The sequence below is a fragment of the Rhinolophus hipposideros genome (assembly GCF_964194185.1).
Source record: "Rhinolophus hipposideros genome assembly, chromosome: 6".
NCBI classification, from domain to species: Eukaryota; Metazoa; Chordata; class Mammalia; order Chiroptera; family Rhinolophidae; genus Rhinolophus; species Rhinolophus hipposideros.
In genome coordinates, this window is record NC_138052.1 from 68,050,720 (window position 1) to 68,330,705 (window position 279,986).

At 36.9% G+C, this 279,986-nt stretch overlaps 7 protein-coding genes across 27 annotated transcripts; 3 read left to right on the plus strand and 4 right to left on the minus strand.

Moving 5' to 3' along the window:
• Positions 1 to 14,306: 14,306 nt before the first annotated feature.
• Positions 14,307 to 62,708, minus strand: SF3B1 (splicing factor 3b subunit 1). Of its 7 annotated transcripts, none has more exons than XM_081051837.1 (27): positions 62,509 to 62,647; positions 61,974 to 62,091; positions 49,044 to 49,221; positions 35,973 to 36,139; positions 34,651 to 34,755; positions 34,149 to 34,263; positions 32,220 to 32,299; positions 31,089 to 31,259; positions 29,495 to 29,732; positions 28,324 to 28,536; positions 27,966 to 28,087; positions 26,460 to 26,657; positions 26,257 to 26,358; positions 25,538 to 25,717; positions 24,702 to 24,788; positions 24,305 to 24,575; positions 23,872 to 24,017; positions 23,633 to 23,779; positions 23,356 to 23,481; positions 22,710 to 22,931; positions 22,231 to 22,413; positions 22,026 to 22,137; positions 20,457 to 20,577; positions 20,018 to 20,149; positions 18,613 to 18,885; positions 17,162 to 17,378; positions 14,307 to 16,879 (listed from the first exon to the last, which is right to left on the minus strand). In XM_081051837.1, the coding sequence occupies exons 3-27, from the start codon at positions 49,069 to 49,071 to the stop codon at positions 16,721 to 16,723; spliced, it is 3,915 nt and encodes a 1,304-aa protein (XP_080907963.1). In that variant the 5' UTR covers positions 49,072 to 49,221; positions 61,974 to 62,091; positions 62,509 to 62,647; the 3' UTR covers positions 14,307 to 16,720. The 7 variants fall into 7 exon arrangements, 5 of the variants coding, with proteins under 5 accessions (XP_080907963.1, XP_080907961.1, XP_080907962.1 ...); XR_013993541.1 differs by lacking the exon at positions 61,974 to 62,091 and adding an exon at positions 20,968 to 21,037 and having other exon boundaries at positions 14,323 to 16,879; positions 62,571 to 62,708; XM_081051835.1 differs by lacking the exon at positions 61,974 to 62,091 and having other exon boundaries at positions 62,571 to 62,708.
• Positions 62,709 to 62,867: 159 nt separating this feature from the next.
• On the plus strand, positions 62,868 to 74,787 carry COQ10B (coenzyme Q10B). Of its 3 annotated transcripts, none has more exons than XM_081051841.1 (5): positions 62,868 to 63,170; positions 66,310 to 66,459; positions 69,340 to 69,532; positions 72,236 to 72,337; positions 73,728 to 74,787. In XM_081051841.1, exons 1-5 carry the CDS (start codon positions 62,992 to 62,994, stop codon positions 73,893 to 73,895), a joined length of 792 nt encoding a protein of 263 aa, XP_080907967.1. In that variant the 5' UTR covers positions 62,868 to 62,991; the 3' UTR covers positions 73,896 to 74,787. The 3 variants fall into 3 exon arrangements, with proteins under 3 accessions (XP_080907967.1, XP_080907969.1, XP_080907968.1); XM_081051843.1 differs by having other exon boundaries at positions 73,764 to 74,787; XM_081051842.1 differs by having other exon boundaries at positions 69,340 to 69,526.
• A 6,172-nt stretch (positions 74,788 to 80,959) lies between these two features.
• HSPD1 (heat shock protein family D (Hsp60) member 1) lies at positions 80,960 to 91,163 on the minus strand. 6 transcript variants are annotated; one of them, XM_081052396.1, is made up of 13 exons: positions 90,940 to 91,163; positions 90,038 to 90,120; positions 89,607 to 89,782; positions 88,234 to 88,486; positions 86,724 to 86,806; positions 86,059 to 86,154; positions 85,559 to 85,652; positions 85,131 to 85,299; positions 83,529 to 83,628; positions 82,742 to 82,987; positions 82,166 to 82,340; positions 81,696 to 81,874; positions 80,960 to 81,594 (listed from the first exon to the last, which is right to left on the minus strand). In XM_081052396.1, the coding sequence occupies exons 3-13, from the start codon at positions 89,778 to 89,780 to the stop codon at positions 81,442 to 81,444; spliced, it is 1,722 nt and encodes a 573-aa protein (XP_080908522.1). In that variant the 5' UTR covers positions 89,781 to 89,782; positions 90,038 to 90,120; positions 90,940 to 91,163; the 3' UTR covers positions 80,960 to 81,441. The 6 variants fall into 6 exon arrangements, with proteins under 6 accessions (XP_080908522.1, XP_080908524.1, XP_080908523.1 ...); XM_081052398.1 differs by lacking the exon at positions 90,038 to 90,120 and having other exon boundaries at positions 91,065 to 91,139; XM_081052397.1 differs by lacking the exon at positions 90,038 to 90,120 and having other exon boundaries at positions 90,940 to 91,131.
• Positions 91,164 to 91,219: 56 nt separating this feature from the next.
• Positions 91,220 to 127,584, plus strand: LOC308499287 (MOB-like protein phocein). 3 transcript variants are annotated; one of them, XM_081052402.1, is made up of 9 exons: positions 91,220 to 91,342; positions 91,965 to 92,129; positions 107,460 to 107,522; positions 114,486 to 114,586; positions 118,050 to 118,092; positions 118,277 to 118,363; positions 124,277 to 124,356; positions 125,315 to 125,426; positions 125,560 to 127,584. In XM_081052402.1, the coding sequence occupies exons 1-9, from the start codon at positions 91,340 to 91,342 to the stop codon at positions 125,689 to 125,691; spliced, it is 786 nt and encodes a 261-aa protein (XP_080908528.1). In that variant the 5' UTR covers positions 91,220 to 91,339; the 3' UTR covers positions 125,692 to 127,584. The 3 variants fall into 3 exon arrangements, with proteins under 3 accessions (XP_080908528.1, XP_080908527.1, XP_080908526.1); XM_081052400.1 differs by lacking the exons at positions 91,220 to 91,342; positions 91,965 to 92,129 and adding an exon at positions 103,980 to 104,124; XM_081052401.1 differs by lacking the exons at positions 107,460 to 107,522; positions 114,486 to 114,586; positions 118,050 to 118,092; ... (2 more) ...; positions 125,315 to 125,426; positions 125,560 to 127,584 and adding exons at positions 93,147 to 93,236; positions 93,319 to 97,818.
• A 16,207-nt stretch (positions 127,585 to 143,791) lies between these two features.
• RFTN2 (raftlin family member 2) lies at positions 143,792 to 206,012 on the minus strand. 6 transcript variants are annotated; one of them, XM_081052407.1, is made up of 10 exons: positions 205,337 to 206,012; positions 198,917 to 199,121; positions 184,211 to 184,394; positions 182,529 to 182,643; positions 178,164 to 178,437; positions 175,804 to 176,007; positions 164,718 to 164,839; positions 163,450 to 163,553; positions 151,004 to 151,082; positions 143,792 to 145,256 (listed from the first exon to the last, which is right to left on the minus strand). In XM_081052407.1, exons 2-10 carry the CDS (start codon positions 199,053 to 199,055, stop codon positions 144,981 to 144,983), a joined length of 1,497 nt encoding a protein of 498 aa, XP_080908533.1. In that variant the 5' UTR covers positions 199,056 to 199,121; positions 205,337 to 206,012; the 3' UTR covers positions 143,792 to 144,980. The 6 variants fall into 6 exon arrangements, with proteins under 6 accessions (XP_080908533.1, XP_080908530.1, XP_080908532.1 ...); XM_081052404.1 differs by lacking the exon at positions 205,337 to 206,012 and adding an exon at positions 199,223 to 199,589 and having other exon boundaries at positions 198,917 to 199,063; XM_081052406.1 differs by lacking the exon at positions 205,337 to 206,012 and adding an exon at positions 199,223 to 199,589.
• Positions 206,013 to 206,562: 550 nt separating this feature from the next.
• On the plus strand, positions 206,563 to 212,658 carry MARS2 (methionyl-tRNA synthetase 2, mitochondrial). Its single transcript, XM_081052212.1, has one exon. The coding sequence runs from the start codon at positions 206,601 to 206,603 to the stop codon at positions 208,380 to 208,382; it is 1,782 nt and encodes a 593-aa protein (XP_080908338.1). The 5' UTR covers positions 206,563 to 206,600; the 3' UTR covers positions 208,383 to 212,658.
• A 5,827-nt stretch (positions 212,659 to 218,485) lies between these two features.
• Positions 218,486 to 278,289, minus strand: BOLL (boule homolog, RNA binding protein; the record flags this gene model as incomplete). The annotated part of the gene is given in 13 exon segments (XM_081050781.1): positions 218,486 to 218,605; positions 218,609 to 218,641; positions 250,953 to 251,051; positions 254,638 to 254,766; positions 255,544 to 255,591; positions 260,900 to 260,971; positions 264,937 to 265,064; positions 268,428 to 268,503; positions 269,983 to 270,037; positions 271,937 to 272,028; positions 274,688 to 274,831; positions 277,897 to 278,066; positions 278,169 to 278,289. Coding segments are annotated over 13 exon segments (1,287 nt in total).
• Between the last annotated feature and the right edge of the window lie 1,697 nt (positions 278,290 to 279,986).

The window sequence follows — 279,986 nt, forward strand, 5'->3', positions numbered from 1 at the left end:
TGTTTGTGTATGTCTATTATATGTAATATTTTGTCATATATGTTCTACATATCTCTATATAATAGCTTTATCTTATAGCTATAATTGTTTGTATATATGCATTATATAATTTATAATATATTATACAAATGTTGAGTTTTACCTATGCCCTGTGATCCTGGGAAACAATGAAAGTTAAGAAATCTCCCCTCTTTGTGTTCTGGAGAACAGATTACTGCAAAGAACCACCTTTCCTCTTTGACTTCGATAAGATTCACAGATACACCCCTTGTTTACAAGGCCAAACAAAATGTGAGAGACAGACAGGCCCAGGTCGCTTAGGGCCTGGAAAGCCATCATAAGGACTTTGGATTTTGTCAACTTATGACTGGAAGCCACTGGAGGACAGAGAACAGGAGTGTGATGGGCTACATTTGATTTTGAAGGATCACTTCGGCTGTTGTGTAGAAAATAGTCTGAATATACTAAGAGCGACCAGAGAAGACATGATTTGTTCTTTGTGCCTTTCTTGTATTTCTTCTAGAACTTGAGTAAGAACCTTTTTAGAGTTTTTAAATATTTCAGCACCAATGAAATGGATGGGATTAGTTAAGTGTTCAATCAAAGATGCATGAGCTTTAGCATAGTTGCTTCAAAAGTTATTGTAAAGTTCACCCATCCATGAAATGTGAACGCTTAGGTTGAAAATTACTTCCAGCTGTTCATGAAGATATACGTACAAGAAAACTGAGGCAGTTCTGTGCAGGTCAAAGCCCTGGAGCCAAGCAGCCGGGGTTAGTCTTAACCACGCTTCTTTTCAGAAAGTCAATGCCAATGACCATTTCAAAGAAAACTATATAGAAACTATAAGGCTATCAAGGCACAGGTAAAGAAGCAAGGGTAAATAATGCAGTAAAAATGTCTGCATTTAAGTATGCTTTGTGTGCTATTAACAGTAAAAATTACACTTGTAAATGTATTAAATTGGAACTCCATTGTGTGATACACACTGTTAGTGATGGCACAAGATCCACAGCCACTCTTCCCCTTCTGCCTTGCTGACGAAATCCTGATTTGGTTCACATAAACAATGTACCCAGTCTCAGGTGGATCAAAATCGGCATAAACTAAGCATGATAATTCTTTCTTGCTTTTCCTCCTCCCTGTGCAAGTGGAGGTGGCCATGTGACCCACTTCTGGCCAATGAAGCATAGGAAAAATTTCTAATGAGGCATACACAGAAATTTGCTTAGGAGCAAGATATGAGAAAGCTTTAGCTTTTCTGATAAAAAATGTTGGACACAACTGGCCTCCTCTTTCCCCTCTTCGTCCTGCCTTGTATTTGGGCATCTTGGCTACTAGTCAATGTACTACAACTTGGGGGAACGGGCAAGAGATTTACCAGGACACTAGCCACCATCTTTAGCCACCAAACCAATATCATCAGACTCTTACTTCCAGATTTCTTGTTAAGAAATTAAAACTCATGTGTTTAAGGCCTCTGTAAACTGTCTTTTTCTATTACTGTGGTCAAATATATTTTTAATTGAGACCCCTTAAATCACCAATGTTCTAGGGAAATTAAATATATGTCATTATCACTTATAATCTAACGTGGACAAAATATACTTGTCCATGTTCAGCAATAATTGGGAAATCTCATCATACTAACTAAATCCCTTCAGAACATCATCAAGGAGCATCTATCCTGATTTTCCAGGCTTCTCTTAGATTTGTTCTGGCTTAATTTTTATTTTTTTAATGCCTATTGGGAGAGATAGCTAACTACAGGGGGAGTTTACTGCCAGGCTGAATAGGGAGTGAGGACCTGGTGTAAAGAGATGGACAAAGCCAAGAATGAACTTTCACCTGCTTTGACTAGATTTGCAAGATCAAGTTCTAGTATTTTGACAGCACCAGTCACATACCAGCCCCTTTCTATGCTTGGAATTTCAAGACTGATTCTAGATTTGTGAAGAAAGAACCTCCAGGACAAGGATATCCACTTTCATTTGCTCAGAATTAGGATGCAGAACTACAGAAATCTTCTGAATATAAGACATATGTTACATCATGGGGATGTAAAGTACAGTGGAGGGAATATAGTCAATAATGTGGTAATAGCCATGTATGGTGTCAGGTAGGTACTAGACTTATTGGAGGGGGTCACTTTGCATGTTATATAAATGTCTCATCACTAGTTGTACAAATATAATTTTGAATGTCAACTGTAATTGAAAAATGAAAATGAAAAATAAATAAATAAAAGTAAAACATATGTTACATATACTCTACTGTCACTTGTGCCCAGTGAATAATACTCAAGAAAGATCCTAGTGAGCATATTACTTGTTAACATTTGATTTCTTTTACGTGGTTGACATGGACGGTAAAGCGTTACACTCTTGTTCAAGACTGCCTTTTCCTCTTTGTCTTTCTCTCCCTCTTTCTCTGTTTCTTTCTTTGGTAGCATCTGTAAAGCATTTTGCTTTCAATTGTGAATCACACAGTGCTTTCATGGCTCGTGTTACTGTCTTTCAACTTCCAGCCCCTCTTTCCACCCCCACTCTTAAATAAAAAACAAAAAGAAAAAGGCAGCCAGTTGGAATTTATTTTCTTCTCACTGTAGCAGATGTTAAATTCAAACTTTTTAAATGAGAGAATATTAAGAGAGCTTCTCTTTATCCCAGAGCAACTGCCCCACATCTGAAGTCCCAGCCTCAAGAGGAAATGTCACTGATTTTTTTATCAGGGTGTGGACAGAGGACTGTGGAACTCAGTGCTGGCTCAGCCCTTTCCCATCATGGGCCTTGGACAAGATTGAATCTCTCTGGGTCTCACTTTACCCATCTGAGGGGATTGGATGAAAGAATCTTTGAAGTTGTTCCAGCTCCTACAAGTCAATGAATTGCCTGAAAAATTCAAATGTAAAGTCGCTGACCATTTTTATGAGAAAGGTCACTTTCCTTCTTTTTTCAGCTCCTTTTCTCAATAACCAAGGATCATCTCATTCATTTGGTTTTATGAGGAGTTTGTTGCTAATCTCAGTCAGTTGGGGTGAAAGCTCTCTGTTAAGGTAGATGTTTGAGAAGCTGTTCTTTTAATTCAGATATGGGTTTTTAATCTGTTGAGAGAGCTTCACATGACAAGTACATATCAGTACTTCTCTGCTCTGTTTGTTCATTCCTGACCATAGCACCTGTATGTTATTAAATTCATTAAACGCACATTCTCTCTGTCTCTGCCTCTCTCTCTCTCTCTCTCTCTCTCTCTCTCTCTCTCTCTCTCTCTCTCTCTCTTCCCTCCCCTCAACCCCCCACAATACCCATACATATTGTTATGAAACACAACAGAGCTAATTCCGTTTTCCAAATTCAGGTCAAGAATCTTTAGACTTGTGTCCTGCCTTAGCAGTTCCATCTGATTCACAAATGTCAGCCCTGCCTTCTTTATTCACTGATAAATGTCATTATGTCATCACTCTCACATTACAAATCCTATGGATGAAACTTCTTGAGCTCCTTCCATGTAACTTTTAGAAAGCCTAGTTAGATCCTTCCTACAAGAGTTAGTTGGAGGGGGAAAAAATTAACTGTTGAAAAGAACTCTCTTTGCTCTTTCTCCTTAAAGACTAGAGTCGGAAACATGAGTCCTTTTGCATATAGTCGTGGCCACAACAGTAGAGGACAGTAAGAAAGCAAGATCCAAGTTCACACAATTCCTCTTCTTTTTAACCAAATGCCTAAGGCCAATGTACTTAAGACTTATTTAAATTTTCTAGCTCCTTTTTACACATCCTGAGCCTCTGATTCTGCCCAATTTTGTCATATTTCAGCAAATGAAAGGCGATTTTGCTGTTAAGCTGCCTAAAGAACAGACACATTTGCTCGAGACACACAAGAAGCCAAGGAACACAGGCTTGATTCATATTTCTCATTGTTATCACCCGAAAACATCTAGCACACTGTTTTTCTTCTTCCTCGTGGGGAAGCTTGAGGCTTCAAGACCCAACTCGCAGCCACATGGTTTTCATTTCCTGGCCTCCTGCCTCACCCCACACACCCACGCACACACAAGGGCCCCATCCTCTGTTTACGGACTCCAACCACTGTCACTTGTACCTTTTTCACAGAAGCAAATCAGGCATAAAAAGTCAACATTCTGTATTACATATCAGCTCAAATAAGAAATGGCTGCCTGCTGGCCCTGTGTGTTCCCTGGGTTTGTACTAACCTTCATGTTTATTCAGACCTTCCCAACTTACAAAGCACTTTCACTGATGAATCTCACAGATCCTTACCCTTGGCTGAAAGAAGGGTCCATCCTTCTCTTCACGTGATAGACAGGCAAATAGCTGTTTGAAGAGGTGAAGTGACTGGCTAAGGTCATATAAGTCAGTGGAAGACCCACGACTCAAATCCCGGCCTCTGACTCCATGTCCAAAGTTCATTTTTCTCCCCCACAGCTATAACCTGTGCAAGGTTCTCTTGTTAGATTGGAGACATATATCCTGTTTCCCTGAAAATAAGACCTAGCTGGACAATCAGTTCGAATGCGTCTTTTGGAGCAAAAATTAATATAGGTCTTATTTTTGGGGAATCACGATATAAATAAGGGCCCGACTGGGCAACGCCAAGTTCCAGGAAAGGCTGTCTTAGAAGATACACTATGAAGGGGTGCTAAAAACCCAGGCTGTAGAGCTAGACAGCCTATGTATGAATCTGAGCTCTGCCTCCTAACGGATGTGTAATATTGCATAATTCCAGGAGGATTCACTTACATGGTGTTTCATGTGAATCACACCTATGTGTGAATGTTGTCTTTAGAGGTCTTCAGTGCAGCTGTCCTGGAAATGACTTGACCCCCATGACTCAGTAGTCCCATCTGAGAAATGGGCATTATGATACTTCCAAGGCTGTTGTAGCAACTGAATAAAGCATGTAAAAAGCACATAAAGCCTGGCAAAGAAACAGATATCCCAAAATGCTCTGTCCCCTTTGAAGACTATTCCCCTCATCCTCACCTTCTTGGTTCTGTCTCCACCCGTTTCCCTTTCTGTGGGAATGTTCTCCTCTAATGAAAGTCTCCTCCTATCCTCCATGCTCTCTATTACTCCCATGGCCAAGACCCCATTATATAAGTCTGCCATTAACAATCTAGGTAACCAACAGGCCCAGAACATCCTCTTTCAGGGTCTCATCTAACTCATCTGCTAGAAGATGTTTCTTAATATCTGTCCCATCTGTTAAGAAAATTGCTGTCTCTACACACAGAGTGAATCATGTGAAACTTCTAAGCAAAGGAATAAAAAAAGGTGAAGTCAATTTATGAGGCCCTGGAGTCATTATAAAAAGAAATGGCCAGGCTCTTCTTAACGACCAAGAACCCAGTTTTTAAATCTGCCTCTGAGAAATACAAACAGAACCTAACAGACAGGGATAAGGAACAGAGGTCTAACCGCCAACACAATAAAAGATGGGAAGGCCTATGCAATGAAGGTACTGCAGGAATGATGGAAAGAGCGACTGGAAGGAATTAGAGCAGAACCACCTAGGATTTCTAGACTAGGAGGGAGAAGGACATCAGAGAACTTTAGGATCTCCTGCAGACTTCTTTTATATTCCTGATTTCAAGCTGACCATGTGGGCTGAAACCAAACCCAGCCCACCACATGTCTCTTACCTATGCAAACCCACCAGGCAATCACATGGAATCTTGCCCCTTTTTCTCCTTTGCACGATTTTAAATAATGGAACACTAGCAGAGCCCCTGAAGTTAGACCTGAAACAGGATATGATCACGTTTCTGAGTGCAAATTTTTCACCTGCGTGTATTTACAAGTAGATGTGAAATACAACTCAGAAATTCTCCTGGAGAACTTACACGTAATCAGACCAAAAGTGTCCATTCATTTCCACACACTCTTGCTGGGCACCAGCCTGGCACACACCAGACCCTGCACTGGACACTGGACTTGCAAAAATGGGTGGGGCCTGAGACAGGCCCCCAAGGACTCAGGTGGGCAGGGGAGGGACGATTTGGGCTCTGGCTATTTGACTTAGTTATTATGTCAATTGCTTTCACTGTGGTTTTTTAAATTACTTTGTCCCTTTTTTCCCCCAAGGTGGGTGAGGGGAAGATAGATCCAGCATCTGGTACTAATTTGCAAATTTTGACACTCTCCCTAATACCAGCTGGAAATATCTCTGGCCCTAGCGTCATTTTACAAGTTGCTGGTGAAAATTAAGCACTCGTCTCTTTTAAGATTTTATCATTGTGAAATAATATATATATATGATTGGTGCAAAAGTAATTGTGGTTTTTGCAATTATTAACCTTTTAAACAGCAATTACTTTTGCACCACCCTAATATTAGCCTCTGCCTCCAGTTCCTGGCACAGAGCTCCTGAATTCCTTGGAATTTTCCGGGTGATAGCAGCATCTTTTGTTTTAATGAGGCAATGCGTGGTGGGCTCCTGGATGGGAGCTGGTCATCAGAAAGACCACGCCATGATTAGAAGCTTGGAACTTTCAGCCCCATCCCCTACCCTCCAGGAAGAGGAAAGGGACTGTAAATGGAGTTAATGACCAATCATATCCATGTGATGAAGCCTCCATAAAAACCCCAAATGTGTGGGGTTCGGGGAGCTTACAGGTTGGTGACCCGTGGAGGTTCTAAGAGAGTGCTGTGCCCGTAGAGAGCACAGAAGCTCCACACCCCTTCTCGCATACCTTGTCTTACTCATCTCTTCCATCTGGATGTTCACCTATACTCTTTATCATATCCTTTTATAATAAATTGATAAACGTAAATGTGTCCCTACCTTTTGTGGGCCATTCTAGCAAATCACCAAACCCAAGGAGGAGGTCGTGGGAACCCCAATTTATAGCCAGTTGGTCAAAAGTATAGATGACAACATGGGACTTGAATTATAGGACACACAGCTGGTGTCTCAGAGAATTGCTCGGTGCGGTTAAAAACAAACAAAAAACAAAAAACAAAAAATCCAACCCACACATTTCGTGACCGGAAGAATCATAAGTGAAGTGTTCTGTGTGACTAGTAAAGGAGAAACACACAGGAGCAAAAGTGAGTTTTTCCTACTCAATAATAAAGTGAGGGAGATGATTATTTGCATTAAAACATTTTTTTGTGTGTGGTGCCTTCAAAGAATATTAAATTAAAAAGAGCCAGACTTTACCTTAAAGTCTTTTAGTCCACAGTTAGGTTTGTCAGCAGATTATCAAAGGCTGGTTTCTGCTGAAAATTGTTGAAGGTCTGGATCCAAAGGATTGCAAGCCACCGGTTAAGGGGATGGCCTTTGTTTTCATGGGCTCTGCTGCCCCCTGTCAGAAGTTAAGAATGTTACAGGGAATAGAATTTTTTGAACAAAGCTTTTCACAGAACAGAGGTTTACAGGATTTCCTCAATCACATGCTGAAATAAGATATTCTCACACCTTGTGAATTAAGACCAAAGAACTGTTTGCTTTAAAATGTGTGTGGGGACAGAGCCCCAGAAAGCAGTTTCCAGGCTCTCGGCCTCACGTGAAAAGGTGCTGGCTCGGGTAGTAAAAGGCCATCAGCTGTGATTGGATGGCCATCAGCTGTGGCTAGTTGGCCGTTAGCTGTAATCAGTGAGCCATTGGCCACTAATATAACTGCCATGCCTACGCTAGCAGAAAAATGGGCGCTAGAAAGAAGACGGTGGCTGAGCCAGCAAGCTGTGCAGTGAGGGTTGCAAATAGTGTGGCTCCTGCTTCCTGTTTCTCCGACCCAGCTGCCAGTGAGACTATAGTGATATGACTCCCCTACCTATGGCTCCGTGGGTGTTCCTTTTTGGCCTCACCATGTCCTGCGTTCTTATGTGGGAAATGGAATCAGAGACCCCGCATGACACCCTGCACGACAATGTGCCTGCCTGCTTTGCTGTCTAGAAGTTCTTGCACAGCAGTAATAATAATCACAGTGGTAATACCCTGTCTGGAATTATTCAGGCAGCTGCCACTCACTGAGTCCCTCTGCCCACAGACACTGAGCAGCTGACAGAAGCTGGGCCCAGTCCACAGGCTCACGCCTTTCACAGACCAGTGGGAAGACACATGAGCGAATGAACAACTTCAACATGGAGCAAGGAAGGGCATGTGGGTACCAGGTGCTGGGGGAGCACGCCAATGCAGCACCTTAGCCAGTGAGTTCCAGATGAAGTAAAAGGAGCCCTTTCTCAAAGAAAGAGCCAGCTAAGTTTCAAAAGAAGGAAAGGGCTTTTCCAGATGGTAGTAACTAGACATGCCAGGGCAGGAAAGCCCGGAAGGGGGTGGCAAGTTCAGACCACAGCCAGAGAGCTGGCTTATTTCCAGCAACCCACCTGCCTGATGACTGCTGGGCCCTGGTCCACTTCTTCGAATTGCCTCACAATATGGCCAGGTCAGAGGTCAGGACAAAGGAAAGCAAAAGGGATTCCTGAGGGGGCCAGTTGAGCAGAAAAATCCAACCAGCAGCTGCCCTGTGTTCTACATGCATTCCACTTGCATTCAGAAAAGGTGAAATATTTTGTTAGCTAACTAAGGACCCTGCTTCAAGACTTGAATCAGGAAAGAAGCCACTAAGTAGCTAAAAAAGATTTGTACATTATCCAACTATTGTTCACAGGACAACAGAAAAAAAACAGGGATCATCTATGGGACTTGAAAACTTAACCTATACTTAAAATTTTGTGTTCATTTCCCCTCAGTGCTGGGCATATTGCTTCACCTCATGAAAGCAGTTTTGTCTTTCTCAGAATACACAGGCACCAAGGCATCAGTCATTACAGTTTTCCATTATGTATTCATTTTCAATTAGTTCATCATTTTTCAATAAGTCCTGTGTTTTCACTTTGAACAGACTTTTGGCATAATTTTTCCATTATTTTTTTCCTTTCCCTTTAGTTCACTCTCTATCACTCACTAAAAATGCATTTATTTCTATACCCTATAATAAGGTTTTCCATTCTCCTGGTCTCCTGGTGACTTCTTTAACTTTATTGATCCTAAAAGATTTTGTTAAGAAAAGGACACCCCTCCAAAAAAAAATGATATATTTCTTATTAGTCCAGAAGAGCACGGTCAAAAACTTATTTCAATAGTTAAGATAGTTGAAAATATAACACCAAATACATACAGCAATGGAAAAAAACATCAGCTTGTAGTCAGACGACCCACAGTTCAAATAATGGCACTTAACCTCTCTGAGCCTGAATTTTCTCCTCTGTACCATGGATATAATAAATGTCTGTTTCATAAGGCTGTTTTGAGGAACAAATGAGCAAGTAGATGCTAAAGCACTTTGGAAATTATAACACAATAATCAAATTAAGACATGTTGTTAAATTGCTTATTGAATGAATATAGGTTTCATAATTTTTCCTTTTGAACACCAAGGTCCTAATCATTACAACATTCTTTATTTGCCCATATCTCACTTTTACAGGACCTTAAAAAATCAGGAATGATTCTCTTCTCTGCTAGGCCCCAGTCAATAAAGTGATTCTTGTTAAAACTAGCAAGACAAAAATTTCAGCACACAGGAAAACAGCCTTGCATTCAAAAAAGGATTTCCCTTCATGTCTTTTTCTTTAATCCACTATAATATTAAGCAATAATTAGCTACCATCCATCCCTTTTCAGGCCACTCCCTCTCCCCTAGAAGTCCAAATCATTTGGGACACTTGAGGACAGACAGGTAACTCAAGTAGGCCACGGTGAACCTCCACGGACTGGACTCGTGACTGCCTCAAGGGGAGTAGATAGTTCGCTCCCCTTTAATAACATTTCTTGGACAGAGATGATTGATAACATTACCATCTAATTACAAACTTCTTTTTCTCATTAGAGCAAGAAAAAGCTATTCTTTTCCTCTAAGAAAAATAGTGAAAAGTTAGGAACCATGTGTAATTTTGAGAGGAGACCAAGAAAATCATCCAAATGTAGAGCATTAACCACTTCTGCTTCCTTACCTTGTTATGACCTGTACACATGATGTCTTGGGGTGGCTGGCCAGAGCCCCAGGAACAAAACAGACAGCTCATCACCCATCCCAACTCTTCATGTGGGAAACGTCCAGGAAACCCTTCAGTCCCGTAAGCCATGGTCTTTTGGAAGATTCACTATTAACCATTTCTCCCTGAAAATACAAAATATTCTACATCCCTATGTTGTATAAACAATCATTTTTCTAACATCCCCCAGACCACTAAAGATTAGATTTTTAAGGAAAGGAGCAAACAAGCAAGAAATCGAAAGAACACGAAACCAGCTCGATCCCAGTTCCTTCTACAGTTGGCTCATGCTCTGCACTGGTTGGCCAGCATTGAGGCAGCGACCACAGCGTCACAGTTAAGGAGATGAGACGAAGATGGGTGGGGGCCATGACTCAGTCAGTCTGAGTGTCTGCTCTGAACTAATTCTGCTCTGAGAACACTTGCTGGAGAAACTCTGTAAATCTATGCCACGGATCAAGAAAATGAACTAGGGATATTGATCTTCCTGCAGCACAGTTCAATTAATGCCATTTCCCTTCTTTAAAACCTTCAATAAATATTTGTTGAATAAACGAATGTTGAATAGTCAGTTATTATCCATTGTCTATAAAGATTAAAGAATGGCCTTGGAAGCTTTCCATAAACTGAAGCCAAAGTACATCTCATTCATTCATTTGTTCAATAAATAATACGTATTGGATACCTAGTAAGGAAGGAACTGTATTTGGTGCTGGAGGTTCAGATTTGAACAGACATATCAGATACTGGCTCTAACTTCTTGGGGTTACATCTGATCTTCCAGTATTTCTTATCACTAGGGCTGCCCACCAGACCCACTTTTTAGACATACCCCAAGCTATCACTACTTTGTCAAATTCCTCACTCATCCTTCCCTTCTTACACCATATGAGCAATTCTAACTTTTCCTCAAAAGTTAAGCTCAAATGTACCCTTCTCCTCAAGCTCCCTCTTAACCAGTTTCTTTACTCCCTCTCCCACATGAAGGAAGCTCTGGTCCTCTGAACTGAGAACTTGACCTGCAGCTTATTTTGGCAATATATCCTCTATTACTGTTACTTTGATATTTTCTCCACTATCTTTCAAGAAAGGACATTTTCAACTATGCTTAGAACAGCTGGCCTTGTAATAGTTGGCACTTAGTAAATATTTGCCAAATGAATGAATGAATGAATGAATGAATGAAATGAAGTCCTCATGATTTAAATTGGAGATACTTTGTTTACACCCTTGAGAATACATGTCACAAATCCCCTTAAAGATATGACTTCATAAACTCAAAAGCCAAATAGATCATTTGTTCAAGATTATTCAATGCCATGAAAATGTAAAATGCCCATCAGAAAATGAAAATGTATTGAATTGCATCTCTCATTAGTTAAGTATTTGAGACAGAATCATATCACTATCTCCAGAAAAACAAAATTTGAGGAGTGAGCTTCTAACTATTGACACCAGTTCTTTCTAAAATGACTATTTGAACAGCAAAGCTATGTTTTCAAGTCTCAATTGCACTCACACCAATGCCCTGATCCTCTCACTCCTGCCGCTGCCCTGCTGATCAACCCAACCAAACGCTTCTCCCTCCACCTGGGCTGTTGAGCCATACAAGACTGGGACTAACAGGCAACCTGAATGTCCCTGATGAGTTCCTTCTCTTATTAACTCAACAGTTGTTTCCAGAGTGCTTCTTCTCAAGCCACCCACCAATCCTCATCCCCTCTAATTTCAGCAATGACAACTGAGGTCTCCTCCTTCATGATGATAGAAATAATAAGCAGTATCAACAGCTGTTATGTTTATTAAGCACTGTGCTTAGGCATGTCACACTGCAGGGAGAGGATTCTCCAGCCCCAGTCCAGCTCATACTGGCTTCAAGAGAAGCAGCCTACAACCAACGTGAACTTGTGAAGTAGGGGAAGCAATATGGATATACATCTAACAAGGTTTATTAACTACATTAAATTAACCAGCCTATTTTAGTTCAGGCTATGGCAGAATCTCATAGACCTGAGTGGCTTCAACACCACTTATTCCTCACAGTTCTGGAGGCTGGAAGTCCAAGGTCAAGGGGCCAGCAAGATGGTGCCTGAGAGGACCTGCCTGCTTCCTGGTTCACGAATCTTCTCACGGTATCCTGACAAGGCCGAGAACAGAGGGGAGGCCAGCTCTCACATCTTTCCTTTATAAGGGCACTAATTCCATTCACGAGGGCTACATCCTCATGACCTGATGACCTCCCAAAAGCCCCGTCTCCTAATATAATCACATTAGACATTAGGGTTCCAACATATGAATTTGGGGGGACACATTCAGTCCATACTATAGCCTTATTGGAAAAAGCAATTGATATTATACAACAAAAACAACTCATTTTGTTCCCTCCCTTTTGATGTTATTCAGGTTTTAGCCAAGTACCATCTTGGGGGTGTTCTGACCACCTCTTGGCTCTCTGTATCTATAGGCTCAATTGCTTCCACAGCTAAATAGGTACTTCTGTCCCTTTTATTACCATGTCATTACCACATTGAGAATGGAGTGGCACCTGACTATATTACTTCTCAAACTGTAATGTACATATCAATCACCTTAGGAACTCATTAAAATGCAGATCTTCATGCAGTATGTCTGGAGTGGAGCTTAAGAGTGTGGATTCCTAGAAAGCTCCAAGTGACATTGATGCTGATCTCCAGACCACTCTCAGTAGCAATGACCTAGACATCGACACATGAACAGTTCTTCCTTCGTGACCGTATTGGTGCTAAGAGATTTTCTTACTAAATGTGTCAATTATATTCTATTTCATGACAGAGCGTCCAGTTGCATATTACACATTATACATACATATTACATACTATAGACACCAGATGTCAAACTTGACCAGGTTTTTCCGGTTTGAATTTTCTGTACAAATCCTATTTTCCTCACTTAGGTCTACTCGTTTCTAGTAGCAGTAAAACTATTTTTGTTTTGACAGTCTCTGATGTGCCCTGGACAAATTTTTCATGCCTACACCCCACATCATTTTCCTGATGGACGCAGGGATGTTTCTCTTCCTGTTCAAAAAGAATACATCTGTGCCCTGACTTCCACCTTATCAGAAACTCATTCAAGCAGTTACCTGCTTTCTTATGCTTATCAGCCTCCTTTTTTTCTAGTAACAAATTCCTCTAATAATGGTTTCTTGAAATTAGTTTAAAAATAGAGCAAATGTAGCAAAATTTTCATTGTTGAATTTAGATACATATATAAGTGTGCATTGTACTATTTTCTCAGTAAATTTTTTTTCAAAGTTTGGGAGGAGTTAGACATAGGAACATTTACCCCATTTATAGGTTTCTTCCTAGCAAAGATATTCCAGGATACCATTTCAGACTAAATCCCCTCCAGAACCTCTCATTCACTAACATGTTGAAAATCTCCTTCCAAAATGTTATTAGGCCATGAAAGTCTTATCTGTCCAACCTGACATGCAAACATGTCCTTTAAAATAACTATTAAGAATAAATTAGTTTTCAAGCATGAACTAGAAATGTCACTGACCTGCACTCGTTTACTTATTCCCTCCTGCGTATAAATCTTCACTGCCTTGCAAATCTAAATTCTCTTATCAAGTCACTTTGAATTCTATGGTTTCCCATCCACATTTTTTGGAAGGCTGTGTCCTGCCTTCCCCCCTCCTCCAGCCATGCCACACCCCTCTCTCACAGGTGACAGCGAGAGCCCTGAACTGCATTCCCCATAAAGCCACTGTCACTCATGCCCCTGCCCTGCACACCGGGCTCCCACTGTGCCGCACAATGCCAAAGGCCAGAGACCGGTCATGACGTCTTACGTTTTCAGCTTGCTTTCCTCAGGACTGCTGAGATATATATCCAAGGTAGGTGTTTTAAGTATTTGTGGAATAGTATTTCTAGTTATGTCCTAGGCAACTGCTGCCTAAAATGAAATGCTTTATCAGACCGATGTGAGTTCTGCTAAACAAGTCTCAGTGGTTCTCAACCCAGAGACTTTGCCCTCCAAGGGAGGTGAGAAAATCTGGAGGCATTTCAGGTGGTCACAACTGGGGTGGGGAGTGCCACTGCCTGGCATCTAGTGGGTAGAGGTCAGTGATGCTGCTCCATGTCCTACAGTGCATGCAATAGTGCCCCACAATTAAGATATCTGGCCCAAAATGTCAATAATGCCAAGTATGAAAAACCCTGTTAACTGTTTTGCTCCTTTTAACCTTATGAGATTTAAGAGGCATTAGAAACCAAAGAAAGACCCAAACAATAGAACCTATATAGCTGCAACTGTCTTTTGCAATTTCTTATTTAATAATTTGGTTTTTCAACATTAAGTTCCCTTGTCTGGAAAACCCAGAGATCATTAAAATGGCACAACCACAACAGAGTGTAGTGCAACAGCAATAGAGTCAACTAAGATTAAAAACTGGTCTAAAGGCTTTAGATATAATAAGTTTTATTCATTTGGTGGCACTTGATGCTCACAGGGCACCATACAACAAATTTTAAAAATACAATATGAAAAAAATTGAACAGCCAAAGAGATCAATTCCATTAGAGGGCCTAGAGCAAAACCAACAATAGCCCACAGAAAAACCCACCCACTGTCCCCTTAAGCACATTAATTTCTTCCTCAAGTTTGGCTTTAAGCAACACCAAAATAAAGTACGAAATAAAGTCTTTAAAAGATAGTTAAAACTTTACATAGCGTCTTTCACATTAAGTGTATCACAAAATGCTCTCCGTATTCAAATAAACATATACAATAATGCAAACATCTCTGAGCCTCTATTTGGTCCCAACTTTTAAGGTCATAGCCTTCAGTATTTGCCTCACCCATTCTTAAATTATTTGCATCAGTAACAAGTCACTTAAGGCGACTAGCAATCTTTATTCGCACTGCCACTGCAAAGCATTTCTATTTCCCATAAATAGCAAGGGCCCAATCAAACTGAAGTTATGTAAGTACTTGAAAATGTAAGTAAAATTTCCCAAGATAGGTTTAAAATCAAATCTTGGCTTTGAAATCTACTTGTGTTTTTAATTTTCATGATTAGTATTTACTGAACGTCATTTGACAGCAACTATAGAACAACATTTAAAGTTGCATAGTGGTTTCCGTTAGAAAAACTTAGAAAAATGATTTTGGAAATTGTGTTTTAGTACACACTGACCTGCTGTAACAAAGTTGTGTCACACAAGGAATAAGGAGGTATAAACTCTTCCTGGAGAGTCAACTGATGCTCAGTATTGGTTTTGTGAGTCAGAAATTAAACTGTTTCTCATGGAAGCCTCCAAAACAGGGAGCCCGTGTTAGCAGTTCAAGGAACAAGCACTCAGTCCCAGGATAATGGTTTTCCTTAGTGGCAGAATCATCCTATGCATATGCTGCTGCAGAAGCTCATTTTGCATCGAGTTCACAGAAGTACTAACACAGGGGGCCAAAACAAAACAGCTATGGGTAGTAAAAAGACTAAAACTAAGAAAATCTTGGCCAGAAAAATTAAGAAAAGCTAAAAACATACTTAAAATATTTGCCAAAAATACTAAGTACTGCGTAAGTGCTTGGTTCCTCTGGAATTTAATGGCATTTCAGTTTCTGCTGGACACCTACAGATGAATTTATCCAATTACTAAATGCCAAATGAAGCAAACCTAGACATTTTAGCACTGCAAGTGTATCACAGTACGTAACATGTAACTAGATGTTTCTCCGTTTCTATTATACTGCATTTCTGAAGGGCAAGGGGCAGGTGAAAGGCACCTTTGCAACCCCTTAGCAGCTGGTACACAGCAGGTGCTCAACAAGTATTTACTGAACTCATTGTTGAGTAGTAGCTTATTTGAGTGTATGTGCTGCCGAAGTGAGCATGAGTAGTAACTTATGACATGGAAAAAGAACCCAGATTGTCTTATTCTATTAGCATTTCTTACGTAGCCTCACTCCCGATAGGTAGAAAGTAATTTTGAAACAAAGGTACCTTCCTCCCTTTCTAGACCCAGTCATCAAGAGTTGGACAGGACTTGAATCACCTAACGTAAACATGCTCATAAAGCATTTTGAGATGTTGACATGAAAGGCGCTATGTAAGTGCAAAATAATAATATTCAAGACAGTTCCGCAAAGGTGCTCTATTTTCTGTGGTGATGGATGGTTGTGCTAGTTTGAAATGAACACCCCCAAAGCTTCTCATTGTCATTATCAACAGAACAATGACATTTTGACAAAGACGCCATCATTTTATATAGTTTATATTCTGCTAACTACTTTCTATAAACCAAGTGACAGAAAATGAAATTAAGCCACTTATTCTACACAAACCAACACTTGATCAAAGTTCCGCATTTTACAAGTCATGTTCAAAAAACACACACAAGTTAGCATTTTGTACACAAATGTTTATTTCTCAATTAAACATTCCCTTTAAACACAAGGAATGAATTCTAAATCTTCATAAAGATGAATTAAAAATGAAATCCTTCCAGTATAGTTGTGTGTAATCACTACTGCCGTTTACTGTTTAACATCAAAAACAAAGACGGGTTATTTAAAAATCATGCTACTGGATTTCTAGCTTTGCTTCTATGACCAGGTCTATGCTGATCTGCAGTGTTTAAAAGTTTACATCACCAAATCGAAGCAAGTTTAAGGTGTGAAATAGCTGTGCATTAAACACAAAAATAAACAATAAAATTATAAGATATAGTCAAGTTCGTAACGAATATAGGTGTTCTTATCATCATTGTAGATTCTTGGGTAATGTGCTATGAGAGCATCCTGTGAACCAATGTAGATGGAGTTGTAAATTTTCCAATACACATCTCTGACTTTCCGGGCTGGGTGAAACAAACCCTAGAATAATTAAAAGGTTACATTATTTCAATTTTCAAGAACATATATAACTAATACAAGTAACAAACCATAAATTTATGATTCCAAACCTTTCCCTTTAAAGGGAAAAAAACCTGACAATTACACAAAACTGCAGTGGACAAAGACAAAATCTAACTGCCTTTTCCCCCACAATTGTTTTCCCATTTGGCACACTATACCCTATTGAAAATTAGCAACAGTGACTTAATTCAGCGAAATTACTTTTTTCATTGAGTAATCTTTCATAAATCTTTAACCTACCTGTAAACAATACTGCAACATTCTACATGGTCCAATAGCAACTCTCAAGCCCTCCAGGGCTCCCATAACTGCCTGAATTACATGGGGAGATGTCTCAAACACATTGGGCCATACATAGTTCAACAAGTGATTCAGCGAATCTTCACAACCAAATCCATAAACCCCAAGTGACATGTGTTGCACCACCGCACTAGCGGTCTGTCTGTGTACAAGGTCCCTGCAATGGGAAAAAAAGCTCTATTAAGATACAGTCTTAGTTTCACAGGAAACAAGTTTCCAGCCCATTAGAAACTAAATTACAAAAATGCATCGAAGAGATGCAGTCATCTCACACCTTATCTGACATAGAATGCCTTCAGAATTGACTTAACATTTTCACTTGAGAATTTTTGCTTTATGACTCAAACCTCACTATAGCTCAAAAATAAGCCATATTTTCTAACAGACCTTTGATAGGAATATAATCAAGAGCCCTATGCAGTGTACATGTTAGTACGCTACTAAAGAGGGGTTAGTTACATGACTCCTACCCATGAATGATTAACAGTAATATCTCATTTTAAACTCTATAAATTTAAAATCTTTTGAAGTAATTCAATACTGGCATACAATAGAAAACTAAATCAAAATTAAATCTTTGCCCTTAAAAATTTTAAGTTTCATTCAAGAACTCAATTTAGGGAGAGGAAGAGAATGACCAATAATTTTTTCAAACCTACAGAAAAAAACATTATCATCTCCCATGTTAACTGAATTTCTTTATGACAAATCATTGAATTATTCATTTTACTATTATTTAACTGAGTATGAACATCAGGTAATGGGTTTGTGATGGGCACAGAAATGAGTTCATGCATGTGCTTTGCCCTCAAAGGTAGTAAGAGTACCTTAAAGGTATAAGAAAAAAAATACTTGAACTTACTAAAATCCTTATTTCTCTCATTTACTATAATAATATTTAATCTATTAAGCTTCACAATGAGGCAATATTCCTCATTAATAAATTTCCAACTACTATTTTTCATTTAATAATTTCTGATGGCGTTACCACCCTCTACTAATTAATTAGTGCCCACAACATAATTATTAACTGCAGGTCGCATACATCAATGACTGCACCATGATGCTCAGGCATATCTCCCGGAAGAGTATCAACTATGGTTTACTCCTACTTTTTGTCTAGGCTTTTACAGAGCATGATTCTTATTCGTCCCCATGTCTTACATATATTCTGACGTAAGTTGTTAAGTCTCCCTTTTGGAAGATCATTAATGAGTAACTTTAATCTGTAAACAAAAGTAACTGGATGGGCTCTAGTTTCAGAAAAATCCAGGCTATTATTCCCCTTCTTTAACTACATCACATAAAATAGATCACATAGTAATTTCCATAAACTCTAAAATAAAAGAAGGATTATAACTATTTCCTTGCATTTAGTTCAAGTTACTTACCTATCCATTAAAGCATCTTCAAGTAATGGCGTTACAGCATAAATGTAGTCCTTTCCCATTTCACCAATATATTCAAACAGGAAGGAAAGTGATTTTAACACTCCATTTTGAACATTCAGTTCAGGAACTCTGTATTCATTCATTAAGGCAGGTAGTACTGTGAAGGGTGAACACGTTTCAGCGACAATAGCTATTGCTACAGTGGTACAAACTCTGTTCTGCCTTTCCTGAACTTTGAGGTTGTTTAAAAGTGTAGCCAACACATCATGAGGGCTGAAAAAAAACAAATGTTGTCAGCACACTATTAGAATACAAGTCAAAACGTTTCTCAGAGGGAAAAGAAAAAATGCAAAGGAATGAAACTATGTTAAGTAATCACCGTATTTTACGATAAAATACAATATTTTCAAGTCATTGGCATTATCGTTTCTACTTAAGAACTTCTTTAATGTTAAAATGTCCATTTCAAAGAAAAAACTCAAATGGATTCACTTTCATATGTAATTTTCAGTCTTTAGTAAACATTCTGAAATATAAAGAAATTTAATTAAATATTTAGAATGAATATTTCTTTAAGTGGTTAAAACACAGCTACTAGAGCGAGGCGATCTTACAGTAGCATCCAAATTGAATTCTCCCATTTCACTACACATGTAACCTATTTTCCTTTTCTTATCATCCCCCCATATACCTTTACTACATCTATTAAGCATTTATTTCACCACAAACTTAAAAGAACACAGGAGCTAAATACTAGTACAGTACAACAGCTATTATTGCAAATTTCAACTACATAATGTTGAAATAAACATAACTGCTTTCAAAAAGAAGGTGGATGGGAAGACTTCATATAACTAATCTGACTAGTTATGTTTTATTGCTTGAAAAATATTTTTGTTATTAAGCCACGTGTACATGTAGTATTTCATTTTCTACAATGTTTGGTTTGGTTCTGACAAGAGTGAAAGTAAATAACCATAGATTAATAAATAGCTACAATTGTCTGTGGATTAATTTTAGAAAAATATCTTTAAAACACAAAAAAACACTAACATGAGACTTGAATTATGCTGGTTTTTTAAATTAAGAACTGGCCTTAATATTTCAAGCAATACCCTAAAAAGGACCAACAAAAATGTGAAATTATTTTGAGAACCGGTAGTTTCCCTCTCTGAAAATATCTGATCTGATTAAATGAAACTTAAAAACCTCCCATCTATTTTAATTCTATTTAAATTTAAGAAAACATTTCAAAAATTCAAAGTCGGTGATTAAATAAAGTGCATTCTCAACTGCATTATTCACACCATGTCTTAAAAGAGACTTCTACAGAAACAGAATTATTTGTCAACACAATGGACTTATTACAAAGTGAAAAATACATATGGAAGTAAATAGTACTCACCCAATAGCCTTTGCAATATAACCAAATGTGTTGACTGTGGCTCTACGAATAGCTTTTTTGTGAGCTTTTAAGAGCTCCAAAAGCTCAAAGCAAATCCTCATCCATTCTCTTGCTGACACATATTCAGCTCCCCTAATATATAAAAAAAAAGTTAATTTTTTGTCACAAGAAATTTTAAAAGGTATATTTGTAAATTCAGTTCTCAAAATCATTTTAAGCATTAAATGTATTATTAATCTCAGAAAAAAATGGTTTAGTCTTAAAAACTATATTGCCACCCCCCATTACCATCCAAATTAAAACCTCACTGAAAATATTAATACTGGATAGCCTGACCATATATACTTACATGAGCAACATTAAGCAAACTTGCAAAGTGAATAAAAAATGGTTAAGTGTGAAAACAAATACTGCTTATAAAAATTTTTAATCTGCTTACCTGTCAGCAATACGTCCAACAAGATCAATACAATTCTCTTGTACTTTTTCATGTCTGTTCTTTAAGATGGGGGTGAGTCTAGGCAGCAGATCTTTAATTGGTGGGGTCATCTTATGCATACCTATTTAACAGAAGTCAACACACTACCAATTAACACTTAAACTGTAACCTTTGTTCATTTTACCTTTTACTCAGCAATGTAATAAAAAACGATTAAGGCATAAACTTATAGCTGCCTATGTTAAGAAAAAGCCCCAGGTTCTGACCAGACTCAGAATTGTTTTTAATTCTTCATTAACAACTTCTGATTATGCATAGAAATGAAAGAAATTAGTGAAGTGATTTTGAAGAATGATGGATACTCAACAAAAAAGTTTTATTTGGTTCTGAAATGTATTTGTACACTGACATTTAAATATGGGGACAGCTTAAGTTCCGGCCATACACAACAATATAAGCCAGAGGTAGACATGTAAATTAAAGCAAAATTTTCCAGAAAGGGCCCCCTTACCCTTTAACTGCAAAACAAACAGATCTCCAGTCTCCCTGCAATGCAGGGCATACTTGGATGGTATTTATACCTATGAAGAGAGAAAAAAGGAGGCAGCTGGCAGGGGCTCTTGCTCTAACTACAATTGCTTGCTCTGATTCTCTCTCCATTTCTTTTCCCATGTTTCCCTGATCAACAATATGGTTTACAATTCCCTGAAAATTAGAGTCCCACAAATGGCCAAGTAACTGATTTTTGGCAAGTAGCTACCTGCAAATATAAGGTACAGGGCTGAGTTGGAGATTATATGTAAGTGTAATGGTTCAAAGATTTTTCTATATTACATAAAAAACCCTCACTAAAAGGAGAGAAACAGTGGCCATCACAGCCAGCTATTATGACCTCCTGCTAAGTTACTTAGGCCCCTGTAACCCCTGCAGAAGTTACTTTTACAATACCCATGTGTCAATAACAATGAAGGGATTACATACAACAGACCATTTGTTTGCTTCATCATAATGGCCTTAAAAAATAAAAGCTTTGCTCTCCCTACCCAAGAGCACTTGTAACATACTTGTGTTTTTATTCTGGGTTAGAAAACTGAATGGAGAGTTTTAAAGAACTGGATATAAATGGAAACAAGGTAACAACTTGAGCAATTCCTGTTTCTCCCTGGTTATGTTCCTGGAACTTGACAGCAAGCAGAAAAACCTGCCATAATCACTTATAATTCAAGATTGAATAAATACACATTTTGTCCTAAAACGAAATTAAAACTTCAGAGTTGCCTCACCAATACATTTCAGGAGAGACACTATTTTTATTTTGAGTTGTGACTATTCCCACCTCTCTTACAAGCCCTAAACTTGCCCTCTTTTCTCTTTTAAAGCAAAATATAAATGGGTTTGGGGAGATAAGACTACTGTGACATCCCGACTTAACTATGATTTTGAAATACCTAAAAAAAGTGTAAAAATCATTACTCAACCCCTAAACATGACTGTATTTTACTTTCAAAAAAACAAAAAAAGTTAAAAACCGAAACAAAAACATTCTTACACAAGCAGCAAATTCCATACCTATTACATTTACAATGGCCTTCAGTGCTCCAAGAATGCTGCCCAATACTTCAGGGTATTCTTCACCCAAATATTCATACAAAACAACACCCAAGTGCCCCATCAATTTTTCCTGTAATCAAAAAAGTGTTAAAATGTTAATATTCACATTAAATTTGGTAAAGATATAAAAGTGAAGATATATTTATCTGATATAAAAGTTTACCTCTTGACAAGTCTTCATGACAACAGCAGTTCGAGAGATCAAGTCAGCTGCCTGTTGCCTAACTTTTGCTGATTTGTTATTCAACCGCCACAAAACTGTACCACATATCTGAGGCAAGTAAGGTTTGACCCGTTTGCCAAGTGCATTGACCACTGTGCCAAACCCATTCAACATTACTGAGTCCTAAAAAAAAAAAAAAAAAAAAAAAAACCCAAAAATAACAAGTTACTGTAAAAAATTATTCATTGGAAACTAGAATTCAGTTAGTGACTCAACAGTTGAAATATACTGACATTCAGTTTAACAAAATGATATCTAAAAACTTCAGGTAGAAGAGTATTTCCTCGTGGCCAACTGAATGATTACATGAGCATTTAGATTACTTCAAATTCAATTACTTTTTAGTGATATTTGCTTGAAAATATGCTTTTTTTCCAAATATAAGGTCAGTGGCAACCTGTCATGATTAGTGTCATTACCTCTGTAGTCTGTTCTTGGAAAGCATAAAGAATACCATCAATCAGTTGTTCTTCAAGTTTATGATCAATATCTGCTGCTCCCAAGTTGCCCATAATTTTCTCAATTGTTTCCATCACCATTTTTCTGTACTGTTCAGCTTCGTCTTTCAGATCATCCACAATCCTGGATATAATTTCTGCGGCACCTACTTTGTTTGCTAACTCCACAGTAGTATCAACTAACTAAAGAGGGGAAAAAACATTGAATTTATTGTTTTTCCAAGGAAATAGACATCATGAAAACCAAGTATTCTAAAAATACTATTCAGCTAGTAAGCATGCTGAGAACTAACACCTATTTTTAAAACTTTTAAGAGACAAATGACCAAAAAAATTTAAATGAGTCTAAGTCAAGGTAATTTAAGGTAAGATTATATTCATATTTCCTTCAAGCATTTCATTTACTAGACAAAGACATAAATTCATAGTTGGCTTATATATTCTAGAATCAAAATCAAAATGGAAGTTAACTGACTAAAATCCATTTCCTTTCACAATCAAGCACATACAAATCATGAAGTAATCAGGGCAGGAAAAAAAAAAAGTTAACGTGCATTCAAATTGACTAAAGAACTAGTTGAAAATGTTTTTTACAATAAAAGTTTACCTGTCGGTAATTTCTTCTATCCAAAGCCATTCGGTGTTGCCAGAAGTGTTTAAAAAAGGGAGGAAGAATCTCTGTTTTAATGTAGTTTGCTTCTACACCATCTGTTCCACAGCACTGCTTTACCACCTAAACAGTTACAAAAGAATAGTAATAAACACAGTCCTAGCTTAATATACAATACTTTTGTGTTTTTTTTAATGCTTTAAAATTCTCTTTGAACCACGAAACACATCCAATTTAGATTAAGAAATATGGTACAACAATTTGGAACAATTACCTTCAGCACAATTTTCTTCATTTCTTCATCAGGAGATTGGAATTCTCGAATAAGGATTAACATCACTTCCCTAGTATAGTAGTTGGCATATTCTGCATCCATGAGAGGAATAAGATACCCAATAGCCTTTAAGAAGGCAGCCAGACCCTATTTTAAAATAAAAGTATTATATACTTAGTAACTATTAAAGTAGCCTTAGCTTCAATGAATAAGAAAAAAAATCTAATTGGTGGATCTACCTTTCCTCTGTGTTGGCGGATACCCTTCCATAGAGGCTTTAACACAGAATCAAAAGATTCAATACCGTAAGGAGTTGCTGCTTCAGCCAAGGCAGCAATGGCCAAAGCACTAATGGTCCGAACTTTCTGCTGCTCATCCACAAGACCTATAAAACCAAAAACAGGTTTTAATTAAGCAATAATATTACCTAATTTCCACATTGTCATCCGGAGTCTAACAATATAATAACCTAATTGCAGGATCTGTTCACATTAGACAAAACCTGGCAAAAGCCAATATGAACCATGGCCTATTAGCATGTATTACAAATCCCATCATAAACTATATGGTGTTTATGTAGTTGAAGACCTTCCGTTTATCACGCCATATCAGCAGCCCTAATTTCAAGACACCTGTCTTATAAAAGATGGACAAAGTTATATAACCACTTACCGTGTTCAATGATTTCAACTAAACTTCTCAGATGTGGCAATATGGCACAGCCCATAAGAATAGCTATCTGCTGTACAATCTTAATACCAGTATGTCTCGCTTGCCAGGACTTCTTGCTTTTGCACACAGCTTTTAAGAAAGGCAATAATGAAGGAATGCCCAGGGCAGAGGCTACAACAGCAAAAGCTCTAGCTGTTGTATTACGGACATACTCGTCCATGTTATCTATATCAGGTCTCATGGTAGAGATCATAGTAGCCAGACCAGCAGCCTAAAAGGTCAGGAAAAAAGGACACTCGTGAGTTGATAATATTAACCCTCAACCACTGCCTTCTATAATCAAATAATCTCATCAACAAATAGAAAACTTTCTTCTCTAGAAATACAATGTAAATACCTTTGCCAAATTAGAAATAATCTCTCGGCCTTCCACTCTAGCATAGTAATCTTCATCAATCAGTAATGGTTCAATGACCACAAGGATCTGAAAAAGAGAAGTGACATTTCACACCAATTACTGATGCCATCCTCATGTAACCAAATTATATACATACAGGAAAAAAAATTTATTACAGCATGTCATTTCAAGCATACAAAAGTATCATTTTGCTAGGAAATTTATAATTACCAGAACTTTGTTAATCAAGGAACAAATTAAGAATTTTAATTGCACAATTTCAAACCCCATTTAAAGATGAAAATTTGGGAGAACTGTTAACCATGCAGACTAATAGTTAATATTTAATAATAATTAACAAAAAGTTACTATTAAAAAAAGAACATACATATATCTACACTTTACAATTCTAAGCCATAATTATCACCACCAAAAAAATGGTTTTTAAAACTAAATGGCATGCTATAGAAACATACATTTTCTCATTCTATTCTAGTATCAATAAAGGCAAATTAAAAACATATGAATAATAACCCATTAGAGCAAAAATGGCAAAACCTTACATCTATCTATACACACACACATATTTGTGTAGGTGTGATGAGTGCTTGTGCAAAGAAAAAGGTCTAGGAAGACATGCAAATCTAACATAGATAATTCTAAGTGTCTTGCAAGGGGTAAAAAATTTCTTATTATGAATCTCTAGATAGCATTAACTATTACTTTTTTACAATTTTTAAATTTCACAAATACATATAAGTTGGTAAGAAAAAATTCATGAAATCCTTTTATATTAAAAAATACCAAACCATTAAGAACACTACTTGAGAACCAACCTTGTGCACATATGGTCGAACTAAGTCATCAAGTTTGTATAATATTCTATCAATAACTTTGACAAGTAAATGACGCTCTTGATCCTCAAGTGTAGGAGACATCAGAAGAGGAAGAATCTGATTAAACAAAGGACCAGCTCCAAACTCACGAGCTTTATCAGTAATCTGACGCAATGCAGCCTGCGGGGGAGGGAGAGTGAAAGGTATGTAACTTTGTAGTTAAGCACTTTGAATGAGCAATTTACTCCATGATTTCTATAACTTAATATTTTAGTGTAAACTTTACATTTTACATAGAGTAGCTTGATTTAACTCCCATCAAAACTGAATTCCTATGACAGAAGTTCAATGGTTTCAGTTAATAAAAGGTAACAGAACAATGGAGCCACAGGAATTACAATATAAAACTCCTTACTTAACTACCTCTAAAGGACTGGCCCCCTTCAAGAAACATCTGATACTAACACAATTCCTCACATATTTCCACTTAGTTGTCATGCAGTGTGTTTTGAAGGAAAACAATAAAGAGATCTCATTTTCAACATCCCTATTAACATAAAATTCTGTGATTAAAAAGCAAAGTCATGCATGTTACACATTTTTCTTTCCCTCACACTATGCCCCTGGTAAAAGCTGAAATGGTTAATTACAAACTTCTAAGCATAAAATTATGAGTCCAATGGCTGAATGAACTGAGGGATGAATGACCCGGCAGGTACCTTTCTCATGGGGGGCGTTCCATTCTTAATTTTCAAAAGTAGCTTCATGATCTTCCTCTCCTTCTGCTCCTCAGGGCTCAGTGTGGATTCATCCACATCCACCTAAGTAAGAGGCAGGAGCAAACAATGTGAAAGTGGGCAAAGACATGACAGTTTGTAATTCCTAAATACAAAGTATTCATTTTATCTCTATTCTCACTCACCAGAAGTTTATCGAAGTACTGAATATCATCAGGTTTTAAGAACGGAAGGTTCCCTGATGGCTGGTCGTTAACACTCTTCATAGTCCTATCTTCAGTCTGCATATGGAAGCCAGTCATGCCGCCCAAAGGGGTCGGAGTCGCAGTCAGCTTTCGAGCTGGAGTTCGAATAGGAACATAACCAGCTGGAGGGGGAAGTACCTGATACAGTTCAAAGATAGTTTAGGATTTTCTTGACTTTATGAACTAAGGAATAACATAATGAATAATACTTGCACTTAAAATATTTTAGTTTATTAGCTAGGAAGGTTTCTGAGACAAATTACCATGGATCCCGTTTTTCCATCCTAAGTTTAAAACATATATGACAAATATCCATATTTCTCATCTGCTAATTTAAGTATATTAAGGAGTGTGTAAAAATGAGATGCATGAAGCAGGCTTATAAATTTCCGATCATTTTTAAACATTAATCTACATAAACATGTTGGTGAGCCAGCATGTCATATAAATAGAAATAAGCTCACAAAAGTGCACATAACATATAAAAAGTTGTATTTTAATAAAATAAAAATAATTCACAAAAATTGCTGCACTAGAAAGCAAAGTATTTAAATCACTCTACAAAAATGAGTTAAATGCATAGTTAAAACCAAAGTATTTACCAAAGCCCTGCAAAATATAAACCATTTGATTAAGCCAAAAAAAAATTAACTGAAGATTCACTAAGGAGGATTTTTCCCTGCTATTGATTGATATTAAGAAAATCAATGACTGCAATTGAGAAAACTCAGGCTGTCTATAGTAAATTGCAGAATGTCTATACCCACAGCTTTATGTGGAAGCTATAAGAAGTTACAAAACAGAAAAATTCATGCACACTTGAGACAAATATTTTAACACAAACCTAACGGGGGAAAATACATACAAACTATTAAAATGCAAATAGGCACTGGCGGCAAAGGCTCAGTAAAGGCCATCAGATGACTTGGGTTCCTGCCCTGGTTATGACACCAGCTATATGCACACAAACTACCTTTAGACCACCAGCAAATGGTCTCTGAGTCCCAGGTACCTAGAAAATTTTGTAATTCAAAATAAACTTGAAGTTGCTATGGAAAGAGAACATTCTTTGTGTTCACTGACAATCCATGAACATTTTTACATACAGAAAATCTGAAAATCTTGTGAGACACCAAATTAATTAACCATAACCTAATGTGAGCTTAATCTTGATAAACTGAAGCAGCAATTCTCAAAGTATATGGTCCTAGAAGTTGTTGAGATTTCTCATCTTCCAAAAATAATAAAAAGCTTCATGTCATTCAGTTCTTTTCATTCCTATGACTTTGTGGAACTGAAATATACTTGGAAATAGCAAAAAGAATGGAATGGCAATAGTAAATTTGGGCAAAGCCAATGCAAACTTAACCAGTCAATTTTTTCAAAAAATATTTAGAATAAAATTCACATCCTAAAAACCATCACGTTAATACTCCATGTTATTACCTTATATCCTTCTGGGAACATAGCATCTAATTCTTCATCAGAAAGTGGGCGATTTCTTTCATCAATTTCTCTCTCCCACCGCCAAGCCTGAAGCTGTTCAGGAGTCATACTCATTATGTGACCTACCGAAAAAGCAATTTCTATAACAATCCATAGTGCAAAACTTTATCATTTCATAGGTCCTTAGGATTTTAGACAGTTAAGATCAATTCTAATATTAAATTACTTTTACATTATAAACTCAAACCAAGGCTTTTCATATCCTGTTATTCTTGCTAAAAATAGGCATTAATAACACAAAGAAAAAAACTCAAAATATTTCTGGGGGAAAAAAGTGATTTCCAATAAGAGCTTCTACCTGGAGTGGGGGTAGCCATGTTCATTGCTGGTGTGCCAATAGGTGTTTTTCCAGGTGTCAGAACAGGAGTGCTTCCACCCATCTGACTAGCTGGTGTTTCATCCCATCGTGACTTTCTTTTACTGGCTCCAGGAGTAGGTGTTTCACCAATTGAATCTCCACCTCGATCAGTTCTAGGAGTCTCAGCCCATCCACTTCCATGCCCAGGAGTATCTTTAAAGAAAAAAGAGTGAGTAAGTCTAAAATTTTAACCACGATCAAAAAATTAGTTTTTATTCACATACAGCTAACAGAGACAGTCTAACTGATCAAGTTCAAAAATAGGATATTCCTAAAATGGAGGCCCATTTTAAGTTTTAATGTTTCATATTTATCCTTCCTTTCACTAGGTTTCATTTCTTTACTGATTACAGAAATAATACATTGAGTAATAGGAAACAAAGAATTTTTTGAACCAACCATAATATCACAACCCAGAGACTTTATGTATCTCGAGCCACTTTTTATTTCTCCACAGTTGAGATTACTCTGCATGTACAATTCTATACTGCCTCTTTCATCCGTTACATGTTTAAGCATTGTACCTATCATTAAAAATTCTTTTCAAAATTTTAATATAGAAAATGTATGATTAAATCTTAACTTGCCACAGCTAATTACATAAACATTTAATGAAATACAGCTCTAGATGCTTTACATAAAAAATATTTAAGAAAATTTATAGAGTAGAATAGGTTACTAGGGCCTGGACGGAGGAGAAAATGAGGAGTTACTGTTTTTTGGGTACAGAGTTTCTGTTGGGGGTGATAAAAATTCTATAGAAATGAACAGTGATGATGGCTGCACAACACTGAATGTACTTAATGTCACTGAATTGTTCATTTAAAATGGTTAAAATGGTAAATTTTGTTATGTATACTTTAATAAAAAAACAAGAGGTTATGGCCTACAAACTTTACTTTTTCCTAATGGCTTTACTAAAATAGATCTTAAAATTCCTTAAGAAGGGAAAAGAATTAGGCATATGTATGCTTAGTTCTTTATCTGTCCTTAGAACAGCTTGTTATTTGCCCCTCAATCCAGGACTAGAGAACAGCCTTGGGTCTATAAATATACCACTCATCAAGTCAACGTTTCACGCAAACACACACCTAAACCCCACTAGTAGTACCTCTTTCTGTTTTAGGGGTCTCATCCCATCTGTTTTTACGAGCACTGGAAGTCGCGCCTCCATGGCCTGGGGTTGCATGGCCTGGTGTATCGCCTCGTCCTGGAGTAGCAGCTCCCGCTGGTGTGTGACTAGGTGTAGGATCCCATATTTTTGAGCCTGGGGTTGCTCCAGGGGTCTCACTTCCCTTTGAACGACCTGGTGTCTCATCCCATCTTAAGGAAGGGGTATGTCCAGGGGTCTTAACAGAAAAAAAATAATTATTTCACACCCTATATATCCACATAAAAATAACTAGAAAGTTTCTGTTAAAAAATTTTTTAAACAAATGTTTTAGTACACCTGGAACCAATAAAGTATTGAATGTCAACCATAATTTAAAGAAAAATAGTCACAGGAATGTAAAGTACAGCATAGGGAATATAGTCAGTAATACTGTAATAATTATGTACAGTGTCAGCTGGGTAATAGACTTATTGGGGCTATCACTTTGTGATGTATATAAATGTTTAATCACTATGTTGTTCTGTACACCTGAAACTAATGAAAAATGTTTTAGTTCTATTCTCTATAATTAAGAGTTAGAATAGATCATTCTCCTGTTTAAAGGATACCTACTTTCTAGCAAATATGTTTGCCTAAAAACATTTTCAAGTTTTAATTTGGAGCAGTGAAAAAAGCCCCCGTTTTTTCAACTGCATTCTGAGTATGACTCTTGGTCCATTAATAGCTTTATGACTTTGGAAAAGTCACTAAGTCACTAGATCTGCAATCAAAGAATTTCAGTTTTAGTTATTATCAGTACTTTTCAAACTGGTGCTTAGAGACATATACCACTGAGTTCTAAGAAATACTATTTTTGTGTTTTCATTCAATTTTGTGTGTATTTAATACAAGCATGTTTTGGATCACTTAGGTAATTTTAACTAGATACTGCCACATGATTTCAATCTTTGAAATGAGTTTATATTTACAATCACGTTTGTAATATTACTCTGATGGTGGCAAGATTACTGAAAAAAGACTAGAAGTGGATTTAAGTAATCAAAGATTTCATGGCAGTTTGAACAGACTAGTAGGTAATATAGGGCATATCAGACAGCACCTGATAATAAAAGAACCTGCACAGCACAAACAGTATAGATATCAAAACAGTGGGTAATTTCGTGTAAGCAAATAATTCCAATAATGACTCTTAAATATTCTATAGGTTTTGTAGTATACTTTTGTGTATTTGTTTTGAAGGTGGGTGCTCTATCCAACACAAGAGTTATATCTAGCTTTATGTTTGCAAACTTTCATGAATACTAGAACAAATTTAAGACCCAGTATTTTTTCCTTTAAAAAGATTCTATATGTTACTCAGGGTTGAGAAATTCTTAATTAGGTGAGTAACAGCACATCAATTGTTCAAAATCTCCATTTTTGTTGGCACCCTGATCTTGGACTTTGAGCATCTAGAAATTGAGAAAATAAATGTCTGTTGTTTGCGCCACCAAATCTGTGATACCTTGTTGTGATGTCAATGAGAGTGGACTAATACATTCCATATGAGAAAAAAAAATTTAAATAGTAATAAAAAATAAAATGAAATCACCTCTGCTTGATCCCAACTTGATAGCTTCTTGGGAGTGGCACCAGGAGTCTGATCAGCTGTTTGATCCCAACGCCGTTTTCGTTTTGAGGGAGGCTGGGATGCTGCTGCTCCATTGACGACTTTTAGTTCTCCAGCTTTAGCTTTTTCTGCTAGTTGCTGCCTAATTTCTCTCTGAAAATATTTGAATAGCAGTGAATATCTTTAAAATGTTTTCAGCGTACTATTTTTATATCATCAGTAGTCATTTCTCTTTAATGTCATGTTATTCTTCACTCATTCTCCTTTCTATTCTACTCGTAGTTACCATTCCTTATTTTTCCTTCTCTTCTTTCTATTTCTAGTTTTATACAATGTCTTTCTGTACAATAGACGAGCAAGCACATAATCTGTAACACAGAGCATCATATTTTATGTAATTAGTGAAATAAAATCTTCTAAGGGTGGAGAACCAAAATGCTTCCATTGAAAAATAGTTTTATCTAAAACTCAAAAAGTGGCAAAAAGTGAAAAAATTTTAATTATAACTGTGTAAATATTATATATATAAAACGTCTCCTAACAAATGTACATGTAATTTACCCTGTGATTTTTAAGTGGGGTCCCGTCCCCCCATTTAATCCATAGCATACGTACATCACCCAATTTAATCTATACAATATTATGAATGTTAAATATTCATAATAAAGTTATGGAAGCTAACTATTAAAAAGAAAAAAATGAAAAAAAAAGAAAAAAAGGAAAAAAAGAAAAAGCAATCTCTGTAGGCTAGTAGGAATTCTTCAGAATTCTCCATCCATGTCCAAACTGAATCTTATGGCAGAATTAAGAGGTCTTTCATGGAATGATTTAACTATTTGGCTTTCCCTCACACACTAGCTTCAGATACACATCATAAATTCTCCCCACAGATATATTCACTAAAAGATACATATGTGTGTATATAGCCAAGGAGCCAGGGACTAAAAAAGGATATAATTAGGAGGTGGTAGAATTTTGGGTAAGATTTTCTCTCAATTTTCACTACTACTACTAAAATGTTACCTGTGCAGCAAATAAAAAGGAAATATAAAAGTCTCTCAATCTCAACTTTATATTCTTTCACAACCATTAAAACAAAAAGCAGGTGCATACCTCCTCTTTAGTTAAATGCTGTTCTCGCATTACATCCATGTAAGTCCTAGCATTCATTTTAGGATCAGGGGTCTTCCCTCCTGCAGAAAAGAACAGCAACAGGACAAGAGTACAATAAATAAAAGATAATTAGGTTCAACTGATTTATCTGCCCTGCTCTAACATTATGTTATTCCATAATCATTTAAATTTTTTTGGTGGAAAACTTTAATAATTATACATCTTACTTTTTATTGAGTTTGCTGATCAATTTAACCTGTTTGAACACAAACATATCTACAGCAGTTTAAAACAAATATTTTAATGCATATAAAAACAAAATGACAGCACAGTTTAGTCTTCAGAAGTGATGGGTTCCTGGGTTGCTAATCCGGAATACGTACACTTTCTTGCCTTTGTCTCCATCAGCAGTTCTGACTTCAAGCAGCAGAATAGAAGCCTAGAAAATTATCTCTTTACCATTAGTAACACTTTGGAAAGATATTTATATTCAAAACATTACCTGTTGCAAGCTGTTAAAATCCTGACTACAATTAACTATGACTAGATAAGTTCTTCATACATTAAGTTCTTTAAAAGTTCTAAAACAGTTACAGTTTAGAAAATCTGATTTTTAAAAATATACCTATAATCTCATTCTGATGTCATGTTACTAAAAAGGGCTTCATGCTTTTTAAGTTTTGTTGACCCAGAAACATATTTTCATTTTCTTAGAAAGTATAAATTACAACTAAAAACATATTACTTGAATATATTATTTCTAACAGTCATTATGATGCACACAGAAGAAAAGTGGTTGTACAAAGAGATGTGTTAGTCTCTTGGTTAAGGTTTCAATATTTGCTTTTCAAACTTCAAAATATCTTAAAGAAGCCCAAATAGTATAAAACAAGATTCACAAAGGCACACTACGTTTTAGAAATGTGATAATTAGCTATACAGTAGTATAGCATCACAATTTAGGAAAATATAATAAAATTCTAAGACATTTCCTATGCTGAAGATCATGCCCAATTGGTAGTGTCATTCTTTCTGACACTAGCTCTGATAAGACTTCCTTTGGAATACTTTTTCACCATAATCTAGAGAGGATGTGTTGAACTGCACCCTTAAGAATGCAGACAGGACTGGCATATAGCAGTACTGCTGTAGGAAAGAAATTAAGGACAGTTAGTATGGGCCTGTGAATTCTGACATACATGTTTAAATCAATTACAATTATGCAAGTAAAAAAAGAATATCCCTACTAATTCATGCAGGCTGAAAAAGTCTAATTTATAAACCTGCAGCAGAATCTCATTTTAAGAAACAGGCACCTAATTTTGATTTTGAAACTCACTCACCTGAGGAAAGCTTCCATCAGGCTCACTATGCCCCTTGTGCTGACCTGCACACTAAAATTAGCAAAACAGACTCCAACTATTAAAAATATCAAAGTCTTTGTATACATACTTTTGTTTTAACTTTAAGTATGCTTAAAGCAAAGCAGGTGCATTTACTAAACTGCATTTAGAGCAATATGGGGGAGCTCTAACGTGAGAAACAGTTTCTCAAAAGTAACAATCCTAAAATCTAGGATTTGGAATGAAAACTTTCAATAACTTGAAAGTATTTTGAGCAGAAAAACATATTTGTTCAAAGTATAGAAAGCGTACCCAAAACAAACGTAAAAGAAAAACCTTTAACCCTTTGCGTTTCTATGGCATTGGCTCATTATTTTCTTGTCCTTCTACCTGGAAAGAAAACTTGCATTATAAAGATGAAGAATATGGTATCTGTGACTTCAACCAAATCTATACACATCTATAATAAGGGGTATTTTAAAAAAGAAAAACAAATTCATAAGCATGCCAAAAAAAATCAAAGGGCTAAAGACAACTTAATACAAATAAATTTGTGAATACTGATAGAAAAGTGGGAAAGAATTACCATCTGCAAAAGGATCAAGACGCTCTGGGGAAATTATCATGGTCCGCCTGTGCTTTTTGTATTCATCTTCCCGGTCTGCAATTTTCGGAGGTCGGTGCTCAGCAAATGGATCATACTGAAAAGAAGTATGTCTTACTTAATATCCACTTTATTAAATAACCAAACAAAATACCATAAAAAACTCAGAACACAATAAAACATGCAAAAATGTTTAAATGCCTACTAATAAAAAAAAATCTGTATCATTTTAGGGATGTTAATATGAAAAAATACGGAATATGGAAATGTAACAATACACATATCTACATTTTCATAGTCAGTTCTTCATAAAATGATTACCTTTATAAAATTAACCATTATTTTTAACTCTCCCAAATCAACTCTCTTCAAAACATTGTAAGAACTTGATTCCTAAAACATGTGGGCTTCCCTAGGAATTGAGACATTCAGTTTTCTTTGGCTAAATAAACCCTGGTTTTAACCAAAAAGAAAAAAAAGTCACCTGTTCCGTTGACTGTGGTATATCATTAAGCAATGCCACAGGGGCATGGTATCCAGGCTTCTTCTGACCGAGCAAACTTGTAGATGATGAGTAGTCATCGTCATCCTACAAAGAAATGTCCCCCCAAAGCCATAAACAAAGTATCAGAACTTGAAAATTATAATATACAAAGATTCAACATGAAATCAAAAAAACTGTGATAGCTAAACCCTTGTTCATAAAACTTGTAAACACTTAGGTTTCCTTTTCAACTCAAAAAAGCCATTAAAGAAATGAAACTTAGTTCTCTCTACTCTTAAAAATATTAAACGAGGAATGCTTACTGCGGAAGTCAATTAAAATAAAGTAGGTATGAGGAAGAAAAACTTGAGCATTACATTTTCTCACAGAAGGCATGATGAAATTTGTTTTTCAAATTTAGAAACTACAAACAGCTTATCTAAAACTCTCCACTTTCCTTGTTTTTTGAAACAGGGCTTAACCAGAGAAACAAGTACAATGTAATTAATTTTAAATGTATTTGTTTTCCTAGTAAAAACAGGAAATGTTATATTGTTACTTTATTTGTATAAAAAGTATAACAGTAGGTAACACAAGATCTTAACACCTCATGATTTCATTTAAAAATGAAACCGTAATTTCCCCCTCAGCTTCTGGAACATGAAACCATCAATGTCTGTAGATTGGCATCTAGAAATTTTACCTTTGGGACTTTTCAATTTCCTCTTTAAAAAGCACCAGCTATTAAGATGTGGCTTGAATGTCATAAAAATAACAAGTCTATACTCTATATACGTGGAATGTTACTGAATCACACAAAAATAGACAGCTATTTCACCAAAATACAAACTATGTGGAATACATAGCAACACTTTGGGGGTGTGGTCATCCTCCATAGTAACTGAAACAGCCATGAAAAGTCCATTAATACTAGGATGCCAAGGTGGGAAAAGCAGCACCAAGCACAAGTCAGAAATCAAGTCACAAAGACAGATGGCTATTTACTATGAAGTCACTTCTCACAGGGGCTACTCTGGATAGAGCTCAGGATATAACAACAGGGATTTACTTTACAATGGTTAATGATTTGCAGGTGCTTTGTTGTATGAACTAGTTTTAACATAAAGATTCAGAACTGAGAACTTCCAGAAGTTTCTAAACCTTAGAGAGGAAGGACACTTTCAATAGTTTTATCCTCTAAAACATCTCCCAAATCCCAAAATGTCTCCCCCGATTATACCAGATAACTCTAACAGAAAATTCCTTTATATTTCTTGCTCTCCATCAAAAAATGTTTGACTCTTGTATACTTTGTAACTTACATCTTCAAGTTCAGTTGCAGCAATTGATGTCACATATCCAGCAAATCTGCTGTCACTTCCACCATAAATTTCCTGATCATAATAACCTGTAGAATCAAGGCCCACTCCTTGAGCTTCATCAAGAGCTGCTTTCTTGCCTTGAATTTCTCGAATCTGTGCTTCGATATCTGTGGGAAAATTAACAGACTTTCTTAATTTCATTTTCCAACACAATGCATTTCTCTACCAGGTATTATCAAAATACCCTTCTAAATACAGAAACGTAAAAATAATTATACCACATAAGAAGTTAAAACTGTATCTGGGTACTGATTTTTTAAAAATTTAATAACTCTCCTCCGCCTTAACAGCCAATACTCACGTACAGAAAAGATGCTTACTATGTCAATTACAAATTACTCTTACCTTAAGAATGGGTTACCAAAGTTTAAATTATTGTTGAATTCTAAACCTTTCCCCAACTGAGAAAATAATTCTGTTGATGCTGATTAGGATCAGCATCAATTCTGTTGATGCTGATTAGGACCAACTTAAAGTTATTTAAGCTCAACATTACCAGCAATGTAAAAACAATACCAAGGAGAGTGGTTCTCAAACTTGAATGTGGAACAAATACAGATTTTACAGATGTAGACATAGGTTTTGTTAAAATGCAATAGGCCTAAATCAAACTCAAGTTTCTGCATTCTTAACAAGCTACCAGGTAATGACCTACACAGCTAGGACCACACTCAATAGTAAAACAATCAAGTCTAAATTCTTTAACATGGAACTCAGAGCTCTACACAACTTGGTTGAGACTACCAGAACACTGATTAGTTTTATGATTAAAGAGTCTGAGCACTGGAATCAAAACGTCTGCCTTCAGAGAAAGGCTTTCTCTAATTAATGCTACTTAAATTTGCAACATACAGATTTTCCTACAACATACAATTTTAAGGATTAAATTACCCAAACACCATGTTCTATGCATAGGTTTGACATTTAGAAGATGCACATTTGATGAAGCATCAACTCTTCTCAACTGCTTCCCAAACTTGCCAATTTTGAATTTTGAATTTTTTCAAGACTAGAAAAAAATAAAAAAGTACAGTGAACGCCCACATCTCTTCATCTATATTAATCAACTGTCTATGTATGTAAGATAGAGCAAATATATGTGTATACATACGGCTTTTCTAAACCATTTAAAACTCCCAAAGGCCGGACCGGTGGCTCAGGCGGTTGGAGCTCCGTGCTCCTAACCCTGAAGGCTGCCGGTTCAATTCCCACAAGGGCCAGTGCCAGATGGCTCAGTTGGTTGGAGCGTGGGCTCTCAACCACAAGGTTGCCAGTTTGACTCCTTGACTCCCGCAAGGTATGGCGGGCTGCACCCCCTGCAACCAACAAGGGCAACTGGACCTGCAGCTGAACTGCGCCCTCCACAACTAAGACTGAAAGGACAGCAATTTGACTTGGAAAAGTGGAAGTACACACTGTTCCCCAATAAAGTCATGTTCCCCTTCCCCAATTAAAAAATATAAATAAATAAAAGTCCCAATATTTTAGCATGTACTTCCAGATTTAGAATAACCATAACAGTATTAACATGCTCAAAAAATTAAACCTTGATAACGTTATCCTGTAATATATAATCTAGCTTCAAATCTCCCCGTTTGTACTAGTAACATCCTTCCTAGATGTTACGTTATTTGATCTATGATCCAATCAAAACGACATTGCATTTAGTTGTCCTGTCTTGTCTCCTTCAAATGCAGACTAGTCTGGGCAGCCCGGTGGCTCAAGTGGTTTGAGGGCCGTGCTCCTAAGCAAGGTCTCCGGTTTGATTCCCACACGGGCCAATGAGCTGCACGCTCTACAGCTAAAACTGTGAACAATGGCTCTCCCAGGAGCTGGGCTGCCGTGAGCAACTGGAGGTCAGCGTGGGCTACGGTGTGCTGCCATGAGCGGCCCAGCGTGAGTGGGCAGCAGGCATTGTGAGCGACTGACAGCCGGTGAGAGCTGCTGTGAGCCGACCACAGGCGACAGACTGCCTCAGCTGGGGGGAGTGCAAGGCTCACAATACCAGCATGGGCCAGGGAGCTGTGTCCTACACAACTAGACTGAGAAACAATGGCTTGAACCGGAGTGGGGGAGGCGGAAAAAACGGGGGAAATACAGACTAGTCTTCAAACTTTAAAAAAAACCTTTTGATACCAGGTAATTTTAAACTACAAACTGGTATTATTTTAATATGAATAATACGTACCTGTGGGAAGAGTTTCTATTGTCAGTGATTTCTGTAGGCTAAGATACAGATGTTTCCATTCTTTCTAGCTTATTACTTTCAACTGATTTAAGCCCTTTGATAACAAGCACTTTAAAAAGCTCATTTACTAGTTTAAAAGGACTCAAAGAAATAGATTTCAACTACATAATGCAAATGCCCAGCCCTCACCCCCAGCTAAGGGAGAAAACCCTCTGTAGTTCAAGGAGGGTGTGGTTTAAAGTAGAAAATGTAGTAACAGCTGGGCCACATTTCCCTATAGGATCCAGAGTAAGTCTCAGAAACTCAAATTCATGCAATAGGTTTACTACTGAACTAGCAGTCCCAGTTTGTAACCAGATCTCAAAATAGTGTGTCACAGAGCCACCGTCTCAAAAGTTATTACTTTTTCCTGCATCTCTCCCCTCAAACTGTTACAGCCGCCCAGGCAGCCAGGGGCGTTAATCACAAACACAAATATCTTCATTTGAGCTGCATGGTTCATTTTACTATTCTACTTTTCCTGTATGAAGTATTTTTAAGTTTTAAATCCATATTTGCTACCCCCATGTACACTTCTTCTCCTAAAAGAAACCTCTCAGTTGTTAGCAATATTGGCTAAAAGGTAAGGAGAGATTTACTCTTCATTTTTTTCCTTTCTGAACATTCCCATTTCTGAAATATTTGAGGTTTTTTTTTAAAAAAAAAAACACCACAAGGTTCATGTATCACCTGTTTTTAAATTGGCAAATTTAAGTAAACAGGTTCTTTTAAAGGACCAGAAGTGCTACTGCCATCAGGATCCAGGCAGGAAACCCGAATGGGTGAAGCAAGCTAGCCAAATAGCCTGCAATATCCCTTCTATAAAATCACTGTAGTTTACTGACCACCTATGTCGAAACCATTTGGGTTCCTGTTACAAGAACAGACTCACAGGCCTCAGATACACAGGGTCAGAACCTCCAACTTAAGAGCAGTTTTCCACATTAACACCCCAAGAAACTCATAGTACTTGGACCTTCAGTCCCTCCATTTCCAGCCCCAGCTCACCCTTACTAAAATTGCCAATTTAAAACATCATTTTATACCTTTCTAGCTCATGTACAAACAAAAAACAGAAAAGGGGTACTAATTCACAAAAATCGTATCATACTATACATCATCACTGCGCAGCTTGCTCCCTCCCACTCAATACATCACAGCTTATTCTCCTTCTAAAGAATTTTCCATTTTAAGTTTTCAGTAGCTGGTCATTTGAATAACGCATTTATTTAAAAACTACTTTCGTGTACTAAATTTTACCTGATTTTATTCTCTGTTCTTATGATCAATAAGTTTTCTGATTACAAAGACACAAAATATTGAATTAGTGTTTTACAAAGTCTATGTATATCATGACTGGATTCCTATTAAATCCAAATTTAGCAACAAAATTACCTACCCCAAGGTCTCCTGGGGGTAGGCAGTTGTTTGTAGTTCATTAATTCTGAGGGGAGTTCATTATTAAATTTAAACAAGGTTGCATGGTTCAATATTTATATGCAAACCAAGTATACTGTTTCTGTATCTGCTTGAAACTAGGAATAAAAAGTGGGTTTTGTTTATATATTGTGAACTGTAGCACATTTACACAAACATCGTGTTATCCACAAAATTCAGACAACAGATTCCACAAAACCCAGCAGTTATAGCAAGTGACAGAATCAAAAACGAAAACTCAACAATTATTTCTTAATAAACTATGTGCCAAAATACCAAATATAATATACTCAAATACTTAGAGCAAACATATGTATCGTTACATTATCATATATAAGGCAGTTTTTGTGTCTGCAATGTTTCATTTCCAAAATACAATTTGTGGAGCAAATATGGCAAACATTAAGAATTGTAAAGTTGGACAAAGGATTAAATTGTGTTCACCACATTTTTTCCTACACTTTACTATGTTACACTATTTCATAATAAAAAGTACTTTCAATCCGTAGCAATCATTTAAAGCATTTTCCCAAAATTTTCTCTCTCCTATCTATACCAACAATGGTTTGTAAAATTGCAAACTTCGAATTTTATAAACATTTTACATCTCTGGGAAAGGCAAAGAAGTTGTCTCTAACTCCTTATTTTCAAAGCTAGCACTAAATTACAGCTCCTGGTATGCAGGTATTCCTGTACTTTCTTAAACATGAGCAAATAGATTAATAACTGACAACAAATGATCAATGCATAAGATTTATTGGCAGGTATGAAGAAGAAATGAGGGAATATGCCAAAAATAACTAAAGGCCCAAAATATTAAACAAGACTTGAGGCAAAAGAAGAAGGAAATGTTTATGCTAATCTCTCCCTACTTCAATTATGATCAACGTAAAAAAATCCTCTGGGACTGGCTCGGGGGCTCAGGCGGTTGAAGCTCTGTGCTCCTAATGGCAAAGGCTACTGGTTCGATTCCCACATGGGCCAGTGGGCTCTCAACCACAAGGTTGCCAGTTCGACTCCTCAACTCCCACAAGGGATGGTGGGCTCCAGCCCCTGCAACTGAGATTGAACACGGCAGCTGGAGCTGAGCTGCCTCTGAGCTCCCGGATGGCTCAGTTGGTTGGAGCACGTCCTCTTATCCACTAGGTTGCCGGGTTCAACTCCCGCAAGGGATGGTGGGCTGTGCCCCCTGCAACTAGCAACGGCAACTGGACCTGCAGATGAACTGCGCCCTCCACAACTGTGATTGAAAGGATAACCTGATTTGGAAAAAAATCCTGGAAGTACACACTGTTCCCCAATAAAGTCCTGTTCCCCTTCCTCAATTTAAAAAAAACAAACAAAAATCCTCTGTTCCACCTAATCCATTTCAAATTTAGACTCCCTATAGTTTGAGACATTCAGATGAGAAGATAAAGAGAAATGGATACTGTCTGCTAGAGACTGGACAAGACTATGACTTCCTGTGGTCACACACAGGATTGCTAAGAGCTGGCATTCTAATCACCTGAATCCATCAAGTATTCCAGTCTTCATGATGTTGTGTGTGCCTTTTTATTACCAAGTAGTATTACACCGTATTGTAGTGTGTTTATCCATTCTCTACCTGAGCTTCAGTCAGGTTGTTTTAAGTTTGTAGATTACAAATAAGGCGGCTACAAACATTTGGGTATAGGTTTTTGTGTGAACATAAATTTTAGCATCACTTGGGTAAAACCTAGGAGTAGGACTGCTGGATGGATCTTATGGTAAGTATATGTTTAATGCTATAAGAAACTTAGAAAGTCCTTTTGATGTGCACAGGAGAATTGAATCATTCTGTACAATAGAGGAAGAAGAATTCTGAGAGATGAAATGAAGGGATTAAGGGAACAAGTAAAATGAAGAAAAACTGAGGCGAGATTAGTAAATTTCCAAAGGTTTATAGTGTTGAAGAAAAGGGTGTCAAGAGGTAGACATAATGTGGATTTGTCAATTATCTGATTTTCTGAATGAAAGCCTCACTTCTCTTCCCCACCCGACCCTCATCTTCAGTAAAATGGGGGTGGGAGGTATATGGTTTAAGATTCTTGGTTACTGATGCTGATCACTTAACATTTGGAATCCTAAAATGAAGTTAAGGGTAGTCTTTCAAATTCCCAGAGTTGGCACAATCTGGAAGTGTTTTTAAAGTCTTAGACAAGAAATCAAAGTATAAGCTAAGTATTTGACTTATATTTACCAAAGAGCCTCACCAAAGGGGAACCTCGAGGGTTAGTTTTCAAGAATGTGATATTTCTTAAATTGGCATTCTTATTTACGCTACATGTATCACAGGGATTTGTACAAAACTAGCAGTTAAGCTGATCAGAAAACTGTGAAAGTATATTAATTGCCATTAAAATTATCATGGGAGGGGCACCTGAATTTGCAAGTCTCATTATATTTCCTTGCCAAGGCAGGTCCAACGGAAACCTGCAGTATGAATTCAGAACTGTGCTCATTCCTAAAGCCAATGGTTTTCTTGGAGCGTCCCTTGCTGTGGGCCTCTTGACATCTTGATTGCAGCAGTAGTGGGACAGTTTAAGAGGGAGTAGTTTTGAGTGTTTTCATTGCTCTTCCCCTATTCCTCCAGATTGTGAGAAACTAGGACAAAGGTACTGCAACAAATGAGTTGCAAAGGGGGAAAAAAGAGATGGAAGAGGAACATGAAGATTTAAGACTAATCATGATGTACAGACTGTATTTGGAACTTGACTCAAACTGGGGAAAAATGTTTATGAGGCAATTAGCAAAACTGGAACACAGAATGGATATTTTATTAATTTTAGGTGTAATAATGGGACATTTTCAGTCCTTACATTGTAGAAATACACAGCGAAAAATGTACAGATAAAATGATACGTCTGGGATCTGCTTCAAAATAATGGAAAAAGTAGAAGGGACCCGTGTACAAATTAAATAAAAGTGGCCCTAAGTTTATAACTGCTGAAGCTATGTGGTTCATTTCACTATTCTATTTTGGTATGTTTGCAGTTCTCAATAAAAAGTTCAAAAAATTTTTAAACAGTTTCCTTAAGTTTCACCCTTTTTTCTCATACTTGGTTCTTCTTTCTATTCCCTTGAAACCAAGGCCTTTGACCTCAACAGAAAACAAAAGCTTTCTCTTCTCTGAAGTGGAGTCCACTGCTACACATAAACCATTTTTTTTTCTTAGCTCTTTTATGTAATATCTTTAACCTCAAAAGCTCCAACTCTGGGGCGGCTGGATGGCTCAGTTGGTTAGAGTGCAATCTCATCAACAGGGTTGATGGTTCGATTCCCACATGGGCCAGTGAACTGCGGCCTCCACAACTAGATTGAAGACAATGATTTGTCGCTGAATTTCCAGATGGGCAGCAGGATGGCTGAGTTGGTTAGAGCTCCAGCCCTCAACAAGGTTGCCAGTTCAATTCCCACATGGGATGGTGGGCTGCGCCCCCTGCAACTAAAGATTGAAAGCGGCCACTGGACTTGGAGCTGACCTGTGCCCTCCACAACTAGATTGAAGAACAACGACTTGGAGATGACGGGCTCTGGAGAAACACTGTTCCCCAATATTCCCCAATAAAATTAAAAAAAGAAAAGCTCCAACTCTTCTGAATCTCCAGTCATTTTTTTTCCTTTTCTGGCTTTACTGATCTTCCTAACTGATACTAATGCAAAATTTTTTAAGTGTTAAGATATACCGTATTTGGAGAGTATAATGCACACCCACATTTTTGGCCCAAACTTTCAGGGCAAAACTCTTTTAACTTTTTAATTCAAATTTTTATTTGTTTACACTTAAGTATTTGATTTTTGTATGAGAAAGGAATTTTAGCATTTATTTTTTATTTTGTTTGTAATTTTATTGGGGAAGGAAATAGGACTTTATTGGGGAACAGTGTGTACTTCCAGGACTTTTTCCCAAGTCAAGTCATTGTCCTTTCAGCCTAGTTGTGGAGGGCACAGCTCAGCTCCAGGTCCAGTTGCCGTTGCTAGTTGCAGGGGGCGCAGCCCACCATCCCTTGCGGGACTTGAGGAATTGAACTGGCAACCTGGTGGTTGAGAGGACGCATTCCAACCAACTGAGCCATCAGGGAGGCAGCTCAGCTCAAGGTGCCGTGTTCAACCTTAGTTGCAGGGGGTGTAGCCCACCATCCCTTGCGGGACTCGACGTTTCGAGGAGTCGAACCAGCAACCTTGTGGTTGAGAGCCCACTGGCCCATGTGGGAATCGAACCGGCAGCCTTCGGAGTTAGGAGCACAGAGCTCCAACCACGTGAGCCACCAGGCGGCTCCTAGCATTTATTTTTTAACATATTACGGTACAAGAAATGTCATGTAACAAATAATTACATAACACAAGAACAAATACAAGGTACAAGAAATTTTACATACCGGTAACATAATTTACAATACCATGTTTCCCCGAAAATAAGATCTAGCCAGACAATCGGCTGTAATGCGTCTTTTGGAGAAAAAATTAATATAAGAACAGTCTTATTTTACTATAAGATTGGGTATAACATAAAATATTTTAATATAAAATAAAATATAATACCGGGTCTTATTTTACTGTAAGACAAGGTCTTATATAAGACCGGTCTTATATTAATTTTTGCTCCAAAAGACGCATTAGAACTGATTGTGCAGCTAGGTTTTATTTTTGGGGAAACACAGTATTTATGAATCATAGAAGGCCAAGAATTCTTTATCATTGCAAGTTCGTCATAAGTTCAACAAAACCAATTATCATATTTCAGGATATTATTTTGCATACGGGTATCGTTATTGACTTTTAGAGTTACACTTTTAACTCATAATCATAAAAAGAATTAAAAACATTTATGTAGATACGGAATTAGTACTACCTATGTAAAATGTGCATCCTTATTTTACCCTCACAAATATGGGCAAAAAAGTGTGCATTATACACAGCAAAATGTGGTAAGCATACTTTAAAACTAAATTTGCTCCAGTGAACTACAGAAAAGAAATGTCATTATTCAACTGAAATGCCCCTCTCTTTGGAGGGGAATTCTGATCCTAGGAATACTTTCAACTATCAGAGAACAAATAGATGGTAATTACCGGTGAATTAATTAATAAATTTGTGATCGAGCCCATTTAAATCTCAATTCATTCAAAAATAGATTTCCACTTTTCATTTACATGAGAATTTACTACTTTTATAATCAGAAAATCATGTTAAAATTAGTTTTCTGACAAATATATCAAAAGTTTTATCTAAGAACTGAGTCTGACATCAAAAGATACCGTGTTTCCCCAAAAATAAGACCTAGCCGGACAATCAGCTCAAATGCATCTTTTGGAGCAAAAATTAATATAAGACCCGGTATTATTATATTATACTACCCTATCTTACATTATTGTAAAATAAGAGCGGGTCTTATATTAATTTTTGCTCCAAGACCCGTTAGAGCTGATTGTCTGTCTAGGTCTTATTTTCAGGGAAACACGATAGTACTGCAGAACTGGGGGCCTTTTAAAAGATGGGCAACATCCTACCTACTAAGTGTATTTTAAACTAAGATCTCTATTAAGGTAATTCTGAAATAAACCACCACTCGTCACACCATACACAACTGTTTAACTGCTCCCACCAAATTCTGTCCCTCTACTAGTTTTCCTCCTATGCCTTTTATTTTTTTATGTCTCAGATATTGCTATGCCCAGATTGTAACACTTCCTCCTCAATGTGTTTCTATTCTTCATTTTTAATTTGCATTATTTGCAATGTTCTAATTACTGTTTGTTACATGTTACAGAGACATAGCCTTCGGATGTTATTCACTCACTGACACCTTTTAGTCTGGTCCGTTAAGTGTCATCTGTTCTCCACCAGCCAGAAGCAAGTGGTGAGCAAGGATTTCTCAAATATGAGGTTTCTAAAAGACATCCAGAAAAATATCCCAACTCTCAGGCTTTTCTTTAAATAAAATCGCAATAGGATATCCAACTATAGTGGTAAATTATTTTACTGAATACTACAGATATCAATTCCTAAATGTGCATGAATGAAAATGATGAATTCCTAATTGATACTAATTAAATGAATTCCTAAATTCTACAGAAAAAATCGTTTTCAAAATCTTTAAGCAACTTTTTATTTTTATTTTTACTAACAACATCCATACCGGACTACAAGTCTTCAAAGCAATAATTATCTGAATATAGGAAATTAAAAATTTCATCAGATGCAGAAAAATAAAATGACTATGCAAGCAGAATTAGGGAAGAACACTTTTTCAGCTTTGTGATGCCAAAAAAAGAAAAAAAATCCATTCAAGGGATGGGCAAATATATGGAATTTTGGGATAATCCATTTTCCCCTTTCTAAAACAGAAAAGAGTGTGTGTTCCCTCATTTGCTAAAGTCAGCAATATCTGAAGAACTGCTAGATGGCAAGATTATGCACACTAATAATTATATACACATGACACAGTGTGACAAGCAGCAAGATCCCAAAGGCTGTATTTGATCTGAATAAGTCTAACTCTTTTTATATTTCAATACTGGAAAGCATAAGCCACACTGACTAGGGTAAACCACCATCCTCAAAGAGGATGTTAAGGGCTAATCCTAATAGAAATATTTGAAAGGATTATGATAGAGAAAAAAATTAGTTATCAGTTTGGCTCAATGATGGGATAAGAACCTGTGAGAAGAACTGTACAGACAGGTATAACAATAAACTACTTCAGTTTGAATACAATATTATTTATCTCCCAAGATTCAAGCACAAACAAACTGATGCAGCCATTACTTCAAGAATAAATTACAAGGTACAACAAAGAAATGTCTTTACCAGCAACATTATTTAGGATGAAAAGATTGTATAATGTTCTTTACTTAAACAATATGATGATGGACAACTCTAAATCAAAAATTAAACAAGTATTACACATTTTAAAAAGCTGCTCCAGTGAGGTTCAAATTCAAGTCCACCTTTCTACCTCAAGAGGCTAAGTAAGAATGGTTGCTTACTCCAAGTCATCCCTCACACTGCAACCAAAGTCATTACCTTCCTAAAACACAAAAGTAACCTGTTACCTGGAAGAAGGAAAGCACTTTATTCCATAGTCACTGGAAAGCCAAAATCAAAACTAGCTCAGCGTTCAAAGCTTTCCCTACTTTGAGCTAACCCAACATTTCTTCCTCCCATATGAGATCCCACTTCCCACTCATCTCAGCCAAACACATGTATCCAAACCTACCCAACCGTTCCAAGGTCAGTTTAAGTCCCCCCTTTCTGTATCTCTCTTTTTAATACTTCCAGTATAACCTCTTAAAAAATGTTGGTGCAATATTCAGCACCCACTATGCACCCACTATGGAAGAGAAAACCTTAACACAACAGAATATTTTAATAACAAATTTATAGAGTGCTATAGTTACATAAAAACAAACAAGCAAAAAACTCAAAACTAATTCTGCTCCAGGTTATCAGAGATGGCTTCAAAAGTGAAAATAGAGAAGGACCATGAAGGACTAGAGTTCTCCAGGAAAATGACATAAGGAAATAAAGGAAGAAACTATGTAAATATAATACGGCGTGTATTTCTACTAAACATTTATCACCCTGTCTTATACTCCATAGTGATGGACAATGTCTTGTACACAGCACAGCGCTCATATGGTAAACATAATGTTCCAATTTTTATGGCATCTGTTAATTCATGTTGACAAAGCATAATCCCCCCATCCAAAACGGCAACTTGGGCCAATAAAATTGAGTCTTCTATAGCCCAAATCTTTTAACTGGTTTTCTAAAAATGCACTGAAACTAATCAGAACTTTGATTTTTCCTGTCCAAAAGTACCTTATGATGAAAATATCAATAAGTAATCAAAGCCACAAAAATGCCTGAATGAAAATGTCAACATCTTCACATTTTCTAATTATTTTGCAAAAGGTATGTTGAGATAGACCAAAGAGAGAAAAATAAGTGCCTAAAAACACTTCTACGTTAAAATAGTGCTTAAATTTTAAATACTTAACAACATTAAGAATATTAAAGTCACTGCTAACTCGTTAACACGTTTCATTAACTGCAGAAAACTGGACTTCAGTTCCTATGAGTGTCACAACTATTCAATAGCATTCACATTCCAGTCCTAATCAGCCTTTCCAGTTTCATCTGCTTTTTCCCTCCTGGTACCTTTTTCCTGCCACAGCCACCTACTCCATCACACCTTTCACAACTCACCGCTTTGTTACAAGATGTTCTCTCAGGCTCACATGTCCTCCTCTAATTTAAAACGGATCATCCTTTTAGACCAGAGACAAGTCATCTCCTCTATGAAATAGCTCTAAGCATAAAAGAATCACTGTTACCCAGGTTCCCAGAACAAAGAATGAAAATGTATATGCATCTGTCTCCCCATTAGGCTGTAAAACTTTTCATGGCCTTAGTCTTTATACCTCTCACAGACGAATATGGAGCCAGGCACCCAGGAACTACGTGTGAAATAAAAGTGACTCTTGGAAGCTTCGTGTCTGATGAAAACTTCAGATTCCAACTCAGAAAACAAGGAACGCTGCTGCTTCAATTTCTCATACCTCATCTTTTCTGAAAAATGACCCTATTTCCTGTCATTTCTGCATACTCCCTAGTGAACTCTAGCCTATTCCCAACATTTTCCTAATTTTATATACTTCGTACTCCATAAAATGATCAACTGCCTTGAAAGTTTCGTCCATCAAAAAAAGTTACGAGCCTTTCCCTCATCCACCAATACTGTCTCCAAAGAAAAAGATTATACTAAAAGTAATCAAGGGAGGAAAAAGCTACCAGATTTTATTCACAAATCTTTTCGTACAAATAAGAAAAAGGTATCTCAGACGCCTGCACACACACAAATTAGCCAAGGTTAAGAATAATGGGCCTCGGTTTAACTAAATTCGATTTAGGGCGGCCCGAGAGCGGCTGCCGTATTTCAGCGTTTTTCTGACTCTCCTTTGCACAAACTATGCCGACGACAGTTCCGAGGGAGACTAGCTCCCTCGCCCGTTTTCCATGTCCCTTGCCCTAAAATCCTCCTTAGCGAGCCATTTAAACAACGCCCTCCAGTTAGAGAAGAAAAGCAACCCTGAAGTACCAACACCCAAACACGGAACAAAGCGGCTGTGGGAGATGTAAGAGCAAGACGCCATTACGTGGGGCAGTGGCCTGCGCCGCTGGCGCCGAGGGGACCACACGGGCCCTGAAGCGCGGCTCAGCCCCTACAAAAGAAACCAAAGGAAGAGACAGAAAGCTAAGAGGAGATCATTTTAGCAGTCTGGGCAGCGGAGAAGACTCGTGACTAGTGGAAGACCGCTTACCTTCGTGAGTCTTGGCAATCTTCGCCATTTTGTCCACTCGAACACACAGACGGAAGCGGCGCTCCCAAGAACTTCCGCTCGTCGCCGCTGCCACGGAGAAAAATAGCTGTGGGCTGTTCTCAGCGCAGGCGCCAAGCGGGAGCGCGCACCGTCGACGGACACGTGACGGAGCAGCCACCTAGGTGGAAGAGAGGTGCATTGTGGGTGGGGGAGGAGCCTGGAGAGTGCCTCGAGGCAGTTGCCGTGGTGGTCCAGAAAAGGACTGGATGAGCCATAGTGCCTTTAAGTGAGTAACTCTGGCCTCGAGGAAAGTAAATTACGCGAGGACAGTTAAGAACAGTCACTGTGAAAAATACGCTTTCTGGAAGGGCTGGAAGAAACCGCAGACTTTCAATCCCTTCTCCAAATTCAACGGAAGGCGTCTGGGGACCAAATAAAATAGCTTTCTTTATAATGAATGTCTCAGCTGTTGCAGTGCTTAGTTATGGAAAGAGTGATCCTTAGCGTTGTAATTCAAGGTCATTTTTCCTTTAAATAATTACCACTTGCGTAGGAGTTTCGTTTACTACATTTGTTTCTAAACACTATTAAACCTCACAAACAGCCCAGTAAAATGGGCAAATTGTTGCTAATCCAATTTTAAAATGAGAGAAAAACCATGGTGGGGGTATAAGAATTGTGCAACGTCACACAGTTACTAAGTAAACATCAGGCATTCTGCCACCCTTTTAAAGTCTTTTAAAGATTCTTAGAAAACCAGTGATCTTCAGCATTAACAGTGATGAAATGCCTCACAGTGCTAAACGTCATTCCTAAATCAGGAATCTTTTTAAAAATCAGAATACGGAGGTCTTTTTTTTTTCCTGTGCATCAATTATACTAGCATAACCTTGTACCGTCACTCTGGCCTTGGACTTTGGAGTTGAAAAAGAACAGAACTTTCAGAAAGGAATTTGGTAGAGGAAATAGCAATAACAGGGATCAAGGTTAGAGCCATCACAAAGAAAACAGTTTACCTAGCTGTGTAATAGAGTCACAACACAATACTTAGGTACTTCAGTAACTAAAACGTGGGATTTTTATTAGCATCAATGAAAAAACTTGATGGGTTAAAATTTTCAATTGTTTGATTTAATGTTTTGAGTTTAAACAGTTGAGGGAGGAAGGAAATAAGAGAACTGTTAGTTATTATACAAACTATTGATAAATTCTAGTGCTCGCTTCGGCAGCACATATACTAAAATTGATAAATTCTAGTTCTTGGATTAGAAGAGAATCCATAGATAGATATTCCTTTTACAGATTGGTTTATAACCTACCCATAGATTACATGTATTCTTTTATATATACAAAATAGCATATTTTAAAATAATAAAAGGAAAATGAGAAATAAGGAATTAGCGAAGGGTGTTATTATTACCATCAATAATCAACAAATGAAAAGAATTCATCCATATCGACAAAAGGAATCACAATTATGTTGCATTTCTTGGCTCATGTTTTCTTTTTAAAACAAGATAAATTTATGTATACCAGGCAATCACAGTCATGTAAAAATATATGCAAAGGAAATTTACCAAAATGTTAATAGTGAATGTTTATGAATGGTGGAATTATGAGAGGTTTTCTTTATAATTTTTAGTATTTTCCATATACTCTGCTATAAGCATGTGTTATTTTATAAACAGGGAAAAAAGAAATGTATTAGAGAAATGAAAATCATCTGCAAAGTAGGTATCACATATCCTTTGTCTTTCCAAGATAGAAGCTGCATTGGCTGGCCACTTCGTATTATGTACACATTTCTTTAGGATCCTAGGTATCAAGTTAATTTTGTAGGTCAAGGACATATATGGGGTGGTGAGATATGACTTTGCCTAAGATCAAGGGAAACTCCCTTCTAATAGTCGTCTTCTAAAGATTAATTTGTCTTTAATAAAACAGTGACTTGGATATTCAGACAGTAAGAAAAAAAAGGTTTTTCAATAAGTAACTTTCATTTTTCATTTTCAATATCAATAAATAATAATCAGATATTACTTAAAATAGGCTTTCTATCCTATTCTGGTGAGGATTTTTTGTTTCAAACATCAGAAGGGGTGACCACCCCCCTTTTTATAATGCAATCAACATTGATGACATCCAATTAAAAGGAAAAATCCATTCCTTTTTTTAATCAAGGGCACTTGGAGGCTAGCTGTTCCTAGTGTCAAAAAAGAAAAGAAAAATACTGCATTTTGCACAACAAAACAAAAAGACAACCTACTGAATGGGAGAAGATATTCACAAATGATACATCGAATAAGGGGTTAATCTCCAAACTATAAAAGGAATTCATACAACTTAACACCAAAAAACAAACAATGCAATTAAAAAATGGGCAGAGGGGGTGGTTAGCTCAGTTGGTTAGAGCATGATGCTCTTAACAAGGTTGCCCGTTGGATCCCCACATGGGCCACTGTGAGCTGCGCCCTCCACACTATATTGAAACAACTACTTGGTTTGCAGGTGATGAGTCCTGATGAAACACACTTAAAATAAATAAAAGTTTTAAAAAAATGGGCAGAGGACCTAAATAAACATTTCTCCAAAGAAAACATATGTCAACAGACATATAAAAAGATACTCAACGTCATTAATGATGAGGGAAATGTAAATCAAAATATCATTTCACACCTGTCAGAATGCCTATCATCAAAAAATCAACAAATATAATAACAAGTGCTGGCAAGGCTGTTGAGAAAAGGGAACTCTAGTGCACTGTGCACTGTCGGGTGACTGTAAATTGGTACAGCCACTATGTAAAACAGTATGGAGATTCATTGAAAAAATTAAAAATAGAGCTACCATATAACTCAGCAACACCAAATCCAGGAATTTATCCAAAAGGGGGAAAAACACTAATTCAAAAAGATATATGCACCCCCATGTTCATTGCAGCATTATTTACAATAGCCAAGATATGCAAGCTACCTAGGTGTCCATCAGTAAATGAATGGATAAAGATGTGATACACACATACACACAGGATTATTACTTAACAATAAAAAATAAAATCTTGCCATTTGTGACAACATGGATAGACCTAGAGGGTATTATGCTAAGTGAAGTAAGTCAGAAAAAGACAAATACTGTATGATTTCATTTATATGTGGAATCAAAAAAGTAAAACGAATAAACAAAACAGAAACAGACCCATAGATACAAAGAACAAGCTGATGATTGCCAAAGGGGCGGGGGTTGGAGAACGGGTAAAAAAGAAACACACACACACACACACACACACACACACACAGATGTACAAGTACACATGAAAAATATTGCAAAATAGCAAGCATAATTTTTCTAGACATAAAAGAAGATATAATAATTTTTCATCACATTAAATGCTGGCTGCAACTTATACAAATTTCCTTTGGGGATGAAACAATAAAGGCCTTGATGTTTCATGCTATAGGAAAACCAATGACAGTTTATCAAGCCCATCTTTTCTGAGGTAAAAAGACTGTCACGGGGTAAATGGTCCCACAATCTTGATCTGTAGTATTGAATTTTCCCAAAGCCTCCCATATCAAAAGGATATCTCAGACTCTACCTACCCCAGACCAAAAATCTATTTCCAACTGTCTTTCAGTTATGCCTAAAATTCCAAAATTAGTTTTATTTCTGAAAATTTAAGGCATTAAATAAAAGATACCCTTGATATGATATTCTGAAGGTCAATGTGCCTTTCGTACCTGACTTTCCCTTCTAGCTTCAACTTACCTGGCAAGATTCTCTGCTTAGGGAGATAGTACTGGGTTGTTCTCCTGGAAGAGACAGGCACCTGGCCAGCTACCTAAAACCTGGCCTGGAATACAGGACACCCTGCCTATAGACAACAGAAGCTATTGGCTAAGCCAAGAACTCTTCTCTTGGAAATTTGAACATGAAATATAAAAGGAAATTGCCCGTTTTTATTGAAACAGAAAGAATCAGAAAGAAACATCACTTTATGACACAAGAGAAGAATGAAGAATCATGAACTCCTTCTGCTGGTGTACCCACAGCTACCTCGAATCCAGAACCACCTTCAGCTCCAAGCTTTTAAAAGCCCATTCTTTAAATAATACTGCTTTTCTTGAACTAGCTTGGGTCGATTTCTTTTCCTTTCAGCTATATCAGGCCTAAATAGAACAGAAGAGTAGCATATTAATGTCTTAGTGAATTAATTAACTAGCTTCTTTTTCTAGTTAAGTCAGCTGAGAGCTGATTCATAATGGTAAAATATCTAGATTCAGAGTACATATATAAGTCAAGTCTGAGTAGGTGTCCTAGACAGCTAAGGGGTCTGTAGAACAGAAGCATTAAATGCTTGGAATTCTGTGATGGTCTTCTAATGTCCCAACTTGACTAAGCTATAGTCCCCAGTAATGCAAACAAATACTAATCTAAGTGTTGCTATGAAGCCTTTTGTACAAGTGCTTTAATCCATAATTGACTTTAAGCAAAGGAAATTGTCCTAGATAATCTGGGTAAGTCTAATTCAGTTGAAAGGCCTTAAGAGTAAAATGAGGGCTTCCGTGATGGAGAAGGAATAGCACCTATGTACAGCAACTTCAGCCTGTGTCTGAGAGTTGCAGCCTGCCCTTACTGATGAACTGACTGACAGATTTTGGACTTCTTTAGCCACTGCCCACAATCGCATAAACCAATTCCTTGTAATAAATCTCTGTATACATATTACTTTCGGGTCTATTTTTCCAGTTGAACCCTGATTGATACAAATGCCAAAAGTAAATTTCACCATTCATTCATTCAAAAAATATTTACTGAGGCACTATCAATAAATCAATAAATATTTAATGAGGACTTATCATATACCAAAAATAATTTTAGATGCTAGGAATACATGTTGACCAAGACACTGTCCTCATGGAGCTTAGATTCTTTGAGGGAGAAAGATTAAAAAAAAAAATCTGTGTGTGTTTGTATAATTTCAGGTTCTGAAGAAAAATAAAGCAGAATAAGGAGAGAGAGTGGGTAGGATGGCAGTGCAGGATGGACAGAAAAGCAAGATCTTAGAGGGGTGACATTTGAGCAGATACCTAAAGAAAGTAAGGGAATGAAGAATTTGTATTCTCATGAGGAAAGTAAGGGAATGAAGGGAATTTGTATTCTCATGAAAAAGAGTATTCCAGACATAGCAAGTGCAAATGTACCAAGGAAGGAATGAGTTTGGGGTGTTCCAAGAACAGCAAGATGGTTGGTGTGTCTAGAGTGGAGTGAGGCGGGAAGAGTGTCATGAGATAAAGTGAGGTACCTGTGGTACCTGGCAGTACTACATTGTTGAATGAATGAATGAATGAATGAATGAATGTTGAATGAAGGAATCTTTCGAACTTTCTTGCCTCTGTTAACTTGTACAAAGAGACGTGCAAATAATTTTTGTTACTGCATTTTCAATGACAGATGTACAACGCAAGAACTAGAAACACTGTCACTAATGATTCAGCTTAGGCTGTTGTCTCTAGTTAAACTAAGAAATTGGTAGGAGGTGGAGGAAGATGAGATGTCAGGACCAGAAAAGTAGTTGGATTCGTGAAATACGGTAAGGAAGGGATGTTGGGCAGACTATAGTCCTTGGGAGAGTGACAGGTGCTCTGTTGTAGGTAGGTACCAGAGTCAACCTAGATAAGTTGGCAATAACAGTAATAACAATGGCAACAGTACAAAGCCAGTAGTTTTTGATGCCACCAGAACCCAAAGACACCTACAAGGTATAGTACTTCCTTCTTAGTGGTGAGAGGTATAAGAGATGCAGTAGTTTGTTCTTTACTTTGGAGATGTCCAGGCATGCCCTTGGCCATTCTGACCCTAAAACAGTGGTTCGCAACTGGGAGTGATTTTTGTCTCCCAGGGATACCTATATTTGGCAATGTCCAGAGACTCTTCTTTTCCTAAAGAGTCCTCCTTCCTATTCCCACACCCATCACAACCCTCTTTCGCCTGGCTAACTCCTTCTCATCCTATAAGACTGACCCTGTGTCACCCCACCCAGGAAATCTCATCCTAGGAGTGAGCTATAAATAGCGTGCTTTGATATTTGTGTGATGCTTCTAAAATACCGCAAACTTGTCTACCTACCCTAACTACATTGTATTATGAGTGTTTCTGTGTGTCTTTCTCCCTGAACTGGACTATGACACCTAAGGCAACTCAGAGAGATTATTGGCATCTAAAAACCAGGAATATTGCTCAAAATCCTGTTACACACGCAAGCTCCCCACAACAATTTTTTGGCCCAGAATGTCAATAGTGCCACCACTAAAAAATCCTGACCTAAACATATCATTAATTGAGCAGACCCTTAATTTTCACTTATTTCCTACCCTCTGGAGCATGTGTCTTTCCAAGGCTTCCCATGTATTTACCATTTTCCTGGTCATCTGGTCATTAACGTGACTAATACAATTAGCCATTATTATGTGGACTAGTATGATGTTTTGCTGTATGTCCAGATGTCCAGGTCCCTTAAGACTATATTTTGATAGAGTTGAATTGATAGTCTATATTATGGAAGAGTTAACAAAAGCCAGTGGTCAAACTTAAAATGTATACTACTGTCCAGCCCAAGGGAGTGCACACTGTTTTAAATCCTCCTTATTGTTAGAGATGGAAAACAACTCTTTCAGCAGATCAATACCTGCTTACCGTGTACTTTAGGGCATGCTAATCTGCTGTAGCTCTGGCACAGCAACTGCAATTGGGGATACTACTTGATTGAGATTCAGTGATACAGAGATGGGCAATCATATAGGAAAAAATATCCGGTTGATGAGAGGCCAATTACCACAGTACACTGGATCAAACACGCATATAAAGAACACACAGGGATTATGAAAATTTTACACATCCCTTAATAGTAGTCATCTACATAAGTAATACTGATAAACATTTTGTATTCAGAAACCAAAGGTGACTGATTTAAAAGTTGATTTATCACTTATTAAGTTCTCTGAAGCTGTACAACTGGTTGTGTTTTGATTAGTTTTTCAGTTTGGGATCTCTTTATTTTCCCCAATATGACATTTCTGCATTCATCTATTCTTAAATTGAAGATCACATAATTTACTTCTTATCAGTTAAAGTCTTAAATGTGAAAACAAGAAATGTAATCAGGCAGTAAAAATTCTCTGAGTATAGACCATGATCTCAAATTCTTCTATTTTTTCCCAAGAGGAGAAAATACGAGTGGACTTCTACATGAGAAAGGTAAAATATATTCATATCTTTAAATTAAAGGTTTAACAATATCAGAATGCAGCCCAAAGAGTAACCCAAGTCACCTAAGTACATTTTAATCAAATCTAGGATTATCTACTGAATTGCAATTTATTAAAAATACTGTTTCCTCTTAAATAAAACTGCTAAAAAATTAATCAGCAATGAATCCTCTGCAGCTATGCAACATTTTTTTAAAGTTACGCAATTTAAAAAAAACAACGAATTACCAATTTTAAGTGCTGCCAGCTAAAATAGCTTTGTTTTAATGGACATTTTTGTCTATTCTTTTCATGTAATTATTTTGTTGTGCTTTGCAACTCCAGTTTTCCCTCATTTGGATAAAATGTTTAGTAGGTGGAAAACTTAATAACTTATGAAAAGAGTAAAATAAAATTTTGAGTAGAAAAGAGAAAAAAATCTAAAAGTGGCATAAATGTGTAAGAATAGTGTGTAATGTGTAAGAAAGGCTAAACTCTCAGTGAGCTGAGGGAAAAAATGCTAACGACAATAAAAAGGCTTTTGTTTGGAGAAAGAATAATGAAACTAGCTCTGTTGTTTGAGGTAGATGGTTCAATACAACAGAAGACAAAGTGCACTCCCCAATTCATTTCTTCTTTCTTTTCTATTAAGAAAAATAATCCCAAAAATAAAAGGGAACAAATACGACTGAAAGGGAAACGGGCTTAATTTAAATAAAGTGAGCTGACAGTAAGAGAGTAACTGACATCTTTAAGTGAGGGCAGGCAACCTGGCCTAAACCAAGTACATCTCAAATGTCAATAGAACTTGCTAATGTAACAAAAACACTTTTAACAAGCAATCTCAACAAAATGCAGTACTTGTAGAAGAGGACACAAGATCTGAAACCCACATTGCATACAAACTGACTGAAGAAATAATGTTTCACACCAAAAAGACAGAATAGAAACTATGTCTCAGATTTTGAAAATGATAATCCTAACATAAAATATTTTGCCTATTATCTTCATATATCCAGGGTACCAAAAAAATGTATACAAGTTGATACTTACAGAAAGGAGCACTGAGTGCAACCTCTGTCAAGTTAGACTATCCCGGGCCACAATTTTATTCAGGCTGGGAGATGGTTGTTACTCCTTAATCCTCCTCTAACTCCTGCTTTCTCAGAACACTAGGTCTTATCTCCTGGTCTAGGGTGCTTTGGGCCTGGCTTTCTCAGAAATACATGTATAAGAACATATTTATCTATCAAGCATATGTAATATACAATATATATGTAAAAAACATATGCATATATTTGTGTAAAATACAGATATACATATAGATATCTGTATCTATCTATCTATCTATCTATCTATCTATCTATCTATCATCTATCTATCTATGCATACACACCTGGGGTGCCAAAAAAAGTATACAGGTGGACACTTTGGTCAACGTTGCTGAAGCAGCAATTCACCATAATCAGAAGTGTCTGGACGCTGATGGTAACCACTTTGAGCACCTCCTGTAATTGCAGAAGTCAAACGTGACTTGTATTCATCTTTTGTTATTGGTATATATTGAGTATTACAATTTTAATACAGTTTTCCTCTCTTAAAATATGTATATATATTTTTTGGCACCCTCTGAAATACCACAGAAACCCCAGTATTTCTGCTGCTTTATGATCCAGTGCTGAATGAAAGACACATACATATAATTATAACACAAAGTGATTAAAGAGTGATGTTTGTGGTTTTTAGGAGGATTGTACAGAAATATCAAATCATGCTACCTACAGCTACAGCTAATTTTTAGGGTGAGATTTCCTGGGTGAGGTGACAGTGGGTCAGCCTTATACGATGAGAAGGAGTTAGCCAAGTGGAAAGCAGTACAAACGGGATGGAAATAGGAAGGAGGACCCTCCAGGAAGAGACAGTGTAGGCACTAAATACCATGGTGTCTCTACGGGAGCTAGAAGCAGTTCTGTGCGGAGGGATACCACAATGTATGACAGGGAGTAGCAAAGGGGGAATTTTAGGATTGGATAAAAAGCTGGTCACATTCTAGGAAGAATACATTGTTTAAAATAAACTCTGATTGCCCTAAACTAAAATTTCTGGATCTGGAGAGCTGAGAAGAGCCTCTAAACTATGTCGTCATCCTTGGTGGCTCTCCTGGATAGCCAGCTATCCTCTTTTCTCTTGTTCAAATTTCTAGTTTGAATCAGTTGCTCAAATTTCTAGTTTTGACTCACTCTAATTGAGCTGTTTTAAAAAACAGCTCTAATATTTAATATAACAAAATTGCTACTACATCTTTCAAGAAGTCATTTGTATAAAGAGCATTTTGAAGTCAGAAAACAAGGGTTTACTCGCTGGCTGTGCAGCTTTCTAGTTTGTGCTACTTACCATTCCTAAACCTGTTTCTTAGTAGGTCTTAGTAAATGTGCTTAGTATATTGGATCAAAAAGGCCTCATTGTACCACTTCAGATGCACCAATTTCAACCACTGCTTATTTCTCAGATCTATTGAGTCCTAGCTTGGTGGGGTTTGGGAGTAGGTGGTGTGTCTCATCTATGCGTCTCAGGCACTAGCACCAGCCAAGCAGTGCCCCCCGCCCCTCGGAGATCTGGGTTCCAGCATTTTGGGACCTCTCCACCAAATTTGTAAGTTCAAATAACCCCAACTTCTTCCTTGTTTCCCCAGCCCTAGGGGTGTATGCAGAAAAGAATCAGTCCTATCTGCTATCCTTTCAAAGATCTGCTTATAAGGTTGGCTCTAGGTTGGCATTTGGAAACTCAAATTTCAGGTGAGTTCCCACTATCCCCAGAACCGATAAGACTGTCTCACTGTGTCTAAACAGTGCAAGCAATATGGTTTATCCTGAACATCAGCCTTCCTTGTGGAGTCTGGAATTTGGGTACGTGCCAAGTAGAGGGTGCCTATGTGATCAGCCCCAAATAAAAACACTGGGCATAGAGTCTCTAATAAGCCTCTCTGCTTGGCAACATTTTACACATCAGAATTTGTGAGAAGAATTAAGTATGTCCTGTGTGATTCTATGACCTCACTGGTAAAGGACCCTTGAAATTTGCACCTGGTTTCCTCCAAACATCTCATATGCTCTTTTTCCACTTACTAATTTTGCTTTGTAACCTCTCAGTGTAATAAATCATAGCTGTGAGTACAGCTAACTATATGTTGAGTCCTGTGAGTCCTTGTAGCAAATCATTGAACCCACCAGTGGTCTTGGGAACATGGGGTAGTATGGTACCTATTTCTTGCAGTTACTATTACTTTCTTATCCCCTTTTTGTCACCATAGTTCTCCAATCCCTGTCTAACAGCGTCCTTATGTTAAATTTTCTGTTTAAAATAACTGGTATAATTTTCCTGATTGGTCCCTGACTTACAAAGTCAGTCAGTAAGGGCAAATTGTCTAGTTAATCCTCTTTGATTGTCTGATTTTTATCAGAAACTAACATCTGTAATAGTATTAATCTTTTGTAACTCAGTTCCTGATTCAGTCAAGGAAGGTGTTCTTTCAACCAAACATTTCACAAAGATAATGCCTGTATGAAATCATTGAGCATGCTAGGAAGATTATTCTATTGATCAAAAAGGTGACAATAATGAGTTTATGTGAATTTAAAAACTTGTTTTATTTCAGAAAAAAATATGTGATGTTTAAGTAAAGGTCTTGTTCTGTGGTTAAAATTCATCCTATGTTTGTTTTGACTGGAGGGTTGATTAAAAACAGTATTAACTCAAAATCATAGGCATCACCATTTACCTGAAGCCTTTCTGGTTCTGTTCAATTTATATTCAGGGTCAACATATGCAGGGTCAATGATTGACTAAGTGGAAGTCAATCAGGAGGATTTCATTTGGGAAGATCACATGAAAGACCATCTATTTATTTTTTTATTACAGAAGATTTTAAACATCTATAAAAATTATATACCCTTCATGTACCCATCGATGTACCCATCATCGAGTTCAATAATTATCAACTAATGATCAATTAATTTTGTTCCATCCACTTTATTCCTCTGCCCCCGCAAGATTACTTTAAAGCAAATCAAAGACATATTTCACCTGTAAAATCTTCAGTATGAATCTCTACTGTGTAGAGATACATTTCAGTCGAATTTCTCAGTTTTGTATGTCTTTTTCTGTTTAGTTTGTTCAAAAGAAAATCTATTAATTAATGCCTCTTAAATATTTTAAATCTACGATAGTAGATTTAAAATCTTCTCCCCTTCTTCCTTCTTTACTTGACATCTATTTGCTGAAGAAATTGGATCATTTGTCTTACGGAATTTCTCACATTCTCTATTTGGCAGATTGTATCTCCTTGGTGCCATTTAACATGTTCTTTTATTCCCTGTGTAAACCAGCATATATAAAGCTTGACCAGATTCAGCTTCAATTATTTTTCCCAGAATATTTAATATGTCGTGTTGTGTCAAATATATTTTTAAGAGCATAGTTAGTTTGAACTCTAAGATATCGCTTCCCATAGGTCTGTGCCGAGTTTCATTTACTACCAATCATTTCATATCGTATAGACAAACCTTTTAACCCCCAATTTGTGTAAGCACTGTCATCTACTGAAACGACCAGAGTTTATTATATTATTACTTTTTTTAATATTATTACTTTTAAGCTTATGACATATGTGTATTACTCTGCTGAGAAGTCAAATGTGTGCCATACACTGTCATCTATTACAAAGATTCCTTTATTTACCTTTAATTTTTTTTTTTTAATTGGGAAACTATTCAATTAGGTGGCCCAATTCAGTAGGTATTTTCATGTCTGGGAAGAACTGAATGAGAAAATGTTTGGCAAAATTAATAAAAGAAGGCCTTATAGCAAGTGCATAAGTACATTATTATACTGAAAAATATGTTTAGCAGACCTTCTAGTTAACATCACCCATGGTTTGAAATAGAACTTAGCAGAAGGTGGTAGTGTAATGTCTATGTTTTGTAGACACCGGCAACCACTATAGTTTTTTAGTAGGGGAATTATATGATGAAAAGTTGTTTTTAAAGAAAGACATTACTGAAAATACTCAAGATTTAAGTCCAGAAGAGCAGGGATTGTGAATTTGAAGGTAATCTGATATAGAATTTTTTGGATGCAGCTACAAAACCACCTGAATCGACAAACACATCCTATGTTGCATGGAAAAGTGTTTGACAAACTTTGTAGCTGGGAGTTTCAACTCACTTCACAAAGCATCAAGTAAGGGATGACTGCACTGAACAAAGCAAGAGTAGAAAATAACAAGCATACACATACCTAGCAGCTGAAATGTTTCTGTAAATGTAACTCAGATCAAGTCACTATTCTGCCCTCCACTTCAAATGACGTCCCTTCACACTTGGAATAAAATCCACAGTTGGAACCACTAACCTCCCAGGCTCTCTGACAAAGCCCTCACCACCTCTGATCTCATTTGCTCCCACGCTCCTCCTCGCTCACGGATAGCCAACGCCCCTGCTCTTCCTAAAACAGGGCAAAGTTGTCGCACTTGCTGTTCTCCCTACCCGAAGTAACTTCCCCCACCCAACCTTCACGTAATTCACTTCCTCACGTCATTTAGGTCTTCGTTCAACATCACCTCCTCAGGGGCCTCCCTGACCACCATACATAACATAGTGCCTCACCTTACCCCTCTTCATCTCCTTACCTGCTTGACTTTTTTTCTCCATCATATGATCATCTGATGGTGTGTAGCACACTAACTGATCTCCCCCCTAGCATATAAGCTCTATGACGGTAAAGACGTTTGTTCACGTATCCGGCACCTAAAACGAAAGAGTAAGTGCCACAACACTATTTGTTGACTACATTCAATCCACTATTCCATTTACTCCTCGAAACTGTGTGCAGTAGATAGCATTGCTATTCTCAGTTTACAGGAAACTATGTGTACAACGGTTAAATAAGGACCTGGGAACAAAAGGGTTGGGGGGAAAAAAAAAACGAAACCCGTCAGGACTTGATGACTGACGGATTCCTGGTATGGGCGAATCAAAGCAAAGCTGTCTGGTTTTAATGGCACGAGGGAAACCCAAGCCATACACGACCACCAATCCAAATGCTGGCCCCGCAGGAAGCAAGCAGGTAGAACTGAGTACCTTCCCTAAGAACGTGACCTTATGTTGCCCTTACAACAACCCCACGGGGTTGCGCCGCCAAGTACCGTATTAGACAATCATTACCAGCAAGACTGACCGCCACACTTCGCAGCCAGGAGCGAGGGCGGGTCCGGCTCCGCACTCACCGGTGTGGACAGTTACATAATTAACACAGAGAAGGTCCGGCTTCCTCCGCCCCGGGGCTGGGCTCACGTGCTGGGCCTCGCGACCGAGAGCAGCGCCCAAAAGAATCCCCGCGGTTGGCAAATCCCGGGAAGAGTTCCAGCGCCGGGGGGTGGGGTGAACCGTCACCGTGAGTCTTACGTAAAGCGTAGGGGCGGGCGGCGAGAACAAGAGGCCGGCCGGGGAGGGGGTGTGTCCAAGAGGCCTGGCGCTCCCTCTGATTGGCGGACGGAATGACCCGCGCCTTTACACTCGGCCCTACGGCGGTGGGAGCGTGCGTCAGCTTTGCGCAATCGGGGTGGGAGGAGGAGCGTGTCTGGTGGCTCATGGGGCTTGCGGATTGGCTGAAGGGCGCCGGAGCCGGGCGACCTGGCCCCGCCGGAGATGGGCGGTGCTGTGGGCTTGGTCCTGGAGTTGGTGACCGGCTTCAGTGAGACGATCATGGCAGCTCGGACTGGTCAGAGGGCCCTGAGAAAGGTGGTCTCGGTCTCGGGTTGTCGTCCAAAGTCGACGATAGCAGCTGGAGCCCCCAATCCGGCGCAGGGGCCTGCGCGGAACGTCAGGTAATAATCAACTCGGGCGCCGAGACGTGGGTAGTTTTCCACCCAGGCCTGCTGAGTGGGAGTACGAGGGGGGATTGTATATTAGACGAGGCGGAGCCAGATCCGGAGCGTTTCCGCGTCTCTGGAGGGAAAGGGTCTCCTGAGTTCAGCATTTAAGGGACTCGGGCGCCGCGCCCATCACCCCGGGCCGGGCGCTCGCCGGCCTATCCCGGCCGCCCGGTCTGTATTTGTGGCTCACTGCCCTCGCGAGAGACGGTGAATCATCGGCGCAGCGACATTGGAACAGCTAATAAAGCAATTCGCCGACCTGTGCCTTTGGGCTCTTCCGGTCCCTTCCCCTACGGCCTGCTGCTGCTGCTGCCGCCGTCCGAAAGTTTTAGATTTGCCTGCGAGGGTTGCGGGCTGCTGGGCGTCTTGGAGTTTGTGGCCTGGTGTGAACCCCCTTCTGTTCCTGCTGCGTGCCAGATGGCCAGACGAGCTTTCCCAGTTTCTGGGAGAGGTCTTTGCCCCTGCCCTTTGATTCTTGCAAAACCAAACGTAGCAGACGTGGGGGACTTGGATTTTTTTTTTTTTCCACTCCACTGTAACTTACAGGTCCTGTAACGTTGAGCCAGAGTCTGCCTCGATTTCTGTTGTTGTTGTTGTTGTTGTTGAGTGGGTGTGTAAATGGATGTGGAGAGGTGACGAATTCTGTACATCCACCCCTTCGTTTCCTTTTAATAATAACATTGTAATAAGTTATGCTGAAAAATGAAAGATAGTGTTTAAAATGAAATGAATTGTAAACAGGAGATGAAGGGAGGAAACACAAATCTGGTTGAGCTCCGGGACATTTGGATTCCATGAAGAATTTAAAAAATGCCTACAACCCAGCCAACTCATCATTTTAGACAAATATTGGTTAAAACTGGGATAAAATCATTTCAGGTCGTTTACTCCTGGTTTAGGACATAGCCTGAAAAAGTAGTTCCAAGCAGAGCAGAACAAACATTATTGAGCTTCAGATCTGCTTGTTTTTTGTGTCTCCCCTTCTTACGCTTCCCACACGCCTGCAGTTCAAGCCCTGTTTCTCTGTCTAGCGTAGGACACAGCTCCCTAGCCCACGCGGGTATTATGAGGCTTGCGCTCCGTGGGTCGCCGATTGGCTGCTTGTGGCAGCTCTCACTGGCTGCCGTCTGCTCACAATGGCTGCCGGCCACTCATGACAGCCACCGGCCTCAGACTCCAGGGAGAGCTGATGTTCACAACCTTAGCTGTAGAGGGTGCAGCTCACTGGCCTGCGTGGGCATCAAGCCAGCAACCTCAGCATGGGGAGCACAGTGCTCCAACCACCTGAGCCACCAGGCCCGCCCCTAGCTTAACCATTTTCATTGATCTCTATTTCATTGCCTCTGGAAGAAGCCCATCCAGTTTTTATAAACAGCTTTAATTGTATAAAAGTTCTTTTGTGTTACGGACCCCAAACTTGTCTCCCTCTACTTGGGCTTTTGTTTTACATTTTGGAGCCATATTTTCAGGTATCAACCCTTACTTTCCATCTGAATATTCCCAGTTTCTTCGATCATTCTTTGTTTAACTTGATTTTCTCTTCTTCCCCACTCAAACTGTAGGGTGTCTATGTCCTTAAAGAAATTTTATTTATATGTAAATCATACTTCATATGGATACAATTTTATATTTGATAACATAAGGAGATTTCACCAGACCACCCCATTTCCCTTTAAAAAAATAATTTGAAGATGTAATGAAATCTAACTCTCTTACTTGGAACTCTTCAACAGCTTCTTACTGAGATTAAATTCCAAATTGCTTTATCCTGGGCAGTAATCCCCAGCATGATCCAGTTCCAACCTGTCTAACATTATTTTAGACACTCTCCACCTGCTATACTGCTGATACACTGTTATAGTCTTTTGTAGTCTGGACTCCCTGCTGCCTGGAATGCCCCCTATCTCCCTCTCCTCCATATATAACTATATATATACAAACACGTGTATGTATTTATGGGCACACACATTTATTATATACATATATACCTATTTCTCTCTTTGCATGGCTATCTCCTTACCATTATGTGTCCGCTGAAATACAACCTCAGAGCTGACTTCCTAGACCCCGATCTAAAGGAAGTCCTACTCGCATGTTCCCATCTCCTTTCTCTTTTAAGCACTTTTTTTTTGGAATCTTCAACTAGAATGTAATCTTCATAAGACTCATGTTTGTTTTATTCACCATTCTATCTATATAGTCACCATTATATCCATTATATGTCTAGCACAGAATAGGAGCTCAATAAGTATGTGAACTAATGCATGAATAGTAGTGTAAAATAGTTATGCAATAATCTCATTAGGGAAAGGCTACAAATATTTAGGTGAACAAAGGTATATCGGGGAATCTGGATTCAGAAGTACCTCAAACAGTTAACATTCTAATTACCTTGGCATATGTTTTATACATATATGCACGAAATGGAGATCAGAAAATAAAAGGAGAACAGAGTGACAGTTCTGACAGGATCATCAGATCTCCAATCTGAGAATGAGACCTAATTTCAAATCTAATAGAGTAAATCAAGAATTAAGGAACCCCTATGGATCCAGCTGGGGAAAAAAACCTGGGTAGATGAGTTGAAAAATATATAATGAATATTCTAGCAAGTGTATGGAAGAATACATTGTGACACATGACTATAGACCAAAAGTCAACTTTTTGAGATAGATCCCTTTTGTGCCAGAAGCTTCTAACCCTAGCTATAAGCTGTTATTTTTAGTTTTCTTTACAGTGCTTAAAGAAGCTTGTTTTTCTTACATGCTATCGTGGCCTTATGTGCATGAATCATAATTGTTCTTCTATAAAGTTTATAGTTCTTATTATGCTACAATAAAATTTCTGTTTGTTCTCCCCCCCAAAAAAAAAAAGAAGAAGCTTGGTTTTTTTTTGTATGTGCGTGCGTGCGTGCGTGCGTGCGTGCGTGCGTGTGTGTGTGTGTGTTTCAGGAATATTGTAAAGTTGCAAAGCCTTCTGAAGTGTGATAGGTATTTTACAATCTCTAATAATTTGTGTTTACAATTTCTGTAATTTGTTTTCCTCTTAATTTTCGATGTCTCTCTAAATCAAGTAATTTTTGTCTTTTTAGATATGTAGCTTCCTGTGGTATACTGATGAGCAGAACTCTTCCACCAAATACCTCAGTGTTGCCTAAGGAGATATATGCAAGAACTTTCTTCAAAGTAGCTGCACCATTAATAAACAAAAGAAAAGAATATTCAGAGAGGAGAATTATAGGGTTTGTATATATTAGTTCTAAAAGAACATGTTCACAATTTTCTATAGAGTATCATAACTTTTTTTTTCTGGATTCTCTTTGTATAGACTAAGCTCTGTTTCTAGGTTGGCCTTTCCATAGCCCTTGCTATTTTATAAATATTTGTTGAATTAATATAATTATATAGTAACTTTATAGGATAGATTTAAACCTTGACATGGAAAGAATGGAACTGTTTATGACCCGCATTGTTGTACACTGTTCTTTTCTATAATGACAACATTACTGATACATCAGACATATTTATATATCTCCCTCACATACGCATATACATAGATGTACATACAGGCGTACTAAGAGGCTCCTACCATCTAGAACGAAGGTTGGCAAACTTTTTCTGTAAAGGGTCAGATAGGAAATCTGTTAGGTTTTGTGGACCATACTATCTCTGTTGCAACTACTCAACTTTGTCATTGTAGTCCAAAAGTAGCATAAATAATGTGTAATAAATAAGGGCGTGGCTGTGTTTTTTTTGTTATTTACGAAAACAGACATTGGAGCCTGTTTGGTACCTGATCTAGCAGTATGTGTAGCAGAGGCTAGAGACTGTAGTTGCTAAACCAGCATCCTTTCATATGAGAATTCCTGCAATGGGGTCTTAATTCCCAACAGGCCATTAAATATTACATGAATTCTTGTAAAAGTACATATGATTCATTTTATTCAATTGCTTTTTCCTTTCTGGTTTTCTGTAGTAAAGGACTTTCATAACTTTTGTCATTAAATTTACCTTTTTTACCTTTATTTTTGGGTAGTCACTATATTAGTTAAGGTAATGGTAGCAACTATACAGTTTATTTCTTTCTCATGTAAAGTTCACATGGGTGTTCCTGATACTTCGGTAGCAATCCTTCAAGTAGTAATTCGGGAACCCAGGCTCCATCTAACTGGTGACTTTTGCAATTCCTTAGTGGTCAGTTTCTTAAAAAGATACACCTGCTTCTTAACCACATTGGTCTAGAAGTGACCAGTGCTCCCTCCTAGATTTTATTGGCAAGAACTAGTCACGTAACCCTCTCTAAATGCAAGGAGGGGAGGACTGGGAATTTGTAGCCCCTGATGGGTCACTACTTACCAAGGAAAAGGAGCTCAAATCTTTGGATGGGTGGACATCTTTGCCACAGCTGGTATCTGTTTAAAAGAGAAATGACAACTAACAGATAATAAATCAAATAATGAATTAGTTTGTTTTAGTCTTGAATCACTAATAATATCTTCCTTTTACTGTGTACTACCATTTGAAAGGCACTATGAGTGCATTATATTTCTTGTTCAATTAATTCTCACAATAGACATGTGAACTAGGTATTGTTATTTCCATTTTAGAGATGAGGAAACTGAAGCTCAAAGAGATAATGTACATTAAGTGTCATGGCTCCAGAGATTATTTTTCCCACTATATTTTACTTATTCTTACTTCCTTATTTCTCATGCTAAAATTCTTTTTATTGCGAATTGGTCTTATCCAGTGATTATCTTTTTCCCTCGTATTTGACGTAAACACATAATAATAGCTACCATTTATTAAACATTGTACACTGCCAAAATTGTTTCATTTAACCCTGAAAAGAATGCTTAGGGGTATTTTTCAATGATGAATGAAGAGAGTGAAGTAGAGAAGTTAAGCAACCTACCTAGGGTAACATGGCTTACTATGTTTTAGAGGAGATATTTGAACACAGTCTTTTCTGACTACAAAGTCCATCCCCTTGACTTCTATGTTGTACTACTTTCTTAACCTTTGTAGACTACAAAGGTTAAGACATTAGCTTCCAGGATACAAGGTTTCAAACTTTTTCATGGGACTTATTTCAGTATTTATTTCAAAGTGTCTGAAAACCTGGGGAGGGTAGGTTTTTCTCCCACTCCCTCTGTTGTGGGCCTCATTTTATGATCATAAATATTAATTTAAATTAATATAAAGACTTATTCTGGCATATTCAAGAAATACCCTTTTGTAATTTTGATTGTTATTATTTAAATTACTTTATAATTTTGAGATGAATTATGTTTTAATTATGTTGAGTTTTTATAACCAAGAATAATATATATCTAGCTCTGGTTTTTCAGGTTGTTTTTTACATGATTCCATGCAGTGTTATTGTTTGTTTGTTTATGATTTAAGTCCTAAAGTTTTTTTTGTTGAATTTATTTCTAGATATTTTGCATTTCTATGGTACTGTTGTTTTCTGTTTCTTGTTAGTAATGGAAAAGTATTGATTTTTATATATTTCATAACAGGCTACCTTCCTGAAATCTGAATTGATTCTCTCCTGAACTGATAGTCATATCACCTCCCAAATGATAAATTTACCTAATTATTTTCCATTCAGATGCCTCATATTTCATGTTCTGATTTAATTACTTTGACTAATACTTTCAGAACAATGTTACATAACAATGATTATAGCCAGCATCTTTGTCATATTTCTGTCTCTAATGGGAATGCTTCAGGTATTTTACCATCTGTGGAGAGAATCATGTAGTTATTCTTCTTTGGGCTAATTAATACTGTTATAATAATACAATACTTAGTATGAAACCACCCATACATCTTTAAATGAGTTGCAGTTAGTTGTAGCTTTTTAATGTACTAGATTATATTTGCTGATACTTTACATAGAATTTTTGCCTCATTATGACCTCTGCTTTATATGTATATCTAGCTGCATTTTATTTTCTATGTTGCTTTCAAGCTAATCATTCTAGAGTGTGGTTCAACATGTGTGCCAAATGAATTATTGCTCATACACAGTAAGTTGTATGTATGTTCAATTTTAAGTATACATATAACACCACTAAATGCAGTTAACACCGCTCTTTTTTTTATTAAAAAAAAAGATACTCTATGCAGGAAATGTATGATGTCGTATCAGGAATGGAGGATTACAAGCATTTTGTTCCGTGGTGCAAAAAATCAGATATAATATCAAAGAGATCTGGATACTGCAAAACACGATTAGAAATTGGGTTTCCACCTGTGTTGGAGCGCTATACATCAGTAGTAACCTTGGTGAAACCACACTTGGTAAAGGTAACAGTTCTGTTTTTCTGTTGTTTTTAAATATTCCCCAAATGTTGATTCTAGCAAATGGATTAAAGTATAAGCTTAAAAAGATTTCCCTAAATTAGTAGAAGAGAAAGGATAAAAACAAACCATTCATTATATTTCCTAAGTGTTTTATTTTATACAATATTAGCATTATTCTTTCCAAGTAGAACTTTGACTATAATATGGAAATGAGAAACTTCCTCTTTTCCTCCTGTTAAGGACTGACCTGCTGCCTCACTTAATGTGCTAATTCATTGTTTAAAGATGTATTTGAGAATAACACAACTATATATGTTCAGCTTTCAGTTGTCCCTGGGTTCAGGTTCTGGATTTTAATACCTAGTATATATATGTAACATGTAATAAAAATCATTATAACCAAGGGAAGAGCAGAAGCCATGTGACATTTTCTGTGAATTATTAGCTGCCCCAAATGTGCCTGTGACTTAATGTGTCAGTTATTTCTAGTCTACATGAATCTGTAATGAATGGCCAGAAGTCCTTGAAAGTTTCAGCACATTTAATAGGAGCAACAGGTCAGTGAATCTTACTGCCTAGTTCACAACATAAACATTTTATATGGCGTAGTTAGAATGGTCAGGGTCAGTTCAGTCAGAACAACCGGGTCATCATCATAACACCTCTACTGTGTTCAGTATCTCTGCTGTTCAGTATGTCTGCGTGTTTCCCCGGAAATAAGACCCAGTCTTATATTAAGTTTTGCTCCAAAAGACGCATTAGGGCTTATATTTAGGGATGTCATCCTGAAAAATCATGCTAGGGCTTATTTTCCAATTAGGTCTTATTTTCAGGGAAACACGGTAGGAATGATGTTTTTGCCAGTATTGTATGTATTGAAGCATACTAGTAAAAATCTGTGGGTCCTTGGGCTAGATTATTAGTACAACCCTGCCACATTTTATGAAAAAGTAGTCAGAGGAAGATGCCATATTGTGTTGAGTATTCCCAGCAGCTGTTTCTCTTTCATTGTTAAATTTCCTATAAGCTTCTTATGTGATTGTAAAGAAGTGCAGAATGTATTATCTTAAAGTTGGATAACTAAAATAGTAAGATTTTATTATAGATTTTTGATGCTCTTAAAAATTAAATGGCCAATATTGATCTATATATAAAGCTGAACCCTTTGAAGAAAATTTTTACTTCTCCCCACTGACTTAGCGTACTGTGACTAAATTCATCTATTAATATTTTAATACTATTATTTTACCATGTCTAAATAAATTTTAAGACATTTGCTGGTTTCCATTTTAAAAATTAATATATTTTCTTTTTTTTATTTTCTTTTTATAAACATGTAAATAGAGCATTTCTTTATAAGTGATTATTAGTATGGATGCAGTTGATATTCTTTGTAATGATTCTAGCATGTTATCCTGATAATTAATTCAAAAAAATTTAGATGAAGAGGAATGAAGAATAAACTGCAAATAGATTATTTTAACTCTTTGCTCCCAGGTTGAACTATCTGTGGAGAGATCCAGATATAGAGAAATTCTGTGTTTAGGGAAGCTGCAGCTAAGGAAGAAAAGTGACTTACATTGGGGAAAATGAGTTTACCTATGCAAGTCTTTATTTTGCTAATCTGTAGTGTATAGCCTCAGGGGAGGGACCGTGTAAACTGCAGGGAATAAGTTATCAAAGAGAAAAGGGGTAAAGGGTCTTAATCTTTTATTAGCTGCAAGGTATGCCAAAAGAGCTGAAAATTTAAAGCTTAACTGAGGAAGGGGGTGTAGACTTTGAAACAGGAATTTTAAAAATCATCTGCTGCTGAGGTAAAGTGATTTGCATTCTTGAGGTCAGTTGTCTACTAGTATAATAAGGCCCAAATAGCATTTTAGGATAGTAAATAAAGCTGCTGAACTTCATTAAAGGTCATAACCCATCCCAGCCATGGACTAATGACTGTGGTTCTGGCCACCATTTTTCACACTGCAGAAGGCAACTGTTCAGTGGGTCTCAATCAGCATTTGTTTAATGATGTAGAATAGGAAATACCAGGGTGCCCTGCACATAGTATCACTAAGTCTTATATTTCAGTGTGTACACACACATAAAGTAAACGTGAGCACTGAAGAGATTACAGGTCAGAAAGCATCAGGTTAGGCACAGGAGTCAGGGCCAGAGTTTCAAGATAACTGGAACCATGGAGGCCTCTAGAAATAAAGAATAATAAGTGAAGGAAATGTGATTGATAAAAATCTTTGGGAGGGAAAGAAAAAATTACAGAATTGTGGTAGGGATCTCTGCCAGATACCTTATAAATGTTTTAGCCATCTCATAGTGATGGTATAAAATAGGTCTTATACTCATTTTACAGATTAAGGAAATATGGTAGAAGGAATTAACTTGTAAGTGGCAGAGCTGGAAATAAACTTGCACAAAAGTCACTCCCTGCTTTGCTGCTGGAGAAGAGAACTCAATAGCACAGTGGGTGATAGCAGTGGAAGAGAGAACAACTGGCAATCTTGAGGATCCCAGGAGTAAAGAAAATGGCTTATATTGGCTAGAGGTCACTTCCTAATACCAAGCTAAAAATGAGATGTTCTCATCACCTGTGGTCTGACCTATAAAAATATTAATATTTAAAGAAGTCACCCTCAGTCATAGATTCTGGACAACCCAAATGGTGTTTTACTGTGGCTTTAGTTTTTCATTTTGTTCTAGGCATCCTGTACCGATGGGAAGCTGTTCAATCATCTGGAGACTGTTTGGCGTTTTAGCCCAGGTCTTCCTGGCTACCCAAGAACTTGTACCTTGGATTTTGCAGTAAGTCTCTCATAAAGCCCTTGATTGGTTCCAAATATCACATGAAGTTGGTAAAGAAGGAATAATCCGTTTATTAGAACACAGGTGCCATAATTAATAATCTTATGTGTATAGCAATTACTGAAAGACTTAAAAAAAAATCTCAAAGTTTTGAGTATTGAATACCTTTTTCTACACTAGTTTATAAGAAAGAATACTAATGAATCTTTCTCTTTTTTTTTCTATTTTTTGAAACCTTGAATAGTGTCATTCCTTCTCTATTTTCTAATTTTTATAAGTCCACAGATTATAAGAGATATGCTATAACTTTCCTACCAGTTTAATAACAGTTTATTAACACCAAATGAAATCTACACATTGGTCGGCATCTTATAATGCAAAAATAAAGTGCGAAGGGGAAAAATAATGTTTTTAGAATCTAGGGACTAGGTTATTTTGTTCACATCACCTTCGCTGTAGAAAACTTAAAGCCACTTGTGGCTTTTTCTCTGCCAACAGATAACATATGTGTTCTCCATATTTGCAACTAAGGAGTTACCTTTAAGAAGTGGTTATAATTTTAATTAAATTCCTGTATGCTGTTCTCAGCTCTTGAGTTGCTTTTGTTAAAATAGTAGTGGGCATTAATGGGACAGTTGGGGAAATTTGAATAAGGCCTGTGTAGATTTGATAATAGCATTGTTATCTAGTGGTATTAACTCCCTCTGTTAATTTCCTGGTTTTAATAATTGCACGGTGGCTATAGAAAACAAAAATAGGGGAATATGGGTGATGGGTATATGAGAAATCTTTGTACTATTTTTGCAACATTTTTAAAAGTTTTAAAATTTTGTGAATATTTGGTCCTTATAACACTATTTCTCAAACCTTGTCTTGAATTCTATCTTGAGGGAATATAAAGTTCTAGATCGTTGTCTCCTTTAAGATTGACTCACCTATCCTGTCTGTTTTGTGGATCAGTCTCATTGTGCTGCTGCTTCTCATGGGAATGCCTATCAAGAGGATCACTTTTCTTCCTTATTTCTTTTAGGGAGGTGGGATAGACCTAATAGGGGCTCATTAATAAGAAGCCAGAGTGATAAACGTGGTATTCAGCAAAGCCATTTTTCCAGTTGTTGTTTTTTCAGTTAATAAAAGCAGACTTTTTGCCTTGAAATGTGAGTCACTAGCCTTGTTTACTTAAGTTTATTGAGCCAGCAGTTGTGCTTATTGCAGTACATAAGACTCCCTCTTCTGAGAGGTGTTAAAAATCTCATCTAGATATTCCCATACAGCTCCATATCAGCAAATGAGCCAAGCAGCCCATTTCACATTGTGAACATCACTACCCTAAGTAGAGATGTAGTAAAGGAAAGATTGTCCTAAATTAATTATTAATATGTTCCTACAGATTTCTTTTGAATTTCGCTCCCTTCTACACTCTCAGCTTGCCACATTATTTTTCGATGAAGTTGTAAAGCAGATGGTAGCTGCCTTTGAAAGAAGAGCATGTAAGCTGTATGGTCCAGAAACAAGTATACCTCGGGAATTAATGCTTCATGAAGTTCATCACACGTAAAGAGAAAAAAGAAATGGAACTGGTCACCTACTTGTAATTTTAGTTTATTCACTTTTAGAACATGCTTTTATCATTTGTTTTCAGAAGTCAGAAAGCACTTGTTCAACCCAGCTTTGATGATAAACCTACACCATTGAAAATTTGCACTTGGAATATGGAACCACGTGTACATAGAATTCAATCAAGTATAATTCAAACTAATGTGTACAGTAGCATATTTACAATAACGGGACGTCATCGCTATTGCTAGAATACCGACATCACTCTTCTGAGCAGAAACTGAAACTGTAAATTTAAACCTTTTAGTTCCATTACCTGAAAGAGGTTAGTTGAGATACTCACCCAGTATATATTATATTAACCATATCACATTTAAGTTATTAAATTCAGACTATTTATAACTTATTGTCATAGGCCGGCCTCATGGGTTAGGATATTTGAGTAATCATCAGATACTTACAGTAAAAGCTTTGACTTAAAAATACTATTAATGAAGGTTCCCTGGCGCTTTTCTAATTTTTAAATTGTTCTTATGGGAAGTGGTAGGTAATTCAAAGCTATAGTGAGGTTAGCTCCCTGATAAACAGTGAATACTTGTTCTTTTTTTTGGTGAGTGGTCCAGAGCTTTAAGCTACTGTTCTCATAGTTTGCAACCTTCTCCCAGGTACTTTGTTCTTTCAATAATGCTGATTGTGCGTCAAATTGTCAAATTGTCTACAACAATGGGCAACAGATAAAGTTAAGTTGGTTAATAGGCCTCCAGCACCACGCATCCCTATTTTCTATTTATTGTGTGTACTCACTTTCAATAATGTATTTCAAACTGATATTTTTGTAAACAAATCAATGTAAGGACGGAAGTGGTAACTTAATAAAGTTAATTTGTTTATTTTTTGCACAGTTATTTCAGTTATTGAAATCCTCAACCCTCTTGTATTGCCCTTCCAATTTATTAACTATGTTTCCTCAGATCGATAAGGGGCCTCAATAATTAGCCCTACATAAATGCATGTTTGCATCAATTTGTTCAGTAAATGTGTTTTGAGTACCTGCTCTCTGCCAGAGGTGGAGTACGCAATGGTGAAGGACTCACAGGCCACTCACATAGTGCTGGGTTGTGCCTTCACACAGTAAAACAGTCTTTCCACTTACAGATGAGGTACCTCCCCAGAGCATAAGTAGTTTGTATATAATTATATACCTTTCAAAAACAAAGTTTTTTAAAAATGGCAAAGATAAGACCCAGACACTTTCTTTTTCCCCCCTGTATAATACTGCTTCTCTTTTGATGGAAATAAGATCCTGTACTTCACTACTCTTACAAATTCCACAGGTAAATTCTTAGGTTCAGAATCTGACTTAGTGGTTGGGATATAACTGGGTTGGTATCATGATAGCATGTAGGTGGTATTTTGGTGAGAGAGTCCAGGAATACCCAAATATTACTTTGATCTTTTGACCCATGAGGTTCCCCAAGTATGGTCACAACCCAGGTCCCAATAAGTGGTAGAGACAGGATACAAACCCAAGCATTCTGGCTCCAATATCTATGGTCTTGAGTTTGCTTTATCTAGTTCATAGGCCATGCATATATGACCTATAGACTTAAAATTCGGCAGTTATGCTTCCCGTATCACAAGGGCAAAACAACACCACCTTTATAAAACTTGAAGTGGCATCTAATCAATGGAATCTGAGGGGAAGACTGATGAGATGGGACTGCTAGGTACGCTTTTTCTCTCTGTATAAAGAAACTTGGGAGAGAAACTTCTCTTCCTTGGTTTTTGCCTCATTGAGTGAGGACATGAAGTTTGCAGCTACATCTGCCATCTTTTCACAAAAAGCGAAGAGGCAGTTATTCCAGAGAATTCAATGCAGAACATCAAGAGTTGAATAAATCAACCTTGTAGTTCCCAACTTTGCACTTCTGGTTATGTAACAGACCTCTAGTGTTTAAGTGCCGAAAAGTTCGGTATTCTGTTAATGCTCAGTCACTCCTTTATCCTACTCTAGCCGGACTGGTTGCTCTCTAGGCTGTTGTGTAATCCTAGGGCTTCCCTGCAGTCACCCTAGGATTTCCCTTTTCTTTTGGAACTCCTTATTTCCTAAATTTCTTGGCTTCCTCTTTTTTTTTTTTTTTAAATTTACTCAAAATGCTGTGGAAATCCTCTAGTGGCTTCCTGAGATGGCTGAGTGAGAGCTAAATTTTTAGCATCTTGAGTGTCAGAATATGTCATTGTTTTATACTCAAGACTTCAGTATAGAACTGTAAGAATTTCTCCCCCAGAATTTTAAAGATCTGACTTCATTATATTCTGGTGTACAGTGCTACTTTTGAGAAGTCTAACGCCATACTTATTCCCAGTCCTTTGTATAGCATCCATTTTTTACCTATTCTATCCTGGGTTGTCTGAAATTGCATGCTGACCTGCCCTGTTGCCCTGTCATGACGGGCACCTCGTGGGCCCTTTGGGTCACAGGCTCATTTCCTCGAGCCCTGCGGAATTTCCTGAAATTGTTTGATAATTTCCTCCTCTCCATATTTTCTGGTTCTTTCACTCAGGAATGCCTAAGTAATCAAACATTCTACTTGTATTAAATCTTTATTTTTTTTCACCTTCTATTTTCCATCTGTTTTATTCTGCCTTTTAGATTTCCTCAATTCTACCAGCCCTTTCTCTTAACTTTATATTTACCACAGTTTTAATTTCCAAGAATGTTTCTAATTGTTCCTTTTTTATAGCTTTTTTTGTTTTATGGAAACAAAGTCTCATCTTTCTTAACATGATTTATTTTTAAAGTTTCCCCAAGATCCCTTCAGGTTTTTGCTATCTGTCACATTGTCTAACAGTTCTTGTCTGTCCATTAATATTTGAAAGCAAAGTACTAAAAACTTCATTGGAATTAAGGTGGTGCATATTGATGTGAGTTTCACTGTAAAGTGATCAGGTAAGCCAGCCTTTATATTGAGGGACTCCCAAATGGTAGAATCTAGGGATTTTTTTCTCACTTTTTCTTCATAAGGATTCTTCTCTCTTGCCCTAGAGAAATATGGGGCTGGGGATAGGGAGATGGAGTGGAAATAATGCCTGGCTGCTGGCATTCCCTAAGGTTAGTAAAGGTCTGAAGTTCTCAATTTGGAATGTACGAGGTCCCTTGATTTATTTTTAGCTTCCTCTGAGTCTTGCTTTTGGGGTTTTTTCTATTGTTTTATTAAATGTCAGAGGAACTTTGCAGCAGGGAGCCAAATACTTTTATTTGTACTTTGTTTAATGCCCAACTTATTAACTATGAATTTATTAAATAATTATGTTTTTTTAAAACTTAAACAGTATTTATCTAAATACTCAGATACTACTTCATAACCAATCTAAGTTTATGGAATTAATAAATTTCCCTGAACATTTAAATATTGCAAATTTAATCAAAGACTTCTAAACATTTAATCAAAATTGCAAATCCAACATATCATATTCTCATGGAATTTTTAAACACCTGAAGAGACAACCTCACAATATTAGGATTACAATGTTACACATAAATATGATATGAGTGTTACTATTTCAGTTTATTACATTTATTATTTCTATTCTGAGGTTGCCTGTTTGGATAGTTTTATGTCTTTCTGGACATTCTGTATATTTATACTCAAGAAGAGACACTGTCCTAGTCCAGTTGAGTTGCAGGATCTTGATAACAGACTACAGATTTATATATATATATATATATATATATATATATATATATATATATTATCGGGGAATATTGGGGGACAGTGTGTTTCTCCAGGGCCCATCAGCTCCAAGTCGTCCTTCAATCTAGTTGTGGAGGGTACAGCTCAGCTCCAGGTCCAGTTGCCGTTTTCAATCTTAGTTACGTGGGGCGCAGCCCACCATCCCATGCGGGAATTGAACCGGCAACCTTCTTGAGAGCTCACGCTCTAACCAACTGAGCCATCCGGCTGCCCCAGACTAAAAATTCTTGGTGGGGGTGTGTAACCTGGCTGCACAGGCCAATGTGATTCTGAGCCTTGAAACTTACTTAGGGTGAGTCCGTTTTGTTTTTATAACTTTACTGGTTACCTCATGAGGTTCTTACATCCTTTGTGTTTCAGATTCTGTTTAGACACTTGATATCATTCCTGGAAATGAGACTAAGTTTCATGTATGTGGTTGCCACTACCTAACTTTTGTTATTTATGGTATATTGACCTGATTTGTTGGTATATGTAGAGTTCTTTGTTGTCTCATGAATATGAACCTCAGTATTCATGAGGTTCATGAGTTCAGCTCAAATGTTTCATTCCTTTGGGAATTTAACTTCAAATTCTGGGTAATTTGAATAATATACCTTGAAGCCTATTATTGGACCTTCTTTAAGTTAATTATTTATGACCAATGCTAGTTGGTCGCTGGACTCCCCTTCTGGTTATTATGAGACAAGCAGTGCTACTGATTCTTCACTCTTGGTTTAGTGCCTACTTTCTTCGTTTGGCTTTCTCAGTATTTTATTTCACTCCTTCCTGTTTATACATATAGAAACAAGAATATAGTCTATATTTTATCAACAGACACATGCTTATATGTTAATACTCTGGCTTTTTAACATCAATAAGGAATTACACATATAATATTCACCCGTTTATATTGGAACCTTTTCTATTCTTTACATTCACTTTCTTCATCATTATGAGCTCCTGGCTTTGTTCTAAATTCACTATAATTATTTGTTATTTTTGATACTCAAAATGTTCTCACTTGGCCAATGGGAACTGCTTGGGTTGGCTCCTTTAAAAAAAGAATGCTGTGGATATTCTTGAAAGTATTCTTGTCAGGCAGCAAGGTGTTCCAGATCCATCCTGGTTTTTTCCTGTCCCAAGGTATGGATGCAACTGCTATCCAAGGAATCCTGTTCCCTTTTGGTGGAGACCAGTATTAGAGATCAAAATCTGATGCTGGGGTTGTACATGAGTACTGGTGATGGGTAAAAATGTTATTGCTTCTGCTGTTGTTAGGTCATCGTTTGGTGCCAGACAGAGATCACTTAAGGTTACTAAATTCACAATGATCATTTTCAATCTGACAGTTTCTACACTCCATTTTTCTTACATTTGATTTCATCAACCACTTACTCCAACAGACAGTCCTTTATATTTAACCCAGCTTGAGAATCATTAGATCAGAGTGCTGCTGCTTGTGAGGACCAGGTCGATACGCCGTCATGTGCCCCAGACCCTGCTTTTCAGGTTTGAGATTCTCCAAGACCTGAGTGAGACTCTCTGGGGCGTCCTGAGTTGCAGTAAACACATTCCATTTTCTCTTTTCCTGAAATAGCAACAGGTGACTTTACAGTGGCATTTCTTTTTCCTTAGTTATTTCCCTATCCATTTTTCAAGCAAATGGAGCTGCAGTTTTAAAAGTTCACCTTCATGGTTGGAGCTATTGAAGCAGTGTCTCCATCCTCTCCCTCACACCTTTTTTTTTCCAGGCTTCTGAATTTGTTCTCATCATACACTCCTGCAAATGTTGACTTGGAAAGGCTCTCTAAAGTTCTGTACTGTTCAAGTAAACCCTAGTTGTTTTCAATGAGCAACTCCACTCTGCCAACATTTGTCCATTTTTCGGTCCACCTGATTGGAGCCTGGACATTGTACTTTGTGTAGTTTCCCAAGGGGTTTACATGACATCCTGAGCATATTTCCCCAGATCTACCATTGCTATCTTCTCATCTACAGTCACTGGCTATCTTTAACCTTGACCAAATACTGTTTGAAGTAATCATCTTGATTCTTGATATTCCTGCTTCTCTCTGGAATCTTTCCAAAACTGCAATCACCTTCTGCAGTTGTGTAGTTAAGAAAGGAAAAGGGAATTTCCCAATTTTCTCTGGCTGCAGTTTTCCGAGTTCCTTACAATTGTCTAGATCCTGGCTTAGGGACTCATTCCAGCTTGCTCCTTCACTTCAATATCACTATTCCCAGCAACTTTAAGATTTAAAAAAACGCTTAGTATGGCTTCTTCAAGTTGCTGACTGCCAGGAATCATTAGTACCTAGTTTCAATAAAGAAATTTTATGTAATTTATCTCCGTAAATTAAACCCTGGATTAGACCTGGGGTCTACCACTTAATAGCTCTGGGTTCTATAGCCAAGTACATTCTAGGCAAATTGTTCACATACAATGCCTTTTGTTCAAGTCCCCTCTCATGTGTTGTCATTATCTCTAACCCAACCAAATTAACAAACCGAAGGTATTTCTATGTACAGGATTTCAGGGGACATGGACTTTTAATCTGTGGTGGACTTTTTCTATTTCTGTCCAAGCTATGTATAAAGATAAGGACAGCAGGAACATCTGCCTCAATGCCTACCTTACACCAGTGGCCTTAAGGCCATAACTGAGTTCCTTCCCACCTAGAGCAGATCCAGGTGCTATGCTCCAAGATAGACTAGGTCCTTGGCACAAGTGAAAGTAAAAACTTAGACGTTTTTTACACAAGATTACATGCCTTCAATTTATAATGTAGTATTTCTAGAAAGCAACGTCACCTCTTGCAAATCAGTATCTGCCTCCAACATGCACACATCCAGGCACTGTTTTAAAGTAAACCACACTGTATTATCTAATAAAGACCAAGTGCATTGAGCAAGAAACCTACTTACTTTTAAAGGTGAAGACATTGGGTCATGCATATCAATTATGGATGCCCTTCCGCACTACCCATTATACTTGAATGGCACACCTCCTTTCCAATGAAGTACATTCATACTACACAAACTCTGCCCTACTAGTAGGAACCTGTAGCTTATCTGTTATGCTGAGGCTTTGGAGCAATACCCATAAACCCCATAAGAAATGACTAGTTGCCCCTTTATGACCAGACCCCAACACATAAATATTGTTTCCACAGGATTCAGAGTTGTCATCTTTTAAGATATATTTCAGTCTGCAGCTAAGCGAAACACATTATAGATGGAATGTTTCCCACACTTGAGCCATACCCTGGCCCCTCTTCATCTGGCTTTCATTTCTCGTATCTTCTAGATTATGGAAAAGCTAACACAATTAACTTTAAAACAAATTTTTATTACACAAAGGTTGTCACATAATTGGATATTTTTCTACTTTGTACACAATTATTCTTACTCTCCACAGAAAGGCTGCTTCTTAACTTCTCATCGGGTGATGGCAAGCACTAAAATCCTGATTTTAACAGAATAGTAGTAAAAATGCCTCAGTGATTTAAGTTGAAAGCAGTACATTGGTACATGGCTCTTGCACTTAAGTCATCAGGAATGTACAAATGTCTTTTTATTCAAAAATACAAAATAAATTATCTGTAGGCATGGACAATGACAGCAGTAAACCATTGTATGTTGTCAACTGAAACCAGTAACTGATGGTTATAGTGATTTTCTGAAACACCAGCCAGCCTTTTCTCCAGTCATTTCCTTCAACTGACTTCTCTGAAGTTATAGGTGAGGAGCACTGCCTTGAAGCTTCCTCTCACAGTTCCCATTAATAATGGTAAAGCACGATTCTAGAAATTAGAACATGCCACCTCCCATACCGCCTCCCATTCCTCCCATTCCACCCATTGCAGGGTCTTTCTCTTCTTTAGGAATTTCTGTGACTACAACTTCTGCTGTAGTTAACAGAGAGGCCACTCCAGCAGCATCCAATAAAGCAGTTCTCACAACCTAGGAAAAAAGTTTGATAAAATGTTACTTTTTAATTAGCAAAAAATGAACATGACTTACTGAAGAGTTATTGAAAGAATTTTTTAGAAAGGGGTCAATACCTTAGTTGGATCAATGATTCCTTTTTCCACCATATTCACAAAATCTCCAAGCATAGCGTCATAACCAACTTCTGAGGAACTTTGCATAATTTTCTCAACTACCAATGATCCCTCAACGCCTGCATTCTTAGCAATGGTCATTGCAGGAATTTTAAGTGTTTTTTTAACAATCTCTATACCTATAAAAAAATAAATTTTAGCCCATTTATTTTAGCTCTTTCTTTTGTAAATATTACAACACTTGTAAGAGTATTGATACAGGAAAATTCCAACTGGGAAATACCACAGATCAAATAATTTTCCCTAAAAGATATGACACATCTTTCATCTCTCCTTGACATCATCGCTACTGTACTTTTGTTATTCTGAAAATTGCTTTGTGATTTGTTGTTTCATTTAGTGGGAAACATAATTCTAGCAAAAAGACTAAAATCAGGCCAAAAAGACTCATTTTTAAGTGAACTATTTACCAATTTTTTGATCTTCATTAGCTGGAGTTAATGAGTCCAAAGCTGGAATGCACCGAAGCAGGGCACAACCCCCTCCCAGAACAATGCCTTCCTCAACAGCAGCTCGTGTGGCATTGAGGGCATCTGTTACTCTGTCTTTCTTTTCATTCACTTCAACATCACTAGTCCCACCAACCTAAAGATTAAAAAAATTACGCTTAGTATGGCTTCTCCAATTCAAGTTGCGGACTGCCAAGAGTCATTAGCACCTACTTAAAAAGCAATGTAAAAAAAGATTGACCATTTGTTATGATTACAGGATTAAACAGCTAATAGGGTGAGTGTAGTGTCCCACAGAAGTTAGGCTCCAGACAGACTGGTAACAAAACATTTTTTTTTACAGCAATTCCCCCCACTACAAATTCAATTCTTGTTTTAAGGAAGGAATATTTCAATAAAGAAATTTTATGTAATTTATCTCCATAGGAAGTAAATTCCATGAACAATAGTTACATGGCACTATTAGAGAATACCACAGCAACAAAATCATTCTTGGGCTCAGAACCCAAGAAGCTTATTTAGAACAATGAAGCTTACCTTCAGCACAGCTACTCCATCTGAGAGTTTAGCCAGACGTTCATTTAGTTTTTCCTTTTCATATTCACTAGTTGTGATATCTAACTGCTCAACGATTTCTTGAATACGTTTTTCAATCTGAGCCTTGTCACCTTTTCCTTTCAAGAGCATAGCATCATCTTTGGTCACAATGACCTCTCCAACTTTCCCTAAGTCATGAGGCTGAACATCTTCAAGATTTAGAGACAATCCTTCTTCTCCAAACACCTACAGAAACATTAAAAAGTAAACAAATTTTAGGTTACTTTTTATCATTATACCGAAAGTTTATTAATACATCATGCAGGTGTTCTGATGAAAGAAACATCTTGTAATACTATAATTTTTTTGAAATGGAAGATTTCAAGACCATTGAATATAGTCTTTCATTACATTTCCAACTTCTTACTTAATCCTCAATGTTAGCTTTATTTGAAGAAAAGTGTAAACTCAGGAAACTCATCCAAGGTCACACTTTTGGTGGAACCAGGACTAGACCCTAGGCCTAAACTCTGAAGTCCTATGTCTTTTTACTATATTCTTGAAAAAAGGTTGGTCAATAAGCCTCTTCGTTACAAGATAGAAAAGGGACTGTAGCACTGTTTAATCCAACCACCATCTCCCAAACATCCAATAGAAACAAAATTAAGTAAATAAACAGTTCAGATGTTAGTATCTGATTGTGAAAAATGTAAATTTTACCTATAAATTTTAGACCTGGAAGTATAAATAACATCCAGTAAACCAACATCATATTTATTTTACTTACTGCACCACCAGTAGCGATAGCCATGTCTTTAAGCTGGTTCTTTCTATTGTCACCAAAACCTGGAGCTTTGACTGCTACAACCTGAAGACCAACTTTTAGCCTGTTAAGAACAGTAATTAATAAGATTTAAATTTAATAAAAATGTCTGTCTAGTTCTCAAGTTCTGACAACTAATGTTACCTAGGAAACTGTACTTTAAAAGTTTTTGCTTCCTAGACGTTTGATCAAATTAAAACAGAAAAGGACAATTTTTCTTTCTCCCATATTTGCCAATATCTTTACTACCTTTTTATTAAATGCTGACCTCACAGTCCAGTTAAACAACTGAACTCAGGAGCAAAAATGTTAATGTAGACAAAAATCATTTAAGACAAATACAATGGTATTTTAGATTGTAAAATATCATAATTACCAATTATTAAATTTGAGAGTCATCTAACAAGCATTTACCCCAAAGTTCTATTTAGTATTAGATTAAGTTGCTATAAAGTTTGAGCAAACAGTGTTCTTAGTTTAGTTCCTTTATAAGTGTCAATATTGCTGATAATAGCCTTAAGCTCACCTGCAATTTGAGCAGGTAACAAATATTTGGAATATATAATCAAAGAAATGTCTACATAAGACCAGATTGTGAAACAAAATATGTAATACAAATTTCAAAACAGAGCTGGTCTACTTTATTAAGGAAGGCAAAAACTAGGGGGATAAGTTCTGATGACATGCCAAGTAAATCAGATATCCAACTTTTTAGCTACCAGTAAAATGGCTCAATGAAAACTCCGTAGGCCTATTGTTTTTATTTATCTCACAATCTCTTAAGGCTTTTAAATAATCCTAAAAGCAAATCTAATCTAACAAACATTTCAGGATAAGGAAACTCAGCTTTTGGGTCAGGCCTAGGTATGCAATCTCTATTACATACACATACCTGTTATTTCATTTGTTCATTTCCATTATAATAAAAATTGGAAAATCTCACTTCTTATATAGCTCAATTCTAAGATTAGGGGGACTATATATTTTAATAATACCCTAAGATTCTGTTTACAGCATTTTACCAGTCTTAGAGTCAAAAGTAATACATTAAACTATCGATTTAAAAAATTAAATGAACAGACCTCAACTTATTTTAGGTTGAGTGCCAATTTGTTTCAGACTATTCATTAATTAAAATTTTCTTTTAACAGATTATGTAAAATTCTGACTGCTGAATACACTTAGATTTGAAGTTTTTAGAATGGCAACTGTTTACTTATCTGTTCCCAAGCAAAATTATAATCGTGAAAATATTTTTCCAGAAATTTTTTTTAAAAAAGTCATTTACCTTCAGAACAACTGCAAACACTTATAAAAAATAGAAAGACAACGCATATAAAATTAGGCTATGCTATGAGAAAGTTGCACAAACTACTAAGGAGACTGGAGCCCCACTCAAAAAGACAGAGCCATTATAACTGGACTAAGGGGTTCATGAAGCACACCTAATATACACCACAACTCTGGATACAAACACAAGTGGGTGGAAGTACATGATGGAAACTTCAAACATCAATATAATTGCCTTTCATCTAGAAATGAAAATGAATCATCACTGCTTATTACCTGTTCAAAACGAGTGTACTTAGAGCTTCTCCATCAACATCTTCAGCAATTATGACCAAGGGCTTACGATGAGCATTGGCAATTTCAAGAGCAGGTACAATGGACTGGACACTAGAAATTTTCTTTTCACTCAATAGAACATAGGCATCTTGGAATTCACACTTCTGACCTGCAAAAACAAAGAATATTTCAAACTAACTTTAGAACATTAATATTCTGAAAATAACTGCATTTAAAAGCTACAGACCAAAGTTCCAGTACATTTTAAAAGTGACTGATAAGTTCACGTTTTCCCTCTTTCATTTCTCATATACATTAACTTTTGGAACATAGAAAATTATTTTTAAAGGTATGACACCAACTAACACCTGCAGGTTGACATATAACAAATACTTTGAAAAATATTTCAGTTATGGATTTGCTTTTACCTTTCGTTGTATTAATAAAGTATGGAGAAATATAACCTCGATCAAACTTCATGCCTTCAATAATTTCTAATTCATCATTCAGTGTTTTTCCATCCTATGGAAAGACAAAGAATTGATGAGTTTCATTAAAAAACACAAAAATTGTAATTATAGACAAGATTAACAAATAGACCCAACATGTTGTTAAGGGATCCGGGTAGGAGTATGTAAATGCCTAGGGCATTCAACTCCACTTCTGCAAAAATTTCAAGAATGTATGTGAACTATTTTTACAGCTAGAAGAAAATAGCATTCAAGTTAGGATAAATTCATTCGTGAAAGCAAATGATTCACACAAAACACAGTAAGCACTCAATTCTTATACAGGTGCAGATATTACACATAAAGGAATAAAAAAGAATATACTTTAGAAATACATATAGATTGAATTTTTATATTAGAAAAAATAGGTTTTGATCATCAGACACATCATTTCAAGCTATCAAGAAAAACATACTTGCCTTTACTGTGATGACACCCTTTCTTCCAACCTTTTTCATTGCATCAGAAATGATAGTGCCAATTTCTTTGTCTCCATTTGCAGAAATCGTAGCAACCTGAAATAATCAATTTACTTTTCCAAATTAAAAGATAAGGCTGGTGCCAATTAACTCCCTTTTCCTAGTAACTTCCAAACTGATACATCCAGGGGGGTGAGGGGAACAGACAACAGGGGAAAGGGGACTGCATGGCATAATACTTCTAATGAAGTATTGGTTCTCTTTTCAACTCATTACTTGGCTACATTGTTTTCGAAAGATATGAAATAAACATGCAATTATTCTTTTCTAAGAAAACAGGAAGAAAAAAAAGGCTAATCCCATTACTTTTTTCCCCTTGGCAAAGGATTCATTACAACATGACAAAAAATGATAGGCCTTCAACAATGGCTAAAGAACCTTTTTCATACATACAAACGAGTTACTCACAGAATGCAGAACTAAAATGGCAGCCCATTAAGACTGGAATCATGGCCACTGCATTATTTTCAAATGTTTTAGCAGTAAGAAAAATGCTTCCAATGTTGGTGATTGGATAGTATTGTTATTTTTATATTGGTGTGTGATTATGGAATAAAATCATGTTGTTATTTTTTTAACTTTAATATATTATGAAAAATCCTTACCTGAGCAATTTCTTCAGGGGTTGTCACCGGTTTAGACTGCTTCTTAAGTTCAGCAATTACAGCATCAACAGCTAACATGACACCTGGGTCAAGAATAAATGCCATTACACCGCTTATGACTGACTCCACGTCATGTAAAAATTCTTATTTACATAAATGTTTTTATGCCTTAATAGCCGATACATTACTTCTGTGCCAGTACATTTCCAAATCACATGGAGTTGGATGGAACGCACTGAAACAGGAACTTTAATAAAATTCCATAATTCCAAAATTATTTTGAAAATTGGCCTAAGAAAAAAAATGAGGTGGGCAATTTCAAGAATCTCACTATTCAACTCATTCTGTGTAAGTCATTCCCAATCCAATCATGTTGCATGTTTCTAATTGGATCACCCAACACCTTCCCTCAAATGAATGACACAAAAAAGGACCAAAATGGATTAGTCCCATACTTTCAACAAGGAATATAATTATCAAGGATAAGAAATTTCTTGAAGCCCCTGCAGGTCTTAATTATCCAAAATTTCCTCATTTAATGCTATTATGAACTAACAAGGTATTTTTGCTTTAGCACAATATATTCATGAAAACCCCATTTTGTTCAATTGGGACTTGTGCTAGCTTTCCTTCTTCATTTTGAGCAATGTTACTTCATGAAAAAAATTCAAAGCAAGGTGTATAGTAACAATAACTTTCTTTGGGAAGTAATCTTAATAACCTCAATAATACTTATTAGTGATTTACAGTCAAACTGCTTTTCATGCAAGACATTTCAATCTTTGGACCTCAAACTTTATAACTGATGGGATGATGATGATACATCAGTATGCCTGGGAGGCCAATTCTGACAAAACGGTATCCCCCTTTATAGAAAGTCTCCTAGTTTGGCCAATAACACACCCTACAGATGTGTGACCAATTGTGTGGCCTAGATGTGTGATGGCCAATTCCATTTTCAAGATAGGAAAACAAAGTTTTAGTATACAGCTAATAAAAATGACAGGATTTAAGTCTGTATCACCATCTGCTGGGGAGCAGATCTTTACAATAATAAACAATAATAAACAAAATGCAGAACAATAACAGTATGTGCTATTAAGAGGTAAGAAAAAAGTGCTTAAAAAAAAACCGGTTGACACCCTCGGATGACTTAGTTTCTGGTTAAGCCCTACTTTCCAAATAACTAAAGTAAAACATAAAACATCAAAACCATATAACCTATGCTTTAATCCCCACAAGTTTCCTATTTTCAAGATACACAGTATATGCTGTATCTTCCAATAAACTGTTGGCTATCAGGGGGAGGGTCTTGGGGAGTGGGGGGGGACTGACGACAGGGAATGTCTTAGTCACTTTTCTCTCCTTAACAACATACATAGCCAGGTATTCAATCATTATATGCTGAAGGAGTACTCAGTGTAACAATTTTTAAGGGAAGAATCAACTTTCCGATATAATTTAATAGACAGTTCAAAACACTGGGGGGACAATGAAAAGACATTCCTACCTCTCCTGATTTCCACTGGATTAGCACCTTTACTAATCTTCTCAAAGCCTTCCTTGGCAATAGAGCGTGCCAGTACAGTAGCAGTCGTGGTGCCATCCCCAGCCTCTTCATTTGTATTATTGGCAACATCCTGAACAAGTTTAGCGCCAATATTTTTATATTTATCTTTTAAGTCAATCGACTTTGCAACGGTCACACCATCTTTTGTAACTTTGGGACTCCCCCAACTCTGTTCAATAATCACTGTTCTTCCCTACAATTTCAGAGAGAAAAAAATGTGACAGCATCACACACTCAAAGTACTAGTTAGCTTAAAACAGAAAGAGCAGTTTTAATAATAGGGTAGTTACTTGAAAGCCTCAACATGATTTAAAAAAAAAATCAGCTCTGCAGCATGAATCTCAAGGGCAAGTTCACTGATGTTCTAAGTTTACAGAAAAAATGACCTCTCTATTGCGAAGGGCACAACTCTGGATGAGGAATTATGTGAGATAAAAAAACCTAGAGACTAAAAGATGGCATTGTATGAAACAAGAACACAGATAAAACAATACCAATTTGGTAGATTATAATGAAATTCCAGCTTATTCTTCACATAATTTCTAGTTAAGTTTTATCCAGTGCCAGCTATTTTGAAATTAATGCGAACACTAACTTTTAAACTTGCTTTGAAATTTACTTATTAAAATACTAACAGCAATGAAAGCACAGTACACTCTTCCAGGGTTGTTGGACATTAAATCTCAAACATGGTGCAGAGTATTGGCAGCTTTTGAATTTGAAACCAAGTTGCTATTTGGGAGGCATGCAAATGCCACATTTTATACAATTTGAATCACTTTGAAATCTGAAATGTGCACAACCTTTGTCTTCCTCAAATTATTTATTACCTTTCAACTCACCAATCTCTTCATGTTAAATGAGACTTAAAATTTTAAATGTGCTTTGGAACAGAAGGGACAGCAGAAAAACATTGGTCAAACTAGCACCGCCTGAGATATTATAGGAGATAAATTATGTTCTTCCCTCTATGCTTAGACTACAGAAGAATCCAAAATTTAACTCAAGTACGCAAGCAAGATTAATTCTACCTTGAGTTTAAGGATCCACCTTGAGTTATGAGTTACCACTGGATTCCATGACACATTGTATAAATTCTCACAAATTTGGCATAAGAAGTTTGTTTTAAGGCCATTATATATAAGCAAAAGAAAAAAAGATTAACCCATAATGTGGAACTCACATGTAAATTGGATTCTCTCAAAAAAGGATACCCACGTACTGTTCTATAGTTCAGTGTGACTATTTGCCACCGATAAGTTATTCCCTAATTAGAGTACTATTATAAATTACAACAATAACAACACTGATACCTTTGGCCCCATAGTAACGGCTACAGCATCGGCTAAAAGGTCCACACCTTGAAGCATTAAGGCTCGGGCATCTGCACCAAACTTTACATCTTTGGCATACGCCCGAGTGAGATGAGGTGCCAGTGCCCTGGATACTGGCCTAATCTGGCGAAGGACTTCGTGTAATCGAAGCATTTCTGGGGAGGAGGAGAAACAAGCATATCATCAGCACAATAGTAGCATTACCCGAAGCATGTTACAACACCTTGCAACAGAACAAGAAATGTTCGCCGTGAGCTGGGTTGGTCTCTGCCACCCACTACACCTGGGCCACAGAAGGCGCCACAGCTGCCGACCACCAAGTACCAGCGCAAGCTTGCAAGGGCTGCCCCCACGCCTGACCTACCGCACTGGCAAAAGGCACACCCATCTTCTTGCTCCTGGCCACTTACCCTGCCTCTCAAAACAAGTTAATCTTTTACCGCTACAAGGGCCTTCAGAGCAAACCCACTCCAAACGTGCCCCCGAGAAAAGCCTGCAAGAAAGGGACAGGTCATAAACCCGGTGGCCGGTGGAGTAAAAATATTCCTGACGGTGCAAAAATCTGCTGAGTAAAATGTCTTCATGTATCCAGTCGGGGTTACTGTATCTGAGCAGTCCGCTAGGCCGCGATGCCGGCGGCCGGGGCCCCACGTGTCTTTTCATGCAGACGCCCCGAGCAAGGTCAAGGCTGGAGGGGCCGAACCCCGCCGAGTCCGCGGGGCCAAAGGCAGTCTCCACGCGGCTGGGCTGCCTTCCCCGACTCTCTGCAGTCGGCTAGGAGTGGGCTGCATCGGAGGGCCCACGTGAATACACTCCCCGAATTCCACACACACTCCTGAGCAAGCCCTCCCTCCTACGCCCTGCCCCGGCCAGCGATCCACGCCGCACGTGACGGGCTCCCGCATGGATCCGCGAGGCCTGGGCCAGCGGGCCATGGCCTCCGGCACTGGCGGGAAACTCTGGCTCTATCCCGCCAGCCCACTGAGGCAGGGCCGCAGCGGGGGAAGGCCGGCGCCGGGTCCGAGGCGCCTGGGTGACATGGTGCGGGGAGGCCGCATACCTGCGGGCAGCAGCACGGCGTGCGAGCGGCAAGGAAAGCCGTCGGCGGCGAGTGAGGGACAGAGTGCAGGGCGCACACGGCAATGAGCTGGTGTCCCCTCCCTCCGCCGCTCCCCCGCCCCGCGGCACAGCGTGTGCGGGCGCCTCCCACCTCTTTCCCAGGCCCGGGCCCGGCAATCAGCACGCGCCGCGCGCCAGCCCCGCCCCTCCCCGCCCGCGCCGGGCCGGGCCAGCGGGCTCAGCCCCCTCCGACCGGCTTAAGCTAGTTCCCGGGCTGCGCTGGGTTCCAGAACTTTCCGGGGAGCGACGCTCTCGCTCTGTGGGTCAAGGGTCAAATAGCGTCATTTCCGGGAGGAGGCGAAGGGCTAGTCCTTTCACCTCCGCAGGCGGCCTAGAAAAGCCTAGAAAGAGCTCCTCTTTTCTTCCGTCTCCCGGTCGTTGCGTCAGTGGCCTGCGCAGAGACCCCGGGGACGAATCGCGGCGCGGGCCGCGGCGGCCGCCCTCTTGTAAGGGGAGGGGCGGGTGGCTGGAGCGAGCGCGCCTGCGCGCTGGGCATCCTTTTCTAAAAGTTCACGTGTCTAGAAAACCGGACTGCAGGTCTCTCCTTGCGGCCGCGGCGCGAGAGCAGAGTACGAACTGCTGCTGCCGGAGTCATGGTGAGTCCGCGTGGGCTGTTGTCTGGCGTGCCCGGGTGGATCGGCCTGAGGCGGTTCTCGTGGGGCCTAGTGGGAAAGGGTAGGGGGTCACTCAGGGGTCGGTATCCGCTCGCACCCTGGAGGAGCCGGGTCCTGCCGACCTTTTCCTCTGCCGAGGGCTGTTTGCACGCGCGTGTGCGGTGGGCGTGTAGGCTAGGGGGCGGGAACCCAGATGCACGCGCGGCGGCGGACCCGCTGCTCCTGCAGGGCCCTTGTAGGTGTGTAATGTAAAGAAAGCATGGCTTTGGGCGGAGAGATTGACTTAAGTGTGTGCTGAACGTTTTCAGAAAAACCTAAGGAAGGAAAATACGTGACCTTGGAATAAGCTAAGGTTGACTTTAAAGCTCGTCTGGCTGCCGACCAGAGGAGTAGCAATGACCCTTAACACACATAGGGAATTGGAAATTAACTTGGAATATGGAGCAGAACGTTCAGTGGGTTTCGTGAACGAATAATTGAGTTGGGGCGTTATCTCGGAAAGCCACATGTGGTGTTTGATGGTGTAATTTACGACGGCATTGCCTGTTCAGAATATAATCGCCTAATTTTTTTTGTTTCAAATCAAACATTTCTCTCTCTACAGGCAGGACAGGCATTTAGAAAGTTTCTCCCCCTCTTTGACCGAGTATTAGTTGAAAGGAGTGCTGCGGAAACTGTAACCAAGGGCGGCATTATGCTTCCAGAAAAATCTCAAGGAAAAGTATTGCAAGCAACAGTAGTAGCTGTTGGATCCGGCTCTAAAGGAAAGGTAAATGGGGGCTAAAATGAACTTTTTTTTTTATGTGAAATGGACAGAAAAAATAATTATTGGTTATTATTAAAAATAGCTTTTTAAGTAGCTTGTTTTATTTTCACGATTATTCCCTAGTTCAATCACATCTAATTGTCTCTTTAATGAAAATGATTGTAAAATTGCTCATTTTATATGATAGAGAATTCGAGGATATTAAAACCACAATTTATGCTTGAAGATAATCGTAGGGGCTTTTAAGAATTGAGGAGAAATTGAATTCTTGGTGTAACTTCTAAGTCTGAGATTGCCCTAGTCTTTTAACTCCTTTCACCTTACTTGGCATACCTATGAAAGGAACTAGTTGGACTACCCTCCCATGTACTTTCCAATTAACTGGTTAAACCTCAGACCTCAAAGTGTCAGGCAGACTACACAATAAAAAGCCGTTGGGGTCAAATATGTTAATTGCTCCAGGTGCCTCAGAGAAAGTTCTAGAAAGGAGCTATCCTGGAGTCAAGAATAGAAAGCTTTTGGGGAGTGGGCACTGCTTCAATCCCTCTCCCCAAATCTGTATTTTGGAGGAAAGGAAATTGAATCTCCAAAGAAGTATGTTTCAAATTCAGGAAATTTGAAAAAAAAAATCTGTATGCTGAAGTTAATCATGACCATGTATATTTTAAAACCATGTGGTTTTAAAAATTAGTTTATTTTACATAGTCCATAGGTTATGTTACTATTTCACCATTAAAAAATTAGCTTAAGTTAACTTGGCTTAAGTTAGCTTTCCCAGTATAACTCCTTGAACTTTTACACTGAAATCAGGTTTTAGTTTAAGCCACTGTGTAGGCATTATTTCAAAACGTAACTCTGCAGTGATATTTTTGAGTTAAGAACTACAATTGTATAAATTACCACACTATCAAGTCCTCCTTTAACAGTTGATTTGAGTGAGTACATTTGATTAATAGAAGTTAGCTGTAAATATTTGGTGAACTAGATGTCTTTGCTAATACATGTTCTTAATTTCTTAAGGGTGGAGAGATTCAACCAGTTAGCGTGAAAGTTGGAGATAAAGTTCTTCTTCCAGAATATGGAGGCACCAAAGTAGTTATAGATGACAAGGTGTGTAAACTTAATAGTTTTAAAAAGAAGTTAAGTATTTGCTTTTGTCTTTCTTCTTAACTAACGGTTTCTCTATTTGCAGGATTATTTCTTATTTAGAGATGGTGACATTCTTGGAAAGTATGTAGACTGAAATAAATCACTACTGACATGGCATCACGTGAAGCTGCCCATTCCACTGAAGTTCTGAAATCTCATCATGTAAATAATTTCCATGTCTCTTTTGTAATAAACTAATGATATCCAAAGTAATGACATCTAGTGTCTCTTAAAATTTAGTTCCACTGTACTGATACAAACATTTCCAAATAAAAATATACAAATAAATGGTTAATTTTTATTTAGTGACTTAAGATGGTTTTAGGGTTCTCTAAGTTTATACTTTTTTGCTTTTTCTCAAGTAACCTGCAATGAATTCTGGGAAACAAGGCTTTAATTTTCACACTGAATTTGATTCCATAGGTAATTGATGCTGATACAAAGCCATGGATTTACACTTAGTTTTTTTCTTTGAGAAGCAACAGGGAAATGAGATCCAAAAGAATAGCTGTAGCTGTTGAAGCTCTTGATGTAAGAAACAACCAAACCTGTAGAGAATTTTTATAAGTGTTTTATTAGAGCCAAATTGATGACATACACTTGGGAGGAAGATCTCAAATGTTCCCCACAAGGTTAGTTTGCAGTTCCTTTTAGGCATTTGAGATTAAGGTGGGAACCGAGGAAGGTTACATAAGGTGGGGGAAAGCAAGGTTTGGATTCCAAAATAGTTAAGACTGCTCTCTTGAGGGTGGTCCACTTTAGAAGAGGGGGGTCTGAAGAGAGGCATTTCAAAGATGTGTTAACCTACCTAGATGCACACAAACAATGGACTGGGTTTGTTTAAAGATTAACCTTTTACTAAAGAAGATATATGCCTCAGACTTGACTACCCACTGTGACCTGCCCAGTTAGGAATTTGTGATTAGATCACTGTGTGAGGTTACTTTTAATAAAACTTTTTTCATCCACAAAGCTACTCTACACTGCTTCAGATAAAACCCCATATAGTGTTCAATTAGGTGAAGGAAAGATATTTATGAGGAAGGGAAGGGGAACAACTAACTGCATGAACAGGGAATTTCCATAGGTGCAGATAAGCTAACAGTGATGCTAATTCTAAAGAATGTTCCGTCTGGTAGTCATGTCTGCTTTCTAGATAGCTTTGCAAACGGTTGGAATGCAATGCTGCTTTAGGCTCAGTACAAAGGTTATTTTGCCCAGTTTTAACATTCCAAAGGTTTCAGGCGTAAGACTCCCAAAGCAGTTCCACTGGGGTGACAGCTCTAACTTCAAAAAGTACTAGCTGTGTTTGTTACTTTTCACAATGTTACAATACAGAGCAAGTTGGTGGGGAGGGCATTGTTCCACACGATCATTTAGGGTCCCAGACTCCATCTTGTAGTCCCACTGTCCTCTGGGTTCTTGGAGTCCACAGAGACTCCAAGGAGGTGTTTATGGTCCAGGTCTGGAGATGCAGCACTTCCTTCCTCACTAGTGTTGATCAGGAAATTCTACTCTTGGGTGGTTGAATCATGACAACATTTCAAAAGCTACACATTTTTTTAAAAAGTAGCAACATTTTAACAATATAGAACAGGCTTCTATTGAACTATAGTTATTCATTTGTGGAATCCAGTGTCATCTTAAATTTTACATAATTTGGCAAAAAATTCCAAGGCAAGATACAGTTAACATTGACTGAGTGCCTTCTATATGCCGGGATAGGCACTGTCACCATAATTACAGCTAACGCTTCAGGAGCATTTTCTAGGTACTGGCCACTGTTGTAGGTACTTTGGTAATGTCAAATGATTTAATCATTCAACAACCCTATGAGCTAGGTAATTATCAGTCTTGTCGCAGAAGATGAAAGTAAGGTGCAGAGTGGTTAAGTAATAACCAAGGTCACTTAGTGGCAAAGCCAGGATTTGGACTTAGATTATCCACCTCCTGGTGCTGCTGTCTAAAACTTCATCCTTGAGGGCCTCTTCTCCTTTGTCAGAAAATCCTAAACATATGATTACATATCTCAATCCTGGTGGTAAACACTGTGGTATGGGGGGAGGGGTGGATGTCTGGCAATTACTGGTATCTAGTATGTCGTTTGTTGAATTTAACAAGTAGAAAACTGAGTAACAATCAAACCCAGACCAACCTACTCCAGAGTTGATCATCAACCCTTAAAATCAACAAGTTAGCTATGAGCTATTTCTGTTTTGGTGGTCAAACTTAAGTTCCTTACAAACTAGCCTGATCATGTCTTAAAAGTTGTGTCCCATATTTATTTTGTAGAATTGAAGTCTACATGAAGTTGTAAATGGCATGGAATAATGGTCTCAACTTTTGATAATACACCCATCAGTAAAGTAGTATGTGTGTGCATTTGCATTTATGTGTGTGTGTGTGGCTTTAGCTATACTAAGGCTTAATTGTCATATTTAGATATAAGAATTATGACTAAACGCTCTATTTTTTACAGCGCCCAGTGGGTCATTAATTCTCTACTGTGCCCCAGGCACACCTAAATACTATTTTGCAGGACCTAAACTTGTAAGCACAAGTTTTACCAGTGAGAAAACTGACAGGGACAAGATGAGGAAACTCGTTCAAGAGCACTGTGGCTGGTCAGTTGCAGTTAGGAAATCTAGTCCAAAGGCCATGGCTTTCCTGTTATCCCCCTATTCTGTTTTCCAAAGACGCAAGTAAATGAGTTTTTGAGATCTAAGGTGACAGTTTGCAAACTTTGGTTCATCCTTAGAATTACCTGGTTTGCTTAAAATTTCAGGGCTCCATGCATAACATACTAAATCAGAAGGATGGGATCATTTTTTTTCTTCGTATCATAGAAGTAGTCCTGCAGTGCTTGTCTAGAAGAGTTGATAATTGTATACTGAGAGTATATGGGGAATAAATAGGGGGAAAATTCTGACATGAGAAAAGCTAAAAACAGGCATTGGGGGGTGTAGGACCACGTTTCAGAACAGTATGTTGTCATTTACCTTTTGTTTAACAGAAAAATAATGAAGGAGAAGGGTAAAATAAGTAAAATTCTAAGTAGAATTTTCATGATAATACTATTTTTGATCTAAGGTGGACAAATTTATTTGTTTCTTACAAACTACTCTGGTCCGGTCTTAAAAGTTGTGTCCTATATCTTGTAGAATTGAAGTCTAAATGAAGGTATAAATGGCATGAAATGATGGTCTCAACTCTCATTTTTGAGGGCTTGCCAGGCAGTTAGTTGTTCTAGACACTTAACATATAATCTTACTAAATTGTAATCATAGCGACCCTGTGAGGCAGAGACTCCTTGCCTCACAGGTAAAAGATGCAGAGAATTAGATAGAGTAACTTGCTCAAGTGAATTGGAATTGAACTCAGGTTTGTCTGACCTCAAAATCTGCTTTTCTCTATTCTACACAAACATTTTGGGAAATTGAGAATAAAATTATAATTACCAGGGAGCTATTGTGCTGTACATATTACCATTGTTAAGATTTTATTTCCTTCCATTGTTCTAGAAAGTGTATGTGGTACCAAAAAATTCTTATTTTAAAAATTGGGATTATGGGACTTTTTTCATTTTTATTTTACTGTGGTAAGAACACAATATGAAATCTACTCTTAATAGATTTTTAATTGTACAACACAGTACTCTTAAGTATAGGCACATTGTTGTACAACAGATCTCTAGAACTTTTTCATTTTGCTTAACTGAAACATTGTGTCAGTTGATTAACAATTCCGCATTTCCTCTCTGCCTCCTCCCTGGTAACCACCATTCTACTCTCTGCTTCTGTGAGTTTGACTGTTTTTCGATACCAAATGTAAGTGGCATCATGCAGTACTTGACATATGATTGGCTTATTTCACTTAGTACAGTGTGCTCAAGATTTGTTCATGTTGTCACATATGACAGGATTTCTTTTTTTTTTATGACTGAATAATAAATACTCCAATGTATGTATATACCACATTTGTGTATCCATTCATCCGGGAGGTGAACGTTTAGGTGGTTTCCACATCTTGGTTATTGTGAATTGGACATTAGTTGTTTTTCCACATCTTTGTCTTTGTGAATGGTGCTGCAATTAACAGCAGATTCTGATTTCAGTTCTTTTGAGTAAATACGCAGAAGTGGGATTGCTTGATAGAACTATGATAGTTCTATTTATAATTTTTTGAGGAACCTCCATATTTTCCATAGTGGCCACACCATTTTGCATTCCCACCAACATGGATCATAAGTTTTTACATATTAGAGGTACTAATGTCACACTTATTTCATAATTTAATCTGCAGTTTTTGTTCATAGTCAAATCTCTCTTCCAGTACTTTTTTCTTTTGAACATTTAATTGATCCATAATTTATTTTAGTGTCTGGCATATGTGTCTTTGTTTTACTTTTTAACCAATGATTAGTTTGTCTCAACTTTATTTACTGAATTATCCATTTTCCCCACCGCCACGCTCCCGCCTCCAAACTTTGAGTTGTTACCTTTATTGTGCATTAAAATTTTAAATAAATCTACTTCTGGGTTTTATAGTCTTGTTCCATTGATCTTTCCATTCCACCAGATTGTTTCCAATATAAATATAAATATAAATATAAACTTTTATATTTAAGTTTGGTATCTGAGAAGGCAAGTCTTCCCTGTACTCTCAGCAATGTACTTACCTGGCTGTGAGCACTTTTAAGCTTCTTGATAAGGATTGCCAGATTGCTCTCCAGAGTGATTCCAAGTAATGACTTTTCCAGCAAGTTAATTGCTGTTTTCACTGCACCCACACCAACATGGAATATTGAACTTTTGATTTATTTATGTGAACAGTATTTAAATGTTTTCCTTTACCTTTGAGCAACTTGTATGAGAGATCCCAATCAAACCTAGGCTCTGATCCTGTGTTGCTTACATGCTAGTTTTGTGACATTTGACAAATCGTTTAACTCCTGTGTTTAAGAATTAATTGTAAAAGGAGAGCACTAGGTATCCCTTAATATTTTGAGTCGAGACTGTTATTATTTTTTTAAACTATTTAAAAATAATGTGTTTGCATGGTTAAAACTTCCAAAGGAAATACAGTGAAAAGATAAAAAAAGATATATACTGTCCCCTGTCACACAGTTTTATCCCTGGAGGCAACTAATGTTAACAGTTTATATTCTTCCTTTCAGGGGTGCTTCATGTATGTGTATGTTTGTGTGCATGTGTGCCTGTGCAGCTATACATGTGCATCATGTATATGAAATACATATTCATTTTTGCTTTTTAAAAAATAAAATTTCCAGACACACCATTTGTCACCTTGCTTTTTTGTGTGTTAACAATTTGCCTCTGGAGTTAATTTACAAAATACACAAAGAGCTATTTTCATTCTCTTTATAGCTGTGTAATGTTCCATTATATGGATGAACTATAATTTATTTAAGCATTCCCCATCGATGGATATTTGTGTTCTAATCTTATGCTGTTAGCAACACTACTGCAATGAATAAAATTTTTGCATAAATGTATTGCACATGTGAACTAGCATATTTGTAAGATAAATTCCTAGGCATGTAATTGCTATTTCAAAGGGTATATGAATTTTAATCATGTATGTACACACATAAACCATATATTTCCAAGGTGCGCGTTGTAGAAGTTCTATCAACAGTCCTACCGGCAATGTATGAGACTGCTGATTTATTCTCACCCTCAATAATACAGGAAGTTACAAAGTTTTCATTTTGCCAATCTGATTTTACTTTTAATTTATTATGAATGAGGGTGAGCATCTCATGTGTTTACGAGCCTTCTCTGTCCTTTTCTGTTAACAATTGATTGTTAATATCTTCTGCCCATTTTTCTACTGGGTGATTGGCCTTTTATGATGTGTGATATCTTTATTAGGGAAATTAGTTCTTCGTAATAAAATTTTCCTTTAGTTTGTCATTTTGGCTTCGGTTTCATTTATGCTTTGAATTTGCAGAAGGCCATTTTAGTGTAGTTGAATTAATATTGGCTTCTGGGTATTACGTTAAATTCTGAAAAGTCTTCTCTAATACAGGCATACCTCGGAGAAATGTGGGTTTGGTTCCAGAACATCACAATAAAAGCAAGTATTACAATAAAGCTAGTTGTAATCTTTTTGCTGGTTGAGGGTCTTGCCTTCTATTTGTAAAAAAGGCAACATCTGTGAAATGCAATAAAGCGAAGCACAATAAAATGAGGTGCCTGTCCTTAAAGGTTCTTCCATGGTTTCTTTAGGTATTTTTCTAGTTTTTCCCCCAATATTTCAATCTTGGCTTTATCTGGAGATTTGCCTGTTATAAGCGATATAGAATGGATCCAACTCCCCCTTCCCTCTTACAGATTGAACTAGTTCTTCAAGACTTGTTAAAATTTAGCCCAAGTCTTGCAAAATGCTCTTTCAGTCTCATTTAGCCTGGAGACTTGACTTGATAAAAACATCAGATGGTACTTATCCAGCTTGAATGTCAGTTCAAAGAGGTCAGTTTGTTATAATGTTTCTTAAGTCATTCATTTTTTTGAACAAGTGCCAGGCACTGTTCTAGGCACTGGAGATATAGGGATGAATAGGTGGGAGGAGATAGAAGTAAACAACTAAATTAATAGCATTTTAGTAGAGATTAGTGTCATCAAGAAAATAAAGATAGAAAATGCTGCTAACTTTATGAGACATTAAATGCCCTATCGAAAAGAGGAAATAATAAAAGTACATTGTGAATTGTCTCTTCTGATCATATCTTCTCTTCCTGAAATTACTGTATCTATTACTGCATAACAAATCTTAGTGGCTTAAAACATCCCAAACTTAGTGGCTTAAAACAACAAAAAACATCTCATATTATTTGTAGGTTGGAAATTTGGGAGCAGCTTATTTGGATGGTCCTAGTTTGGGAGTCTCTCATGAGGGTGCCATCATCTGAAGGCTTAACTGGGACTGCAGGTTATATTCCAAGACGGTTCATTTATATGCTGGCAAATTGATGCTTGCTTTTGGCAGGAGCCCCAATTCTACACCACGTGGACCCCTCAAGAAGGCTGTTTGTCCTCCTATATGGCAGCTTTCTCATCCAGGGCAGGTGAGCTAAAACAGCAAGGCAGCAGCCACAATTTCTCTTATGACTCCGCATCAGAAGTCACACAACATCATTTTCACCATATCCTATTGGTTATACAGGTCAACCCTATTCATTGTGAGAGAGAACCACACAGAGGGGTAAATACCAGGGGATAATTATTGGGGGCCAATCTTGGTGGCTGGCTACCACAATCACTAATTCGGTCAAATATTCTAGAATTCTAGAGAGAAAAATGAAGTCCTATGGGAGTTTAGTATCTCACCCATCTGTAGTCAAAGTTGTCTAAGTTTGAACTCTATAAATCCAAAAAGTTTTGTCTATAATAACTTTCATAAAGAGAAAATAAATTTCCAATAATATGTTGAAAATGTATAAAACCATATACAGACACTAATTTGTTCAACTCGAACATACATCCCCATGCTTCTCTGCTGCTTCAACTTTGCTTGGCCTGGACTGAAATCTCTTGCATCGCCACTTGTAAATGGTACTCATACTTTAAGGCACATTTTAAGTACTTCCTGCATCATGCACAGTGTGTCAGCTTTTCTCTGAGGCTTCCTTCAAGCCAAGATGGTTAATGCAGTCCCAGACTTGGCAATGTTCAGTGGCAAAAAACCCCAAACAAACCAAAAAAACCAAATAAATCATCTCTCTTGGTATCTCCTCAAGAGCAAGAAAACCTTTCCCCAAGGTGCTCCATCAGATATCCTTTCATATCTCTTTAGGTTAAAATGGAATCACATGCTTATCCTTTAACTAAATATTGGTATAGAGGGATTTAGCCCTCAGCTAGAGATGGTTTTACCTTTCCTTGGTCATTTAGGGAGAGGTGGATACTGAGCAACATCAAAGTCTGTTTGCAAAGAACATGAGTAAAGGGGGAAAATAGCAAGTAGTCAACCAAAGGGCTGCTTCAACACTTAAGACATTTCACTGTATAGCACTGTAGTCTATATATCCCTCGTCCCTGTTTATTTTTAGGCTCTTTGAGGAAAGGAGCTTGTACTTCCTGTTCATGTTTCTCAGCACTTGCTCAGTGCCTTACACATATGGACAATCACCATTTTACTTGGATTTAAAAATTCTACAAAGAGAATTTCATATTGGATAGATATTTTTCAAATTACTTATGATGCTTGGGATTTATAAAATACTTTCTTCTAAAACTTTAAGATATTTCCATGATATTTACTTTTATGTTTGCTTTCATACTCTATGAGGTAAAGGGAAAGAACTGCCCGATTTTCATTACAAATAAAGAAACTTTTATTAGATAACTTGCTCAAAGTCTTATAGTCAACAGGCAAGGGAATCTAGATTCTCTGAATCCCAGCCTAGGGTTATTTCCATTTGTCTATATTGCCTTTGAGAAGACTACTCCTTCTTTAATCAAAATATTCCAGTAATCCATTATTACATGTAGCTGTTATTACTAATCATGCTTTTTTTTTTCCTTTTCTTCTCTCCCCCTCTAAATTAACCCTGCTTATAACATTATTTTTGTTTGAAGGTCATAATTTGCAGACTGACAGAGGAATTGAAATGTGAAGGTTATGAGCTAGAAACATTTCCTCCCTAAAGAGCAAGGTTGTTCCTGCGAACAAGGCCAGAATTGACATCACAGTGCAACTTTATTGGACTTTCCAAAAAGATAAATGTGTATTTTGTTCCTGAATTAAAAACCTACTTATTCCCGTTTTTTCTTGTTCATTTCAGATGGGCTGACACAGTATAACAAATCTGGACTTAAGAGAACATTAAGATGAACTCCTTCCACTGTAGGTAATTGGTATTTACAGCTCAGGGACACTACCACACAATACGGAAAATTTTAACTTAATCCTTGGAGTGAGGTGGGGTTGTCCAGATATGGAAAGGCCTACTTAGGACTTTGCTCTCCACAGACTGACCCCATGTCTCTTTCACTGAGATAACATCTGGGTGCCACTTATCTTAGATTCTTATGTATTTAGTTAAGAAAATTGGTGATTTGCACATGTCTCCATTGCTAGACACTAAGCAATTTATGGTTAAGGACTGAGCCTTTTTATTCTTGTACCTCAGTGCCAAACACATAGTGAGGCTTAATAAATATTTGTTGAATGAATAAATCTTTTGATATCTAGGAGATAGTGATGGAATTAGAGTTAAGTCCTTGTTCTTGAAAAGTTACCAGTCTATACACCTTCCAGAAAGAAGCAATATTACTTAAAGGCAAACCAACAATATTATTTATTGTCAAACCCCTTTGAGCAAAGTTCCAAGTATCCTGACAATTATTCAGTTTTGCACCCACTTAATTTAACCGTCTCCTCCAATTCTCACTTCCATCTTTGGAGGCTGTGACATAGCTCTCCTTTCAGCATTCTCTATACACCTTTAGATGTATTTGATGGGATATCTGATGTTTCCTTCTTTTGGAAATTACCCTACTGTATGCACTTTACTCTTTGAATTGTTTTCCCATCTGGTATCCTAAGGCCTCCCTCATCCCAGATCAAAGATTTAAGGTTTCTAAGCAGGAAACAAACAAAATATTTGCCAAAACTTCTGTGATTTCATGACTAAAGAGAACACTTAAAACTTGCAATGGGGCCGGCCCGGTGGCTCAGGCGGTTAGAGCTCCATGCTCCTAACTCCGAAGGCTGCCAGTTAGATTCCCACATGGGCCAGTGGGCTCTCAACCACACGGTTGCCAGTTCAATTCCTTGAGTCCTGCAAGGGATGGTGGGCTGCGCCCCCTGCAACTAGCAATAGGCAACTGGACCTGGAGCTGAGCTGCGCCCTCCACAGCTAAGACTGAAAGGACAACAACTTGACTTGGAAAAAAGTCCTGGAAGTATACACTATTCCCCAATAAAGACCTGTTTAAAAAAAAAAAAAAACCTTGCAACAAAGGAAATTCGCAATCCTGGAAGATGTACAACTTCCACCATCTATCAAGGAGCTTTTCATTTTCACCTGCTTTCTGACTTGCAAAAAATACGAGTTTATTTTGTCTGCTTAATGCACAATACCAGATGTCCACTCTATTTTAGATAATTGGCATCTGGGTCTTTTATCTACGCCAACTTGTCATTGAAAATGTCCTTGGGTTTGAAGTCAGTGGATGGTGGATGTATCACTTGACACTCTAAGACCCAGTCTGATTTGAGATTGGGTCGATTTCATGCAGGGTCTTTGGAATTTTCCCCGGCTGCTGGTTCATTTTCCACTTTGCATGGCTAGGAGGATTTGGGGACAAAATTATGCTTCTCTAGGTACCATATGTGTTTGCACAAGAGTTTACTGAAACGGTCGCCATTGTGTAAACTCGGTACTTCCAATGTAACTAACATAAGCCCAAGGAGGTGCACCAACGCGTTACGCAGGTCTGGCACACTCCTGCAGAGGTCCTCTGCGCCAGACTGCGGACTCTTCCAAGCAACTATTGGGCCCCGCCACAGGGTTTCTCTCTCCTCTGGGCAGCCGCCTGTCAGTCAGCGGCTGTTCCTATTTCCACCCCTCCCTCCGCCAGCTGGTTCTTTCCGGACTCCTCCCCGTCCTCCCGCCCTGCCCCGCGCGGGCTGCGGCTGTTGCGTCAGGCGCCGCCCCTCCCCAGCTCCGGGACCAGGAGCGCCGCTCCGCCCCGCCCCCTGCGCAGGCAGCCATCCCCTACATCCGGGTACTGACTTCAGCCGCCCAGACTTAGGCACTATGGTCATGGCGGAGGGGACGGCAGTGCTGAGGCGGAACAGGCCGGGCACCAAGGCTCAGGTATCATCTTTGCACCTTTCCTGCAGGGGGACTCTCGGTGCGGAGCCGTGCCGAACCTGCAAGGTGGCTGCCCCTGAGAGGAGGTTGGGCCTGGGCGGCAGGCAGGCGGGTGGGGGCACTAATGCCCGGCCTGCTCTTCCGGAGCCGCAGCCCCTCAGTCTGGCTGAGGCGGCGGCGGCGGCCGGTGAGGCCTGAGGAGCCCCGACTTGAGGGTGCGCTCGAGGAGCGGATAGAGCCCGTGGGCAGTGACCGCCGAGGCCTAGGGGCCTGTCAGCAGCGACTGTTGTTGTCTCTCCCCTGCACCCCAGCTCACCCGCGTCGAAGCGGCCCCGCCGGCGCGGGTCGGGGCTGCCAGGGTGGGAGGGCATGTAAACACACCTGCTTCGTTCTGGCCTCCGGGTCCCACCGGCGAGTCGTACCTGCCCGGCCCCTGCCCTCTAGCTGGTCTAGCCGGTCCAGGTGGCGATAATTGACTGTAGCCTCCTCCTCTTGTTTGCCTTTGGCCACTTCTCGCTGCAGCTGTTCTCTGGCCCAGCAAGTTTTCATCGTCAGGTTGCGATTTGTTAGCTATCGTTCCTTGTGAATTTCTTTGTTATGATGTGTGAAGCATAGGTAGGGCATGACCTGCTTGTAATTTAATACAACCGTTTGTAAGGCAGTATTTGGGGTGAGTTGGTGCTTGTTTAGGTATTGCTTCTAGGGACATATGCAAAAGAGGTATGCCTCACAGTCTTAAAAAGAATCAAATAGGTTTTGAGACTTGATCTGATTTAATCTGCCAGCTGAAATGATTAGCTGTTTAGTAGATACTCTAACATCAGAAGAGATGCGTTAAAATGTAATTTAAAGAAAAAGATGTAAGAGGAAAACAAAAAAACCACCATCGAGCTCTGACTGTATGCCAGAGCACAGAGTTTAATATCTTGCGCAGAAATTTGGAAAAGGAGTCCTTTCTCAAGGGACCTTTTAGATGCAGACACCTTCCCAGATCCATGTTCCAGATAAGAAAACCGAAGCACAGAGAAACTACTGAATTTGCTCAAGGTTATATAGCTTTGGATTCTTAGTTCCCCCGGGGACCTTTTCTCCATCAAGTTGCTCCTAGTACTGAATTTTAGAGAACTCAGTTTGAAAGTCTTAGAGTCACACTAAAAAATCATTTTTTGGGTACGCTTTAATAATTTTTAGCGTTACATTAAGCTGTCAGTTACTGTGGCAGTTTCGTGGTAATGCTACTGGTAATTTATATATTATTTAGGCTTTCTTTTTACCTTTTCCAAACCTTCATTTTTTGTTCTGTGGAAACATTGTTTCTTTTTATTTTAAGTGATCAACTTTTATATTTTGATAGTCAGAAGTGGACTTTTGTACTTACATTCTGAGAATCAGCAGCCATTTTCGTTTACTCAAAAGTTCTTAAGTTTGAAAGGTTAGAAAATAATATATTTTAAGTTAATCTCTGTTTGCTATATTGTTATGAGTAAGTCAAGTATAAGAAAGCTCCTTTGCTTTTTTCCGCATTATCGTAGATCAGAGTTGTTAAATACAATGTAACAGAAAAGGTTAGGGTTGTTTTTCTTTTGAGTGCTTAATCAGCATTCTGTTGTTTCCCTGGTCTGTTACACTCATTTCATTACTTCAGTGAAATGGGTCTACTCTAAGATGACTTTAAAACTATGATAGAATAGGCGGAGTGTCTTCCTACTTTTTTTTTAATTGGGTAGATTGGGATATTGGCACATAGTTGGTTTTCAGTAACTGTTTATTGACTGAGTTAGATGAGAACATTCATTAAGCTGGATTTTTGGTTCCTCTTCTAAGTGTTTAAAGTATATTACAGTTATGATGAGGCAAAACATTTAATTCCCAACTAGCTTTTTTACATCTTTTCTTTATATTACTATATGTATTTTCTAATGTCTTTGTAACATAGACTAAATATTTTTTTAAATGAAAGAATATACAAAGTGTATTGATAGAAACATTTTTTAGTATAAATCATATAGGAAGAATTAAAAAATTTATCTTTAATAATATTTAGATGATGTCTAGAAAGAGACTCCTGGAATAATTTCCAGAAAGTTGTTTTTATTTCTTGACATTTTAAAATAAAATTTTTCATTCATATAGGCAAACTTTAAAAAAATAACTGTCAACTTTACTAACAATTGTCATTCCAATAAACTTTAATTAAAAAAATAAATAACTGTTTAAGACACTTAAAAAGGTATACCCCTCACTTGCCCTCAGAACTAAAACATTACTAATATAGTTGAATCGCTCTGTTACATTTTTCTGCCTTCTACCCACTCCTCCCAATCAATAATGGTGATAATCATTGTTTTCTTTATACTTTTATTATATATGCATTATATCCATAAGCATGCTTTGGACTTTATTAAACTTTTATTCATGTAGGATATGTACACTGTATTCTTTATACTTTTACTATATATGCATTATATCCATAAGCATGCTTTGGACATTCTTAAACTTTTATTCATGTGGAGAATACATACATTGTATTCTCTAATTGGCTCCAGTTTTTGCTCATGGTGTTTGGAGGCTTACCCATGTTGATTAATACAGTTCTGTAGATTACTGATTTACACCTACTTTTTCCCCAGAGCCATTTATTGACCACCTACCATGTACCAGGCATTGTGCTATCTTAGATAGGTAAATTTGATGAAAAATCTGGAACTGGAAAGGTTTTTAATCACTTAGGGGAATGTCTACAAACTGGATTATCTGTAGAGGAATTCAGAACCAGTGCAATATGATCCACGAAAATACCCCCTTAAAAAAAGCCTGTTTTATTTGGACAACTTTTTTATGGAGCTTATATTTTAATTTTGAAATTTAAAACACCATTTAAAATTGGAATAATTTATAATGTCTATCTCAACACTATGGAGCAGTAACTACTTGTACTACTGCTATCAACACTATGTATTCTCTTTCGTTAAAAACTGACTCAGTTTTTTGATGCCTGGAGATTTATTAAAGTGTAACTTTATGAGAGATATTTAACCACCATAAATAAAAAAGCGATAGACTTATTTCTTCAAATAATACATGGAAGGTTTATGGGAGCCTTATTTGAGGGATTTGTAATAGGAAAAATGTAATTTGTACTTAAATAAAATTTTGGTGTTCATTTAAGAACATGGAATAAAATTTTTTTACCTTCTTTACTGATAATCACATTGTTTATGAGTGCTTTTCTTCTTTAGTGTAACTTTGGATTTTAACTTTGGAATTGAAGTTAATCATAATAGTATTGCATCTTCATTATAACTTTGTATGTGCTTTAACCATGATTTTTTTTACAGGATTTCTATAATTGGCCTGATGAATCCTTTGATGAAATGGACAGTACACTAGCGGTTCAACAGGTAATAACAATAGTTTCTTTTGCAACTCCAATAGCATTTGACCTCCCTTGGCGTGGTTAGTGTTCCTATATCTTTTAGCACAAACCAGAATCCATGGAATTAATGGAATGCCCGTTTAAAACTTTTATCAACCTTCGTTTTAAGATGGCATCTTAAACTATAATCAAACTTAAATACATTTTAATATCTTAAATTACGTTAATTTGCACCAAATTAGAGTACCAAATTTGATTTTAGAATGAATTTAATTCAAACTTAATTGAATTTATTGAATAATTGTGAATAATATTGAATTAACTGAATAATTGTGTTCTCCCAGAACCCACCAGCTCTAAGTCAAGTAGTTGTTTCAATCTATTTGTGGAGGGCGCAGCTCACAGTGGCCCTTGTGGGGATTGAACTGGCAACCTTGTTGTTAAGAGCTCCGTGCTCTAACCAACTGAGTTAACTGGCCGCCCCTCAATTCATAATCTTGACAGAAGCATTAAAAAGCCTTTAAAAAGGATTCAGTGTAATATTTAGATATTTAGCATAGGAAATGGAAGAGCATTTATGAATGATTGGTTTTTTTCATTGCCTTTTAAGAATGCATTGTTCAATCAGGGAATATTTATTGGACTAGCAATGAGATAGGCCTTGTGGAGGATACAGAAATATCAACCTAGAGCTGTATGCCTGGAATTTGACAAAAATTAAGAGGAAAACTGCAGATATTTCTTCCTTTGAAAGTAGAGGTTGTGTAGTACTCTTTTGTTGAATTCATTTATTAGTTCTGATAAATTTTTTTGTGGAATCTTTAGGGTTTTCTGCATATGAGATCATGCATCTGCAAACAGATAATTTTGCTTCTGCTTTTCCAATCTGGATGCCTTTATTTTTTTTTCTTACCTGATTGCTCTCTCTAGAACTTCCAATATTACTCTGAATAGAAGTGGCAAAAGCAGCCATTCTTATCTTGTTCTTGATCATAAAGGAAAACTTTCAGTCTTTCTCATTGGTTATGATGTTTGCTGTGGGTTTTTCGTATGTGGCTTTTATTGTGTTGAGGTAGTTTCCTTCTTGTTCTAGTTTGTTGAGTGTTTTTGTGATAAAAAATATACTGAACTTTGTCAAATGCTTTTTCTGCACCACTTCGGATGATCATGTGTGTTTTTCCCCCCTTCATTCTGTTAACATGGTGTATTGATCCATTTTTTTATGTTGAACCATCCTTGCACTCTAGGAATAAATCCCACTTGATCATGGTGTATAATCCTTTTAATATGCCACAGAATTCTGTTAGCTAGGATTTTTGCATCAGTGTTCATAAGGGATCATTTGTTTAGTTTGCTTAGAGTGTTTTGTCTGGCTTTTGTGTCAGGCAATACTGGTGTCTTAAATTGTGTTTGGAAGGATATCCTCCTCTTCAAGTTTTGGGAAGAATTTGAGAAGAATGGTGTTCTTTAAATGTTTGGTAAAATTCACCAGTGAAGCTGTCAGGTCCAGGGCTTTTCTTTGCACAACATTGTGAATGGAATTAATGCCACTGAACTGTACACTTGAAAATGGTTAAAATGATTATTTCCCCATTGAATGGTCTTGGCATTCTTGTCAAAATCATTCGACTTAGGAGGATTTATTTGTAGGTGCTCTACTCAATTCCATTGGTCTACATATCTCTCCTTATGCCAGTATTATCTTGTGATTACTATAGTTTTGTAGTAAGTTTTGAAATTGTGAAGTGTGAGTGTTCCAACTTTGTGTTTTCAAGATTATTTTCGCTATTTGATGCCCCTTGCAATTCCATAAAACTTTGAGAATCAGCTTTTCCATTTCTGCAAAAAAATGGGAAAAATTTCTGCTTTTCCATTTCCATTTTCTGCAAAAAAGACTTGGAATGTGGTAAGGACTGCATAGAATCTGGATTGTTTTGGGTAGTATTGACGTTTTAACAATATTAAGTCTTCTACTTATGAATAAGACGTCTTTCAATTCATTTAGGTCTTTAATTACTTTCAGCAATGTTTTATAGTTTTCATTCTACAAGTATTTAGCCTCTTTATTTAAATTTACTCCTTTGTACAGTTGACTCTTGAGTAACACAGAAGTTAGAGGTGCTGACCCCCTGCACAGTTGAATATTTGCGTATAACTTTTGATTCCCCCAGAACTCAACAACTAATAGCCTACTGTTGACTGGAAGCCTTACTGATAATACAAACAATCAATTAGCACATATTTTGTATGTTATATATATATGTATTACATACTGTGTTATTACAATAAACTAGAAAAAAGAAAATGTTCGAAGGAGATCATAAGGAAAAGAAAATGTATTTACAGTATTTATTGATAAAGATCCATGTATCGGTGGACCAGCGTAGTACAAACCCGTGTTGTTCCAGGGTCAACCGTATTTTATTATTTTGGATATGATTGTAGATGGAATTGCTTTCTTACTTTTCTTTTTGGATTGTTCATTGAAGGTGTAGAGAAACACAACTGATTTTTGTATATTGATCTTGTATCCTGCTACTTTGCTGAATTCATTTATTAACTTTCCTATGGATTCTTTGGGATTTCTATATAGAATCAGGTCATCTGTGAATAGAGATAGCCTTTCATTTAATTTTTTTATTTTCTAAGTACTCTGGCTAGAACTTTAGTACAGTGTCAAATAGTAATGGTGAAAGCAGACATCATTGACTCATTTCTGATTTTATAGGAAAACTTTTTAATCTTTATGTTGAACCACCTTTCATTCCTTGCAGCTTTGATTCATGTTTGTATGGTATTAGCTTTTTCCATTCCTTTTACTTTTAACCTACCTATATCATTATATTTGAAGTAAGTTTCTTATAGACAGTATATAATTGGGTCATATTTCTTTTCTCTGATAGTCCTATCTTTTAACTGGTGTATTTAGGCCATTTAATATGATAGATATGTTTAGATTTAGGTCTGCCGTTTTAGTACTTGTTTTCAGTTTGTCCCTTTGTTTCCCCTTTTTTGCCTTTTTAAGAATTGTTTGAGCATTTTATTATTGTATTTTAATTTATTAAATGTTTACTAAATCTGTATGTAATTTTTTGATGATTGCTCTAGAGATTCTAAATACATACTTTGCACAGTCTACTTAGTCTACTTAGTCTACTTAGGATCAGTATTTTACTGCTTCAATTGAAATGCAGAAACTACTGTCCCCCGTTTTGCTGTGTCTACATACTTTTAAAACCCATCAGACAATGTTACGCTTTTTGCTTTCATCTGCCAAACATATTTTAAAGAACTCAAGAGAAGAATGTCTATTACATTTATGAAGATATTCATAATTTCTGTTGCTCCTGATAGTCTAAGTTTCCTTCTGATATTTTTTCCTTCTAAAAGAACTTCCTTTAGCAATTCTTTTTGAACAATTTGCTGGCTAGGAATTCTCCTTAGTTTTCTTTCATTTGAAAATGTCTTCATTTTTTATTCCCAGAGGGTATTTTTGTTAGATATAGAATTCTGGACTGACAGTTCTTTAGGCACTTTAAAAATGTTTTGCCATTTCCTCCTGTCTTTCGTGGTTTCTGGTGAGAAAGCTGTAGTCATTTGAGTCCTTTTTTCTATAGGTCACGTGTCTCTTTCTTTTGGCTGTTGCTTTTGTATTTTTTTCTGGCTTCTTTATCTTTAGTTTTTGGCAGTTTGATTATATGTCTGGGCATGGATTTCTTTGGGTTTTCCTGTTTGGTGTTTACTCTGCTTTTTAAAACTATAATAAAATATACACATAAACTTTACCATTTTTAAGTGTACAGTTTTGTGGCATTAAGTACATTCACACTATTGTGCAACCATTACCACCTACATTTCCAGAACTTTTCATCTTCCCCATCTGAAACTCTGTACCCATTAAACAATAATAACTCCCCACTCAGTTATATGCAAATTTTCAGCTGTGCAGAGGTCAGCACCCCTAACTCCTGTGTTATTCAAGAGTCAACTGTACCGAGGAACAGATTCAAATAGGAGGTTAAAGACTTGTAGACTGAAAACTATAAAACATCGCTGAAAATAATTACAGAAGACCCAACTGAATTGAAAGACATCTTGTTCATAGGTAGGAAGATTTAATATCGTTAAGGTGTCAATAGTACCCAGTCCACAGTTCTATGCAATCCCTACCAAATTCTAAAAGCCCATTCAGCTTGAAGTTGTAGGTTTACGTTTTTCCCAAACTTGGGAACTATTTAGCCATTATCTCTTCAGATATGTATTTTCTTAGCATCACATTCTTTTTCTGGGACCCTAGTGACATGACTTTTAAACCTTTTGTTGTTGTCTCACAAGTTCCTCAGGCTTTGTTTATTATTATTGTTGTTTTTATTTTTATTACATTTTATTTCTGTTCAGATTGGATAATTGCTATTTATCTGTCTTCAACTTTATCGACTCTTTGCTGTGTCATCTCCACTCTGCTATTGAGTCCCATGAGTGTTTTATTTTGGTGATTGTATTTTTCAGTTCTAAAATTTCTTTTTGGCTCTTTATATCTTTCTTTGCTGATATTTTTGTTTCAAGTGTTTGCAATTTGAAGCATTTTTATAATAGCTGCTTTAAAGTTTTTGTCAGATAATCCCAGTGTTTGTGTCATCTTGTCATTGGTGTCTTGTGATTGGCTTTTCCCATGAGAATTAAGATTTTCACATATTCTTTGTATGCCAAGTAATTCTGGATTGTATCCTGGACATTTTGAAAATTATTTTGAAAATTATTTTGAGACTCTGGTCTTATTGAATCCCACGGGGAATATTGATATTTTTATTTCAGCTGGCGTTTGACCTGGTTAGATACAGGCTGCAAGTTCCAATGGAGCTGAGCTTCCAATGTCAGTTCAGTTTTCAAAGCCTTTGCATTATTCCTTAAATCTGTTCTTTGTGTGCACCAACCTGTGGTCAGACTGGCTAGTGGTATATCCATTAGCTCAGTTATTAAAGCCTATCATATGCTAATTAGGATCAGCTCCATGTATGCATTCATGCACAGATCAGGGTTGCACCCAGGAGTTTAAAAATAGCTTTATGGCATTACTTTCCTGAGCTGCTTTGTCTCTAATATCTCTCTGATACTTTCTGGTTTCCTGGGCCCCCTATCTTTGGTCCTCTAGCCAGAAACCACATACTGGAATTGTGCTGCAGTTGTGGGAACGCAAAGAGAGAAAAAAGGAACACCACTAAGTGGAGAGGAAGGATTCTCTTCCTCAGAATTTTGTCTTGCATTTTTCTGTGCCAGCTGCTTTTTGCTGCCACTGTGGAATTGTCTCAGGTCTGGGCTCTGAAAGAATGAAGAAAAGGGAGAGGGGGAAAATCCAGGGGATTTCTTTTACTCTCAGAGCGTTCGGAGTGCCTTTTCTCACTCCTTAGTCAGAACTAAATAGTTTATCCTGTATCTGTCAGCATCAACAGTGCTCATTTTTTGGTTTCTTAATTTAGTTCAGGCCAGAAGTTACCAGAGGGGAAAAGAAACACAGCAAACTCGCTGCCAGTTCACTGGTACTTTGAATTCTGATGTTTTTTTCCTGCTCCTGTTAATGATATTTGCTTTTCAAAGACCTCAATCAAATAGCTGCCCCATGCGTTCTGACTAGATTTTATAATTTTGTCCAGTGGAAGAGAAAGACTGATGTATGTTTACTCCATCTTAGCCCAAACAGGAAACAATGAAATGCTTTTTGCATATTTTATTGCTATGTATTTTACTCTTTCTAAATGATTTCTAAGTTAATAAATAGCACTTATTTTCGTGCGTCTCCCTCAAATAAAAAACAGAGACTTAAGTTTTGTTTTGAATTTTGTTTTTAGCATCTGGTACATAGGAGGTTTTTAAAAAATGTTTATTGACTTCTCCTAAATTATGTTAGTTGAAGTCAAGGATCAAGATAAGCAATTACCTGAAATGTTAAAGCCATAGCAGGTTAGGGATGAGAAAATTTACAAAAAACAGGCTGTAGACCCTGATTCTTTTGCATTCTTTGGTAATCCCAAAATCAGTTAGTTAGGTACATAAATACATTGTGTGCAAAATGGTTTGCTCATAATCAATATTCTTGAACCACCTATTTAATAAATGAATTTACTCATAATTATTAAATTTTGTTATAACTGGAGTTATAAGCTGTCAGTCTTTAAGGCATCTAGACTCCTTTTATTGATAGCTTATGTAAAACATTAAAAAGAGAGAGAAAAGAAGAAATCTAATTTACAAATGAAACAAAAATGTCATTTTGTTTTCTGCACTGAGTCCTCCATACTTCACCTTCTTCTAAAAGAAACATCATTCCCATTAGCAGTTTTCTTCCTTCTTCTTTGTCCCCCATTCTTCCTGCAGTTGTAAGCAATTGCTTATCTATTTTTTGTCTCTATAGATTTGCCTGTTGTAGATATTTCATATTAACGGAATCATAATATGTACCACAGTTGTATTTACATTGTCTATATTTTATGTTCGTATGAAAATTATGGTTTGTGGTTTTGATCCCTTTTCCAATCCTGGTAAATATCATATCTGCGTTTTTTGTAGTAAATCTTATCTCAAAGAAGTTGAATTGGAGAATAGGTAAGGGTTACCTCTTTTCTTCTAAATTACAGTAAGTTCTCACTTAATGTCATCATTGGGTTCTTGGAACTGTGGTGAATCAACGTATAAGGAAACCAGTTTTACCATAGACTAATTGATATAAACAAGAGTTAAGTTCCTGTGGCATATACCAATTACCATAGACTAATTGATATAAACAACAGTTAAGTTCCTGTGACATCTTATCAATGAAATGGCATTATTAGAGAACCTGCACTGATTATGATTGTGTTCTTGGTTTCCTGTTTCATTTATAACCCAAAAGCTGATCCACAAGAGTGGCTATATATTAAATTACATATATTTAATATAAGATTACCATATAGTGTAAGATTTTAATTAACTATAAGAACTTTTTTGTTTATAGTATATTCAACAGAACATAAGAGCAGATTGTTCGAATATTGACAAAATTCTTGAACCACCTGAGGGCCAAGATGAAGGTGTATGGAAGTACGAACATTTAAGGTAGGTCCTTATGATATATCAAAATAGTAATAGTACTTCTGTTGCTAAAAATAATCTTTAATATTAATGATTTTGAATCATAAATAAAATCATATATAACTGCAGACCAAAAGGCCAGATTTGAATGCTTTTATATTTTCAGTGTTATAAAGTTTTCAATTTCATTATTTACTGATTATTTTCTACATTTTTGAATTTGGGCCTTATTATCTTTTTATACAGCTTTCCTTAATCATATCCCTTAACCACAAATGTATTATTTCCATTTACCCACTCAGCAATACTTTATTTCTCTATAGAGGATCATATCAAGGTCCTAGTATAGGCTTGGTATCTGATAAGTTACCTATTAACTACTGTGTTTCCCTGAAAAGAAGACCTAACTGGACGATAAGCCCTAGCATGATTTTTCAGGATGACATCCCCTGAACATAAGCCCTAATGTGTCTTTTGGAGCAAAAATTAATACAAGACTCGGTCTTATTTTCAGGGAAACACGGTACTGTGAACTTCTAATATTTCCTTAAGTAAATTGTAATCCTGAAGTAAGGAATTTTAGAGCTTTTCATTATATCCTTTGAATGAAAAAATTGATGACTAGTGAATGACCAGTTAACTAGAGTTAACTTTAGAAGCGGCTATATCCTGAAGTTACTAGGTTGTTGTTGAAGTTAAAAACTTTTCAGTGTGAATGGGAGCTGGGATGAGTTGATAAATTAAATATAGAGAATGTAGTATGGATATATATGTTCATCAGGGTTTGTTACTTTTGAGTTGGTTTTTAAATAATAAGTATAGTGGAAATACCACTTTTTTTGAATTATTTAGACCCCATTTCCTGTGATGAGTGCCTCAACTTGTAGATAAGTTACTTTTTTTTTTGATGTTGCAGGCTTGTTTAGATATTGCAAAGACATAATGTCTTGTCATAACAGTTCAGCAATTTCAAGGTGCTAAGACTTCTTTGTACTCTGCTAGTTTCTTGGACGAATCACTTTACTACTCGATCTAGTTTTTAAAAAATACATCTCAATGTATAATTGAAAGTATGAATATGTAAATATTTCCCCATTCTTGTAAATCAACATAGAGTATTTTAGGATACTATATCCTCTGCCTTATTTTAATCAGCTTTGAAAATAACTACTTACTTATCTAGTAGGATTAATATTGAAAATAGTGAGGATTTTTTTTCATAGCATAATTCCTAACAAGTGAAGGATGATTTTAATTTATAAGGTTTTTATTTCAGACCTGAGAAAACCTTTTCCTCCCTATTTAACTTGATATTGATTTGAGGTTTAACATTTCCTGTTATTGTTAACGCTTTTGATTATATTATGATGTTACTGGGAATTGGGTCATGGGAGATGCAGTCAAATCTCCCACTAGCCCATACTGAGTCTTTGTAATTAGGAAAAGATGCCCCTTCCTCTGAGTGGATGCAGTCCTGTGCCAGGATGTACGGCTTAGCGACTGGAGTGTAGGCTGGATTTCAGTTCCGGCTTGGGTCTTCAGCTACACTACTGTATGTGTTAGCCCTGTAATGAATTAACTTGAAGCTGTAAGGTTTGCACTGTTTGCCACGGATGGTGCCAATAAACAGTGCCAAATCAGTTAGCCTAATTTTGTTACTGGCCATAAGTGTATTGGACTACATGAGAAACTTGTTTATCACCATCAGTCTTTATTACCACTTAGTGAAAAACAACTCAAAAACGAGTAGAGCCAGTAGAGGGTGATGTGGTGATTCAGAAATAGTGCTGTTTTTCGTAATCTAAGAACAGCATTATTGGGCATCTGGAAAGGAAATGCAGTTACAGAGAACTGGAAATTTGACCCTTGTTTTTTTTTCCCCCCTTCCACCTCCCTCCCCCACTCTGGTTCAAGCCGTTGTTTCTCAGTCTAGTTGTGTAGGACACAGCTCCCTGGCCCATGCTGGTATTATGAGCCTTGCACTCCCCCTGGCTGAGGCAGTCGGTTGCCGGTCAGCCACTCACAGCCGCTCACACTGCCCGCTGGCCACTCACGCTGGCCACAGGCCGTTCCTGGCAGCACACGGTAGCCCATGGCAGCACAGCAGCCAGTGGCAGCCCACCACAGCTCATGTCAGCCCAGCTCCAGGGAGAGACATTGTTCACAATCTTAGCTGTAGAGGGAGCAGCTCACTGGCCCATGTGGGAATCGAACCGGTCACCTCAGCGTTAGGAGCACGGCACTCTAACCACCTGAGCCACCAGGCAGGCCCCAACCCTTGTCTTTTTGTTTTCTTCTATTATAATGTACTTTAAGAAATAAGTACAGTTTTTCTTTCATATATGTGCAGTTCCCCGCCTCTCCCCTTGGGGACTCTCTTTTATCTATCAATTATGTAGGTTTTAGCTTTGCATTTGTAGGAAACTAAAGTGTTCTCATTTTTTCATGGGGAAACATAGTGATTAACTAATTTGATAGGATTTTTAGAGGGAACATACTCAATATTTGACAGCTATAAAATAAGTTATCTTTGCGACAGAGGATTAATTGCCTTTTTATATCAAATAACAAGTCTGTCTAAAAATGGTTATCTAATTTCCTCCATATTCATTTATTCAAAAATATTTTTTTAGCACTTACTATGTTCTAAGCATTGTTCTAGGCTTAATAAGTCTCAGTTTGGCAATTTTAGAAGGAAAGCATATGATGAAAAAAATGCCGATGATCTATTAAGTGACAAAACAAGTTACAACATTGTATATGATACGATCCCAATATATTTTAATCAGTGCAGAGAAACTCAAATTTACACGTAAACAATAAGTATCTTTTGGGAAGAGGTGGTAGAATTATGGAGGACTTTCTTCTTCTATGTTATGTTTGAAGTTTTTATAAGGGACAAGTTGTTTGTAATCAGAACAAAACTTGTAAAATACATAGGCGTGTAAAACGCCTCGTCTTTTTTCTATGTATTTGTACATAGGTATATACACACATATACATATTTTTTTACATAACTGGAATCTTACTGTGAATATAAATTTGTTCTTTGTATGTTTATGTATATACCAATATTTTATTACTCTGTCATTTAGAATATTTCAAAAAAAATTTAACGTATAGTTTCTGTGAGCATCTTTGTACAATGTATCTGCATGTGGAGATTGACAAAGTCAAAAAATAATGTACTTCCTAAGTGTCTTGGTAAATATTTCCAAATTCTTAAAAAAATGATACCAATTTCTAGTGTTAAGACTGGTCAATTCACTGAACTCTGATATTGAACACATTGTTAAGGTTGTCAGTTTTGGGTTTTGTTTATTAATCTCTATGTCTTTGTAGGATACGTGCCATGTAAATTCAGGTGGCGTTGATAATGGTGATTAGGGAGGAAGGGTAGTATTGATGGGGTTCTGTTGTGACGCTCAATATTCTAAAAATAATGTGGAGAATAGCTAAGACTTCATTTATATATTTTTATTTTTAGGCAATTCTGTCTTGAGCTGAATGGACTTGCTGTCAAACTTCAGGTATTTTTTTCTTTGAGTTATTTGAAAGTTCTGTTTTTTCCCGTTTTTGTGACTTAATGTGCTTACAAAGACTTATCCAAAATTCCTAATTTTTTTAGAATTTTACATGTAAATGTAGTACCCCAAATGATTAAACTTTTCAATTATTATTTTACATATTAAGAAATGTAATTGTTTTTAACAGAGTGAATGCCATCCAGATACATGTACTCAGATGACAGCAACTGAACAATGGATTTTTCTTTGTGCAGCTCATAAAACTCCAAAAGAGGTGAGAATTTATAAAACAGAATGACTAATAAAATTATCATAACCTAAACTCTCCAAGACAGTGGTAGACCAATTTTTAGAGGTTTTAGTTCACTATTTTGCCATTTGGTTTAGAGTTCTTTTCTGAAAGGTTATTGCCACAATGCTATTTTAGGATATCTTTTTAAATTTTTTTATTGGGGAACAGTGTGTTTCTCCAGGGCCCATCAGCTCCAAGTCGTTGTCCTTCAATCTAGATGTGGAGGGCGCAGCTCAGCTCCAAATCCAGTCGCCGTTTTCAGTCTTAGTTGCAAGGAATGCAACCCATCATCCCATGCGGGAATTAAACTGGCAACCTTTGTTGTTAAGAGCTCGTGCTCTAACCAACTGAGCCATCTAGCCGCCCCTCTGGAAGCTCAGTGGCAGCTCATTGTCTTCAGTCTAGGTGTGGAGGGTGCAGCTCACTGACCCATGCGGGGAATTGAACCGGCAACCCTGTTGTGCAGAGCTCGCGCTCTAACCAACTGAGCCATCCGGGTGCCCTGCTATTTTAGGATTTCTTATGATTAGTATCATTTTTCATAATTGGGCAATTGCATGGGCTAGAACTCACTTTATGATTTACTGGCTATCACAGGATAAGATCTGTCATATCGTGCTGATATCTAATATGTAATGGATGAGATATACCTGTTTAGATTTTTTGGTTCAGTCACAATTTCTTTTGATAGGAACAATTGTTTGTGATTACTAGTTGATGCTTAGTCTATTAAATAGAAATGTTACTTCTGAGTTTTTTAACTTTGTAGTCAGTATTTTTTTCTCTACATTTCATTAATGTTTCTTACTGTTAATTTGAAACCCACCATAATGATTTTCCTCTTCATATTTGGTCCTACACTGAAAAAGTTATTTGTGTTGTTTTCTCAGTTATTGTCAAGGTGAGAGTATAGGAAGTAGAAATTATCTATAGAATTTTTTTATTTTAAATCATTCATATGGTATCCTAGTACATACTCAGTTTTCCTTAGTTATCTCAAAAATGTCCTTTACAGCTGGTTCGTGTAAAGTATGGGTTGATTTTCTTTTGATCTGCATTCCTTTTTTCCTCCATAGTAATTACTTTTTACTCAACACTGATTTGATGGAAAATAATGGGGTTAGGCCAGTTATAGACCTTCACATGATCGTTATGTTAACAGACCTGCAAGGCTTGAAGACAGGTGACTCTTTAGTTGCAAAATCAGTATCTGGTGGTTTTTTTGTTTGAAACAGGTAAATTCTCCAAAATAAGGAGTATCTGGTACCTGTCTAAGCAGATGCTACTTATTTGGAGGACTGATTTAATTCAGTGTTATTTTTGTGTGTTAATGCATTGAAGCAATATTAAGATAATGTATCATTCTGCATCTAGGAAAATTCACATAGCAGTTTATTTGATATGCCATTGAAATTGGCCACATAGTTTAGTGAACAATGTGATAATTGCAATTAAGAAACTGAATCAGGAAGGCTAGTTTCATTTTGGCAAATAGTAAAGATGTACTATGCAGTTTGTGATGTATTGTGAGATTTATATATACTGTCATTGTCACATCCACATTTTTCTTAATTGATATCAGCATTAGATACTGTAAGTCTTAAAGTTGCGACATTCTTTCTGAAGATCAACTCCTTTGAATTGTCCATGTATCAAGGGAGGATGATAGTAGAATTTCCACGTGGTAGCTGCATGGAATGGATTACTGTAAACATACAAACAAAAGAAAATCCTGAAAGGACACTTACTGAACTCTTTTGAAATAATTTTGCACAGTCAGGAAATACTAACTGACAGATTAGTAGCTAAAAAAGTTGCTCTTATGAATTAAAAGCACTGGGCAGAGTCTGACGTGGAACAGGCAAGGTACTCAGCACCAGTGATGCTTTACTCTGCCCTTGAAAATTAAAGGCATTGCAGCAAATAGAGTTAATTGTACAAATAAATAGTGATTGTAACTGACCAAAGTTATAACTTGTTATTATCTGCTAGCCCTTTCAGTCACATGTGGATTGTGATCACTTGCAGTAGCATTATAATTATGTATTTAGCAAAATATGATTTATAAAAGTTTGTGAGCACATTATTTACAGTTTTGTAACCTCCATTTTACCAACTTTTTGCCGTTACAAATGATGCAGAATAGTATTAGTTCACTGAAAATTGGAGGGAGGTGGAGGGAAACAGCTAAAACAAGGCAAAACTCTTTCCCAACTCCACCCCCATTCCCCAATTCAGAAATCGATTGAAGTTCTAAAGTTAATGCTGTCTGATACAGTAGCCATGAACAACATGTGGTTACGGAGCACTTAACGTAGGTATCCAAAATGAGATGTCTTCTAAGTTTTAAATACATGCCAATTTCAAAGACTTAGTACAAAAAAGACAATGTAAAATACTCATTAAGAGATAACTGGATATCTACATACAAAAGAATGAAGTTATACCTCTATTTCACACCATATACAAAAATTGGATCAAAATGGATCAAAAATCTAAGTGTAACCTCTAAAATTATAAAACTCTAGGGAAAAAACAGAAGTATAAATATTCATGACCTTGAAGTAGGCAGTGAGTTCTGAGATGTGACACCAAGAGCACAAACAGTGGAAGGAAAAATAGGTAATTCAGATTTCATCAAAATTAAAAAATTTTTGAGCTTCAGAGGACACTGTCAAGAAAGTGTAAAGACAACCCATAGAATGGGAGAAAATATTTTTGTAAATCATATCTCTGATAAGGTTCTAGTATCCAGAATACATAAAGAATTTTAACAACTCAACAATTAAAAGACAGTCCAATTTAAAAATAAGCAAAAGATTTGAATAGACTTTTCTTTAAAGAAGATATACAAATGGCCAGTAAGTACATGAAACGATGCTCAACATCATTAGTCATGAGGTAAATGCATATCAAAACCACAATGAGAACAGATAAACAAAATGTGGCATATACATACAATGGAATATTTTCAGCCATAAAAGGGAATGGAGTTCTGATACATGCTACAACATGGCTGAACCTTGAAGATGTGCTGAGTGAAATAAGCCATACGCAAAAGGACAGCTATTGTGTGATTCTACTTATATGAAATATCTTGAAAGGGCAAATTCATAGAGACAGAAAGTAGATTAGAGGTTGATGGGCTGGGGGCTAGGGGGTGTGGGATGTTAATGCTTGATCATATAGTTTCTGTTCAGGATGATGAAAAACTTTTGGTTTGGAAATAGTGGTGTTGGTTGCATAGCAGTGAATGTAATTAATGCCACCAAGTTGTACATTTTAAAATGGTTAAAATGACAAATTTTATATTGTATATATTTCACCACAGTTTTTTTTAATGGAAAGAAAAGACACATCCACAATGGCATATACTTCACTCACTAGAATGACTAAAATATAAAAAATAGATAATAACAAGTGTTGGCCATGATGTGGAGAAAACGGAATCCCTCATACATTGCTGATGGGATTGTAAAATACTGTGACCACTTTGGAAAACAGTTTGGAAGTTCCTCAAAATGATAAGCATAGAGTTATCACATCACTTAATGATTCTACTCCTAGATATATATATATATATATATATATATATATATATATATATATATATATATATATATATATATATACACACACACACACACACACACATATATATATATCCATAAGAAATGAAAATATATGTCCACACAAAACTTTTATACCGGCGTTCACAGTTATTAGGTTGGTGCAAAAGTAATTGCGGTTTAAAAGGTTAAAAATTGGAAAAACCACAATTACTTTTGTACCAACCCAGTAATACATTATTCATGGCAGCCCTAAATGGAAACAACCAAATTTCCATCAACTGATGAGTAGTAAAGAAATAAAATGTAGTATATGTATGCAATGGAATATTATTCACTATAAAAAAGAATGAAATCGGTAGAGGGAGAAACATTTTATAGCATTTTTGTATATATGAAAAATAATAAAATAAAAAACTTTTTGCATAAAAAAAGTAATGAAGTACTGATTTATGCTACACTATATATGGGCCTGAAAAACATGCTAAGTGACACAGAAGACCACATATTATTCTATTTTTAGAACTATCCAGAATAGGCAAGTCTATAGAAGACAGAAAGTAGATTAGTTGCTATATAGCATTAGGAGGAGGAAAGACTAAAGACTGCTAATTGGTACTGGGTTTCTTTTGGGGGTGATGAAAATGTTCTGGAATATAGTTGATGATGGTTGCACAGTTTTGTGAATATACCAAAAACTACTGAATTGTGCACTTTAAAACAGAAATTTTATGGTATGTGAATTGTATCTTAAAATACCCCCCAAAGCTCAATTTTTATATCAATCATGTTGAAACGATAATTTTGGCTGTATAGAGTTAAATAAAATACATTATTGAAATTAATTTCACCTGTTTGTTTTTTACCTTTTTAATGGGGCTACTATAAAATTTAAAATTAAGTGTATGGCTTGCATTATATTTCCATTGGACAGTGCTGATTTAAAGGTTGTAAAACTGTCCCACGGTACACGCAAATGACTAGTATGAGAAACACAGTGACTTGGGATATTTGTTTTTGACCAAATCACCTGTAATCATATATATGGAGAAAGATGATTTTTTCAGTAAATACCGCTCATGGTACTGTTTTAGGTGAGGAGTCCACTAACCAGAAATTCCTATGGATGTATAGTTAGAAAAATACCTTTTGTTTTGTTTAGATAATCTGTATTTGCCATGGCACTATATCTAAACCATATTTAGTAGTTATTAATTTACATTTCTAAATATTATACCAGCTTCAATCTTAACACTTGAAAAATATTCTAACTACTGGGTACAATTAGAATCATTGTTATTCTTTTCTCTAGTTCATTTTTTTCCTTCAAGTGGATTCCCTGGTTCATTTTCAATCCTACTTTTCTTTGATGCTTTTCCTTGCCTGTCCTTAGAAGAACTGAGTGAGGAGAATTACTTTGCAGTTTTAAATTTCCTTCATTTAATAGGTTTGCTGATTTGCGATGAGACAATAGGTTTCATTGTTTCTGACAAATGGGCTAGTATAAGACAGGTTTATTAAACTATAAAGAATAAATTTCATGTTAAATTTTAAAGGAGGTTCAAGGAGAAAATCCTTTAGACAGCTGCTAGAGTGGTGCCAGGCACATAATAAGGGATGCTTTCTAGGATGGTAGAAGACAGTGATCCCTGGAGGTATTTGTGAAGAGAAGGAGGCTTCCGGGCCTCTTGGAATGGTATGAATCAGTGGACCAGGAATCAGCATATTCATTGTAGAAACATGTTTTTGCGTCTTTCTTCCTAACTACGATGATCTAGAGTAATCATTGACCATCAGTTAATGGTAGTCCCTGCCGCTGTGTATCATTCTTCAGGGCTGTCCCCATGCTTTAGAGTTGGGATATTTGTACGCTTGCTTGCTTGAATCTCTCTGATCTTTTCTAAGCTGGAGTGCATGTTTTGAAAGATTCCTTATCCTGCCTACAGATTTTTAAGACCTGGGAAAAGGCCTGTATATACTCTACAAACTGACCGGCCTCAGTTTCCTCATTTGTAAAATCAGAGGGTTAGATTAAATAGTCAAGTGTTCTTCCCAGCTCCGTTTTCTTCTAGGTACATACATTGTTGAGAATGAGAAATTAGACTGATTAATGTGTCTTCTAGAGGCCTGATATTACAGTTCACGGGGATTATAAAACCTTATTTATTGCCGTAGCATTGAATTTTACAATCGTTCTAATATTGTAAGGCATTTTTTTTCTTAGAATATGCTCAGGTTTTTGGAATAAGACACTTATGTAATAAATATACCTAATTTAAGATGTAGAGCTCTTTGTTGATGCATATTTACATTTTTTCTTTTATAGTGTCCTGCTATAGACTATACTAGACACACACTTGATGGTGCTGCATGTCTTCTGAATAGCAATAAATATTTTCCCAGCAGGTAAACAAAACTTTTAAATATGGTATTAAACTTTTTGGATTTAATTTAGAAGATTGATGTTTTTAAAACTAAAACTAGGTTGCTGGTTAATGCGTTGTATTCTTTACACTTTTTTCCCCCCAGCTGTTGTGTATTTGACTTGTTCAAAATAATTCAAGTTTTGAAATTAGGGTTGTGGTTAAACTAAAGGCAGCAGGACTTGGCTCCCAAAGTTCCCAGTTCAGTCAGGGTTAGTCCTTACTGCTGTGCATCAATCTCCAGGACTCTCTCTCTGATGCTTTAGAGTTGGGATATTTACACACTCGCTTACTTGAATCCGTGATGGAGTCAGCCTCTGCATACCATGCCTAAGCACAGACTTTCCTTAGTTGGACTGCTTGGTTTTGAAAGATCCTTGCCTGCAGATTTTTAAGATCTGGGAAGAAACCTGTGCATACTGTAATACGTTATTGGTGAGGTGTATGACTGGCATTTTATATTCTATTAAAATGTTTCTTACCAGATGGATAGAATTCAAGATTCCCCCACTCCCAAATGTCATTAATTCCAAAGAGCTCATATAAAATATGTATAAGCTCATGTAAGAATATTGGTTTTTGCCTCAGTATCTTATATACATTTTTTTAAAAAAAGGTTATCAGAAATATGCAGGCAGTTTTTATTTCTCCAAAAAAGAATTGAGTTCTACAGAATAAACTAATTCCTTTCAGTAGTTTTAATTACATTAAATTTTAACAAAGTTTCAAAACTATAATACTGAATTTCTTAGGCATTGTGGTCACGTAGAAAGAGCACTGGCCCAGGAGTGAAGGATAGGTGTTCTTCTGCTCTTGCAACTTCTTGGACTGGTCATTTACCTAGGTGTCAGTTTCCACACGTGTGAATTGAGCAGATTGGAATATATTTTTCCTAAGACCTGTCCAGCTCTATGAATCTATGATTTCTTTTCTGTTTCTAGGGTTAGCATAAAGGAATCATCTGTAGCCAAACTAGGATCAGTATGCCGTAGGATTTACAGAATATTTTCACATGCTTATTTTCATCACCGGCAGATATTTGATGAATATGAAGTAAGTAAATTTTACTAATTATCCTGATGTATTCTTACCAGAATGACAATAATAAATATTGATATTATGATATGTCTAGCTTTTTTGGTTTGGGATAGTAAATTAAAATAACATTTTTTCTTCCTCTCTACAGAATGAAACATTTTTGTGTCATCGGTTTACTAAATTTGTGGTGAAATATAATTTGATGTCCAAGGATAACCTGATTGTACCCATTTTAGAAGAGGAAGTTCAGAATTCAGTTTCTGGGGAAAGTGAAGCATGAAGGGAATCATATAGAAAAAATGTACTGATCACATAATTAACATTAATTATGTACTGTATATATATATATCATTTTAGACACATCAATCATGTATCCATATTATAGCCTCTTTGTTTAGTATAGGTAGGTTTTTGTATGCTGAGTGTTGCTTTTTAAAATGGGAAATACTTTTTAAGTTATTCATGAGCTATATATTCACCGGTGTGGCACTCATGGTTTTTACGTAAGATTAGTATTATCTGTTTATAATGCCTGTTAATAAAAGAATTTACAGTTTGGTAAAATTGCTGCTAAACAATCATTGGTTCACAATCCTCATTAAATAAACCCATCTATAAAATGATGAGTAAACTTGAGGTTTCCCAAAAGCCATTTACTAAAGAAATAGTAATGTTTTCCTTTGGTTTGACCCATGAGTTTAGATATTCTAGAAAATTCTGTAGTACATAGCTTAGTTTTTTTTCAAAAATGAGATAAATGTGTTTTAAAATTCTGTTTGTAGTTTTTGATATACACATATGATTATGTGTATATCCAAATATAAATCAAATGAAGCATTAGTAACACGTAAATAATCTTAATGCTACATAAAGTATATTCTAGACCTGCATACTTGGAAAGGATTTATGTTTCAGTGGACTGTTACATACAAGATGATGATAATGATAAAATGTGTAAATGATGTTCCCACTGGAAACCTGCCCTGTCCTTCTCTTTCCCTCCTTTCCCTAAACTCCCTCCCCAAACACATTAGCTTAGAAGCTTTTCACCAGACTTGGATTTAGCGGTGACTTACACCTATTTGTATTGTATTAATTGCTTACAGATTATACCTCATATTAGCAATTACACTACAGGAAAAATGTATTGGCCTAGGCTCTTGCTTATCCCTGTTTTGCAAAATTATTCTAACTACTTGGAAAATAGTCTTTAAAATAGTTGACTTTGTCTGTTAGTAATATTAATCTTTTCATCTAACCATCAAGGCAGCATTTAAATAGAGTTGAAAAATATTGTAGTATTTATTTTATGACCCCTCCCCACAACGTTTATGTTTGAATTATATGCACATATGAGGTTTTTTGCAATAATTTACAGGTTCCAGGGTGTTGATGAATGGTCATACATTTTTTTGGACTTAGTAATAATTCAATGTCTTAAGAAGGATTCAACTGCAGATTTACAGTCTTATAATTTATTGAATGCAATTTTAAACAAAGCACTGAGGTCTCTTTGCTAAACTGGTTGTAATGAGGCAGTAAGATAGGGTAAACAAATTGTACAGTAGTGAAGAAAATACATCAATTAATATCTTGAAGGGAGTTAAACATGGGGAACTTCTTTTTCATTTAAAAATTGTTCTTTTGAAATGAAGGTGAAAATATATTCATCTTGATTTGTTTTTTCAAATTTGAGGAAATATTTTATACTGTATTATGAGACAAGTATGTACAGCAAAAATGTGGGAAATAGTAGCATACAGAGAGTGTGTATATATACTTAATGCCTTTCCAAGCCTGCCAGTATATTGGATTTTGGAACAGTGCTGTCCGAACAACCAGTCATTACTTTGCCTCAACCCACAGCTATCTTTTAAGAAATGTTATGGTCCTAGTGAAAGGAATGTTGACTTTAAAATTATGTATTTATATTAATGTCACTATAAACCAATGGGAGTATTAATTTTTATGCAAACTTGCTAAATATTGAGAGGCTAAACTACTAAGTTAATAAATTATGTGTAGCAATGTAGCTGTTCTTTCTAGATGGTATCTCGATGGCTTTCTGTTGCGGTGCCTGGGACTGGCAATCTGCTTAAGTATTTCAAAACACATTTTGAATGATATGGCGTGGTGTTAACAGGGAAATAAAATACGGTTTTTTTCTTACTCATTCCATCTTACTTGTACTGTGTTTGGAATTGATCATAAAAAAAACCCCAAAGGAAACATTAGTTTGTAGTCTTGCTTTCACATTTGTATTGACATCTCCTTTATACTCATTGCTTGTGAAGTGGACTCGCTATAGTAGGTAAGAGGTAAATGAAACAGTTACTGATTTTCCTTAATACTGTTTACAGAATTTTGAAAATATACATGTATTTACCTAAGTGATACTGAAAAAATTAAGGACTCTGGCAAACTACTAATTTATAAAGTGTTTTAAGAAGAGGGGAATAGAAAACTCATAGTTCTGTGCAATAAGGAAGTTAGGCTCCACTTATTGTTTGGATTATCCAATATAGATCCTAAAGTTAAAATTTTCTTTCAACAACATTAGTTTGATCATACAGTAAACTCACTCTTTTTCTCCTATTGTATCTGGGGAAGTAACTAATTTAAATTATGTTCCCGTAAGTATCATAGTTCTTTTGTGTCTGTGCCTTTTCTTTTCTCTGACTTGAGGTCAAATTTGCATTTCTAGAATAGTTTCTCAGTTTAATTATTTTTTTTAAAACTTGATTTAAGTGTGTTTTTCCAGGACCCATCGGCTCCAAATCAAGTAGTGGTTTCAGTCTAGTTGTAGAGGGCGCAGCTCACAGTGGCCCATGTGGGGATCAAACTGGCAACCTTGTTAAGAGCACCATGCTCTAACCAACTGAGCTAACTGGCCACCCCAGCTAACCGTCCATCCCCAGTTTAATTCTTAATGATTAGCACTTTTTAATATCAGAATAACATTAAAAATCCATAATTACATTGTTAGCAGGACTGTTTATGGTTTAAACACATTTACTGATTGATGTCAAATTTATTGTAATAGAACTGATAATTTATTCCCTATGTATTTTGCTCTAGTCTCTGTATGATGACATTTGTTTGCCTGAAGACTTCCTATAATTTGCACAGTTACATACTTTATTTTTTGAATACTTCTTCGATATGGTAAAGGTTCCTTGGTGTAGTTCTTCCATGCTATGCAAATGTTTTACTAAAAGTAGTTGACTTTCATTTCTTGAATGCAGCTAATTGTTAACTAAGCAGACACTGCAGATGTGTTGATACAACTCGTTTAGCAGTTTATTTAAGATGGTCAAACGTGAATGTGTTTTCTGAAAAACTAAACCAGATAACTACCAAGTGAATCCACAGAAGGGTTATGTTATTCAACTAAAAGATTCAGTTAGGAGCCTCACTCTTAACATTTAGGGATGCATATTTTATAGGGTATTTTATGTGGGCTGGGAACCTAATGTAATTAAGCAAAAAGAACATAAAATTTTTATAATAACCTAAATTTCCAAAAGATTAATACAGTTGGCATCCTGAACTTACATCCATGAAGGTATTAATAGTATGTCAATTGTCTGATTGATTCCTGAATTAATTACAGCATCAATATTAAAAATTAGTAAGATAGTTATTTATTTTTAAATGAAATCAGCATTTTATCCTGATTTGATTTCTGCTGTAAACCTTGGTAAAGCAGTTTATAATTCCATAAATAACGTATTTACCACTTTGTTTTGGGTGGACCACATGAGAGCCATCTGTATCTTTTATAACAATTAAAAATCTTTACTTAAAAATTGTAACTTGTTACAGATTATAGGATTTTCTGCCTTTTTTGTGACAATGTCAAAGGGATATTCTCATAATATATGATTATTTTATGTAAAAGAATTTTCTACCTCTACATTTGCTGATTTTTACCCCCCTTCTTCCTCCCCCCCCCACTCTGGTTCAAGCTGTTGTTTCTCAGTCTAGTTGTGTAGGATACAGCTCCTTGGCCCGTGCTGGTATGAGCCTTGAGTTCCCCCCAGTTGAGGCAGTCGGTCGCCGGTTGTTGGTCAGCCACTCACAGCAGCTCTCGCTGGTGGCCGGCCACTCATGATGGCTGCCAGCCGCTCATGGCCGCTCATGGCAGCACACGGCAGCCCAGCTCTAGGGAGAACCGTTGTTCACAATCTTAGCTGTAGAGGGCGCAGCTCACTGGCCCATGTGGGAATCCACCCAGAGACCTCGGTGGCAGCATTAGGAGCATGGTGCTCCAACCACCTGAGCCACCGGGCTGGCCCTACATTTGCAGATTTTAATGTTTTGGTTTTCCTTAGTATCTAAAAGAAAATGTTAGTTTATTTTTTATAACATTTTTATACCTTGTTTTAATAGTAAGAGGTTAAGTCAAGTAGGAATGACAGGATTCTAGCCTTGTGTTTTCTCCTACTTTCTTAGAGACAGATTAAAGGGAGTCAAAGGAACAAGAGAACCCCAGAAAGAAGAAAGCAGTGGGTATGATCATTATTGCACTAGCAAATGAGATACCCCCTTCACCCAATTCCAGTAATTCAGTAAAATTCTTTTGATTCTTGTGGGTAAATTCCCACTTAACTGCCCTAAAAATGTTTTTAAAACCAGATGTATGTTCATAGAGATTGTGCTTGCCTTGATTTGGGTAATGTTTGGGTAATATGTAATATTTCATTACCTCTACATTTGCTGATTTTTACTTATTAAATATTTGGTGCTCTTGGTTTTTTAAACATTTTACAAAACAAGTGCAGATCTTGGATTCTGATTGTAGAGCTACCATGTTAGTGATTATATTTGTTTTCAATGTCTACTGTAGTAAATTACTATAGATTCAGTGATTTAAAACAATACAAATTTATTATTTTAGAGTTCTAGAGGTCAGAAGTTCGAAATCAGTGTTACTGGACTGAAATTAGGTTCCTCCTTTCTAGAGTACCTAGGGGAGAATCTATCTGTTCCTTACCTCTTTTTGCTGCTGGTGGCTGCTGGCATTCTTTGGCTTGTGGTCTCATTATTCTAGTCTATACTTCCATAATCATATCATGTCTTTAATGCTATCTCTGCCTCCCTCTTGTAAGGACACTTGTGATGACATCATTACATCCACTTGGATAATCTGGATAATTAACCTCATCTCAAGATCTTAATCACATTTGAAAAGTCCCTTTGCCATATAAAGTGACATATTCACAGGTTCTGGGGATTAGTTAGGAAGAGATGTTTTAGGGGGCCTTTATCCAGCCTATGACAGCATTCTCAAATTCATGTTGTTAGTCTCAAAAAGTTCTCCATGCTATGGATATAATTTTTACTCTGGTAGTGGTACTTTTTTATTTCCTGCATGCTGTGTACTTGTTTATGCCTCCCAATCATACATTTTATTTAAGTCTGTAAAAGTTGAACTTGAAATCATTTTCTACAGGTAACCATTTACCTTATCATTCTTGTATTGATCTGTTGATAGCTAAATTCTTTGCATGATCTTTTAGTTGATGCATAAAACTGATAATTCTGTGGTTCAGAGACTTTGCCTACCAGTTTGTGAAAGAGTAGGAGAGATGGAAGAAAATGTGGTGGAAGAATATTTTCCAAACTTCTTTGTACATCAAAAAATAAAGGGAGAGTTTAAATCGACAGATTCTTGGGTTCCACCTTTGGAAGCTGGTTTAATTTAGAATGGGAGGGCCTGAATCTGGGTTATAAAAGCATCATGGGTAACTTTGATGTGCTATCAGTTTTGGAAAAAACTAGGAAATTTAGGAGATGAGGTAAAAGATACTTTTCTTTCAAACCAGTAAATAGTAATTGTAGCCAGTGTTTTCTCAGGGGAAGATAAATCTGGCAATAGCAAAAAATATTCACCTCTAAGGTAAGTTCCTAGGAGAAGGAGTGAGTTTGGGGCATACCATCAGCTTCTCCCAGGGTTGCAGAGGACGATGAAGGGTACATAGAGAGCAAAATGGGGAAAGAGTGGCTCCTCAGCTGACGCTCTGCCTCTAACCAGCTTTGCTGCCAGAGTTAGCTATATTGTCTTGCTTTGTTTTTTAAATGTGGGAGCCTATTTGAGACATACTGAATTCCACAATTGCATAGACTTCAAAAGCCTTGTTTTATGAGACTTAATACTATTTGTTGAGGTTACACCAGGTTAATTCTAACAGGTCTGTAATATTTTCCTTCCTTGCAAAGTGAGAATGCTGCCATTGCAGAATTTCCAAGTGCTTCTCAGATGGATATGGGTGGGTATTTGGGAAATTGCTATTTAGTTTTTCTTCAAGAAGTGAGTATACCCCATACCAGCTGGTCTGGAACCTTTAGGGTACTTCAGAGGAACAGTAGTTTTTTGCCATCAGGTTTGTTCAGTTTTGTTTAGCATATTCAAAACTGAGGAGCATATTTATCTGGGGACAGTAGAGATACTAAATCCAACCTTTATGTGATCGCTCTTGAATCACTTGGGTTTGCTTTATTTTGGGAACTGAAATCGAAAGCAAGAGTTGGCAACCTCTTCTTAGCACAACTACAAGGGTTCCATTGTGTTGGTATTTAGCAAATCCCAAGGAAAAGATAAGACAAATGTATTTAGAATTAGAAAAAGAATCTTAGAAATCATTGAGTTGAGACTCCGTCCCTTGTCCTCTTGTTCTACAGATTTAAAAACAAAACTCCAACAAAAAACCAAGGCCACAGAAATTAAATGATTGTCCAGAATCCCCACAGATAGATATTGCAGAACTGGGGCCTCAGATCCCTGAGCGCTGTGGAAGTTAATGTAGAAGAGGTGAAGAGAGGAGACAAGTTCATCTGATGGGGCCTAGGAAGCCAGCATCCCTCCCACATGACTTCTCAGTGGTACCAGTACTGTAAGGATGCACCGTCAGGTAATCTCCAGTCTTAAAATGCCTGAGTGAAGTGGCATTTTAGGTGGGATTTTCTAGTTAGGCCCTAAAGTGCTTTTTGGGGCCAGAGCTTAACACTGCAGTCATGATCTGAGTCTCTGGGCGTACGTTAGAGTTTAGGAGTTGAGTGAAATCTGTTCATCTAAGAGTATTCAGTGTGTACTCCACTAGTAGATACTCAGGACTGCCCCAAACTCCTGACTTATTTCCAGGCACATCTTAATCACTACTCTGATTTTGGCTGATTATAAACAGCCCCTTCTCCTGCTTACAATTCTAAGTTAAAAATAGGCCAGTCACCAACTGGCCAAAATCCCATTTGCCTTTGGATTTCATTAGCTAATTTACAAGTAATGCAGAAGCTTCACAGTGTACTCATTCTTCCCCAGGGCTTCCTATACAATCAACTACTAGATGGATTTTTCAAGTTGGACCCAGTGTGCTTCTTTGAGTCAGAATTGCACATTGCAGTTGTCACTTGGCCCTAGCCTTCTCTATTTATGCATCAAGTGATCTATATAAAATATAAAATTTAGTCTGATAATCTAGATCTACTCGGAGTGAATAAATAGAGAAATTGGAAGCTATTAATGCAGGTGACGTAGTTCCTAAACGGCGTCTCTTAAAGAAGCCTTTCTCCGATAAGAGTATATTTGCATCTGTCTAGTTAGGTCAGTGATGGAAGCATTTTAAGGACTGTATTTATGGTCTTGGAAGCAAATTAGGAAATCAACTTGAGATAATAGCTATGTGAACAGTACAGCTTTCTGGAAGCTAGAAATGAGACTAATGGAGAAAGAAAATATGTTTGTGACCTTAAAAGGGGAGGAATAAATTACAGAAAAGTGCATCTTTCACTATGTAGCTTTTCAATTTCTCCTTAAGTAAATTTGGAATATCTTACAATTTTAGTTTTTAAATTCTATGAAGTTTAAAAATATTAATGTCTCTTCATGTCTAGTTAGAGATAAAGAGGCTGTCAGTCTTGGCAAGAACCTCTATTAAAACATCCTTTTTATTTACATTAGTAAGTTTTTTCTTGAGCTGGATTCACAGCCTGTCCATTTAGCAATCAGTGATTTTCCTTTGGTGCTGTATTTATGTATACATCAGAACATAAATGTATTAATACAAGATTTAAAATAACGTGATGATTTGGGGGAATTAGGAGGAGATGGATTTTTCAAGCATTGCTTGGGGCAGGAGAAATGTAGTAGGGTGCATGCAAAATGAGTTTGTTAGTTGTTGGTGAGAGGATTATGGGTGGAGTTAATGGGGTTCACTATTTCTGATAAGATGCCAACTTTTAGGGCAAAGTAGAGACTAAGTCCTTGTTATTTAATTAAATACCAGTTCCCAGATCCAGAGCAGTCTCTGTGAGAAGAACCCATCAGTACAGAGTGGAAAGCTCAGATTTAACAGGATAATAGCAAGTAGAATGTGACCATATTGATGGGTGTCACCTTTCTGAGGCTTTAGGAGGCCACGGTCTGCAGTAAGGTGGTAAGTGGCAGGAGGAGGGGCCACCTGCGAGTGCCTTTCTGGCTGTCAAGGCCCTCCAATTCTAAGGCACCACTGCCTCTGCCTCTCCTCAGACTCCACTCGTTTGCAGGATTCTAGGGCCCACCAATACCTTAGAGCTCATGTATACTCACTCAGGTAAGAGTCATTACTCAGAATCAAAACAGAATGTGAACAGGCGCTAACATGGTGGCCGGCAATGTAGTGGTGATGGCAAAAGCGGGGCTAGGTGGAGGGCAACAGATTGGAATAGGTTCCTCGTGATGCAAATCTTCTCTCTAGCTGCAGGAGAAGAACTTCTTATCCTTATCCCCAAGTTCCCTTTTGCCCTCTACCTACTGATAAGGACCCACCTGTACCCCTAGTCTCTGGTCCTGACGCTGCCATCTGCTGCTCTGTAGGCGCTGAGATCCTCTGCCCTGATTGTCCCAAGACCTTAAAATCAGACCATTTTAAGATGTTTAGAAGCACCAGATTCCACCCACATAAGACCAAGTATATTAAAATGTAGCCCCATTTCACATTAAAACATAACTTTGAACGGCTTTTTGTAATTGATTTTTCAGAATTGGGCTCTCCATGTTCACTTAGTTTACAAATTGGCTGTGGTTTCTCATCAATCATCACATACTCTCTGGAATTCCTTGAATTGAGAAAAGCCAAACTTTTCAACATTAATGACATTTTTATGAATAGGAAAAGAAATGACATATTTTATAGCTATTTAATTCAATATTTCAGTTTTGCAGTTTTCATATTTTAGAGCCAAAATATTTTTTAACAGGTCTCATACCTTTTTCGGGACCCCTGAAAAGTTCATAGGTCCTTATGTTTAAAATGATCTGCTTATAATTTTAATAACAAAAACATGCTATTATTAGAAATATATCAAATATCATTTGCTCAGGGAAGCCTTCCCTGACCTTGAATATATTAGATTCGTCTGTTCTATGCTCTCGTAGCAAACTTTGCTTCCTATAAGTATTTCCATATACTACAATTACATAATTATTTTTACTATTATTCGTCTACTGTCTATTTCCTCTGCTAGCCTATTGATTCCATAAGGGCAAAACTATTTGCTCTCTAGTCCCTGGCATGGCACCTGACCGAGTCAATAAATATTTGTTGAATGAATGGATGAGAGTGTGAACCTGCATCTTCTCACGAGGATTCAGATTAAGGAAGAGAGGGCTTCATTTCTGTCAAGAGCCTAAGCATTGAAAACTAAAAAACATTCTTAAAATATATCCTCCCTCCATCTTGTGTTAAGGATATCTGCCTTTGACAGTGTCTGCCTGTAGTGAGGTCTTCAGCAGACATGTTTGTTCTTGGTTATTTAGCATCTGGTTTTGGGTCTCTGGCTCTTCTGAAGATCTGTGAACTACCTAATATACTTGGCAAAGTAGTAATGAATCATTTCATTAACTACATAGAAATATATTTAAATGTTTGTGGATATACTCAAACTTTAAAGATGCCCTGTATTTATTCTGGCATTTCCCCAGGCATAATTTTTTCGCCACATTAAAAAGAACTTAGCAAACTTAAAACTAGACTTTTAAAAAAATAATGGTTTCAGTTTATTGAGCACCTAACTAGGTGTCACGAACTGTGGTAAGTACATCCCCACACTATCCCACTTAATCCTCGTACAATTTAGTTTGTGTCCACAGGAACAAGGAGCAGCGTCAGGGTCTGAACTCATTCCTGGCTTCAAAGCTCAGGCTTCTCCACGTTGCTGTGCTGCCTTGTATGTTGCTGAGCATTGCTGCAACCTATCTTTGGAAAACTCCTTTAATTCTTGTATGAGTAGGACTGAGTGAGGCAGCATGTATTGCAGTTGAGTGGCTTAACCAAACAAAGTTTTGCTTTTCTTTGTAACAAGACCAGAGGTTAGCAATCCTGGGCTAAGGCAGTGGCTCCGGGGTCCTTCATTAGTTTCCCAGGCTTCTTCTGTCTTTCCATTCCATCACCCGTGGGGCATGGCCTCCCTTCTCAAGGATGTCTCATAGTTACTAGGAGCTGCTCCTCAGGCTCCCCGCGCACCAACATTGGATACTCTCAATCCATAAAATCCGGCTAACTCAAAAACAACAACAATAAAACCAGCATCTTTATACAGCACTTCTTTTGCAGTTTTTTATTAGTTGAAAACTTGTCATGTTTATTGGTTATGTTTTTTTAATAAACAACTTTGTGTCATTTGCAGTTTTTTCTACTTGCCTGTACATCTATCTGTTTTTTTTGTTTAACATCTCTGTGTACTTAGAATATTAGCCCTTTGTCATTTGGTCTTTTCTTGATTTCAGTTTTTGTTTACCTTTTGACAGTGTAATGGAGTGTTTTTCCTGTATAGAAGTCTTAAATATTATTCTTAGTATTTACGCAGTCTTTTCTTTATGGTTTCTGAATTATCTAAATATTTGTTCATTTATTATTTCACTATTCTTATAGATTTGTTTTTTACATTTAACTCTTTATTTCGGCTGGAAGATTTTTGGAATAAGGAATGAATCTCATTCATTTTAACTTGGGTCTGCGACAGTAGCCCTCCACATGAAGAGGGGGAAAGAAAGGGAGAAACATACATAGAATATCAGACTGTAACTGTACCATAAAGCTGGAAGTTTAAAAAAAAATGGAATCCTGACTAAAACTTTTGGAAGGGGGTAAAAAAGGAGATGGATCTTGAGACACATGGTTTCCCAGAAGAACAAATTTAAAAGAATGACTTGTGGTTAAGGAACTAATGTTTACAGAACAAATATTGAAATGTTGAAACTCATTTTTCTGTGTGGTGTCTCTGGTCTGGGAAAGAAAAAGGAAATGTAAACAAAATATCAAAGTTGGTGTATTTCAGTTTTATATTAATTATTGAAATTTTAAAAATGCTGTTCTCGCTTTAAGAAATAAAAAGTCGTTTTAGTAACCACATCCATTACAGTGAGGTGAGTGCTTCTCTTTTTGAAACTTTAATGTGCTGAAAACAGCTCTGTCTCAGAGGATTAGTACATGTATGTTCATTAAGACACAAAGGAGATTAAATGTGTGTATTTAGTAGTTTTTTGCGTAACCAACAAAAGAAATTCTTACTTTAGAAAGCCTGGACTTTAGGTTTCCCAGATGTCCTTTTGGGTGGTTCTTGGCCAGGCCAAGCCTGGAGCCAGGACTCTTTCTGGCTCAGGGACAGCACTGATTACCTGGGAAGACACAGTGAGCACTGGATTGAAATGATTCACACTTTCTTTCCATGCAAGCCAGCTTTCTAATTCCCTTTGCTGTTTTATTTAGTGATTCTATTTTTGATGTGAAAGTAAGAAGAACTCCATTACTTACTGGTTTGCTTCATTGACCTTTTATGCGTTAGTGCCCCCTTTGGAACTTCTTTTTTAGCAGTTGAGTTAATGTTTTACAGAGAAATAACCCAATAGGTGAAGGAAGTTAAAAAATATTGTTCTCATATTACTAGAACTAATTTTCCTTTGAAGCGTCTCTCTAGGTATATAACAACAAAATGTGGCAGATGCTGTATTTGTGCAATCCTCAGTATAGCCCTGTGAAATTCAATACTATTGCCACCACAATTTTACAGATAAAGTAAATCTCAGAGAGGTTAAGCAATTTGTCCAAGATCACACAGCTGGCAAAGAGTGGATGCACCTACAACAAGGACATCTGACCTATCACCACCTCTGAAGTATGTTCCTAGCTGGTGATCTCTTAAACTTTTTCCTATGGCTACTTCCCCCCCACCCCCCCACGTGGGCTTCCCTTCGTTCTTTTTCTTTTACTGCTAGGCGATGACAAATTACAGTGTACTTCTTGAATTTCTCCCTCATCAGTCAAAAGTATTGAGTAAGTTTTCCAGTGTCTTGCCATCCTGGCTGTATCACTGTGTCCTGATGGTTTGTGAGGGACTTGGAAGGATTAGATACAAAAGGATTAGCACAAAAGGAGTTCAGGTCTCGATTTGTAGACAGTTTAGTAGCAGTGAGGAAAGATCTGATAGATGAAGCAGTTCTCTGTATTATCCATTGGATTTCCTCTATAGCTTTAAATGTTGGGAATAGAGAGGGCCAAAGGAAACCTTAGGAAGTAGAGACACTATTTTGAGTTGGAGAATCTAGGCATTTTTCAATGATCAGTGGACTTGAATCAGGCCAAGTTCTGAATTTTAGTTTCCCCACTTTGAAGCTGTGTGCCCTTAGCAATTTACTTAAACTTTCTGGGTCTCAGTTCCCTCATTTGTGAACTGGAATAAACCCAACTTTAGGTGATTTTTGTGAGTATGAAACAGCGCCTGTGAAAGTGCTTCGTCTGATGTCTGGTAACTTAGCCACTCAGTAGTTTTATTTCCATTCTTACGTTAGGATTTGACATCTTTGGTCTGAAAATTTTAGAAGATTTAACGCAAACATTTTATAGCACTTTTGATATCCTTTAGTAGTCCTTTTCACATGCCCTAAGAATCCTAGGTAGAATAAGCAGGATCCTTAGCTAAATGGGTGGAGAGGATAAATTTGAGCCATGACACCAGTTGTCAGTCTCTAACTGAGACCCAGGGCCAAGACCTAAGCCGTGAATTTGCTTCTTTATAGCAAAGCTGATTGAAAGCCACTATTTGTAGTAAATGTGTGTCAAGCTTTTTGGCTTATTGGCACCTTTTTCCCCTCTAAAGCTCTTTATCTGATACAATTTCAAACTAACAAAGAAATTGCAAGACAGTAAAACGAACTCTCACATATACCCTTTATCCAGAGTCACCAATTGTTTACATTTTGCCCCATTTGCTTTATCAAATTCTCTGTCTCTCTCTTTCAACACACACGCGCGCACACAGTTTTTTCTGAATCATTTGAAAGTAAGTGGCAGGCACCCCTGTACGCCTAAATATTTTCATGGATGCTTCATAAGAATCTTTTGCATAGCCACAGTACAGTAATAAAAATCAACACATTTAACTTAAATACAATAATACCTAATCAACAATCCATAGTCCCATTTATGTCACCTAACCTCATATTTATATATCAGCCGCCCCTTCTCTCCACCTAGGCTCTAACCCAGGGTCACGTGTTGCAGTTCGTTATGTCTCTTTAGCCTTTAATGGTCAATGGTTTCTCCGCTTTTCTTTGTCTTTCATGACCTCAGCATTTTTAAAGCTATGCAGGCCGGTTGTTTTATAGGATGTCCCTCAGTTTGGGTTTGTGTAATGCTTCCTAATGATTACATTCAGTTTGTGCTTTTTTTTTGGCCAGATATACCACGGAAGTGATGTGTCCTCCTTAGCACATCAGTTCAAGAATCACAGGATGTTGTTTGTTCCATTATTGGTGATGGTAACTTGGATCATTTGGTCAAGGCCCAATCCAAATCTGACTTGGCAACATAAATAAACATGTGTGCTCTGTTGGGAGAATCTTGAGCCTGCTGCGTTCTGCCTGCCCAGCATGCTCCGCGCCTTCATATTCTGCATCCTGCAGAACCCAGAAAACTCCCAAGCTAGAGCACAGGCTCACATGTGAGACTGATTCACAAATGAGTCATGAGGTGAAGAAAGCTGAGCAGCGGGCACCTATTCTGCTGAAAAGGTGGCAGCAGAAACATTTGGGTTGGGGGAGGAGGCGGTGCAGCAAGGTCCTGCAAAGAGCTGCCCTGTACACTGGAAGCTGGATTCCTGGCAGCAGGGCTGGGCGCTAGCACCAGCAGGCTCGTTCTCTTGTGTAGGTTTGCGGACCTTCCTGGCAGCTTAGCACTGAGTGCGGTGACCCCAGCAAGTCTGTGACTTCTCCAATAAATATTTTTAATATTAAAATCTAACTTACAAATAGTAAAATGTACCTATCTTAAGCGTACAGTTCAATGAGTTTTGACAAGTGTAAATACACGTGTGCTCTTTTTAACCACATAAAGATACGGAACATTTCTGTCTCCCCAGAAATAATGCTCCTCCCGAATTTCTATGTTGAAATCCTAACCCGCCGGTGTGATGGTGTTAGGAGGTGGGGCCTTTGGGAGGTGATTATGTCATGAGGGTGGAGGCCTCCTGGGTGGGCTGCATGCCCATATAAAAGGTACCCCGGAGAGCTCCTCTCAGTGTAACCATGTGCACTTATATTGAGAAGACAGCCATTTGTGAACCAGAAAGCAGGTATTCACCCGCCACCAAATCTGCTGGTGCGCCATGACCTTGGACTCCCAGCCTCCAGAACTACTGTGAGAAGTAGATTTCTGTTGTTGATAAGACACCCAGTCTGCGGCATTCTGTTACAGCAGCCGCCCCTCCCACCCCCACACTCCCACAGGCAGCCACTGTCTACTTTTTGTCACTATAGATTAGTTTCACCTTCTTGAATCTGTAAGTTTATGTCTCTTACCAAATCGGGAGGTTTTCAGCCATTATTTCTTCAAACACGTTTCCAGTCCCATTCTTCATTCCTTCCACCAGAACTCTAATGACATAGATCTTTTGTTACTTTGTTATAGTCTAAAGGCCTGAAGGATCTGGGTTTTTATTGTTGTTTGTTTGTTTTAAGTCCATTTCCCTCTGTTGCTTAGATTGGGTCATTTCTATTGCTCTACCTTCTAGTTCATAGATACTCTTTCGTTAGTTCCCTCCATTCTGCTGTTGAGCCCATCCACTGAGCCTTTTATTTTGGTCGTTGTATTTCTTGGTTCTAAAATTTCCATTGGGCTTTTCTTTATATCTTCCATTTCTATGCTGAGACTTTCTGTTTCTTTGCTGATACTTTCTATTTTTCGTTTTTCATTTGCTTTATGCACGTTCTTAATTGCTTGTTGAAGTATGTTCACCATAGGTGCTCTAAATCTTTTAAAGATAATTCTAATATCTCTATCATTGTTGCCATCTATTGTCTTTTTAAATTTAGTTTGGGATCTTTCTGGTTCGTGGTTTGATGAACACTTTTCCATTCAAACCTGGGCATTTTCTTATTATGTTGTGAGACTGAATCTCTCAGAAGGTGTAAACCTTCCTGCCTTAGTTGGCTTTTACTGACACTACTCCAGCAGGGGAATCGAGGGTGGGGGACGTGGAGGGGTTGCCTAGTCCCAGGTGGAGATAGAAGGCCAGGTTCCCCACCTGACCTCTGTTGACACCTGAGGGGGCATTTTGGACTACTGCTGGGCAAGGCGGGCATTCCAGTTCCCTAGGTGCGAGAAGCCTCCTTACCAGCAAAGTCCGGACTCTCCACTAAGCCTCCTCTGACGCCACCCAGTGGGGAGGGAGAGAGATGCCTCATGACAGTGCTCCCTACATGGTCTCCACTAACACCCTGGGTGAGGGTTGGGGGGCTTATTTGGCCAGTGGGGATGAGATTCCCGACTCCATGCTTGTCCTGCTCTGACACCACCCTGGCCTGTGTCGTAGCTTCATGAGGGGGGAAATCCAGGCTTCCCACTTGGTCTGCGGGTGGAGCTGGGGTGAGGATTCTCTGTGGTGTTTAGCTGGAGTCCAACCGTTACTGTCTAAACATTTGCTGTCTTGCTGGGGATTTTTAGTCGGCAACATTGGCATTTCTAGATTGCTGGTTTCTTCAGTTCCCTAGTCAGATATATGAGGCAAAAATAAAACCAAGGAACTCATCACTGGCCATCTTATGTTTGTTTTATATAGAAGGTTCAGGGGTTTTAGTTCTACTTCTTCAGAGTAATCTACTCATCTTTCTGAAAGCAGAAGTCTTTGTATTTTCTTTCATGTAATGTCTGGTCAAGCCTTTTGCCCATTTATAATTGGATGCTGGGCCTTTTTATTATTGATATATAGGAGCCATTTATAGATTTTTGATATGGTATGTGTTTTGTCAGGTATGGGTTTGCAGTCATACTCTCCCAGTCTGTGGTGTGCTTTTCCTATCTTAAAACTGTGAGTTGGACAAACAGAAGTTTTAAATTTTGATGAAGTCCAATTCTAGATATCTTTTTGGACTAAACTCCTTTACTGATATGAGCCAGCTTCTGTTGCTTGCAGCTAAGAATGCTGGCTAATATAAGCCTGCAAAGAATCACCTTGATACTGATACATACACTGATTTAATGCTCAAAGCATTTTTGGAATTGTCTCCACAAAACATTTATAAGCCTCCCCAGAAACAAGGCTCGTTATTTTAGAGTATTGCCTAATTCTTCACCTCAGACACCATCTTGGAACTTAATCATCTGTCAGACCTGGGGCTATAAACTTTGGGCTATTGCACAAGTAAAATTCACTCTCAAGCTATGAAATGTCACCACAACAAATATTACTTAAATGGATGTGCCATGAGTTTTGACGATTTGCGTTTAGCTCGTTTCCCGCCATACCGACTAGTAAGTTTTGATGTAACATGCCTAGTTATATACTCCCCACTGTCAGCAACTGCTCCATTTGCATTCTCACTCGACATACAGTCTTTCCAGATTGAGGTGCTCAGAGCTCTGAGGAGGGGTGAGAAGGAAATCATTTTTAGTCTTATGCTGAAAGAGCCACATCCTTCCTGCCCAAGGGAATAGTAGTGAGGAATCAGATAGTGAGGAAGGGCTGGGAAAACAAGACTGCTCCTCAGCTCATCCAGAATACAAAAAATGAAAACGCATCTGGTACATTTATATTCATATATCTAAATACCTGGTCCCGTTAAAACAAATCACCAGAAGTTGGTTGTGACTTAGATTAACTACGGCTCTGCCTCCTGTTTCTACGGGTGTCTGAAGACTCCTGAAAGCCCTGCAGTCTCTTAAAGAGAGTAACCTTTCCGTCCATCTCTCACTGAAGACAACTGTAGTGGCACTGACACAGCCGCTCCAGCTTGGTGGTGATTTCTCTGCTGAGTAGGGGTTCATGTTGTCCGAAGAGAACAAGGTGACATTCAATCCAGATAGGATGGAACTAGCAAGTAGTTATCGAAACCGAAGACAAAGGTGCCATACATTCTGTACCAAGCGGAATAGCGGAACGGCACACCCACATCTGTGGTTGTGATAGTTTTTCGTCATTACTTATAGGTATAAAACATTCACATGCCAGAGTCCCTAAGGAATTTCATAGTGTTATGACAAGAACTAAATATACAACTGACAGATAATGATAAGGTTAGTCACATTTAACTCCTTAGGCATACAGAGTCCAAGTTTTGTTACCTTTTTTTTTTTTTTTTTTTAAAGAATAGACTCAGAGCTACGTGTACTTATATATAATACTGTAGAACTACTCGGTCATTATTTATTCACTATAATACAAATTTGCCTTTTAACTTAAGCGTAATTGTTGGATTACATGCTTATGAAATAAGTTTTGAGGATACGACTGCTGAGTTTATTTGAATAAAACGTTTTTTTAAATAAGAAATAACAAAGATTAGAAGCAAACTGTAAAAAGAAAGTATGCTTACACAAATTTAAAAATATTAAGTGATTGATATATTCCTGAGTTTTCCTTTAGTCAAATATAAATTTCTGTCTTTGCTTTTAACACTTAAAATCCCCTCGGTACACTGACTGACACGATGATAAAGGAGCCTCTACCTCTCATGAACTCTGGCGCTGGGAAAACTGTCTGATCTTTCCGAGTACCTTCCCTGGGTTTCCTAACTCATGGCATTTTGTGGGCTCCGCAAGTAATGCTTGTTTCTACCAAAAACTCTTGAATATGGAACTCAGGTTCATATAAAAATCTAAACAAAAAACATTTCTGGAAATATTGTTGATAGCTATTTCCACAGAATAATACTGAGCAGAATATTCCTAAGTTCCTTTATACCTATAGCGGTAATGCTTCAGCGTGGTAGATGTGGAGTACTTCCATTGTAATTGTAACAATTCATAGAGATTGGCCTAGTTCCACTATGTATTTGATAACACATAATACATATCTGTCATGTGTATAAAACATTATGAGCATTTGTATTCAATGAAACGATAGCCCAATAACAAATGACATTTTATTATTCAAATGATCTTATAATGTCAACACCGATGCTAATAAAAATATACAATATGCTGAATTCATCAATGGCAAAGTCAGTTGTAACTCACTTGAAGGTTCCCACATTTCAAAGTAAGCTTTTCATAGATAAATGAAAATCCTCCATTTTGTAGCATTTTCATCTGTTAAAGTCTGGACAAGGCATAGGCATTCCTGTTAGAGCAGGCAAAGCAGAGATGGAACAATTAGGTCCCTAGACACATTGCATGTGCTATGAGCACATTTCTAATCCTGCGGGATGAAAAATTCTGAGTTTCCACATTCTCCATGTTTAGCAATCAAAATAAAAGCATAATTCAAATCTAGACAGATGTAAAAGACTTCAGTTTCCATTTAAAGTTGATATTTTCCTTTTTCATATTATTTGTAATTTATAAAAAAGAAAATTAATTCTTTTTGTCTGCTAAGGTTTTTAACTGTTGAGATTGTGGGTTCTCTCCGTATTGAATGTTACGGGACGCTGCTCTGCTCGCTCTGTCTCTAGGCTATTAGAAATAACAAAGTTTAAGCTCAATGACTCAGTACAGGGTTGGTAACATGGTGACCCTTTAAAAGCAAAGACATACAAAAAGGAGTTTTTTCCCCAAAGAATATTTTAACAAATAGGGGTTTGCTTTGCATATACATGTCATAGTTAAAGATAAAATTTGGATTAGTTGTTATATTCAGGGAATAGGTACTTCATTAATTAGCCCTTTGTGTGTATGGTTGTGTGGGGGGAGGGAGACAGACATTATTTTTCAGCTTAAGTAAGACTCTAACTTCCTGAGAACTTTCTAATTAGGTGAAATACTGGTTGAAATACTCAGTTTTCTTACCAGGAATGGTAAGAAAAGTATACCTTGTACATTCATGAGAAACTGAAGAAGATTATCAGTTATTAACCTAATGAGACATCTGTTTCAACAGATGTTTTTAGTTGAGGGAAGTGTAAACATTCTAAATTTACAAATATGTCGGTTATTCTTCCTCGTCTAGGCGGTTGAGCCAAAGTTTACGTAAATTAGAAGGAAGCCTGAGTCTGTAAAAATTCGAAGTATTACATAAATGCAGATAAAGAAATACAAGAAGGTCAGTTGGCAGTTATTTTCATAGTTATTTACAGCGCCTTTTGTTGCTTTCCTTCAAAGCTCACATACAAGTGACCTGAGTGACTCCGTCTTCCTGATCAAACTGTCCGTCGTCTAATTCCCGCAGGACACTGTCACTGCTGCTGAACCCAGAGAAGCTGCTGTAGTGTGCTGGCCTCTTTTCCTTCATCCAGCATTCTCTAGGGGAGAGGAGGCCCTCCTCAGGCGGCTTTCTGTTCTCTGGAGCTTGTGACGGTGGCGCAGCCGTGTCCGATCCGATGCTCCTACTGGTGGCTTTGTTCCTGTCATCACCTTTTATATGCCGGCTGGCTTTCCTCTGAAACAGAGATGGGCAGCCAGGAGTTAAAACGATGGTTGCTTTCCGGTCTCTCTGAGCTAGCACATACTGCTCCCTGCCTGAATTGTCCTTTCTCTGCTTCTCTTCAAAATCCTTCTCACCTTCAAGGACCAGCTCAGAGCCCCTTCACATTCCCTCGTCCCCCCAAGTCAAAGGAGCTCCCCTCTTTCTATTTCACACCCCTTTGTGACTTCCCGGCACATTTTTCTTGTCACTGGCAGGTGGGTTGTGTACACGTCTGTGCTTCCAAGGACATGTGTGAGGAGAGAAACCTGTTGGGATCATACTTTGGGGAACAAAGCAGGGTAGAAATACATGAAAGGTTCCATTTTTCTTCTCAGGTGAGATCAGAAAGATCTCAGGTGTTAACTGGGATCTAAACAGCAGGAAACGTGTTTCAGTGACCGCCTCACAGCCATTTGACATAGGAGTAGGCTGCACAGGAGAGGCACAGATAATTCAGACTGAGTTTATGCCTGGAGCATCTTCCTGGGTCAGGCGGACCCCTCTCCTGTCCCCCTACAGACCACTTCTCCCTGACACACGGGGAATAACCAGCTCATTCCTCATTCTGCAGACTGTCTCATAAGTGGGAACATTTTTGCTATGAAATACTCACTGAGGGCTGACAATGTCTTTGGTGTAGTTCAGAATAAAGAGAACAAGGTCTCTGCCAAGGAGACATAAATCAAAATAAGACATCTAAATCAATAAAAGGAGAGATCAGAGAGGGAACTGAAGCAGCTCACCATGTGGGTATTCAGACTCCTGATAAGATTTCCTTACGAGGGCTTCTTTACTATTGATAACGTGACATAAAATATGACATAGAATAAGATTAGAATACAATCATACAGTCTTAATCGTGCTTCCCCGAAAATAAGACCTAGCCAGACCATCAGCTCTAATGTGTCTTTTGGAGCAAAAATTAATATAAGACCCGATATTATTATATTACGTTATGTGATGTTATATTAATTATATTAATTATAAAATTATATTATATTATATTATATTATATTATATTATATTATATTATATTATATTATATTATATTATATACCAGGGTCTTATAGTAAAATAAGACCAGGTCTTATATTAATTTTTGCTCCAAAAGATGCATTAGAGCTGATGGTCCAGCTAGGTCTTATTTTGGGGGAAACACGGTAGGTGCGCGCGCGCACACACACACACACACACACACACAAAGGAACAAATGTAAATAAAAAAGATGATAAAATTCTTTAAAAAAATAAAGATAAAAAGCACAGTAATTTCCCAGTTTACAAAGAGTTTATTTGCTGAAAGTTTATGTTTTTTGGGAACTAGGACTACATTTTCCTAAATGTAAGAGCTAAACTTATAAAATTCTTAGGGAAAAAAAAAAAAGCCCACAGAAGTCAGATGCCCAGGCTAGTCTTAACAAAAGTTTATTAACCCATAGGTTTGTTGAACTGATTTTCAAGGCAAATATATAAAGGAAACATCTTCATTAAATTGGATTCTGTGGAATGTAACCACCTGTGGTTATGTAACCACTGTTTATGACATTGTTTGTACAGGAATATGCAGCCATCAGCATGCTGCATAGAAAAGAGTGTGTTGGCAGCTAGCTCAACTTTTTCTTGGCGAGTTACTGGAGTCCTCGGGCTCAAGTTTAAGGGAAAAAGTCTACAGTGGTTCTGCTTCAACAAAGGCTCATCTTTGTGGTCCCCAATCAGACACAGTGTGGTGGTAGTGACATTTTCCCTTAGTCCCTTGCATTTATCAGATACCAATACCAGATCTCAAATCCTTTTCCTTTTTATATTCATTCACCAAATGTATTGAATTTAATACAAGTAGTGGACTCTGACAGATTTCCTCTTACACAGGGTACAGGATTTGAGAATGGCATGTTCTCCCTGGCATTGGGACGCTGGCCAGTGAGGATATAGCCTTTTGGCTGCAGGCAGGCCTGATGGGTAGTGCCAGAATGGGTTCCTTTCTCAAGCCTGGCTACCAGCTCCCTTTCCCACATGCATAAAGAATGCACTCACTCATGAATGACCTCTCTGCGTTGACTGAATGAGAATGGGAGGGAGGGCAGAGTGCTGGGGTGCCTTTGGCTGCCTGGATCTTTCCTCCCTCAGCAGCACCAGGGCCAAAGGTAAACTTTGCAGTAAATTTGTTATTGTGTATCAGCCAACAGAGGCCAACTGTCACATACTCAATGGGAATTTTCTTAGTAAAATTTGGATATTACTCAGAATAATAAGGTTTTCATAGTAATTCACTTTTAGATAAGTATTAACAAGTAAACAGCCACCAAATGCAAATTTCAAATATGTTTTAGAAGATGACAAAATATCTAACATAGTAACTTTAAAAAAGATTTCAGATCACTTTCTTTTTTACCATGTGACTCTTTAGCAATAACGCCTCCCCTACTCTACCCTCACTCCACACGAAATAGCTTTTCCAATAAATCAAACTGCAGCATTCTTATAACTTAAGAGTGTAAGAGTCTGAAGCCTGACCAGTCCTTAATTATCTACTGTAACCCTCATTCTACAGAGGTAGGACCCAGGCCGTTTGTCCAAGGTCAGGGAATGGCTGGCCTCAAACTGGAGCCCACATGTCTTATTCTTTTCATACTTATATTATCCACATCTGCAAAAAATATGAGTAGATTTGTGCTCAAAGATTTGTGTGTGTCCCAAATAAAATTTTCCTTCAATGTAGAAAATATACGTTCAATGTAGAAAGCCTCTCAAAAACAAAGCAAAAAACAAAACCCACCCACAATCCCATCTTGGAAAAGATACCACCGTTAAAATTTGGTGTACTTTACTGTTTTCGTCTCTAAATAGCTGTGTATTTACATACACACACATAGATATGTACAGCTTACTTTTCCACTTAGCGCTCTCTTTTGAATATTTTTCTATGTCAATAAAGATTTTTCCATGCTACATTGCAGTCTCATTCATGTATCTTCTTACTTTTCTCTGACATTTTCACTATAAAATTGGGAGAAATTATACAAGGATTTGGACGCAGATCTAATGCCAGCCTGGATAAATCTATTAACATTTGAGAATCATTTTCATTTACTAAAAATGGGTGACCCATTTCAAATACGTGAGACACAGTGACAGGTCAGTTGAATTTAGGGTGTCCTACCATTGCCTTTTATTTGTTATTGTCAGTCTCTTAAAAACAAAAACAAAAGAACAAAGTCAGAATTATACCAGCAATCATAAGACATTGTGTTGTTTTTGACAGTGTTGTGATGGACAGAGTGGCAGGTAGCTAAAAAACTATGGTCTATAAAGCAATAGAAACATAGAGTAGACATTCAGGATTTCTCTTCCTCCTTGTGTGTCTCAGACTTGGGGAGGATTAGGAAGCTACTGTAAGTCTAAGTGCAGCCCTAGTACCACTTGAAGTGAGAGGTTTTAAAACACGCACAGACACCACCCCTGTCTGTTCACAGAATATGTCCTGGGTGGTTCCGGCTTGGGGATGTCAAAATCATTCAAGCATGGGAGGGAAAAGGATGTCATGGACAACATTTCCAGACAGCTTTCCTATCCACCTTCTTCTCTATGTGGGCACGTGACCCAATCAGATCCAATCAGAGGCCTTCCCTGGGATGGCTACACTGCCCGGAGGATAAAGAAGTTCTTGCTTTGTGATGAGGCAGACATGCTCATCTCCTAAGAAGCCCTCTGCACATACACATATAGAAGCTGAAACAGATGCAAGGGGACATCTGAGCAGTGTTGAATCTCTTGTCAGTACCTGACGCCTTGGCTCTTGCAGCTCTATTTTTGATGTTATTCTGCCAGTATCAATCCCACTATGAGGCTGTCAGTTCTGTTGATTTTTTCCTTAGAAATGATGGCCATTTGTAAAATGTTGAGAGAGAGAGAGAGAGAGAGAGAGAGAGAGAGAGAGAGAGAGAGAGGAGAATGCTGTAGCTTGGTGAAAAGTTGCTTTGGGTTAGGAGAAAAAAGAATGAAAATTTTTTCTAGCCATTCTCTACATATACCGATCTTTGATTCTTCTTGACAGAATATTTCTTAATGAACTTGGGGTTGTGAGTTAGTCACTGCTCACCTGTGGGCTCTGATGCAGTCTTTCTAATATCTATGTAGTTGATCTCTCTCTTCTCCTGTCATGGGGAACCATCTTCCTATCTACCTTTCTACCTCTTCCTACTTATCTACTAAGCCGGCTAGACTTTCTTTCATTTTTTAAATTAGTTTCAGGTGTACAAAACAATGTACTAGTTAGACAATTTCACACTCACAAAGTGATAACCCCCCTCCCCCAATCTATTACCCCTCTGACATAGTATATATCTATTACAATTCCATTGACTCTATTCCCTATGCTGTACTCCATAGCCTGTGACAATATATATATATATATATATATATATATATATATATATATATATATATATACACATACATATATATGTATATATATATATAAAATTATAGTTTACATACAATATTATTCAGCTTCAGGTGTACAGTGCAGTGGTCAGGCACATTTTTTTTAATTGAAAGATTCCTTCGAAAATTAATGTGAGACAACATGGCTGTATTATATATATACTGTCAGTCTGACTTTGCTAGTTTAAAAAACTTAAAGTTTTCTAAAACTATTTTTTGATATACAGAAAAGCAATCACTTTAAATAATTTTTTTGTCCATTTGCAAATTTCCTGTTTTGAAAGTTATGCTTTATTAATGCAGAGATTGCTTCATTTAATGATACTATTCTAGCTGTGCATTCAATAAGGAAGAGAAGACTCAGCCGAGGGCTGAAAAAATGTGAACTTAAGGAGACAACATAAAAGTACTGTCAGAAGTCAAGATAGACAAGATTGCACAGCTCTGTTGCAGGACGAGGCACGTTCACTCACAAGACTTAGAACTACAGGGAAGGAAAAACTTCACCCTCTTAGGTTCAGTGGCTGGGGCCTACGAATTAAACTGACAAAGGACAGGTTAACCGAAGAAAGGGCTTATTTTGGATACACATGAAGGCTTCAGATTTTTTCCTTCCTCCAGGTCCTACTTCCAAGACCAATGGGAAAAGTAGCTTCACAGGGAAGAACTGAGAACCCGAATTGGCAGTTAGACCCAGGAACTTGTATATCACTTTAACAAAATGCGATAAGTTATGGAGAAGTGACGAGACAAAAGAAAAGGGGTTTGGGCTTTTAGAGGCAGAAAACTGTAGGAGGTAAGTAGATGGGTAAACTAATGGGAGGGTTGTTTTAGTAAGGTTTGTTTATGCAGACTCAAGTCAGTGCCTTCTCCAGGGATAAGAGTTATCTGTGGTGATTGTCTTCTCTTTCTGGTAAGGGAGAGGGAGACAACTTTATAAATGGAAATTTATGTCACCTTTAAGCAGGGAAATTTATGCTATGCTTTTTGTCAGAAAGGAGGAGCGCAGAATGTTCCTCCTGTGTTTGATGTTTATTAATCGCTTTCAGCTCAAAATAATCCTTATGCCAAATCCTTATTTTGAGGTGGCATATCAACCTCCTGCAGAACTGTCTCATGCTGCCCGGTTGCTGGTACATTGCCCTTGTTATATGTTGGTTCAGAAGACTGTTTAAAACCAGTTTCTCATCTGTATTCACCATTTAGAATTACAATGAGAGTTTAAGGATTAAATGCTTCAATATAACATTCAGTTCATAAAGCATCAATATTACTCACTTCTGGTGTTTGAGCAGCTGAATTCCATATAACTGGTCTCTGAAGGAACACAACCTGCTTTGTAGCCAAATTCCCTTCACTGCAAATCAAAACAAGAGCATGAGTATTTGTGATTTGGTAATTTTGTGTATTTCACACTTGTTTAGACTATTCCACATGTATCCTTGGTAAACTAATATTCCGATCCAAAAATAATTAAGAAATATGATTCTATATTAGTTGCAGCTGGAAAAAAACAAGGAAAAGAATCCCCCAAAACTAAATATGATCATTACAAAAGAAAATTTTAATGTTTAAAACCTGTAACCACACTGTGCTTACATGACTATTTTCACCTCCTTGTGTCCCTTCCTAGTCTCTATCAGCCTGTGTTTCTGCATGTATGTAACCGTTACTGCATGTCTGTAACCGTTACTGCACATTTGCATTTCTGTGTTCTGTGCTTTTCACCAAACGCCCTTTCCTCGTTTGTACACCGTGATCATATTCTTAATAGCTGCTCAGTGTCTCAAAGATTTAAAATACCAAAATGTACAAAGCCTTTCCTTTATTATTGAAAGATTAGATTGTTTCCAGTTTTCTGTTAATTATAAATAATGCTGCTATAGAAATGTGTATAGCCTCCCTTTTCTTATGACTTATTTCCTTGAGATAAATTCTCAAGAGTGGGGTTCTTAGGTCAAAAGAGTATGATTTAAGCTTCTTAGTTCGCACTGTCAAACGTGTCATAAAACGATGGGACCCATTTGGGCTGCCACACATGAGATATATTATATACATTTTCAGTGGGGGGCCTGGAGCCACACACAGCTCGTTTTATTTTCAGATGCCCTTTTGTAGGCAGCTACTCAGTATTCTCCTTATTTAACTATCATCCAGGCCAATTACCCTGTGCCAGAGACTACTTGGGGTTTGGATTTCTCTGAAATGCTTTTCACAGAGTCTCCACGGATTTGTGGGGAGGAGTGTCTGTAGCTAATGTTGCTCAGTTACAACTTTTATTATGCAAAAACCCCGAACAAAACCTCACTATTAGCTGCATTTTATACTGAGCTCTTTTTTTTGGAAAACAAATGCAACATTGAAACTCCCGCCTTCAGAGGTATATGTCAATCCTATCCCAAATTTACTGATACTGTTGAATTTTGAGAAACAGGAAAAAAAACTTTCCCCCAAACTGGTAATGACAGACTATTTCTTTTCTTCTTTTTCTTTGTAAAAGACTGTTTCTAGTCTAATCTCATTTTAATTTGACCTCAGATTACAGGAAAATGCATGGTATGAAATATATCGTAACTTTTGGGAACAACTTGAACCATCAGGAGACATCAGTAATGATGTGTGTGTCCAGGGAAGGGACTAGCAGGGTACAGAATAGGCCCATCTGTGTTTGGGAGGCCTGGGGTATAATGGAAAAGGCAGTGGCTTTGGAACCAGAAGTTCCTGGGTTCAAATCCTGACTCTACCACAGCACGTAAGAGCTGATGACTTTAGTGAAGTCCTTAAATCATCTGACTTTCCTTTCCCATCAGGGGCCTTGTGAAGGAGAAATAAGTCAATGTGCATGAAGAACAAAACAAATGTAATTTACTTCCACTTCCTCCATTTCATTTGATTAACAGTGGGAGGGATGTCTCAGAATCAAAAATTTTCCGGGAGAAAAGTCAAGGGAAAGGGTATGTGAAAACAGAGAAGAGGTTTCTGGGTAATGATCCATGTAGAGAATCATATGAGGGAACTAGGCCTAGAACTATCCAAAGATGAGAAGGATGGGTCAGGATAGAATTACTCTTCTTGAATAGAAAGCAGGAGAATGTCGGGATAGGGATTGTGGGTGACCCTGAGATAAGTTCTTTCCAAAGGACTATGGGATAGGCAAGTCTGAATGCCCTGGGATGTAATGTCTGTCCCAGAGCAGGCTTCTCCTCCATAACTAATCTGGTAAAACAGTAAATGTGGAGATAGTTTCTCAACTATCTTAGGGCAGTCTCTGGATGCCCATAAGACTTTGGAAGGTCAGTGTCTTCCTATCTCTTGGGAGGCGCTTAGAGCCAGATCCTCAGTTTGAAACATCTGAGACCTCTAAGTTTCTGATTTTCTCAGGGACATTCTGACTTAAAATAGGTCCTGCTATTTTCAGAACATCTGTGAGTTGTAGAACTCCTTTTGGTTTGGAGAATTTAATCATGGTAGAACTACGAGAAAGAGGTCTGAAGCCTTACAGGCGACAACTATTTGTGAGGGCAAGCAAGGCCCTCACAGTCGCCATGGCTCCTGGGCTAATTCCATTCTCTGATCTGGTATAGAATACTTGCCCGGCAGCATACATTTCTGACAGGATTTGACTGCTGGAGTCATTATGGGACCAGAGAATGCTTCACATGCCTTGGATGCTCTCAGAGGGCAGGGCCTACATCTCCTCCCTACAGAAATTTTCATCCAAAACGTACTGGATGTGAGCGGAGATGGGTTTGACTAGTTCTCCAGCTTTACACTACGAAATGTCAGGGCACATCAGTTTTTCTGTGATGTATTTATCGGCGAGGCAGCTGAGTGTGGGTGACACAGCGTGTGTGGCTTTACAGTCAGCCTGACCTTGGCTTTGCACCCCAGCTCTGTTGCGTACTACTGTGTTTCCCGGGAAATAAGGCCTCGCTGGACCATCAGCTCTAATGCGTCTTTTGGAGCAAAAATTAACATAAGACCCGGTCTTATTTTACTGTAAGACAGGGTCTTATATAATATCACATCACAGCACATCACAGCACATCACAACACAACACATCACAACACAACATAACATAACACAATATAATACCTGGTCTTATATTAATTTTTGGTCCAAAAGGCGCATTAGAGCTGATGGTCCGGCTAGGTCTTATTTTTGGGGAAACAGGGTAGCTATGTGATGTGGAGCGTGTCACCCAATCTTTCTGAGCCTCCTGTTTTTTTTTCTGTAAGACAGAGATGGTTCTAAAGATATCAGTGAGATGGTGAACGTAAAGTTCTTAGCACAGACCCGGAGCACAGTAGATGCTCAATAAATATTTCCTCCTCCCTCTCTAATCCATGTATTTCATGAAAAAACAAAAAGAAGACTGCATTTGTTGCCTTTAAGGGAGAGGGGCTTGCTATGGCATCAAGGGACTACCAAGAAAAAGTCTGGCTTCCCAGTAACAGAAGATCCTATGGGCTAAACTAAAAAAGTAACTTCAATTTGTGTAGTGTTTTTGGTGTACTGAGTACTTCCCATGTAAATGAGCATGTTTGTTTCTTATGATAGTCCTTTAGGGTGGGCAGAGAAAACACTCCTTTCCTCATTTTATGGTTAAGGAAACTGAGACCTAGAGTTTGTGTTGGGTCACCTCTGATTCCCACAGTACCACACTATCCCTACAGCAAGTATAGACTGAACTCAGTAACGTCCTGACTAGGGAGAGAGCAGTGGCCTAGTTTAATTCTATTCTGACTGGGAAACTTTATAATAAATGGATAAGTGTAGACTATTTTGCAAAAGTGCTGATTTTTCCTCTACACCTGAAACTAATATAAAATAATATTGAATGTCAACTGTAATTGAAAAATAAGTAAGTAAATAGCTACCAGGGGGGGATAAAGTGCAGATTCTTCTGTGACATCTCATAAATTAGCATTGCAGTTTATACTATTCTGGGATGGTAATGGAGAATAATGAAGAAAATAAAAGCAAGTGTTCATTTTTCCTGGGCCAATTAGACTATTTGAACAGATCATACAGGTCCTGGTGTTAGTATGGCCAAAGGAAGGAGAGAGATGGGAGCAGGTTCATAACCTGCGATATTCAAATTCCATATAAAAGATGAATCATTGAAAGCTTTGCCTTAAAAGTGGTTACCAGAGGGTAAGATAGCGGTGGGGTGTGGTAAAAGTGAAACAGAGCTGGAGTACTTAGAGTTTATGGGTAGCTGGGGGAGACTCTTCCTACAATCTTTAAAATATAAAAACCAGGGTCGTATTTGCTTGGTCAGTGGGAATTCCACAATCCAGTCTCCCATGGTGAAATTCCTGCTTGTGACAGTCTCCCACCTGGAATGCCCCGGCCACCACCTCTGCCTCTTCCCAGCTTGCCCATCTTTGGACATTCATTTCAAGTGTGACCGCCATCAGAAAGTCTTCAGGGATCCCTCCGTTGAAGGGCAATACACCCTTTTCGGGGCTCCCATGGATCCCTGCTGTGGAGCTTAATCCCTTTACCAGGTCGCCTGGTTGGTCGCTGCTACACATTTCCCTCCTGCCAGGTCTACACAACCTGAGTCACTTGTCTCCTCATCTCAGCATTGTCCACATGAATTAGCAGAAAGCCTCTTTTGAAAATGGTACACAGTAAATATTTGAAAAATCAAAGACTATGTATGAATAAGTGGCCGTTTGGTTTCTATGCTAATGTATTGATGCCAGAGAACACACGTAAAAAATCTTGGCAAGTGAGCAAAGGCTTGCAGGAGAGAGAAAAGGCTTCCTAGGTCTTTTTACAACAATGATGTTCATTGATATCTATTATGAATCTTTTAAGCTTCATAAAACGTATTCTTTAGGCACTCCAGCCTATAATAACTATAGCTTAGAGAATTTTGTATTAATTTGAAATGTTAAGATGTCTCACGTTATACTCACATTTAAAAATAATTCACTCCTCACCTCTCCCAATTGCTTTTGTAAAGAAAAGATTTCTTAAACAACATACCAAAAAGGGTAAAAATGGATACATTTGCTTATTTTAAAATAAAAAAAACTTCTGTTAATTAAAAGACATAAAGAGAGTAAAAAGATAAGACACAGAATTAGGGAAGATAATTTCAGTATGTGTAACAAATAAAGGACTCATATTCAGTATATGTAAAAAAAAATTCTTAAAAATACAGTTTTAGGGGGGTGGGGGGTCGGAGATGAGGGTAAGGGGGATCAAATATATGGTGATGGAAGGAGAACTGACTCTGGGTGGTGAACACACAATGGGATTTATAGATGATGTAATACAGAATTGTACACCTGAAATCTATGTAATTTCACTAACAATTGTCACCCCAATAAATTAAAAAAAAAAAAGAAACAAAAGGCAAAAAATAAAAAATAAAAAAATAAAAAAATACAGTTTTAAATATGGGCAAAAGATTTAAATCCAAATGGCCAATGGGGTGCTTCTAAGGTAGCAGCAATATTCTATTTCTTATCCAGTGGTAATTACACAGTGTTTGTAATTATGCACATTTGTATTTTATGCACTTTCTACATGTGCATTTTATTTAACAAAAATGGTTTTAACTGTACTGTATGATGTCCCCTATCATATTGATCTGCCTTAGATTCAACCCTTTTTTCATTATTGCTTCCTCACAGAGCCTTTTCATTTTTTTAAATAATTTTTTTGTTTCAATTACAGTTGACATACACTATTATAATAGTTTGAGGTGTACATGATAGTGATTAGACATTTATATAACTTATGAAGTGATCCCCCCCAAAAGTCTAGTACCCATCTGACACCATACATAGTTATTACAATATTATTGACTATATTCCCTATGCTCTAATTTACCACCCCATGACAATTTTGTAACTACCAATTTGTACTTGTTAATCCCTTCCCTTTTTTCATCCATCCCCCTCAAGCCCCTTCCCATCTGGCAACCATCCAAATGTTCTCTGTATCTATGAGTTAGTTTCTGTTTTGTTTGTTCGTTTATTTTGTTTTTTTTTTAGATGCCACATGAGATCATATAGTATTTGTCTTTCTCTAGCTGACTTATTTCACTTAGCCTAATACCCTCTATGTCCATCCATGTTGTCACAAATGGGAAGATGTCATTTTTTATGGCAGAGTAATATTCCACTGTACATATGTACCACCTCTTCTTTATCCATTTGTCTATCGATGGACACTTAGGTTGCTTCCATATCTCCAAGGCACCTTTTTAGATATTCTACGCCCAATTCTTCTAGCCTCTCCCATTAAATTTTAATATCAAAGATATGCTATGTACCTGTTTATGTACTGTGACCTTTTGGAAGGCCACAAAATATAGTTATATCTAAGATTTTTTCACCCTCGCATAACTAATTTTCACCCTCTGGGGCAATATCACCCCTAATTGAGAATACCTGCTCTAGACCTCCACTGCAGGACGCGTCATGATCTGTTCTGCCTATTATTTGTGACTGTGTTGTCTCTCCAAGCAGATTATCAGTGCCTGGAAGCAATAGTCTTCCTCTAGAGTGTGTAAAATATTGCCTTGTACATACCAGACACTCAGTAAATATTTGAGTTGAACTGAAAGAACATTCTGTTTAAAATAAAATGCAAGAATGTGGATCCGGTTGAATACAACTGAGCTGGTTTCAAACGAGTGGCTTATCTGCCACTGCTTAGTCACTGGTGAAATAAAAATACTTTTATTAAAAGCTTTCAGTCATGGTTTCAAAATCCATTAGACTAGAAGAAATGGAATTTTAGGTTAATGCGTATTGTCTGATTAGTTTTGCATCATCTTACACATTAATTGCCATGGTTTAATGATGGCAACTTGGAAATAAATGAGTAGAATCCTGCTTTCAAAATATGAAGTAAAAATTAAGCTTTTAAAAGCAAAATTATAAAATTAAATTTTAGCTTGCATCTTTGTAACTATGTGCTGGTCATCAAGTTCCTTTGCCTTTTGTCTCTGCTTTTTTTTTTTTTTTGTCTCTGCTTTGTTTCTCAGATATTAATATGTGTGTGTGAGAGACAAAAAAGGATACTACCACAATTTACCTCCTCCCCTTTTGGTAATTTTTAGTATTACAAACATTAAATATTTTTAATATTTTTAACAAAATATTAAAAATGTAAGTTCAGGTGAGGAAGAGTGATAACTGGAAGTATGTATAATAGACAAACTGACTAGTTTTTAAAAGTGTAGCCTTATCAAAATGTTGCTTACTGCAAGATTACTGAGTTTAACCCACAATGGAATTACACAATACTGTTTCCACAGGACTTAAATCAGAAAGGAAAGAGAACTACTTGAAAAGGACCAAACACGAAACCGCAACCTCTCCTTCGACTGTATATAAATATGCAACTCCTGCTTTGGCTGCCACTTGAGGGTTTAGAGGGAATTATTGGTGCACGTGAGTGTCTCAAATAACTACGTAGGCTTCTGGTGCTTCTGGGCTGTGCGGACCACAAGACTGAGGGCCTTTTCTGCAGGAGCGACAGAAAATGGAACAGGGGAGCAGCACCACCCCCACCCCCACCCCATCCCTCCACATCACAATGAGAAGACAATTTTCTCTTTTTGTTATTCATACCTGTCCTTAAGGACCAGGCTTTTATATTCTCAGTACAGTATAACTTCATTCTAAAATGCTTTCTCTCTCTCTCTCTCAATGTAATGTTATAATTCAGTGTTTATGAAAGTGTATTGGAATCGCCTTTCATTCGTATTAAAACGCACATTCCTGCCCCTGCCCCAGATTATTATTGGGGAGAGAGGAGTGACCTGCTGAGGTAGCCAAACAGAGGAACTTTGGCTCCAACTTCCATTTTATTCTGGTGATTATTTCAAGGTCAGCTATACTAGCTTCTGGTTCATCTAATTTGATCCTCTACCAGATTTGCCCTGAAGAGGTTAATATCAATTTTCACCTTGATTTTTTTTGAAAAGAAAAGGATTGGGCCCATTTGTATAAATATATAGGGATGACACTTAAGAAGGGATTCTGGCAAGTTTTCAGTGCTGATAACAGTAACCCTGAAATAATGATGATATCAGAGTACCACATTATAATGTTTCTATGGTAACACAGTTTTAATTGTTGACAGTGTAATATTGCCTAGGATAATGAAGCAACAACTTTAACCTAGGGACACACTGCGAAAATACCTTTATGCGATCCCATAATCGGATATATTTGAGTAATGAAAGAAACCAGGGAAAATACCTTATGTATAACACTCAAGTTATGGTTTAGGTGATAGAAGAGTAGGAAAAAATTGCAATTATTTAAAACACTGTTGTATATAAGACAAAGATATTTAAGGAAGAAAGTTTTCACTGGTGGTAGTTCTAAGTTTTATTTTCAGACATGTGGGCCCCAACAGAAAGATCATAACAGGTACTCATTTTTCTGGGTGTGAGCATACTTGTAAGCATGTATCTTTATAGTGTCATTGTTTACTTATTTCTGTTTCTTTTACTGACTTGTAATCCTCAGTGCTGATTTTGTATAGAATGAACTGAAATATTTACATTCTCTGAAATATCACAATTTAGGGCAGGCCAAGTCATCATGCTTGCACAATTGGTTTCAACTTCTTCGGGATTTTGGTTCAGCTAAAGGATTAGGTCCCACATAATAGCTCTATTCTATTAGCCTCGTATGCATAGGCCCTGCGTAGATGGATACTTTGCGGTATCTCACTTAATGGTCATGACAATCCAGTAAAGTTGATGCTATTGTTTTCCAGATGAGGAAACTGAGACCTAAAGAGGTTAGGTGACTTTCCAAAGTCCTATAGCTAGTTAATGGTGAAAATGTAATTAAAATGAGATTCATGTAGCTCAAAGCCTGGAATATTCTTCTAGTTTCAGCGGCTGAGAACTTTTAGGCTCTATCCACCACCTGGACCAAGCTGAACTGTATGTAATATTTTTCTTTCTATGACAAGGCTGACAGTGAGTACTATCTTAGTGTGCACTGAAACAGCTAGGACCAGCATGTGACTGTCACAGGGACAGCATATTTGGACAAAAATAAAAAGCTAGAGGATAAACAGATTTTACCAGTAATATATGTTACCAGATAACAACAATGAACCTTTACCTTCATCCTAGATTGTCTACCTTCAGGCTGTTAGGTGTACCTAACTTACAAAATGTGAGGGAACAAAGCAAACATCAATGTTGCATAATGTTCATGGCATATGAAAAACCACTAGACATTGTATGTTCTAGTGTACCTTGTTGCAGAAGGGCAATTACTACTATTAAAATACATTTTTCTACTACCTTCTATCTAGGATCAAAAGCAGATCCTAAGTGGGGTTCTGCTAAATGGTGGTGCTGCCTTGGAATCTCATCACTATTTGACGATTCCATCTAACTTTGACCATCTATACTCTCTTCTTGTTTTTTTTTCTTTTTTTCCCCTTCTTCCGCCTCACCGCTCCCCTCTTCTCCCCCCCACCCTGTTCCATTCAAGCCGTTGTTTTTCAGTCTAGTTATGTAGGACACAGAGGGTACAGCTCATTGGCCTATGTGGGAATCCAATCGGTGACCTCGGCGTTATAAACATGGTGCTCCAACCACCTGAGCCACCGGGCTGGCCCCTCTCTCTTCTTTTTAATACTCCTATAGAAACTATAGACTGAAGTACTTCATTTAGCCCTTGATTAGTCACTATATTATATAATACATAAGCTTGACCTGTCCCTACCTGAATGCAAGCCCTTGGTTATGTACTAAGTGTAAGCTTTACCAGCTACAGGGTCCTTCAGAGCCGACAGTTTCCACATCTTTTTATTACTTGATTGATTTTTTTTACTTTTTAAAGCGATTTTTTTTTAAAAAATCACAGAATAAACATATTCCTTGTAAAAATTCAAATCATAGAAAAACATATAAAGACAAAGTAGAAATCCCCACTTTCCCCTTCCTCTACCCATAATCCCAAGAGACATCCACTCGCTAGATTTGCTATGTAGCCTTTCAGAGTTTTGCTAGATACATTCAAAATGTATAAACTTTAAAAATTGGAATGACACTATAATGGTTTCCCAAAACTTTTTTTTAACACAATAATTGCCAACAGAGAATTCTATGACAATAAAGATCTATATACTCATTCTTTTTATCAGCTTCATATTATTCTATTGTATTGATAGTTCATAATGTATTTAACCAGTTTCTATTGATAGACATTTATATTGTGTCCAGTTTATCACTGTTACGAGCAGTAGTTTAATGAGCAGCCCAGCAATTTAGGCCCTTTGCTATTTTAGTTCCACATGAAGATGAGCGCCCCCCATGAAAGGCCTGAAACGTCCATGCTGACTCCCCAGTGCCGTGGTGGATATGAGGGGTACAGAAAGGCTGGAATGGTGAGGCAGTGGGGCTACCTCTGCTCCAAATAGAATATGCAGCCACTTCTCAGTCCAGTGGGCCCCCTTATCACTGGGTCCAGCTTGTGACCTTATGCAGTGCAGCACCCCGGACACAGTGGTCAAGTGTGGCGCGAGGCTCCTCCACCACCCCCCTTCTAGGATACTCAAGCCCTTCTTTCCCATCTTTACTGCCTGTCCTGTCCTCATTCCCAAGCCAACCAGAAGCAGGAGATGCTGAAGGAGATCCAGCCCATGTTCTGTGGCTCAGCATCCAGCTCTCCGGACTCGCTGTCTAATTTAGTGCCCAGTCAGTCATTCATTTCACTAGGAAATATTTAGACTCATGAGAGCAAAAGCCCTGAGTGAATGGGAGGGAGGATTGTTAATGTAGTTTTCATGAGAGAAAAAGGAACATGAAAGGCTCAGAATTCAGAGTACTTTTAGGAAGTATTAACCATAATAGGCCAAGTGAAACCCTAAATTATACACCTAGGAGAATGACTAAAAAGAGATGAGAAGTCCAGATATACAAATTATTCTGAGGGAGGATCGAAGTGGGACAGACCATGGTTTAGCAGATTTATAGTGAGGGGTAGTAGAAAGGCAGGGGACAGGAGTTCCTTTTACTGTGTTTCCCCAAAAATAAGAGCTAGCTGGACAATCAGCTCTAATGTGTCTTTTGGACCAAAAATTAATATAAGAACCAGTATATTATATTATATTATATTATATTATATTATATTATATTATATTCCCGGTCTTATAGTAAAAAATATTATTTAACTGTAAGACTGGGTCTTATAATAATTTTTGCTCTAAAAGATGCATTACAGCTAATTGTCTGGCTAGGTCTTATTTTTGGGGAAGCAGTATCTCACTACTTCCTGCAAAGTTCCTCAAGTGGTAATCATCTTCAGGAGTGTGTGAAATGCATGCAGGTTTATGGGTCCTACCCTCAAATCTTCTGACTGTCCCACTGGGGTGGGCCTCCAGCATGTGTCTGTTCATAGGCTCCCCAGGTGATTCATATTGCTTGGCTGGAAGACCAAATCTTGAGAATTACTGCTGTATTGTGATGACAGGTATGTCACAGATCTTACAAAGATGGGAAATAATGCTTCAGGCAGTTGTCAATCACAATCTGAGAAGTTACCAATAGATCTCTGAGAAGAAAAGCAGATTAATTGCTTTGCTTACTTCTAATCCCTCCTTTTAAAGCTTGAGTAAGTTTTCTCTGTATCCATCTTTATTTCTCTCCCCACCTGAAGAAGGTGTGGCTTTATTATAGAGCCAAGTCAATCAAATGTTTTTAAAGTTTGTGGGGACATTGGGATACTGGTAAATTACTAAGCTAGGAAAACCAGAGAAGGTGAGAAGGATGGATGAGACAGACCAAGGAAGGAGGAGTTGTCTTCCTCAGCCACACCTGACAATTACTCAGAATGTTAAACCATGACTGATTCTGCTAGAGGAGAAGGCTCAGGTGCTGTCCTCTGTAGATAGTCTCTGTCCCCGGGCAGGACGGCCAATCATTGGCTGGATGCCAAAGAGGGCAGAAGGAACATATCTGAGTCCAAGGGATAGCTAAGCACTTTATACAGAAGACTGAATTTGTCAATCTCATTCTCAAAAAAAAAAAAGTACAACTCAATTTTTCCTTCCCAGGAAAGGAAATAGGGAAAGTTAGTAAAAGGAGAAAAGGATTTGTTGGTATTTGTGAAGTGTTGGCATTTTGGTATTAATGTAGGCATTTACTTTAGTGGCGACAGCTACGTAACAAGTCGGTGCTCCGGTGAAAGCTAACCCAGCACGCCGGAGGGGGCGGGGGAATGCAGGCCGAAGCGCGGCCCTCCTGGCTCCCGGCCTCCCCAACCCGCCGCCGCAGCCTAATCCGCGCTGGGCGCTGGGCGCCGCAGGGAGCAGGACCGTGGGCCCTACGGAGGGGGCGGTGCTTTTCTGTTTGCAGATTTATTGGCACTCAGTCTTCACTGTAGGAAAGCACCGGCACCTTGAGTTAGAAAAGAAGGTTTAGGAATGCCGTCTTCCAGGAAGAGGCAGCGTTCGGAGTGCTAAAGCAGCCCTGAGTTGGGAGTCCTTCTCCCCTGGCCCTGCGCTGGCTCTGCCCTGGGGAAGGAGACTAACAGCGAGTACGTATATAACTGGAGGGGATTACATGTGCTGATCTCCAAGGTCCATGAAATCAGATTAGAATTCCAGGGAAATGCTTTCTGTAGGCATTACATAGGCATTTGTTAAATTGAATTATCTAACAAACAAACCGTATTTTAGAATTAAAAGAGAGTATGTAAGGATACTTGGGCATTACCTGTCATGTCTCAGTATGGGTGTAGGCAACACGCTGGTCAGGAGCCACCCAAACTCAGCCAGAGTATGTAGCAGAGGGCCGTAATCCGTCTTGATTTCACAGCCCTGTGTGGTGGGTAAGCATAACCGCGTAGAGTAATGGCAGAGACAACCAGCTCCAAAGTGATTACAGTAAAGGGCGATGGGCGTTCCAGTAAGGGAAGTTCACGTTCCATTAAGTACCATTTCACCAGGTTGCTGTCTTCCTGGGCTACCTTTTCTGCTACCTGCTGCCTTCCAACCCTCGAACCAGTTTAGAAACACTGCGGATCAGAGTGGAGAGAGGTTTCATCTGGTTCTCCACAGTGTGGGCCTTCCTTCAGTCTTGTTCTGGCATCAGACACTAATGTGTCAGGCAGGGCAGGAATCTGTATTTTCAATAAGCTCCCTAGGTGATTTGGATCCAAGTAGTTTACAAACCACTCTTTCAGAAACACTGGTTTAGGATTGGGAGGTGAGGACCAGAGTGGAGAGTGAGAACTGGTGAGTGAAAGGTGAGAGGAGCTTAAGTGTGGAAAGTCCACTGCTTCTTCCTCAGCTGGAATTGATTTTTCCTTGGAGCTTTACCTTTTCCCCCAAATCCTTTTTATTCCCCTCAATGAGATTTCTAGTTGCTTTGAAAATGGGCTATGTTTCTCTAACCTTTGCAAGACTAGAAAGGCGGCAGTATCTGTGGAAGAGGCTGTTGCCTCATACACACAACACAATATACCTGAATTCACCTCAAGGGCTCCATTTGGTGATATCTGAATTCAGAGTGCACACAGCAGCAGTGTCATCTCTGATTAGGAAGGACAGTGCTGTGTGTTCATATTTGGCCTGCTGAGAGAGAAAATACCTTTTGGATATTTTTGCCTTTGATAGTTCACATGGGTTACTTGGAGATCAAATACTAGTAATTGACTGAATTTTTTTTCACTTTCCACCATCTGGCAAGTGTAAAGAGAATCTCAGTGCTGGGGGACTTTGTTTAGAATTAGAAAGCCAACTCTTTGGGAATCTACTGCTATTTATGTATAGGTAATCATTTTGCTGTCTTATAACAAAGTTGAACATTGGGTAAAGCCATGTTCACAGATCTGAAAGAAGTTTGTTCATGCATTTGTGATGAAATTCTGAACACTGCACAAAGGTGTCTGAAGGATACTGCCCGTGTTAGACAATGAAGATCTTTACCATGTTAAACTAAATATAAAAGTAAAGCTAAATTGTCAGAAAGCTGCAGATTACCTCGATAACGGTCCATTGTTCTACTACGATGGCATCATTTCCTTTCCTACTGGAACCTGGAACTCCTGAGCCTTCTTCTTCATAGATAAAGAACCCTTCCAAAGATTTAGGCAAATGGTCCCCTGTGAGGAAAAGGATACAATTAAGAAGAGTTGTAAATACTAAGTGTCTCTTAAGATGGTTTAAATCCTTGAGTAACCCTTATCGGAAGCTTAAAGAAAAACATATCAATTAATGAACACAGGTTATGGCTCAATCAGTAACACCCTCTTCTTTTTTGAAGGTTAATTATTTTTCCTTTGCAAAGGTCAAGACAATTTTACACTTCACTGAATTAAAATCAAACTATAAATATGAAAACTACAATAACAAAAAAAAGATAAAATAATATCATACAGTGAGAGGCAAGAAGATTTCCTGAGCCTAAAAAACATCTGCAAATGACTTCACCATCAAATCAAATTTTGGTTTCTGATCTGTACGTTGTACGCATGTTAATTATACCATTAAAAGAAACAACATTAAAAATGTTAATCCTTGAAATTTACAGGTGTGATATTAAAACTAAGCGAGGTAAGATGTCTTCAAAAAATATAAACACAGAACAATTCTTTACCTCAATGATGCTTAAAAAAAAAAAAGAATGGTAACAGGAAGATACTACACAGAAGTCATTGTCAAAAGAATTCCTGCTGGGAAGGAAGTTTTAAGGGAGGGCCTCTCTGACGTTTTCTTGAATAGTTGACAATAACCAGCTGGCCAAAACTAAAATGACTTTATGGAAGTTCTTTTGTCTCCAATTTTGCAATAGGAGACAATTTTCCCATGGTCGCGTGCTGGTTAAACATTTTGGTTTTTACACAGTACAAAGTCACATCAAAGTTGACAGTTAATCTAAATAACAAAGGCCTACAAAGTTTTCAAATGTTCTACTAAGCTTAAATATAAAAAAGACAAAAGTAATTTCAATATAATTTTCAGTTTTAATTTTTATTAACAGGATATAAACTTTAAGAGAAAATCATTATATTATTATTTTTATATCACAGTTAAAGCAGAATATCACAAAGAATTTACGTTGTTCAGAGTGGTTTCCAAGAACCAGTCAAGTTAAATTTACTACGTAGTTGTAATTTGTTTTCTAATTACAGTGTATTTTCCACTTCCTTTAAATGTACGGGCCCCTGTCACACCAAAGTGACCAGAGGACTCAAATCTGTTTCTGATTGTAAGTTCAGGGCATCGCTAGATCATCTTTAAAAATGTATATGGTCCAAGTCCTTTTTCAGAACGTGGGTATGAATTTTAAAAATAATTATATACTGTGATAACTGTAGTTATTTAAAATCTGCCTCTTATTTATTTTGGGGATTCTATAACGTGAGAACCATAGGTTTTGTGGCTCTGCATCTGTTTTCTTACTCTCAATACTGGGGTTCCCTAATACTTCTAAACTTCTTTTGTTTTGAAAGAGAGAAGATGTGGTAGACTCATACAGTGCAATCCTATATGAGAATAAAAAATGAACGACTCACTGCTCTGCAGCAATACGGATGCATTTCAGAGATACTATGTTGAGCAAAAGAAGCCAGATCTAAAAGACTACATACTTTATGCTTCAGCCTACACAAAGTTCAAGAACAGGCAGAATTAATCTATGGTGGTGGAAGCTGGAATAATGCTTATCTCTGGATGGGAGGATATTGACTGGAAAGGGTCATGAGGAGGTCTTCTGGGATATTGGAAATATCCTGTACCTTTTTTTTTTTGCATTTCTTTTTTCCTCCCAGCTTTATTGAGATATAATTGACATATGATTTTTTTAAAAAGAAAATAATCATTTTAATCTATCTAAGCATAATTCATGCCCAAACTTATTAAGTTCGGCCAGAGTTTTGGACTTCATAACATTTCTTATTTTTCATTTTCTTCGTGAGTTCTACACTACCTCAAAAATAACTTATCCTTTAATGGGTTCAATTAGCATAAACAATCTAATTCTGTGAAACCTATTTAATAAAGTACAATATATAATCAAAATTGTATCACCTGGAGTTGTCAAACTGTTCATGAAAGCCTAAAAAAACCCTCCAAAACAATTAAGCTATTTTATTTAACATGTAACAGATAGTTGTCATAAAGCAAAACTTAAATTGTTTTCTGATATTCTAGTGTATTTTCATAAGCCTTTTAATCTATAATTTTATAGACATAATTTTCTATCAGGGAGGCCAGATATATATTTAATTTCTCTTTATATAATTAAAGATTGTAGGAGGGTGTAGGCTATAATTCAGATATAATTTAGTCATAAAACCATACGTAGCAAGACCTTATAAATAATCAGGAAAGAGATAGTTAACATTATTGCTTAGTCTTATAAAATGGTAAATTTTAACCAAATTGTTGCCTCTATACTTTTATTTATAATGTTTCTTATACTTTTTTTTTACATTTTTTATTGGGGAATATTGTGGAGCAGTGTGTTTTTCCAGTACCCATCAGCTCCAAGTCAAGTCGTTGTTTTCACTCTAGTTGTGGAGGGCACAGCTCACTGGCCCATGTGGGAATCGAACTGGTGACCTTGGTGTTATGAGCACTGCGCTCTAACCAACTGAACCAACTGAGCCAATCAGCTGGCCCATGTTTCTTATACTCTTAAATCATACTGCTTGGCAAGTAATATAGGTACTGATATAGTTTTTTATTTCAATTAGTTGTAAATTAACTCTTAATTTGTTAATGAATATATTCCTCTTTAACTACTTACTACACTGCCCTCAGAATTAAACCTCCTACAGAAAGTAACCATCCCGAGTGGAAAAAACTGCACAGCTTTATCTCTTCCTTAAAGATTTTCAAGTTTTATAGGAACACAATCTCATGAAAAAACTAATTAAAATTTTGGTATTCTATTCCATCTTGCTTTACTAATTATGGAATAACAGAAAGATGTGAACAAATGTTACTTTCTAGTTCTCAGCTTAACATAATGTAACACTAAGAAATACTGTAACTGTTTACGAGCTAATTTGTAGCTTCTTCAAGTATAGGACACCACTGCAGTTCTATTATTAGTGAGGAGAAATGAATGATCAATCTTAGGTAACTCAAAAGGAAAATGGGAGGCATTGAAAGATCAACTCACGTTTGCTTTTAAGACTCTGCTGTTGCCCTGAAATGCCAGATTTAACAATAACAGCAACAACAAAACAAAAGATTACAGCAGCAAGACAACACATAAGCACATATTAAGGATTCTGAAAGAGGCAACAACTTTTTATTCCCTCTCAGCTCATTCTGTTTTACCTTCTTTTTGTTTTTCCTGGTTTGGTGTTGCAGGCAATTCCAGACTTGTCCATTGCATAGGTTCAGCTTTTCTCATGGTGATCTCAATCTTTGTTGCGGTCATAGTTACATAACCTCACTTTACATCAATTACACCCCATAATTTCACATTTTGATGACATTCCTTCTTTGCTTTGAATACAATGTGCACATTTAACAATGGACTGCTTGCCACTACTTGACTAATTTCTGGAAGTGAGTTTTTAGCATACACCGAAATAGTGACCTCACCCCCATCTGATGCCAGTCATGTCTACATGGAACTTTCCTCTCAGCATCCTTTGCAGTCCACATGTGTTTCCCTGTTGTACAGCCCTCTCAGGCTAAGAATGTATTAGAATTACAAGTTTTTCTTCTACAACAGCTCCAGTATTTCATCGCTTTATGGAAAATAGGTGGTCCAGAGTGACACAGGTCAGGCCCAAACGCCAGGCACCCCAGGAAGATGCATTTGCAACCACTGGTTGGAAGGCTGGGGTGGCTGCCAGCTTCCCTGGACAGATGATTTTTTTTTTAGCTTTGGTGAGATCTAATTGATGTATAAAGAAATGTTCTGCATCTTGAACAGCTGTACACATAAGATTAATTCACTTTGTATATGTATATTATACTTCAGTTAAAAACTAAAGTCCTTTCTTCTCACTTTAGAGCTCCCCAAGGGCCCCTGGCTGGTTTGCTTAGGGCTCATGCCAATCCCCAGAGCCAGAGCCAGAGCCAGAGCCAGAGACGATTGACTCTTCCATGGGAAGGGGTACTTACATCTGTCGAGAAATTCTTCCTAACAGAAGTGCAGCTAGAGAGGGTGGCAGGGAAACTCTCATGGGGAATGACCATCTGGTGTGTCATATCTTCCAGGTAATGGGGTGAGGTGATAATTCTGAACAGTTATTTAATAACTGTCCCTGAACTGAGTCATCTCTTAATATTACATAATCCAGAGCTCCCCACCCAGGGTGCTGTGGCCCATTGGCGTGCTGAGAACCCTGTGACAGGTATGCCAAGATGCAGGCACCCCCTCCAGCACAGAGCAGTATTATCCACTTACACGGTGTGCCCCACACTGACCACTTTCTACATGTGCATAACACGAAAAAGTTACAAAGCACTGGCCTGACCCACTGCTTCTTAAATTTTTCAAAAAATATTTTTATTAAAAATATAGTTAGCATACAATATTGTATTAGTTCCAGGGGTACACCATAGTTATTCAACAATTGTGTACCTAAAGCAGTGATCACTATAATAAGTCCAGTAACCACCTGACACCATATTATCGTATCACAAATGTTATTGACTATATTCTCCATGCTGTATATTACATTCCCATGACTTATTTGTTTTATACCTGGAAATTTGGACCTCTTATTCTGCTTCACCTTCCTCCCTCCTTTTAATTTTTCAATGACAACTGACATTAAATATTTGTTCATGTATTAATTTCAGGCGTACAGCATAGTGGTTAGACATTGATATAATTTACGAAGTGATCCCCCTGACTAGTCTAGTACCACCTGGCACTACACATAGTTATTACCGTTTCATTGACTGTATTCCCCAGGCTTTGCTTTACATCCCATGACTATTTTGTAACTATCAATTTGTACTTCTTAGTCCCTTCACCTTTTTCACCCTGCACCCCAACCCACTCCCATCTATCACCCCAACAAATCTAGTACCTATCTGACACCATACATACATTATTAAAATGTTATTGACGACATTCCTTATGGTATACCCTACATCCTCATAACCACTTTTTAACAACCAATTTGTACTTCTTCATCCCTTCCCCTTTTTTCACCCACACCTGCCAGCTCCTTTAAGTTTCAGCCACTGATAAAGCCTTGAATTGGGTGAAGCAGGGCCTCAGGGAGTCACTAGAGTGGGAAGAACTGTGGTCACAGGTTAATGCAGACTCTGGTTTGGTGCCAGTGCTGAGCCTGGAGCTACTCAGCAAAAGTCTCAGAGCACACTGAGGCCAGTCGCACCTGCTTGGGGCCCGTGGGCACTGATAGTTTCCCAAGGAAGAGTGCAGTGTGGGCAGAGCTGTTTGCTCCCAAAAAGTGCTTTTGGTGTTGGGGAAGTTGGGTAGGGTGGGTCAGCAGGGTGGAGCAGTGAAGCTCACAAACCAATCAGATTCAGATTTGACCATGTGGGGGCGGGCTCAACACAGGAAAGATGGCGTCCACCTGCTGGCTGCAAGGGAGCAGGATTCCATACAGGGAAAATGGTGATGGTCCCTCCAGCCCCTCCCTGAAGCCACACACCTCAGTCTCCCTCCCCTCCTCCTGTTTGCCTCTGATGTCTCCCGAGTCACCACCCCTCCGCTGGAGCCCAAGGTGAGTGCCTGGCAGTGAGAGAGTCTGTGCGCGGGCTTGTTAAGAGGACGTCTGGGTTTCCTGCAGCCTTCTGTCCCACCTGGATAGTTGGAATCCCCACTGTTTTTCACAGCCAGATGTTGTGGGGGCTCCTCTTCCTGGTAGCAGTACTCTGGGCTGGGGAGCCTGGTATGGGGTTGGGGTCCCTCGCTCCTCTGGGGGTAACCTCTGTGGCTGAGTTATCCCTCCTGATTCTCAACCCCCACATGGAGGTTTGGGGCCTGTTTTGCGTATCCACCCCTCCTACCAGTCTCGACGGGCTTCTTTATATCCTTAGTTATGAAACTTCAGCCAGACTTCAGATGGTTCTCCAGGTTGATTGGTCTATAATTTAGTTGTAATTTTAATGTGTTCATGGAAGGAAGCAGGCACAGTGTTTATGTTGCCATCTTGGATCTCTCCCTCAAAAAAATTTTAAGCCAAGTACCACCCATAGCAAAGGAAAGTACAACTTGTATCGGTGAAGGATGGTCTCCAGGTACAGTTTGAAACAACTGTGACAATAATAAGGTTTCCTTAAAGTCTACTGTTGTATCTTAAAATCCATGCAAGCTTTGCATCATCTTCAAATATACTCATATTTGAAAAAATTAATGTCCTCCCCTTGGCTCTCTCCTCAGCCCTGTACCCCAATCTTAAAGTAATATTGACACTCCAGGAGGAGGTTTATCCTGTGAACTTGTACTCTCTGGCACAAGGCTTAAAGGATTCCCAGGGAATGGTTTACTTGTCCAGACGTGATCTAACACATTCGTTTCAGCCAGATATATCATTGACAGTCCTGCAAACATGAGGAGGGGTAACATTCCATTTCAGTATTTTTGGTCCAGGTATCATTTTTGGCATTAAACTGCCTCGAGTTGGACCCATGACCATCTCTGAGAAGTGGAGAACAGGCACATGGGGAACTCTCCTTCTGCATCTCATTCATGACCATTCTGTCTCCAAAACAAATCTCAGTCTGTCTATTTCTCTCCATCTCCACCTGCAAGGTTGCAACAGCCTCTCCACTTCCACTCTTGCCCTCTATGATCCATTTCCCAAAGTGATGCCAAAGAGGCTTTTTTAAAAATGCAGACCAGGTCATAACTTGTTCTTTAAATTTTTAATGAATGACTTGGAATAAAGTTCCTGCCAGGATGGCAAATTGGTTAAAGAGCACACACTCTACATAGGTACCCCCCCACACACACACACTTTCTAGTTGTGTGAACATGAGCACATTATTTAATATCTCTGTGCCTTAGTTTCCTCCTCTGTAAAAGGGAAATAATCATACCTACCTCATAGGGTTGCTGTGGAGATTAAATGAGTTAATAAATGTAGAGTGTTCAAAACAATGCTGGCACATAATAAGTACAAATACATGTTGGCTCTTGTTGCATTATTATATTATAAGACTCTGCATGGAGTGGCTGCTGCTTACCTCCCCACCTTGTCGGGACCCATTCTCTCTTGCATATGCTGCCTCACTGACAGAGACCTGTTCCCAGTTCCTCTTTCCTGAACTAGTGTTTTTGTACATTCGGGGGTGTTTCCTCTGCCCAGAACTATCTATCTCTGACTGTCCTATGCCGCCTCCTACCCAGCCTTCCAGTCTCAGTCAGACAGGACATCCTGACTGCCCCTTTAGGTGGGTTCTTCTCTGTTGCTCCCATTACGCTATCCTGTTGGGTGACATACTTTTTTCGATTTTGAAATTACATATATATGTTTTGATACCTGTTACTGCCCGACTGCCTGAATCTATGTGGCTAGCTCTTCAAGAGTAAGGAAGACATACATTTTGCTCATAGCTGTAAACCACCCAAATGTCTGGCATAGGGCCTGGCATATATACATATATGTTTCAATAGAGGTTTCAATGGTACTCTACCCCACTCCTCATTCTGATACATCTCCCTGCCAACTGCACAAAAGCATTTTTATAGGGGTGAAGAGATGGAAGTGAATAGCAAGTGAAATCTGTAAAGCATTCATAAAGAATTAAAATGTAGCCTTAAGATGTGGGTATACTAAAGGTGGGGAGAGACTATGCTCTGAGTCTGATGGGGGCATTTGGAGGTTAGTGAAATGTGGGAACCTCAAGGGTGTGTGTGTGTGTGTGTGTGTGTGTGTGTGTGTGTGTTGCACCAGCGGGCAAAGCTGCCCATCTCATCTCATGTCAGCTGCCCTCTGGATCTCTACCCATTTTGGTAGAATAAAGTGTTGTGTCTTTGTTGGCTCAATTGACTTGGTGCTTGTGGGTTCATTTGGAGGTTTTTACCCCACTCTGCAAATCCCAGGTAAGTGTGCAATGATTCCAGTGGAGGGCTGCTTTGATAAAGGCCCAGCAATGATGGCAAAGGTCAGGTACAGGAACCCACTGCAGTGAGAACCCTCAGGTGCAAGAACACTGAGAGGGCCACGGGGCGCCTCTCTGGGGCTTTTCAAAGAAGAAAAGGCTTTGAGGGTGAGTGGGAAAGGGCACTGAAGAGGAATTTCACAGACCTTACAGCTTTTCCACCATGACCCTGCCGAGGGAGAAAACCGTTTAAAAAATTTTTTTTTCTTCTCTGTCTGTTTCTCAAGGAAGGCATTTTATAAAAATGAAATTTGTGGAGTAATAGATTTAGATTTCTGAGCACTCTCTGGTTTTATACTTTAGTTCCTCATAGTGGGCTGACTTCTGATAATATTTAGGAAGAGGATGGAAGCAAGACAAAACAAAATATGCATTGTCCTCCATGTGCTTTAGATGTCAGTCATCAAATATCCCAGAACAAAGCGACCGATTCAGGCCTGCTTCCTCTTGACTGGCTTCTCACAGTGACACAGGCATTGGTCACCGGTTCCTCTATGCAGCTTCCCTGTATACTCCCAGCAAAGTCCCGAGTGACACACCCAACTGCCAGACCCCACAGACCGAGGTGGCTTGTTAGGGGCTTGGCATAGCCTGCAATGTAAAATGTCTAATGAGACATTCCAGAGCTGCTGAGAGGGAGAGAGTCCCCCCCTGGGCTCTCTAAATAGCTTCTGAGGCTTCAAGAACAAAAGCCCCACAGATCCTCTAACTGGCAACTGCTGTGGCTAATTTTATTTTCACCGGGCAAGGCCCAAGGCATGGATGCCTGAAAGAGACTGTGAAAAGAGTATTTTTTGTTTTTCCTTCAGCAGTTAGTTACAACCCAAAATTTGAAATGGCTCCAACTTAGGCTCTTTGGAGGGAAAAAGAAAGAGAAGGTGGGGGGAGAGAAATATGGATATGAAGCATAAACCAATCTCCAAATACGTGATCCATACTACAAGTACTGTAATCACATAACAAGTGTCAGGAAAAAAAAGTAACCTCAGAAAATGAATTCAGACAGCGGTTGAGGCCCCGTGGGAGTCACCTTGCACATAATGTATTGTGGGGACAAAGCCCCAAAAAAGCAGTTTCCAGGCTCTCGGCCTCACATAGAAAGGTGCTGGCTCAGGTAGTAAATGGCCATCAACTGTGATTGGCTGGCCGTCAGCTGTGGCTAGTTGGCCGTCAGCTGTAACCAGTGAGCCATCATTGGCCACTAATATAACTGCTGTGGCTACGCTAGCAGGAAGATGGAAGCTAACAAGAAGATGGTGGCTGAGCTAGCAAAAAAATGGGGGCTAGCAAGAGCGGATTGCAGAGAGGCGGATGCCGCCAGTGAGAATATAGTGATATGACTCCCCTACTTATGGCTCCATGGGTGTTCCTTTTTGGCCTCACCATGTCCTGCGTTCTTATGTGGGGAGCGGGAGCAGAGATCCCGCCTGACACCCCGCACGACATGTATCCTCATAACAATAAAATAGGAGTATTTTTATCCCCCTTTGAGGAAACTGGGACTCAGTGAGCTCAACTTACTTCTCCAGATCACACAGCTAATAAGTAGAGAACATAGAATTTAAACCCAGGTGTGTCTGATCCTAAAGCCCATGGTCTTCCTATTAGATCAACTTGGAAGAAGTTTCCAGTAACCAAACAATATGAGAAGTATTTATGGAGCGCCTGCTATGTGCCAAGCACTATGTAGGGCTCTGTATTTCTGGGGGCTGTGATGGGCTTGATCCTTAATCTTGGTTGCTGGTTAAAAGGATCTACTGGAACATGACTTTTTTTTTTTTTTTTTTAATTTTCTAAGAGTTTATTTGAGCCAAACTGATGCCATATGCCAGGGAGCATTAAATCAGATGCTCCTGAAACATGACTCCTGATAATTTAAAATATCCAAAGTCTTTAATTGTATTAGTGAAGGTATCATTAGGCTAATTTAACGATAGTAAGGTATATTGAGATCTCGTCTGATTTGCTTTTTCATAACTTCCATCCATTCATGTGTCCAGTCTTTTTTTTCTTTCCCCCCTTCTTCCACCTCTCTCCCCTCCCTCACTCTGGTTCAAGCCATTGTTTCTCAGTCTAGTTGTGTAGGACACAGCTCCCTGGCCCATGCTGGTATTATGAGCTTTGCTCTCCCCCGGGCTGAGGCGGTCGGTCATCCGTCGCCACTCACAGCCGCTCACAGCTGTTCTCACCAGGTGCCGGCCTCTCACGCCAACCCCTGGCAGCTCACGGCAGCCCAGCTCCAGGAAGAACTGTTGTTCACAATCTTAACTGTAGAAGGCGTAGCTTTCTGGCCCATGTGGGAATCGAACCGGTGACCTCGGCAATAGGAGCGTGGCGCTCCAACCACCTGAGCCACCAGCCGGCCCAGCTAGTCTTCTTACTACCTATTTTTCTTTTATTTTAGTACTAATCTTTTTTAAAAAACACTTTCCCTAGAAAGTCATTTCTGGAAAGTTTATTTTTGTGACAGAGATGAATAATTACATACTCTATTGCAACTAAAAGAGGAAGGCTAGAGAAACATGAAAGATAAGGAGACAGTAGAAATAAATATGGGATCAATATCATTTTCTGAACCAACGATTATTTTTCTAGACATATTATAGAGTTAGATATAAACTGGAGTACATGGTAGGTAGTGTCCAAAATTTGGATAATGTAATAAATTTGGATAGTAACTATCAAATGCCATCACCAGCTTCCTGATTAGGGGTTTGTAGTACATTGTATTAGGAAAATCCTACTAATTGATCACATAGTGGTTTGTCTAGTCTTGACAGGTACAACCCAACAGCGAACATTACATTAGAATTCTATGACACCAGATGATTAAACTTTTAAATTAAACTACATAGCTGTTTAATGATTAGAATCTATTTCCTTAGGAATAATATCTGTTCTTTGAGTCACAGAACTTGAGAGGTAGAAACATTTCCACCAACTTTGACACAAAGTTCAAGTTGTATCTAAAGGCTCAAGTTCTTTAGATATCAGTATATCATAATATAAAACTTACCTTTGGATGTTTCCCAGCACACAAAAGAATCAATTAAAGACAAGCCTTGCTTATAATAAAATGTAGTTAGCTCCAGCCAATCGGCATCAAGTGTACTAATGACAGATCCTTTTCTTGTTACTTTCACTGACAGGATGCCCTCCTGATAGCTCCAGGAGGTTGATTCATCATCAAAGACATTGAAGACTGTATACAACTTGTTATCTGAGGATAGGCATTCAGAAGGAAGAAAAAAGGGGAAAACTATAATTTCACTGAAAGGATTCTTAAAATCTTTTATTAATCACGAGCTATTTTAAGCATATAAACAAGCATAGAGAATAATAAAATTAACCACCACTCAGCTTTATCAAATGTTAACATTGTGCCATGTTTGCTTCAGACTTTTTTCAAAGAAATGAGAAACGGATATAGTTGAGTCTTGCTATGTAGTCTTCCCTAGTCCTAGTCTCCAGAAATAACTACAACTATAATGAATTTGATGTTTATCACTCTTATGCAAGATTTTATTCTTTTAATATATACTTATATACCTACAAATTATATACAATGTGTTACAATTTAATAGCTTCTAAAGATGGTATCATAGTATATATCTCAATCTGTAATTTTCTTGTTCAACATTATGCTTTATAAGTATAATAATACTTTATAGAGCATATTCATTTACTTTACATAATATTCCAGTTTACTGTTCTCCTGTTGATGGACGTGTACATTATTTCCAAATTTTTGTTATTACAAATATTCTTCATGTCTCCTTGGAGAGTGACTGTAGAATACATATTTAGACATGGAATTGCTGGGTCATATCCTCTACTTTACTGTAAGTTGGCAAATTCTTAATTTGGGGGCCTATGGACCCACATCTGTGATTGTGTTTTAGGAAGTCTAACACCACTTGCATTATAGACAAAAGTATTTGGATATGTGCATTATGTACATTTTTCTGGGTTAAGTCTCACGGATTTCATCAGATTCTCTAAGAAGTCTTTTGTGTGTGTCTGTTCCCCCTACCCTTTTTAGTGGTTCTTAGAACTACTGCCACAGAAAAGTTATTAAGAAATATATGATTTGAAAATAAACTATTTAGAAAGTGGAATCTGAAGATTGATAATTAAATCCAGTAGGTAGAGTATTGGATTTAGAACTTCAAGTACTGGAAATAGACACTTGATCTAATCAAGGTCAGGAAGGGACCTAGCAGTTTTAAAGGCAGCAGTGAATGGAAGATAGTGACTAGCTCTCTGACCACAGGTCCAACAACCATTGTTCACCGTCACACTCCTACATTTTTTACACTGCAGGAAAATCAGGGTGGTGATTAGCTAGGGAACTTGTGAAGAAAGGAGACGGTGGTGGTGGTGAGGATGGGTGAGAAGGTGAGTTGGTGAATACTCCTGGTTTTCTTAAGGAAATTGTGCTGACTGTGACCGAATAGGTCTTTGTCATGTACAGGACGTTAAGCACATCTCACCACAACCCAGAAAGCACAGGCCACCAGTGTGAGCAGCTGCAGCACCAACGCTGATGACAGGATCAGCTAATAGTAACTAACTTAATACGGAGTTTATTCTATACCAGGCACTGGGCTAAGCACTTTGTATACATCTCTTTTCTACTTCTCACAAAAACCTCCTTTCTATAAATAAATTGAGGCAATCATACTCCACAGCTCTTAACTCTAAGGTATACACAGTCTTTTATATTCTGTAATAGTGCTTTTTAAAGCATGCCTGTTAAGGTATCAGAAAACTTTGGACAGTCCAAAAACACGAATAATATACTCTCAGTTTCTTCAGAGGAGTTGCTAGTTGGAAAAGCAAAATAACATTATTGTTTAAAGATATTTTAGGATGCAGACACTATTGTTATATTAATTGTTTCACCATGATGTGCCATTTTCATATTCTAATTGATGATCAAAGAAAGCCAGTTAACTTCAAGGGTGAAAACCATCCATGAAATGGGAAAGGCCAAAACTAAAAATTCTCACACATTGTTTACAAGGACAAACATAATTCAGAACAGCTTTCTTTACAGAATCACTTTTTTGGTACGTATGCACAGTCTTCATTTTATAGGGGAGCTGGTGAATGACTAGATGGAAAGCAAATTTAAACAGAAAGATTCAGTATGTGGATGGCATTGTATAACAATGGCGGGGACAACTGAAAAACTATCTTACCTACCTTATTTCTGGCTATAAAAATTTTTAAAAAATCAAGACAAGCTTATATTAGTTTATTCAGTTTTATAACCTTTAGAAATTGCCTCATATTTCTAAAAAAAGAACCACAAAACTTATTTTACTAAATTTAACCTAATATGTATCTATTTCTTATCATCTTGTCTATTACCTTCTTCCTTTCTTGATTTAGAGGAACTGGGGCTGCCATCTTGTTCCACTTGACACTGTCCACTTTCATGATGAAATTCTTCCTCAATTCCACTTTCAGATGATTGCCCACTTAATGTTCCTTCATTCCAACTTTTACAGTTTTCATCTGAAATGTGTCTCACATGTAGTGGTGATTCTATATCTCCATCATGGTTGGCTCCATTGCAGAATGGTGGATAATGCTGTGATATGAATCCAACAAATCTCATTCCTTTTTTAGCAGCTACATTAATCTGAGGTTTGAAAAGAGATGGTAGAACAAAATATAAATTTCATTTACATTGATGACTTTATCAATTAACCTTTAAGCTTATTGAGGAAATCCATTAGAAGAAAGAGTAAATTTGACAGTAACTAAAGACCCATTCATAAACTGATAACCTCCAAGATAGCATTACTCCTAAGACTACAGCACACTAGTCCTGTGATTTCTTCAAATAGAGCTAATACACTTTAGAAATGATGAAAACAGGAATCATATCCATATTTTTCTTTGAAGGGTTACTGTTTGGGAAGAACTAATAATTCTCTATGATTTTTGCAGACCCGTTGACAATGGTCTCTCCAGTTGAAGTAAAATTAAAAACGATTCCAAAAAATTCTCAAAAATAACATTGCCAAACAAATCTTAATTCATTAATAAGAGACATTAATTTAAAAGCAAAATATAAAAAAATACAGCATTGTTTGTTTGATCTGTATAAAGAAAGATGTTAAAAGATGAATTATTGACAAATGTGTATATATTAATATAATGCGTCAACCTAATTCATACTACCTCTCTTAGGAAGCTTTCTGATCTGCTTATATCTGGATTCTGTTGTCTCCTATCTGGGCCAAATAAACATGATTAGATTCAATCTTATCAGTTAAAGAATAGGATTCAGAAGCATATGACCTAATGCCAGGGAAATAATTTCAGACCTTAAGGGTAGTTATTTTTTCTATATTTGCTTCATTTCTTTGCTCTTCTTGTGTCCATGTCTTTCCTCTGTGTTCAACTGGTAATTCTTTTGAGAGCAGGACTGTGTCTTACTCATCTTTGTATTGTAATGTTTTGTACCTATACATGGCATTCTGCAGGTGCACTATAAGTACTTGTTAAATAAGTTAAAATAAAGAAATGGCAACATCCTTTACATGGTCACTGCTTTAACATTTACACTAAATGTTTAATTTTAACATTGGGAGGGGAAGAATGACTTATGATGGAAGTTGCAAACGTAAACATTTATAGTCAGAAACGAAATGGAATGAGAAAGGCCAAGAACTGGGGCATTTATAGTCAGAAACGAAATGGAATGAGAAAAACCAGAGAACAATGTCCAAGAAAGAGGGTGACTGCCTTAGCTTCCGATGATGAGGAGAATTCTGAGAGGGACAGAAGGTGTGGGTGTGTGCAGCTGGGAAAAAGGAATATGTTGACACAATGTCATTTACTCCTATAAATTAACATATTAAAATTGTAACAATGCACAAAGTCTTAAAAATAATCACAAATTGTCCTTTATATCAGGTGTCCTGGGATAGGAGAGGGAGGTTGTAAGGAGGGATAGCATTCTGCAGGTGGAAACAAGTTATTGCCAGTGCTTTCTCTAGGTCTCATTAGTTGACTCGGGAGAAAAAGTGCCAAAGGCTTTTTCTATTCCTAGAAAGTTTTATCTGGAAAAGTCTGGCAACTATAAATAGAGTATGTTAATTAGTCTTTCCCATTTTTAAGTTGGAAGATTGATATTTTTTAATGTTATTATTTAAAAATCTCAGGAAAAACATTTGTACATTTAACTCTAAACATAGACAAACATAGATATAATGTTAAAATGACTTAAAAACTAGCTGTTCAACAATAATTCTTTATATGAGGCAGCCGTTCAAAAATAACATTTGGCATTCAACTATTGCTCTTTTCACATGCGGGGCAATGTTCAAATATTTCATGTGCTATGTTTCCTGAAGCTTTTCTCTTTATGAAATATCCCCATTACTCTAATTGCTTAAATAACAGTACTTTCCTGTTTAAATAGATATTTAACTGTGTCCAGGAAGTCAAATGCAAAAACAAGAGTTCTGATGGGGAATCTGTTAAGACTAAATTGGTAGTTACATTTTTGTTTTTAAAGAAATTTTCTGGAGTGGATTTATTCCCAGAAAAAAATAAATGGAAATTTCCTAGATTAGTAGTAGTAAACAGTATGTGTACCTTGATTATAAAAATGTAGTGTAAAAGACTGTTCCTGAAAAACCTTATTGAATGGAGACTTTATACCTAAATGGGAACTATCATTAGCATCTATAACTAGCTATGCTCAAACCACAGATAATCTTACACACATGGTCATTTATGGCTTGGGAACAACAACAGAAACAGTGAACAAGTTTCACAGTTTCTTTTCTTTTTATTGTTTTTATTTTTCAATTACAGTTGACATTCAATATTATTTTATATTAGTTTCAGGTGAACAGTGTAGTGGTTAGACATTTATATAATTTGCGAAGTGATCGCCCGATTAATCTAGTACCCACTTGGCACTATACCTAGTTATTACCGTATTATTGACTATATTCCCTGTGCTTTGCTTTACATGACTATTTTGTAACAATCAGTTTGTATTTATCCCTTCACCATTTTCACCCAGCCCCCAAGCACCCTTTCCATCTGGCAACCATCAGTTTATTCTTTGTATCCGTGAGTCTGTTTCTGTTTTGTTTGTTCACTATTTTGTTCTTTAAATTCCACATGTAAGTGAGATCACATGGTATTTGTCTTTCTCTGACTTATTTCACTTAGCATAATACCCTCTAGGTCCATCCATGTTGTCACATTACAGTTTCTTATTTGAAAGGAAACGTCTTAGGTTTTTTGGTTGTACTCATTTAAATAAAAGCTAAAACCTTACAAATATGTCAATGTAACTAAAAAGAAAACTTTCACCATAAAATCCCATTAATTTAGAATACTCATAAGTGTAACTTTTTTTCTTGATTTTAATTGATATACATACAGTGTTCAATTTTTCATTTAAGTTTCTTTTTCTCTCTCTTTTTTAAACTTTTATTTATTTTAAGTGTGTTTTTCCAGGACCCATCAGCTCCTACTCAAGCAGTTGTTTCAATCTAGTTGTGGAAGGCACAGCTCACAGTGGCCCATGTGGGGATCGAACTGGCAACTGGTGCTTGTTGTTAAGAGCACCATGCTCTAACCAACTGAGCTAACTGGCCACCCCTCACTTAAGTTTCAATTAGATTATATTGTATAGACTTTTCTGTCCTGACAGTCAGTATAATATAGTTGTCAGGTTTAAGGCCCATAAAATATTCCATTATTCCATTGTATTGATATACCTTTGCCTCTTTCTCAGTTTTCTACTTATTGAGAATTTGATCCTTTATTCACTGTTGATTAAAGTATCTTTGTATGAAAGTGACTATTTCCATTTTCAATTAATTTCTTGGAATAGATTCCTAAAGAGGAAATTACTGGGTCACAAAATAAAATGGGATGATTTTTATCACCAAATTGATACTCAAGAACACTGTACTAACTTATTAAAATGTCAGTTGCAATGTATGAGTATTTTCTTAATGCTCTTCCAACACTGGATTTAATACTTTCAGTTTAATTTCTCAGTAAATATTGGTAATGTATTAAGTCTCAGTTTTTATTACATTAAAAACTATCAGTTAGGTAGAACCGTCTACCAAATCTCTTTATTATTTGTATTTCCTTTTGTATTCATTGTTCATAGATTCTGTCCATTAAAGACTGAACATCACTTTGATGCATTTGTATTCATTTCATATGTATTCTGAAAACCAAGCTCCCATTGGACACATTTATTGCAGATTTCCCTGATTCTTTTATTTTAAGCTTAGTTTTCCTAGTATATAAGTTATATACTAAAGTCGAACTTCTCAATCTATTTATAATTGAATATGTCTACTCTTTCATTTTCTTTCAGAGTTTTTATACTTAAAAAAATTATCTCTGTATCTCATTTGAAATGTATGGAATATATTTCTTACAGCACAATTGCCCACTTTCCCAGCAGCACTTATTAAGTAATGATTATTCCCCCATTTCATATCATCAAGTTTGTTATGAAACTTCTTGTATGTGTATAAATTTATTTCTGCCATTTCCATTGGCCTGTATTTCTGTTTTTAAGTCTGTACAAATTGGTATGTGTGCTTCAATATGTTTTAAATTCTGGTAGAATAAATCACCTATTATTTCCTTGTTCTTTTTAAACAAGAAAGGAAATTGGTAAAGAAGAAACAACAAATACTTCTCAATATACCATGAAAAAATATATACATTTAGTACCTTTTCTATCAGTTCTTTTGCTACATCATTTGTTTGTGTCTCATAAGTTAGAGGACATTCCTCAATCACAAGCCTTGGGCGTCTTTGTCCAGTGGATGATGCCGAATGCTTCGGGCTGTAACAGAGAATACGTTCATGGTTGGAAGCGAACTGCTGATTGTATGCTAGTATGCTCATGTGAAAATCAGTGAGCCACTCAAAAATAAGGTCAAGGCAATCTTTTTTTGCGTGTTGTTATTTCACGTCAAATGTTTGTCTTCTTATGTAATAATACCAGAAAAACACAGTAACTTTTATTAATTTAAATTTCCTTAATGTAAACCTCTATTAATTTAATTTCTAATTTAATATGGAAGAAAAACTTCATGTGTATTACTTTAATAAAATTATGAGAAATGATTTTAGATCACTGTTATACTTCATTATTGTATAAAAGCACAAGTAAAAATCCGATATAAATGCAGATAAATATTGTCCTGTATTTTTCCTTTTTCTTCCTTTCTGATCTTTACCTTTTACTTATTCTTAGCCTTGTCAGGGCACTACTAAGTCTACTTGAACTAATGCTCAAAGAGAAAAAAGATAATGTATACATGGCTTATAAAGACTGTATTACTACTGTGTGGTAAAATGGCATGTTTATTTAGTAATGCTTGAACTAGTAAATATCTGAAGAGGCTGCACAGCAAGAAGTCTACACCAGAGAGGTCAGACGTAGATACGTAGGCAGTTACTCAGTAGCAGACAGTGTCCCTTAAAAGCACACCTGGAATTTTTTAAAAACCTTTTTTTTTCTTTCCAATTTCCCTGTTTTTTCTCTTTTCCTCTTATTTCATTTTTCCTTCTCTGCATAGCCCTTTCATAGCTAAAGTGACTGATTATTAGTTCATCACTATAAAGAGAAAATACAGTTTTTACCCTGGACTTTGAGATAGTTTCGATATTGTTGAAGAGTTGTGTAAAAAATGTGATGTGTTAATCAAAGACATTGGTCTGGTTCTTTTAATTCTTCATAGGAAGGAGCAACATTATTTTCAAAACTATCAAACTTACAAGCTTGGCTGGTGAAAATGGTTGTAGTATTGTTTGGGAAAGTAGCTACTTAAAAAAATTTATTTAAAAAATAAACTAAAATGGATGGCTTCTACATCCTGTTTTTTTGGAAAAAATTGATAAGAGGTTTATCCACTTTGTGGCATGTAGGCCTTTCTGCTATGAACTGTATAGAAGGTAGAGCTCAGTTGCTGTTGCTACTAGCAATAAAACAATATAGGACAGTTCAAAAAAGTGTTCAATGACAGTGGACTTCAATAGTCTAGTCAGCTTTCAGCCCAGTGACAAGACTTGTAAGCTAACTGCTTCTCCCTCATCTGCTGAAGTTGCTACAGGAACTTCCAGGTGCTTCTTTCTTGAGTTTGCTTTCCTTTCGCTTGTTCACTGACATCCTCACCAAGACCTCACCATTTGTCTGCAAGGGGCTAACATCGATGAGTTTTAAGGAAGGAAATGTAAGTTTCCTTCTCTCAATCTAGGTTCAACCGCTGGAAAATGTGCCTTAAACCAAAACCCCTAATATCCTTTATCTCCATCACTCTGTTCAGACTTTCTGTACTTTCAGACAAAGAAAACTGTCACTCTCAGTAGCTTCTTAGTATGATTGTTTTTCTGAACAGCAGGCTTACCTTAATTTCAAGCGTGATAGCACTACCCTGTATAGGTAACTTGCAGGTAGGTGTTTTCGCTGCCGCACAGGTTGTATAACAGGATGAATAGCCCCAACAATATATCCTTTAAGATAGTAATCTTCCACTTTTGTTACTATATCTGGAATTGAATTTATCTTGATGACTTCTGGGTTTGGTGAAGCTGAAATAACAAATGCAAAGAGAAATTTGGGCGTTACGAAATTGAATTATACATTATTTCTGTGTGATTCACTAATGAAGAGGCAAGATATCCATATGATTTCATCTCAAATAAAGATATACTAATGTATATTATACATTTTCTAAATTAATTTCAGAAAAAAGCAACAGTAACCTTATGAGTTGGTAGAGATACTGTATTACCAATATATTTTAAAGTAAAAATACAATGCCTTGTGTTTTTTTTTTTTCAATTAATGCAGCTTTTTTTTTTTAGGATTTCATTTGACTATATTTCCAGTTATAGATATTGATGACATATATAAGAGAAACAATATTAAGTTAAGAGCCAATTGTTTTGATGATTCTGAACAAGATGAGATACATAATTTCTTAAGAATAAAATTCATACAAATCTAAAAATTAAAATTTGGGAGAAATGGTATTTGTTAAGCAAGAATTGTTATTTCCAATGACACTTCAAAAGCACCATGTTTTAAGTTTATCTGGGAAACTAAAAATAAGATTTCTTATGGTACTTATAAAAATGCTTGAGGAAAAGGATTGAAAAGTAAAGATATCCAAAAGTTCTTTCTAATAAGTAAGAATTCTGAGTGTAGAAGAAATTTAAATGCAAAATTGGTACGCAACTCAACTATCCCTTTGAAGCAGAGTAAATCTGTAGAAACTATAGAATAGTACAATCTGTACAGTTTTTAGTAAAAGGAAAAGGGTGTGTAGCTTGGGAAAATGTTCTTAATGTTCCAGTAGTATTAAAGGAACAACTTTATCTTCCGTAACAATATTTATGATTTTCTGGAAAACAATCAAGAATTAGTGTCTAGAAATAGACCTGCAAAATTGAATATCTCTTGAGTAACAAAACGTGAAATGCATTCCAGGTCTGGGCAGTGCTGGCTGTTGGGCTCTGTCAGTGTGGTCAGTGGCGTCCAGCAAAGAACTGCTGCTAATTGCCTGAACACAGGAAGGAGGTTAAGAAACAGACGAGGAAGAAGGGTCAGAGGAAATCCCCACTTCCTTTTACATTAATATCCACGTGATGGAACAGAAATCCATCAGTGGGTACTCATACCAACTTCTCAAATGAAAATATATCACTCAATAGAAAAGTTATATAAACCAGGACAAATCCACTTCCTCAAATTTTCATCCTCTTTTGGATTTAAACTAATCTATTTACAATATATTTTCTTCATCATTATGATAGGAATAAAAACAGAATGATCCTAGACTTTGAAGATACAGTTGGGTTTCATTGTAAAATGGCCCAGTTCTGCCTGGTATGTGGCAATCACTCTGTGACTCTGCGAGTCATTTGTTTTTACTATTTTTCAGTATTTTCACTACCAACGCTGATTTCCAAACAAAGGCACTGGAAAACTATAAAATAGAATAAATTGTTAAGACTGAGTAATGAAACACAGCCTAAACTTATTTTCAGAACTATATACTAATCCTACAAAGTTTTTAAAAAATTGCAGTCTTTTAATGAATCCTCATTGCTTATTGCAGAAAGTGGAAATGCTTTCACGTGATACAACAGACTCTTTCTAGTCTGGCCTCTGCCTACTTCCTCAGCCTTCACTCTTGGCCTCCTTTTTCTTGAGTGTCTTGCTTCGGCAGACCTGAACGACTGGAGCTTCTGAGCCTCCAATGCTGTTTTATACTCCCGGGCCTCGTTTCCTTCTCGGCTTCCCGAGCCTGAGTTCATCGCTCCTTCCTCTGTGCTGTGCATTCTACTAGTTCCCTTAGCAGACTGTCTGATGATTAATTACTTGTTTATATGTTTGTCTCTGCTGTTAGACTGAGAATTCCTTGAAAACAAGGAACTTACCCTATGTCTCTTTCTATGCCTCGCATTTTCCTAGGTCATTATGTTAAGTTGAAAAAACTATTCATAAGGGGAACTAAGAGGTAAAATTATTGCAGAAAGGAAGGAAGGCCATCAAGGTTACTGTGTTTCCCAGAAAATAAGACCTAGCTGGACCATCAGCTCTAATGCGTCTTTTGGAGCAAAAATTAATATTATGACTCGGTCTTATTTTTTACTATAAGACCGGAATGTAATAATATAATATAATATAATATAATATAATATAATATAATATAATATAATATAATATAATATAATATAATATAATATAATATAATATAATATGTAATATACCGGGTCTTATATTAATTTTTGCTCCAAAAGACGCATTAGAGCTGATTGTCCGGCTAGGTCTTATTTTCAGGGAAACACAATAGCTAGCGGAAACAAAAACAGGTTAGTAAGTTCAGCAACAACTGTACAGGTTATCTAGGCCTTGTAGGAGAGAGACACAACAGGGAAAGAACACACAGGCAGTGTCCTAGAATTGTTATTCTTTTGATCATAAAAGTGAGGGTGGTCAAGAACTGAGTGAGAATCCAACCAGGTAGAGTTAAAGGTTATATTCACTTTGGAAAGCTCTAGCTTTAGGCCCCACTTTATGTTCCAGAAATTAATGATATTACAATGAGAAAAACCACATTGCAAATGAGGTAAAAAGTAATGAGAGGTGGAGCTATATTGGGTGTAATGAGCTCCATCTGGAGAGAAATTTGGGGGAGGACTGCATCACAAAGAATGAACTTGCTGGTTTGGGAGAGTTTCTGGGTCCTGCTGGCCTTGCTTCTCTCACTAACTGGTTCTGAGTCACTGTTAAGTCCTATACTGTCTCACTCAGTCTACCCTGGAACCATTGCTTAGAAGGAAACCCCAGGAATCAAGAACTCAAGGTTGGTAAAAGTCCCCTCTCCTGGAGCCCTGGCTCAGAGTTCAGAGTGATTTAAGCAACCCCATGTTCCGCCTGTTCTCTATATCTTGCCACCATCCCAGAGACTGGGGCAGTGCAACAGCCCCCACATAAAAGGCATTTCATGAGTTCAAAGGGGCACTTAAATTGTTATTAAACATGGAATATTTGAAAATACTTCAATTATTCTGTATTTTCACCAGATGCTCAGCAATTAGTAATATTACAGTTGACCCTTGAACAACACAGGTTTGCACAGCATGGGCCCACTTATGTGTGGATTTTTTTCAGTAAATACTGTACGTGTATTTTCTCTTTCTTATGATTTCTTTCTTTTCTTTTTTTTATTAGTTTCAGGTGTACAAGACAAGGTAATACTTAGATGTTCATCATTTATATCCCTCACACTGTGAACCCCCCTCCCCCCTTATGATTTCTTTCTTATCTCTAGCTTACTGTAGTGTGAAAATACAGTGTGTAATACATATAATATACAAATATGTGTTAAGCGACTGTTTATGTTATCAGTAAGGCTTCCGGTCAACAATAGGCTATTAGTAAAGTTTTTGGGGGAGTCAAAAATTATATGCAGATTTTCGACTGCTGGGGTGGCGCCCCTACCCCCCGTGTTGTTCAAGAGTCAACTGTATTTGACTATTTTAGTTCCAGAATATTGATACCACCTTCATCATTAAAGATTATATGTTATCTGGAGATGGATGGTGGTGGTGGTGGCACAACAATGTGTATGTACTCAATGCCACTGAACTGTACCCTTAAAAATACTTAGGGCAGTTAAAATGGTTAAAATAAAGTGGTTAGTAAAAATAAAATTATTAAGTGATAAGAAAATAGTAAGCCATAGTTTAACGGGTACATTGGTAATAAACTGAAATTTATTTCAAAAAGAATTTATATCTCTCACATAACCATAAAAACAGAATCAACTACTATACAAATAAGTACAATGAAGGAAAACACTTATTAGATTTCTAGCTAGATACTGTTATCTGCCAAAGACTCTGACCCACAGCCCTGCTCTTTGTTGAAACGAAAAATTAATCATTAGGTGTTAAAGACATATTAACTCTAAACTGATGGGAAGGCTCAAAAAGAATTGAACAGTGCACAACTTTCTGTCTATGTGATTCAATGTTATTTAATTCTGTGGGGTGTACGCTTAAAAGCATCTCATGTCCAATGTCAAGTCGTTGGGTAGAGGTTTGGAGGAGACCCACTGGGTTAGAAGTAGTACTAGGGACACGATGGTAATAGCAAAGGGGAGAGATGACAATAGAGGGAATCAAATGAATTATAAACTAGATATAAGAACTATAAAAGCTTTACAGTCTGGGGTCACTTAAAGGGCTTTCCACACTTCATTGGCCCAAACTGATAATGATAATGAAAGCCATTCCCTCTATTGTATTGTTTAAAACATGGTTTTCAAAGGCAGAGTTATGTAACGCATTAAAAATAATCACCAAGGAGATAGCTATAACAGAATATTGGTGCTTCAAGAGGTCCCTGTTCAGGTAGAGAATGCATTTCTAAGGAATACCTCATTCTCTGGTGATATCAGAGAAATTCTGTGTCAGTGGAATAAATCCAGCTTTTCTGGTTTAATCCACCTCTTCTTGCACTCTCAGTAAAGTAAGGTTATTTCTTGAGACTCAATGCAAAAGAAATGTTAATGTGCGAAACACACACACACACACACACACACACACAGAGTTTCAGGAGAATTACAAACTGAGAAAGCCAGAAAAGTTACAAAGGGAGAAAAAAAATTGTACGTCAGTACTACTAATAAATATATCTTAACATAAGTTTGTGTAATGATCATGCTCGTTTTGGGCGCAGTGCTTTATGTTAATTATTCAACTGTCTCAAGTGTGCATATTCTCCTGTCTGGAGGTCTGTGTCTTTTGATAGTTAGCACTCGGGATAGACATTACAATTATGATAAGTGCTTAAGAAATACTTGTTGAAAGACCAACTGAATGAAAAATTGGATGTAACATTTACATATTCAATTAACAGAGCTCCAGGGTGCTCATGGAGCAGGGTTTTAGAGCATAGACTCTGGGACCAGATTGCTTGGCTTCACATCCCAGCTTTGCCACTGACTAGCCTGGGAAGATACTTTTTGCATCCATGTGCCTCAGTTTCCTTATCTGCAAAGTGAAAATAATAATGGAATCTACCTTAGGAGCTTTAAATAAATTAATAGTTGTTCCTAGAAAGTACCTGGCACGTAGTGAGTGCTGTACAGCCATTGGTTACTTTGTTAGAGAGGCAATGCACTATTCTAAGAATATTAGGCTCTAGAAGCAAAGCCCCTGGGTGCAAACCCTGGTTATGCCATTTGCTAGGCATGTGATCTGAGACAAGTTCCTTACCTCTCTGAGACATGGATAAGTAATTGTATTCACGTCAGGGAGTTGCTTTGACTGTAAAACGTGAGCCCTCCAAATCCAGATTCTTACGTAATATCTTTCCATTAAAAAAATTCATTAAATTTATTGGGTGACATTGGTTAATAAGATTCTATGCTTCAAGTGTACAATTCTACGAGTATAATACATCATCTATATAACTGCATTGGGTGTTCACCACCCAGAGTCAAGTCTCCTTTTGTCACCATATATTTGACCCCCTTTACCCTCTTCCACTTCCTCTCTTTCAATTTTTAAAACGGACAGTTAATTCAAATATTTTAATTCTGTACACACCAAATGAGACCTGTCTGACGGCTGAATATGGCCCATGTCTCGTTGGTTTGTGACTTCTGCTCTGGGTCACTCCAGGGATCCTGCAGACCAGAGCCTTCTCAGGTCTAGGCCCGACCATGTTAGACAGCGTTCAGTATCCTAGGACACAGAGAAAGGATCCAAGTCTTCCTCACCAGTGAGCACAGGAGGAGGATGGTGGAAGGGGGGCCCTGGTTCACTCCATTAACAAATTGTGCTTCTTTCCTACGTGGGGATTTGCCTTAAACACGCCAGCGTCAGTCAAGAAGGGTAAACCCAGGAGCAAGAGGAGAAAAAATAAACTGGGAATTTTATGGAGAACTTTACTCCATGTAATTCCCTTGATTCTTAATGTTTTAAACTGCGCTGAAATGAGATGGGAAGACCGATTCAGCTTAGAGATGTGAGGAAGGGGAGAGCCTTGCACACAGAGTGAGGAAGTTTCATAAGTGCTCACCAGAGTGAGTAATTACGTCTCCGTGATACGCTTAGTGTTTGAGGCCAAGCCTTTGATTTGATGTCCTTACACTGGGGCAGTAATATCAGAGGCTCTATGGCTTTTTAAACACAGGAAATTAAGGGGGAGGTGGTGGTTGTTTTGGCTAGAAGTTGAACAGAACAGGCGGTTAGCAGCAGCTGCAAACCATCTTGCTCTTAGCTCCCCAACCACCATCAGTTGTTTCTTAATTCTTTGGGAGAAGGAACAAATGGTGTTGTTTACAGCATTAATGGGTGTGACGGGTTACTATTAAATTGATGTTACATGATTTGTGAAAGCTTTATTAGACTGTACAAGGCTATTGTGAAGAACCGATGAAATAAAGCATTTTGCAGTTGCTTTGAAAACTGTACACATGTAAAGTGGATTTTTATGATTAAAATTGAAATATGCTGAAGGTTAAGCAACAATTTACATTTATCCTTATAGTTTCTAAAATAAAAAAAACCAATAGACTTTTTAATGCTCCTTTGCTTAAAGTCTTTGGAGACAAAGACCAAATTTAAAAACAGAGGCACTCTAGTATTAAGCTAAGGACTCGTCCAATGCCAAAAGCTTTGCTCTGATGATGTAACTCTATGAAAATAGTCCAAGACGTAGATACGATCTTTCCATCAATTTACTTCTGAAGATTGGTATGTATTTTTGAACTATTTATGAAACATTGTTTCCTCAGATAAAAATACAATGTGCAAACATTGGCAAGTAATTTTACCCTATTTTCTAAAGGGAACAGACTGTCAATCTCTATATGATATCTAGCAATTATAGTAATAATAGGTAACATATATCAAGTGCATGTCTTGTGCCAGACACCATGCGAAGTGCTTGACATGCCTAATCTTTTTTTTCAATTTTCAAAGGTTTATTGCTGACTCTTCAATACAATAACTATCGCTATGCCTGTTTAATCTTAATTAATCCTTACAACACTCCCTAAAATAGATATTATTCTCAGATGAGGAAACTCAGGAAGAGAGAGATTTTGTAAATTGCCCAAATTGCTAGTAAGTGGTAAGTAAGGCTGTGATTGAACGAGACAGAATGGCTCCAGAGCCAGTACACTCTAGTACCTACAGGAAAGTAAAACTTCATTGATTTGGATTATGTTAACCAGAATTTGTGAAAAGTCAGACATAAGCTGGGCTAAAGCCTTTGGACTACAATAAATTGTTAAACAATTACTGTATGGATACTAAAAGGTTTACTCTACTTATCCAAATATTTTAAATTACTTAGAAATATAAACTACTATATAAACAACATCCAAATGTGGAATCTTTTGTTTTCAATGAAAGCTGACATCTGTGTAGTCATTCAGTTAATATATTTAATGGAAGTAATATAGCTGGAGTTTTTAAATACACTAGAACTCTATTGAACTATACTGTTCATTATTATAGGCAGAACATGAAAGACCAAATTACGACCATTTCCAACTCGCGCAGCCTTAGGATTCAGGGCTGCCTACTTTAGGTGCCAATGCCCTCCCCCCGATTCTGTTTCATTTGTAGTTCTTAAACCGACCATAAAATTTTCTCTCATTTCTGAGTCTGTACATTTTGTGTTTCAGCCTTATTTGCTTTAACCCCACTTCCTACTCAGTCTTTTTTTTAAACCTTTCCAAAAATTTGGGGTGGGGATAGAAATGTAATATACAAAAATATTGCACAAAATATTTAAAACTGCCAACACTTGCATAACCACCATCCACTGAAAAATCAGAAAATGGCAGGCACTCCATCAGCCTCCATTTCACCCTTTCCCATCACAACGCCCCTCTCCCTCTCGGTACTGCTTTGACTTTTATGGTCGTCACTTTTCTGCTCTTCTTTCTAGTTTACCACCCAAGAACACAGCCCCAAACCCTGTAGTTCAGTTTTGCCAGCATTTTGAGCTGTATATCAGTGGAATCATAGAGTCTGTACTTCTGTTTTCTTTCACTCATCATGATGCTTGTGAATTTCACCTCGTGTGTCTTGTGTGGTTGGTTCATTTTCATTGCAGTAGAGTAGAGGTTGGCAAAGTACCACCCACGGCTTCTTCAGTTACATATGGTATGTTGGTAATATAGTGGCTGCGCTCAGTAGTTGTGACAGAGACCATGTGGCTCAAAAAGCCTAAAACACCTACTATAATATCTGGCCCTTTATAGGAAGAGTCTGCTGACTTCTGTGGAATAGTGTCTCACTGGGAGAGGAGACCACAGTTTATTTTTCCAGTCTCTTGTTCTTGGATTTCTGAGTTGTTCACACTTTGAGGTCACTACAAACACTTGTATGAACATGGCGGAATGTACCACCTCGTGCACATATGCTCACATTTCTGTTGGGTATTTCTGCAACTCACTAGATAACGCCAAAGCACTTTTTCAACATGATTGTACCAATTTGCTAACACCTGGTATAAGCAGACTTTTTAAATTGTAGTCTCTTTGGATGATTTGTAGTGGCATCTCACTGTGGCTTTCTCAGGAATTTTTCTGATTATTAATGAGGTTGAGCACAGTTTCATATTGTCTATTGACAATTTGAATTTTCTATTTTGTGAATGGCCTGTTCAAGTTCCTTGTCCATTTTTCTAATGGGTTGTTTATCTTCTCCTTACTCATTTATTTATAGTTATACAGGTAACCCTGTATAACACGGTTGTCAGGTTCCTAAAATGCTGTGTTATGAGAATCTGTGTTATACGAAACAAAGAACTAGTACAAAAAAGGGGGTTAGGTTCCAAAAATTAAGAAAACATACTATTATATTTTTATAATCAAGAGAAATATCTTTATTAAAGCAATTTTCACCAAAAATGTAACGTATTAATATATATTAAATAATGTTTTCTTCGTCATCACTACTAAGCACCATTAACCAAGGGCATTTTCTTTTTGACAAGATACTTTCACCCTCTGAACTTAATACTATATGAACAAAATGGATTTAAAATTCTAATGAACTTTGAAATCCTGCAGTCAAATCTGATACGACATCCATGCTTGAATGAAAAATTTCAAATGAGATATCTTTTGCTCTTAAAAGCTCTTATTATGCTCCATGTTGTTTGGGGAGTTCTCTAATTCTCAAACCGTGTTAGAGTGCAACCATGTTCTAGGGTACCGTGTTGTACGAGGGTTTTCCCCAATTCTCAAACCGCATTAGAGCGAAACCATGTTATAGAAGTGCCGTGTTATATGGGGGTTCCCTGTATTTTATGTGGATACAACTCTTTGTCTAAGTCCCACTCATTCTTTAGATCTCAAATGAGGTGGCATTTATTTTAAGGAGTCTTTCTGGATCCCACCAAGTGGGTGGAGGTATTATTTCTGCTTCTGGGACCCTCATTGCTTCTAGCACAGCCTGTATCACAGCATGCAGAGTACGTGTCATAACGTAATGCTTATTTATTGGTGTCCTTCAGTAGGATGCAAGTTCATAGAGGGCAGGGACTAAACTCTACTTATCTTTGTAGCCTACTTCCTCGCTCTGTAAGTGCTCGCTAAGTGTTAGCTGAGAAAATAAACATATGTCCACCCAGATATAAAAAGCATATGTAGGAAAAAACAATGTAAAGTAGATTGCTGATAGAAATGGACACGTATTTTCTCCCAACATCAATATTTATTTAAATGGGTCAACCGTATGCTATTATGAGAGTCTCTCCTCCCCCATTTCAGAATGGGATATTTCTCTCCCTTAATAGTCTGAATTTGTGAGGTTTTATTATTTTTCTAAACCAAAATATATCACCATTTCAAACATAATGGGACTCCCTAGATAGTTTTTTCACTTGGTAGGAATTTGGGCTAGGCACCATGATAGGGATTATGTCGCTCCCTTAGTAAATTGAGTCATTTTTATTATTAATTTCTTTCTAAGCAGTCCTTTACATTTGAAAATCTTTTGACTGCTTGAGGAAATGCCCAAGAACTTATTAGATTCAGACAGAAATAGAAAATTGAGCCGGACCCTTCCACCTTCCTTCCTTCCTTCCTTCCTTCCTCCCTCCCTCCCTCCCTCCCTCCCTCCCTCCCTCCCTCCCTCCCTTCCTTCCTTCCTTCCTTCCCTCTCTTTTCCTCCCTCCCTCCCTTCCTCCTTTCCCTTTATTCATCTCTTGTTGATTTTTAAATGCATTCTCTTCAGTGCTGCATCTTCATTCTTCTTGAAAGTTCTCTAGTATTTAAAATTACTGACCACTTCTTGCTGTTTGAAACCCTCTCTTTCCTTGTGTTCTCTGGTGCTACAAAATCCTGATTGCTCCGTTCTCTGCCATTTTTGTGGAGTTGTCCTCAATATGGCTAACTGCTGATGGCTCAGCTCAAGACACTTGTACTCTGCCCATATTCCCTCTTTTTAAGACTTTATCTATTTCAGTTCATCCTGGAAATCATCATCCCGATGCTTTCATTTATAACTGTTTCTACCAGGATGTTCTTCTGCCACCTCAGATGCAACGTGCCTGTAATGGAATTGCTCTTCCACCACACGCTGACTGTTTTTGGGACGCCCCTCCTACTGCAAAAGGCATCGTTATTTCCACAGTTCCTCAGGCTCAGAACAGGGAAGTCATCCAGGATTCCTCATTCTTTCTGTCCCTTCGTATTTAGCCAGCCACACGCTAAGGAAGTTCCTCCTTCATAATGTCTGTGATATTTAGCCCTAACATCCCATCCTTGTTGCTGCCCCTCAGAGAAGGTACTCCTCGTGATTAGCCTTGAGCACTACAAGCTGTCTTCTAACTTTCCTTCCCCCATCTTACCCCACTGCAATCTCACATCAATCTTCTAACAACACTTCTATCAACTAACTACTCGTTCAAAAGCCTTTACAGCTATTTATTCCCCATAGAATCAAGGCATCACTCCTTTGCAAAGTCAGAGCATTCGGCATGCCATTCGGCACGCCATTTATTTGCAACCTTATTTTCTGCTCCTCTCCTACAAAATGCCCCTTAACTCACCACTCTATTCAATAGCCCTAGAACATGCCTCAACCTCTTAATCTTTTTCTGATTAAGGGTAAGTTAAAATCCTAATTCAAGTTCTAGCTGATCATATTCAAAATTGATTTTTCCTTTTTCGGACACCTCTTGTATTCTTGTGTTGTAATTTTTATTTATTAATTCAACAAAACTTAATGGCTATCAGTCATGTGCTAACCACTGTGCTAGACACAGGCATACAAAGGTGGTCAAGACAGAGTTCCCAACCTTGAGGAGTTCACGAGTTCACGATCTTGTTCAGTTTGACCAGTTAGAACATAAAATACTCGAGGGCAGAAACTATGTTTTATTTCACTTTGTATTTACAGGACTTATTGGCATCTTCTACAGAATATACATATGTATTTAGTACTGTTAACAGTGATGATAAAAGACAATGAGAGGTACTTGTTCTAATAATAAGGAAGCAAGTTAGAGTCCAGCACCATTTTACTCAATTATTTGACGTAATTCTACCAGAAATTCAAATAAAGAAACTACCATCCATCCTTCTATTGGGTTTTTAGTATTGTAGAAACTCTTTTTAATTATAAAACTACACATGCTGTAAAAATCCTTAAGGCAATTATTATTTAGATTGTTTTCAGGGATTGTACAAGGAGGTACACTAGCCCTTTTGGGTCATTTGCAGAGTTAATTTAACTTTTCATTAAGAAATTCTATAACACATTGATGTATATACACTCACACACAATCTGATAAATACACATATATAGATTGTTATACAATCTTCCAGAAAATTTATCACACACAAAAAACTGTACTGAAATCTCACTAGTGTGGTTGGTAGACCTGGCATAAAGCCAGGAGGGATAATAGTTAACTTTTATTAAGTGCTTACTAAGTGTGAGGTACTTTTTCAAGCAGATTATCTTGCATTATCTCCTTTGAACCTTAGAGCAACTCTATTATATAAGCACCATTAGAACCCCATTTTACAGATGAGGAAACTGAGATACAGCAAAATTTACAAATTTGCCAGTTAGTGAGTGAAAAAGCTTAGATTCAGAACCTAGAAACTTTGACTCCAGAGTGTTATGTGCTTATTTGCATGCTATTATTTCTCACAGAGAGATGTAAATAATGGCTCAAAGTACGCCCCCCTCCCACCGCAGAAAAAAACAAATACCAAGTGTGGGTAAGAGGGAGAGAGAGAGAGAGAGAGAGAGAGAGAGAGAGAGAGAGAATGTAACTGAATGGAAAATAAGTTGTTGTAGGTAATTATAGGCCCCATAACCAGGCACTGGAAATTTCAGAGTCTCCACCTCTCGCCCCCCTGGGATTTTACTGTCACATGTCCTCTGGAAAAACAGAGGAAAACAAGGTAAGAGACAGGCTCATTATGAGCACACACAGCTGCCACCAGGCCATTTTGTTTCCTGAAAAGGTTGCTCATTTCATAGTGGCTTCTGAAAAGCAGGAGGTGCCACTGTTCAGCCCTCCTTACAGGAATCCCAGGACAGGGCTGCCAATGCTAAATGTAAGGCTGGTGTGTTTTAACCCTCCACATAACTCACTTCTATGTACACTGGAATTGCAGGCAAAGGCCAGAGACAACAGAAGAGAGAAAGGCGGTTTGTGGAATTGGGCTGATGCAGTCTTGGCTTCTGAGGGAAAGTCAGAAACAAAAACAAAATAAAACAAGAAATGTGAAAGAACTGGAGAGAAAAGGGGAATCAGGAGACTTAGGCGCCTGGACCAAATAGGAACCAGGTGCAACTTTAAAATGTGTGCCTGCTTTCCGTGTTAACGTTTGCAAACTATGACCATACTTACACTTTATAGTGTAATACTGTTACCTCTTCCAAAGACCTAGAGTGGAGGCAGAAATTATATTCCTTTCGCAGAGGACTTCTGATAATAACAAAACCAAAATGACTTCTAAAAAAAGCTGTAGCTCTTTCTGATTTAAGGATGACTGCATTTATACAGTTTGTTTCAGATTTTTAACATTGTTGGAAGGAAATAAATCAGAAAAAAAATTTCAAGTTACTTTAAGCCCTCTTATCCTATGAGGGATTGTGCAGCAAATTTTAAAGTGCAGCTCAAAATGGCTCTGACTGAAAGTTTTAGAATAGAGAAGGTTTTAAGGTTAAAGAGAATGTATGTTTATGTTCTATGGATTTACAGAAACTAGTCCTAAAAAATAATTGACAAGGACAATCGGTGGAAAAAACATAGCACCACATGACAAATATTTTCTTAAACAATGGTTTTTGAAAAAATACAGAAAAAATTTATGATTGGTTAGTTATTTGATTATCACTATTATCAAAATCTACTTTTAACTTTCATAATTAAAAAGAAAATTAAGAATATTGACACTATTTCCTTTGTTAGGTAGCCTTAGCCTTAGATAAAAATGGAAATATGACTATGTTGAAAGTATATGTTTATTTTTTGTGTATGTCCTTAGAAGGGAGTTTGCTTGCTTGCTAGCTCAATTTTTGACAAAGAAAAATGGGCTGTTCCTGCTTCTCTCACAAAGATGCACTGTTCACAGAGCAAACCAAGAAATAGAGAATTTGTGTTTAAGTTAAAAAAAAATTGAGATAACATCTAACATGATGATTTGCTTAGTATAAACTTTCTATTCACTGATAAAATGTGTGGCTTTTTAGAATTACAAGTATAGCTTTGTAATAAGAAACTTAGAATACTGTTATCTGGAAATACTAACAGCAAGCAAGACACTCCAAATTTCATTTTTAGTACTGCATTATTAAAGATATAGTTCTACTTTTCAAAAACTCAGTTTTTTCCATGCAATTGTACAGGGCTCCTCAGTTTCCGAAAGAAGTGAGGCAAAGTATTTGTGAAGTCGAGCTGCCTGTGTTCCTTCCACAGGGCTGCCATCTGGGCTTGTTTATTTGTGTTTCCAACTTTCTGGAACAGGGAGTTTCTCTGTTAGGGACAGGGCACCAAGCAAAGGAAGTGTCTTACAGAAGACTGTCATTTTTTCTTTTTTACTGTATTTTCAAACTTCAAGTTTAGTTTGCTCAAAAATATCAAATAACTAGCACAAGCACAAGATTTAACATAGTTGGAAACCTCAAAATTGTCTTAGCAAACACTTTTCCACATGATCCAAGTAATATTTCCTACGTGCTACCTTCTTGGGCCTTTCAAATCTTTTCCAAAACACAAAATGTCATTAAAGCTATAGCTACTTGGCCTGGAGATCAAACATTTGTCATGTACTCGGCTATAAATCTGATTTAAAAATGAAAGAAATATTTCCAAGCAGTTCTCCTAATTCTAGAAAGTACCTATGAGCCATGTTACAAAAAATGAAGCAAACAAAAACCAAAATCTTTCAAAATATAACTAAGAAACAAAGCATTATTGTTAGATTGATTATACGATCTGACTATGAAAAACAGTTTAAAAATTCACAAATCAACACTTACAAAAACTTCTAGTTCCTTATCTTTGAAACATTTCATTTAATGAATAAAATAGAAGCAAAACATACCTTGTAAAGTAAAATCCAGCAATACATATTCGTAAGCAAATTCTGTCTTTGTTTCCACTTGAGGTCTCTTCAGGGTAGAAAATATTTTTCCAGGGCTGCTATCATCAGGGTCTTCTAGCTTCCTAAGTCCGCACCCCATGGCAAAATCTGTAAGGAATTAAATTGCAGGATAGGAGAGGGAGAGCAGCAAATTCTGTTGTTTAAGCTGCAAAAAGAAAGTTATAGACTTAACTGCTTTGATTTTTTCAGCTACAACATAGATACTCAAAAAGAAAACATTTGAGTCCAAAGAAAGGAGCTGAAGACCTTTTCTATCCATTTTTCTGTAAAGTCGTTGAACCCATAATGATTAAGCTACAGCTCTGGGAGGCTGGGCTTGATTTTAGGAGAAACATGCAAGCTGCTACAACTTAGCGGAGAATTTCCATGCCACGTCAATTTACAGCCAGCCCCCTACCAGAGTTCTGTCGCTCAGGGCACCAACTGTGCTTTGTCTATTCCAGTTGGCTGGATGATAAAAGAGGTGTCCAAAAACGGAAATAAAAAGGCAAAAGTGCAACTCAGATGGAATTATCTACAAGTAAAGGATATATTCAGAAACTGTGGCATGTGATTCTTTTTCATTTTTCTTTCCCCTCTTTCCTGTGCCCACCCCCTTCTTCCTCCCCATACTACCAAGGAAGCAAAAGGAGAGGGAGGGAGGGATTGGGGTGGGGGGGGGGAGAGAGAGAAAGAGAGAGAGAGAGAGAGAGAGAGAGAGAGAGAGAGAGAGAGAAGGAACGAAAGAAATGGATTTTCAACATGGTTGGAAACAAAAATCATTTCCAGAAAGGAAGTCAGCTCTGTGAGTAAACTTTCTGGAGTCTAAAATAAGAAAAGTAATATAAAATGTAAAAACAAACACTACAGTCTTTAGGTAGCACTTGTGAAGATTTCTTTCCATATGAAGATTCTTTTTGCTGGAAAAACTAGATACTAATTGAAACTGCCAAATAGAAAAAAAACTTATATTAAAATATTTTAATAAAAAGACTTTACAAAGGAGAGACAGATATATGGAGAATTAGTTTTCCCAACATCCTTAAAGTTTAAAACTCTCTACTATTAGAAGGCATGATAGTAACTAATGACACTCTATAGTTCCCACAGTATCCTTAATTTAAAACAAAACAAAACAACAACCTGACAATTTGATTCATTCATTCTTATAAATTGCCATTTTCCTGAAGTCAAAAACAAGTTATAATGGACAAATTATAATGAGTGTTTATTGCATTTTACCATTTACAGGTCAGGTAGTATGGTACACCCCAAAACTGGGAGCCCTGGAATCAGACTGCTTAGGTTCAGTACTGCTTCTAATGCTTACTAGAGACGTGATCTTGGGCAAGTTATTTGACTTCTTTAAGTTTCAATTTCTTCCCCTATAAAATGGAGTTAATAATAGTACTTACTTCATAGGCTTGTTATGAAGGTTGAATGAGATAATCTTATCTCACATCTTAACACTCTGCCTGCCTATTAGCACAACATAAATTTGTTAATGTGCTTACATTATGAAACAGTGTTGGGAGTAGTAATAGAAAGGAAGTGATTCTGCCACCACTCCCATTATTTGCAAAATAAACCCTGATCACATTTCAGATTCTAGAAAACACAAACCTGAAAAGATTTTTCAATCACACTGAAGAGAGTGTACAGGAAAAATCTCAAAGGGGGGATGGATTATTTAGTTTGCAGACCACTACGACCTCTTGTCTCTTCCTTCTGCTTATCTTTAAATATTTCACTTTTCAGAAATGTTTTAACAGAAGAAAATTCCATAGTCCTTCATTTTCAAGGATGAGCATGGTTGGTGGTAAGCAATTTCTGGGTAAATTTGGATAAAAAGACAGCAGACTCTGACCCAGTGTGACTCATTTGACTGCTTATGGTACTTTGTTCCCTGTCATTTTTTTATGTCCTCTTTTGTATGATGGACTGTGAGTTCCTGGATGGCAGAAAATGGAATATTTGAAGTTCACTAGTTTCTGTTGTAGTGCCTGGTAGATTATGTATTAAGTACGCGTATTCACTGTATTTAGTAAATGCCTGCTATATCCCCGGCACTGAACTGGATGCCGGCTGGTACACACGGTGACTACACATGGCTTCTGCCCTAAAGAAACTTATGGTTTGATGAGGAATGCAGACTTATGAACAGAGCATTTCAATATGATTTGGTAGCTGCTGAGATAAAGTATGGATAGGATGATACAGAACCCAAGAAGAGGTTTCTCACTCAGCTTGAAGGATAATGCATGAACTGTCTTGAAGGATAAATGTGCACAAAATAAAAAAGGGCGGGGAGCATGTGCCCGGAAAAGTGAAAAGCAAGCGCAACGTCATGGAATCATGGAACAGTATGGCACAAACGCGAAGGAACGTGAAGCAGTTAAAAATTATTAGAACATAAAATTTGAAAGAGAACTAAACTGTATGGGAGCCAAGAGCTAAATTGTAATGTGTCTTATATGCCATACAAAGGGAATTTAGACTTTGTTTTGTAGGCAACAAAGGAGAATCAAATAATCAAATGGAAAAAAAACCCAAAGGATTAGTTCGAAGTAGGCAAGTAACATCAGTTAGCATTTTCGATAGGTCACTATGGCTGCTTTGAGGAAGATGGTCTTAATGGGAGCAAGAATGGAGGGAGACCCGTCAGTCAGGAGAGCATTGCAGAAATGTGGTTGATAGTTGATGACTGAGTGGCTGAATGAATGAATATAATGCATTATTATGTCCTTAAAGAATTTATTTTATCTTTAGTAAAAGGAACAATTCTTTCAGCTTGCAATTGAGCCATAGCATAAATCATTTTTCTCTTTAAAACTCCAATAAAATTAAATTTTATTTGACCCCTTTTCAAAAACACATTTCCATGTGTTGATATGGCACACATTCCGGCTATTTTAATAATTGTATGGAATTTCATTGTATTGATACAATGCTTAATAACATTTTGTTTTCATTCATGTTTCCCCAGGCTTGTCATATATTATTTATAGTAATTAAGATAAACTTTTGGAATGTTTTCTAATATTGGTTATTTTTTCTATATTGAATTATATTTGTTTGCTGCTAATTGTAGATTTTAGGGACAGCTTTCAGTTCTGTATTTTAAATGGGGTTTCTCCCTTATGTGGTTGGGTATGATGAAAATGTATTATCAATTCTTGCCTATGTTCTAGTGTGGGCTCACTCAGTCCTTTAATGAGTGAATGAAGCTTATGAAAACATTCTCCATAACTGGTAGCTTATTCTCAGTTACCACTCAAGTTTGAATCACTTTTCAGCAAAGTCTTAAAGCTTCTAAGAGATAATTATCCAATCCATTCCCTACAGAGGAAGGTTCTTGCATAACAGTAACCTTTAAATCCAATCTATTTTTATGTGGCCCGGCTCTAAAGAAGTAAATTTAACAATAGTTCAACAATTTTTATGGAGCATCTACTAGTATATACATACGTAAGGCAGTACGTGAACACAAAGATGAAAAAGCCAGTTTATGCTCTCCAGAATTCACAAGCTAGCACAACACTGAATTTTAACTATTTAATATACTGTTAGTTTCATAATGTAATCAAATTTCCTAGTTAATTAATGACTTATTGAAAGCACTACTTGTTGAAAAAGCATTCTTCCTTTAATGACTAGAATTGTCATACTCATCATACACTTAATAGTTATATAGACTAAGATTTGTATGTATTTTGACTTTTTATTTTATTCTATAGTCTGGCTTCTCAACATTACATATTTAAATTATTTATGGCTGTATAATCTTTCAATATCCATCAGTGTATAATATAATTATTCTTTTACAAATTATTGACTACTATTAGCAGTTTATTCTTCTAGATCAGGCATGGCAGAGGCCTGTGGTTCCAAAGAAATGCCTGCTTTGGTGAAGAGAAGGGACTTTGATCTTGAGGGGAGGCTGAGCAGGCAGGGCTCTGGGTCTCCCCACCACTCTTTCTTCAAAAAGAGTACAGTAGCTTAGATTTTATCAGTTTCATACACCAATAACAATGAAAAAACTATAACTTTCAAAAAAGGACACCATTTACATCATTGATAAACTATGTAGTTTTTTTGGTAATAAATATACCAAAATATAAGCCAGATTTATATGTAGAAAATTGTAAAGCATTACTGATCAGCATTAAAGGAGACTTAAGTGAATGGAGAGATATACATAACCATTTTTAAAAACACTTAATATTGTAAATATTTCTCCCCCAGCCCTTGACAGCTGTCACTGAGCTATGGATTTAATGATATTAACCCCAACAGACTTTTGCATGGAATTTTTCATATTAATTTTAATATTTATGTGGAAGATAAAAGGTGCAAGAATGTCTAAGATATTTCTGAAGAATAAGGAGAGATTAGTTCCATCTATATTAAGACTTATTATAAAGTTATAGTAATTAAAGTTATTTTTAGCAAGGCACAAATTAACCAATGCAAAAGAATAAAGAGCCTAGAAACAGAAACGTACATATGTGGAAATTTAATATATGATGGAGGTGGTAGGGCAGATCAGTGGGGAAACGAAGCTGGAATAACTAGTTATTTGTATGGGGAAGAAATTGGATCCCCACCTTGTATCGTATATAAAAATTTCAATTCTGTAAAAAGAACTTGAACATCAAAAGCAAAAAGTTTATACTTTTATATGAAAATATGGATATTTATTCTGACATCATAGCACTACAAGTATTTTTAAGGCAAAAAGATAGCTGTAAATGATAAATCATAAAATTACAATCATAAGATAAATTTTGATAAATTCTACATTAAAATTAAGAACTTGCATTAATTAAGCCGCTTTAATGTGAGAAGACTAGATACTGTTAGATATTTACAAAATATCAACCTATAAAGGAACAGTACCAAGAATATACAAACTCCTGCACATAAATAAAGAAAAAGACAAGCCAATAGAAAAGTAGACACAAAATATAAATAGGCACTTCACAGGCAAAGAAACATATATGGTTAACAAATACATGAAAATGCAAATCAGGACCACAGTGAGATTAACATTTATATTGTCATAAAATATACATATTAAATATGCCATTTTACCATTTTAAAGTGTACAATTCAGTGGCATTAAGTACATTCACAGTATTGTACCATGATCATCACTATCTACAGGAAAACCCATATCCTTTAAGCATCCTCTCTCAATTCCAACTTTCCCCCATGTCATGGCAACCACTAATCTCCTTCTGTGTCTCTGAATTTGTCTGTTCTGGATATTTCATACGAATGAAATCTACGCTATGTTGTCTTCCGTGCCTGGTTTCTTTCATTTAGCATAATGTTTTAAAGGTTTATCTATATGGTGGTGTGTATCAGTACTTCATTACTTTTGATGGCTGAACAATATTCCACTGTACATGGCTATACCACTTTTACTTACCTATTCATCAGATGATAGACACATTGGGGTTGTTTCAATTTTTTGGCTATTGTGAATAGTGCTTCTATGGATACTAGTGAATAGCATTTTATACTTGTTTGGCAAAAAGTTAAGTAGACAATATCTAAGTATTAGAGAGACCTCTTCAAGGGTATGTTGCTGATGGGGATGTAGAGTTGTTTAACCATGGAGTCCTTTCAAAATTGAACATTCATATCCTCTATGATCCAGCAGTATCACTCCTAGATATATATCCAAGAGAAACTTTAGCATATAAGTACCAGGAGATAAAAATAAGAAAGTTAGTTGCAGTACTATTTCTAAGAGGGAAAACTTGAACCACTCAAATGTGCATCAACAAAGAAAAAGAAAGAAATGGAACAGCAGTGGGGGTTGAAAATATTTTTCTTTATAAGATGTACGAAAAAAATAGCATGTTTGCATGTTGAAGAATAGATTCCATGGGAAAGGGGAAAAAAAATTGCTGGAGAACCTGGTATCTCTGACACTTGCCCTGGATTTGTTTCCTAGTTCTGGGGGCTGTATATGCCCTCCAGTTTTAAATTTTACCTATCCTTCACTTGCCTTTCTTAAACTACTGGATCAAATAGAGCACATCAACTAAATACCCAAAGGATATTTGTAGGATGTATTGTAACTCCTAGAGAATTTGACTGGTCCATTTTCTATATCACCACAGAAATCAAATCCAACTTACCATATGCCTCCATTCATAAGTTACCATAAGGCAGCATTACAGGCAAAAACATGGAGAATCATAGTAACAAATTGTTGAGTGAAAAAGCTAAGTCGAAGACTACCTGTAGTATGATTTCCTTCTAAAAATATTTAAATACAAGCAAAATGAAACAATATGTTGCTTGGACATACCACATATTTTATAACATGAATGCAAAAGTACAAAATTCAGGACAATGATTGATTACCTCTGGGAGGAGAACAGAAAGACAAGGAGCCCATCGATCTAAATCATTGGTGATCTTCTCCTTCAGTGGTTCTCAAACTTTGGTGTGATCAGAATCACCTGGAGAGCTCATTAAAACCTAGATTGCTGGGTCCCAGCCCCAGAGTTTCTGATTGAGTAGGGGGGGTGTGTGGCCTAAGAATATGAATTTGTAATGAGGTCCCAGGTTGATGCTAAAGCTGCTATTCTGGGACCACGTTAAGAGAACCACTTCTAGTTCTTAGTTTGAGTTGTGAGTTCACAGGTATTCCTTTCCATTTTATTATGAAATGAATATAGTATTTAAACAAACAACAACAAAAAAAGTTGGCTAGTCATAGACCAAAGATGAGAGCATGTAATGAGGCAGAGTAATATTAATCCAATTCCGGGCTTCTAAGGCATGCCCCTCCAAAAGAGCTAGGGTTCCGTTAATAAAAGCAAACTTGAAAAAAACCTGCTCTAAGAAGAACCTCAAGACCATTTAAAAAGAAAATTGCTAATTACTTTGAGAAATAAATTGGAAGATTGATTCTCGCTCACGCCCACACTGACAACATATTTCATCCCACATCCCCAGATCTAAATGTTTGGCAGACTTGGCACATCACAAATCTACCTCTTTTGTCGATTAAGTAAAGAAGGAGCGTTTTTAAAGATTTCCTTTCCTTTTTCAGTTCTTATCCTTCCTTCAAGTACCCTAGGTAATTATTTGTCTTCCTCCCTCCCTCCCTCCCTCCTTCCAGATTGTGTCCACTAGGTTCTGAGATAAACTTTAGATGATATTGCGGAGCCCTCCGACGACCAGGGCCTAGGAAGAAGGCATACTCTGTGTCCAGCAATGTGCCAGCCGCCGACTGGGGCTTCAGAATCGCCCTAACACAAAATTCTCGTCCACAAGCAGTGGTCAGCCTAGAGAGGAAAACAGCTCTGTCAATATAAAAGTACAACCCAAAGCAGGACACACAGGATGTCATGGAAAGATAAAGAGTTATCCGCTTTCATAACCTCCCCTGAGTCCAGTTCACCTAAACTACGCGCATCTCTAGCGCGCAGCAGCAGTCCACAGCCGCCGGGTCGGAGACCCGCGCAGGGAGCAGGCGCGCGGCGCGGCGGCCGAGGGCGGGCGCTCCGGGCTGCCCTCCATTAGTTTTCCGGCCGGAAGCGGCGCTGCGGCGCGGCTGCGCATGCGCCCCGCACACGTGCTTCCGGGACGCCCACTGCGCCGTTTGGGCCCCGCCGGCACCATGCTGCGAGTTTCTGTCTTGCGGTTGCTAGGACGCGCTCTGGCGGGTAGGGTCTCGCTCCGGGCGCCCTCTACCCCACGCCTCTACAGTTCGGGCCCTCTAGGTGCCCGCGACCAAGCTCACGATGCGCACGCTTACTTCACGACACCCATATTCTATGTGAACGCCGCGCCGCACATTGGACACCTGTACTCGGCGTTACTGGCGGACGCCCTGTGCCGCTACCGTCGCCTCCGAGTGCCCAGCGCCGCCGCCACGCGATTCTCCACAGGTACCGACGAGCACGGCCTGAAGATTCAGCAGGCAGCAGCCGCCGCGGGCCTGGCCCCGACCGAGCTGTGCGACCGAGTTTCGGCCCAGTTCCAGCAGCTTTTCCGGGACGCTGGCATCTCCTCCACCGATTTCATCCGCACCACCGAGGCCCGGCACCGGATGGCTGTGCAGCACTTCTGGGGAGTGCTGGAGGCTCGAGGTCTGCTGTACAAGGGGCTCTATGAAGGTTGGTATTGCGCTTCCGACGAGTGCTTCCTGCCTGAGACCAAGGTCACCCGGCATCCGGGCCCGTCGGGGGATTCATGTCCTGTGTCTCTCGAGAGCGGACACCCGGTCTCCTGGACCAAGGAAGAAAACTACCTTTTCAGGCTTTCCCAATTCCGGGAGCCGCTCCAGCGGTGGCTGCGGGACGACCCCCAGGCGATCACCCCCGAGCCATTCCATCACACAGTCCTTCAGTGGCTGGAGGAGGAGCTGCCGGACCTGTCAGTCTCTCGCAGGAGTAGCCACCTACACTGGGGCATTCCGGTGCCCGGGGACGATTCGCAGACTATCTACGTATGGCTGGATGCCCTGGTCAACTACCTTACTGTCATTGGCTACCCAAATGCTGAGTTCAAGTCTTGGTGGCCAAGCACCTCTCATATCATAGGCAAGGACATTCTCAAATTCCATGCTATCTATTGGCCTGCCCTCCTCTTAGGCGCCGGCATGAACCCACCGCACCGCATCTATGTCCATTCTCACTGGACAGTCTGTGGCCAAAAGATGTCTAAGAGTTTGGGCAACGTGGTGGATCCCAGGACTTGCCTTGACCGCTATACTGTGGATGGCTTTCGCTACTTTCTCCTTCGTCAGGGCGTCCCCAACTGGGACTGTGATTACTATGATGAAAAGGTGGTCAAGTTGTTAGACTCTGAGTTGGCAGATGCTTTGGGAGGTCTCTTGAACCGATGCACTGCCAGTAGAATAAATCCTTCTGGGACCTACCCGGCCTTCTGCTCTACGTGTTTTCCCAGGGAGCCAGGGTTGGTGGGGCCGTCAGCTCGTGCTCAGGCAGACGACTATGCTCTAGTGAGCGCAGTGGCCACTTTGCCCAAGCAGGTAGCAGACCACTATGCTGACTTCCAGATCTATAAGGCTCTGGAGGCAGTGTCCAGCTGTGTACGGCAAACCAATGGCTTTGTCCAAAGGCATGCACCATGGAAGTTGAACTGGGAGAGCCCAGTGGATGCTCCCTGGTTGGGTACTGTGCTTCATGTGGCCTTAGAATGTTTGCGAGTCTTTGGAACTCTGCTCCAGCCTGTCACCCCAAGCCTAGCCGACAAGCTGCTCTCCAGGCTGGGGGTCTCTGCCACAGAGAGGGGCCTTGGAGAGCTCTATTTCTTGCCTCGATTTTATGGACATTCTTGCCCTTTTGAAGGGAGGAGGCTGGGACCTGAAAGTGGGCTCTTGTTTCCACGCCTGGACCAGTCCCGGGCCTGGTTGGTGAAAGCCCATAGGACCTAGAAACCCCGCTCTTACTGGCTTGCAAAAAAACAAATGTGTTACTTTCTTATTTTGCATTTTCAGTTAAGGTATACTAATGTTTTCTAAAGTGTTCCATCAAAAGAGCACGTAAGTGATGTCCCTGTGAAAAGATGTTTGTAACCTTTCTGTTGCCTACTCCCTACTCTAGTTCTCTGTGCCCATTAACCACTGTCCTTTGCACACCAGTGTCCCTAAGATGTCTCTAGGGAAAGATGGGTAAGAGACAATCTTGCTGATACTATACCTTCTCATTGTGCCTCCTTTCAAACAATAGTTATTTGCCCAGACTACCTCTCATGGCTTGTTTTCATTGGCCTGGCCTCTGCTGGACAAATTGGTGTGGGGATTGGAGGCTCCGTACCTCAACTTTTAGTCCTACTTTGTTATATAGGTTGGATCTCCTGTTGAAAAAAGATTCTTTCAGTAAACCTTTACAAATTAGTGTCTTAGACTAGATGATTTTTGCCCACGTTTTTTATTATTGGTTTTTAAAACCATGACTCCCTGTACTGTGTTCAATAGTTGTGCTTTGTAACATTACACTTCAACCACTAGATGGCTCTCGTCTCACATTGAATTACTTAACAGGTCTCAGAATCTTTAGAATTCGTTTTCTGCTTTTCTAATTTCGCAGAATTAAAATTTTTTTTATTGCGTTTCTTAACACAAGGGATAACTGCAACCACTGCTGCTTTACAGAAAGCAATAAAAAAGATCAAACTCCTCAGTTTTTTTCAGACTACTGAAAAAAGACGTTTACTCTAAATATTTAGTAAATAAGTAAATGTATCAAGTTTGTTTGGCCTATCTATGATAAATCGTAAAGCTTTCTTGAGGTACTCGGTGTGTTAAACATTTTAAACTTTAATAACAGATTTAGAAGTATGATTTAAAAAAATTAGTTCAAAAGGGCATTATTTTCTTTGTATTTCTTAGTCTTAATTTTGTTATTTACATAAATAATTTACCTTATGTGATTTCTTTTGGTCAGTCAGGATCTAAATACAATATAGAAATTATGGAATAGTTATTGTAAAGGTTAATACATTTAAGTTTTTTTTTTTTTTTAAGGAGGGTACAGCTCCTGTTTTAAAGGAGGGCCCATGCGGGAATCGAACTGGCAACCTTGGTGTTATCAGCACCATGCTCTAACCAACTGAGCTAACCAGCCACCCCATTAAGTAGTTTTTACTGATGATTTCTTTTCCTATTTTAACTTGTTATTAAAGTTTAAAAGTTTGTTAAGTACCTTATTCAGATCTGTTTTGTTGAATTTCTTGAAGGTGATGGTGAAGGGAGGAAATGATCAATGCTCCAAGAATCTCAAATTGGATTTAGGGATCTCTTCAAGGCTCCATAAGAGAACATCACAGAGAAAATGTTAAGGTATCAATTTATACAATGGCTGCAACACAGTAAGCCAGCGTTGTATCTCATAGATGATTGGACAGCTAAGTCGAAGTTTAAAATGAGAACTTGCCTTGAAATATCCATTCTAAGCATGGTAGCAAGTAGAGAGGCCTCACTGTGAAGTAAACTGTTGCGCTGCTCGTTCCCTCGGATTTATTCTACATGCTACTGTTCAATTTATTTCTGTTTGTTATCAGTGTGATGAGAGATTTTTGTTTGCTTGGAAACACTGCTTGAAGGCATTCTAAAGGTGGAAGGACTGTTTCTACAAATGTTACTTGAAACCATTATTCTTAATAATAGAATCCTGGACTTTCCATATGACATATTCCAGTTACCTGCTGCAATTACTAAGGCAGATTACTAAGACCTAGGATGGAGTATAATATCTTCTAGGGCTGGACAGAGTAGAGTGGTGAAAAAGATGGATAAAGGAAAACAGACCTGGAAAACCAGTGAAATTGGTAACTAACCTCTTCCCTTTTAGCAGTCTTACAGTTCTATCACACAGAGAAAGTGTCTTCTTTCCTATGACCTAGTACTGGTCAATACACTGGATCGTGGCTTTCTGGATGTTAATGGAGTCTCTTTTGTGTGTCTGTCATTTGTGCAGGCATTTAATTGGCTATCAGAATATTTGTGCTACTGGAGGGCATAATAAAATAGGGGAACCAAAAAGGAGAGGGCATAGTTATTACAAAAGACAAGATATTTTGAGTGGAGAGGTATGGTTTGATCTGACTTATTCTGTGGTGATGTGGAAGATGAACCAGTCGGATTTTCTGTAGGAGGTAAAGCAAATGTCCTTTGGTTACTTAATATTTAAGAATGGCAAGTAAAACTTAAAACTGGAGGGCATGCACTTCCAAGAGGGCATCCTAACTACTTCTGGGAGATGATGATGATAAATTTATAGACATCTAAGAATGCCCCTACTCCAGAACTGTTAACACCTTACCTGGCATCTGTGGATCCTTTGACCAGAAAGGAAATTTCTCCCAAGTACTACCCTGAGGCTCTCAAATTTTCATTTTAGTTTATTCTTGGAGGCAGTGTTGCAGGAGGCTATGATAGAGCACTTATCAGGTGTTTACATTATAGTGGTAATAACAAGCTGTCAACTCAGTACAGTTTTCTCTGTGAAGTCATGCAAAAGTTGTGGGCAATGTATACGTTAAGTGTCGCCACTGTATATTGGAGGGCTATTGCACAAGTGAACTCATAGATAAGGAACCTCTGAGCTCAGAAGACCTGTGGCTGTATGGAGGTCAAGAATACAGGAATAAGAAATAGATACAATCTTTGATTTCACTGAAATCCCAGTTATTTTGGAAGTAGGCCATATCATTTTTCTCTTAAGGACTGTGTGACTGTCGGGGCTGTGAAGGGCGTGTTAAATTGACTATTACGTTGATGCAAAAGTACTCAGGGTGGCCTACACTGCAACATGGGCCCTGGGCACAGGTCTTGTTTTTTTGCAGTGTACCTGTGATTGGGACATAGCTCTTTGGGACATAGATCTGGGAAGTTCCAAAACCGAAGTAAAGGCAGTACTTGGATGACTTACAATCCTAAAGTAGCTTGGGCAGCACATGATAGTACGAGGCATTCAACAGATTCCTCCTTGGGCATTATGGTAGGGATGGTTTCCTGGACCTCTGACTGCCCTACCCTCAGTGAGTATGTAGTTACAGTGTTGGCCTGCATTAGTGTAACCTTGAGTTGTGGGAGAGACCATGCCTCTTAACCAAGATTTGGTTCATCAAGCTGCTGTATGATAACTTACATTTGCCTCCTGGAGGCAATTCCCCCATAGTTCTACCAGGTATAGAACCACTGTTTTTGTTGGTGAGGTCTGGGGTGCTGTAAATCTTGGTGGTCCTTGCCCTCTTTTGCCAGAGTGAATAATTTATTTATCAGGGGACCTAAAAGGGTGTGGACATATTGTCAGCCATGTGTCTATTTTTGCAGCAAAGGTTTACTAGTTCCAAGAGCTTGCGGGGAGGTAGGGCACAAGGTAGGGTACCCAAGAGCACAGGTTAGAAGGATCAGTTCTTGAAGAAAGCCTGTGAGCCCCTTGCAAAACTAAGACAGTATGAAGTATATCATTTCAGCACTACACAGCTTGCCCTGCCCCTCGTCTTATAGGAACTTTGGATAGGATTGGTTAACTTTTCTCAATAGTAACAAACCAAATTTGGGGGTTAACATTGCTGGAAGGGCCACAAGAGTAACAACCGAGTTAATTAAGGTTAATTAGTGGGGATTTTAACTTTCTGAGCAGACTGTCTGTCTTATTCTTTTTTGAGCCAGAGAATAAAAGAAGCCCTAAGCTGCTTTCCTCTATCACCAAGAAGTACTTTGAGCTTGAGGGGAAGGGACTAACCCATTTGGTACCAAAATGATACTAACCTCCTTATGCTATACCACTCCTACGGCTGTGCCTTGTGTGTGTGTACCCCTCATTAGTTGACAGTCACTGGTTTGTGCAGTTTAACATGAAGATGAATCTTCAGAAAGTAGTTTATGATCAACTGTTATAGATTGGAATCATCGTTCTATTCTCTTAATGGTCAATAAAAATTTGACCACTTACACATTTTTCCTGATTAAAATATTTTTAAAAGGGTAATATCTTTAAAACACATTCAATAAGATAGTTTCAGTAATTTGGCTTTCTTTTAATGAATCAAGAAGTGTATTGGTTAAAAAGCTATAAATATAAAAAATATAGAGTTAATAAGCATGTTACACATTTAGGTTAATCACTAAAATAATACAAATAGAGTGTATTTCTTTTAAGTCAAATGAAAGTAAATGTTAAAGAAAACTCAATCCGACAGAAGACAGGAAAGAGAAAAAAAGGGCAAAGAAAAAAAATACTGTAAAAGAAAACCCATAATATGGCAGAAATAAATACAAATGTATCAGTAATTATAATAAAAATAAAACGTTATAGGATGAATCTTTTGCCAAAAGACAGCAGTGTTCAAGCTTATATTTAAAAAGTTAGCTATATGTAGTTAAAAGTTAAATGCTTAAACATAACAGAAAATACAACATGAAGAAACACTAGGCATATATTAACCAAAAGAAAGCTGATGTCTCAACAGTAGATAATCTATATTGAAGGGAAAACCATTACTAAAGATAAAGTAAAACTACAAAAGGAATAATATATCAACAAATTATAAGAATTATGAACTTGTATGATTGAATAACATAGCCTAAAAATGTAAAAAGCTAAAGCTAAAATTGAAAAGAAAGGAAATGTTCAAAAAAAATTAAACTGCTTTTCATGAGTTCAGAGAAACGCAATGAGAAAGTAAAAATACAGTAACTTACACTGGACATTCACATTTCAGTCTTTAATGCTCACTACCAAGTGGATCATCACTGCTAAGTGAAAAAAATAAAAATGTTATCTCAGGCAAGGTTTTGTGACTAAAATTTTGTCTTCCATGCATGCATCATGGCAAATAATTTGCTTTTTGAATAGAAATGTCAGCAACTATACTATCTGTTCGTAAATCTTCTATGGATTATTAAAAAGGGAGAATTTTACAGCCATAATTTTGCCACATTTCTAATTGTTAGTTCAGTAATAAGCAAAGTTGAAGGGAGAGAACCAACAGTTCTATGTTCATCATTTGTGTTTGCTCACTTTCCCCATCAACTCTGTGAGGTATTATTCTGTCTCTGTTTAACTGATGAGAAATTGAGGCACAGAGATTAAGTAACTTGGCTAAGGTTATACTGTTTGTAAAACAGGAGAGCCTAGACTCTGACTTGTCTTGGTGCCAGAGCTTTAGCACCCTCCTTCGCACCAGCATCACAATCAATCATGAGTATCTACTGAAGTTGAAGACTCTCTGTTGTGGGGAAGAGGAAGTAGTATAATCAGATCCAAAGACCTGAAGATGAGAACTCGTCTAAATAAGAATCCTTAATTGAAATACATAAATGAGTGTTTCAGAATGAGTAATTAATAGTTTTTGAAACAGATGTGAAACTAGATTGTGAAACATGACTGCCGAAATAGATACTTAGAATGATACTAAAACTTTCCTTTTAGGAGTTTCCTTTATTATCCTAAGCCAGTTTATGCGTGCTGGTATAAATTTAAAATTTTTTTAATAACACTAATAGTCTCTATTTTTCTTTTTCCTTAAGATTATTTTGTTTCTTATTTTCAGAACAGTGCTCTAAATTCTTGACTCCAACAGTTCCCTAAGTGAAAGTATGTTATCGTAAATTCATGAACCTTAAGTATTTTGAAATAACATTTTACTAATTGATACTTAAAATACACATTTATATCTATACATGAAAACATATCAATATTCAGAAGTTTTATTTGAATTAACTATTATAATAACAAGACCAAATAATTTTATTAGGGGTTACAAACACTGAAACTTTTCATTTCATACATAACAGTTTTAATACAAATGAACTTAATTAATAGACATCTATTTACTAACAATTTATGTTCTATGAATTTACTGAACACTTATTACTGTATTTTTATGGCATCTTTCCTAACAAGCCTGCAGAAACCAGATTAAATGCCTTTTGACTCCAGTTCTTACCAAAGCAAATATCACTGTTAGCTAAAATGTCACATATTGGATAATTCCTGGTAAATTATAATCTCATATATGACAGTCAAAACATGTTCTAATTTCCCCAAGTTAGAGACTTTATTGTGGATTGCTTAAAACTACTCTGTTATATTTTATATTTTTTATGAAATGTAGCTATTATGTTGGACATGGGTTACATCTTGAAGAAATGTGATAAAACCTGTTTATGTAGAACTCTTAGTTATCTAAATTGTATTTTTAAAAATGTAACAAAAGGTATGAAAGTCCTTGCAAACTTGGAAGGCCAAGAATACCTACATCATTATTCTGTGCTTTAATTTCTTCAGAACTCTGTTTAAATTCAAGCAACACAGTCCCATAGTTAGCAAGGCATGATGGGTACTTTTTCAGTATGGTAGATTATAACTTGCTGATAGAATCAGACTGATGCCTTACAAATAATATATGGCATTTTTTGATTGCCTTCAAAAATCAATAAAGGAATTTATAAAGATTTTCATAAAGCAAAAACTATTCAATCCTAGTAAATTGAAATTATTGCATTAACTTTAAATTTCTATTAAACTTATTTTATGGAAACTCCCTACATTTTTGAAAGCAAAACTTTTTAGTCCTGAGTTTAGTTTCATTTATAACTCATTACTGGAATGTAATTAAATAAATCAAGTTACAATGTGTAAGAAGTCTATTTTGGTATAGAAGAAAATCATTAAGTACTAAAATAAAATGTATTATTGAAAATATGTATGGTTAATTGCATTAAAGTGGATGGTTGGATTTTCACTCCATTTTAGGATTTGGAAGGAGTAGTTTTTGCTACTATTAATCTTCATTATGATAGTATCTAGTATAAAAATTATTTGTTAATAACCTTCAAAATAGAAAATTTTTTCTTATTAAAATGTTGTCCATATGAAAATCACCATCCAGATGGTAGGTAGTTAATTCATAACAAATTTTAAATGAAACATTTTGGGATATAACTGATGTCATAAAATTAGTTTTCTACTCTCAGGCGTATATATAGCACTTTTTCCTTTTTCTATAATCCATGGAGACCATCTAAAAGTGAAGCTATCAGTTCTGGGGCACAAAAATCAGTATAAATGTGTAACTGTATGTAGCTAAGCATAGAAATTAGGAAATCAACCTGATTTCAGACAAAAACAAAGGAAAAATGGTGAGAACTTATTGCTTAACATCAAGAGTAGTGAGAAGTGAACTAAGTTCAATAAAGTTATCAAAACCCATCATTGATAAGTTTGTAGAGGTAGATGTTTTAAATATTCGGTCTGTGAAGGTAGGTAAGTCTGAGCTCGTTTTAAACAAGTCATTCTCTAAAGATAGATAAATAGCTTGGGCACAGGCAAAAAATGTGGTAAACAGGACTGCTGAGTTTATTTTCATTTTTTCTTTCACATAGACATTAGGATATTAAATGTGTTGTTTTAATTGAAAGCTATTCTCACCAACAGTTGGCTATAGCCTGAATAAAGTAATCCTAAGGATAACTTTACTAGTCAATATCAGGAAAAATGTACGTGTACTAGTACCTTTTATGAATAGTTTGCATAATAGGTCAGAGAGTAATAAGATTTTTAAGAAGTTTCTTTTACGTGTCGCTAAAAATGTTATGTAAGTGGTAACTTTCTTTGCTTTGATACCAAAGTTAAACGTGAAAAACAAAGATCCTAAATATGGTTAGCAAGAAATACATTGAAAGCATTAAAATTATCTCAAATTGTTAATGTATACTTTAAAGTTATTATTATCCTTTACATGTTTTCTTCCAAAACACCAAAGGAAGAAACGATATGCTTTTTAGGCAATACTTTTTAAAATTTCTTTTATATACTATCACTGGTTGTTTCAGAACTATATGAGGCTAGCATGAGGATTTAGACTCCATATCTTTGTTTTTATATCATGACTTGTAGTAAAAAGGACATTGATAATTAAAAGCTAAAACACTGATCTTTTATAGTTATTAAAGCTGTTTTTGCTATAACGGATATGTTACATTATAAAATAAGAGCAAAATATCACATATTAAGGGATGAAAAGTAGTTTTCTTTTTTGGTACATTAATATATTTCCATACCACCTCCGTTTTTCTGTACTTTAGGTCTGGAGAGAAAAATGAAGTAATATAATCTTTATACAATTGAATGCAGTATGGAAGTTCATTAATACATTTTGGTAGAGCACAACTGCCTAAAATAAATTAGCTAAGAAAAGCACTTCAAATGTCAATATTTTTGCGAAGCAAAATGCAATTACTCTTGGACTCTTGAAATTTATAAAGGTTTTAGAACAAAAATGCCTTGGTAGATATTGAATTAGCCTGAATAATAAGTATGGGATTAAAATGTATACTGAAAACACCAGACAAATGGAGTACTAGACTGTTTCATGATGTTTTTGACAAAAGCTCTAATTATAGAACACTGGACCTTAACTCATACGGTGTTACTTTCAAAATAAATATAGCAAAATAAAATATTCTTAATAGATGGAGTGGCCTTAGGATGTGCCAGAATATTCTTTAATATAACTGTGTTATTACAGTTTATTGCTCAACTTAAATATTTAGTCCAGAAACATTTTGGCAATGTATCTGAAAAATATATACATCAATGGGTAGTTTATTATCCTTTATAAGACAGGATAGAAAAATTAAGTTATAATGGGGTTATCTTCCTAATATTATAAGGTTTCAATATATACTTATTCTTTGCCAACAGAATTACTAACCAGTTTTAGGTCTTGGGGTAGATATGAAATTAAAATGGTGAAAAAAATAAGACTCCTAGTATGGTGCAATCAAATTTCAATAATGCTAGAACAAATTCTATGTAGTCAATTTAAATATTGCTTATTTACATAACTTTATTGTTTTATTATTAATCCAATCTTCTATAAAAGGAATATAATGTTTTTATAGAAGAAAGTTGGGATACATACATATGAAACAGGCAGCATTTAAAGAAAGTTGGCATGGCCATTTTTTAATTTTGAAAAGTTCTACTTAGTGTGGCATTTTTCATTTGTAAAAAACTTTCAGTTCTGTAAGAGCAAAGAATCATAGCTTCTTTGTATTTACAAGGTGAAATGTTATGTGTAAGTTTTATTTAAGTTTAATGTTCTGAAAGCCTAGAAATATCACAAACTAAGACCTGAATCAAAGATAAAAAGGAATATTGACAGTGTCACTGTGTTAAAAGGAAGAAATATGTTTTCAATCTGACATGATATATGCAGTAAATGCTTATACTTGCTAAGATGCTCTAAGAACCCTTGTTGTATGAATGACAAAAGAGAGCCAGAAATAGATACGGAGATATTTTTAAGTATATTTAAGAATAGTGTCAAATTTATCCATAATGACTGGTATAAAATAAATGGTCATAATATGACGTATTTTCATATATGTACAAATTATTTTTATATGTAGTAATGTCAGCCTAAATTTCTAATGTAAACCTAGAGTTTGAAATGTTTTATCAAAAACATTTAATATAGGTAAAATATATATAAAGTTACAGGAAAACCAAAATAATTAGAAGCTAGACTCTTTTCCATAGTATCTCCCTAACAAGGTAGAGTTTTGTTTTAATTTTCCACATTACACCAAATGGCCTGTTGCTGTGTCTAGTCTGTGTATGCCATGGCCATGTCTACATACATGAAACATCTGGAAGAAAGCTGAAAAATCCAAACACCAAAGATGTTTTTAAGTGGTTGTTTTTGACATTACCATGTTGATAAGACAGCCAGATGATGACCAAATTTTTCAAAATTTATCAAGGTATTTGTTGTTTTATAGGTAAAACCTTTGTTGTATTTGTTACAGATTACAAGTCTATGTTACTTAAGTGTGTGTGAATTAATAAAGGAAACCATGATTTTATCCTGCATCTTCAATGTTCTGGCTACTAAGATTTAATTCCTTTAAAAAAGCAAAAACATTTAACTTTAAGCACATCCAAAAACCTCATATTTGTTACCAGACCACTCATGAAGCTAGTTGTTTTATATTATTGGATAAAATAGTTCTTCAAGACTCTACTTAACAGGATCCATAGAGGAAGGTGGAATAAGAATTGAATCCTCTGCTCTGAAATCTTTTCTAGAATGAAATTGTGGGCTTTGAGAATATCGAGGTTTCAAACCCTCAGATGAAGGTTAAGAAAAGCTTCTCACAGAATTTAACTTTGGTTCCTATTAAGAGATTTCAAGAAAATTAGGATTTTAATGCATTTTAAGTGGTTCTTATAATTACTTAAGGGAAAGATTTTAAGAAAAAAAAATATTACCTGGGCTTGGATTCTGAGGAGACAGGGTGTGCTTTAGGAAATTCCCATTAGAGTATTGGTTACCTTATAACCTGCTGCTGGACAGGGAGGCATCCTAGGGCTATATATAAAAACACTCACTAAAAATAGCCATATCTAATAGATTTTTAAATTAGGTTATACTTCCTTTGTACCATCCCTAAACTTTTAAAAACAAGATTTATGTAGTTAGTGATATACAAAATTAGAGTTAGATCCTGTCGCTGAGAAAGCAACTATCCAGAGAAAATCAGGAATTATTAATACATTTTATTAAATTAATAAAATAATGTTAATAGACTAACATTTTATCCTGCTGTTAATAAGTAAAACATTCAATGAACAGACTCTGTTCTAACAAGTGATTTTTATTTGATCCACTGCTGAACATAAGGATTGTTGGAGATACTGCTTTGCTCAAGAAACTTAAATAGGAAAATTTCAGCTAAGGCATCTGTAATGACTAAATACCTACCTCAGAGCATCAGTGTTTAGCCAAATCCTTTTGTCTGAAAACCTCATCATTTGCTCTGCCTGCTTTAAATGATTTGAGTTTGAATGTGATTCAAGAAGAATGCAAGCATCAAGGAGCCTGAGTTTATTTCATAAAGCTGAATAGAACTTTGGAAGTAGCATGTAGGCCAAATCAATTGCCCCACCTGAATCTGACACAGAAATTTAATACCAAGTGTTCTAGAAGTTATTCTAAAATCTATTTATTTATATATAATTCAGGAAAGGGAACTGGAGCTTCTAAGATAAAAAGCAAAATTTCTCTATAGGCATATTTGTTAATATACCATTGTACTTTCCAGGATTTGGACACATACGCTACTCTATTGACCTACCAAGAGTGCACATGTCTACTAACAATGAAACAACTTGCCAATATTAGAATAGATAACTATAAGGAGTAAGTCATAAAAACAATGTTAACTCTTTTTTATGGCATATCAGACTGAGATGCTTCTAGGGTTAAAAATGTTTTAAATATGCAATTAGAGAATTTATTCATACCACTTCAAGATACTTTGCAAACTTACAAAACAGTTTTCTAACCAGAAAAGAAACATTTATGAAGTATTATAAAATATAGTTATCAAAATCAGTTGTGAGAAAATTCACTCCAATGACATCAGGTTATAGGTACTACTGCAACCTTAGTTACTGCTGCAATTTTTGAGCTAAGGAGACTTCAATAGGCAATTTTGTTAATGATCCATTTATCTTATAATCACATACATTTTATTAGTATAAAAAGTGGCATGAGTTTGGTACTTGTCATTAGGATGTAAAAAAGAAAACTAAACTATAATAACCTTTTCCCAAAATAGCAGACACTATATGGAGGGTTTATATAAAGACTGATAAATACTTACGTTGCAGCTATTAGCGAGAAGAATGGAAAAGAAGAAAAGCTGGTGGACTTTATGCTTTCAAAAACCTGTAGAAATGTGTCACGTTCCCAAAATATAAAGAGTATATGGCACCGCCTATAAATATATTTTGTAATCAGAGGGACTGATGTTTGTCTGGGATAATTTAGAAGGCCTTTCTTCTCACCTTTTCTTTCTTATTTTACTTCCCAGAATGCTGAGTTGCACGACACTTTTAAAAAGAAAATGTTTGATTAATAATCTAAAACACTAAATTCTAGAATAATTCTATTTTCACTGTTTTGGTTAAGAAACTGTTCATACTTAGGTTATGTGATAAACAGTTTCACGTTTATCACAATTTGTTTATTTCAGAATTAAAATATTTTCTTATCCAGATTCCCAGATTCTTAAGGGATTAGAGTAGACATTTTATTTGTGTCTAAGATTTAATTTGTGTAAGATTTAATTTTAATGATCCAACAAAAGATAACTCTTAGATGAGATAAAAATTATTTCTGAAAAGTATTGTGTTCTCTAAGGATCTTCCCCTCGCAGATTCCCTCACCCCTCCGCCCCCACTCCCCAGAAATCACTTGCCTCCGTATAGGTGACAATTAATAATCAGAAATTTTGGGTCCTACCACTTAACAGTTATATCATCTTGGGCAACTTTGTTAACCTTTCTACGTCTCACCTTCTCTTATAAAAAGTGCCTGATTATCTCACAAAACTAAGAAGTGGATAAAATGAGATAATGTACGTGAAGTGCTTCTAAATTGTAAGGTGCTATATAAATATAAGGTGTTATTCTTGTCTTGCAATAATAGGGTAAGCAAAAATGTATGATTTTAGAGCAGATTATCATCAACATAAACAAAGTTAATACAATTTTATAAAGAATATTATCATGGACTTTAAACAATCTTCAATGACTTAAGCAAAGCTTTTCTCTAGAACCACCTAGTAATAATACAGCAAATTTAGTTACAGAGGTTAAGTTACCAATATTATAAGACTTTATTCCATAGTTGTTGACTCTGTAGTTAAGTTATATGATTCTATGATTTCATGTTTATAACATAGGGAAACAGGCTTGTACCTGAACACATTTCTATTTGTATAGTACCTGTATCAATGGTTAAACCAGAAACCATAAAGTTTCAAGGGTTAAAGTAATAAGAGGAGGAGTTCAGGCCTCATGCTACTTTCATACTACGTTTTGACCCCAGTTTAATGTTGCCTTCATTTTGTAATACATTCATAGGGTAACCTGCATCCCAATTTCTGTGGGACAGTCTAGGTTTATACCTACTGTATTAAGAGTTTCAGTTTTGAAAAATAGTCTTTGAATAGAATGATTTTATAGGATTATAAATATGATAAACTTCTTTGGTCAATAGTACATATTTCAAAAATTATTTCAATTATTTTTGGTGTCACCTTTCACTCTCAAGTGTCCTGATTTGAATGATGAATATATCATTTCTGCATATAATAAGAACTTGGAGCAGAGATCAGCAAAGTCAAGAACTTTCTGACTACTACAAGGAGCAGAAATGAAAGCACAACTTGGTATGATAAAGATAAACATTAAAGAAATTTGTCTATAGGTAAACAGCCTTGATTTCAATAAAGAAAATCAAATCAAGTCTGTCTGCTCTTCATCAATGAAGGTGGGAGTGAGATTCAAGAAATATGAGTTAGAGAACAGGGACTCCTAAGTCGGAATCAAAATAATCACATTTCAGAGAAGGTAAAGCTGACATTCATATTGGAACTTGGCAAGTCTCTGAGAATGTAATTAACTCTGAGAAAAGATGTAGTTACATTCTTACATATGATCCTATTCAGATAGACCCTAACTACAAGTTTTTCTGGCTTTTAGGTTGGTGCAAAAGTAATTGCGGTTTTTGCAAAATTTCTTTTTAACCTGTTAAACCGCAATTACTTTTACACCAACCTAATAGAACAAACAGTACTTTATAACAATAGAGACAAGATTCTTTTGGAACTGCATGATCTGAGTTTAAATCATGTCAGCGAAAATTACATTGTTGGTTATCTTTACCTAAAGTGTATGAAGATGTTTGGTTTGAAGGATGTTGAATAAAGAAAATAGATGAATTAGATGATTTATATGAAGAAATGATCATCAGAATAAATTTTGGATGTTTTCCCAAATCATCATTTAGAAGAAAATAAAGAAACCTGAATTCTCTGTAATAAGTATACAAAATTTAAGCAAAAGTGATGATGAGTTAGAAAGTTACTTTCAAGAAGCAAGTAAATGGATTAAATGAGTTGTATACTGTTAGGTTTATATCCTAAATCAGAGTTAGAATATTTATACAAAGTTTTTAACTTTAAAAAATACAAATTTGTTAAAGTACAACACAAAATGTCTCATTATTAAAATTTCATTATTACCCACAGTGTTTCCCCGAAAACAAGACCAGGTCTTATATTAATTTTTGCTCCAAAAGACGCATTAGGGCATATTTTCAGGGGATGTCTTATATTTTCATGCATAACAATCTACATTTATTCAAATATAGTCATGTCATCTTCTGGAACATCGTCATAGCGTACTAAATGCATCTGTCTGGCTGACGATTTTAACTGGGGCTTATTTTCGGAGAACAGGCGGTAGGACTGTACCTATGAAATCCTTTGAGGAAACAGGATAGCATTTTTGAACTCAAGCTAAGATCCAGATGTCCAAAAGGTGTCTATTAACTAACATATCCTTTCTAGTCGCATCTGATCTTTAGGAATTAGACACAAAGGTAACCTTTGCCTGACCATCTTTTAACATTTCATTTTATAATATTTATAATGTGTAAAGCAAAAGGAATTGAGGATTGAAAGGATATAATATTCCATGTTCAAGCCAAAGCTATCCTGGTTCTCTTTTTTTCATACTTTAAAATGCTCACCTTGTTACTATAAGAAACCATTGTGAATAACATGGAGCTTAAGAGGACTAGTGGGTTCAGGAATGGAAGGAGAGGAAAGCTGTGAAAATAAAATGACACTCTCTTAAGTATGAATCTTAGCTGCTTTTAAATTAGATTCCTTAAACCAAAAACATCTTTCTCCACATTGCCTGAATTTTTTCACATTACATTATGCTTGCTGATGCAAATTCTACCAAATTGGATTAAATGTTTGGGTTAATAGGCATCCTCTTTTAATACTATTCTTAGTGAAGTCGAGGAAGGGAAAGATCCTTTTTTCTCTCTTGGTATTATTCCCAAAATCTAGAATTCAAATTGGTATTATTAGATTATATATTTAACTCAATACTGACATCTTTTGTGGGAATACACTGTAGATTTAAGTATCACTGGTAATATGATGGGAATTGGGCAAAACTCTTCCAAAATTAAGTATGTTTGACTGCATTTCTTTTCTTTCAGTTTAGTCATATTTGAAAATGAAAGCAGAGATGACAGTGCCTAAGTAATGGCTACATAGCTAATATCCTTAGGCGCTATCACTTTTAGTCAAAAAAGTTAACTGCATTGGGTAGTTAAGGAAAGACTCAAGAGTGTCTAAAAATTAGGAGAAATTCTATCCAAAATAAATAATAGAGGGCCTCAGAATGCCACTAGCCAGAAAGGGAAAAGCCAGATGAAAGGAAGACTTTCTCATTGTCAGCACACTCAGTTTTTTTATGTTTTATTTTATTTTATTTATTTATTTATTTATTTATTTATTTATTTATTTATTTATTTATTAACAGGACTTTATTGGGGAACAGTGTGTACTTCCAGGACTTTTTCCAAGTCAAGTTGTTATCCTTTCAGCCTTAGTTGTGGAGGGCGCAGCTCAGCTCCAGGTCCAGTTGCCGTGGTTAGTTGCAGGGGGCGGAGCCCACCATCCCTTGCGGGAGTCGAGGAATCGAACTGGCAACCTTGTGGTTGAGAGCCCACTGGCCCATGTGGGAATCTAACCGGCAGCCTTCGGAGTTAGGAGCACGGAGCTCTAACCGCCTGAGCCACCGGGCTGGCCCAGCACACTCAGTTTTGTTTTGTTTTTTTAATTCATTCAAACAATAAGGATACTGGTACTTGGAAAACTAGTTGGAAAGGAGATATACAGATGAATAGACAGGAAATTCTTTCCAGATTGAAAGTGGACAACTGGTTGGCTTAGGGAATTCATGGGACAGCAAAAATTCAATTTGATTTTTAGCTTGGAATTTTCCAAAGGGAAAACTTTTTGAAGCACTGAAACCTATCAAAGACAAAGATATAGAGAGAATGTCACAAAGCTTGTCGATGATAAGTAATGGGAGGAAAATGAATGCTAAAAACTTTGAGACATTTACTTTGAAGACTTTATACTTCAGACTCTCCTTATAAAACAATAACAACACAAAAGACTAACTTCTCTTCACAAGCGTTATTTTCCCCAGGGGGGGAAAAACTCTCAGATACCTATTTTATCCTCTCTATTCCATGAAGGAGGAAACAAAGAAAATAAGTAATAATCTGAAAAAAGGGCTTTCTTATTAGAAATTCTCTCTTTAGGTGTAAGGGCATACTAGAATCTTGTAGGTACATCCCAAAGAAGTGTGAGGTACTGTGGCTCCTCAAATTTTCTCTGATGAGGAACAAAACCAGTAAGTAAAACCACTGAAGTGAGGAAAAGACAGCCTGGGAATCAGGGAAGGGCTTTAATTTCTAAGTATGGAGAGGCAGCTTCTCACACTTGTTTTCCAAAGGAAAGAAGTACACCATGATGTTAATGACTCATATCACCTTCAGATAAATACTAAGTGACATTTACTCATGGATACAACCTTGGTAGAAATGCAAAACTGAGGTTAACATACTAGCCTCACTAAGAAAATTATTCACCAAAGTATTAGTAAATAATCAAGTATTGGCTTTTTTAAACTAAAAAATACATATCAAATGATGAAAACTGACAGACCAGTAGATGGAAAAATTTTTAATTACATGTTTTAAAATAAGTCAGATGTCAATATAATATCACCACTTACTAGCCTAAATAAAATTTCTTAATGAGTTTTCGGCCTGTTACTATGTATCTTCAATATAATCAAGCTTGACATTATATTAGTTGATACTGTTTAAAGCAGCATGCCTAAAAAGAATGATAAAACAGGAAATCTTTAATTTGTTAGTTCACTAGTTTGAAATCTATGCCTGTTATTTTATATTTGCGGATCCTGACAGGTCAGAAAGTAGGTAACATCAAGATAGCCATGAAACTAGTATACAGAAAACTGAAGGATTATGTCACATGGAAAGGAGAAATAAAATATTGACAGTGTAAAAATAAAACAAGTGATCTTGAATTGCACTTGATTTCTGAGGAATCAGGAAAATGCAAAAAATATTAGCAAATGTATGCAATACATAAAAGCAAAGAAACAGAAACACATATATCAGGTCTGACAAACAGCAATAACTAGCTGCTAATCAGAAAGTGGTACTCAACATGGAAGGACAGAAGCTGATAACATACTTTTAGGAATTTATGCACAGGAATGAAAACACTGAACAGAGTTGAAAGAAACAGTACCAATTATGAATATTATATCCATCCTTTGGGTAAAATTTTGCTCTTTTCCTTTTTTAAGTCTACAGAGATTTCAGAATAAATTTTTGTCCAAGTTTAAGACTAGGGGCCAGCAATTTACTGTTGTAACAATAGGGCATGTTGAAGCATGATATCAAAGTTGGATAGGATGCCTTCCTAAAGTCTTTTCTAGTCCTTTGATTCTGTATTTTAATACTATCCAAGCACTACCTCTGAGAAAGACACCAAGAATTTTTGTGTATGTGACCCTAATTTATTCTTTTATAGTGAAATATAGCATAAATCCAGCAAACATACTCCTACATACAGGAGTTATATGTAATTTGTTTGAAAATACTGTTCTGCCATTATTGGCAGAAATTATAAAGCAATGTTATAAAATAAGTCACAACACTTTTTCTAAGCCATCTTTCTGAAATCAGCTGACAGAGGAAGTTAAAGTCTTAATTTTCCAAGATCCTTTATCTTTTTAGCATGCTACCATCTTTCTACCTCTGACTGTATTAGAGATTTTGGGAAAACAGGTTACAAAATTATTACCTTGTGATTTTGGTACATATACTAATATTTGTATTATCCATTTCACTCTAACACAAGTGAATTTCAGGTCTTCAGACTGGCCTTTTAAAATGGGTACTAAGTAAGTATAAACTTACTTTTCAAATTTATCTAGAAGATTTACAACAACAACAAAAGAAACCAAAACAGTCTTTACTTAGTATATGTAAGGAGAATTTTCATCCTTCTAATCTATCTGTTTTTAGAAGTAACATGTTTGGCTATCAAGCTATGCCGGAAGGTTGATGATATTCTCCATATATTCAGGTTGACAGTAATTCCACAAAGTAAAACTAAAAGTAAAACTAAATTTTCAAAGTAAAACTTTGAAAAAAAGCTTTTCAAAGTAAAACTAAATTCTAAGAAAGTGTATATATATAAATAATATATATGTGTGTATATATGTAATGTGTATATGTGTGTATGCATATAATTATATATGTATATATGTTATATATGTGTATGCATATAATCTATATAGTTCTGTGGAAGAAACACATTTGAGTATCAATTATTATCAGAGTTCCTTATCAAATAATACATCATTAATTTTTATTAACAGTCCAGGATTTGTTTAGCATCATGTTTAACATTTTGAAAATCAAAACATTAACTTTTTTTATTCTCAGGATAGTACTATTAAAAGAAGATCTATAGCATCAGTGGTTAATATTTTTTAATTACAAAACAAAAACTTCTGAAATTTCACTGTGGAACTTATTATTCTATTTACATTTTTAAAAACTGAGAATAACTAATGTACATAGGATCCTTGTAGGCTAGTATGTTCATATGGCTTACTGGTCTCATGAAACAATTTGACTGATAAACATATTAATTATGGTTTAAAAAGAAATACCCTATTTGACTCTCCAGGAAAAACTTTGGGTCTATGTCCTATTATTTCTATTGTTGTTGCTGCTGCTGTTACTGAGCATGGAAGACATTTGGGGATGGAATAAGAGAAGGAAGAGAGATTTATTAGGGTAATGCCAATATTTATGGTTATGGCTTTTTTCCTTCTGTTCTAAAATTAGGAAATCAGTGAAAGAATTGCAAATGAATGAAAGAAGGATTTTTTATGCTACTACAGAAATTTTAGTAATAACACTGAAGATTGCTTCTGTAACTTTTGAAAAATGGCTTTTCTTCCCTACTTATTTTCCAATTTTATATTAAGACTTGGTTTTAGAATCAGACTTTAAAATTTTCCTTAGGTGTAAGAAATAGTTTTGCTTTTTATGAAAACAATTTGTCCTTTTAAAAACGAATAACATATATATGTATACATATATATATAATTGCATATATTGCTAACATATAAGAAAAGGTCAAAAGATTAAAGCATTCAAAGGACACTAAAATGCAGTGAAATATCAGTCAATGTTCTGGGATCATGTCAGAGATGAGCTCTTCTTTTATCAAAACAATTCTATTAGGTGATCCATATTATACAAGATTTGGTGCCAAATGGCTTATGTTATAGGAAGGCTGCAGCATTATCTCAAATATTAGAGAAAAATTTTAATGCAGTTATAATAATCACATGAAAAGGCAAGAATACCAATCATATTGATCATGCTGGTATTTCCAATATTTGGAAAATGTTATAAAAAAGAAGTATAGATACTATTCAAATTTCGAAAACCGTGGCAGAAGCAAAATTAAATAAAGAGTAGCAGTAACAAATAAAAAGACAAAAGCATATTAAGTGACAAAATAGCAAAGTAGAACTGAATAATTAAGATTAAATATATGCTAAAAGGCATGAAAGTATTAAAAATTCCATTAGAATTAGAAATGACTCATCCTAAATATTAAAATAGATGGCAAAGAAAATGAAACATAACTTCTAAAAGGCTGAGAAGAAAAGAAATAACACAAAACAGAGAAAATGAAAGACACCTCACTATTCTCATCGTGGTTATTTATGGAATGGATAAAACATGTAGAAAATGTTACTACAGTTAGATTAACACATTTAAAAAACAACATGCCATATCTACCTAAATAATTTTGTAGAACAGCTAAAGAAGCAAATTTCATCAAATTTAGACAGTTTGTAGTGGAATAAATAAGTATGGCGAGGTATTAACTAACCCTAAGGTTCACAATAAGTAGCTTCTAGCTGGTTCGTTGAAGCTGGATCTCGGCCACACAAGGATCACTGGACAAGAAATCAGTTGAGCTGGACTAGAGCTGCCCAATTGTCTTAATAATGAATGCTCCACACTGTCTGTTAAGTAAAGAGAAAGAAAATATAGATCAAAAAGACTGAATGGAAAAAAAATAAGGTACAGTAGATGAGTGTAGGACATCAATGAACATTTAGTAAATAGTTGCAGAACATGTAATACTAATTATATTAATGTGCTATGAAGTGAAAGGCTAGAGTTTAGGAGGGTTTGAGAACTCAGGAAAGGCTTGCTTCCCCCGCTCTGAGAGCTTACTACCAATTTTATTATTTTTTAAAGTAAGTTTTTTTCAATTACAGTTGACATACCATATATTAGTTTCAGGTGTATAACATAGTGATTAGGCATTTATATAATTTACAAAGTGATCACCTTGATAAATCTAGTACCCATCTGGTACCATATATAGTTATTATAATACTAATGACTATGTTTCCTATGCTGTACTTTACATCCCCATAACTACATATTTTGTAAGTACCAATTTGTACTTCTTAATCCCTTCCTCTTTTTCACCCCCTAACGCCCCTCCCATTTGGATATCCTCAAAATGTTCTCTGTATCTATGAGTGCTCATTTATGATGTTTTGTAGATTCCATAAATAAGTGAAATCATAAGGTATTTGTCTTTCTCTATTTCACTCAGCATAATACCCTCTAGGTCCATCCATGTTGTTGCAGATGGCAAGATTTCATTCTTTTTCATGGCTGAGTAATATTCCATTGTATATATGTACCACTTTTTTATCTACTCATCTATTGATGGACACTTATATTGCTTCCATATGTGGCTATTATAAGTAATGCTGCAATGAATATATGGATGCACATGTTCTTGAATTAGTGTTTTGGGTTTCTTCAAATAAATACACAAAAGTGGGATTACTGGGTCCTTCTTGTCTCGTTTTAGTCTTTGTTTTAAAATCTATTTTGTCTGGTATAAGTATTGCTACCCCAGCTTCCCCCCTTCCCCCATTTTCATGAAATATCTATTTCCATCCTTTACTTTCAGTCTGTGTGTGTCTTTCAATCTGATTTGAGTCTCTTGTAGGCAGCATGTGTAAGGGTGTTGTTTTCTTATCCATTCAGCCATCCTAATTTTTGATTGGAGCATTTAATTCATTTACATTGAAAGTAAATGTTGATAGATACGTATGTAGTTATTGCCATTTTAGTCATCATTTTTATCTTTTTTTCTTCTTCTTAAAGAAGTTCCTCTAACATTTCTTGTAATACTGGTTTGGTGTTGATGGACTCCGTTAGCTTCTTGTCTGGGAAGCTCTTTATTTGTCCTTTGATTCTAAATGATAGCTTTGCTGGGTAGAATTATCTTGGTTGTAGGTCTTTATTTTCCATCATTTTGAATATTTCATGCCAGTCCCTTCTGGCCTGCAAAATTTCTGTTGAGTAATCAGCTGATAGTCTTATGGGAGCTCCCTTACAGGTAACGAACTGCTTTTCTCTACCTGCTTTTAAGATTCTATTTTTAACCTTTGACATTTTAATTATGATGTGTGTTGGTGTAGGCCTCTTTGGGTTCATCTTGTTTGGGACTCTGCTTCCTGGACTTGTATGTTTATTCCCTTTGCCAGGTTAGGGAAGTTTTCAGTCATTATTTCTTCAAACAGGTTTTCAATTCCTTGCTCTCACTTTTCTTCTACTGGTACCCCTATGATGAGAATGTTGGTATGCTTGATGTTGTCCCAGAGGCCACTTCAACTATCCTCATTTTTTTGGATTCTCTTACCTTTTTGCTGTTCTTATTGGGTGTTTTCTGCTACCTTATTTTCTAGATCGCTGATTCTATCCTCTGCTCCATCTAATCTGTTGATTCTCTTTAATGTGTTCATTTCAGTTACTATATTCATTTCTGATTGGTTCTTTTTTATGTTTTCTATCACCATTATGTTTCCTTATGTCTGTTGAAGTTCTCATTAAGATCATTGAGCATCCTTATAACCAGTATTTTGAACTCTCCATCTGGTAGATTGCTTGTCTCCATTTTTGTTTGTTTTTCTGGAGTTTTGTTCTGTTCTTTGTTTGGGATGTGATTGTCTCCTCATTTTGGCTGCTACCTTGTATTTGTATGTATCAGGTAAAGCTACTATGTTTCCTGCTCTTGATATAGTGGACTTATGTGTTAGGCGTCCCATGGGGCCCAGTGTTGCAGTCTCCCTGGTCACCTGAGCCAAGTGCTCCAGGTGTGTCCCTTGTGTGAGTTGTGTGTGTCCTCCTGTTGTAGTTGAGCCTTGGTTGCTGTTGGCACATCAATGGGAGAGATTGACCCTCAGGCTGACTGGTTGTGAGGACTGGCCATAACTACAGTGGAGAAGCTGTTGTGAATGGCTGACCCTGTGGAGAAGGATTTGCGTTAGTGGGGTTCTGGTGCCTGCCAAGTCTGTCCTTTGGGTGTGTCATTTGTGGACGTGGTTGGGTGGTTCTCTGGTGTGGTCTGAAGCTGGCTACCAGGTGTGTTGGTTCTAGGGCCTCTTGGGGCCCCTCTTTTGGGAGAGACTCTCCTGTAGGCCAAGGTCAGCTGCCGCCTGTGGCCTGCCTGGGGCCACTTGGTCTGAGCTACAAAGTGATCTGAAGATGGTTGCCACTTGTGCTGGGGTTAGACGTGCATGGAGAGGCTAAGCTGTGAATTGAGAATGATTGCTGCTAGTGGTGGGCTTGGGGCTGCTTAGCAAGAGGTATGGGGCATGTTGAGGCCAGATGCTGCTTATTTGGGGTTTGTGAACCTTTGAGAAATTTTAGAAAGTCTGCAGCTTGAGCCAAGACTGGCCACTTGTATGGAAAAGCCACTGGAAGTGGCTTGGGTAGGACTGCAAATTGGGTGGGGTGGGGGAATGGTGTTGGATAGGTTGATGGAGACTCAGATATGGTGCCTGCCTGTGCATGCAGGCTGGGTGGGTTGAGGGCTCACCAAAGGAACACTGATTCTTCCAGCACTTATGTCTGAGAGAAAGCTGCCCCTCCAGCCTTTGCGCTGCAGCCAGACAATTCAGTACCCCCCTGTATGTCTCCAGTGCTTTTTAAGCTGATGCCCCATTGCTGGAGCACAGAGTGAGTCAGTCCATCAGCAAGTAAGGCCATATGTGGGCCCTTTAAGAGGAATGCCTGGGACTCTTGCAGCCTTCCATCTTACTCAGCCATGATCTCTGCTGTTTTTCAGAGCCAAAAGTTATTGGGACTTCTCTTCCTGGCACTAGAACCCTGAGCTGGGGAACCTAGTGTGTGGCTGGGACCACTTGCTCCTAAGAGGGAATTCCACAGTTGAGACAGCCCTCCCAATTTTTAACTGCCACATGTGGGTGTGGGACCAGCCCATTCCATGTCTCCATCTCGCCTACCATTCTCAATGTGGCTTTTTCTATGTATTCTTAGGTATAGGATTTCTGTTCAGCTAGACTTTAGGTGGTTCACAATGATGGTTATTCTGGAGGAAGTGAGCACAAGTGTTTACCTACTCTGCTATCTTGACTGGAAGCCTCTTACAATCTAGTTTAGACAATCTCTAGTCTAGTGCCACAGTATAGATGTTTAATATATAAAATGAGGAACAGGTCAACACAGAAACAACTTGAGTTATAACATTCCTTTTGTTTTTGAAAACATCATTAGGTGAGTTTTAAAAACATGTTTTTAAAAGTGGAGTAGAGTTTGGCTGAATACAAGAAAGTTGTCCAAAACCCAAAAGTACCCTTCAAGCTGGCATTGATAGGACAAGTATACAGGTATCTATGCCATATAATACAGAGTAATTCCATATATATATGTGACATCCTGAGATTTTGGTGGGTGTTAAGGTTAATTTGGGTCAAAGAAACAACCTACTTGCTACTACCTTTTTGGTATTTAGGGTATAGGCCAGCTCTTAATTTAGGGAACCAAGCTGACCTATGATGTATTTTAAATTTTGGGTAGGCTCAAAATTTTCCACATTTGTTCCAATATCTCTAGAGCATTACTGTCTGATAAAACTTTTTTTGTTGATGGAAAGTTTCTATATTTACACTGTCAAATATGGGACCCACTAGCCATGGTACCCACTGGACTATTTAGCACTTGAAATATGGCTAGTTGCAACTGAGGAACTGAATTTTATTTTTATTTATTATATTTTTTAAAGAATTTTTTTATTGGGGAAGGAAACAGGACTTTATTAGGGAACAGTGTGTACTTCCAGGATTTTTTCCAAGTTAAGTTGTTGTTCTTTCAATCGTAGTTGTGGAGGGCACAGTTCAGCTCCAGGTCCAGTTGCCATTGTTAGTTGCAGAGGGCACAATCCACCATCCCTTGTGGGAGTCGAGGAGTCGAACTGGCAACCTTGTGGTTGAGAGCCCACTGGCCCACATGGGAATCGAACCGGCAGCCTTTGGTGTTAGGAGCATGGAGCTCCAATGGCCTGAGCCACTGGGCCAGCCCTGAGGAACTGAATTTTAAATTTCACTTATTTTAATTAATCCAAAACTAAAATTAACTAGCCTCATGTGGATAGTAGTTATTACCATACTGGGGATAGCATGGCTCTACAGTTTTAAACTTGTCTGGTTTGCTAAACTCAGTTTGCTAGACTGGCCTATTCAATACTTTCCAATTCTACTTAATATTGTTCACTGCTGTATTCTCAGTGTCTAGAATACTTGCTAGCACATGGTAGGTGCTTAACAAATATTTGGTAAAAGAATGAAATCTCTTGTGGTAATATATAGCTATTCACGCCTAGTCAACTATTCATAGCTTATTGGTAATATGCTCTGGTCCTCTCAGGAAAAAAAATAGAGAAGTGAAGTCAAACTGTTCTTCATATGTGGAATTACTTGGTGGGAAGCTCAATATGCCAAGAGAGAACAGGAGTGGTGCCAGCATCATTATAGCTCAAAGAAAAAAGAGAAAAAGAAATACAAATAAGTTGCAGTATATGAATAACTTAGGTTGATAAATCTGAGAAAACTGAAGGAAGAATATATTTACATTGTTAATTATGGGAAAATTAAGGAAGAATATAATAGTTAATGGTAAGGATGTAGGTAAGAGTTGATGAGAATAAGAGGAAAAATAACTAACTTCAGATAAAAAAATAAATTCAGATTTTATGCACGACTAAAGGATGGAAACTGAAGATAGAGAAATCTTGAAGAAATATATAGTAACCTGGCTAGGCAATAAGAGATCTTAGAAAAGGGATTTGGCAGTGGAAAGGAATGAATATATTATTCTTAGCATATTAATAAGCTGAAAAGATGACACAAAACAGTATAAACAGACCATGTAGCATCAATAGGTCAGAAAAATCACTGGTATTGTTTTGATTTTAGAGGAGAAGGAAGATGGACAAACCAACATATAAGAGGTGAGGATTCTGAAAATAAAATGGAAGAAATTGTGTATTTATGACTTTCAGTTTAAGAAGGTAGTGACCACCCATTCAAAAGTTGCCATTTTAGGGTTAAATTATAAAGACAATCAAAGCACTAGGGTGATATTCACTATTAAACACTTACTAAAACACAGAAGAAAATTGTAAAACTCCCTTAGAAGACAGTTTAGAAGGTAAAAAGAATTGTGCCATAATTAATAAGGAAGAAATATGTTTTTGAAAGAGACAATGAAAGATCAAACTGAATGCAAGAGAGCCACATCTGAGAATTAATAAAATTTGAGCACAGGCTAGTTGACAGTATTGGATTAAAGAGAATCTAAGAGGGAAAAAAACGAGGACAAGACCCTTGGGATTTGACATAAGAAGTCATCAAATCTTGGTGGTAAATCTTAGTTGAATAGTTTGAATAAATCTCAATACTGAAATAACAATTTCATAGGGAATGAAAAAGATACCCCTATACTCTTCCCTATGCCTTAACAAAACAGAGAAATTTAAAATAATGGTGAAGTGTGGAATACAAAATCCTACTGCTTGTTATCATGTTTTCTCAAAGTCGGGGATGATGTTATCCAAAAAATTTAGGAAACAATTTTATAAGGGGTTAAGATTTGTTGAATTGAATCTTATGTCATGAAAAGTAAGGTGCTCTCCAAGAAGTCCGGGAAAAGAAAGATGGGTAAAAAGAGATAAAAATGTTCATTTAGAGGGAATGACAGAATCAGAATGCAAAGAAAAAGTGCAAAAAATAAGATAAGAAACACATAACTGGATATAGAAATAAAATGTGACACACAATGATATAGATTCCCTCCATAAAAGAAGTATAAAATGTACTCAGAATACTATATCAACTAATACCTATCCTTATACAGTAAGTAATAAATATCTCAAATTATCTTTATCCACACTCTCCCCCACACTGACTAAGTATTTTGGCTGGTAAGAACTTATAGCAAATGTAAATATTAAAGCAGTCCAGAGGCTAAGGGTCAAATAATCCATGTTAGGTTAAAAATCTATTAAAATATATAAATTTAACTAAAATGTTTGTACCATATTTCACATTATACTTCAAGAGGACACATGGACCTGACAATGGGTTAACCCAAGGTTAGTGCAAGTATGGCCTATAGGCCAAATCTGGCCCCTCACCTGTTTTTATAAATAAAGTTTTACTGGAACACAGTCACATTCATTGTTTATGTTTTATCTATGGTTATTTTCCATTACAACAGTAATGTAATAGAATAGTTGAGACAGAGACTGTGAGGCCTGCAAAGCTTAAAATATTTACTATAGGGCCTTTTACAGAAAGTTTATTGAGCCCTGGTTTCAATCTATCTATTCAGGCTAAAAAGACATTTTTAGGCTGAGAACTTCTGAAATTCTATGAAAGAAAACCTTAATAAAATGTCTTAAATTCGAAGAGTATATGCAGTCTATATTGTGGAAATATCACTGGCCTTAAATATATTGGATTCACCTTGATTAAATAAATGTAAAAATCAGAAAGTACGAGTTTCATAGAAACCTTGAGAGAAACTAGGAAGGTATTAATAGTAATGCTTTTGAGATTACAAAGAACAGGATTAACTAGGTACAGTAAGTTGTCACATACTGATTGGTTCTTGGAAACTATGACTTTAAGTGAAATGATGGATAACAAAACCAATTTTACTGAGAACTTAACAAGAGTTAAATTCCTATGACATATTTTTGGTCACAAAAGCACACAAAACATCTGGTCACAAAACTTCTAAATAAATACTTTTTTTATTGAAATTTATTAGGGTTACATAGGTTTCAAGTGTACGATTCTATAATACATCATCTGTATATTGCATTACATTTTTACCACCCAGAGTCAGTTCTCCTTCCATCACCATATATTTGATTCCTCTAACCTCTTCTACCATCCCCCTTCACCACTTATCCTCTGGTAACCACTAAACTGTTGTGTCTATGAGTTTTTGTTTGTCTTGTTCCTTTGTTGCCTTCAGTTTTATATACCACATATGGGTAGTCATATGGTTCTTGACTTTTTCTGTCCGACTTATTTCACCTAGCATAATAATTTCAAGATCCATCCATGTTGTTGCAAATGGCAGTATTTCATCTTTCCTTATGGCAGAGTAGTATTGCATTGTGTACATATACCATATCTTCTTTATCCTACCTTCTATCGAAGGAGACTTTGGTTGTTTCCATGCCTTGTCCACTGTGAATAATGCTACAGTGAACATTGGAGTACATATATCTGTATGGATAAATGTTTTCAGATTTCTTGGGTAGATACCAAAAGAGGGACCAGTGGGTAACATGGTAATTCTATTCCTAATTTTTATTTTTAGGAAACTCCATACTCTTTTCCATAGTGGCTGTACCAATTTACATTCCCACCAGAAGTGTATGAGGATTCTTTTTTCTCTACAACCTTGGTCTCCAACACTTGTTATTACTTGTCTTGCTGATAATAGCCATTCTAACAGGTGTGAGGTGGTATCTCATTGTGATTTTGATTTGCATTTCCCTAATAGCTAGTGAAGTTGAGCAGTTTCTCATATATCTGTGGCTGTTTGTATGTCTTCTTGGGAGAAGTGTCTGTTCTGGTCCTCCACCCATTTTTTTAATTGGATTGTTTTGTGTAGTCGCACAACAGCCTAGCCAACTGTCCCTCTATGTCTTTCCTTAAGGAAAGAAGTGTTTGTGAGATTGTGCCTTTCTGGGACTCTGTTCCATCCTTGTGTTTACACCTATGTCTCTCTGTCTGGTCCCCAAAAGATGGTTTGCAGCCAAAGACGGGTAAGATATCTCATGGGAGATACAACCTAAGCCAGGTGGAACCGAGTGGGGACTCCCAATGAGCTGCCTTAGACAGGTATGGGAAAGGGCCTTGCCTCCCCTTCCCTCTGCTTGGGAAAGTCTGTTGCTGGCTCTTGCTTCTCCCTTGCACCTGTTTCCACTTATCTCAACGGAGTTGTTACAATGTGAAGGACTTGATCCTGAAAAGGTACATACTTTAGGTAAAAACATCACGGGACCTTGTGCTTCCGCTGTTTACAAAGGGTGATTGGAATAAACATTTTTCTGTTATGATGTCTGAGCCTCACAGATCGTGTAAGAAACCATGTTACTTTCTTGTATTTGTACCTATCACTAAAAGCCTCAAGCCCGCTTTTTTCTGGGCTCCAGTCCTCTGAGATTGAGAGACCCCTGGCCTTCTGAGAGATTTAACTGCATTAAGTCTCTGTTTGTTTCTTTCTTAAAAACTTAACCCAAACCGCCCCTTCTCGCATCCTCACTGCCCTTGTTACGTGAGACGCGACAGTTTTGGGTTTTTTTGTTGTTGAGTTGTAAGAGTATATATGAGGTCTGAATGACAAGTAAGTTCGCAAACTTGTTGCACCGATGTTGCTAACCTTTTTTTTTTTATATCAGAGGGATTATTCATTATGAATTTGTGCCAACTGGACAAACAGTTAACCAACTTTACTATTTGGAAGTGCTGAAAAGGCTGCATGAAAAAGATGAAAATGACCTGAACTTTTCGCCAACAATTCATGGCTCTTGCATCACGACAATGCACCAGCTCACATGGCACTATCTGTGGGAGTTTTTAGCCAGTAAACAAATAACTGTATTGGAACACCCTCCCTACTCACCTGATCTGGCCCCCAATGACTTCTTTCTTTATCTGAAGATAAAGGAAATATTGAAAGGGAGACATTTTGATGATAATCAGAACATCAAGGGCAATATGACAGCTCTGATGGTCATTCCAGAAAAAGAGTTCCAAAATTGCTGTGAAGGGTGGACTAGGCACTAGCATCAGTACATAGCTTCCCCAGGGGAATACTTTGTAGGTGACCATAGTGATATTCAGCAGCAAGGTATGTAGCACTTTTTCTAGGATGAGTTCGTGAACTTAATTGTCCGATCTCATATTTTGGATATTAGCCCCTTATTGGAGGCACTGTTTGCAAATATCTTTTCCCATTCAGTTGGTTGCCTCTTTGTTTGGTTGATGATTTTTTTGCTGTGCAGAGGCTTTTTAGTTTGATACAGTCCCATTCATTTATTTAGCTTTTATTTCCCTTGCCTTTGAAGTCAAATTCATAAAATCCTCTTTGAACCCAAGGTCTATAAATTTAGCACCCATGTTTTCTTCTATGCAGTTTATTGTTTCAAATCTTATGTTTAGGTCTTTTTTTTTTTTTTGTCTCTTAACTTGTCTTTTTTTTTATTATTTATTTATTTATTAGTTTCAGGTGTACAAGACAAGGTAATACTTAGACGTTCATCATTTATATCCCTCACACTGTGAACCCCCCTCCCCCCATCCACTATTCCTCCGACCTCACACTGAACCATCACATTATATATATAAAATTATAGTTGGCATTCATTAATGTTTAGGTCTTTAATATGTTTTGAGTTAATTTTGGTACATGGTGACAAACAGCAGTCTCGTTTCATTCTTTTGCACGTGGCTTTCCAATTTTCCCAGCACCATTTATTGAAGAGGCTTTTTTCTCCATTGTTTTTGTCTCCTTTGTTGAAAATTATCTGCCCATATATATGTGGGTGTATTTCTGGGTTCTCAGTTCTGTTCCATTGGTCTGAATGTCTGTTTCTCTACCAATATCATGCTGTTTTAATTATTGTCTTTCTGTAATATAAATTGAAGTCAGAGAGTATGACACCTCTAGGCTTGTTCTTTTTTCTTAGTATTGCTTTGGCTTTTCGGGTGTATTGTGATTCCATACAAATCTGATGATTTTTTGTTCTAATTTTTAAAAAGGCTGTTGGGATTTTGATAGGGATTGCATTGAATCTGTATATTGCTTTGGGTAATATGGCCATTTTAACTATGTTGATTCTTCCAATCCATGATCACAGAATACCTTTCCATTTCTTTGCTGTGTCTTCTTCAATTTATTTTAATAATGTCTTATAATTTTCAGTGTATAGGTTCTTCACAACCTTTGTTAAGTTTCTTCCTGCGTATTTTATTCTTTTTGTTCCAATTGCAAAAGGAATAGTTTTCTTAATTTCTTTTTCTGAAATTTCATTGTTAGTATATAGAAACACAATGGGTTTTTATACACTGATTTTTGTATTCTGCAACTTAACTGTATTTGTTTATTGGTGGAGTCTAATAGTTTTTTGGTGGTCTTCAGGGCTTTCTATATAAAGAATCATGTCATCTGCAAAAAGTGATATTTTAACTTCTTCATTCCCAATTTGGATGCCTTTTATTCCTTTTTCTTGCCTGATTGCTCTGGCTAGAACTTCCAATTCTATATTGAATAACAGTGGTTAACAGGGGGCATCGCTGTCTTGTTCCTGATCTTAGAGGCAAAGATTTCAGCTTTTCACCATTAAATATGATATTATCATAGCTGAGGGTCTGTCATATATGGTCATTATTATGTTGAGGTGCTTTCCTTCTATATCCATTTTATTAAGTGTTTTAATCATAAATGGATGTTGTATTTTGTCAAATGCATCTATTGATATGATCATATGATTTTTATCCTTTATTTTGTTTATGTGGTGTATCACACTGATTGATTTGCATATATTGAACCATTCTTGTGCCCCTGGAATAAACCTCATTTGATTTTGATGTGTAATGTTTTTAATGTATTGCTGTATTTGATTTGCTAGCATTTTGTTTAGGATTTTTGAGTCTGTTTTCCTCAGATATATTGGTCTGTAGTTTTCTTGTGCTTCCTTACCAAGTTTTGGCATCAGGGTAATGTTGGCCTCATAAAATAAGTTTGCCTCCTCAATTTTTGCAAGAGTTTGAGGAGGACAGGTACTAAATCACCTTTGAATACTTGGTAGAATTCACTAGTGAAGCCATCTAATCCTGGACTTCTGCATTTTGGGAGGTTTTGGATGATTGTTTCAATTTCCTTACTATTGACAGGTCTTTTCAATTTTCTAGTTCTTTGTGATTCAGTCTAGGAAGATTATATATTTCTAAGAACTTGTCCATTTCTTCTAGGTTATTGAATTTGGTGGCATATAGTCTTTCCTAGTATTCTTGTATAATCCTTTATAGTTCTGTGGTAACTGTCATAACTCTCCTTTTTCATTTCTGATTTTGTTAATTTGTGTCTTTTCTTTTTTTTCTTTAGTGTATTTAGCCAGCGGTTTGTCAATTTTATTAATCTTTTCAAAGAACCAGCTCTTTATTGCATTACTTTTTTTCTATTGTCTTTTTGTTCTCTATTTCCTTTAATTCTGTTCTAATGTTATTACCTACTGTTGACTTTGGGCTTCCTTTGTGCTTCTTTTTCTAGTTCTTTAAGATGTAATGTTAGGTTATTTGGGATTTTTCTTGTTTCTTGAGATAGGTCTGTGATGATATAATTTCCCCTCTTAATACTGCTTTCCCAGTATCCCAATAATTTTGATGTATTTTATTCTCATTTGTCTCTAAGAGTCTTTTGATCTCTTTTATTTCTTCTTTGACCCAGTTGTTCTTTAGTAGCATGTTGTTTAATCTCCATGTATTTGTAGTCTTTCCTGCTTTCTTTTTGCCATTGATCTCCAATTTCAAAGCATTGTGGTCATTGTGGTGCTTGGTATGATTTCAATCTTCTTAAATTTTCTGAGGCTATTTTTGTGTCCCAACATATGGTCTATCCTTGAGAATGTTCTTTGTGTACTAGAAAAGAATGTATAGTCTGGTATTCTAGGATGAAAGGCTCTGTAAATGTCAATTATGTCCATTTGGTCTAATGTGTCATTTAAGGCTACTTCCTCATTGATATTCTGTTTGGATGATCTATCCATAGCTGTCAATGGCGTATTTAGGTCCCCTACTACAATTATGTTTTAATCAGTTTCTTTCAGCTGTTGCTTTATGTATTTTGGTACTCTCTGATTGGGAGCCTATATATTGGTAAGTGTTGTATGTTCTTATTGTATTGTCCCTTTTATCATTATGAAATGTCCATCTTTGTCTCTTGCTACCTTTTTTATCTTAAAGTCTATTTCATGAATATATAAGTATGGCTACACTGCTTTTCTCTGGATGCCAATTTTTTGGAGTGTTGTTTTCCACTCTTTCACTTTGAGTCTATATTTATCCTTGCAGCTGAGACATATCTCTTGAAGGCAGCATATGGTTGGTTTTTGTTTTTTATCCAGTCTGCTATTCTGTGCCTTTTTATTGGCAAGTGCAGTCCATTTACATTTAGAGTGATTTTTGATATATGAGAATATCCTATAACCATTTTATCTTTTGTTTTTAGGTAGCTCAATGTCACCATTGTTTCTTTGCCTTTGTGATTCTCTGTGTTATTTTAGTTTTGTGGTATTCTATCGTTTTCCCCTCTGTTTCCTTTTTCTTTTTTTCTTTTTGTTATGTCTCAGTTCTGGATTTTTTTTGAGTGGTTACCATTAAGTTTATTGAAATGAAAGTTTCATATACACAGCAGCTCTCTTTCTTGTACATGCATCTTATCTCCATCCCCTTTTCCAAATTCAGACTTTTACTGCCTCTTCCCCTTTTATATTTTTGTTGTCATAAATTATTTAAGCTGAGTTCATTTTTGAGTTGCAATAGCAAATTGTCTTTTTCTTTCTTTTTATATATTTTTATTTTCTTTACCCTTTATGTGATGTTTAATTGAACAGTGCCCTATTCGGTGTAGGGGTTGCCATTTCCTGCTTCTATCTCACAGTTTTGTATCCTTTTGTCTTTTTGTTTCAGGTAGAATAACCTCCTTCAGTATTTCTCGTAATGTACGTCTTGGGGTGGAAAATTCCCTCAGCTTCTGTATATCTGGAAAGGTCTATATTCTTCCTTCATATCTAAAGAATAACTTGGCTGGATATATTGTTCTTGGGTGGTAATTTCTCTCATTCAATAATTTGAATGTTTGATTCCATTCCCTCCTTACTTGTAGAGTTTCTGCTAAAAAATCTGATGATAATCTAATGGGCTTTCCTTTGCACATTACCATCTTCTTTTCCCCGGCTGCTTTGAAAATTCTTTGTCATTAATTTTTGACAGTTTCAATATAACATGCCTTGGAGAAAGCCTTTTAAAATTGAGGTAATTAGGTGTTCTGTTTGCTTCTTGGATTCGAGGATCCAGTTCTTTCTATAGGTTTGGGAAATTCTTGTCGACTATTTGTTTGAAGAGACTCTCTGTGCCTCTCTTTCTTCTCCTAATGTTATACTCATTATTCTTATATTGGTCTTTCTGATGGAGTCAGATAGTTTTCGTATAGTGCTTTCATTTCTTTTAACTCTCAAGTCTCTCTCTTTTTCCATCTGCATCATTTCCAGATTTTATCTTTGATATCACTAATTCTTTCCTCCATGTAGTCAGTTCTATTTCCTAAGCTGGCTATTTAATTCTTTATCTCTTTTATTGAGTTCTTCAGCTCCAGAATTTTTATTTGGTTCTTTTAAAAATTTCAATCTCTTTGGTAATGTATTCATTTTGTTCATTGATTTTATTTCTGAGTTCATTAAAGTGCCTATTTAAATTTTCTTGCATCTTGTTGAGTTTTTTCAGAACTGTAATCTTGAATTCGCTGTGATTTATGTCATATATTTCCATGTCTTTAAGTTTATTTTCTTGATATTTTTCATTTTCTTTCTGAGCTGATTTGTTACCTTGGTTATTCACTGTAATCAAAGAGTTATTTCTCTTCCTAGGAATCTATGGGAATGAATTCTGCAGCAGATTGATGTGAAGTGGTCTTTCTTTTGTTTTCCAAGTTAGTACTGGAGCATTTTATTTTTTCTTGCCCTGTTCAGCCTTCTCGTGGTGGAAGATTTCCTGGGGAAGTGGGCATCTGTTCTGTGACCAGGTGGCCTTGGTCTCAGGGCACTGCCCTGTAGTGGGCAATGGGGTTCTGAGCCCCTGAAATCCCAATGCTACACCTGTATCCAGATGCAGACGGAGGGTGCTGGGTGGGCTGGGAAAAACAGCTGGTGTGTTTGTGTTTTTGTCCTCTGAGTAATGGTGACTGCCAGATCACAGCTGCTTTGCCATTATATCTATTTCCTTGTTACTAGAGTTAGCCGTACTTGTTACTGGAGATAGCCATTCAGGAACTGTCTCTCCAGTGCTCAGAGCTTAGATATTCTGCTCTTTAACCTGACACTGGTATTTTTTTCTGGGGCCTGTTGCTAGCACTGGGAGGGTGCAGGGGAGGCAAGCTCTGGAAGGGTGCGGGGAGGCGACCAGGCTCTGTGGCTTTGTTTTCTGTCTGGCAGTGAGAGCTGTTAGACCACAGCTGTCGAACTTCTTCTGTATTTGGTTTTTGCCCCGAGGTCGCTGCCCTGATAGCTGGGTTCAGAGAGTGCACCTGCAGTCTCAATCCTCTCCTCTTCCAGAACCACAATGAGCTCCGGGGCTGTGTCTGTGGCACCTGTCTCTGCACTTCTCCCTTCCCTCTTGCCCTGTTCACCCTGATTCACCCACCTTCAGATATTTCTATTTGCGGATATGTCAACCGTGTTCGTGTATAGTGTAGGGAACCTTTTGTTAAATTACAGCTATTCAACTTGTAACTTCAAGGGGAAAGATCACGTGAGACCCCTCAAGCCTCCATGTTTCTGACATCACTGATCTGCTTCCATATATCTATCTCTATTAACTGAACAATTTCATTCATAATGTGATGACTTCTTACATGGTAGATGAGGATTTTAACTCTCATTATATCTCTTATTTTCTTTTTTTAAAAAATAAATTTTATTGGGGAATATTGGGGAACAGTGTGTTTCTCCAGGTCCCATCAGCTCCAAATCATTGTCCTTCAATCTAGTTGTGGAAGGCGCAGCCCAGTCGCCACTTTTCAATCTTCAGTTGCAAGGGGTGCAGCCCACCATCCCATGCGGGGAATGAACTGTCAACCTTGTTGAGAGCTCGTGCTCTAACCAACTGAGCCATTCAGCCACCCCTCAGGCAACTCCGTGGCAGCTCATTGTCTTCAATCTAGCTGTGGAGGGCGCAGTTCACTGTCCCATGTGGGAATCAAACCAGCAACCCTGTTTTTCAGAGCTCGAGCTCTAACAAACTGAGCCATCCATCTACCCCGATCTCTTATTTTCTTACACATCCTCTTTATATAAAAAGTTTTGCTTAAATTTATGTTAATTATTTTCATTACTATGCTTAAGTAAACATAGTTCACTAATGAGCCAAGTGGTGTATTATAATCACATTTTATTTCTTGAACAATTTTTGCTTTTCACTAATTGCTTCATTTTCCCCCATTAGTTTTCTTAGGACCTGTGGCTTAGCCTCTTGGTACCCTTCTCCTTACAGCTCTGTAAAATACCTAATACAATTTTCTACACAAATAAAAATTATTTCCCACCTCTCTCCTGCAAAGAACCATCCTGAATGTCATTAAATTGTGCAATGATTGCTTTCTCTATCAGCTAAACAGTCGCGACCCTGAGACTTCCTTTTGTTGTCATCCTGGGAATTCCCTTTGCTTCTGCCCTGTGTTGGATAATTCTACTTCTTCTTTTTTTAATCCCATGTCTTAAGTTTCTGCAAAATACATGCTCAATAGCATCCTGAGAAAGGCATGTGAAATAACTTTTTTGAGACTCTACGATATGAAAATGTCTTTTTCATTTATAGTTGTCTATTATGCACTCCTAGATTAAAATTTTTGTTAAAAATTTTTAACTAGCTTCCAGTGTTGCTGATCCTTTGTATGTGATCTGTTTTCTCTCTTTAGAAGCTTGGACTATTTTTTTATCCCTGCCATTCTGAAATTTCACAATAATTTGCCTTAGTGTGAGTCTTTTGCAGTAATTGTACCAAGTAGTTAATGAGCCCTTTTTAATCTAGAAACTCTTAACTTCCAAGCAAAATTTCTTGTATTAATTTTTGGCAATTTCCTCCAAACCATTTTCTCTGTTTTTTTTTCTGGACTTAATATTTGACTCCTTGAGTTAATCTTCTAATTTTATCTTTTTCTCTATTATTTACTTTTGTCTATTTTTGTGCTATTTTTTTGAAAGTGTTTGCCCATAATGTCTAACCCTTTCACATATAATTTATTTCAGCTATGACATTAATGGAAAAACAAGTGAAATTTGAGTAAAGTGTATAGTTTCTTTAAGAGGATGATACTAATGTTCATTTCCTATCCCAGTGCCCTCCAACTCAAAGTACAGTATGGTGAAAGACATACAGAAACTCTTATTATTTTTACAACTTTTCTGTAACCATGAAATTATTTCAAAATGCAAAGTTAATAAAAAAATAAAGGACCAAGATGTTTCAGAAAATATGAAGTGTTTGCCAGGGTGCCTATGCACGGACCACTTCTCATTAATTTTCTCATACTTCAGAGAGGATAGTAATTATACTTTCTTGCTATTTTCTTCTGTGTGTATTTCTTTTCAACTTCTTTTTCTCTGCTTTCATCTCTCATTCTGGAGGATTTCTTCTAATGTGACTGCATGTCCACATTTAAAATTCTAATGGGAAGTTCTTTGTGCATATGGGTTTGTCAAAGAGCTTCACTGTAGGGATTTCAGAAGGTAAGCTAACTTTTTCTCTGTGGTAGACAGCATGCTAGAGTCCTAGATCTACCACTTACTAGCTATGCTATCTCAGGCAAGTTTCTTTTTATGCTCAAAGTGATCTAACATTATCAGTAATAAGATATATTGACATCTCGTATCCCCTGATGTGATAAACTGAGCAGGGCGTATCACTTCTGAGATATCCTGGCCCTAAATGTATAACTTCTAATCCAATCAAGAGAAAATATCAGAGAAACTCAAATTGATAGTTTACAAAATAATTGACCAGTATTCTTTAAAAGTGTCAAGGTTATGAAAGACAAGGAAAGACTGTAAATTTCACAGATTAGAGGAGAATAAAGAGACAAGACAAATTCATGCAATGTGGGATCTTGGATTAGACCATGGAACAGAAAAAGAACATTAGTGAAAAAACTGGTGAAGTTTAAGTCGGGTCTGTAGTTTAGTTAATAGTATTGCACCAATGCTGTATTTTTGTTTTACCTGATTGTTCTATGATTATATAAATTGTTAAAATTAGGAGATGGTGGGTGAAGGGATACATGCACTCTGTACTATTTTTGCAACTTTTTGTAAGTCCAAAATTATTTTAAAATAACTGGTTTAAATAGAGTTAAAAGGACCAGGATGTTGGAGGCGGGGGAGGAAAAAGAATGTTTGCCAGGATATTTATGCATGGATTGTCCCTTATTAATTTTGCTTGAGAAGGGTGAATCCTTTTTGATTTGTAAATTCAAACAAATGAAGGGTGTTTTTGTTTTATTATTAAAATTTATATTGATTCTTTTTGTTCAATTTGTTCTTTTTTTATTTTCTTATTTTTTTTTGATAATTACTATTTTTTGGTTGGACTTGTCTCTCTGTTCTATTAGAGCATTTTATCTTTCATCATTTCATCTTTCATGTTATCTTCTTTTGAATTCTGGGAGGAATTTTTTTTTTTAACTTTTATTTATTTTAAGTGTGGTTTTTCAGAAACCATCAGTTCCAAGTCAGGTAGTTGTTTCAATCCAGTTGTGGAGGGCGCAGCTCACAGTGGCCCATGTGGGGACAACCTTGTTAAGAGTGCTGCGCTCTAACCAGCTGAGCTAGCCAGCCGCTTCCTCTGGGAGGATTTTTAAAAAACTCTGTGTCAAGGTTCTGATTTTCTGTAGTGACTACTGTGGCCTTTTATGGCAAAGACAAATTTAAATTTTTCATCATACATATCAATAGTTTCATATAGTGTTTTCTTAAATTGGCCAGCAACCATTTCATCTTTTTGTTTTTCAGTTTGTAATTACTGGGAACATGAGATATATTTTTAAAAATTTATTTAATTTCTTCATATATATATATATATATATATATACACATACATATATATGTGAGGCAATTAAATTAATTTCCTCATATATATATATATATATGTGAGGCAATTAAACATATATATTCTATTTCTTATACTTATATATTCTATTTATCCTTGCCTTCAATGTAGTGCCATATGCAAAAAATCTTTCACAGGATCCATACAATATGTACTTTTCTGTTTACGTGTCCTTGAATGGAAATCTATCCATGACAATTCCAAAAGATTGGTTTTATGAGTCTTTGATTCCCCTTACTATCCTTTGTCCCCTCTTTTGTATTCGTAACAAGTAGGAGGCTTGGTACACACAGAACCTACACATTTTCTAGTGCCTAACTGGGTGAGCTTTTTCGCTCTTGCTACCTAGTTCTTTATTGAGTTCAATTTATTCTCTAGAATCTGAGGTTATATGTGGTTTGACTATGTACAGTGCATGAAAATTTATATCCTCCTGTATGTCTGGAGCTGCAAAGCACAGGCTTTTCCTGTTATTGCATTCTAGAATATAGTGCTTTACCTTTGTCCTCCTCTACCCTGAGGCCTTGCTGAATATGAGGGAATTTGTTTCTAACTTGCTTTATCAGTAGTGTTAAAGAAACTGAAATAAGGAAATGGTTAGGAAGAAGATAGTGAAATTTTTCTGTAAGGCAGCAATAGTTGCTAATTTTTAGGTGAGTGCATATTATGGGTCTCTGAGCTAGAAATACAGTGGTAGTAAGTCAAATCCCTTTCCAATTTACTTTTGAATCATACTGTCTTTCCAAAAGGTAAGGTATAACAGGTCATAGCTGTTTTTGTCATTCAAATCCAATTAGTGCTTTAATTAGAAAGAAATTCCTCATAGCCTTGCAAGTGGTTAAATATTATCCTTAATATCAAATGTTTTCATTTGATATTGAATAGCTAAGTATACATTGGAGTTAAATTAAGTAAACACTTAACTTAAAGGTGAACTCCAATGATAATTTTCAGTTTCCAGTATCTCAATGAATCCTCATAAGAACAAATTTGTTAGATACTTATATTAATGCAAAAATGGAAAAACACTGTAAGGTAACAGAAACACTTTCTATTTCTCCACTTATACCCTTCTTACCTAGGGTTTGATATTGGTCTTAAAAGCATAATGGTTCAAATGTCCAGATACACAAAGATTCTCTTTTTGTTTCCTCCTATAGTTTAGTTCAATGGAATAATTTTGACATTATGTAATTTGCTTTATGACTTTAAAACTTAGTTCTGTGTAGGATGTGACTCTGTTGAATTAGGGAATAATAACCCTAATTAATATTATATTAACTTAGTAGTTTCCCTAGAATGTGTTTGATTTGACAGAGTACCGTTGCCTGTGGCTTATAGTCGATGAGTAGTTTCTGGCAGTCTTTTAAAGTAGTTAGACTTGTGCTCTAAGCTCTGAGTAAGATCTCTATTTTATTGATTAGATTTGTTGCTTCAAGATAGTTTTGAAATCTGAAATCGCTACTTTGGAATCTATCCAATTAACATCCTTAACATTATAATCATTAGAGTTTTAAAAATGAGTTACACTTATAAAAACAAAATGCTCAAATGCTTCCAAAAATATTTCTACCTTTCTATTTTAAGTCACCAAGGTTTTTGGTACTAAATAAAATTTGTACAGGAAGAGTTTAGGCTAATCTCTCAAATGTCAATATTTTAATATTATTCTACTTTAATATGTTTTAGGAAAATATAGGTCTCCTAATGATATAACATTTGCGTATTAAGATTTCCATGTTATAATACAAATGCACTATAAATAAAAGTAGATAATTTTCCACATGGTAAAACTTGTATAGTAAAGCATTTCTACAGAAAACGATGGAAGAGGTATTGGACTTTCTGTTCCTGAACAGGGCACTGTTTTCTGTTGAGGGACCCAAATCACCTAAAGAAAAATATTGAGTATAAAATACACACAACACTCAACCTTAAAAAATAAAAATAGGAAACTCAGTACAATAGCCCTGTGTTCCAGGTTTGACTTGAAAGTTTATTAAATTAAATTTTCTTTTGTTTTCCTCATCTTTAACAAAAGGGGAATTTTTTTCCTATCCCGCCTAACTCAAGCTTCCTATGATCCTGCATCTCTAAATTAAAAATGAAACATGCCAAATATCATTGATTCTGAGATATACAACTTTTCAAATTTGAAAACCTCTGAATCAGAATATATTTAAAATTGATGGCAATGTTTTTTATATTGTTAGTGATACATAAAATAGTGGTGTGTCTTACAATTCATGATGTCTCAGATTCTCTGATATTATAGTTGTATGAAACATAGGCTTTGGAGTAAGCTAGTTAATCATTTCATAGCTTTTCAACTCTTTCCTAATTGTTAAATCTTAACTTTGGCAAAACAAAAATATTCCCTATATGTATCTCATGTGAGAACCAGAATTATTATAACCTTTAACAGGACAGATTAAATTCTAAAATGAAACAAGTCAGAGGTTTTGTTTCCCTTTGGCCTATGGCATAGTAGAGCCAAGATCTGTGGGGTAAAGTTCTTAGCAGTGTTTCTATAGAAATGCAAGAAGCAGTTTTCTTATTCCAGTTTTATTCTTATATGTATAAAGAAAGATATCTCTTCATGCCTATTATGATTTATATACAACATATGCGTAATTTTTATATGACTAAGTTAAAGAGTAAGTTACCAGTTTCTCTGTACAATTTCTGCCATTTCCTACTCACAGATCTAAGAAAATGCAGAAAAGGGTGTACTTTTAAACTAGAATTAAACTTTAAATTAAGAATGTTAAAAAAAAAAAAAGAATGTTTAACATTAAAGTTCTTTGGAAATTTCTCATATCCTAGTATCACTTCATCTTCTATTGGAATTATTCAAGCAATACAACTTCAATCATTTGTGTTTATATATATACATATACACACGTATCTACATATACAGAGGGTACCAAAAAATGTATACACATTTTAAGAAAGGAAAAAACTGTATTGAAATTGTAATACTCAATATAAACCGATAACAAAAGGTGACTATAAGTCATGTGTATACATTTTTTTGGCACCCCCGGTATACATGTAACTGAAAATAAATAGTACTTATCTAATATGAAATAGCTCTTTCAGCTATTTTTGGAGAAAATATTAACATCAAAGGAAGTCTGTTTAACATTTTGATACAAGTTTAGTAACACTCTGGGCTTTGACACTAGGTCAAAATTATGGTTTTGTTTCATGTTTGCGATACCAGTGGTAATAGAAGTGAATGAATACACTGAGTGGTGCGGATACACAAGAGAGTGGGGAGGCTCCTTAAAGTATACTGTTTTGTGTATTGAGATAGATCAGAAGCATAAATATGAGTGTGAAATAGCTAATCTCTATCATTTTATTGTAAACAGTATGCCTGCCTTACTTACCAAAGTATACTGCAAGGAAGATTGGAAGATTCATATTGCCATCACAATAGTTAATCAATCTGTGGTTCTCTTTACTAGAGATATTGTCCCATTTCTCTAAAGTGATGATGCAAGAGTTTCACTAAGAAACTAGATCACATGAGAATGAGCAGAATTCCTTGCTACATAGTAGATAGTTAAAATCTATTGAATTTATATATGGCTCCAACTAGATTACCTTTCTTTAGCCTGGATCTGATTTAGGCTACAAGAGCACAATTCCCAAATTCGAAGAGTTTAATTGTTTTCATCTCCCCATAAATTTTACATGCTATTAACATAGATAATAAAAAGTCTGAGTATACGAAATATCTAGGCAAATTCATAAAAACAGAAAGTAGATTAGAGGTTACCAGGGACTGTGAGGAGGGGAAATGGTTATTGCTTAATGGGTACATTTGGAGTGATGAAAAAGTTTGGAAAAAGATAGCTGTGATGGTTATACAGTATGGTGGATATAATAATACCACTTAGTTATACACTTAAAAATGGAAAAATTTAAGTTACATATATTTTACCATAGTAAATAAGATATTTGACCATGTATGGTTTATTCCTTGTTCAAAACTAATTAATAGCCATTATAGTTAATTTAGGGTTCTATTTCCTTTATATGAAAGAGTTAACAAATTCTGTACTTCTGATCACAAATGTGACATAAATATCCCAAGTTGTTCCTTTAAAAAGAGAAATTTGAAAAAGTTGAAAATGACTAAATAAAAACAGGAAAAAAAATCAAAACAAACTTCTTACTTTAATTGGTTCAGGCTGCATCACAGGTGCAGGCATAGCAATGGCACTTGAAGCATAAACTTGGTGATATGTTGCTTGAACTCCATGATCAGAATAAGGCTATTACCAAAAAAGGAAAGAAAGAAAGAAGTGTATTGTCTTTCATTTATCAATTCAAAATATTTATCCAACATTACAATGTACTATGCATTTTGCTACACAATGGAGAAACATAGATAAAAAAACACTTAGAAACACAGATAAAAAACACTTAGAGACTTTAACTTAGAGACTGATCAGAGACAAACAGTTAAAAATACCGAAAGTACTATGACACATGCGTAGGAATGCATGGGAGAAAACAACTACTTGCCTTAGCTTAAGAAAGTTGGGGAGGTGGTCAGGAAAACTTTTCTAGTGGAGTTGATGCTTGTATTTGAAGAATTAGGGAAAGAAGGTGGGAACAGTATGCACAAAGGCATAGACGCAGTTAAGAACACTTCTCATTTGAAAGATCTACCCGGGTTGTCTGGTATGGCTGAAAGGAAGACTATACACTAGAAGACAGCTAAAAGATGAGACATTAGAGCAAAGGGTAAGGAACAGATCACATAAAAGTAGATTTATGGCTCGCCCAACAGAGGTGGAACCATTCATTGAGATATGGAATACAAGAAAAGCAAAATTTTATGTTTATGTAATGTTGTGTGAGGGGGCAGGAGAGAAAAAGTTAGGTTTGTAATATATAAAATTTGAGGTACTTGTAAGACTTCTACTATATACATACTGTTGATAGAAAGCTAAATGGCTCTATCTAAAGTGGTTTCTACTTACCATCCCACTCATATTAACTTATATTTTACACTATATCTTCTACCAGAAACAATATTAAAAGAAAAGAATGCACATATCATTTTGTATGGAAATACCATAGAAATTAACAGTATAATTTATAAGCTAATATGAGTAATATTTCCGGAGAAGTCTTATTAGACTCCACTAAACAATGACTATATCATGATGATAAGTTATCTGCTGTCAGGAATTAAAAATATGGTTTAATGCCAATAGTAGATTGTAGCTAAAAATCTAATGTAAAAGAATTCTTACTTCACTGTCCCCTCCTTGAAAAACACAAAACAATAAAAAGAATAAAAGATAGATTTTTAAAATGCCATCATCAATTAAACAAGAAAATGCCCAAGATTTCTAAACCACAAACAATTTAGAATGTCTGGCAAATGTTGTGAAATTTGGACCAATGTAAAGGAGGACTCTGAAGCCTCTGAAGGTATTAGGAAGATAAAGATTTGCCTAAAGGTCAATGTCTTGAGAGACCTATTCAAAGAGTCTCAAGTGTAGGGGTGTGTCAGATCAAGGCAGAAACAGGGAGTATCTCCACAGAGATCCAATTTTATGTTACTTAATAGCAGGGGATGTTGAAATGAAGGAGGAATCGTGTTTTCATGATTTTTGTTATCTACTACCTTGTATTATAGCTGAGGAACAGTGCTGGAGGTGAACAGGGTGAAGATAGAAAGAGAAGTAGCAATTACTACAATCAAATACAAGAAATGATCCTCAGAATGCTAAACACTGAGGAAAGAATATATATCTCAAGCAGGAGATATCACAAAACAGTGGAAGGATGCTTGAGATGATAGCCTGCTCCTCTCATCCTATATTTTTAACAAATAGCTGGCCTCATTTAACGACTAGTATTATAAAGATGGGAAGGGAAAGCAAGCAACCTAAGCATCCATACTGCCTCTTCAAAGATGAGAAACCACCCTATAAAAAGTGGAAAAGTTCAGATAAATATAATTCATTTGAACCTTAAAGAAATTATAGTAATATAATGTCTAAAAAGGAGCTCAAAAATGAGATTTTAAGCCAACAGAAGACATTTACAGTGATGTCAGCAAAGTGGCAGAACTTGAAATAAAAAAAGATTAAAAACAAAATAGAGAAGACTTATTAGTTATAACAAAAAGGATAAACACGAGATATATAGTCATAGTTGTCTTGAAAAAGCATATAAAACATAAAAAGTACCATGATAAAAAAAATTACCTGAGAGAGATGATAGATATGAAAGACAAAAAGAGATCTAACATATGCATAATTGGTGTTCCTGAAGAAGAAACTGAAGTGGAATAAAGTTTTTTGTTCAAAGCTCTAACAGGGAAAAAAAGAGAACAAAAAACCCCCCTTATTTAAACACTAGTCTGAAAAATAAAAGGGCAGACTATTTCTTAGGACAAATATTATAAAGACTGATAAATTCCAAGACTTATCCTGGTGAAGTGATTTCAAGTTAAGATAGACTTTTTAGTCACACAGTTAAGAAAGAAGCAAATTGAATACAAAGGGGAAAATAAGGCAGACTTCAAACTTCTTTATGGCTACACTCACTACCAGAAAAAAGTAGACTAGAAAGTTCTAAGAGAAAAAAGTATTGTTATGGGTTGAATTGTGTTCCCTCAAAACTTATAGTTTGAGGAACTAACACCCCAGCACATCAGGGTGTTTATTTGGAGGTAGGGTCTTACAGAGGTAACTAAGTTAAATTATGGTCACTAGAATGGAACTTAATCCAGTATGACTGGTATCCTTATAAAAAATGGAAAATTTGGACACAGAGACATAAAAGATAATGTAAAGACACAAGGAGAAGATGGCCATCTACAAGCCAATAAGAGAGGCCTGGAACAGATCATTTCCTCATGGCCCTCACATAAAACCAATCCTGCCAACATCTTGATCTTGAACTTCTAGCCTCCAGAACAGGGAGACAATACATTTCTATTATTTAAGCCATCCTGGTTGTGTACTTTGTTCCATTAGCATTTGCAAACTAATATAAGTATGATGCAGTTATTTCATAGTTAGTCTTGTCTTCTTTCAGATTTATAGACAACAAACATGTTGAACAAATAAGCTTGTAAGAAGTGAAAGAATATAACATCCATAAGCCTTCTTTAGCAAAGAGAACTTGCAGATTCAGTCAATCAAGTAAATGATAAATGGAGGATGAAACGAAGAATGGGAAAATCCTAGTAACGGTAATGATAGTAAATATTAAGATCCAACTATGGAAATTATTGTTCCAGAACAAAATTATAATGTTATGAATGTTATCTATATAAAAAATAATACATTCAAATTGGGAGGTGGTGCTAATTTCCTAATCTTTCACAACGATTTAAAATACACCATGTACAGTTCCTGGCATATAAATGGTAAAGTTATTAGTAATGCTTCAGGAATATAATTTAAAGACACTGAAGATGATATTTACCATTTGCAGTTATGAAATAAATTTTATTTACCTATTTGAAGGAAGAATTTTTAAAATATTTTTTCTTGACTTAATTTGTATATGCTTTTAATTGACGGAATGTTAGCAACAATATAGACTGACAGGCAAATCAGAAGGAGGAGCAGCATTTGGTATCTTACTCTTTTCAAGGAGATCAAGTCAGGGATTAGCCTAGTAAAGTGAACAGATGATTTCAGAAATGATTCAGAACTAGTTAGTGAAGAAGTCTAAGATGAAGCATTCTTAGAAAAAAAGGAAGAAATGTGAATAAATCTAAGAAAACATAAGATATTCAGCTTCAATGAGAACCCTGAATAATATTTTTAGAAAAGAAAAATAAATGTGAGATGATAATAGATAAATTACTCTAAGACTAATATATACCTCTGGAACTGAAGCTTCCATCAGAGACAGTGGAGGAGGAACACATCCACCATCTTGTGCAATTTCCACTGGTTGATAAATAACCTCAGATGGTTGCAGGTACAGGAACGGAGCAGAAGAGGCAGAAGACTGAAATACAAAGCCATATTTATAATTCAAATGTGATTAGTTATTTCAATTTAACCAAATGACTTACCCACCAGATGAGAGAAATATTTATTTCATAATTTTTTGAAGTTTTTTTTAAGGATAGCATAGAAGTATCTTAGCAAGAAATTAGGAACTCTGGGTTGTTATAAATTCCAGTTGTGTAGCTATTATAAAAGAACTTTATCACTAGTAAGTACTAGAAGTTCTTAGTGCTTTAGAACTTCATATATAAATTCGAATAATACTATTAAGATCACTATTAAAGGTTATAATATAACCTACGGTATTTAAATTGGCATAAACATCTATTCTCAGCTTTGCAACTGGCCAGGGAAGTAGAAAATGTCAAAAAAGATTACAGAATCTTTTTGATGGTATATACTATTTGTTAACAAAATTGGGAGATGGACTACTTATTTGGGAGTACAATCCAATAAACAAAATCAGTCCAACAAACAAAATCTGAAGAAAAATGTTAAAATTTATATTATCACTAACAGAAAAATAAGTAATATTTATGTAACGCTCATTTAGAAAATGCTTTCACTTACATAGTCTCATTTGATCTTCACAAAAATTGTGAGGAAATTTACAAAGGTATAGTAGTATCATTACTTCCATTTTATAAATGAGAGCGCTGAGCAATATAGTGATTAAATGAATTGCCAAAGGTATCATAGTTAATAAATAGAAATGCCTCAAATCTAGTTCTCATGGAGTCTTCACAAAAGCACAATTGAAAAAGTTCATATTTACCTGAGGAACACCCCACTGCCACTGTCCTGATAGACACTGTGTAGGGGCCTAAAATGAAAGAAAACAGACATCACCCAAATTATAAACAAGGGTTAAAACTGGGTATCTAAAGAATGAAGTTGGACCCCTGCATCCCAAACCATATATAAAAATTACCTCAAAATGGATCAAAGACTAAAATTAAGAGATAAAACTATAAAACTTAGAAGAAAACAAATATGTAAATCTTTGTGACTCTGAATTAGGCAATTAAAAATAATATGTTGTGTTTAAAAATACAACAAAACAACAAAAGAAAAGAGATAAATTGGACTTCATCAAAGTTAAAAACAATAAGTGCTGGCAAGGATATGGAGATATTGGAAGTCTCATAAACTGCTGGTAGGATTGTAAAATGGTGTATGTAGCCTTTTTGGTGAACAGCATTACATTTCCTCAAAAGGAAATGACTCAGCAATTCCACTCTGAAGTATAAGACCTAAGAGAAATGAAAACATGTTTGAACAACTTTTACACAACTGTTCACAGCAGCATTTTTTTTTTTTTAGCAGCATTATTTATAACAGCCAAAAAGGAGAAACAATCCAAATGTCCCTCATCTGATGAATGGATAAACAAAATGTAGTGTATCCATATAATAAAATATTATTCATCTATAAAAAGGAGTGAAATACTGATACATGTGATCACATGGATAAACCGTGAAAATATTATGTTAAGTGAAAGAATCCAGTCACAAATGACCACATATTGTAGACTCCATTTATGTGAAATGTCTAGAATAGGCAAATCTATAAAGATATGAAGTTGATTACTGATGGCGTAGAGCTGGGGGTAGGAGGAAAGAGGAGTGACTGTTAATGGGGTAAGTTTTTTGTTTTTTGGTGGGATGATTAAAATGTTCTAAAATTTCAATATGGTTGCACAACACTGAATTTAGTAAAAAAAACACTCTTGTACACTCTAAATAGGAATTGTATGGTATGTGAATTATATCTAAATAAAGCTGTTATTTAACAAAAGTCACATTTATAATACTAATTGTAAGGTGACAATATAAAAGATAGACTATTCCTTAAATTAGTTGTATTATTTCTTAATAAATGTTTTATTCTTTACTTGTTTTCCATTTTTAATAAAGTTTTTTTTATTACTAAAGAAAAAAATAGAGAAAAAGAATAAGAAGACCCTATGGAGCTACTATCTAAACCAAATTACTGTTAGTTTTGTGCTGACCCAACTGCTAGGGTAACCGCACTGTATTATAATGGTGACCAAGAGAATGTGAAGTTTATGTTCTGTATGCTATATTCAAAAAAGCAGAATAATGTATAATCTGTTAAGAAAATATTTTAATAAAAAAATCTGAAATAAAATGATTTATATGTAGATTTCTTAGATAAATGAAATCACTATCTACTTACAAAGTGAGAAATACAAAGGAGATAATGATTAAACCATGCATTACCTGATTTGACTAACAAAAACTGATAAAACTATTAATCTTAGAATTTGTAAAAAGAAAGAGCAAGGAAAGATTCTTATCAAAGTAGGAATTTTAAGGGCTGAGTGATGATGAATATGTAACTGAAAAGAAATATGTGAAGTGAAATTATTTCTTATATTGCAAAATATTATGATACGCATTGGTACCAAAATCTTTTCTGAGTATATCTAGGTAATATATTTCCAATTTTATAATTTGTGTCAGGTGGAAAACCAGAAATAAAGTATAAAATTAAACTGTATTAGAAAATTTCCAGAATACATCTGCTATGTCAAGTGAGCTACAGCTATTGTATTTTGCCGTTTATAATGTGTCCTTTTTTGCCCAAATTTTTGAGGGAAAATAAGGATGTGTGTTATACATGGGTGATACTAATTCCATATCTACATCAATGTTTTTAATTCTTTTATTTATGCTTATGAGTTAAAAGTTTAGAAATCAATAATGATATCTGTATGCAAAATAATGCCCTGGAATAGGATAATTGATTTTATTGAACTTAATGACGAACTTGGAATGACGAAGAGTTCTTGGTCTTCTATGATGAGTAAATATCATAAATTTGTTACTGGTACATAAAATTTCTTATACCTTGTATCTGTTCTTGAGTTTTGTAATTATTTGTTACATAAAATTTCTTGTAACGTAATATGTTAAAAAATAAATGCTAAAATTCCTTTATAATTCAAAAAAAACAAGTACCTACATGTAAGCAAATAGAAATTTGATTTAAAAAATTAAAATGAAAGATTTTTCCCCCCTGAAAGTTTGGGCCGAAAACATGGTTGTGCATTATACACAGGAGCATATTATACATGGCAAAATATGGTACATGTAATCAATTAATGAAGGAGGGGCTGGACTCAACAGGGTACAAGCAGAAAGCAATTTAGCTCTTTTTCACCCTGCCACTTGAAAAGCATTGTGTAGAGCTGTTCCTTCTTGCACTTGGATAAAATTAGGACAGATTAACTTTTGGGGGTTGGTAGATTCTAAATGCTGACTCTCTAGTTAGGTACTTCACTGGATTCTTTGGTGATCTCCCTGCTGAGAACTTCTGACTGCAATTCTAGCCCTTGATTCTAGAACTTTACTTTACACAGATACTTTATCTACTGGAGTTGCCTTCAAGTTTCTTGGAAAGAGTCTCTTCTGTGAGGTTCACATCTTGCTCTTGGGAAATGTAAACCTTTGCTTGCTGTGAGTAGAAGTTCAACACATTCCCATGTAGCCTTCTCTCCTGGTTCTACCTCTATAGACCACTCCAGCTTCTTTGGACTTTTTTAGGAGATGTCAGGTTTAAGTAGTACCATCTCACAAATTTCCAGGGACAAATGTTAAGCTCTCCTAGTCATTTTCAGGAGTCCTCTTCACTTGGTTGAGGAGAAAGGGAAATGGCCATAGCACTCTTAATAACTCTCTTGTTAAAGAGAGCATCCTTCATCCTTACCAATCTCCTGTATCAATCTCATCCTCCCCTTATATGTGCTCAAGGTGGGCAATGACTTAAGGGCCCCAAAACTGGTTTCACAAATTTTGGCTTCTCATATTAAACAGCCTGGTACCTAATGTTCTGTCTTTGGGGCCTCTGCTGAAATTCTGAGGCAGTTTCGGAAAAGTCATGCTAAATATATATTTCAAATAAATGCCATTAAGTTCTTTTCTTTCTTTTCTTTTTTTGAAGATTTTTTTATTGGGGGAGGGGAACAGGACTTTATTGGGGAACAGTGTGTACTTCCAGGACTTTTTTGTTTTCCCCCAAGTCAAGTTGTTGTCTTTTCAATCGTAGTTGTGGAGGGTGCTGTTCAGGTTCAAGTTGTCCTTTCAGTCTTAGTTGTGGAGGGCGCAGCTCAGCTCCAGGTCCAGTTGCTGTTGCTAGTTGCAGGTGGTGCAGCCCACCATCCCTTGCGGGAGTCGAACTGGCAACCTTGTGGTTGAGAGGTGTGCTCCAACCAACTGAACCATCTGGGAGCTCAGTGGCAGCTCAGTTCAAGGCGCCGTGTTCAATCTTAGTTGCAGGGGACGCTGCCCACCATCCCTTGTGGGACTTGAGTAATTGAACTGGCAACCTTGTGGTTGAGAGCCCACTGGCCCATGTGGGAATCGAACCGGCAGCACTTCAGAGTTAGGAACATAGAGCTCTGACTGCCTAAGCCACCAGGCCGGCCAAGCTACTTTCATTTTTTTTTTTTTTAAGATTTTATTGGGGAAGGGGAACAGGACTTTATTGGGGAACAGCGTGTACTTCCAGGACTTTTTTCCAAGTCAAGTTGTTGTCCTTTCAATCTTAGTTGCGGAGGGTGCTATTCAGCTTCAAGTTGTCCTTTCAGTCTTAGTTGTGGAGGGCGCAGCTCAGCTCCAGGTCCAGTTGCTGTTGTTAGTTGCAGGGGGCGCAGCCCACCATCCCTGCGGGAGTCGAACTCGCAACCTTGTGGTTGAGGGCATGTAGCTCTAACCGCCTGAGCCACTGGGTCTGTCCGTTACTTTTATTTTTAATAAGTTACTTTCATTTTTAATCAGTTTTATATTTCAAATGGTAATAAGAGTTTCAAAAATAAGTGACTTCTACCAAACCGAGTCTAATAATAAAAAGAATTCCAATAACCTTAACAATTCACATAGGTCTATTTTAAAACTTAAATATAAATAAATAAATAAATAAATAAATAAATAAATAAATAAATAAATAAATTCTCTTCCACTACTTCAGAGGTATGAAAGAATGTGATTTTCATATGTAAATGCTACAGACCAGAGGTTGGCAATTTTTTTCTGTAAAGAGCCAGAGGGTAAATATTTTAAATTTTGCAGGCCACAGTATCTCTGGGGCAAGTAGTCAACTGTGCCACTGTAGCATAAAAGCATCCATAGACAATATGTAAACAAATATGGCTGTGTTTCAACTACACTTTATTCACAAAACACCAAAATGGTCTGGCATTATAGTTCACTTATTCCAGTCTCCCACAGGAATTAATGAAAACTATAATGCTGGTTAACTAACAAAGATTGTCATGATATAAATCACAATATAATCGTTATTTTATTGGGTTGGTCTAAAAGTAATTGCGGTTTTTGCAATTATTTTTAACCTTTTAAACTGCAACTACTTTTGCACCAACCTAATAATATACATTACAGTTGACCTTTGAACAACACGGGTTCAAACTGTATGGGTCCATTTATACACGGATCTTTTTCAATAAATATACAGTTGGCCCTCCTTATCCCTGGGTTTTGCATCCATGGATTCAAACAACTGTGGGTTGAAAACAGTATTTTCGATCTGTGGTTGGAATCCAAGGATGTAGAGGGCTGACTATATGCATTGTTTTACAACAGTTTACATAAGGGACTTGAGGATTTTGGTATTCATGGTGGGGGGTGGTGGTCCTGGAACCAATCTCTAAAGCTCAAAAGTAATACTTGGATTTTCAAATGCTCACTGATGGGGATCAATGATCCTAACTTCTACAGTGTTTAATGGTCAACTATATTAAATAACAAGAAACTCATATAATATTAACAGTAATATAAAACAATCAGCCTGTGGTCCAATATTTGTATCTCACTTTGGTAATTATTTCTAAAGACTTTTTAGATCAAATCTTAGCCAGGGGAGCATAACTGACCTCATTACATTTCATAAAAGGAAGCAAACAGTCCCTCTTCCTGTATGACATTTAGTTCTCCCATAAAAACAAAATAAAACAAAGAACTCCACTGCTATCAAGGCTTAACTATCTCTTTTTAATTATTAGAGTATTTGTATGAGAAAGAACAAAATGAAAGTTACCCAAAAAAGGACTGAAATTATCAGAGTATTTTCACTGTTAATATAATGTTTACCTGGTAGTGATATGCAGGTTGCTGATAAACAGGCTGAGCTACCATCACAGGGGAACTAGATATAGAACGTGACTATAAGAGGAAAGAAAATGAAAAAGTTATTTTAGGGAAAATTCTTTAAAATAGCTTATAATAAAATTTATCTTGAACTGTTACCTAAACTCAGTCAATTTATGGTTTATGACTGGAAATGTCATTTTCCACCTATTATTGATATTACTACCAACTCCACTTAAAATCATCAGTATTCCTACTTCCATGTGGTTTCATTTCCACAGTAATGCTAAAACCACCACCAGAATAGTTTTAGTTCAAAGATTTTGAAATTATAGTTGTAAGAGAATGTTTAGAGGAAAATGGCAGTGGACTTAAGGTGACACTTCCTATTTTCATATGGAGATTAGCAGTAAATAATGTTTATATAGCACTTAGAACTGAATCAATAATCATCTCATTTTGCCACTGATTTCCCATTGGTTATAAAAAATCAACATCCTATTCCCTTATTCAACATTTAATTAAAGCAAGTAGATTATTTACTGAAGCATTTGTCAAATTCTATTTTATTAATTTGACATTTAAATTTAAATGAGTTAATAATCCAATAAACTTATCTATGTTTGAATAAAGTATATGTCTAACACTTGATTATTCAAAGTAATAGAGTTAACCCCATAAATAGATTGTTTAAAACCAGGTCATTAATAAATCAGGCAAGTCATATTACAAGATAGGCAAAACAGCAATTAAAATTCATTTTCTAACATGAGATCTAATTTACATTGCTTTAATCTTCACCCCCACCCCAAAACTAAAAAAAAGCATAGTTTTGCACAATTTACAGACTGTCATATCATATGTGGTACTAATAAAATTGTACCACAGGTTAACATTAGAACATAATATAATTTATTTATAGATTAAAAGAAGAAAAAATGATAATCTCAGCAGATACAGAAAATGCATTTGTTAATATTCAATACCCTTTTATGATAAAAACTCTTAGTACACAAAAATTGATTTAGGGCATTAATTCTCAACTAGGTATGAGTTTGCCCTCCCTATGAAATATTTGGCAATATTTTTGGTTTTCATAAATGTGGGGAGGCTAGGACACTGCTAAACATACTACAATGTACAGGACAGCATCCCACAACAAGAATCATCTGGCTCAAAACATCAACAGTGCTGAGGGTGAGAAACCCTGGTTAACGTTGAGTATTTCCCAAAACTACAGTGTGTATGTATAAATGTGTGTGTGTGTGTGTGTGTTTGTGTATAAATATAATATTAATGATGAAACACTGAACTCGTTTCCTCTTTCAAGAACAGTCATTATGTTACTGCATAAATACTGTAGCAGAGATATTGCCAGTGCAATAACTCAATGGGAAAAAAATGAGAAACAAAAGAGCAGAAAGAAATAGAGGTATACTAAATTATAAATGATTATAAATTATAAATGACAAGAGAGTTTGACAGTTTAAATATCAACGTTTAAAAATCAAAAAGCATTACTACACACCAGTTGCAACCTATTAGGAAATGTGATTTAAAAAATATATACCACTCATAAAAAGCAAAAAAAACCTACCGAGTACCTCAGAATAAATCCAATAAAATATGTGTCAAACTTTTTTGTGGGGAAGAAAAATTTGATGGAGGGATGGAAATAAAAGAATTATATAAGTGCTCATGGATAGGAAAATTTAATATACTGAAATGTTCTGAATTAATCTATATATGTAATGAAATTCTAATAAAAACCCAACAAAGGCTTTCACAGAACTGAACAAGCTGAATTATGAAATTTCTATTTATAAAAGCAATGACTTAGAAGATAGACTAGAGACTCCTGAAGTTTAACAAAGTGAGAGGAAAGCTGTATTAGATTTTTATGACTTGTTATTAAGCAACAGGAATTAAAACAGAATTGGGCAGGTCAGGCAAATACACCAATGGAACAGAGGAGCAAGCTCAGAAAGAGACCCACACATATGGAAACTTGGCATTTGATAGAGGATTTATTTCAAAACAGTGTAAGAGAATAGATTAACCAATACATAAACTTCAGATTTAAGAGCTAGATGTGAAAACAGAAACACTACAGCACTTTAAAAATATCTGTATTCTTGTGATATAAAAAAAGACAGTAAAAGCTGAAATATAAAGGAGAACATTAATACATTTGTCAACAGTAAAACAAAACACTTGTGTATGACAAAAAAAATCATATAGTTAATGGACAAGCCACAAACTAGAAGACATTTACAAAATTCATATAATGAACTCAAGAAAAAGACAAATAACCCCTATAGAAAAATGAATAAAGGATATGAAGAGGCAGCTCAAAGAAGATACTGGAATAGCCAACAAGTATATGAAAATCTTACCAGTGACTAGGCAAATGAAAAGTAAAACAAGATATTATTTCATAATAATACCGGCAAAAAATAAATATTTAGTAAACTAAAAAGTTTGCAGATCATGGAGAAATTGGAGCTCTCATAAGCTGTTAGCTAAAGTATAACTATTTGGCAACATCTATTCAAAGATGTGTATACTCTATGAATGTGAAATTCTACTTCTACATGTATACTACAGCCTAGATCAAAGTAAGGGACACGAAAATTTTCCAGTGGTACATGGGCACGAATTTGTTTAAGAATATTAATTTCAGATCCTAAATTTCATATGTACTTCCTGATTTGATCTCTTAATGTGTCAGTGTACGATGGATTCTTCTTTCATACTCCCCTTTCACAATTACCCTTTTCCTTCATTATTAACGGCTCCCTTTCTCACTCTTTCTGGTTCTTGCTATGCTTTGTTCTGGAATGTAAACACCAAGGGGGCATCAAACAAATAGACAATTCAAGAAGGCAATGCCCTTGAGAAATAGGAGAGAGCAAAGCAAAAAGAGCTTGTATAAGAAATATTAAAGGAAAGAAGGTACCTTATTTCATTCAGTGAACAAAATAAATTACGTGATAGTCAAAGGGATACATATTAACTCATTTATGTGAACTGAAATTCAGAATTTTAAACTAGAAACTAAGTTTTATTTTACTAGTTTTATTTGGTTGACTAATTTTGTTAACTGACTTATAAAACAGCAATTTTTGCTTCTTTTTTTCAACTGAGATATAATTTGCATATAACATTATGTTAGCTTCAGGTATACAACATAACAATTTCGTATATGTATATACTCAAAAGGATAACCACAGTAAGTCCAATTAACATCCATCACCACACATAAGAAATTTTCCATCCTTAAACAAAATCTACAGCTATAAGGTTTCATAAAAATATATCTAAAGCAAATCTACAATATATAATATGCCTAAACTATTTAAAATTATGATAAATTTCAGATTACCTTAAAAATAAGAGTAATCGTAATTTTTCAAAAAATTTAGAGGTTATATAAGCAATAAACTTTGAAGACCACTGTCCTGAACAAACTCACATGATACATACAAGATTTGGATGTTAAGTTTAGTCTTGATTGTAGAAAAAACTTACAGTGTCCCTCATTTAGGGAATATTATAACATTTCGAAATAAGTGAACTAAATGTACTAGAATCAACATGGTTTAATCTCAAAAACCTAATATTGAATAGAAAAACCATACTATTTACATAGTGTTTAAAAGCTGCCCAGAGCAATAATATACATTGTTTAAGGATACTTAAATTTGTAGCAAAAACACATAAGATAGACAGGAAAGATATTCTGGTTACCTCTGAGGAGGAAAAGAGGGTAAGAGAATGGAGGTAAGGAGATTTTATTTGAATTTATTTTATTCTCCCCATAAAAAAAAACAAGTTAAAAAAAACCAAAAAAAAAAAACCCCCAAAAAACCCCAACTTAAATATGGCAAAATGCTAACATTTACTAAATTTGAATGGTAGCTACATGGCTGTTACATTATTATTTGTACTTGTTTGTGGCTGACATACTTCAGAAATACAATAAATACTAAAAAATTGATAGAAATAGATGGAAACCCTTCTAATATAAAATGACTTACAGGCCAAGGTGGTGGGACAGAAGTTACCTCTGGAGTATGAAAATAAGCAACACCATTATGATAAGTATAAGGATATCCAGTTGAAGTTGTTAGATACATTGTTCCAGCTGCTGGCATTATACTGGAACCTAAAGCAAAGATTAAATAATAATAATTGAAATGTTAAATTTAACTTTTAAAAATGTAATTTCTGAACACTGGAAAATGTTTATCTTAACACACCTATATAGCTACAGTAAAAACCTAATGTTATAAGTGTTGTTTTTTTTAAATTCCATCTGTTAAGGTATATATATTTTCAAAGTTACTACCTTAGAGCTTTTATTAGCTTAAGGTGAATAAAAAAAGAAACAAGTTTAATAAGGGAAACTGAAAATGCACCAATTTAGATTTTAATATAAGTAAAATGAAACACAAAGCTTAACAATTTAGATCAGTGGTCATTTTTTTTACTAGTATAAATTATATATATTTACCTGAAGACTATAAACACTGTAGTAAAATTCCTAAGACTTTAGTAAGACCTTTTGTTTGTAAAGGGACTAAGATGATGGAGGTAATGAAGTTGGAAAAGATTCTGTTTTCTTGAAGACATTTTGGTTCCACCCTATAAATTCTTTAGAATATACTATCAGCAAGCATTCATTCATGTTATGACTCTCTTTTATTCTAGAGTCTCCCTTTGCTACACCTGTTGCTGGTGCAAACATGACCACAAATCTTCAAGTGGTTAGTTTTGGGTCCCCATGTCTTTTCCCAGGCCAAGTTATATATATCCCTCCCCCCAAAAATAAAAATTATTATTATTTTTGTGAGGAGAAGACTTTAAAAATTTATATAAGACAAATTAGATTAAATACTTGTCCAGGCAAGATTATATAAATTACTGGAACTGGCAATCTTCCTTCCACTGTACCAGTGCTTCTCAAAATTTTACATTACAATCACTTGGACAGTTTATTAGAATACAAATTCTAGGGCCCCATCTCCAAAGATTTTGTTGTAGTAAGTCTGGGATAGGGTCTGATTTGCATTTTGACAGATCCAAGTGAACAGCTGCTGGTTGCATACCACACTGTAAGCAGCACGGGCCTACCCTTTAAGTAGTACTACTACTTCTCAGTTTTTATATTTTCATTGCATTTCTTCTAGTATTGTTACTGCTTATTTTAGTGGTTCTTAATCTGATCCTTTTGAGAATCTGATGAAAGCCATGGACCCTTTTCTCAGAAATATATACATTCAAACAAAATCATGCACGCAATTCAGGAAGTTCATGGATTTCCCTTCCCCCCTCAAAGATCATCAAGGAACCATAGTTTTATCTGTTAAACAAATAAACAAATTTTGAGTGAGTACTATTACAAGGCATTGAACTAGGCCCTGGTGATACAGCCAAAAAGAAAAAAAATGGGACACGTCATGATCTCTATCTTCATAGAACTTAGGTTCTGGTGGGGAAGATATCATTAGCTAATTTACAGAATTAATTATTTATATACATTTATGTATACAGAGGGTGCCAAAATGTATACACATGTTAAGAAAGGAAAACTGTATTAAAATTGTAATATTCAATATATACCGATAACAAAAGATGAATACAAGTCACATTTGACTTCTGCAATTACTACAGGTGCTCAAAGTGGTTTCCATTAGAGTCCAGACACTTTTGATTACAGCAAACTACTGCTTGAGCAATGCTGACCGAAGTGTTCACTTGTATACATATTTTTGGCATACCCAGTATATGGAGCTTTGGTGAGGAAATGATGTTTGGGCTGAGCTTTAAAAATGAATGGAATGGCAAAAAGCATTCTTGGTAAAGGAAACAGTGTATCAGGAGTATGGTATGTTCTATAACTAGGAGAAGGACAGATGGCTAAAGCATGGAAGAAAAGGGAAGAACAGCAGCTCAACATAAGCAGAGAATAACATGACAAGATATGCCCTTCTGAAAGATCATTCTGCTGCCTTGTGTATGATGGGTTGGAAAGTAGCAAGGTTGGACTCAGACCAGTTAGGAGGCTTTTCCAGTAATCAAGCCAAGCAAAGTTAGTAGCTGGGACTAGAATATTGGAGACGGGCATGTAAAAAAGTGATAGATTTGAAAAATTTTGAAATAAAAATCCTTCGTATTTTATAAATGTACTTTTAATACTTACCATATCTTTGTAGAAAAGTAAAAAGAGTTTTGAAGTCAAACAGTCCTGGATTTGAAGGCTAAGGCTACCATTTTGTTAAGTTATTTAACCCTACACTTCTCAAATTTGGGCACAGGATGGTATGCCAAGAAATATGAAACGGCACAGGCTGAACATGATCTTCCTACAGAATCAGTTTTATTCAAATAATTGTTTTTAGGATACATTTTTATATTAAAACAAACAATATTACAGAACTGAATGCAAAATGTATATGATACTTTTGGATAGAACATCAGACTTTAAAGAAAATTTGTAATTCTGGTATGTTGTATTGGGTTAAGACCCACAACATGCCAAGATTAACTTTCCTCTACATTTAAGAGTATTTCAGCAGAAATGTTCCTAAAACAATGACTTTACCTTTCTAAGACAGAATTTTCTATTCATAAAAATAGAACTAATCTTTATGGCAACATGCCTCCCAGGATGCCGTAAAGATTAAAAGAAATAGATGAAAACCCGTGACACTGAATAGTTCTTAACTTTTCATCTATTTGAAAGCATTCACCATGGTTCTGATTTATGTTTTATTTTTAGCAACTTGTGGGTTATAATATGTACTACCTGTATCTATGGCTGGTGATAATGGGCTTCTAAGGAACCATTATTACATGGTACAGCGTTAATTCTTGCAACTAATAACAGTAGTCTGAGTTTCTCCTTCCAGACGAAGACTCTATTAGAAATTTTAATAAATATTATAGTTAAAAATTGTAAAGATGTCTAATTTAATAAGTGGGAAGAGTGAGAAATAAAAGAGTAGAATTGAAAGCACTACAAAAAATTGAGGAAGCCACATAAATTGGCTAATTCTTAAAGCTTTAGGGACCGTTCCTTCTGATAATTATGACACATGTGGTTGGGTTACAGAACATACCATGCAGCCAGATTTACTGATATTAGGTCTTTATTTTAATTTTCAGTAGTACCTTTACTTTAATTTATAATTATTTTCTAATTAGAAAATTTTCTAATTAGTAATTGTAAATATCTTCCAGTTACTTTTGTAATTTTAAATTATATTTTTATCAGACTTTTCCTTTAAAGATATAACTATGGAATACATTAAAGCATCATTAATTATGTAAATTTGCTCCGAACCCCCAAAATCTAATATTTTATTAATTTATGATGATAAATATTCATTTTGGCCACCAATTTTGCTAAAATAACTTTGTTAAATGAAAGGAACCTGATATTTTAATGAACTTCTATAGAAAGTCTAATATTTCAAAAAAGAACCATGTAAAAATATTGAAAAATACATTAGTTGTCAATACATACGAGGGATCCCTACTTGTTGTTTTCTTATTGCTGGACCAATGTTTAGTTTCTTATCCTTATAATTAAGTTTTTCAGCCTAAAATAAGAAAAAATAAATTATTTTGGCACTGTTGTTTATAGACCAGTAAGAAAAAGTAGTGAGAACTAATTTTAAAACTTCAGACTATAACATTCTTCGACAGCAGGAAGGCACAGTGGAAAAGACAGTCTTTGGATTTAAACAGATCTGGGTCTAAATCTTGTTCCCAATGTTGTGACATTAATTCCTAATCTGGAATACAGTCAATATGCTATTCATGGAACTTTAAGAATTCACCTACTCATTAAAATTTATTTGTAACCCCAAAATCTATACTCATGGCAATTCAGGGGTTATTATTGGTGGACATGAACAGAAAAGTGAAAAATTTGAGTTGCCTGATACACATGGTCCCCAGCTGAGATCAAACAAGGTGACACTCTTTCTTGTTTCAGCTTTCCTACTGGAAACAAGTGTCCTTTTTGTGTCCTATCTAGTGCCATGTTTTCTGCACTTTTGTGCTTTATGTTGGTGATTTTGCTATTTAAAACAGCCTTTGAGTGTAGTGCTGAAGTGCTGGCTAGTGTTCTTAAGTGTAAGAAGACTGTCAAGTGATGGAGAAAATGTGTTAGATGGGTTTAATTTAGACACGAGTTACAGTACTGTTGGCCATGACTCAGTAATACCAGGGGTGCCAAAAAAATGTATACACATGACTTTGTTATTGGTATATATTATTACAATTTTAGTACAGTTTTTTCCTTTCTTAAAATGTGATTACATGCTCATACATTTTTTTGGCACTCTTTTTTATATATTAAATGTGTCTTTAAACAGAAACACCATAAAACAAAGTTATATATTGACTGGTTGATGAAAGTATTGTGACCAGAAGCTTGTGGGAACCTAGCCCTATATTTCTTCTAGGAACAGCAGTTCAATATTTGCTAAGTCAGTGTTTGTGGAGACTTTATAGACTATTACTACTTCAAATAAGGAGAATTGAGTGCATATGATTTAATAACATACAATTCAAAATCTATTTTTTTAAATTAAATGTTACATTTGCCAAATTTAAAATTATGGTACTGAACTGCAGGCTACAGATTTTTTCTATGAATGTTCTTAGTTTATTTAAAGTTTTTTGTAGAAGGGAAATAATCTTAGAAACTTCATTCTAGGAGTGTATATTTGTAGTGTTTATTAGGAAGTCATAGTGCTATTAACACTTCAGAAAAGATACATCCCCAAATTCTTAGTTTAAGCAAATAAAGGGAAAGATTATATTACAACTTCACAATCATACTCATGCAATGATTTGGAATTTATTTTTCTGAAGATAAAACGTTTCTCTTTAATCTTTTTCTATTAATCTAATTGTTTTGGAGACCAATATCAATCTTCAGATGAAACTAATTATTTTTTTTAGCAATTGATCATTGTACTAGAACCCTATTATTAAACTAAGTACCTCAAAGGATTAGCTTCAAAGAAAGAAGTTCCAAAAATAAAGTTAAATACATTAAAAGGTCATACCTCTTGTAAAATTTTTTGTGCATCTTCTTGTGTTTCAAAAGTGACGAAACCATACCTAAATAAATGCATTAATAATTTTCTTAGAACATTAGAGTAATATCAATATTTTAAAAATTCTGTTTTTTAAGAATAGGCCACTGTAAGAGTGAGCATTGTTCTATGGTGCAGCAGTATGCAAAACTTAGGAGAATTACTCATAGTTTAACACCGTCACCTCCTCTTAGAGTCAGGGGACCCAAAGGAAAAAAAAACACCCAGGGATCTTGAAACAGTTTCAGACCTGAATTGTATTTAAGACAGACAAGCATGAGAGAGTCATGTTTTAGCTTACAAATTAGGATGCAACGAATTTCAGTCAACAGAATTTCAGAGATTATTAAAAAGAGCAATAATCTCTTTTTAAAATAATAGAAGTTTGGCTTAAATAGGAATTGAAGAAGAAAAAAATACTTTAAAAAAGTTAAAAATTTTCAACACGATAAAATTTTTTTATTGGTAAATGCATATACAAATGTATTATTTACTATTATGAGCACATATAAATTGATAATGCAATTATTAGTATATTTCCCAAACAAATTCAATTAAAAATATGCATAACCCAGACTTTACATCTACTTTTCATACCTTCAGAGTATAATTCATATAATGTTCAAGATACAAAATACACGATATATGCCATGTCCAAAAAAGCCAAAGTAGGTAGGCAAACAAAAAGAAAGCTAAAAAGCATTATCTCCCAAAACATATTTTCTATTTAGATAACTTAAGGAAACTCTTTTGAATGGTGCTAAATATCTTGATTACTTTCTTAAATTCATAATTACTATATTATATGTAAAGTTTCTTTTTCTAACAAAGGATTTCTCTTTTTCTATTTGCCCAACAGAAAATCTTTGCATTAAACAAAGAGTAAGGAAATATTTTTACACTAATTTTTTTGGTAGAACACATACACCACCCAGTGGAAAAGGCATAAAATACAGTTTGTTTTTATGTTTTTCAATGATAAAAAATGGACATTACCAAAATACTAAAAATACTATTTATTTAGTCAAACAAGAGGTACAATCTTACTTTATCCTAATATTGTTAATCAATCTGAGGAAATATCTCATTTGTTTAAAAATAACCTCTCTGCAGGATCCCATCTCTTCCAAAGTACCCATCTATCAGATGTTGTTTCCTACTAATATAATTTTCTATCTACCTCATTGGTCCCTTCTCTTATGCCTATAAACATGTATGTCTTGCCTCTCTTTCAAAAAAAACAGATACAATCTTTCATCAGTCTCCACTATCTTACCCACTTTCTTTAACTTGCAGTCAAACTCCTTAAGCAAGTACACTATGTAAACTATCTTTTTCTTCTCTGAAATTTGGCTTTTGCATATATCAATCCACTGAAACAGCTCTAAGGTCATTAGCTATTACTAAACAAATCCTACTGCTTCTCAATTTTCATCCTCCTTGATTCAGCAATTAAAAATCATTCTCGAGTTATATTTCTCAAATTAGTCCCTTAATTAGGTCTATGAGGCACAACCTAAAGACATTCCCTCATGTCAGCTTTTTTCAAATAAAGCTCTCTTTATTCTAAAGCAGTATGTATACAATTCCAAAAGTATTGGATTCCTTTAGTTTCTGGTCTCTTAGCTATTGGACATTATCTACTCAACATTAAGTGCTTGCTATCTAATACTGAATGGTCCCTCAGCCTATGCAACAAAAACTTCCCAACAAATTAAAGAATACTAGAGTGTCTCCCTTCAACACACACACACACACACACACACACACACACACACACACGGAGATCAAAAGGTAGGAGGAAAGAAGAAAACACAAAATTCTCCTTTTGAAAAATGGAACTACAGTAAGTTACCATACAAAATATAGTAACCCAATAAAAACACAATTGTTAATTTTATATACTATCTATAGTGATACTAACCCTTTGGACACTCCAGCTCTGTCATTTACAATCTTCACTTCTTTTACAGACCCATACTGGGAAAAAAATTTTCTTAAATCATTTTCATTCGTCTAATGGCATAAAAACACACAAAAAAATTTTAATTAATAATAGATGAAACAACTTTAATGCTTTGTTGGAGACAGAAAAGTTTATAAATAAATAATATGAATATAAGAGTACCTCTCAGCATAAAAACAGTGCATGAAACTACTAGGTTATTAAAATCAATATATGTAAATACTTTGTTTTATACAGTAACTAATGTTATTAAACATAGCTTAACTATAGAAATTTTAAGGTGAATTGTTTGAAAACTACAAAGAAAGCTCACTATTTAAAGGAATTCTTGTTCTCTAGTTGGCCGATTATTAGGGGAAAAAAAATTTAAATTAGCCATGACTATAATGACAGTAAAGGCATACAGGTATCCCCCACTTTTGGAAAGTTTGCCTTATACTACTTTGCTTTTACAAAAGACCTACATTAGTACCTGTTTGAGCTAACCAAAAGGAATCCGAAGAGGACTTTCATTTTTAGGAAAAAAGGTGAAAAGTGAAATTAGCATTTAGCATTTGTTTTGCAGAGAGCCTTTATAGAGGCAATGTGCACCCTGAGCAAAGAGAGTGACATTGCCAAGCTCCTTCCTCTGGAAATGTACTCAGCATATCAGTATCAAGCTGCCAGTAGCTTTGAACTGTGTCTGTGAACATCTGTGCTTTATCTCAATATATTTTGTACATCTCCTAGCAAGATGTGTCCAAATGTATCAGAAAAGTCTAAGAAAGCTTGTAAAGGTGTTTTGCTTAGCATAAAACTAGACATAATTATATATATTTGGTAAGGATTTGGTAGGTTATATTTTTGGATCTGGGAACGTTCAAAAAATTTTCCATATACAAATGCTTCTTGGCCTTACAACATTTTGGTAGACAAAAGGTTTCATAGGAAAGCTCTACTTTCAGAAAGCAGGGGGAACCTGTATTACTAACGGGGACCACAGTCATGGAAGTGGAAATAGGTTATGTTGGCCTACATCAGTCACTATTTTAATCAGCATAGTATCCAGGAAGAGTAAAGTTCTAGGAAAGGGATATATTTCTGAAAGTACTTTAACTCAATTTCTTATAACAATGAAGTAGCTACAAGATTTAAAGTTTTTAGGTGCTTGGTCTGTAGTCAATATACATTTCAGCTAGATATAGACATTATGATAATATTCAAAATAAAAACTTGAGTCAAAATAGACTAACGTACAAGATGCTTACAAAGATGGTTTTGGCATATCTGATTTTAATTAAAACAGTCTCATAGAAGACTCATACCACCTATTCTCAGAGTAGTCGCACTAAATTCATTGTAATTTCATTTTGTGCTTCAGCTATAACTGTTTGCCCTCAAGAGAAACTTTAAATATCCCTACAAAAATGTTTCTTTATATACATAAACGAAGACATGCCTAACAGTAGAGCTATGCTTCTTGAGTTTCACTGCTACCTCACTACTTACATATACTATCGTTTTTTAGTTAGTAACTTACAGCCTGCTAAGCTGCATGATGACAAATACCGAGTTAATCTAATAATAAATAAATGCTTCTTATTTCAATAAATAGAAAATAGAATCAACACTAGAATAAGGATTTCTGTTAGAGATTTGAAAACAAATTAATTCAAACTATTCTCTAGTAGAAGAATCACTAGCTCAAATTTGCAACTCCACTTCTCAGTTGAAAAGTTAAAGAGACTGAAAGTCAAGACGACATTCTAAATTAGGTGATAGAAAGAAATTTACAAAAGATGGAAATCTAGTACATTACTCAGGAACCTAAAAGTTGGGATAAAGAAACAGGGTTTCATTGGGGTGGCCAGTTAGCTCAGTTGGTTGGAGCACGGTGCTCTTAACAACAAGGTTGTCGTGCCGGTTCGATCCCCATATGGGCCACTGTGAGCTGTGCCCTCCACACTAGATTGAAACAACTACTTGACTTGGAGCCACGAGTCCTGGACAAACACACTTAAATAAAAAAAAAGTTGAAAAAACAACAGGATTTCACAGAACTAAGTGTGTGTGTGTGTGTGTGTGTGTGTGTAGTCTTCTTTTGTAAATTATAATCACTCATTATTTAGGCTATTGGAGTACTATGCAAGACAGTATAATTAGTATAGTATGGTGAAATGAAGACTATGGAGCAAAGAGGCAGAAAAGTAAGATTCTAGTATTTACTCGTCACCAAGTAGATAGGAGTCTATAGACATGTCAATTAGCCTCAATTTCCTTGTATGTGAAATTTGACAATTATATATGCTCTAACCTCCATTTTTTAAAAAAATAAATTTTATTGGGGAATATTGGGGAACAATGTGTTTCTCCAGGGCCCATCAGCTCCAAGTCATTGTCCTTCAATCTAGTTGTGGAGGGCGCAGCTCAGCTCCAGTCCAGCTGCCGTTTTCAATCTTTAGTTGCAGGGGGCTCAGCCCACCATCCCATGTAGGAATTGAACCTGCAACCTTGTTGTTGAGAGCTTGTGCTCTAACCAGCTGAGCCATCTGGCCATCCCTCCATTGTTTTTTAAAAGATTCTTTATATTAAGACAGTTTGAAACCTATTAATTATTGTACAAATAGCAAATATGTTATCATTTTTATAGTTGCACAAAGAAACAATTTCTGAGAAATAAAATAACTTCTAATGCAAAAATTACACCATGTTACATGCATAAATAGGTACCTTAAAGTCAATTCCTCCTACAAAGATGCGATTAGGGATCACTGTTCCATATCTTGGGGCACTTGTTGGGTTATTCAAAGGCACAGGTGACACAGGATTAGGGGATGAAGATAATGAATCTGTTTGCGTCTGATTTGATGTTTGCTGTAAAACAAAATTCTTTTAAACTTTTAGCACTTGTTGCAGGCTGAAAACATGTACCTTTAAATAAGATGCATCATTTAATAAATTGTAGTATTTTAGACTTTAATTTTATTCTAATATTATGAAGATTATAATTAAAGCTAATGACTTTTTAGGGCAACATAGATAGGAAATGTAGAATCGACTTCACTACAGGGAAATTTTAAATATGTTACTTAAATATACTTATGTTAATTATTAAGTATACTATTTAAATATTAAGGAGAAATATTAAATTCAAAAAGAAGTTTGAGAAAGAGAAAAGCAGCCCTTGGACAGCTAAGAGCCAGCCTGGCATAACCAATTAGTAACCACCTGGTGGTGGTAGGAGTTGGTCTGAAACTCACAGCTAGACTGTGACGTTCTCTGGTTAACAGAACACCAACATCAGGCAAGGCTACTGTGATTGTGATGGATCAAGATAAAAAGACGACTACCCAATAATCATGTCTGAACATTGACACAAACAAAAGCACTGTCCAAACCATAAGAATGACCAAACATTCCTCTCTCCTGGCTTAAATGAGTGATTGCTCACCCCCTTATCAATCACAATTAGCCTCGATCTACTTTTCTTGCCTTCTAGATAAGAATTAACATACCAATCATAACGTATTCCCACATCCTGACAACATGCATTTCAGAGTAAAGCCCTTCTCCTTTCGCCTCTAAAAATGCTTAACATAAGCCTAAATCCTGTAAGTTCTTTCTAACACTCTCTTACTGAGAGGCCCCATGGTATATATTCTTCCTGCTTGCAACAATTCAATAGACCCAACATTATGAAACTACAGCTGTGATCCTAGCAGTCTCTGGCTAAAGAACATTGACAAGTTAATAAACACTGACATTCAAATTCACTGTTTTTCAGCTCTTGCATCAATTTTTTAAATGTGCTTGTCAATGTGAAGATTGGACTGATTTTGTAAAAATAAGCCTCCAAAGCTTGAGAATAGAATTTTGAAAAGAAACCAATTCAAGAACTTGCTAATTAATTTCCTTCTGGGACTGCCGAACAGACACATGAGACAGTCTAATATACTAAATGAGTATTTCAAAAAGCTTGAAGTTCATAATTTCAATTCTCTGAGAAACAAATACATGAAAATGGATTTCCAACTTAGATAACGAAGTTGTTCTTTTTCACATTTGTTCTCCTCTTTCATTTCATTACCCAATAAAACTATAATCTCTAAATTAATCTCTGCAAGATGTATAGAGAAATGACTAGGCCAGTGGTGACGAGGGGGCGATAGGCTGAACCTTACGGGATCTATTCTACATCTAGTCTTAACCTTTTCACTGCGTTAATTGATTTCAAGTTTGTTCTCCTAAATGTGTCAAAAATCCACAGAAAATAAGTACAGTATTTGTTTTTAAGTAAATCAGTTAAGGTGCTACATTTTATTAAAGTAAATGATTACTTTAAAATATATAAATTTCCTATTGTTATTCATTCTTAAAAAACACAAAAATATAGAAGAATGTACATCTGCTTTCCTAAACTTCCTTTCTGGAACACTGAGCTCGTGGGGTAAAGTCAAATGCTACAGTTAGCAGCATGGAAATATCATTCCACTATAGACGAACGAACGTCGCAGCGAAAATGTTAAGAGGGAAGTAAACACATGATCCCTCATAAGGAAGTTCATAAAAAACATCTGTTAAACCATAGAAAAGTCATCACATTTTAATAATTGTTATGCTGTTGTTTCTAATGAAAGAAATTGGGAATCTATTCTTAACAGCATTCTCTCTGGGCATTTGAGGTGATTTGTAACTTCGATCACATTTATCTGTAGGACACAGTGCCCAGAATAGATGATTCTGGGATGCTTATTTTTTTCCACTGTAGATGTGTATTGCTGGACATAATCGAACAGCTCTAGTAGATATCATCGTATCTCTCTGCCTATTTAGAATGTAGAAATGACCTATTTGCAAAATTAAAAAAAAATTCTTCATGAAATTCTTTTCTTAGAAACAAAATGAGTTCAATGGATGAACTCATTTGTTCTCAGGTTTGTTTAAATAAAAGTCAACCCCATTGTTTTTTCCCACTGAGAGAGGGATGACATGAACACAAGTGGACAGTGCTTTATTTCCAACATTGAGAAACTAGTTAAATGATAATGAGAAAAGAGAGACCAACTTTTTACATCCATTCACTTCATCCTCCTGCTCTATTGTGGGTCCCAACTGCTATTTCTCCTTACCACTTTCCAACATATTATGTAATTTGTATTTATTGTCTGTTTCCACTATAACGTAACCGTCATGAGGAAAAGAGGTTTTGCCTGTTTTGTTCACCACAGCATCTAAAGTGGTGATGGTACATAACGTGGTTACCCGAAAATAAGACCTAGCCAGACAACCAGCTCTAAAAATTAATACAAGACTCGGTATTATATTATAATTATATAAGACCTGGTATTATTATATTACCCAGTCTTATAGTAAAGTAAGACTGTGTCTTATATTACATTATATTATATCATATTATATTATATGACCCAGTCTTACAGTAAAGACTGGGTCATATAATTTTTGCTCCAAAAGATGTATTAGAGCTAATTGTCCAGCTAATTTCAGGTAAACACCGTAGCTGGTATACAACCAATATTTGTTGAACGAATTAATCAGTTCTTCCTGCTCACGATAGGCCAACCATTAAGTCTGAAGAACACACTATGAATTAACAGCCTAGAAAACGTTCTCATAGTTATCAGTAACAAGGCTCAGGTAGAGGCAACACCTAAGCTCCTTAGAGAAGGTTAGCCATTCATTGAGTTACACAGTGCAGCCTCAAATCCCGCTGAAAATAATTTTGCAAATGTACGAAAAGCACCCAGGGAGGTGCCGTCACTGTGTGAGAAGGGTCCTTACGCAGTCAACTTCCAGTACTAGCGTTTATTAAAAATTCCCTCCAAAGTCATGTGCCCTCACTGCCTCCACCCCTTGAGAGTGAACCTCGAAAGCCACGATCTACTTTTCCAACGAAGACAATAGTAAGAGAGCGAGCTAACCGTCGCAGTCACGGCCTCGACGCTTCTTCCTCTCCGAGGCCAGCAAGTGGAGGCGCTGGGGGAAATGGCCGCGGAGACAAAATCTTCGGGTTCTCTCGGGTCATCGTGAACTTGGGCACTGACACGGGGATCCACCCCCTCCCCACCAAAGTGCGGGAGGGAAAAGAAGGCTAACCAGCGAGAAATTTTGCCCCACAAACCCGCCAGCAGTGGTGGCGGGAATCCTTAACGGTACCGACCCGACGTCGACGTCGGCCTAGTGGGCAGCTAACCCCGAGGCCCTCGCGTGGCGCGTGCTGATTGGCTGTTGGCAGAGCGCGGGGTGGGGCAGCACGTCGCCCCGGGCCGTCTGGCGAGCTCCGTCCCCTGCCCCTCCCCGTGTTCCGCCCTCATCCGCGCTGGGCGTGGACTCGGGGCTAGAGTGTCAGGGTCCGACCTGGGCCGCTGGTGCCCCCACCCCCAGTTCTCTCAGGCTTCCAGCCCCCCACTAATAGGTGGGGAAAAGAGGCGCCAGCCGCCCCGACAACTCCTCGCGGTGGGCGGCTGGGCTGATGAGTCCGGCAGGAGCGAGCGTCAAAGACACAGCCGAGCCCAGTTTCGGCGGGAAAGCTGTGTCTCTCGCCCGGACCCTGTGGTGCAGAGCGCCCAGTCACGCGTGGCCTCCCGAAACCTCTCAGCCGTGTCCGAGGTCCCCCAACCCACCTATACCCAGTCCAAGGTGGCCGACCCTGTCCGAGCCCGTGACACGCTCCGACGGGGTCTGCGGGCGGGCTGCTCTTCAATGTGGGCCTTCCTCCCAGTCAAGTAGTGGGTGTTTTGGACTCCTGACCTCAAGCCTTCCAACCCCTGAGGGGCGGAGTCCACACTGCTCCTCATCCCCGCTACTCCGGGGCCCTGAACGCTGTACTCACCGTCCCAGAATCGGTCTCCATCTTCTACGCTCTTCAGAACCGGGGGGAAGGGTACAGACACCTCAAGTTTGAAAGCACCTTCACACCAATGAAGCAACACCACGTTTCCCGACGGAGACGCCCCCTAGCGGCGGGGAGGCAGTGGCGGCTGCAGGGGGCGCAGGCTAGTACCGGGGCCTGAACCTGCCACCGGGGGGGAGGGGGTGGGGGGTGGGGGAGTAGGGGGGGTGGGGGGGAGGGCCAGGAGACGACGCCGGCGCGGCGGGGCGGGCGGGCGCCTCAAGCTGGGGAGGGGCGCGAGCGGGCGGGTTTCGGCGGTGGCCCTGGGTCGCGGAGGTGGGCCGTCTGAGGGGCACGGCGTGCGGCAAGTCGGGGCGGGCCTGGGGTGTGCGGATCTGGGGCCACTCTCGCCTGCTTTCGGACGGCTGGGGAGGAGAGCGCGAACGGTCATGCAAAGCTCTATGCACGTCGCACGCCTTTCGCTCTTCTCCCCTTTGGAGAAAAGTCGGCCTCTGGGACTGGTGGGTTTCGAGAGGCGGAGGTGACCTCAGGCTTTACTAAGGTGCAAGAAGCCGGTTGAGGGGTGACGTCAGAAGGCTGGTGCAAGCGAGAAGGGTAGTTTTCAGAGTCCAACTCTGACCCCCCCCCCCCCCCCCCCCCGGGCCTGACGGGCCAAAGTCGGAGACTCCGGAGAAGCTGCGGACGCCGCGCTGCACCTGTTGTCGCCGTCACTCATCCCCACGAGGGGGCGGGGCGGCGCGGGCCGCTTGGCCAGGACCCGGGGCACAGTCCAGTCCCGGCTCCGGCGCCTGCCCCAGGCCCAGGCCCCCAGCGGCTCCCGCGGGCCCGACCCCGCTGCGTACCGCTTGGCAGCAGCGAACTTTCGGGAGTCGGTCGGTAACTAGCCCACCCTCGCGCCAGAGAGGGTGGGGACTGTGCGACTTGGCTGCAGTGGCTTTGGCTGCCGGTAGCCTTGGGATCGCCTCTGAAAGAAGACTGCTTTGTAAGAAACATTTCTGAAAGGTAGCTGAGAATTATATATGCATTGCCGTATAACATATTGGCGATACATATAACATAATGGCGATCTATAAAAAAACATAACCAAGTTGTAAATAATTACTAGGTAAACTTATATAATGGTTATTATAGCTACCGTTTATCAAGACCTCACTTGGT

Excerpts from the sequence above, each read along its gene's own strand:
- HSPD1 (XM_081052394.1), bottom strand. The coding sequence starts at position 90,290 with ATGAAAAGACACGTGGGGCCCCGGCCGCCGGCATCGCGGCCTAGCGGA. Across the intron at positions 82,988-83,528 it reads CTATCGCTACTGGTGGTGCA|GTGTTTGGAGAAGAAGGATT; the intron begins GTAAGTAAAATA and ends ATGTTTCTGTAG. Across the intron at positions 81,875-82,165 it reads TAATGAAGATCAAAAAATTG|GTATAGAGATTGTTAAAAAA; the intron begins GTAAATAGTTCA and ends ATTTTTTTATAG.
- MARS2 (XM_081052212.1), top strand. The coding sequence starts at position 206,601 with ATGCTGCGAGTTTCTGTCTTGCGGTTGCTAGGACGCGCTCTGGCGGGT.
- COQ10B (XM_081051841.1), top strand. The coding sequence starts at position 62,992 with ATGGGCGGTGCTGTGGGCTTGGTCCTGGAGTTGGTGACCGGCTTCAGT. Across the intron at positions 66,460-69,339 it reads TCAGAGAGGAGAATTATAGG|ATACTCTATGCAGGAAATGT; the intron begins GTTTGTATATAT and ends TTAAAAAAAAAG. Across the intron at positions 72,338-73,727 it reads CTTGTACCTTGGATTTTGCA|ATTTCTTTTGAATTTCGCTC; the intron begins GTAAGTCTCTCA and ends ATGTTCCTACAG.
- SF3B1 (XM_081051835.1), bottom strand. The coding sequence starts at position 49,071 with ATGGCGAAGATTGCCAAGACTCACGAAG. Across the intron at positions 24,789-25,537 it reads TTCGACCATATGTGCACAAG|ATCCTTGTGGTCATTGAACC; the intron begins GTTGGTTCTCAA and ends TCTCTTTTTCAG. Across the intron at positions 17,379-18,612 it reads GAAGATGCTTTAATGGATAG|GGACCTTGTACACAGACAGA; the intron begins GTAAGTAACTTG and ends TTCCCATTGCAG.
- LOC308499287 (XM_081052402.1), top strand. Across the intron at positions 118,364-124,276 it reads CTCATAAAACTCCAAAAGAG|TGTCCTGCTATAGACTATAC; the intron begins GTGAGAATTTAT and ends TTTCTTTTATAG. Across the intron at positions 124,357-125,314 it reads AATAAATATTTTCCCAGCAG|GGTTAGCATAAAGGAATCAT; the intron begins GTAAACAAAACT and ends TTCTGTTTCTAG.
- RFTN2 (XM_081052404.1), bottom strand. Across the intron at positions 184,395-198,916 it reads GCTGGATTTTACTTTACAAG|CTTCACCAAACCCAGAAGTC; the intron begins GTATGTTTTGCT and ends TTGTTATTTCAG. Across the intron at positions 164,840-175,803 it reads GTGCTGGGAAACATCCAAAG|GGGACCATTTGCCTAAATCT; the intron begins GTAAGTTTTATA and ends TTTTCCTCACAG.